Genomic DNA, 288,358 nt, shown 5'->3' on the forward strand with positions numbered 1-288,358 from the left:
TTTTGAATTGAATTTTTAACGTTGAGGCAATGTTTCATGATGAAAAAAGTGCGGGGGCAGTCGTCCCCTTGCCCCCCCCCCCCGTATCGCCGCCACTGTGTAAAGAGGATTGTGCAAAATCGAGAAGGTCGTTTATAAATAATTTGATTCCGAGGAACATGGATGTCTACATTATAAGCAAATAAAAATAAAAATCGAAGGACTCGGACGTCATTCAATGGTCAAGTGAAAACAATAAGCAATTCGTGATTGCTCCAAAAAAAGTTAAGACTGAAACGTACCATGGGCGCCCACATGTAAAATTTAAAGGGGGATGGGCTCAGATATTTTCTCCATGGTTTAGCAAGATCCCTATAGAAAACTATTTCACTACAGATTAGAGATATTAAAATTTGACATTTTTAATAACTTATTCATTAATGGCTGGAAAAGAAATGTTTTACATTTTTGCAAAGAAAAAAGTATTAAAAGCAAAGAAGGTTCTAATTTATAAAAAAAGGGGGGGGGGGGCTTGAGTCCCACTTGCCCCCCCCCTTCATACACACACATATGGGCGCCCGTGAAACGTACTATGATTCGCAAAATAATGAGTAAATTTCTACAAGTACTCTTGTATCTACTCTCCACCAAAGGCGCAGTGCGAATATTATTAGTGTGATTATAGTCTATGTCTCTTAGTGCAGTGCAGTTCTATTATTGACTGTCATCCGCCGCTAAGTGGCCAGCCCCAGTGGCGCACCCACGAAGTGGCTAAGGAGCTTGAGCCCCTCCCAGAAGTCAGATTAAAGAAAAGGCCTAAAATTGCGTTTTGTGGCCTCTAATTTTTGAAACTTGGTTCAAAGAGTGCGTTCTAAATAACATCTGATTTTTTACAAAATGTTTGAATAAAAAAAAATCTACATAAAACTAGTGGATCAGTTGAAATGTCACTGATTTTGTCGCAAACTTCATGTATAAGAGTTACTGAAAATTAAATTCTAGCCCCTCCCAGGAAGAAATCATAAGTGCGCTGACCAGCCCTTCCATCAAATACAAACTTTTTGTCTTTCCCACATTTTAAACATTCATTAATCAAAACCAACCTTTTTTAACAAAAAAAATATGATTATTCCAATTTTTGGATATCCGAATGTGGTCTGATCCTGACTGATTCGGATAATTGGAGTTCTACTGTATACGAATATGAAGAAATGTTGTGACGATCTCCCTCCCCTCTCCCCCTCTCCCAAAAACGTGTTGAAAAATAAATTGTATTTTTGAACAAAATGTCAGTACAAAGTCTCACTAATCGTAAAATGGCGGTCAGTAGCGCAGTTTAATCTTACAGCAACCTGTTTTTTTTTTTTTCGAAAAGAAACCCACTTAGCTTGCAGCTTGACGTTACGGGATACATGTAATACTTCGCAGTTATTTTTAGGTATCGCATTCTTTTCAGTAATTTTAGAAGGCCAAGGAAACAGTAAAACATATTTAAGAAAAATAGAAATGAACAACGATGCAATTTTTTTTTTCAATGGGGTTATTTCCTTCAGTCAAAAGTACTACTTTTAATCACAGAAATTGTTAGAATAAGCAAAAAAAGAATAACATGGAGCCAGAAAATACTTTCATTTTCCCAACAGTTATTTTTTAATTAATTTTTTAAAATGTTCGATTTTTGAAACAAGGCGTGGTCTTGATGAGGTCACAAATGATGCACTTTGCCGCATCTTTCTACCGCGATTCCACGTTATGATAATCAAGAAGCGAATTAAAATTGTGCTCTATGCTTGCTATCAACCATATCGTTGCCAATACACCTGAGTAAAGATGCGAATTAATATTTTGCTCTGTGAAGGGAAACACAGATTGGCGTTTCATCATTTGTGAAGTCATCGGACAGAAGCATAACATTGAAAGCGCGCCGAATTTAAGTAATTTTTTAAAAATATTAAACTTAAACAAATTATTTAAAAAATGGTCAGATCCTATATTTTTGATTATGCTCTTTCAGAAAAGAAAAGTACTTTTAAAGTTTTGGAAACGACCCCATTGGGAAAACATTTTTGGAAAATAGGTTACAAATTTATTTTTTACTCAAGATTTAAAAATTTTTATTAGTCAAGTTTTAAAATAGTTTATGTTATTTAAAGATACGAAGAGTGAGCTGAACTAAATACGATTTACGCAAAGGTCACGCAAAGTTCAAAGATTAACAGAACTTCTTTGTATAGGTTAATAATTAAATCTTCATCGGATGGAGGAAACGTAAGTTCATGTAACTTTATTCATGCACTTATCATGTAAGTTCCAAACACATTCTATCAGACGCAAAAAAAAAAAAAAGAACTCTTTATTTTGATACTAAATTTTAAAAATTTTAAATATGTTTTCACTGCAAAAATCGCGAAAAACCTTTTAAAGGTTTTTAATTAATATCTTCGTTAATTAATATTATTTGAAGACGCAACCTAGTTAAGAACACTCTTGACCAACTCTCCTTTCGAACATTTTTTTTTTCAAAATCGGTCCATCCGTTTAGGGGCTCGAGTACCACAGACAGACACACAGACACGTCAAACTTATAACCCCCTTCCTTTGTGTGTCGGGGGTTAATAAAAAATAAAAGAAATTTAGCACAATATTAGAGAAACCAGGGAAAACGTGGAATTTTTCAAGAAATTCCATTTAATTTTAGAGGCAGCAAATTGCGTGATTTAATCACGCAAAAATTTGAAATCGGTGCCAAAAGATGCAATACTTTAATGTCAAAAAAAAATAATAATAATAATTTAAAGTGTGTACCAGTGCTCGGATATGCAAAACCAGTTTGGAATTGAACTAGAAACTCACTTTAATTTTAAGACCTTTACTATTATTTTTATTTATTAAATATATTATTTTCTTACATTATTTATTATCATTATTCAATGAGGGAGGGGCAGTACTGGTAAATATCGCCTAGGGCGGCAGAACTACTGGGGCCGGCCCTGTATTTTATAAGCATAAATACCCGAGAAAAAGAGAAAAATTAACGACTCACCGTAACTTCCGAAAAGGAACGTTGGTAGGCGGCTCACTACTCAGCAACTCTCTCCTTTCACCGGGCGGTAGCGAAAAGTAAGTAGCTTTCACAGTGTATGTGGGTCTTTAGGTCGAAGACCGCTGCGCTGTTGGCTCGCAACGAAATGATTTTATGTCTTCCATCCAAACTTCTCCAATCGGTTCCTTTCAGGTTGATCGGACTTTGACCCGCTGATGCGTGAAGCGGGAAGAGTGACTGAAAAAACTTGTAAGGGAAATGAAAAAGAAAAAAAAAAAGCTATTTTGGCCGCAAACACCTCGTCAATGTTAAGGTCACTTTGAAGGAATAGGGTTAAAAATATTCTTTTGCGCTGTAGGCAAATTGTCTTCGTCTTTTGCCTACAGATTCTTTTAGATTGTTAAAAAGTGGCATAAAAAGGCTATGTATAAGCTGGAAGTCTTAAGTACCGATAGTAACTCTATTTGAGATTTATTAGAATTATTGATGCTGTTCACTTTTCTGAACATATTTTTTCTACTTCAATAAAATAACTAAAAAAAATGTGAGTCACGGGACGCTCGGCAGAAGTGATACCGTTCATAGAATTAAATTAATATCATTATTTAATTTTATGAACAATTGGCTTATGGTAGCGGTAATAAGCAACGAAATTTTTGCATTGTATGTTATCTAAAAATCTTGCAAAGACTGCATCAAGTACAGTTCAATGACTTGTAGTGGCTTCATCTGGCTTATTAATCATTTGTAATTGTAATTTGGATTGTAGAAACGGTACTAAATTTTTAGCTCGATCACACAGAAGCAAAATTAACATTAAAATATCCGATTAAAATTAAAGGAATTGTATAATAATCTTCATTAATTAAAGCAGAACCTTCTTGTGTATAATTTAAAAGCTGTTTATGAGCAAACTGAATAATACTTGAAATACTTTTGTTCGGAGATATACTATATATGTTGGCAATAATAATTTGTTGCTTTGCTTCATTGAGACATTCCACTATACACATTTCACTAATATCGTTTTGTGTAGCCGTATTAAAGCTTGTAGCATTATTAACATGTAATCCTATATTTGGAGTGACAATATTTATGCAATCAAAATCATTCTGATAAACGGCTACGCCTCCTGCTCTTATATTTTGACGCTTTAATTGCACAATACGTGTAAAAGATGGAATAATTTTAGTACCATCATTTTCAAGCCATGTTTCACATAATAAAAGAATATTACAGCGTTGAGAGACCGAATCAATAAGATCGATTTGTTTATCTGAAAAAACACTCAAACTAATGAAACATTTTAGATTTTACTCTGTGATGAACAAATTAAATGTTTATTTATTATTTTTGTTTTCTCGGCCGTCCACAACCCTGGCGTTGCGGAGTCTGAGGGGATGAAGTTCGTTTAAAATATGTACACCTTATCACAGTTCCAAACTCCAAATGAAGCGAGATATTTTTAGTATAACTTATCGAAAAAAATTTTTGTTTTGAAAATAAATTTAAAGATTAAATGCTGTTTTGAATAAACATTGTTTACAATGTTATTGCCATTATATTATACTATTTAACTCATCTTTCGTTAGGAGATTGCGTTATGTTGCGACCATCATCCATCTTCTGTTAGTTTAATTCCTTTTTCTGCTATATCACTTAACGCTTAAAGCTGACACAAAGAGTAAAGAAACAAAATTTCCCCGACCATGCGCGCAGAGGCGTAGCTAGACCCGACTTTCGGGGGGGGGGGGTTACTTCTTTATGTGTGTGTGTGTGTGTGTGTGTGTAAACTTTTTTTTTTTTTTTCAATGTTTTGGAAAATTTAACTTTTTTTTCCTTTTTCCTCCATTTAATTTAAAATGAAACTTTCTAGCAACGGGTCTAGTCAAAACCAGTCTATCCAAATCAGGGGGAAAATCAAATATCTGATGAGCGTGTCCCGTTCATTTTAGTGTGACTGCTTAATTTAGATGCTAACACACATCTACAAAACCTGGCCTCCCTGAAAGCCAATAGATGCATCCATTTCCGCCTGTAAACTGGATGTTTGACTTTCAATCTCATTGGTGGTCAGACTATTTTTACTAACTTGGTTCACACTAAAAGCATGAAATAAAAAAAAAAAGACCTGCAAAAAATGAAATGGCTTTCATATCGTTATATTTATATGTTGCTTTTTATATGTATTTACATTTATGCTAATTCTAAAGCAGTTAATAATAAAATTTGAATTAAAAAAAAGGGAAGAAATATAGGCCGTAGAAAGTTATTTGCACAAAACTGCATACCATCTGTTCTCCTCTCAAGTTTTTATTTTTAATTTTATTCGCTGCTTTAGAATTTACATAAATATCTATTTGAGAGAGCAACAGTAATTTTCGAGTGTTACAAACAGAAGTCTTGTTTATTTTCTACTTTTTAATGCGAACCAAGCTAGATTCATTTCGTTTTTAAACATTTTATTCCTGTAATGCTATGCAGTTTTTCTTTTAAATTAAAGTAAAATTTCCTTCAGATGGGTTCGATGGGATTAATGCTTCTTCAGCAGACTGTACTCTTGGCTTCCTTAAGAGGTTTTCCATCTCCAGCTCAGTCACTTTCCTATGCCGGGCTGATGAGTGCTAATAAGCACGAAACTGCAGTCCTCGGCTGGAAATGACTGAGCTGGCGGGGTATTTCATGTATTTCTACTTTAGCCCTGGCTAATGGGCGGTAATTTACTGAAAAATCTTATGCCTCGAATTCCGGCTATGCTATCATTTTCGGATTCGAAGCCCAATGATCTTTAAAGCAGCAAGCAAAAGCATTTTTTTCAATTCGAAACAGAAAGGGCTGAGGGTGCAAAAACGGAGAAATGCGTTCCACAAATAGGTTTTCTAGGAAGATTAACAAAAGGACAGACGTTTCGAGCAATTTCTTGGAACAAGAGTAAAGGGGTTAAAATCACAGTTTGAGTATTAGTTGCATTATGGATGAGTATTTCAAGGTAATGTTTAAAGGTCATTCAAATTAAAAGCCATTTTGCTCTGTTATCTGGTTAAGTACTGTTCTTTGGTTGCTCTCTTTCTTAAAATTATGATTCCTTATAGAAAACCGAGATGATAGGAATGAAAGGAAAGTTTAAGATTTTTTCAATTAAAGAAAAAAGGAAAATCCTAGAATATTGGCCAGGTTAGATTTGCAGCAATTGCTAACCTCAAGAGGATAAATAATTAATAAAAGAAAAAAAAATCAGGCACCAAAAAAGCAATAAAAGACTTTTTCTTGAAAAAGATATGTTTAAAGTTTCTTTTACTGTCAAAATGATTCCTTAAACTCGCAATGAAACACTAAATAATGTAATAATAGAATAGAGACCTAACAAAACTAATAAAGAGGAATTTTGATCAAAAGCCCATATTTTCTTTAATATCGATTCCAAATTTTCACCATCATATTCCAAATTTCTATAAAGTTTCTTAAAGCCCCCGTATCTTAAAACCCTTTACATACAGATTCAACTGTATGTAATATTCCCACTGCGCCGCTCATAAAATTAAACATGTTTAACAATTTGCAGAATCTATGACAAAAAAGGCTACATATGTGTGGATTTAAAAAATCAATCTCATTTCTAAATCGAAGTGTGAAATTTCACTCAATTATCAAAAAAATGTCGCAGCGGAGTGAGGCGTCTTTACGCTTGAGGGTCACTCATGGAGCAGATTTTCAATGTCACTGGGGGAGGGGGGAGCGAAGTGAATTTTTCAAAATAGTTATTCAGAAAAAAAAAATGTTTTGATTTTTTTTCTTTTTCTTTTCTTTTTCTTCTCTTTTTATTTTCTCTTCTTTTTTTCTCTTCTCTTTTCTTTCTCTTCTCTTTTCTTTCTCTTCTCTTTTCTTTCTTTCTCCCCCTTTCTTGAGACAAACATTTCGGATGGGGGTTTTTGTCCCCAAACCCCCCCCCCTTAGCTACGCCCCTGCATGCGCGCTTCTGTCGTATGCGCGAACGAAAGGAATGCCAGACGAGAGTTGTGCCGTTACGCGCGTTATATCACAAATCGGTTTACCCTTCCATAAGAAGTTATCACTTCAACAAGAATTTCGTCAAGAAAAGAGCTTGCGCTCCCACTAGCGCAGCCAGAAATGTCTTCTGGCAAGTGTACCCACCTGGGGGGGGGGTCATGGCGCAGACTGCGCCATTGAAATTTTTGAGGAGGGGGGGGGGGTTATGAGGGTTGTTTTTTTTATTTTTTGGAGGGAGCTCTTTCGATATTTAAGGAGGGTGCGCTCTTGCGCTAAAGGGGAGGTGGGCACCTCGGCTTCTGGAGGGGGTTTTTTGATCAAAAATACTTCTGGAGTGGTTTTTTTTTCTTTTTTATTGATGAAAAATAGCTTCTGGAGAAGCTTTTTATTGATGAAAAATACCTTCTGGAGAAACTTTTTATCGATGAAAAATACCTTCTGAAGAAGCTTTTTATTGATGAAAAATACGTTTTGGAGAAGCTTTTTATCGATGAAAAATACCTTCTGGAGAAGCTTTTTATTGATGAAAAATACCTTCTGGACGGTTTTTTTTTTTTTTTTTTTAAATCAAAACTACATTCTGAGGGGCAATTTTTGATCAAAAATGCCCTTTCATATGCATTTATGTTTAAAACAATGGCTCTTTGGGAGTTTTCACCCCTTCGCTGCGCCACGGTGATCTCTCATTTGCCAAAATCAATTTTCTTAGTCCAGCACAGTGTGGCCAACCTACGGCCCGCGGGCCTAATCCGGCCCATGAAGCTCATCGTGTGACCCGTTGTTTTGCTTCAAAGTTACAAATCGAAAATCCGACTAATGACAATGTCATATATTTGGAGCCAAATATTCAGAAATTGGTTTCTGAAAAATAGTTTAAATTAATAAAAGCATCAAGCAATGATAACAACAATTATTGGTTTTTATTTTCTTCCCCTTTCGCATATTTTCCACAAGTTACTTAGAAAAAATTTTAATGTTTAAAATTTTTATGTGTGTTCTGGCTCGCAAGAATTATTTTAATATGAAGGACGGCCCAACTGTTACGACGGCCCTCGGGTGGAAAAATGTTGGACACCAATTGTCTAATATACGAACACATGATAATTCTTTCTCTCTGAATCAGCTTACTTCCATCGCATCTAAATATTTCAAGGGGAAAAAAAAACAGTTCAAAGGTTTTAATAAAAACGTGTTTGTGATGTTAAAAAAAAAAATATTTAAAAAAAAAAAGAAAGAAAGAAAGGAAAAATTAATTCGTTTTTCACAAATTCAAATCTTATTTTTTATAATCTAGATTGACATTGGAAACCTTTCAAAGAACTAAAAAAAAACGGGAATATAATAAAAGAAAATGAAAAAATGACTTTTCCTGTTTAGTATTTGAACGAATCTAGCAAAATGCGCTTCCAAATGATTAAAATAAAATAAAATATTTAAGTAAAGATAACAAACCTCAACAAACCCATTAGAAAAAAGCGTTTGAACAAAGGACAAAAAGAAACATAGCTTTTATTTACTTGAAATAAGCACAGACGTTTTTCTAACAGTATACGCAGACAAAATGCCTGTAAATAACATTTGAAAAAGAAAAAGGGATCCACGATAGAATAAAAAAAGATATTGCACCGCCAGTCAACTCTCGATAACTCGAATATTCCCTCATTTCAAACTTTTTTTTCGGTACCAGAAGTGTTTTAATACAAAGGTGTCTCTGTATCTCGAGTGTACATATATCGTTTGAGTCGAAGTTTTACGTAAGTTCCAGCAGAGACAGAGAGAGAGAAAAAATCCTTTCTAATATATTTCTTGGCTTATTAGTTTTTATGGGGGTACAATTTATTTACAACTAATTGCTCTTTAACCCGGTAGCAGAAACGGCACTTACGCAGCGATGTGCGTCGCAGAAATCTAGGGAAAAATCTACAGATTGTTTCACAGTTGGGGAGAAAAACTTGGAAAGAAAAAAAGTCTTACCCTTCAGCTTTTGAACATTTGTTCCGTATTTTCTAGGATATAATCCACAAGTAGAGTGAACTTGAATTTGCTGATTTGGGTACATTTTGCAACCGTCCCCAGGGGCGCCTCGAACTTAAATTTTTGGGAGGGCGCAAATGGGATGGTTTTCTTTAGTCAAAAGTACTGTCATTGAAATGGATAGAATGAGCAAAAAAAAAAATTACATGGACCCAGAAAATACTTTCATTTTCTCAACAGTTTTTTTTTTAAATAAATTTTTTTAAATGTCCGATTTTTCAAACAAGGCGTGGTCTTTATGACATCACAAATGATGCAATTTGGCGCATCTTTCTACTACGTTAAACGTTATGATAATCAAGCAGCGAATTAAAATTGCGCTCTACGCTTGCTATCAACCATATCGTTGCCAATACACGTGATAAAGATGTGAATTAAATATTTTTTTCTGTGAATGGCAACATTGAATGGCATTTCATCATTTGTGATGTCACACGACAGAAGTGTAAACAATAAAAGCGCACTGATTTAAGTAATTTTTAAAAAATATTAAAATTGAATAAATTATTTAAAAAATGGTCAGATACTATGTTTTTAAGCATGCTCTTTCAGAAAAAAATACTTTTAAAATTTTGAAAACGACCCCATTTTAAATTTTCCAAATGGAACTCCCAATTTTGCCAAAAGATGATAATTTTTCAGAATCGTTAGACAAAATTTGACGAATTTTTTTTGGAAGGTCACAGTGACCTCCCATCGGGGAGCCCCTTCCATTTGTTAAAAATTTTGAAACAAAAGGTTTGTTGCTCCATTTTACCAAATTTTCAAATTCTTGAGAATAAAAATCATTTTTTCAAGTACTTTCATTCTTTCTTTTTTTTCATTTAAAGAGAATCAAGCACCTTTTTTAGGAGTGGGAGCTTTCCAATAAAGCGGGAGCCCTAAGCTATAGGTAATTTAACTTATAGGTAAATCCAGCACTGAAATACACCACAAATGATACAGTTACATAAGCATCTACTAACCAGAAATATTCTTAATGTGTATTTAATCTTTATGTAGATTCAATCATTATGTAGATTAAATCTTTTAGCAGAGTATTTTTAGAAAAACTGATAACTCGAGGCATATTTTACACGAAATTGGTTGTAGTAAGTATAAAATTTCCACCTACAGTTTAAAAAAAATTATAATATTTTAACAGCTCTTATTTTTAGTATTAGTAGTGTCCAAAACACATACTCGGCGCATCTAATAAATATATACTTCAAAAATTTTTCAAAAATTTTTTTTCTAATGAAAACAAAAGCGAAGTAAAACAGGAATTTCAAAAAACTATCGAAATTTAAATCTAATTTTAAGAGAGGACGTGATCAATTGACATTGAACGCTGATTATTACTTTTTATTTTTAAGTTATAGAAAGATACTAAAGTTAATGACAGAAGAACCAGGATGCAATAACTTAGATTTGTGAGCATGACGTGAGCTCAAAATAAGCAAATTTCCCAAAGACTTCCCTCTTTTACAAATAAACTAATTCGCTTTAGATTGCAGTGAACAATTTCTAAGAATAATAGTAAATTAAGAATAATAGTAACCTTGCAAGGGTGCTGTTCACATATCAAGATCTTACCTAAGAAAAGTAATAATCGCAGTAATAATAAGTTTTGAAACAATATCTGTTTGTTAAAAAGTTATTCTGCATTTTTTCTACAATGGATAAAAAGGGCATTTTAGACTAGACACACTTTTATAATATCTTTTCGGTTTTTTTAAATAATTTTCTATGATTTTTCGGAAAGATTTATTTCTCAATGGATAATGATTGCAATGATTATTGCGATTGCGATCTTTACATTTAAATTATAATGTAAACAAATAATAAGAACTTTTTTATTTATAAGTTCTATAATAACTCGAGGAGCATTTTTTTTTTTGGAATTTTTTTAAAAAGAAAAATTACAGAAATAAAAAGATGGGGGGGGGGGGGGGGAGGTATTTTTCCGGTTCGCATTTTAAAATTTTTTTATCGGTTTGCGGGTCAAAAACGGTTGAGAAATGCTATGTATGTGTGTTTTAAAGGGAGAGGGGGGGGGGTGTAACTTGTATAAGACTTTGTTTTAATACATTCCTAGTGTTTTTCTAAAGACTACGACAGCACTCAATCATACCCCCCTCCCCCCACACACATGGATTCGCTATTCGCTCATGCTCACAAAAGCGTAAAGACTAGCAGAGTTACAGAAAGCCTATCAAGTGCTTTTTCTTAAATTTCTATTTTCCGTCATATGACAATAAGTACACAAAACGTAATGTATTCGAAATTCCACGACTAATTAACCTGCTTATGATGATAGCTTTCTGGGTTTGCATGATGACGTGCAAATGAGGGTTACTTTTTTTTTTATTATGCTTATTTTGCGGAACCTGCGCATTATTAGGTGTAGCAGTATTTTCCTATGGCGATGGCGTGACGAACAGCTTTCATTTTTTCGGCTACGGTAAAAAGATAATGATTTAGGTCACGGAAATATCGACGATTCTCTTATTAAAATTTAAGGAATGCAACTTTTTTTTTTTTGACGATCCTTAGCGAAGAGTCTTTATTAATCAATAAATTTGTTTATTTGATCAACGGGGGTTGATGGAAAAGTAAGCAGTGACATGATAGATATATGCAAATCGTTATACGCTTACTAATACGTATACAACAGGCCCGGCTCTTGGTATAAATTACCCGAACATTCTTCTTCTTCATCAGCACAACAGCCTGGTGCAGGCCAAGGCTTTCTCCGTCTGCTTCCTCCAGGCGGTACGACACGTTGCCAGGTTTCTCCACCTGAACATTAGCGTCATGAAATATTGTTTAAAATTCCGGTTACAAAACTTCAATTTTGAAAATTTTCCGGGAGAAATTCCCCGAGCGCATCCTTATCCTTCCTTTAAATTCAAAAATGACTTAAATTTGTGTTATAAAGACTCCAGTTTGAGGGGAAAAAATCAGGAAGAGAATCCCCGTAAATAGCGTAAAACTGCGTTTTTAATTAAACTCCAATTTAGGAAAAAACAAATCCGGAGATCTTTTTTTTCTAAAGTACTCAAAGGAAATTCAAGACTGAGTTCTTACGATATCATCAGTTCAAAAAAAAAAAAAAAATTACTGGGAGAACCTGAACTTTCGAACACTTTTGTTCCTCAGTTAATAAAAGATAAAGTTTCAAAAGATTTTTAAAAAATATTTTAAACTTTGCAAAATTTCTGGGAGAGAGAGCTCCAAACTCCTTGCTCTAAGTTTGCTAAAGATGGCTTTAATTTGCGTTTTTAAGTCATCAGTTTAAGATCTTTTTCCGGGAAGAGCTTTCCTTACCCTTACATTACTAACTAGTGGTACCCGCACGACTTCGCCCGTAACAGAAAAATTAAAAGGTCTTTTGGTTCGCCTGTATTTACAAATAATGTATTGTGAATTTTCTCGTCAATTGGCTTGTACTCATGTTACGGTTACACGTTATGATAATTTCGTATCTCGCCAATTGGCTTGTGCCCATGTTACGGTTACACGTTATGGTAATTTCGTAATTTATGATAGTTTTTTTCTTAAAATTGAAATAGAAAAAGAACCACATCGAATTTTCGAAAAATCGCTTCGAGGTGCACACCCCCATGCTACATACTAACTTCGTGCCAAATTTCATGAAAATCGGCCGAACGGTTTAGGCGCTATGCGCGTCACAGACATCCTACAGATATCCTACAGACATCCAGACATCCTCCGGACAGAGATACATTCAGCTTTATTATTAGTAAAGAAGACAGTCCGAACTTTTTCGTTTGTATTATTTTTATTATTAATTCAGACTTTATTAAAAAATAATAATAAAAAGATTACGAGGTCAACCCTGGAAACTCCAAACGCTGACAAAAGTATAAAACGGCGTTATTAGAACTACATTTCCAAAATATTTACGCGATAGAACATTAGAAGCCTCCCCCCCTTCCGCTAGTCACTCGGGATAGATTAATATAGTCTTCAAATTCCTTCAAAAAACTTTTAAGCTCTTCCCCTAGTGGGGCTTAAAAGTGGGGCACTTATAAGCCCCACTCGCCGTCTCTTTCTGGAGGGATATGATTTCTCTGCTAATTAAAACCAAAATTTCTTTTAAAGTAAAACACGTGTTAAATTTTGTTATGTTTTCAAAATATATTTTTTTTCCCTCTTAAAAATTCCTACAATCACAAGGTTTTAATGTTTTTTAACGTAAGATAAACTTCTATTGAACTTTTAAAGTTGATTGGAATGTTCGAAATCGGTTCCATGATATTTTTTCTTGGTAACTATTTTCGTTCCCCCCCCCCTTTTTTTTCAGTATTTGAAATGGAAGGAATCTTTTTCTACTTTTGGTTTTTTATTCGCGTTTCACTTTTTAAAAAATTCAATGTGTTCTTTTTTCAAGTACGTGTTTGATCATAAGTTTCGGTATTATTTGGGACAATAAACCTTCAAAATACTAGCAAAATTTTCGGTTTTTCAACTTTTTGTTCTTCGTGACTGTGATTTGAACCCTTTGAAACTCTGTTGAATTTTTCGTGCTCACTTTAAGCCCACATAAGTTCCGATTTGTCATAGGAGGGGGGCTCAAGCCCCTAGAGTTCCTCCTGTTTTTACATAAATATTCTATTTTAAGGACATAAAAATTTTTCCACGACAGAAATTTTTGCACCAATCAACAGGTATGTTCTTTCCAACATAAGAACTTATTTATCTTTTTTTTTTTTTCAAATTTCTTTACAACTCGCTCTTTTATTCAAGCTCCAATCAAAGCAGTAGTTCCAATATTCACAAATTGGTACAATTATAAATCCCACCATTCTTATTGAATCCTCCTGTATTAGTGTAGCAAGTAATCTATGGCTGTAGTTCCCTAGTTACTCAATAGATGGAACCAGGGAAAAAAAAATGTTCTTAATAAATAGCTTAATTGGTGCCACCTATTGTGTTACTAGAGAACTAGAATGGTCGATCGCATGTAACACAAAACTAGTTATAAGTGTTGCAGGAAGACAGCTTTCCTATAACATGCTGGGCGCAGACAATAAAGAGTGTTGATGCTCTTGCACTAATTATGCACAAACAAAAAAAAAAAAAGTGTACTTTTCATCATTTTCCAATCTTTAAAAAAACTGCAACATTTCCAAATGGGTGGAAATCATTTTTCTTCTTTTTTTAGAATATATAAAATATCATAAAAATCGCTTTTAGAAAGCAATATGCAAAAGCAAATTTGAATCATTAATGTAGTTCAGTTAAAAAAAAAAAAAAAAAAAAAAAACTTGCAGTCCATCAAAAAAACTTTTTTTTACCCATTAGGTTTTGATTTACTTAAACAAGAAATATTTTTTAAAAATTTTATGATGCTGAAATTATAAGGATTCTTTTTTATGTACTTTCTCAGTAGAGACCATTGCTCCTCTTTAAAATTCTTGGAAAGTTCACGTGCCTCATGGCTGCTTTTAATTAAAAGAATAAAATTCCATAAAAAGGATATTGGTGGACTCAGCGATGTACAGTGAATCACCGTTGATACGTTTTTGAAGGGATTGTGAAGTGACTGAAAAGTGAGTTGCCCATTATGTTGACTCATTAGCGGATAGAATGCAAAGTTGGATTTCTAGAGTTTGAAATATGCTTTTTGAAATGAAAAGGTAATATGTTTAATCAACCAATTTTTCTTGAAAAATTGACAAAATGTGTTAAGCTGCACACATCCAGTTGGGTTGAGTGGAACTTAAAAGAACGACAACAAATTGTTAGCATTTGACTTTTCAGGTTTTGAAAATATGTAAGATAGGCTTTCTGTTTTATGAGTACAGTGATACATTTACACATACACACATTTTTCTTCCCTCTTTTTAAAAATTAATTCATATGGTGAAACTCTTAATTTTATTATTGCAAGATAAGAAGCAAATAAAATGATTTTCGTGCTTGTCATCCTATTTTTTTTAATTTGTTGTAATTTTAGCTTCATTACGCTACTGTAAAAAAATTGTTAGTTTTATTTATAAAATATAGTATTTTTTTGTTCACAACTGTATTGGATAATTAATAACTGATCTAAAGCATCATAAGTTCATGAAAGTTGTGTACGTTTTTTTTTTTTTTTACAAATGTCTAGTGAAATTTGAAACTATTATTTTGTGTTCACATTATTATAATCTTATAAAGAAAATTAGAAATTGTGTTTTTGTAAAAGAATTATGTAGAAAACTAAAATCCATAAATAAATTGCCGATCTAATGAAAAGTATATGTATTTTCTCAGTGGGATCAAGTATCCCCCATGAAGGGATCATGCATTCCTAGATGTGGGGATACATGATCTCTTTATGACATTTTTGAAAACAATTTTTTTACCAAAAAACTGTCTGTTTCATTTCAACTAAAAAAATACTGTCAGATAGAGGAAAAAATTACCTTTCTACACATACTTAAAAAAAAAAAAAACCCTGATAATTTGTAGCAGAAAAAAAAAAAAAAAAAATTGAAAACTAAAGTGGGGATCAAGTATCCCCAGTCTCCCCTAAACGAAATTTTTGTAACACATACTATTTTGAAGTTATACCAAGTTTAATTTTCATAAATGGTTAAGAACTTAAATTTTCAAATCAAATCTAAACATGTCCATTTATTTATATTTTGAATCTTAATGCAAATATAGTAATTATATACACTTTTGCATTAAATAAGAATAGAAATAGAACAGGTTTTATCATCGAGTAGAAAAATAAACCACACGTTATAAAAGAAAATGATGAAAAATTAACGTTTTCCTCTTTTGAAGAGGGAAATCCTCTTTAATTAAAAATCAACAATAATCTCTATTTGCATTCCATTTTCGTTTAATATATTCCTATATTTGATACCTTGATGAAAGCATTCACCTTGCTCATCACTCACCACTGCAAGGTAAGGAGGGAAACATCTAAGTGAGAATGCGAGAAATGTATCTTTAATGATAGTCTCCAACCCATTGTTTCATATTTTTGCAACAAGTTTTTCACTAAAAACTTGGCCTTTTTAGCTTTATGACTGACAAAAAATCCATGAATTATCACCTTTAGAGACAACCAAACCACTAAAAACTCGTCTGGTAAGTGCTAATTCCATATTGGCTACCAGTTTGTTTGACACTCTTGGCTTCCTTAAGAGGTTTTTTCACTTCCAGCTCAGTCACTTTCTAAGCCGGGCGGATGAGTGCTAATAAGCACGAAACTGCAGTCTTCAACTGGCATGACTGAGCTGGCGGTGTATTTCATGTACAAACCACTAGTTCTTTTTGGTCGAGATTTTTATCAAGTCATTGTTCTTCATAAGCTTTCTTATTTGTGGGCCGACAAAAATGCCTTTTCTTATTTAGCATCACTCAATTTGGGAAAAATACTTTTCAAATACAAAAATCCCCTGCCATTTTTATTCACAGCTTTGACAAAATTTTTGTCAAACCAAGTTTTATATGTAGGGGAGAAAGAATCACTTTCTTGCAGAGTGGGGATTAAAATGAAAAAATAAGTGTTGTCACTTCAGAAACTTACAGCAATTTTAATTGAAATAAAATATTCTATTAAAAAATAACTGTTGCAGATGATACTTTTCACAGTACAAACTAATAGGCTGTTTTACACTTCTAATAATTGAAATAAATATGAAATTAAGTTTTTTTTATCACATTAGAAATGAAGGTGCAAGAAAATATTATAGAGGCTATAGCAAAAGAAACGTGACGTGTTAGAAACCCTTATCAATGGGAAATTTTAGTTACAAATAATGAAGTAATTTAAAAAACGTGATCATATTCATGTTAGAAAAATCGTGTCGCACAGTGTTAGCTATGAACGCTTGTGATTCAAATAAAATGCTTTAAAAATAAACACAACGTCTTTATTCGTATGTTAAAGCCGGAGGTAATATTTGAGGAAATAAAATGAATTCTGACATTATGATAAAGATTAGAAAGTCCAGTCAGGTCAATGGTGGATCCAGAAATTGTTCAAGGAGGGGGCGGTTGATTGTTTAACGTACATACTCTAACTATATATCTTACTTACATACTTGGGGGGGGGGGGGGGGTATCTAAGTAAACTAAAACATAGAGATTTATCCGAGGAGGTCCTTAAACTTATTCCTTTCCGTTTCTGTTGAAAGAGGTATTCTAAAATTATGCTTCAAAACTTTGATTTCATAGTAGTTCTGGGAAATATTTTTGATTCCTTCCCCTCTTCACATGATTAAAGGTCGTTCCGATTGTACTCCTTTTGTACTTCAGTTTCGAAAAATTCTCGAAGGAAAGACACTGCACACATTCCTTCCCTTAAAATTTACCTGAGATGTTTATAATCAGGTGTTTAAGACTTAAATTTTGTAAAATTCCCGGAGGAAGGCCTCCAACCTCAGCAAAGATCATTTGAAATTGGGTTTTTAAAAATTCAATTCTGACACGTTTCTGGGAGGGAGATTCAAACTCCATTCCTTTAACGTCATCAAAGATGGCCTACATTAGTGTTTTAAAGCTTCAATTTAGAAAAATTGCTGAAGCAGTGTCCCTCTCAAGGAAGAGGCGAGTTTCCTCATTGCCCCTCCCTTGTTTCTGTCCTTAAGTAAGGTAAATTGGCACATTATCTAATAACAATAAGGCTTTAAACATTATGCTAGACAATCAGCAACTTTCATTTTGGCAGTGCTGTGTTAGTACAAATACTTTGGCGTTCTTAATAATAGCCTCTTCATGGTGCAGACTGGATAACGCCAGTTCTGTCACAGCCTTAAAAAAAACTTCAGTGGCAATATTGTTTTCGGCTATTTGGATTACAACCAAAATATTAAAGCAGTGAATCAAAGTATCAAAAATAAGATCAAGTTTTCAATGCTCAAACTCAGTATTGAAAACTTAAATACTGAAAGTAAACAGCATCACATATATATTTTTTTTGAACAATTTCAGTTTACAGCAGTTTTTTTTTGGAGATATAAGAGTTAAAATGTTATACCTTGAATCAGTTATATTGGATTAAATGACCCAAACAAGCTAATGGGGTGTACTGAGCCACAATACATGCAGGTGTTACAAGAAAAAGCAGTTTGCTTCAATAATTTACTTGGGAGTAACTCTTTTTTTTTTTTTTTTTTAAAACCTTTCTTAAAAAAAAAGTATTGATGAAAATATGACGTGAATTTAATATTTTAAGTTAAATGTTCACTTGAAATTCAAAAATGTACTTTTTAAATGCAAAAGCTCCCCCCCCCCTCTTTTTTCTAACATTGAAAAAAACATTTTAAGATAGTCATGAACATTGTAAGAATCGACATTTATTGCACACCATATGGCTGGAAAAACTTAATTATTCATTAATTTCAAAATATTTTTTAAATGCCCAGAATTCATCTAAAAAAAGAAAGGTGCTAAACCAGATTAACTTAAAGAAAAAAGCAATACAGTAAAACATCAACAACTGTTTAAGTACGAAACAATATTTTTTGAATTTATTGAACAGGCGAAAATTTTTACAAGATGGGAAAATTCTTCTACAAAGGTTTCGTCTTTGATATCATAGTCCTGAAAAAGTAAAAGTTATATTTTAGCGAAAAGATTGGAGATACATTTTCAGAATTAAAAAAACAGGCAATAGCATTTAACTTTAGGAAAAATGTACACAAAACCATACTAAGGCTATGCTACTAATAACAAGGAATGTCACAAAAACTGTAAAACAAAACATCCTCTTCTGCCGACTAACACTCAATATTATCTAATGCAGCATTTTCGAAATTTCTTTTTAGGGAACCTTAAAATTGTCCAAGTCCATAGGAACATGAATGTCGATTATCTAACAATTCTTTAAAATATTTTTTAGATTTGACACTTATATTAAATGATAATGAAAACAAAAAATTTACGTGAAGCAGTTTGATGGTAATGTTATAATGATAAAGTTCAGAAAAATATTGAGTAAAATGTGGATGAGCGAATAAAAATTATATAAAGCTATTTGAAAAAAAAAAGGATGAGTTGTGAAAAAGGTCAACTTAAGGTCTGGTTAATAAATTGCCAAACATCGGCTGGGCAGCGGACCAGCAGTAGTTTTGAAGGCAGCGGGTCATGACCCCCTTATGGCGTCGACAGTATTATCCATCCACATTGTGCTCAAATGCTTTATGAATAAAATGTAAACGATTGCAGTAATCATCTTAGTTCATTGTTTTTAAAAGTATATTATTAAAAGTAAATATATGACATAAATAAGGCAGTATAATTATAAAGTAGTTGAAATACTACTTCCTTTTGTGGGTTGTGAAGTTAATTAATAAAAGGTGCCTTATTCCTGACCAATTTTATCCTTTTTTTTGACCCTTAAGAAGTTTCAGAAGCTTTTCATACCCAATGACCTATACTCCCCCCTTCAGCATGAACCTCCCCCCCCTAAAATGGTAGTCTCTATCCATCCCGGCTTAAAGCCACATTGCATTGCATACCATGACAATTAACAAAATGTCTTACAATCAAATACTAGAGAGTTAGGGTAATAGAAATATAATCGAGCTCCTGAATTATACATAAACTTGATCTGCTTTAATTTATGCACCAACCATATTTTTTTCCATTTCAAAATGAGGTTACAAAACAAAGAAACTTACTGTGTTAAAGTCTTATTTCCTCCACTAAGAACAATATAAGGTGACTGTGTTTCTTTTTGTTTTGCTTGGAGCAACTTCACTGTATTTAGAGGTGTATCTGTGGAACTCATCTGCTTTAGTCTCTGCAAAAAGATGTTTGAAAATTTAAGCATATTCTATATAAGATAAACAATGAGATAGAAAGCGTAACATGAGAAATGGAGCAATACCATTGCGCTAAAAATAAATTGATAAGAACTAATAGCGTTTATACAGTACAAATTGCAAAACATTGCATACATGTGACATGTTGCACCATGTAATATTTAGCCATTTTTGTGCTTTATTTACAGCTGTTTTTATATTTTTAAAGTTTTACAATAGTTTCTTTTGAAACAGAAAGAAAATATGCAAGTTTTACAGATTCAATTTATTTTTTCCTTTAATAAATAGATCTGATTAATACAGAGTGATTCAAAAGTCAGTGGACAGTTGAAAACCTTATAAATTTACAGTTAAACGAAGAAACATGGGGTATTTTTGCTGATAATGAAAAGAGTGGGGTTAAAAAGACGTGAGAGCAATTTTATTGATTCTTGAAAAAACAAAAAGTTTATAAAAAACATGAAATACATGAATTATTAATGATACCTCTTGGCGTGAAATATTTAAAATAAAGAAATACCTTTGCACAAAAGAGTAAAAGTATGAAAGAAGCATTAAACAAGGAAATTTGCAGAAAGTTGTAGTCTGATGTTTCATGGCTATGAAAAACACTTTTTTTAAAGCAAAACAATGTGTGCTCACAGATGCCACGACATTCAACATAAGCTAAAAAAAAGTTCCCTGTAACTCCAGAACACATGTCCATCACTTTTGCAAAGTCCTGCTTTTTAAATGATGTGGTTTCTATTTGCAGGCGTGTATTTGTTTTATTAAATATTGGCGATAACAAATTTATAACCTACAAGTATTTTTCTCATAGCCACATCAAGGTGCCAACTACAGATAATAATGTACCAAAAAAAATTTAAAAAAATCTTTTAAATACATTTTGTATTTTATTTTAATAAGATAATTTTATTAACAATAAATAAATAAATAAATAAATTTTAAAGAATGCTGAAACTAAATGCTTAAAACAGCTTTTTTTCTCTCTATATTTATACAGGAAAACAGGAAGATAAAATTTTGCTTGACATTAAACTGAAACTGAAATTTTCTGACAATTTCTTTTAAATGCAGTTTTCAATTAATTATCAAAAGGAAAACTTAAAAAATAAATTATTTGAACATTTATGCTTTAAAAAAACAACTAGATTTTAAACAAAATTTAGTGATTAAATGAAATAAAAAAAACACAAGTTGAATTTGTTAAGTCTTTCAAGGCGTAACACTTCACAATAAAAACTACTAAAACTGCCCTTATATCTATATTAAATAAATACACATAATTTTAAAATAAGAGAAAATTTTCTATCTTACTGTATCCTGGTCCAATTTCTTCATTCTCTTATCTACTTTATTCTTGCCAGGACCTTTGCCATGAAATTTATGAGAAAGATAACGAAATGCTTCTTTTGCTGTCAAGAGTCTACCGCTGTCATCGATATATTCTAATTTCACATCTGGTTTATAATTGTTCTTATCTTTAAATTCTTGCACAGGACCAGTATACCTGTCCCTCTTACCAAACTTATCATCCTCACTGAAATTTCAAGGTCACAAATTAAGAGAATTAAATCCTTTGAAACATAAAATAATATATAATAAACATTTTAATTATCAAACCAAAAACATACTTTTATTCATGCAAAAATTGTTTTCACTGATGGGAAGTCAAAAAATTTTCAATCATCAAAATATCATTCCTAATTAAAACACTACCACTAAACTAAATTTAATTTTTCCATTTTGTCAATGGCATCAATATTTTGATAATCTTTTTAGCATGCTTTATTAACAGAAATAACATTTAATTTTTGAGATTAAACCTGTTTATGTTAAAATTGTTTTTAAATAGTTTTAAAATATTGTTGTTAAGCTATGAATTGTAAGTTTCCTTACAAGATGAGACAGTGAAGGCTAAAAAATCATTTTAAAGACTTCATAGGGTAATGAAGAAATACTGTTCCAACTATCAAATCATTCAGGTTTTTAGGAGAAAGGAAATTTTTTTTGTTGTCTCAACTACATATTTAAAACTATCGAGAGGACGGCATGATTTGTTTTTCCAGAAAAAAAATATTGATATACAATTCCAATAAATATTGAGGGAGATTTGACCGAGTCCGATGTTGGAGGATTAGTTTTCACAACTTTCATTTTCCAGACATATGCAATTGAAATATAGCATATAATGGCACATTCAATGCCATAAATCTCAGTAGTTAACTATTCAAGGCTTATGAGACTTTCTGGTAGTCATTTTTTCACTCTTAAATAGCATATTAGTTTTCAATTCCTATATTAAGCTCAATGTCAGTGAATGAAGCAGTCCTGATTTGTTTCTAACATTAAAAGGTGCATAAAAATGTTTCAGATTCCGTCTGATACATCAAGATTTAAGCCACTGAAATGTACCATTAAATGCTATATTTTAAAAAGTGGAAAGTTGCAAAAAATTAGAACACCATCATATTCCACATCCTCGATTCATATAAGATCCGTGTTTCAAATATTTTTCTTGAAATACAAGTTTATGACTGTCTCCTTGTTAGAATATATTTTACTTAAATTCAACAGTTGAATACAGTCAAACTCACATATAATGAGCCCTGATTTAATAAGAACCCATATTTAGCAAGGGAATAAGAAATGTTTGGTTGGTTTAATGATAAGTCTATGGGAGCATAACTTGCTTTTAACAAGCAAACCCTGCTTAAAATGAGCAACATTTTTGTGATCCAAAAAATTTCTATTGACTTCTAGCTTTGCCTATTCTTTCTTGGAAAAATTCCTTTAAAATTAGGAAGACAACCAAAAGTCAGTGATGACTGATGGAAAATACCAGTCATAAACCCAGTGAGCAAGTGATTAGCTCACCCCCTTTTTTTTCAATTTGGGGTGGGGTAAAGAATTATTTGAAAATTTAATACTTGTTGATACCATTTTTATCACTTTTTAGTTCAAATTCAAACTAATGCAGATGAAAAAAAATAATGAAGCTGAAAAATGAGTAGAATTTGAAGCAGAACCACCCTCAACATACGCAATGACTTTTGATGTGCAAGAAACCTTTTTTTGAAACCAGGGCTGCAAATGACGATGTTTTTGGGGCTGTGAGTATTTCTCGAAAACAATAGCATAAGATATAGACAATGAGACAGTTCAAAGCAAATTAACAAATTTCTTTGAACTGCAAAAAAAAAAAAAAAAAAAGCAAGTACGTATGAATGAGTATTTTTGATTTTTTGCATGAACTCTTTTTTTACAAGCCCCTTGGTTATAATGAGCAAACATCAAGGTCCCTTCGCTCTCGTTATAAGTGAGTTCTACTGTATTCTGTTTATCTACCAAAAAGTGCTGCTGTGCTCCTTCAGCTAGACTAGTTTTCCAGGTTGTGTATGAACTCTTTTTTTACAAGCTCCCTGGTTATAACGAGCAAACATCAAGGTCCCTTTGTTCTCGTTTTAAGTGAGTTTGACTGTTTTCTGTTTATCTATCAGAAAGTGCTGTTGTGCTCCTTTAGCTAGACTAGTTTTCCAGGTAGTCTATGAAATGTGGATAACTGCAGCTACCTAGATGTTTTTAAGCTTTAAGTATTGTGTTGCTTGAATAAGGAGAAAAAAAAGGGGAAGGGGATTAAAATCAATTTAACAAACATTATGGCTTGAAACAAACACATGCAATTGAATGAAGGTCACAAAATTTATTCAATATCATTTCCACAAACAAGTGAAATGATACTCTAGCTCAGGGGTTTCTAACTTTTAAGTATTCAAGGACTGCAACTAAAACCAAAGGTTTGGTGGCAGGCTGCAATATATATAAAGAGGAGGGGAGACTGGAGCATTGTAATAAATAAGGCAAAATGCAAAAAAGAAAAAAAAAAAACCTTTGCCAAAATGATATGAAACGCTCTATGGAAAAATGGAGATGGTCATCATTAAACTACCAAAACTGATGTCTACACCAAGCTCTGTCATGAAGTCTCACCTGCTTCATGTATGATACATCTCAATTTTGGAAGTGCATTTTATAATTAGTAAAAAATGATATGGTTCGTTTCGTAAATTAACAGCATTTGAAACGGATGTGGAATTTCCTAAAAACTATTATTCCAGCATACTAACATGAATTTGATGATTTTTCCGGACAGGCTTAGTGGACCACATGCAAAATGCAGGCCTCTAGCTCTTAATCAGATCTATCCTATTAAAGTGATGTAGCTCCTGGAGCTAACATTAACATTTGAATAAAGTACTTAAAAAGAGAAAGAGCAATAACTTACTAGAATTTCTCTTCTATGGTGTAGGACTGTGCTTGCAATTGGCTGGTCTTCGGGGCATTACCTCCTTTTTTTGAGTCTTTATCTAAATAACCTAAGGTCAAAAATATAAAAAGAACACTTTAGATTTGTTGAAACAGACTTTAAGAGTAAAAAAAAAATAGCGAAATAAATTTTTACATCCTTAAACAAAAACAAAATTAGATGGAAAATTGGCCTGATTTTTAATTTCATATTTGTGAATTAAGCTAAATGCATACAGTAAATCTTCTCTAGAGCGACCACCCCCCGTTCCACGAAAAAGTGGTGGATAAGAGAGGTGGCTGCTCAAAGAAGTGTCAACTTAAAATCCCTAAAAGAATTTCCCCAAAAATAGTACTTTTCTCCACTACACTCTACCTCTTAGCTTTAGCCTCTTAGCCTTAGGTTTCACTGTTTGGGTGGTGCCCCCTCCCCCCCCCCCCAAAAAAAGTACTGTAAATTTATAAATTTTATAAAATAAAGAAATATAAAAGTTAATTGTCTTTGCTTTTTATTGAGTACTGCATCATAAAAGTACAACTACCTAAGCATTTTTTGAACTTTTTGTAAAATATAAACGAATTTAAGATTAGTGACAATAGTCTCTCTAGAAAAGTTTCTCATCTGACTTCTCTACACACCTAGATGCTTGAAAACTTCCCAATCTTTACAAATTTTAATATTCAGAATTTTATTAATTTCAGTTTTCTATAACCAAAAACGTCAGCTTAATTCCTTTCCGAATTTCCTTTCTTGTAAAACTCAATCTATCCTCTGCTCCAACGTTTAAGTTACTTGTTTATTAGACATGTTTCAAGTATTTGCACTAGCTTAGACAAGAATTTTAGCTGAAGTGCAATGTCATTCTTCCTGTACCCCCCTTAAATTCACAACAAATGTGCTCAACTATGGTTAGAGAGACCCAAGGGATTACGAGCAATGTGTCTTTCCACTTGTCACCCCCTTACTTACACCTGTTGCCAATCAGTAAGCAATGCGTTAAGGTCGACTGACCAGTTTGGAATGTATATTTCTTTTTTGTAGTAAAATTATGCAAGAAAGTTTTTGGACAAAGGGCCAGCGGGTGGTCTTTCATAGAGGGTTGACTAGGGTTGGCTGGTCCCTTCTAGAAGACTTTTAACATTGATTAGATGGAGGAAAAACCAGTGCTTTGAAAAATTGGTCGTTAATGGAGGCGGTCGCTTATATAGAAGTTTTGCTGTGTGTGTATATATATATATATATATATATATATATATAAGATACAATATTCACAATGAAAATTAATAGCTTCCATTTCCATGCATTTATAGATTCAGTTATAAAGGCTGATGCATTGATGTTTAAAAATATTTTTCATTTACTTTGAAACCAAAATTTTAGATATAATAAATAAATAGAACAAATGAATAGACAAGCAAACCTTTCTTTGTGGCAAGTTTCAAAGCTCCAGCAATACCTAAAGTAATATCAGGTTCTTCTTCAAGAATGGGTTCATTTTCTCTCATCTAAAACAAAAGAAATGAAAGTTACCTAAAATATTCTAAAAATTTTTGGAATCTTTTAAGATATAGCTGTGTAACATATTAAAACAAAGTTTTTTTCATGTCTGTGTGAGTTTTTGTGGTAAAAACAATAAACTGTGCAACATCATAAAATTACAAGCCAGGTTCATGCTCATAATATTCTGCACTCATCAAAAAAATTCCTATTTTTAACTAGCAAACATGAGAATTGGTTAAGTGCTTTTTATTTTCCTTCCTAATTTTTAAAAATTTAAAATGCCCTAAAAATAATTTTCAAATTTTATGGAATTGTTAAATTAAATAAATCAAAATGCTCAGTTAGAAAATAATAAATCTATTTTTGCAACGTTAAATTATCAACACTTATATTTTTTATCACAACAAAAGATTCCTTGATGTCTCTTCAAAACCAAGAAAATTAAATTATCATATAGTCAATAAAACTGCACAAAAAAAAGTGACTGCGAGTATTTCAAAATATTGCCCAGGTATCAGTTGCTGATTTGTTGTCTTCGTTGATTTAGCTTAGGAAATGCAATGTTTGCTGTTTATTCCTTGTAGGCATGATTTTAAAAATATTAATTAACACTAGAAAGATGAAGGGGTCTGCATAGCCTTTCCCAGATTGTTGTTCAATAAAATGAACAATAACTAACTGAGCATAATGGAACTTTTTGATTTTTTTACAATATGACACAAATTGAGTTCTCATTTCATTTTTAGTCATTAATCTCAAAGCAGTGTAAACATTGAACCTTGTACTTAGAAAGATGGAAGGTGCCACAGTAACCTCTGAGGTATTAGTATAAAACCAGAAAAAAAAAAAATCCTTTCTCAAGCTCAATGTAGCATGAAAAACAGCTATTCACTCCATTTCCACTTTTACCTCCCTCTTTTGCAGCCATATGGAAATCCTAATGTGAAATACCACCGACTGCCGTCAGTCAAAGAGTAGGTTCTGCTCTTCAAAAGAGAAATGAACTCGTTATCTTTCAGCATATAGAGATAACATTATTAGTGAACATTATTATTAATTCAGCTTTTACATAGTCATAAGAAAAGATGCGAGCGTCATATGAACTCTTTTAGGAAGAAAATTGAAAGCAATTCTCTCAAAAAAATACAAAGAGGCCATACAGGCCCCTTTAGTCTTTCTAGGTATACAGCAAGCTCCAGTCTTTCTGCTGTTAAATTTGAAGTCAACATTTGTATTGCAATTAAAAAAAAATAAATAAAATCCTTTAAAAGCAAACAGCTTCATACATAATGTGTTAATATTGAAAACTGTGAACAAGACTCTGCGCAGTAGAGATAACGGGTAAAATAAATAGCATGCGTTTCCTCAAATTCCCTTATTTGCCTAATAAAGTCTTCATCACTTAACTATTCAGCAGTCTTATTACTTCTTGACTGTTGCTTTTGACCATAGAAAAATTTCTCTATTCTACAGGGTGGTCCCGAATTCATGGTACAAACTTTAATGGTAGGTACAGGACATTGTAACAAGGATTTATTGTATAGGAATGTATAGTCGCAAGTGACGCGGTAAGGCGTAAACAGGGGAAATAAAAGGAAAGAGAAATGGAGTGATCGGTTGGTATCACTGCCGGTAGAGGGCAGTAGATCTCTAGCCATCGTTGAACATGATGCATCGCAGTAGGGAAAAGCGCCATTCACAATTGTGCTGCCGTAGACGATGGGTGACTTTACGTATGCAGAAAAAGTAGACATGCATTACATGTACGGCCGTGCAAATGGTAACGCCAGAGCTGCGTTACGAATGTATCGCGCGGAGTATCCTAATCGACGAATGCCGGATCATAGGATTTTTCAACGGTTACATCGTCAACTTTGTGAAACAGGTGCGTTCGACGTCAACAGACATGACGCTGGTCGATTAAGAGCTGTAAGCACTCCAAGGCTGGAAGAAAGCATCTTGAACATTGTGGCTGATAGACTCGAGTCAAGCACAAGAACTGTTGCGCGTGACGTAGGTGTGAGTCATCAGACTGTATGCAGAGTGTTAAAGGAAAATCGCTTACACCCCTTCCATTTTCAGAAAGTACAAGCATTGAATCCGGCAGATTATCCTCTTCGCGTGAACTTCTGCCAGTGGGTGTTGCAGCAATGTGCTTTGCAGCCGGATTTCATAGGTCATGTGCTATTTACAGATGAAGCGACATTTTCACGCGAGGGTGTCTTTAATGCGCACAATTCCCATGTGTGGGCAACCGATAATCCACATGCAACGCGTCCACATGCGTTTCAACAACGTTTCAGTATTAATGTGTGGGCTGGTATTGTGAACGACTTTTTGATTGGCCCATACTTACTACCCACGCGACTCAGTGGCGGAAGCTATCTTATTTTTCTGGAAGAAGTGTTACCACAACTGCTGCATGATGTTCCGATCGCCATTTGTAACCGCATGTGGTTTCAGCACGATGGGGCACCAGCACACTCAGCATTGATGTACGGAATTACCTGAATGCCACGTTTGGTGCTAGATGGATTGGGTGTGGTGGACCAGTCCCTTGGCCACGCCGATCTCCCGATTTCTCGAGCCTTGATTACTTTTTATGGGGACATCTAAAGAGTCTTGTTTATGAGACTCCAGTTGACTCAGATGAGGATCTCGTCGCTCGCATATCTGTAGCTGCTGCAGGTGTGCGTGAAATACCAGGCATCTTTGAAAGTGTACGCCAATCGCTGCACCGACGCTGTCAAGCATGTATCGCTAATGGTGGACGCAATTTTGAACACTTACTGTAAACATGACACTTTGTCAACAACGATTTTAATAAAATCTTTGTTTTTCCTTTCGGCCGTTATTTCCCCTGTTTACGCCTAACCTCGTCACTTGCAACTATACATTCCTATACAATAAATCCTTGTTACAATGTCCTGTACCTACCATTAAAGTTTGTACCATGAATTCGGGACCACCCTGTATATGTTAGTTTTTTAAGGTTATTGAATCCTAATAATTTCTCAAAATTAAAGAAGGTATGCTTGGAAGAATTAGTATTCAAGAGTAACTTACTAAAATTTCCGCCGGTTTTTCATCAATGTCGACTTCATTCCAAGCTCCTCGATTCTGAGCTTCTAACTCTTGCTTTTGCCTTTCGTCTAAGAGTTCTTGCTCAAGATCCTAAGAAAGAAGTCTTTAAATAAAATCCAGGGTTTGAAAATATCTGATATTTTCAATCAGCACAAACTAAAGTCTTCAAAATAGTAAATGCATCCTTAAATCACTCTTTATTTTCTTGTATTGTTAGAACAATATGTATACTTAAAATTATGGTTTCTTTCATTACTTATATCTAACATTTTATTTTAAATTTTTATCAATTTTAATGGAGTTAATTTAACATTAGCTGTTTTACCCTTTTTCTTCTGTTAACTACTTTTACACAGTTATACATATGATTTAGAAATAAAAAATATGCATTAGTCGGTGCAGTCATAAGACATTTTCTTTTTTTCTGACCAACATTTAATATTTAATAAGGCACCTTTAATATGAATTAAAATTGTTATATTACTATGTTATATCAATGATGTATATATACATCATAAAAATATAGTACATAATTTTTTGGTTATTTTTAATAATAAATAAACAATATTACCATGACTAATAATTTTTAAGTTTGAAAATACCACAGTTGAAAAAATAAATATTGAAAAAACCAAAATAAAGTGATATTTTAAAAATAAATATTGGATATATATTGTGATATATATATCATGGTATAGATCCGCAAACTCTGATGAAATCCCACACACAAAATAAGAGAATTCAATTTCAAAAATAAGAAATACGTACAGCCATGTCATCAGCCTCTTCATCTCTGTTTCCAGACATCCCATAAGTAGGAATTTCACCCAGAGTCCGACAGAATTCAGCAACTGAATTCAACTCTATGTTTCCTGCCTTACTGTCCATGGATTTCACACTACTTCCACTTCTAATAGTTTCAATTACCTAAGAATCACCAAAAGAGACTTACTAACACCTTAACATTGTAATAAGATCACTTGCAATGACAACAACTTTAACCCCATGACACACAATGAGGTCTGGGAGACATTTTTTTGCAGCACACTAGTCTATCTTTATTTATGCAGAAAATTAAATTTATTTTAATGTAATTTTTTAGAGATTCAAAAGCTGAACTCTCAAGAATACACACACACATTAACTTTTAAAATGAAAGAGTCTAGTATCAAAGGTTTCAATTCATAATTTATATACATATTTTTATTTTTAACATTATTTTACTGTATTACACATACTTTTTTTTTTTTAATCTTGAATGAAAGAAATCATCAGTACATCCAGAAAATTAATTTTATTTTAGAGTAATTTTTTACAAAGATTCAAAAGCTGAACACTCCAGAATACACACACACACGGGTTCATACTCTATTTGGATGAAAAAATTCCATGACTTTTTCATGATTTCAATGAAAACTTTCATGTCCTTGTTACACGAAGAGAATAGCACTATTTAATCTCAAACTTGGCAATATTTGGAAATGAGCATTAGCAAAACATCTATATGAATGCCACAGCCTCATTGAAGCACTTACTCATAATTTAAAAAATATAAGTGCACACTTAAAAAACTAAACTATTCTTATTTGTCTTCATCATATAAATTTAAGTAAATCAAAAATGCAGTGAAGCGAATATGATGCTAAAATGTCTGATATTTTTTTTTAAACAGACAGAATGATATCGAATGGGACAAGGTTGATTGAGTCATCACTAAATTTCAATAAATTTCCTTCAAAAGTTACCTTTTGGTATCAACAGTGCCTTTAATCTTCCACGTAACTTGACAGTATTTTGGTTCTTTGAAGTAAAGCCACATAGTTTAGTTCTTTATGTTTCTAAACCAGATCTTTTTTGAAAAAACCATTCAGTAATGAATCAATCTTCTGATTCAAAAGTATATTTGTTTCGTTTTCAAATTTGCATAATTTCAAATCCATATAAATTAATAGGTTCAGAAATTCAGGAACACGTTTAATTCCCGACATTGAACATAGCAGTGGGTCGCATGGATTAGTTTTGCGTGCCGTATATTGAGCACTACTGGTTTAGAGCATTAGACTTCCTCTTCTTCTGTATTCTATCGCCTGACGTAAGATCTTTATTTTCTAAAACATTTAACAAATTAAGTTAAACTCTAATAAATATAATAATAAAGTCCTTACGAGTGATGGAATCGAACTTGCATACAATTGAACTGCTTTTTTTTTGAGTGGGCGTGGCAAAACTAAGAACATGAAATTTTGCTACTACAGAATATGAAACATAAGAAGTGTTGAAATTAACAGAAAATTCAAAATAAGCCATGTCCAGGCAGGAAAATCACATCACAAAAAATGGCAAGGGGCTGCGACAGAAGTAGATGCAATGAGATTTCAAAATTCAGATTTGATTTTTAGATCGTTCAATTTTCCACTTTTAATAGCTTTTTTGTGCTATACTGTTAAATCACTCAAAATTTCTAATTTTCCTTTAGCTACTGTTCCTTTCTCTTTGTCCAGGAAATTTTTCCATGACTTGAAATAAATTTCCATGACTTTCAATGAAAATTTCAATTTTCCATGACTTTTCCAGGTCTGAAATTTTGTTATTTTTTTCCCATGACTTTCCAGGATTTCCATGACCCGTACGAACCCTGACACACACACACACACAGTAACATTTTAAATGAAATTGAGTCTATTTTTCACTTTAAAATTTTAATTATGTTTCAGTAATCCCTAAAACAATTGGTTGAGGATCTTAAATGCTTACGCAGAACACAAGTATTTTTGAATGTGAAATAACAGTCAAACATTTAAAGTAATTTTTTACACTAAAAGATCTTGGAAAAAAAAAAGTTAAAATGTAGTTTTCAGAGAAGTTTTGCTAGTGAATGGTTTTAATTAAATTAATGATGAATGAATATTTTTTGAAAACTGCAGTGTTACAATGTTTTTTTGTTTTGCTTCCATTGAAGGTATTACTAAAGTTTCTAAGTTTTGCATTGTGGGGGGGAAAAAAAACATAAAAATTAGTTAAGAAAAATTTGTTTAAAAAACCTAAATTTTAAATTATTTCATTAGAATGCTAACATTTCTCCATCTAAAAATCCAAATATAAAATAATATACATACTTTTTCAGGAGCGGTAGTCATTACATTTCTTTGTTTAAGTTTTTTTGCTTTACTCAAAGCATTACTCAGTTCTTTTATATCCTGATCTTCATCAATAACCACAGTTGAAAGATCTAAGGTCTCATCAGTAACTAAAAGGAAATATATATATATTTTTACAAAGGTATTTTTACTATTTATAAATTTTATATCTCAAGTAATAATGCAATGGAAGAAAAGTCTATTCAGACTCTCATTTGAGTAACGCCCAGAAATTTTCATAACTTTTGAGATTGTGTCCAACCACTTCTTTTACATAAAACACCTTACTAAATTTTTTCTCATTAAATTTTTTGAATGCACTTAATGACGCATAAAAGCTTTTATACATTAAATACTTTTTCTGGGTGAAGAAATTAATCGGTACTGTATGCTCTTTGTTTAAATATTAAATTTATTTGGAAGTTGAAGAATCATGATGATCTAGTAGTGTTTTAAAAGTGAATTGTAATAAATAAAGAATTAACTTATAAACACACGGATTTTGTTTTCCTTTTTGCCTTCACACACATATAAAATTTAGTTTTGTTTCATTCCAGTTCAAATTTTTCAAGTTTTTCATACATAACTTTGCATAAACACATAAAATAACCCTTACGAGTTGCATGTACAGCTTTGTCAGGCATTTCATTCCAAATACGATTTCATTTCCACAGGGTGAAATCGCTTACTCGTCTTGTGTTAACAGCATATGCCACCAAGTGAAATAATTTCAAATCTTGACTTGATGGAGATGATTCCACAGTGCTAATTAAATTATAGTTAGGGCAAACCTAACCTGGCAGCATCATAATGCTGCAATTAGATTTTGCCTAGTCTTCATAATGCTGTCAGTTTAGGTTTGCCCCAACTATAGCAAATTGTCTTCACACCATGACTGCAAATTCACAATTTCACACGGATTTAAAAGTGTGGAGGCCCCGGGGCAACGAAGGAGTGGAGGCCCGTAATCAGGGTTCGAAAAGATCATATTTTTGAAAATATCCGATACTTTGATATACACCTGAATATTTTGATATATATGTATATATCCAATATTTTCGACCCGTGAAAGTTAGAATATTTTGTAAAAATTTTATTGTGGGGGCCCCTTTCTTGTGGAGGCTCTGGGGCAGTAGCCCCACATGCCCTGCCCTAAATCCGGCCCAGCAAAATTCATGTGATTTGTGAGTAAATGGAATTGGTGGTGTTCCTAGCACAGGTTTCACCAGGGAAAAGCAATTTATAATGCTCCCTCCCCCCCAAACATTTTATGTAAGCATATGCATAAATGAGTAAAAGTAATTATACTAAGTGAAAGCCATCTCTCAAATGCGACAGTGAGAATCAAAATAACGTCAAGTGGACATTTTCAAGGTTTGAGTAAAACATGTTTAAAGATTAGGTTCTAGGTAGGCTTTCATTCAATATTTTTTCTACATCATGCTGTATAGCAGCATCCACTAGAGCTACGAGTACTATCCCTTGCCCTAAAACGGAGGAGAGGTTCTAATACTATTTGTACCGATTATCTCCAAATTTTTAATTTTGGCACTTACAACCCTTTGCTTCTCAATGCCTCAAATTTCATTAAAAAAAATTATTACCAAAAAAAAAAATCAATTTGAAAAAGAAATTACTTAAACTTAATGTGTATTTTAAACCTTGTTAGATTATTATACTCAAGACAAAAAAGCTGATTGAGTTGCAATTTATTAGTCAAATATCTATAGAGGAAAAATTTCTTCTGAAGATTGATGAAAAGATACTATTTTTTACAACATGACTTTTTTAGCATCCAGAATAAATATTCTGCCCAAAAATAAAATGTTAAGAAATAATAAATAAATTTTTTTAAAAACTTCTGTGTGACTTAAAATTTATTTTGAGGATAGCAATTGCATAAAAAAAGAAAAGTTTCATTTTCTTTCTCCCCTTTTCAATTTTATTTTAATTGTTTAAAGCAGCTTATTTCGTAAGTCAATCGAAATTACACAAGTATTCCATTAAATAAATGGTTTAGTGATGCAAATTTATATATGTGACATGTGTGGTTCAACTTTGAAATATTTTTCTTTTTGTATCAAAATAAACTGGGATACAAAGACGTTAATGCCATAAAAATTATTGAAGAATACTTTACAGTATACATTAGTACGTTATTTTATAGAACTTTCTTTTAAAGATTAACATTTTACAATATTTTAGGACAAAAATACCGTTTTTTTAAAAAAAATCTATAACCACGTTAATAGTTTAAAACCATTCAAAAAATTCTCTCATAGCAAGTTTAGGAAAATATGGATATTTCTTTCAAATGTAAGCACAACAAAATAATAAATTAAAGAAAAAAGAAACTATTTATTACCATTATCATCAATTAATGGAATTTTATCTGGATCTGCTTTGACACTAAAGACGTTATCTTCTTCTGAATAAGGCCTTTTCTTCCTCCTAAAAATTATGTTTTAAAACAGGAAACAAGTCATAAGAATAGTAAGATTGATCTATGAATAAAAACGATTGATCTTCCATTTTTAATATTTGATATAATTTATTGCAAGTACACTAAAAATTTCAGCTAATCAATCAAAAACATTTGAAAAATTTGAAGCCATCATAAGAACATGTTACCTGGACCCCATATCTCGTTCTTCATCCAAATTTTCGGGCAAAAGATCGTCTGCCTTCAATTTTCGAATTTTCCTCTTTTTCTTTGGTTTTTTGAACTGCACCTGGAGAGTCAGGAAGCACCTATTGTATCACCAAAGCAAAACGTAACACAGACTAATACAAGGCAACTAAATCTAACTTAAAAATTAATACAGTCGAACCTCCATATATCGAACTTCCACATATCGAAATTTTCTATATATCGAAATCCTAACAAATTTCTATGTTCATTACATAGAAAAATTGTTTCTATATATCGAAAAAATCTCTATATATCAAATTTTTTTTTCTAGACATTTGTAGATTTTTTTTCCATTTTAGACTGCTTGTCTCATTAAAAATGAAGTGGGGAGAAAATTATGTTCACCAAACGTTGCTATGAAACTAATAAGGAATCTGGGGTTGAAGGGTGTGTAGATAGGTCATTATTTCGTTCTGGAGTTCTTAAATTCCCCCAAGTTTATTTCAAATCTTAGTAGTAACCTGTAACACTGTAAAATCGGTTTCAAGTTATCCCTTTTGTCAGTTGATTATCATTCCTAGTCTTTTTGGATTCAGTAAAAATCATTCAAGTTAAGTAGACTGATTTTTTACTTTTCTCTGGATTACATTGTGAAAACAAAAATCCTCTAATGTTGCGGATAAAGTTGAATTATCGAAAAATTAAGATGTATGAAGGCCCATAAATGTCGTCATTTCTGTTAAATTTTAATTATTAACTTTCATTTAATCTGATGCTCGTATAAATTAGAAATTGGGTTTCATACATGAAAATTAGCTTTAATTTTAATGTTTTAGGAGATTTTTATGATAAAATAAGATCGTTTCTATACATCGAAATTTCTATATATCGAATTTTTTTCCGGCAATTTGCTACTTCGATACATGGAGGTCCGACTGTAATTATATTATGAAAAGAAGAATTTGAGCAAGAACATTTAATACAGTTGTAGTTATGCCACACCACAATGTACTGTGGAATTGGTTATACAGTAGAACCTCATTAATCCAGAATAATAGAGGATCTAGGTCGTTCCAATTAATGAAAAGTAAAGATTAAACAAAATAACCCATAAATTGAGAAAAGGTACATAAACAAGCTATTGTACACAATAAAAATTGTATTTTGAATTAAAAGAGTGGAATATAATACTGCTTAAGGGAAAAGTACAAAAATACGTTATCAAAATGGAAAAAAAGGCCCTACAAATTTAATACTTGCACAAACTCGCCTTCTATTAAAAGTATGTACATCTAAATGGCTATTCGGATTAAGAGAAGTCTGGATTAATAGGGTCTGGATTAATGAGAGTTTACAGTATTACAGATCCCATCATGTTCCTTAACATTTTATACATATACTGTATTACCCTGCAGCAGCTGACATGCTGGAAATAAGCAGTGACGTGCAGTCCTCCCAAGCAAATTAAGCAGTGAATTCAACAAGATTAATCCAAGCAGAAACATCTATGAAGGGTTGCTGCCTCGACAACCCACACCACCCTAGCTTCTATTCAATAAGAGGAGACTCGAGAATAGGTTTTACCGCACCAATCAAAGCGACTTGGTTTGCTTGGGCCGATTGCGTGTTGGTGGAAATAAGAGACCAATAACCTGGAAAACTTGAATTTTCTGGTATATCGATGATTCACTTTGCAAAAAAAAAAAAAAAAAAAAAAAAAAAAAAAAAAAAAAAACACCTTTCTCAGTTCTAGTTACAAAGCAAACCACAAAGGGGGAAAAATAGAGAATCCAAATGGTTAGTAAACAGCAAAAGCGAGTTAACTAAATCCGGCATTCATTTATTTGCATCATATTTCACAATCGCACAATAGGTAAAACTTGCCTAGGAAAAAGTTACGAATGAATTAATTGTGAAATACTTTGTGCAGCCTGATCTCTCAAGTGAAAGAAATAGCACTGTGAGGACTGAAAGTGGCAAAAAAGAAGGAAAGGTTTTAAAAATTAACAGAAAAAGCTGGAATTTTGGCAAAAGCTGGAAATTTAAATTCCTACATTTTGCAAGCAATATCATCTAAAACTATATTTTTCTCATGTTTTCGACCTTTTCCTTAAAATGTGGTAATGTCTCAAAATCGAGGGTACCAATAGAAATTTGGAGTTATTAAAAATAGAGCAAATTAATATTGAACAAGAAAATACTTACCATATCTTCAGCAGTAAGATATTCATTTGCCAACTTCATTTGTGGCATTTCGAGAGTCATCTAAACAAAACAGTGAAACTGAATATTAAAATCATACACATAGATAAATGACATAAAGAAAGAAAGAGAGAGAGAAAAAAGCTATTCCAGGGTTGCCAACCTTGGAGGAACAATTTGAGGAGCATGTGTGGTGATTTTGAGGAGCAATTTGAAAATTTGCGGAGCAGTTCCATATTTTGTACAATAATCAATAAAAATAACTAAAACTGCTTATCTAAAAATGTTTTAGAGCTTTATTAATCATTTTAAGCACTATTATAAAAAAAATTATTTATAAAACAGCTTCAAACACTTTTTTAATCTTTGAGTATAAGAATCTTTAATTTCCCATAGTTTCATTTTTGACATGATAATAGTTAAATATAAGCTTGAAAACGTTCAGCTGGGAAATGCGGAGCAAAATAACTTCTTTGCTGAGTCACGGAATTTCGCCACTTTTGCGAAGCAACTCCACAAAAAGCGCAGTAGCTGGCAACCCTGCTGCTCAAATCTATTAAAATATACTTAACTGAAAGGGACAATTACTAATTAACAACTACTGACCTCATTCTGTTGCTTTAATTTCATTCGTATTAGTTCAAGTTCTTGCTCTTTGCTAACATAACTGGTAGCCGCTGGAGTTCCTGTAAAAAAAGTTACATATGCAATATAGCAGTAATGTCAGCCAGTGTAGCAGTTATAATGCTCAAAAAATTATACATAAAGTAAGTCATTAACATTTAACACATATAAACAGTGCTTCACTGTACAGCTGGAGACTATTATGTCACACAATATCATAATATTGTATTTACAGAAGTCGATATAAGTCTGAAAATTATATAGCAATTTAAACATATTAATACTTTAAATAGACACTGTACAGCATAGGACAACAATGGAAAAATTAAATTTTGGACTGAACACAACGTAGGCTTGCCCAGGATTAAGCACCCTATTATAATAATAAAATGGACAAACAACTTACCTATTTTGAAAAATTTCTTTTTTTCTCCTTCAATTTCTTCATCATATTTAGACAATAAGTTCTTTTTCTTGAGCTTAAAAACAAAAATAACCAATAAAAAAGAATTAAAAAAAAAAAAAGAAGAGACGTAAGGGTTAATCTAGCTAACTAATAGATCTGTTTAATCATTTTCTAACAAAATTTTATTTTGGGAGACAAAAAAACTCTAAATAAAAACAATTTGAGAATAAAAAAGTGTGTGAGTGAGTTAAAAAGTGTAAATTTATTACGTTGACCCTCTTAAAGTTGACTAATTAGTTAAACTATTTACAAGGAGGGATTGAAATTACATGACTAATAACGAGAAAAGAAAAGCAAGGGGGTTAAAACAGAAAAAAAAATGAAGATTTGAAAAATTAAGTTTAGTTCTCAAACAAAAATAGAATTAAAACATTCAAACTATTTTTAGGGTTTTTGTTATTAACTTATTAAACCATTATATTACAACCACAAACAGGGCATTATTTAGAAATAAAATTTCATTGGAGTGCGATAGAAAATTGCATTTTCATTATATTATGAGAAACAAAACAGGCCATTTATCTTATAAAAAGAACACCAACTTACAATTCCAAACTCATCATATTCAGGTTCTTCATATGGTCGATAATCAGGTTTTCTTTTTTTGTTCTCAACATTCTTAGCATACCTTTCATTATCCAAAATATTTACATTTTCTAACATGTCTTCTTCTTCATCCAAGACACCTGCAAAAAATTCACTCTGTATTAGGAAACATAAATATTCTAAATCGGAATGAATGACAAAAACCTGAGAAAATTTTGAATTTACAGGGCTTGGGGACCACATATTAATGAATGCTTACAAAAGTTTTCTGTTGAAAGAGGCTTAGAGTGTTTTTGCTTTTTGGAAAGTCTTTCTTTTCATCATTGTTGCAACCGGTACGACATGTTAGTTACGATTGAAGCAGGATTAAAATGACACTAAATCAGCGGTTCCCAACTTGAGGGTGATTTTACTCCTCAAGGTGGTGATAAGTTCTTGAGGGGAGCTGGGGGGGGGGGGGGGGAAGAACATTTAAAAAGGAAAACAATCATTAAAAAGCCAGCGAGAATTAAAATTGAAAGTATACGAATCCTAGTTGTTCAGAGCTCCGACAATTAATCGCAAGTAGAAAATGAAACAAATTTGAGTTCATCAGCTTCCTCCTCACACCTCAGTTGAACCTTGAGGAAGTATTTTATCACTCATTGCCAAGTTTATAAATTTTTGAATCCAAATTTTTTCTTTTTAATTTTAAAAAATTGGGAAATTTAGTTCTTCCAGTTTCAAACTTTTGGAAGAAAATAATTTCATAAAAAAATGCACTTCTGTTTATGACAATTACGTTAAATGATTTTAGTTAAGTATTTCCCTTCAAATACCTAACAGTTTGTTTTGTAAATTAAATGAAAAAAAAGAGAATTTTATTTATTTAGTTAAAAAGTGATTGAAAAGTAGGAAAAAATTGTTTTATTCTATACAATTTACTTCAAATTAAAATTATATATTTATATTTTTAATAACAATGATTCTTACTAGTACCAGCTTATGCTTTTTCTGAGTAGAAAGGGGGAGGAGGGTGATGGTCTGCCTCTAGAGGAGAGTGATCGACTTAAAAAAAGGGTTAGAAAACACTGCACTTAATTCAAACTAGTCATTATTCAAGAGGTTAAAGACATTTGAAAACACCTATCCAAACAGAAGCTTTCAACGTCTCTACAAATGTATTGCACTCACTAAAAATCAGAAATACATTTCCGAAAATCAAGCTTTCAGGGTTCATACGCTTATGGTTAAAAGAGTTCCCCGACTTTTCCAGGTTAGAAAATTCCAGGTTACTTGCTTCATTCAAAATTAAGTTTAAATAACAATATTTTCAAAATACAGTCGGACCTCCATATATCGAAGTAGCAAATTGCCGGGAAAAAATTCGATACATAGAAATTTCGATATATAGAAACGATCTTATTTTATCTTAAAAATCTCCTAAAACATTAAAATAAAAGCTAATTTTCGTGCATAAACCCAATTTCTAATTTTTACGAGCATTGGATTAAACGAAAGTTAATAATTGAAGAATTAACAGAAATTACATTTTTGTGCCTTCATACATCTTCATTCTTCGGCAGTTCAATTTGATCCGCAACATAGGGGGTTTTCGTTTTGACAATGTAATCGAGAGAAAAGTAAAAAATCAATCTACCTAACTTGAACGATTTTTACTGAAGCTGAAAAGACTAGGATTGATAATCAACAGACAAAAAGGATAACTTGAAACTGATTTTACAGTGTTACTGGTTACAACTAAGATTTGAAATAAACTTGAGGGAATTTAAGAACTCCAGAACGGAACAACGACCTATACACACCCCTCAAACCCAGATTTCTTATGAGTTTCTTAGCAACTTTTAGTAAACATAGTTTTCTCCCCTAACCTGCATTTTTCATGAGACAAACAGTCTAAAAAAAAAAAAAAATATCTACGAATGTCTCGAAATTTTTTTCGATATATAGAGATTTTTTCGATATATAGAAACAACTTTTCTATCCAATGAACATTGAAATTTGCTGGGATTTCGATACATAGAAAATTTTGATATGTGGAAGTTTGATATATGGAGGCTCGACTGTAATTAATATTGTTTGAAGTAGCAATGCGTAAGAACCGAAAATTTTCCCCTTAGATTAAAAAAAAAATCCTCAGATTTTTTCTTTAAACATTTAAGTTTTTTTTAACATTTGGTTCAAAATTGTTTTCGTTCATTTACTACTTGTCAAAGCAAAGCACTTTCAACTTATTTTAGCATTTCATCGATACCATGTGTCATGCTTAATATTAGAGTTTCGCTGTAATCGTGCAGCAATCTTTCAGCATTCACTTTTGGTTTACAATACTTCTTTTTATTTTCTTATTAGTTATACAACACAAAACATATTGAGCAAAATACAAAACTATCAGTAAAAATATGATTAACTTGTTGCATCAATCGGCGTACCATAACAAAAATCAACTTCCATCAATCATAGGCCGATGCCAATAATTAGGCTCGCCAGATTTCTGAGATGTTCAACTGAGACACCCGAATGCCCCCCCTCCCCAGCATCACGAGTATTCAAAGGGTACGCACCCCTGAATGGCCTTCAGAGTATTTTACAGGGAAGTTCATTCTCAATGCTATGAGTAAATGGTTACTAATTATGATCCTAACACAAGAACGACACAATAAACATAATAACGACAATACGAAACGACACAAGCAGATAAATTTAAAAATTTTACTTCTTGTATGTTGATATCTACAAGTTATTTTAGTAAGAAGAAACTTTGAATGAGGAATAAAAAATTGAACAATATTTACACGTACTTTTCACTGGCAGGGACTAGTATTTTTTGGTTTTAATCTTGTTGTAAAAATCCTTACAAGCTAATCAATATTAGTTTTTCAAGTCAATGCCACAAGTGGCAAAGTAATTATCCTAGATAATCCTTCCCAATTAATTATTTTTAGATTTTTTGGTCATTTGTAATCAAATTTATCTATTCCGGGACATGGAAGTAAACCGGCCGGGATGCCGGAATTTTGTTTGAAAACCGGGACTGTCCCGGTCAAACCAGGACGTCTGGCAAGCCTATCAATAATCATCTTTTTTTTCTTTCACATATTAAAGGATGCTTACATTTAAATTAAAAATTTTCTTCTCTAGAAAATAATGAATTTGAAAAATACATAATTTATTGCATATTTCATGTTATTTTCAATAGTTCACTCAGATAAACATCCAATTCTGTTTTTGGAAATTTACATCTACTTCCATCTTGCAAATGACCAAATATGGTGACTAAGTGAACAATTTAAGGCAGATTTTTGAATTTGTAGCATAAAAATAGCTATGAATAGTTAATAATCTTTAAAAAGCTACAATTATGACCAAATACTTAAAATACACCGTACTGTAATTCCATCCGAGGACTGCAGTTTCGTGCTTTTCAGCATTCATCAGCCCGGAATAGGAATTACCTGAGCTGGAGGTGAAAAACCTATTAAGGGAGCCAAGAGAAAATATATTTTGTAGCGTCATTTTGCCTCAAAACTTAAAACTTTTTTCAGGAAACATAGATAAAAATGAAGATTAGATCTCATGGTACAAAATTCCCATAGAAAAAATTGGAAAAATAATTGTTGGAGGCAAAAGTGGAAAATTCCCTGACAACTCCAGGTTTTTCCGGAGCCAATGAAACATGTAGCTTTTGTGTAATGTATTTTTAATCACTTTATTGAACAAAATATTATACAATTGGAACATTTAACTTTACATTTGAATGTTTTTTTTTGTCTTTGAGTGTCAAACATTCTAAATTTTAAGAATCATAAAAGGAGATTTTTTTTTCCCCAACCTTCCTTCATTTTACACTTAAAAAGTTAGTTTTTCAAAGAACTGATCACTATTATGGTCCTCAGAGTATTCATATTTTACTTCCCCAGACTGAATTTCATGCTCCTCAGAAAAAAATCATGCTGTATTTTCTCGTCTTATAAAAAACTTTGACTAGATCTCTGTCTATTCCTATTTATGTTCTTGACATAGCCAATAGCATAAGACAGAACATGGGGTTGACTTTAAACATTGGTAAATTTAGCTTCATAGTCATAATAACATAAAAAGCAAATCTTGTGCTCATTTTTTATTGCTCCTTCTCGCAGAGTGCCACCCCTTTCCCCTCCCCAAGAACAATGGTGCGCCCTCCCTCCCAATACTAATAAAGACTCACAAGGGTAAGAGTCACTTACAGAAGAGATGGAAAATGTTCCTTAAAACACTTCCCCTTAAATATTTCAATGGCGTGGTCTGTGCCATGACATGACCCCTGGGACTAGATTTATACTTTAAAAATTACCTTTATCTCTTAAAGTTAGAATAATTTGGTGTCCTTCTTGAAAAGAGCCTACATCGTGGTTGATCTTCAACCCCTTCAAATTGTCTGAAGTGTAATTCTGAAAAGGTAAAAAGACACATTTAAACAAAATTGTAGGAACTAAAACTTCATCTTTATTTTAAAGCACAAGCATAACAAACCTTTTTCTTGTCAAATTCCTCTTCCATAAGCGCACCAATTCCAAACTCTGCATCCATTTCTTCTAATAGTTTTGCCTACATTGAATTTATAATAAATAAATAAATTTAAAAAGTAAATTCAATATTACTTGGTTACTGTCTGCCCACTATTGCTATGGAATTGGCAAATAGCCAGTTAAGGGGAGTCTATCTTAATGAGGGGGAAAATGAAAAAAAAAGATGCACATGTTTCGCTCATTTTAATGGGCCTCTGATTAATTTAGATGTTAACACACATTTGCAAAAGCTGGCATCTTTGCAAACTAATAAATATGTCTTCATTTCCGCCTCTAAATCAGATGTTTGCCTTACCATCTCATCGGTGGTCAGACAGTACGAACATGAATTTGAAATTTTTTTACAGCAGTACAGTTATAGTATTAATTAAATAATATATGGTAATGTATACAGAGAGGCCCCGAACTCACACTATCAAACCTAGCCTAGAAGAGCAATTTTGAGACTTTGACAAAGTTTCCGAACCCCACGTCTTCTCCTATCGGTATCACCATCAAAGATGGCCTAGAATTGCCTAAGAACTCGTAACTTGCTTGGGCAGCAGGGGCGCACTCCTAGATGCTCGACTTGCGAAAGAAGCATCTAGGTGTGCACCCCTGCCCAAACTCTCGAAAAACAGCCCTCTGCCCCATCCTTAAACATGCGTCTGAAATTTCATTTTTAGGACTTAGAGTGAATTCCGAAGGTCCCCGAACCTTCCTTACCTCTATAATATCACCAAAGACTGTCTAAAATTTCGCATTTATGGCTTACATTCTGATAATATTTCTGAGAAGAGTCTTCGAATAAACTCTGATAATATGATTGAACATCTTGTATGATTCCTCTAGCATGTTTTTCTGTCGTTTACACGATATCTTATTTATTCTTTTATCAAAGTTCATGTTTTACTCCTCATTTTAAACCTCATCGTGTCTGCTATTGATGAAAAATGAATCTAGTCTTGCCTCTTTTTTTTTGTGAAAAAAAAAAAAAATGTTTTTCCTATTTTTATTGCACATTACTTCACAGTTGAGAGCGAAGACAAATTGGCTTGATTGGATATAACAAAGTTTTTTTATTTTTTGTTTCAATGGGGCTGTATAAGAGACCCACCTCAAGAGGCATCTGGGTCATAACCAGACCTAGTGCGCTCCCCTACAAATCATGTTTTTCGTGAGTCACTATTAAGGTGACACAGTTTTTTTTTTTTTTTTTTTTTTTTTTACGCCCAGTTTCCACTAGATGGAGGCACCTGGGTTCTCATTTGATCCGAAATTGCACTAGGAATATAATTTTGCCTAGGAAATTTTAAGCTAATCGAATACCCTAGGAATCTTTTACATGCCGCATAATCATATGACATAAGGCTGATGATTTGCTGCATCTCGGAAAAATCCACTGACTGGCCACCTCAGGTAGGCCAGAACCTGGGTCCACAGGAGTAGAAGGCCAGCACCTAACAATCACGCCACCAGCCGGTGATATAAACAAACAAAGCATGCGATATAACAAAGTAGAAGCCTAAATTTTAATTAATTTTGCTGTTTTACTACATTGGTTTAGTATATAGCATCTCGTGGTTGAATTGAAATCAGAAAATTCTTCCTAAGAGTGCAAATGCTTCATGTGGGTCAGCCAGTCATCTAAAATTGCGCTTCTGGAATTTCAATATTGGAAAATTGGTGAAGACAGGCCCCAAACCTCTTCTTACACTATCATTACCAAAGATGGTCTAAAACCGCTCGTTTTAACAACTAACTTCAAAAATTTTATGGGAGAGCTTCCCTCCTAGTGCCAATGTCATTTAATATAGCCTTAAATTTCACTTAAGGGCTTGAATTGCAAATAATTACAGGGGTTAGAGCTTCTGAAAACTCCCCCTAGCATTATTGAAAGACGAATAACATTTTGTTTCTAGATTTCCAATTTCGAAAAAATGTTCGTCTTCATGACAATATTAAACATGGCCCACAATTACATATTCAAGATTGTTTATTTTCGAAAAATTTCTGGGAGTGGATCCCCGGATCTATTCTTCCCTAAACATCTTTTAAGATTGTCTAAAACTGTTTTTGGACTACAATCAATTTTGAAAAATTTTCGGGGGAGAACCCCCAAGACCCCTGCCCCTTAATGTAATTGGAGAAAAAATAGAAAACTGTGCTTTTCAAGTTTCAATCTAGAAAATGGCCCACCCAGACCGCTTTTCCACCCTAACAGTAGCAAAGATTGTCTAAATGCATTTTTAAGGGCAAACAAATTAGAAAAAATGCTCTTCTTGATTTTTGTGCTAATTCTTTATAGTTCTGGGGACAAAGTTAAGTGTCCAGCAAATTGGGGGGAGGGGGCCAAGTGCCCCTCCCCCCCCCGACGCTACGCCACTGTTCTCATCACTTTAACCCTTTACCACCATGAGGGGGATTAAAACTATCATAAATCTAATTGAGATTTTGATAATTAACTAAAATATGCTTTTTCAATTTGAACAAAGAAATATCCCCTCCTTCCAGAATAAAATTGAATTCAAATAAAATTTGTATTTTAATTAAAATAAAAAGAAAATCCAGCCCCCAGAAAAAAAAATTAAATTAAAATATATAGACTTACTACAAAACAGATATCCCTTCCGCAAGAAAAAATGAATCTAAATCAAGAGTGCAAAATAATTAGAACTAAATCTCCCTTCCCTTAAAAAAAAAAAAAAAAAAAAAAGAGCGAATTTAGTTCAAATAATACTCCCTTTCCCCCCTAGGAGAAAAGGTTCTCAATAATATATGCACCCCAATCCAAATGACGATCAATCAATAAAATTACCGCATAATTTGATCCAGAATTAGACCTGTCACACAGCAAATAAGCCATTTTTTAATCAAAATTGAACATAATTTTAAAAAAGTCAGCACGTGCACGCGTAAGCATTTCTCAGATCAACACAAACAAATTCAAACATGTTTGCGTTTGCAGATTGCAGCGGAAGCGCGAAAAAGGAAAGCAAAGCAAAAAAAGTCTTCCCCATTAATACAGGGTTGCTGCACAGAATGCTTCCACACAATGCGTTGTTTTCTTCTGCCAATCTTTGATGTAGCACACTACCATGATCGTCAGTATTCACTCATTTTGGCGCTCGCCAAAGATTTTTCTTTTAAATAGAAACGTCAGATGGGGAATTTTCCAATTTGCTGATTTAAATCTCGAAGATGTTTTGATTGGTTTATTATATTCACGCTATCTCTATACATCATTTGATGAGTATTGATGATTTTTACACGAGAATCGGGTTTAAATTCAGCAATGCATGAACTCATGTGTTACAAGTGTTTTTTCTTGAGAAAAACACACTTTTTACAGTTGCTATTTCTTTTTCTTCGGGGGGGGGGGGACAGATCCGCCATTTAAGAGGGTCAGGAAGGGCATTTGCCTCCCTTCCTTCGCCTTTGAAAAATTAATGTATATGTCTACAAAGTTGGCGGTAACTTTTGTTGCTTTTCGAGTTTACATGCATTGACTATATGCCTTTTGATTATCTGGAAAAATTTTAAATGACCGGCCCGAGGGGAGATATTTTATTTTGCTTGAAGTTTAATGTGTAATTTAATTATTATTGTTATTATTATTATTATTTTTTTTGATGGAGGGAGGCACTTTTTTAATTGAATTGTCTTCATTCTTTTCTTCAGGAAAAAGGATTTTTACCCTAAATGGCTGCAATGTGCAAATGCATATTTTATTTGAATCCTTTTTTCTTCAAGTAAAGGGGGTTTGTCTACTCCATTTCAACTATAATGCATATTTAGATTAATATTTCTTTTTTGGGGGGGGGGGGAGGAAGAAAGATTTTCAATTTGTTCCAATCATAATTGCATATTTTGATGAAATTCACATTCCTTCAGAGCAGATGTTCCAATTTAAAATGTAATTCCACAAAATTCGCCTTCTTTTTTTTTTGGGGGGGGGGGGGGGGGATTGTGTTATCTTTAAATTGTAATCTTCTTTACTTACAAAAAAAATTACCTTTAAATTAAAAAATCTCATAAAATTTCATGACACAGAGAAAAGACTATTCAATCATGGGGGAGTTTTTGTTCTGAGAAAATGATAATATTTTTCGAAAAATAAATGATTGAAAAAAATTGTTCACATTAGCCCTGCTTCTCCTTAAATATACACACACGTATTTATGAATGCATATAACAAAACAAAACCCTTTAAAAACAAACCCTGTAAGTACATAGAAAGAATTAAGATTTTAATAATTAAGAATAAGGAAGAAAGGTTGTACTGAATATAAAGTAGCCAGAACTAATGAAATTGAAAATTTCTAAGGCTATAGTGAAAAATCAATTAATTTAAATCATTAGGACTGGTGTTCAGCATCAGAACAATGATTGTATTACATTTTACTCTGCATTAAGTAGGGGAATATGGAACGAAGTATAGATAAGATGCCTGAGCTTTTTCAAAATGAACAAATTGGATATTTGTTTTGAAAATTACAGTATTGTTACAAATTCTGTAAATAGTAATTATTTTTATGATTAATTTGTTGTAATCTGGCTAGATTTGGTGTTTATTCCATTATCTTTCATCTACAATTATCTTAGTAACATAACCTATAAATAGTTTCTTATAATGAATAAACATCCCCCTTACACTAGAATGAAGTATACGGTCTTCCCATTTCTGATTGATAAGATTTGTGAATGAATAAAAAGAAAATATGAGCAAATGGTAGAAAATAGTAGAATTTTTTTGAAACTTCTCTAGATTTATAAACAGCCGGGCGTCTTGTGAATGGGGGGAGAGAGTCATTTTGCTTTCTAACTGTGGATTCTCGTTTTCAGCCGTTGCGTTGGAAAGTGCATTAGCCTTTGCGGTGTGTTTTTGTGTATTTTGATGTAAATACGTGTTACCATTGAGTTTACGGTGTTAATTGATATTTGCCTAATTGCTATGGTTAATTTAGCAGTTGTTAACGATATTTCTTGTACATAGTTGTAAATAAATCTCCCATGTTTTCTCAAAAACTGTGCCATCATTTAAAGAAAGTTTAACCGAACTCGTAACAATTTGGTGCCCAACGTGGGGTTTCTTCAGGACTTTCTTGGAATAACTGTGACCTTGGCCTTTTTTTCATAAAGACTGGACCTGAGTTTATGGTGATAACTCGCACAATAGAGGAACTGATGAAGAAATTATTGGAAGCAATTAACTCTGTGAAAAGTGAAATGAAGACTGATTTAACTGATAGCCTTAATGCTGTGAAAAGTGACTTGACCGAAAGCTTTACGGCAAATCAAGAGCAATTGAAAAATGAATTGATTTCTCATCAAGAGCAGTTTACTGCATACCAGGAAGAAATTAAAAGCAACCTTGCTTCAGTCAAGAACGTAATGGAAAACAAATTGAATGTAATAGAAAATAGGGTTGACGCAATCAAAGAAAAATTGAATACCTTTGAAGGCCGATTCAACGCTGTAGAAAATAAATTGGAAGAAGATAGAAAATTTCATCTACTTAAAGAGGAGATATTTAAAGATCTGGAAAGGAAATTGGTGATGCCTGGAAGAGAAGTGCTGCAGACAATGCATTCGGCTACACGACTTTCAATTAAGCTCCCCAAATTTGACAACAAGTCTTCATGGCAAGTGTACAAGACCCGATTCCTAATAGTTTCCGAAGCAAATGGGTGGGATTGTGTAACCAAGGTCTGCCATCCTGCAGCATCCCTGAGAGGTAACTCAGCGGACATTCTACAGACTCTTCCGGACAGCCAGCGACTGGATTTCACCGCCCTCACATCTGATTTTGGAGCTGCGCTTTGGTGAGAAGTGCCAGAAAGATTTCAGCCAACTCCAGTTGAAGTCCCGTTTCCAGAAAACCAGGGAAACCCTGCAAGAGCTAGCGGTGGACATCGAGAGACTGTCTCATCTTGCGTTTTGCGACTGTCCTGAAGATGTTCCAGACAACCTGCCACTCCACTACATCAACAGAGTTTGAGATCCAGAAGGCTCTATGGATGGTGGATGTCAAAGACCGGAAATCCGCTGTTGTGTATGCGATGAAGTTGGAGGCTGCCAGCAAGCAAACCACAAGGATCGCCATACAGTCCGCGGCATGGAAGATGGTTAGTCGGATTCAAGGTTGTCCCATCTTGCTGAACTTAAAGAGACAACTTGGAGACTTGGCGAGACATCTGAATAGCATAACAGCCCAAAAGAAACAAGAGCATAAGTGCTGGAAATGCGGTAGTGAAAGGCACCTGAGAAGGAGTTGTCCGGCTCGCCAAGCTATGCAAGGGAAAGAAATCACCATCACCAGAACTCTGCAGATTTCCTCTACTAGTAGTGGCAGTAATGGACTTTTCCTTTACGCGTATGTAAATGGGAATCCCTAAAAACTAATTGTCGACACAGGAGTCAATGTGACTATCATTGGGACAGACTAGGCTCGTGAATTGGGATTGAAACCGTTGAGGGCATTGCCAAGCGTAAGTCTCCAGATAGGGACAGGAGATAAAATCAAGATTGAAGGTAAAGTGGACATTGAAATAGTGTTTGGGAAAGTCACTTACCATCACACAGCATTCGTAGCTGATATTAAAGACCCCTTCATTCTCGGATTGCACTTCCTACAAAAATTTGACTTTACCATCGACTTCCATAATAATGAGCTGCACTCAATGAGAGAAGACTTAGCCATTTTTCATGCAGAAAATGATGCAAATTTGCTCATCAAATAATAGCAAAATAGACTTCACCATACCCTCTAGAACAGAATCATTAATACCTGACTGCATTGAAGAAAGATAGTTTTCGATTTGGCCTCATCGAATACCCTAACCTAAGTAATAACCCAAAAGGAATGCTGGTAGCATCTATGCTTGTGGACCTTTTTAAGGATGTAATTCCAGTGAGAGATGCCAAAGTGAGTGAAAGGCCAAGGAATGACTGAAAAGGTGAAGTGTTGGCAACTTGTACTCCAGTAAACTGCATCATTAGAAGAATCAATTCCCCCCGAAACTATGTCTTCTGAGTCCTTGACATCAAAGTTAATTGGGAGTGCGCCATTATCAAAAGATCAAAGAACTGCTGCGGAACAATTGGTGGACGATTTCAAGCATCTGTTTTCATCTACATCGGACAATGTTGGATGTACAAGTTTAACGCAGCATAGGGTCTACACTGGAAAACATCCCCCTAGTAAACAGCATCCAAGATGACTACCGTTCGCCAAGAAGGAAGAGGTTGAGACCCTCTCGTCCAGTCCTTGGGCCTCTCCCATCATCTTGGTCAGAAAGAAAGATGGCTCCACCAGATTTGTATCGATTATCGACGGTTGAATGAAATCACGAAAAAAGACATTTACCCCCATCCACGAATAGAAAACAACTTGGATACTCTTTCCGGACACAAGTGGTTTTTGAGCCTGGACTTGAAGAGCAGCTACTGGCAGGTACAGATACACCCTGATGACAGAGAGAAGACGTCGTTTACAACTGGACAAGGCTTATGGCAGTTTAAAATGATGCTCTTTGGCCTCTGCAATGCACCAGCCACGTTCGAGAGCCTCACAGAGACAGTGCTAAGACGACTCTCCAACGATCCTGTCTGGTCTACTTAGATGATATCATCATAGGGAAGCAGTTTCGAAGAATATTTCGCAAATCTTAGAGAGGTGCTGCAAAAACTCATGGAAGTCAACTTGAAGTTAAGCCTGTCCAAATGTAACTTATTCTGCTGTGAGGTGAGCTACTTTGGCTGCATCATCTCTGCAGAGGGTGTACGAACAGATCCAGAAAAGGTATCTGCAGTCAAGAGTTGGAGTCTCCCCAAAAACGTCCATCAGCTGCAAAGTTTCTTTTGGCTCTGTACGTACTACAGGAAGTTTGTGAAGGGTTTTTCCTACATTGCACAACCTTTGCATAAGCTGATGGAGAGCAAGCAAAAGTTTAAATGGTCCAAAGAATGCAAAGATGCATTTCTACAACTGAAGGAGACTCTTACATCAACGCCTATTCTCTCATACCCTCAGCCCGAAAAATCTTTCATCCTTGACACTGATGCGAGTCACGAGGGGATCGGAGTTTTTCATCTAAAGAATTAGACGACAACGAACATGTCATCGCTTATCGGAGTAAATACTTAAAAAGTCAGAGCGGAATTACTGCGTCACCTGAAAGGAGTCCATCATTACCTCTACAGCTGAAAGTTTCTGCTTTGGACAGATCATGCATCGTTGACTTAGCTTTAGAATTTCAAAAATTCGGAAGGCCAGATAGCCAGGTGGATCAGCAGCTCCAGGAATATGACATGGAGATCAAGCGCCGAAAAAGGTTGTCTAATGGTAATGCAGATGCTTTATTAAGGAGACCCTGTCCTGAGAACTGCCAGTATTGTTCCCGAATCCAGAAACAGTACAGAGCCCTACTGCCTATCAGGTGACAGTGACTTCAACATCATCAGAACCTGATCCATGGAGTGACGACCAAGTTCAAAAAGATCAACTTGAAGACCCAATTTTGGAGTTCATAGAAAGTGACAGTCGGCGACCTAGCTGACAGGACGTTTCCATCTTTAGTCCTGCAACAAAAAGACACTGGGCTTTATGGAACTCACTCCATTTATGGAACAGCGAACTATACCGAAAATGGGAATCTGACGATGGCAAAACATCTAGGTGGCAGATACTAACTCCCCGATCAAGGATTTCAGGTGTTCAGAAGGAAATATATAGTGCGGCTGGAGGAGATTTGGTGTCTTGAAAACTCTCAAATAAAGTTCGAGAGCGCTTCTTCTGGAGCAAGGTGAAGGATGACCCTGAGAAATGGTGCCATTCTTGTGACACCTGTGCTGCTCGTAAGAGAACAAAGAAAAGAAGCCGAGGGAAGCTACATCTGTACACAGTTGGAGCTCCTTTCGAACAAATCGGGATTGACATCCTGGGTCCTCTACCATGAACTGCTGATGGGAACAAAAACATCCTTGTTTCCTTGACTATTTCACCACATGGCCCGAAGCATATCCATTCCAGATCAAGAAGCTACTACCATAGCAGAGACCCTAGTCCAGCATTGGATCTTGAGATATAAAACACCTTTGCAGATTCATTCCGATCAGGGGAGGAATTTCATCTCTGCTGTGTTTAAGGGCCTATGTCAAATTCTAAAAATTGAGAAAACCAGGAAAACACCACTACACCCACAATCAGAAGGCATGGTAGAGAGATTTAACTGCACAATCTTGAATAATCTCTCCCTTATGGTCCCTAGAAATCAACAGGATTGGGACAAGAAGCTACTTTTGTTCCTGCTGGCTTACTGCAGTGCTGTCCACGAAACTACGGGGTATGCCCCATCTCAAATGCTTATCGGACGAGACTGTGGCTACCTTGTGATCTCATCTTTGGTAGCCCTCCAAACGTGCCTTTATCGCCTGAGGAGTAAATACAGGATCTCCAGGCCCGGTTGGAAGACGTTCATAATTTCTCAAGGGAGCGAATCAAAATCAGGGAGGAGAAGATGAAGACTTGATACGACACAAGGTCCACTGGAGATGAATTCCATGAAGGTGACAAGGTTTGGTTATGGAATTCCATCAGTCGGAAAGGTCTTTCACCCAAATTGCAGTTGCATTGGGATGAACCATACAAAGACTGAGTGACGTCGTAGTGAGGATCCATAAATCACCTAACGCAAAACCTAGGGTTGTACATTATGATTGATTACACCCATACTATGGCCACTGTTCATAAGTAATCACGTAAACAACCATGGTTGATAACATAAAAGTTGTAGATAATTTTTGTTATTAATGTTTAGTTAATATTTCCTGTTATTATTGTGTTTTCTCTGTCTGATTGGTTATTATTTAATGTGTGTATCTGTAAACTTGTGATATAAGTTTGGCATCCTTTCTGGGGATTGTACTGCCCGGGATGTGCAGTCCTTAGGAAGGGGGCAATATCAAATTCTGTAAATAGTAATTATTTTTAAGATTAATTTGTTGCAATCTGGCTAAATTTGGCATTTATTCCTTTATCTTTCATCTAAAATTATCTTAGTAATGTAACTGTAAATAGTTTCTTTTAATGAATAAACATTCCCCTTACATTTGAATGAAGTATACGGTCCCTCCCTTTCCGATTCATAAGATTCGTGATTGAATAAAATGAAAACATGAAAAATATTGGTAGAACGTAGTAGAATTTTGTCGAAACTTCTCTAGATTTATAAATAGCCAGGCGTCTTGTGAATGGGGGAGAGAGAAAGTTTGCTTTCTAACTGTGGAGTCTCGTTTTCAGCCGTTGCATTGGAAAGTGTATTAGCCTTTGTGCTAAGTTTTTGTGTATTTTGATGAAAATACATGTGTTACCATTGAGGTTACGGTGTTAATTGATATTTGGCTAATCGCTATGGCTCATTTAGCAGTTGTTAACGATATTTCTTGTACATAGTTGCAAGGGTCTGGCAAGAGGATATTAGGGTCCATTAACAGACCCTTCACAAAAATTCGATCAAACAAAACGGACCTTTTACAAAATCCAGATCAACCAACATGGACCCTTGAGAAAATTCTGATAAACAAGAACGGATCTTTTACAAATTGATTATTGAAAGAGCAAATTTGTAAAACAAAATAGAAAATTTTTGGAGTCTTTTTTAAAGTCAAATTAGAGGGATCAGCTTATACAAAATCTGCTAATTTTGCAAAGAAAAAAATTGCACTCTTGTGATGCTCCTGCAATTGAAAAATAACTGCTACTGACAAATAAATGTTGTTTGTTTCTTGGAATGAAATTAACGGCTGAAAATAAGTTTGATTTTAAATAATTTTGCTTGTTTGTTTTATCACAGCTAATTAGCAGTGTTGTTGTTGTAAACTTTTCTGAAAAGGTGTTAGCAAGCACTTTTCTCTGTGCTCAGGATTTAATAAACAATAATAATAATAACAATATGTATCAGCGATATGAACTTAGAACTGCAAAGGGATAGTAAGGGTGGGGAAAAAATATGATCGCTTCAGATAGGGTTATCAACTTCAAAATTATCACCACTTAGCGTCTGGCATTAAACCTTAATAATGACTAGATTAGAAAATATTCTCATCATTTTACCAGCTGGTCAATATTTGTGTTTTTATGGTGCAGGTGCTGCAATGTGATGTTTAACTGTTATTTTGGGAGAAAATTACATATGGGTTTGATTTTTCGATGCTAAAAAGGATGATTAACTTTAAATAAACTCTTTTACTTAATGTTTTTTTTCTTTAGATGTTTACATTTTGAAAAATGCAATCTTTTAACATCCGATATGAGTATCACACTTTTTTTTCAAGCTAACTTAGCTTTATTAGGATGCAAATAAATGAAACGTCTCTTTATTTTTGTTAAAACGCTCATTTCATTTTTAAACCAAAATTCCATTTTCTTTTATGAGTCAAAAACTAAAATGCCGAATCGATGGTTTATTTATTTTTTTGCTTCAACTGTGTCCACAGATATTAATGTTATAAGCATAGGACTCTAAAATGCAATTTAAAAATAATTTTATCCAAAATATTTCTTTTAAAAGCCGTTTTTATACTTATGCCTTCACTTTGAGAATTGCGATCTCTTAGTATCAGCTATGGGAATCCGATTTTTCGAATTTTTGATGTTTAGTATACTTTGTTAAGAGTTAAACAAACAAAATCTCTTTTTTATTTTTGTTAAAATGACGGATTTTATAAGTTTTAAACAAAATTCTGCGCTTTTTAAGAGTGTCTTGGGTCAAAAAGTTAAATACTGAACCCTTGTCTGAATTTTATTATTACTTTTTTGGTTACAGTTATTTTAAATACTGTAACATAATGTAGAATGGTAGATAAATATTGATACTTGAGAGAGCAATTACGCCGCCCCCCCCCCCGCCAAATACTAGAAAAACACCCCAGAATGATATTCTCAACATAAAAGAGGAAAATACTCAACTTTAAGTTTAAATGATGCAGTTTGTTTGTGCCATCTCTAAATTCTAAAATTTTGTTTTAACATTTTTTTCTTGCAAAATTATTTGATTTTTCCCAAAATAAATTCATTTTTCACAAAATTATTTGATTTTTTGCAAAAAAAGGGATTCTGTGAAAAATCCTGGACAGACCCCTGAGTTGTAAATAAATCTCTTGTGTTTTCTTAAGAACTGTAGCATCATTTAAAGAAAGTTTGAAGTTGCACCGAACACGTAACAGTATATAAAGAACAAACAATGCATTTTATTATAAAACTTGCATTTAAACATTAATTTTTTTAGCAGGAATATTGCGCCCTCAAAAAAAAAAAAAAAAAAAAAAAGGAAAGAAATCTCCCCCTCCCCTTTTACTTCCATGGGGCAAAGTGAAAAATGTATATTTTCTATTCGATTGTGAAAAATATCTTTGAACAAAATAATGAGCAAATAAAAGGTTAAATTAATAAATGAAAAGATAATGAAACATATTTATCAAATAAATTAATTCATGAGAGAAAATAAATGAGTGAATAAAATAATGAATGAATTAGAAAATGAGTGACAAAATGAATTTATAAAATTTATAAGTTAATTATTCAATGAAGGAATGTAAATAAATTAGTTAAAAAATGAACATGTGCAATTTAGTAAATGATTGTATAAGTAATTGAAATAAATTGTTTCACTTCGCCCCACATACACTTGACTAATGGTAAAAAATATTAAAAATACATATCAGCTAAATATTAAATAAATAAATTCATAAATACAGGGCCAAATTTTTGAAAGTTCCAATTAATATTTAAAAAGTTAATAACAAGAAATTTATCAATTGACATTATCAAAATAATTTTCACTTCTCCAAAATATTCAGGGTTCAAACTCTATTTAGATGAAAAAATTCCATGACTTTTTCATGACTTCATAAAAATTTTCATGATCTTGTTACATGGATGGAATTGTACTGTTTAATATCAAATTTGCCAATTTTCAGCAATAAGCATTAGCGCTTACTTGAGATTGAAAAAAATCAGTGTACACCAAAAAAAAACTAAGCCATTCTTATTTGTTTTGATATAAGTTTAAGTAAAGTTAACCTACAGCAGAATTTAATGATGCTAAAATGTCTAATATTTTTTTCATAAATAGGCAAAACGATAATAAAATGGGACAAAAGTTGAATGAGTCATTACTATGTTTCAATAAATTTGCTTCAAAAGTTGCTTTTAGTGTCAACAGTGCATTTAATCATCCACATAACTTGACAGTATTTTAGATCTGTAAAATAAAGCCACATAAATTCAGTAAATTCATGTTCCTAAACTAGATTTTTATTAAAAAAAAAATTCAATAGGGAAAAAATCTTTTAATTCAAATGAACTTGTTTACTTATTTCCATTTTTAAAAGCATATAAATTAAAAGGTTCAGAAATTCCAGAATATAGTGTTTGATTCCTGACGTTGAACGTAGCAGTGGGTCGTATGGATTAGTTTTGCAGGCCGCACATTGGGCACTTCTGCTTTGGCGTACAGTCGAGTCCCGACTTATGCGAGGGATGCATTCCAAGACCCATCGTGTAAGTTGAAATTTCGCATTGTGGAAAAAGGTATGCGTAAAAACTTTTATAAACATATCCAATTATTTAACACACTTGTAAACATCATTTCAAACTGTTTTAAACCATTCCTTAACTATACATTACCTTTTTGTACATCGAGAATGGAATTTTTATTTGTATTTTTTTTAAAAAGCTGCTTTATTCAAAATAAAATACTGTTACGATGCAAAATCAACAATCAAAGGGAAAGAGGGACATAAAATAAACTAGTATGGCATGTACAGTATACTAATAAAATAATGCACTATATTGTACTGTACAGTAGATCCAGTAATGATATTTGTAATTTAAAAAATTAAGATAATGATGATTTATGCTACGTGATCAAACCGTCATTCGAATATATATTTTAAATACAGTTTCATAGCTAGTTCTTTTATAATGTTTCCATCTATGGCAACACCCCTCTTCCAGGTGTCTTTAATTTACAATACAAGAGCAGCTTCCATTTTCATTATTTTTTGCGTTTTGCTTAGACACTACTCGTCGAACTTTTACGAATTTCCCTTTCTTGACTTTTAATTGTGGGTATGGAAGAGTCACTCACGCCCAATTGTTGTGTTACCTTACTTTAGATAAAACAGCAGTCTTAGGTGTCATTACATTTCATTATCATACTACTTTGCATCAACTTTCACATTTAGAATGAAGAAAATAAATTGAAAATGAGGAGTATATATATATATATATATATATATATATATATATATATATATATATATATATATATATATATATATATAGAGAGAGAGAGAGAGAGAGAGAGAGAGAGAGAGAAAGAGTTATTTGCATGCACTAACAAAGCGATGTTCAAACTAGTACACTCTGGAAACTTCAGCTGTCAGCAATATTAAAAGGAATGAAGGTTCATTTGCGAAAAAAATATTTTTAGTAGTCAATAACAAAGTTGATACTTATGCAGCACGATTCCCTTCCAAAAGTTTTCCTATTGCTGGCCATTAATTTGCGTTAGGTAAAAAATTCTTTCCTGGGGAAAAAAACGCATTATAGCCATTTTGCGTAGGTCGAATCACGTTGTAGCGGGAGTCGATTATATTAGAATTTTTGTATTTTTTCAATTTTTGTATTCTATCGCCTGACTGAAGATCTTCATTTTCTAAAACATTCAACAAATTATGATGAACTCTGATGAGTTTAGTAACAAAATTTTTATGAGTGATGGAAACAAACTTGGATGCCATTGAATTGCGTTTTTTAGTGGGTAAAATCAAGAACGTACAAGTTTGCTACTACAGATTACAAAATGTAAGAAGTGTTGAAAATGATGGCAAATTCAAAATGAGTGATGTTCAAGCAGTAAAATCATACCTCAAAAAAAAAAAAAAGAAAAAAGACAAGCGGCTGATACAGAAGTGAATGCAATGAGATTATGAAATAGATGTTACGTTCAATTTTCCAGTTTTAATAGCTGTTATTGTGCAATACTGTTAAATCACTCAAGATTTCTAATGTTCTTTTAGCTACTGTTACTTTCTCTTTACCCAAGACATTTCTCCATGACTTTGAATGAAAATTTCAATTTTTCATGACTTTTCCAGGTCTGAAATTGTTTTTTTTCCCAATGACTTTCCAGGATTTCCATGACCCGTACGAAACTTGAATATAACAATTTGAATATCAATTTTTAAAAATTGCTTGTATTATCATATGCTTTGTTTTTGAGAGATAACTTTTTCTCACCTGGAATAGACTACATATGCTACTACATACAGTCAAGCCCGCTTATTAGAATATCGGTTAATATGATATCTGGCTTACTGTAATACATTTTCAACATACCAAACCAGTGTAATCTGTTATTTTGATCCCGGTTAATGCAATATCCGGCTTATTAGAATATTTTTTCGTTTCAAAATGGCTATTCCATTAAGCAGGTTCCACTGTAGTTAAAATATTAATAGATAAGTGGTCCTAAAAGTGTAGTAAATATTTAACCATTTCATTTTGCCCCACATTCCCCTACTTCCATGTTAGTAAGTAATTAATTCTAATTGGGTATATTATTCTGAAGTAAATATGAGTTTCAATTTTTAAAAATACCCTTTTTTCAGCCATCTCTTTCTCTTGCAATATTTTATGGTGCTTGACTACCCAAGCAGCAGCCGATTCATCCTCCGAATCCGAGTCTGCAACTCCTTTTGTTTTTCTGGAAAAAGAAGAAAAAAAAGTTATAAAACAGATACATTTAGTTTATGCATTTTAATAAATAATTTTTATATGTTTTCAATGGATGCAGTCAGGAAACGTTTTTTTCACAACTACTCTCCAGTGCGACAATTTCAGCATTTAAGAGGGAACCACACAAATATCGCAATAATGAAATTTTTTCAATAAGTAATAATTGAAAGAGCATAATAAAACAGGTTTTTTCATTCATAAATTATTTGCTCTTGATCTCTCCTTATCGAAACATAAGGCCTTAAAACCAGGTGACATTACAGTAGTGGTAAAAAAAATTGCATCACCCGACTGTATTCAACACACAGTCAATCATCCCGTATCCCAGATGATTTGGGGATTCATTTCTGATAAAAGAGTTGGTGGGCTTACTTTGTGCAAGGAACAGTAAACGCTCAGGTGTATACTGGCATTTTGGAGGATAAATTGTTTCCTAATACCCGGGACCACTTTACTTCAGTTCCAAACGTCATTTTCCAGGATAATTCTGCTTTGTACCATAGGGCAAAACTGGTTAAGTAGCAATTTAAAAACCATTATTCTACCATCAGACTTAAATTGACATGGGATTAAGCTTTTTTTTTCCTCTAAACTTACATGCAGGTTCAGAAATGGAAAAATGAGCATGGGGTCACCAGTTTGCCTTGGCCCGGAAACAGCCCCGATCTACGTAAACAATTATTGGGTTCCTGCTGTTAAATGTTTATTTTGTAAGTTTTGCAGAATTGCACATACATTCATTGTTAATGGATCGACCAAACCTTGTCACATAATCCCATTGTTGTGAAAATGAAAGGGTGATGCAATTATTATTACCAGCACTGTATAAGGAAAATTTAGAAAGAAATGGGACGCAGATTTTCCAACCATACAAAGTGGAAAAGCAGGAGAAACAAAATGAGAAACGAAAAATATTATATGACAACAATAAAATATTTAAAAAATGTATAAAAAAAACCCTGCATATGAAAAATCGAAAGAATGATCGAAAATAGCATGAGAAAAGGTAAATTTTCAATTAGATCCCATTATTTCGAAAAATCAGGGAGAATAGCGAGCATCTCCTTGGTCTGCAATGCAGTGAGTTGGAAAAGTGAGCAGTGAACAGAGCTATACCTAAAAAAAGTCAAACGGTGCAAGTCCAAAAGCCGCTCCTCCAAAAGCTAGTTGCAAATAAAACAATCCCATGGCGGAAAACTGAGAGAATGTCGATGCAAATTCCTGGTTATGGAACCGTCCAGTAATTAAAGCATATTTTTCAAACACTCAATTTTTCCTTTTTAAGTAAAAACTGAAAGAAAGACTTCGAATTTCTTTCCGTCCCGACTTCCGTCTCGGAAATTTTGTCCAAGACGAAAATCCGTTTTCAGACAGAAGGTCTTGCACCCATGTTGAGCAACATTTTAATGCAAAATGAGTCCATAAGCATCATAAAACTTTGACTAAAAAGTTGTAGGTATGAGATGAAGAGACAATTTTGTATTGAAAATACTAAACAATTTTGGGACCGAACAGAAACTTCGAGACTAAGGAATATTCGAGTTATAAGGCTTCGAGTCATCGTGAGTCCACTGTAATTTGTTAGTCTCAATATAAAAAGAAAAAGGGAATGAAAAGACAAACATGCTAATGGAAATCTTACTTCAGTTTTTCCTCAATCTTTCTTTTTTCCTTTATTACTTTAAGCTTCTCTCGAAGGGCTTCAGACCTTTTCACCTCACTTATATTTTCTGTTTTGACAAAAACTTCTGCGGGTTTCTTCATCACGTCCTTTTCTGAGTTTTCATCTTCAAGTCCTATAATGCAAATAAAAAATAAACTCAAAATATAAACAAAGTCTTGTTTAGCTGCCAACAGTAAAAGCCGTAAATTGGGGAGACTTGTCCAAAATATTTGGGACTTTGTATGAATAAATTTAATGACAAAAAATTTGAGTGTAAAAGGCATTTCCAAAATATAAGTAAGGATTTCTTAAATTAAGCCTGTATGGGACCTGAAATTTGGCTGAATCCTAAATCTGGAAATTAAGGTTACTATTACAGTGAAAGTTTTGTGAGCAACCACCTCAAATTAATGACCATTTTTTTAATTCTAAAGCACCAATTTTCTACTCTATCTCTACTCAATTTTTGAAAATCCTCTATGAAAGACCACTGAAACCTCCCACAGTGATCCAAATAGCCAATAGTCATGAGCATTTTAGAGCACTTTTCGGAGTAGAAAAAAATTATTTTGAAGCACATCAGAGTGCTTTTGGAGCAGCTGCGTAAACATCAATTGAGGCAGTGAGAAGCAAAGGGATCTAAGTGGACATTTTCAAGTTTTGAGTAAATCCTACCAGGGCTACTGGTACTGTCTCTTGTCCCAAGACAGAGAAGAGGTTCACCTACCATTTGTACTGGTTATCTCCATATTTTAAATTTTGCCACTTACATCCCTTTGTTTCTCACTGCCTTAATTAGTGATCAATAAAAATTAATAATTGGATAAACTTTAAAAATTTGTAATTAAATACTTGTAATATTATGCATTAAAAATTTCATTAGAAATTTTGAAAGCATTTCTTTTATATTTTAGTGCTCTTAATTATGTCGAAGAATTCATTTAGCACAAAAAGTCTTTGAAATGCTCCCCAAATTCATGATTTGAAAGCATTTAATGAAAGAAACCAGGTTCACAATAAAGAAAAAAGCAAGGTTGAATCTGACTCTGACCAAAACTTTAAGCGTGATTTTGAAAATTGAAGTGAGAGTAGTTTTCTTTTTCTTCTTTTTATTGCTTGAACATTTTAGATAAATATTTATTTGAACCAAGTATTTGCATATCAAGTAGCACATCACATATTTAGTGATGAGAACTATTTTTTGGGACTATTTTCCTGATTCAATTTGGAATTTTTTGGGAATATCAGCCATATTTTAATGGAGATGCTTTTAAATTCTAATGGAGACAAGACTTTTAATGTTGCTTTATGCACACTATTTTTGATTAATCATTACAGAAGATATTCAACCATTTGGGTTCAATTAAAAGTACCAAATGTTTGCTTTTCAATGAAGATTTTTAGGAGCTGCTAAGCAATTTAAAAACAACTTGCCTGGCATGTAATTAAAAATTTTAAAGACTGTTTTTTTTTCTTAAATTTGAGTTTGCAAAAGAAAACCGGTGTGATAAGCAGTCAACAAGCTTTTCAATCAAAAACATAATGAATACAGTAGACGCTCAATTTACGTAAGTTTATTTTACCTTGATTTGATTGCACAGCACATGGTTTAAGATTTGACACCTTTATTTTTTTTTACCCCAATGAGTTTTAATTTTACGCACAAATGCGATATTACAAACGGATACAAATTTTCCCTCTTTCAAAACCCAAACTCCTGAGATTGCAGATGTTCAATAACCTGCATTTTGGTGGGCCAATAAGTGAGCTTGGGTCACTTGCGATTGGTTCCACAGCTCTTTCTGGAAGTAAAGTTATTAAGCTCCCACAATTCAGAGCTTACTGGAAGCAAAGCTTTTAGAAGTGACACAGGAGAACAAAAACCAATGAGGATATTAACACTGATGACAAGGGCCCATATATGGGGGCAAGGGGGAGATTAAGCCCCCCCCCCCCCTTGGAAATTAGAACTTCTTTGCTTTTAGTACTTTTTTCTTTGCAAAAATGTAGAACATTTCTTTTCCAGCCATTGATAAATAATTTATAAAAAATGTCTAAAAAACTTTAATAACTTTAATCTGTAATGAAATTGGTATCTATGGGGAAAATATCCTGCTAAACCATGGGGAAAATATCTGAGCCCCCCCCCCCTAAAATTTTGCATATGGGCGCCCATGACTGATGATACACAATCAAAAGCTTTCACACTCGAAATTTTGAGCTAGTCCTGCACAATTGCAAGCAACCTTTTTGATTTGTTAGTGAAGGAAGTTCCCATCATGGTAATGACACGAGTGATCATGGATTGGTTAATGCCCCAGAAAGAACTACAGATAAAAATAAAAATTAATGACTGGGCTAAAAGACTAATCATAACCAGCATTTTTTAAAATAAAATAATAATAAGTTTATATATACAATAAGTTTCCTTTATGAACGTTGTGCATATGTATCAGAATGAGTACACATTAAACTTACAAATAGAATACTTCAATCTATCACTGGGATGAAGTATTTTTAATTTATGGAACTTACCTAACCCCTATTTTAACACTACTATGAAGTCTTAATTTACACGGCTTGGTTTAGGCAGCATTTCTGTGGAATGTAACTTCTGTGTAAAACAAGTGTCTACTGTATTTCTACTGTGATCTCGTTAGTTTTGAGCATGCATAAAAATTTGTATACAATATGCATAAAACAATGAATATAAAGAACTTACCAGGAATGCTACTGGACACAGCCAAAGGTTTAAGACCTAGCTTGGCACGAAGTTTACTAAAAAAAAAATTTCAACATAAGTTCATGCCGAACATAAAAGATTTTTTTATAAATAACATATTATATGTTTGTTATGCTCATATAAAATTGAAAGATTAAAACAAAATAGTAGGTAGAGATAACACATAAAAAATTACCAATTCAACAAAATAATGAAGAAATATTTACAATTAAAATTATTACTTTAAAACATGAAAACTGCAAAATTAAATGAAGAATACATCTTAAAATAAAAATGTATAATGATTCAAGAATGCAAGGCCATGATATTGCCTTTTTTTTTTGAAGTGTTTTAATACTGCTTCAAAAGCCTAAAAGCCATCATCACTGGACACTATGGCAGCCATGTTGGATATAATTTGAGGTTTATGGCCTACAGCTAAGCTGAAAATTAGGCAACTCATTTCCAACTAAAAATTTGAGGTAGTGGTCTGCCCGGAGAAAATAAAACATGAATAATTCTTTACACTGAAAAACATTTATTTGACACATATTGAAAATTGGTTACAACACAATGATTTGTTCCCCGGGAAAAATTAGAAAAAAGATCTTACAATGGGTCCATGCATGGATTAAAAGTCCTGTTGGTGTTCCAAGGTGACGTCTCACCGGTCGTTGGACAGCGTGGCAATTTCCACGAATTGCAGGCAGGTCGATTCACACCGCGTGAGCCACAGTTCACCACATCAAGGAAAGGTATGCCAGGGATGGACGCGATCTTCTTCCGCAGGAGAACAAAAGACCCACATCAGGGAAACTTAGAACTCTTTGCTTTTGTAGACGTCATCACAACACACGGGTTCCAAACTCAAAACATCATCAGTGCTTTTCCAGGAAAAACCAGACCTCACCAAGAGGCCAATAGCAAAAATTTAGGATGACATTTGATAAACACGTTCACGGGACACAGACTACACAAGACGAGACGAGACGAGACGAGTAGAAGTAAAAAACGAAGCGAAGCCCAAGCGATCGAGCTCCTGCCGGTCTGCGTATTTATAGCCAGATTCGGCCTTTCCAGAAACAATGTGACGTTACCTAATTTGCATATTGCCAAAACAACACAACCCGAAGAAAACACAGCTTGCCGGTTGCACAATTCTTATTTAATTTGGCATTCAGCACTTAACACCTCAACATGATTTCATCACGTCATTGACACGTGCTCTTTCGGAAGTTTACCGACATCTGCCGAATGACAACAACCAATCATAGCATGCCGCATGTTTTCCAAACACTTCCGATTCAAACTCGGACATTTGAGTGTTGGCGGCAGGTGGATGGGATTCTTCGCGCAAAGTTTTCTCTCGGAATGGCAAAAGGTAAGTCACAAAATGATTTTTCTTTTAAACAATATTGGTGAAATCCTTCAAGAACCAAAAATAAAGGCATTTAGCCCAACAAGCCAGAACTAACTTTTTTGAAGGAGTTATTAAGTCAAAAAAGTCCTACCATGTATGTAAACTATTACATTAGGAATGGTAATAATGTTGAAACCAAGGCCTCTGTGAAAAGTTTTCACTCCCAAAACCCACCCCTCTAGCTGTGGTACTGTCAATGTAAATTCCTGGTAGCAGAAATAGCACCACACAGTGACATACATTGCAGATTCTAGAGAAAGTCTGCATACCATTTCTTTAGTTGGAGAGAAAAGAATCGCAAACTTTTTAAGGCAAATTTTTTTTGAATTTCAGTGAACTTCTTACCATATCTTTTGGGTTATAGTCTGCAGGTAGCATATGTAACTTGTACTTTTTAAGTTTAGCATTTCATTTTAAGGCATTGCCAGCAGCTAGTTTAAAGTTTACAATTTATGACCTTGATTTATCACGTCAAACTTTTTGACTTTATCAATCTGCTGAAAAGAATTATGCTCCTAGGGTCCTGGGTATATATTTTAATTCTGCTCTTCTGATCAGAAAGTAATACATATTTAAAATGCAATTGGGGAAATCAAAGATACCTTAATAAGAACAACTAATTAATTAAGTTTTCTGGGAAAAGAAGGACTAAACAGCAAATGTCACCAAGGATGGATTGAAGGGTTTGGCGGACTGTCGCATTTCCCTTAGAGACCAACAGATCTACTTAAAATATTTTTCATGTGTGCCTTTTTGGAACCCCCTCTTGCACCCTATATCATGGAGGCCCCTGTAATTGGGACACAGTAAAGGGCAATTCCATTGTGACGGGTGTGACCAGTGGCTGCTCGTGGGAGGGGCCGGAGGGAGCCTGGGCCCCCTCACGATTTTCAAACAATAATTTATATTTTTATTTATTTTCCTTTTTTTTGTGTGTATGTATTAAAAAAAAATGGATTGTAGTGTTTTCCTGAGCATAATCCACGGATTATCTGTTAAAAAAGTGTAAAATTAATGAGGTACGGATTATACTATGCCGCACGGATTATCTGTTCTTTTTTCTTCCTCAACACTAACGCAATGAACCTCAATATTTACCGCAGGATTCGCAGAGACCATTACCCTGCCTGTATGCTGTTTATTTTAATAGCTTGAATGTTCAGGCTGTGAAAAATAAATAACAAACAGCAACTGAAGAAGCCTTCATTTGCACAAGGTTAGACCGTTAGCTCCTTTCTTGACTCTTTGTTTTCAAGTAATTAGCCTACTATAATGATAATTTAGAGTTTAAAATGAATTTAATTTTGTCTATTTTCCACAAGTATTTTAAGAAAGTTTAAATATTAAAAATTTTTTTTTCAAAAACTAGGGGTGGGGGCATGGGGGTGCGAGTACATCCAGGATCTGACCCCCTCACTTTTTCAAGGCACGAGCCCCCATTGGGTGTGAAATTCAGACACTATTTTTACTGGTTAAACCAATATTTTGAGCACTAAATCAGTTATCAAATACTAACAAAGTATTTTAATCATATTTAACTATGCATTTGCTTGAATAATTGAGTTGAAGCAAAACTGTAGGACTTTTCAATTTTTTAAGAGAAACTTTTAAAATCTTGTGACGGGTGTGACGCTTGCAAGACTTGAATTTTCACCTGCACTCATATTTCTAGAAATTCCTGTGAATATTTTTGTTTCATGACTATAGCATGTCTTTTCCATTAAAAGACATTCAAATAAACTTAATACATGATATTTATAATGAATTAAATTTTTTTACTAAACAGGATTTTTTTTTGTGCTGTGACAGGTGTGACAAAATTTGTGACGGGTGTAACACTGTGCGAATCCATTTCTCGGATAAGCAATTTCTAAAAGAATAGTGATCAGTACAGATGACAAACTGGACAATAGTGAATATAAATCATATTTCATTAAAAAAAAATTAGTACAGGGTGTATGTATATCAAGTTTAGCACTTTTTTAATGGGCACAAACAAAATTATGTCAAGTGTAGCTTTTTTTTAGTAATTACAAACAATTTTTTTTTTTCAAATATCACCTTTTACGGGGAAAAATCAACAGGGTCATCCATTAGCTTGCATATTTTTACTTATTTTTTCTTTTTAAAGTTAATATGTAAAACAGTAACATATTACTAATAATGCAGTGCTTTGTACTACATTGCCTTTGGTGGTTAGTGAAAGGAAAAATAAAATCTACATCAGGTGTTAATATAATCTGACTGGGAGTAAGATATAGCATTTGAGTTTTAGTGATAGCTATATTCTACAATGTAAACTTTGGAGTCTGTTCAGATTAAACATTCAGCTGCTTTTCCAAAAGTTGTCACTTCTCTGAACTTCATTTCTTCATTAATTCTAAGTTGCAGACAATATTCACTCAGACAGTGTTTGCTTCAATATACACATCAATTCTTGTCATCTTCATTGCACAATTAAATAGATGAAAAGCAGTTTGATTTGACTTAGCTCAATTTGACAAAGTTGACTGCATTTAGCCCCCCACGAATATAACTACTGTTGCATTCTATACAAAAAGCTAAAAAAAATTCTAATCTCATGTCATTTGAAAATCTGCTGTCCTGGAAAAAGCATTATTTGATTGTTATATACATCAGAACATTTTTTCACTTTTCATCAGGGTTCCCCAATATATATCATGATAATATATACCGATATACATCCAATATTTATTTTGAAAATATCATGATATTTTGATATTTATTTTTTCAATTACGGTATTTTTAATGCAAAAATGAAATTAATCATAGCATCATTGTTCATTTTTTATTAAAAGTAACCAAAAAGTTATGTACTATATTTTTATGATGTATTAATACATCATTAATGTAACAAAGTAATATAATATTAATTTTTTACTTTTTTTCATAAAATTATTAGTAATATAATAGTTTTAATTCAAATTAAAAGTGCCTCATTAAATATTAAACATTGGTCAGAAAAAATAGAAAATGTCTTATGACTGTGCACCAACTAATGCATATTTTGTATTTCTGAATCATATAACTGTAAAAGCAGCTGACAGAAGAAAAATGAGTAAAACAGCTAATGCTAAATTATCCCCATTAAAATTGATAAAAATGTGAAATGAAAAATTAGATATAAATAATATACGAAATCTTAATTTTAAGTCTACATATTATAATAACAATATAAGAAAATAAAAAGTGATTTGAGGATGTATTTATTATTTTGAAGACTTTGAGCTGGTTGAAAGTACCGGATATACATCAAAATATCCGATATATATAAAAATATCGGATATTTCCGAACCTGCTTTTCATGGTTAAGACAATTCTGTTTTTAGATCAGTTATGCTAGCATTTTAAAATGTCCCTTGGAGCATATTTGTCAGTATGTCATGCAGTAACTTAATTCCATAAGGGAGGAAATTGTATTATCTTTTAACCATGCGCAACTTGTAAATGTGATAATTGGTTAATGAGATTTTATATTGCATCCTGAGAACCTGTGCCATAATTTCGGACAAAGTTTACTTGGTGTATAATTCCAGTGTCCCCGATATTATTTTCTTTTCTCATGAAAAAAAGTTGACTGAGGCATTTTCAAAAAACAGAGTAGTTATGGAAATGCACAACTGATTTTTTACTTCCTTTAAAGCTATTTTACTCCTTTGAAATGCTTGAAGAAGACCAAACAATTATTCAAATACAACCTAATTCAAATCCGTCATGTTATAATTTTCAGATTGTTTTTTTTTTTTAACTACAATGCTAATTTGTTAAGAAATAGAATGGTTTAATCTTCTATTTCATTTAGTAAGTTTTTAAAAGCAATTTTAAATGCTGTCACTTGTCATTCCTGTCGCAATGATTTTGTCAAACCCATCACAAACGTTTGTCACACCTGTCACACCAAATTTCCCCAGAGAATAAATATTTGATCAAATTTAAACATTGTACTCCTATTCAGCCCTGCAAACATTAGTGGAAAGTATCATGTTTTTCCATGGATGAATGCATTTGCTATGGTAACTTAAGCATATTTTTTGTGACGGGTTTGACAGCGAGACCTTATAACTTTATTTATACTAAAAATCCTGTTAAATATTTTGTCATGAAAAATTAAGTGTCCCAAAGGATAGAAAAAATGTCCCAAATAGTAATATATACACACACATACAAAATTCTCCTGCTTGAAATAGTAATTCTGGGCGATCGAAAATACGTTTTTCCTAAATACTAATTTGTTATATTACGTTAAATTTAGGTTCAAAAAAATAGTAAAAAGGTTACTTTTATAAAAATTTTCTTTATAATTTTGTAAACCTCATGTTATTAGCTTTAACTTCATGCATTACTTGTCGCAATAAAACAATTCAACTTTCAGTCCTTATGTCCACTTTTTCCTGGAATTGCCCTAAATCAACCACTAGGTTTTTAACTAGGGCTCGACCGATGGCATTTTTTGGCCGATGGGCCGATGCCGATTGTTGGCCGATTGTTCAAAGATGGCCGATGGCCGATTGTTTTCCTCCAAATGGCCGATTGCCGATGGCCGATGCTGTTGGCCGATGGCAAAAAAAAAAAATCTAACAGAAATAAATTGATAAGATTGTCAGGGACTTAAAGGATCATTGATTCATTTCACTTTACTTCCTTTCTACGAATAAGGAATTGTAATCCCCCCCCCCAAAAAAAATCAGATTTCGACCTATTTTTATTTTACGATCATCCAATTTAAACTTCACAAGTTTTTTCGGCGAATATGTACATGCATGTGTATCTAAGAACATATAGATGACCGAAATATCAATTTTGAAAGCCTCCTTAGTTAATTATCGCAAATTATCTTGTGATGTTTTCATGCGCGTAAACTTACGTCACTCAAAAACGTTATGAAATAGTAAGTTGAAAACTCATACGTAGGTAGTATGATCTAAAAGTTCGAGGACAAGTTGTATAAAAATTTACCGTGAATCTATCTACAAAATAGTCACCTTGAACGACTATGCACTTCTGCCACTGTTCGTATAGCTTTTAGAAGGACTCCTGAAAGACATTTATTGCAACCTCCTGTAAGGCCTCTTTCGCTGCTGCTTTGACTTCATCGTGGGGAAGAAAGCGACTTTCATGTTGAGGATGCACGGTTCAATTGGTCAATACTCTGATATGACAAACCAATAACATCACGTTTCGTCGGACTTAGCTCCGTGTGACTTTTACCTGTTCCCAGCAAAAAAAAAAAAAAAAAAAAAACATTTGCATGGACGCCGTTTTCTTCCGTCAGGAGAAGATAAAGCTGCATCACAGAAGGTAGCAAAAAATGGCTTCCAGGAGTTTTTCCAAAAGTTATATGAACACTGGCAGAAGTACATAGTCCCTCAAGATGACCTTTTGTAGGTGGATGAGCTTCGGCAATGTGAACTATTCTGGGTAAGGTTTTATACAGCTTGTCCCTCGAACTTTTGGATCGTACTACGTACAATCTGTATAGGGTGTAGTTATGCTTCTCCTTTTTTGACTGCTGTATGATGGAAGACAAAGAACAACAGCCAAAAAAAAAAAAAAAAAAAAAAAAAATGGGGGAAAACAAAGAGACTGTTTAATAACCAATTGATTTTTTTTTTTAAATTGAACATATAACTACGATTTCAGTAATATTGTAATAATGTTTGGATTCAGGTAAACTAAACATAGTTAAAAAGCATTAAATTATGTTGTTTAATCATTCAAAAAAAAAAAAAAAACTATGAAACCGTCAACAAATTACGCTATTAAAATGGAAAGATTGCACGCAGACATTTTTTAGTCATAAAGCTAAATAAAAAAGGTAACAGATAAATTACAACATTAAATCATAATAGGAATATTTTTATACTTTTTTAAAATTTATGAATAGAAAAGTTGGCATTTTTCATGAAATGTATAACAGTGACATAAATTTTGCGGAAAAAAGAAATAGCCATGAAATGAGCGAGGTTTTTAAAACGCAGCTACAATAAACAAACTCAATATTTACACCAAGTTAATAACTGAATACATATATATACTACTTGATTTGATGTTTGCACACGTAATATTGAACAATTTGATTGATTAATCTTTTATGAAGCTCTACAAACACGTTCAAATTAAATTTTTCAATTTAACAAAAATTTTCTGAAATTTAAAAAATTGCATTGTAGAAAATCCTTGAAATTTTTCTATAACATATTATTAAACATATGATGAAAACGAAAATAACTTATTCATTGATTTTATAAAAATACATAAAAATAGTTACAACAGAAAAAAAAAATCGATCGCTATTAATGATGCAAAAAAGGTGACGCATTACAAAATATAGGTGAAACAAGTATAAAAAATACGCAAAATGACATTTCTTGACCAAAATAAATAATTGCTAAATATTTAAGAAATGCTTGAAACGACGAGGGCGGATTAGGGGGTCACCCTCTGATTTTGGAGTAATTCACAATGTTAAACTTAATTTTTTTTAGTACAGAAACGCTACCACCAACGCCTCGGAAGAGTTTCTGAATCTACTTCAGCACTTCTGAAGAAAAAATTCAAAATCCCTTTGTTTTCCGAATTATGTCACCATTCAAAACGTCTTTAATCAATTTCTAATTAATGCTCTAAATTCTTCCTAAGCAATAGATAAAAACTTGAAAAAAAAATCTCTAATTTTATGAATGGTGTTAGTTTTGAACAACTCAGAAGTACAACTTTAGTTGAATTTCAGAAGTTGAGGGAGTGAGAGGTGGAGCACGCAAGTGTTCTCGGAAATACAAAAAATAGTCGTAAAAAATAGAGTTCAAAATAATAATATACATTGAGCAGAAAAACCCTTTTAAAACTTGCACCCGAGTTTGTTTTGACGTGCAGTGGCAGATTTTAAAATGTAGCAAATGTTGCAATTGCGCTAGAGGCCCCATAACCATAGGGACACCGTAGGAGTTACAAAAATGCTTTTGATACATGTTTTACAACTTCTGTGATAGAGAAATACGGCCCCAAAATGTATTTTGACGGGCCCCAAACTTGTAGCTCCGCCCGCAGAAGCGATACAGAAAAGACTGCATTACTGTGTATATTCTGTATACATTCATATTACAAACATCGAAAAATTAAAAATTACCGTCGCGTCGGTTCAACGGGAATCGAACAAAATGAAACAAAACCGGTTTCGCCATCTCATATTTGCTTCCATGCTCTCCAATTCTGCAATATATTACCAAATGATCGTCAGTCTCAGACGCTATATTAGTTTTGCATTGAAATAAGTAATTAATAGCCACAAAAAATCAGTTAACAGGCTTTTTAGAACATCCGATCGAAAACAAAAAGGGAAAGTCACAACTGAAACGTGCGCACTTCCCACAGGCGAAAATTTAGCCTTCTACAGCTTACCATTTTTTAGTTATGACTTATTAGAGATACATACGTACATCCAGCCGCAAGAAACAACGCAATAATTAACGTGTTTGGTACTTGAATGCAGTATTAAAAACTCTTTCAGGGATGACTAAAATATAAATTCGTACTGAAATTTAAGTAAACAATTTTGTTTGAAAACAATAACTCCCTTTATTTTGTATTAAAAAGTAAAACAAAGGTCTTTTTTTTTTAAAAAAAACATCGGCCAGTTCCATCGGCTTTTCGATGTTTTTAAGGCCGATGGGCCGATGTTTCCTGCAAGTTAGCATCGGCCGCCGATGCCGATGCCGATGGCTAAATTGTTGAACCATCGGCGCCGATGCATCGGCCAGGCCGATGCATCGGTCGAGTCCTATTTTTAACATGCAAAATTTAAAATACTTACTTAGTTTCACTGATGCTGAGGCTCAACTGAGGTTCAGAGAACTCTGAAATATTTAAAGAAGGTCATTAATTACAGTCCAATAAGTAAAGTAACACATCATTAAAACATTAAATGAGGTAGTGAGAAGCAAAAGGATGTAAGTAGATACTCTACAGGGTTGGCCGGATTGGACCCAATGGGTTCTTTTCAAAAACCCATTATTTAGCCCACTTTTGGATTTTTTTAAAATAATTTTCTGGGAAGTTTTTAAAAAAATTATTTTAGATACTTTCACAATTTAAACTTTTTTTTTATTTGTTCTTCACCACAGACAATGGACGTAAAAAATGCATTTTGAACTTTAATAGTATATTTCTTAACTCTAAACGGCATTAAAAAAATACTTAGAAGATTTTAAATAAATATATTTAACTTTTTTCTGTAACTGGTCAATAAACAATTAAAAATATCTTGACTAAGTCCTATCACGTCTGATTTTCTCAATATTTGTAGATTGTACAGAGCAAAACTCTAGCTAAAAGCCTTTTATGTAAATTATTTTCTGCAAACCAACACGTCAGAACTCTCGAATAAATAAGGTATATTTTTTAGAATTTAACAGGTTTTACAAACGGTCGGACAGAAAACAGCATAGGATGTACAGTATTTTCATTATCTTACGAAAAAGATTAATATTTCTTACTCTGTACACAGAAATAGAAAAACAGGCAACATAAAAATCAAAGAAATGTCTTGATTAAGCTGGAATTCAGTAAAAAGGGATTTAAACTACTTGAGGTTCTACAGTAGTTTTGCATAACAAAATGAATTACAATAAAGTAAAATGCAAAAAAAAAAAAAATGTAGTAATTAAAAACGAACAATAGATTTTATCACTCGAGAAGTAGTATTGCCTTAACTGTTGGTAATCATGGAAACTAAAAAATTTGAAACTTCACCATTTTTCAGTTTCGTCTTCTTTTATACTTTTCTTCAGAAAACGCTGAATTTTTCAGCTATTTTTTACCCAAAGACAATTTTTATGTTTTGTCCATATACTTATGCTACAATATGCTACAAGTACCCCACATTTTCCCTAAAAAAGACAAAAAACCCTCATTTCTTTTAAAAAACCCAGCTTTAGTTTTTTTTTGGCTTTTATTTAAAAATACCCAAAAAATCCTGGGTCCATGGGCTTTTTTCAAAAAAACTCGGGTTTTTGCCAATCCTGGAACTCTACTTAAAAGTTTTGAGTAAAAAGAAAGACAGTTTCAAACCTTTAGGTAAGCTTCTGTTGACATGTTTTTTAAAGTCATGCTGTACAGCAGCAACCACCAAGGTTAGTTACCATCTTTTGCCACAGCACAGGTGTGAGAGTTTTTTCTAACTAACCTTTGAACTAGATATCTTAACATTTTTTACTTAGCAGTTACATCCTTTTCCTTTTAGGTGCTTCAAATATAAATCAGCGTTATGCCAGGGAAGTACTAGGTGCCTAAAACAACCTGAAGTAACATATTTTAACGTCTCAAACCATTTTTCTTTTTGAATGAAGTATAATCAAAAAGCATAATGCAAAATATTTTATAATTCTGATGAGGTGAGAAAGATAATAAAATATTTTTTATGATGAACTGATATATAAAAAAGTTAATTAAAAATAAAATAATTATTGGAATACTTGGCTCTCCTCTGATATGCCCCCCTCTTGGCGAGATTTTAATTTTTCGCTCGATACGAAAATCGCCAATAAGGCGATAACTTGGCAACCCTGGTTTTGCAACTTGAACGCTGGAAAGTAGTTTCTCGAAGTCTGTCTTTTTTCACGTGTCTCTGTGGTAGGAGGTAGGTGCTCGTATGTTCCGCTCTTAGGGAGATTTTAAGTTGAATACTCTAAAATAAAGTTTCAATTCAAACTTTATTTTAGAGTATTCTTTTTCTTGTTGTTTTTTAATGTTAATTTAGTTGAATTTTCTATTTTAATTATGAGTTCGGTTTGTGATGTTGTCCAAATGTATCAATTGAAATTTTTGAATGAAAAATTGTGAATACAAAAATGAGGATATGTTTGTAAAGTTTTTGGAAATAATTCGCGAAATTAATTGGGTGGAGTACAAAATACAAGTAAAATAAGGTTGTTTTTTTTGGAATTTTTTTTGTCAAAACAAACATAATTTAAATATTTTTGTAAAGTAATGATAATAAAAAATGGGATAATTTCCCTAAGAGCGGAACATATGTGCACTGCCTCACGTGAGGAAGTAAAAGAAAAGTAAAAAAGGTAAGTGTTTTTAGTGTGTTTCTGGTAGTTTGTATTTTGGTCTGGTTGGCATTTTTGTAGCACAAAAATGGTGTTAATTTCACATAAAATCTGTGACTTTATTGTATACTGAACGGAGGAGATCTGACTTATATCCGACTGTGATATATATTAAAAGTCGGAGGGATAACGGACCGAGCGGCAGCGAGGTCCTGGCGAGCCCGAGGTCTCATAGTACTTTCGTAATGAGACCGAGGCAGGGCCGGCGAGCCGAGGTCTCATTACGAAAGTACTATGAGACCGAGGGCTCGTATCCCGGAGAAACAACGGAAAAAAATTAATGCATTAATTTCATTAAATAATTAATGACATAATTTGAATTTTTCCTGTTGGCGCTAAAAAAGCATCGCTAAGAACGATGTATGACATATGACGTCATACATAGTTTTCTTGGCGACGCTTTTTTGGCGCCAACAGGAAAAAGTCGCCAAGAGGGGGGTATATCAGATTTGTTCCGAATACTTTAACCCTTTCTGGTGCAAGTGTTTTAATTTTTTTGAAATAAAGTCAAAAAACACTATTAGTGGGTTCAATTGATCATGTAGGAATACATTTAAGTCTAAAAATATTTTTCAAGATAACACTACACAACAAAAAAGAACTTTTTGTCTGCATCCTGGTTTTAAATAGACAATTCTTACTAATTTTTGGTTGAGAAAAACTATTATGGTAGTGGATTTTTTTTTTTGTTAGTTCTTGTTTTTTCAAGATACACAAAAGGCCACTGGAGAAAGATGCCAAAACACCCAAACATTGATATGAAAGTATGTCTAAAAAGGGAAAGAAACCATGTGCAATAAATGTTACCTATTAAATAGGTCTTGTTCTATTAAACAATGTTTATTTTTCCAAAAGCAGTGGTTGCTTTTGGCCCAATTTGCTGTAACCGCTTCATTTTCGATTGCTTTTTGCACGTCAAAGAAGGACCATCTCTTGTTATAGTTGACCAGTATTTAGTGAGCATTTATTCAACACAATGATCCTAACATCTACATTCCATTATAAAGATTATCTTGGTAAAACCCTTCCTCATGCTCATTGCCTCGCAGTTTTTAAGCAAAATATCCCGGAGAAAGTGAACAAAATAGAATTTTATCAATGGTCACAGACAGAACTTCTGTAAGGATTTTTTGACCCTGTTTTTAGTTCTCGTCTTCTCTGCTGCTTAAAAATACTTGTAATAACCCTTAAAGGTTTCCTAGGTGTTTTTTTCTTTTCTTTCAGATTTTTTTTTTCAAAAACAGTGATCATTATTATGCGTATTTGAAGGACAGTTAAAAATTCTCTCCTTAAACTTCGTTTCAAAGCTTAGAAATTTCCTCCCAAGGTACTGATAAAACATCGTTGTTCACAGCTTTTATGAAGTTCTTGGTTATTCAAAGCAAAATGAGCATGGCTGGATCTACTACAGGCTTATTTAGCGCATTTCTCTTCTCCCGAGTTGAAATTTCTTGAAGTCCATTTTGATATTTTGTAGTGAGATTTTCCATCTCAACCAAGAGTCGAAGTTTTTATTCATTCTTTCATCATCATTTAATGGTTTATTTGTTATTTGGGAGCTTATTTCAATTGTTTTTTTAATTATTTACAAGATTTGTTCTCATTTTGATGGAAATTCTAATGTTTATTAGTTTGAGTCTACTAAAAAAGAAAAATAGTATATGATGTCACCAAGCAAGTAGTTTCTATGTAACTTTGATCAAACATAGCAGTGAACAAAATGAAAAATGATTTCCAAGATTTGAACTGAGCAAAGTGCAAGGGTGGATACAAGGGGGAATCTGCACTGGTATTTTTTCAATACTAAAGTTTGAAAAACAGTTTTAGACAATCTTTAACAATGTTAAAGTCACAAAAAGAAATAGGACTACAAAAAAGGAAAAATAGTGTATGATATCACCAAGCATCATTTCCCCAATAAAGTAAAACCTCCCTTGAAAAGCTTCTGGTCTGCCCTTGGCCAAGTGTGGAAACCTATATGGTAAAGCACCTTTGTTTTCATTCATAAAGCAAACACAGGGATTGAACACAAGCATTTCATGCAATGTACCAGACAATATAGCACATAGAAATGAAAGTTAATATGAAAAAAGGCTAAAATTTTACGTCGTTTGGTTCATTAATTTCTTACCTCATACATTTTGAAAACACTTTTTTACTCACAATATTTGAAAAATTTCCTTAAGCGAGCAAGTATGGGAGCATTTCTAAGTGCAATTTCAGCCTCCTAGTACAGTGGTACCCCCATTTCTGAAACTCTGCGCATGCCTATGATCACACCCAGTGTCATCTGGGCTCAAATGGGGTTGTCATCTGATTGAAGCTGAGAGCGGCAACAAACTGGTAGGCAAAGTTAATTTATCTTGCCAGGGAGTGTCCGTAGCATGGTGCTGTTCGACTCTGAATTGAAGGCAAAGCTTGGGTTATACAGCAGTAAGTTACTGTCCCTAAACCACGGTTATAAACCAGAACGACATGCAACACAAAAGACATCCCAGTTATTCACTATTAAAGTCTGAAAAGTTCTAATAAGAATGAAACTGCAGTCTCTGGATGTGATAACCGGGCTGTCTGGTATAATATTGCATGGTGGTTCTGCCTTAGCCACTGGTTTTGGGGATGGAAATTTATTACTGTACAAGTATTTCATGCCTATAAATTAAAACCGATTTCAGATTAAGAAAAAAAAAAAAATACAACACTACCTTCATGTATAGGAGTACTTTCTTCAACTACTTCCGGAGGTTCTTCCTTGATCCGTACGTCCGTTATAAATGGAATTTCAGCTTTATGCGTAGTGCTGTCGCTTGGTGGGGAATAGTCCGTCTTTACGGCAACTGGCTGACTATGTTCTTCCATCAATTGCTCCGTAGCAAAACGTTCCAATGAGTCCTCCCTAGTGCTCAACATTTGTCTCTTTCTGAGTTCCTCAATTGCATCTTCACGACGTCGCTTTCTGGCATTCCGCTTAGCAATTATGGCAGCAAAATCAGTGGGGTTTTCAGAAAGTTTTGAGTCAAGCAATTTATCTACGTCAAAATCATCGTCAGGGGAGGGTGCTCTCACAGGTTCACGTCTTTCATGCTGTTCAAGTCTTCTTGAACTATCTTCATCACTCGAATGACGATTACGTCTTTTTTCAACAATTTTCGCATCAAATTCTGCAGGAACATCCTCGGGGATCTTACGTCTTTCTTTTCGATGACTCGATTTCTCGGCTCGTTTGTGGCTCTTTTCCGAACTTCTTTCCCTTGAACGAGAGCGGTCTTTCTTGTGTTTTTTTCTGTCACGCTTTTCCTTGTGCTTTTTTGATGATCCCATAATGAATAAAAGGTTCAAGAGAAGTTAAGATAGTACAACAATATTTGATTCAACTCTCTTCTTAACAGCAACCAACAACAAAACAAAGTAGTAGGTCGTTGAAGAGAGCGAAACTTCCTTACTAAATGAGGTGTTTTAGGTTGCCAGAATTGGCGCCGTATCAGTTGAAGGTTATTGGCTATGGAGTGTAGAGAAGAGGAAACGGCACAGGGCACTTGTGTGAGATTTCAGGAATAAACTCTCATGAAATTATCAATTAGAGCACTAAGATAAATGAACTGTAAAAGCCACTAAACCGTCAATGCTGCTGTAACAGGAATTCTTTTCACTGGCGCACGTTGAGCTTCTTGCACTTGGCGAGTTTGAAAGGAAAGTACCCGTATGTATTGGTTTAGCGCTGCCGCGATGATTCGTGATATTTACCTAGCTAAAATTATTCGCTGGAAAATCGGCAAACCGTAACCGATAAACCGAATCAGAAACTGTAAACAAGCGAATTTATGAGCGTGTTTAGTTCCAATTCTTTTCAGTGAGTACATGTTACTTGTGCATGTTTTTCTTTTTATTGTTCAGTGTTTTACTCAAAATTATGTTTGTTTTTCCCACTTTAAAAATATACACTACTATTCTGTTTTTATTCTCCAGTTCTTTTGTGTGTAAGATGTTTTTGACCAAAAAAGTGTAGGACTTAAAAGTATTTGGACCTGCTAACTGTTTCTGTCTCTGTCATTTAAAAATAGAACCATCAACATATTTCATTTCCAGGTCAGGTTACTAGAAAAGAGGGGGGCAGTGCTATAAGAAAATTTTACAAAATGCTGGCATTATTTTGCTACTTTGCTCTTCCACAGAACATGTTTTATCCTCCCTTTCGATTTTTCAACTGTTTCAGTTTTTGCAAAGGCAAGACGCTGTGTTCAAAGTCCTTCATTGATCATAGTGACAGTGATGTTCCCATCAAATTTTCTAAGGGTATACTCCCAGTAATCCATTATACACAATATTTGTATGCAATCGTAATCTGTTCAAAAGGTGTGATTTATTAAGTGTTAAGAAATATAAAGAAAAAAAGGTTACTTATGGGAAAATGTGGTTTACCTAAATGTATTATTTTTGCTTTGGTTAACATTTAAAAATGCAATGATAGAATCTGAATTAGAAATGAAAGGCTTTTCTGAAGCTTGAGGGTATAAGCTATAATTCGAAAAAATGTTTGAGAGTATACGGCATATATGGATATACCCTATGGGAACATCACTGCATAGTGAAACTGGTAGTTTTTTGAATAGAAGATAGAGAAAAAGCTGGTACTTAGACTAAATACCATGTCTAACTTTTAGACCTTTCACCTATTTTCCTGGAAGTCCATATCATTTGCACTCAATATGTTTCATGATAACAAGTAGCATCATGCACTGTAATAAACTCTTAATTTTCTCCGGTTACAGGGTTATTTCAACAGTCTTGTATGTCTACAATACTAGGTTTTGCGATTTGGCTTAGAACCAAATGGTCTATGAAATCAATTCCTCTCTCTTTAAATCACGTACTGTTACTAAAAGTATATTTTAACATTAATGTTACCAGATCAATCATATAGAAGTTTTCTGGTCAAGGAGTGAGGTTTTATTATTTTCCGATAAGAGTTGTTAGATAAAATAAGATTTATATTACTCAATATGAATTTTATTGGAAAATAGAAAAAAAACCATGCCTAAGCATGAATTTTTTTTTAATCTTGCAAGCAGGGCCTGATTTGTTAGTGTGGAGGCCCCTAATCAGTGTTCGAAAAGATCATTATATTTTCGAAAATATCCGATACTTTGATACATATCCGAATATTTTGATATATATATATATATATTCAATATTTTCGATCAGCACTTTAATATTAAATACATCCTGAAGTTACTGCTATTTATTTTTTATATTATTATTATTATAATTTATAGGGGAGAAAAAACGTAAAATTTGCTGACCCGTTTAAGTTAGGATATTTTGTAAAAAATTTATTGTGTTTGTGGTGTCCCTTTGTTGTGGAGGTCCCGGGGCAGTAGCCCCGTCTGTCCTCCCCTAAATACAGCCCTGCTTGCAAGGGAGGCAATCGACACCCCCTCCTCCTAAACAACAGGCTTGAGTATATCTTTATGATTTCATTAAGTACACCTAATCTATTCAACCTCTCTTTTTTTATACCAGGACTTTTGCTTTCTTTTATACTAAGATGCTTTTGAAGTAGAATGCAATGAGGTAGGGGGAGAAGGAGGATGGGATATCTCAAGCAGTTCGTACACAATTTCGCAATTTGTTTTTTATATCATCAATTTTTAAACACTTTGAGTGGAAAACCAACTTTCCTTACCCCTGTTTTTACAAATAGAATCATTTAGCAGAGGCGTAGCTAGACCCGACTTTCGGGGGGGGGGGTTACTTCTTTTATTTTATTTATATATGTGTACATCCATTGTTACTCTTGTGACCATCAGAGCAAATTTTCATAAAAACTTCCTATTTCCGCAGTTCAAAATTTTTCTAAGATAAAATTGATAATTATTTATGAAACATACATTAATTTTTCTTTATAAAAAAATATAAAATTCATAGAAGAAAGTATTTTTCTTACCTACATTGCAAATAACATTTTTGTTACTCTTGTGACCAATAAAAACATTGCGTTTGCAAAATTGTGTTTAAAATTAGATTTCTGTGAATTATACAAGAATACTGGAAAAAAACTGTTCATATTCCTAAAATATGGTTATTTAACTTTAGAAAAATGTAAAAATTGAAAATATTTAACAGCATTTCCATTAATTATAGCTGTTTTTGAAAAAGGCTAACCGTTACTCTTGTGACGTTACTCTTGTGACATTTTGTTCATAATGAAATTTCCCCTAAACGTGCACATCAATTATACTCAATAAAGACAATTAAATAGGTTTAAAGACATTTATTATTAATGAAGACTTTACAACAAATTCTCTCTTGATAAAATATAATAATGAATATGAAATGGAAAATTAAAATTATGCAAATTTATAAAATCCACGAGAATTTATCAAATTTGGAGCATCAGTATTGGCTACAATTTGGTGTCTCTTGTACCAAATACACTTGTCTTCTTCTTCAAATTTATACATTCCTTTCACTTTTGTGTGTATTAAGCAGTGTATTTTGAAATCATCATCAATTGCGTCAGTAATTATGCCATGAAATTGTTTCTCGTCATAGGTTACAATGACCCACTGTCCAGGTTGGAATTTCTCAACATCGGTTGAATTCGAGGTGTCATTATGAATTTCAGTATTATCAGAGTTATCTCTGTAATTCTGCTCATTAAATGAAAACTCTTTAAAAGAATCGTGTTGCGGATATGGCCTGTAGCAAATGCCATTGTTCTTGGCCTCAACATGATGAATTTTTTGAGTACCTTTAATGCTGCTTAAATTTTGCCACAATGTTGACACAATCTCGCTGCAATTTTCAATATCTTCATTGGAAACATGAAGAATATTTATTTTCGTTTTTCCTTTAACAGTTTTCACAAAATCAAAAGCATTTCTTACAGTTACCCTTTTAGCTCTAACTTCATTCCAAACAAATCGTTTTGTTACAGCCCCGATTCCGTCAACGGCTCCTTTCCCATGTGCTGTTGCAAAGAATGTCCAATTACACTTTTCGAGGTTGAAATGTGATTTTAATGATATCATGTTGGCAAAGTTATATTTCTGCTTAAATTGACCAGCACAACCATCAGAAAATATCGAAACATTTTTTACTGATGGATTTTCTTGCAAATGCACTGCTAATATCTTGCGTAGAAATGCATTTACACTAAACCGATCATGTGTAATATTATCAGAAATGACAGCATATGATGTAACTTTGTCTTTATCGTGCCAAATGACAGCAGTAAAAACAGTTACTTGTGGATTTGACCAATGTGCTGATTGTATCTCATCTTGATATAGGTAAGTGTAATTTTCAGCGAAATCAACTTGCATAACAATGTTTTCAGAATCTGTGTTATGCTTTGAAAAATTGAAGTAGTCTTGTGTACAAGTTTGAACAAATGTGTGCAGCAGGAATTGTTTTAGCTGTTTCTTAAGATCAACTAATGCATTAGAGATGGTATCTTCCACAAGAACTCTGTCGAAGCGTTTTCCCCAGGCAGTTTCAACTGTTTTCCATTGGTAATAGCTTAATATGATATCTGGATTGTCAATATTTACATCAAACAGTGCCTCAATTGTATCATCACAAATTGCACATTGTGAATTCATGCATTCATACGAAGAACTATCACAGCATATAGTGTTTATTAAATCCTTTGCAGATATGTCAAATGCAGACAGCACATTACCTACAACTTTAAGGAGTGTTTCAAAGTTTTCGTGGTATCTGCATATGCAGACATTCTGTGGGATATCTTTATATGGCAGGATGTAACTTGGTTTTAATGCGGCAAACGATGATTTTCTAATTTTGACGCCTGGAAAAGTTTCTTTAAATAAAGAGTAGGCTTCAGAAATTGTAAACAGTAAATGTCTTCTACAATTAATAAGGGCAGTAGTATCCTTTTTCTTGCGCCTGACATATGCGACTTTAGCTGTTGGATCTGGCCGACTAATGTCATCACGAAGATAAAAGTCAGTAACAATCTTCTTAGTTTCATCATTAATGCCCTTCTTATCTTTATGAGAGTTCTTACTCTTCTGTGTAATTCCAGCATTTTCAGCTAATTGTTCAATTACTATTAACTTTTTTGTAGGTGATGTGGGCAGTTTGCTTTCGATTCGTTTCATCATTCTTCCCATAGCCTGTGGAGTTAGAGATTTTTTGCCTTCTTTATTATTCTTAAGCTTTGCCATTTCTCTACTTTTTCTTTTTCTTAATTTTGCTTTTTCTCTCGCTAAGGCTTTTGCTGATTCAGACGACATCATTTTGACTTTGTCATAATATGATTTGTTTTGTATTTTTCGCCTATCCAAGTAATCTGTCTCCTTCTTGTGAGTTTCTCTCCACAATTTTTGGCGCTTAGCAGCACTTTTTCTTTTTAAAGTAGTTTCATCCATTAACAAAAAATAATGGAATTGATTAATTGAAGAAAATAAAATTGCAAACTTTTTGAACAATTCATTTATAACTCAATAATAGTTTGAAAAACAACCATGTGCTTCACACTAACATTAGAATAAGAAAAGTTTAGTTGTTTATTATGTATAATCTGTTTTTATTAGTGTTTCTAACTGTAAAACAAATTTAAAAAAAATATTGATAGATATTTCCTTTGTTAAAAATATTTCAATTTCATAAATAAATTGGTTAATTGCACATAATTGAAGTTTAAAATTACAAATGTTAGTTGTAGTGAGCTTTAAGCTAGTTGAAGAAGTTTTCTAATAAGAAAAGAAACAACTAAACTCTAAAAAAGTTGGTTTGTGTTTATGTTTTAGCAGTTTCATGCTTAATTGTAGTAAAGGCATCATGTGTTACTCTTGTGACACATGCATTTTGTTACTCTTGTGACAACAGTCTAGAGCCAATTATCCTCATAATATAAACAAAAAAATTATTGTAAAATATATCATATGTTATTAAGGCATAGAATAAAAAATTTAAAACAAAAATTATACATAGTTTTTTTTTTAGAATAACTTTTATATGTTTTGCGTTACTCTTGTGACCATAAAATAATATTTTTTCAGGTATAGATAAAACTGTAAATAAAAGTACATTTAAATTTTTAACTGTGTGGATTGAAATAATAAATAGCAAATTATTAATTTCAATATTTAATAATTTTTTTCTATGACAAAAAGTAGGAAATAACACGATTCAAAAAGTGCTATATTTTAATCTGAAATGAAATCAAACGGAAAGCTCTTGTTTCCCTGCTCACTATTGCTTTAGATTTGATCCTATGAAATTGAAATATAGAAATTTATATGTATGGACTCTTGATGATTAAAAAGATGTATCACACTTATATTTAAGCTAAAAAATATTTTTTATCAAAAAGGTTCGTTTTTGGTGGACGTACCCATATATATATATATATATATATATGTGCGTGTGTGTGTGTGTGTGAACTTTTACATACTTTGGAATGGGGTGCCCCAAGTTCGATACTTGTGTCAAACAAAAAAAAATCAAAGAATTTTTTTTTAATTTATTTTTTGTAATGTTTTGGAAAACTTAACTTTTTTTTCCTTTTTCTCCATTTAATTTAAAGTGAAACTTTCTAGCAACAGGTCTAGTCAAAACCAGTCTATCCAAATCAGGGGGAAAATCAAATATCTGATGAGCATGTTCCGTTCATTTCAGTGTGACTGCTTAATTTAGAGGCTAACACACATCTACAAAAGCTGGCATCCCTGAAAGCTAATAGATGGATCCATTTCCGCCTGTGAACTGGATGTTTGACTTTCAATCTCATCGGTGGTCAGACTATTTTTACTAACTTCGTTCGCACTAAAAGCATGAAATAAAATAAAAAAAGACTTCTTGATTATAACCTGCAAAAAATGAAATGACTTTTCATATCGTTATATTTATATGTTGCTTTTTATATGTATTTACATTTATGCTAGTTCTAAAGCAGTTAATAAAATTTGAATTAAAAAAGAATGAAGAAATATAGGCGGTAGAAAGTTATTTGCACAAAACTGCATACCATCTGTTCTCCTTTCAAGTTTTTATTTTTAATTTTATTACCTGCTTTAGAATTTATATAAATATTTATTTGAGAGAGCAACAACAATTTTCGAGTGTTATAAACAGAAGTCTTGTTTATTTTCTACTTTTTAATGCGAACCAAGCTAACAGAAATAGTACAGAACAGTCTAGATTCATTTCGTTTTTAAACATTTTATTCCTGTAATGCTATGCAGTTTTTCTTTTAAATTAAAATAAAATTTCCTTCAGAAGGGTTCGATGGAATTAATGCTGCTTCAGCAGACTGTACTTCGTTTTCTTCAGAGGACGTTAACTTTCTCTTTTTATAGCAACCATTTTCTTCATTTACATTTTTGGGGGGGGGGGGGGGTTGAAAAGCTTGTTATCGGTTTTGCTCTCTTCATTATACAACAACGTTCACTTAGAATATACTATTCTAAATAGTTCAGACTAAACGTTTTTGAAAGAATACGCAGTAAATACTGGCTGACATTTTCGACAAATCGATGTGATTGCGGTGGATTTTCTGGTTAGCAAAGGCCGTTTTGACTATCACAGCACAACGCCAACAAAAACCTTATGTCTCGAATTCCGGCTATGCTATCATTTTCGGATTCGAAGCCCAATGATCTTCAAAGCAGCAAGCAAAAGCATTTCCTTCAACTCGAAACAGAAAGGGCTAAGGGGGCAAAAAAAGGAGAAATGCGTTCCACGAATAGGTTTTTTAGGAAAATTAAGGAAAGGACAGTTGTTTCGAGCACTTTCTTGGAAGAAGAGTAAAGGGGTGAAATTCACAGGTTGAATATTAGTTGCCTTATGGATGAGTATTTCTAGTTCATGGTTAAAGGTCATTCAAGTTAAAAGCCATTTTGCTCTGTTATCTGGTTTAGTACTGTTCTGTGATCGCTATCTTTCTTAAAATTATGATTCCTTAAAGAAAACCAAGATAATAGGAGGGAAGTTTAAGATTTTTTCAAGTAAAGAAAAAAGGAAAATCCTAGAATATTGGCCAGGTTAGATTTGCAGCAATTGCTAACCTCAAGAGGATAAATAATTAATCAAAAAAACAAGAAAAAGAAAAAATCAGGCACCAAAAAGCAATAAAAGACGTTTTCTTCAAAAAGATATGCTCAAAGTTTCTTTAAACTGGCAATAAAGCACATAATAATGTAATAATAGAACAAAGACCTAACAAAAGTAATACAGAGGAATTTTGATCAAGAGCCCATGTGGTCTATAGTATCGATTTAAAATTTTCACCATCATATTCCAAATTTCTATAAAGTTTAAGTCCCCGTATCTTAAAACCTCTTTATCTCGATTTTTTTCCTTCCCATGTGTGTGTGTGTTGTGTTGCACACGCACACAACACACACACACATGCCTAAGCACATACACGTCTGCTCACACACACGCCTACCTATACACAAACATGCCTACACACACACACTCGTGAATCTTGATTACAAAAAACATAATTTGAGTTCAAGACTTAAAAAATGAAAAAAATATTTTACTTTATTTGTGTCCTCGAATGTGGCGCCTTCATTTTTTTTTTTCGTTTTTTACACCCTCTAATCACCTGTGAACCTTAGAGGGTTTTTTTTCTTTTTGTGCCCATTGGTAGTCAAGGTTGGCGCCCTCTTCAGGGATCCAGTCTGCCCCTGACTGATTGTCGATCTTTGTGATTTAAAATCCTCTCCAACGAGGTTGAACGCATTCTTTCTCCTCTTACTATGTTAGCTCCAGTGATAAATGGTCCGCATGCATATTAGTATCCAGTATTTCGTGCTCGTGGCTCAATTAGAAAAATTTCCCGAGACAATTTAGAACTAAAGCTGGAAAAAAAATGTTTTTGGTTTTGATTCAGTGAGACAAAATTCGCTATCCCTAGCAAAGCACTGTCTTAAAAAAAAGTTTTGATTTAAGTTTAGTGTTACAGAATTTGTCGCCCCTAGCAAAGTGCCGTCCGGGCCGAGTGCCCCTTTGCCCCCCCCCCCCCCACGCTATGCCACTGTCAGCCGGAGCCAAATATTCGGCCTATTTCGTCCATGCACTGAAAATTCGGCTTCGGCCAGATGCTTAGTTTATCATTCAGCCTTGGCCAAGTACTGTGCAAAAAATATATTTCATTTCCACACATTGGAAGTTTTATATTTTAATTATTCTCATTATGTTTAATGAGCATTTTAAGTGAAATCTTGTTATACTATATAGTGCATTGCCATTTTTCACAAACGAATGTCAAATAAAAGTGTTTGTGCTACAAATCTTGATCATGTAAAAAGCACATAAAATAAATCTATATATATACAAAAGTTTTGGATATTGTTGAACTTTTTTTGGCACATTAGGAAGGTTGGTACTTATATATTTTATCTTATGAATCTAATACTTTAAGAATTTAAGTTGATGAAATGCAAGCATAAATCATACAAAGCAAAGCTCAGTTTTTTCTCTCTCAAATAGAAAGTACAAAAATATTTACTGATATTATGATTTAATACGTATATTTTCAAAAATATTCTCTGCCTAACAGTGGCGGCTTGTGCCTTAAAAAAGTGAGTGGGCCAGATCATGGGTGCACTCTCCCCCTTTCCCCCTTGATTTTTGATTTTTTTGAAGTACATTTTTTATATTTAAACTTTCTTAAAATAATTATTTGTGTTAAATAAATAAAATTAAATTCATTTTAAACACAGGACAAACTACAATATACTAAAAACTGGTAAGTAAATCACGAAAGATATTACACAGTCCATCACATTAATGTGACCACCACGTACTTTCCACGTCAGAGTTAAATAACCAATCACAGAAAGCAGGTGGCAGCACAGTGCAATTGAGCGTATATAAAGGTTGTGTGAGGGCTTCAGAAAACATTTCAATCGTTGGCGTAATGCAGAAACAAAGCAATTTATCAGACGTCAAAAAGGGCATGATCATTGGCTTTCAGGCTGAGGGTGGAAGCATTTCCGAAACGGCCGAGTTTGTGAACTGTTCGCGTGCCGCCATGGTAAAAGTGTACCATGCATGGCAAAATGGGACTGTCCAAAATCAGCGACGTGGCAAATGTGGTGCACCACGGGTCATAGATGACAGAGGCGAACGATGGTTGCGGAGATGCGTTCGGGCAGATAGACGGGCTACCGTTAAGCAACTGACCACCAAAATGAACCAAGGGGCTACCAAAAGTGTCTCCCAAACTACTATTCAGCGAACATTGCTGCGTCTGGGCCTCCGAAGCAGACGCCTGATTCGTGCACCTATGCTGACTGCTGTTCATCGACGACGAAGGCTAGAATTTGCACGCCAGTACAGCAGCTGGACGTCCACTGAGTGGCGACAGGTAGCGTTTTCAGATGAATCACTTTTTATGCTCCATCGGACAGATGGACGTTGGCGTATAAGGCCTGAAACCTCTGAAAGGAACCACCCTGCAACCATTGCCAGAACGGTCCAAGCTGGAGGCGAGAGCATTATGGTCTGGGGAATGTTTTCCTGGCATTCTCTGGGTTCACTGATCATTGTGGAAGGCATGATGGATCAATACAAGTACGCATCTGTCCTTGCGGACCATGTCCACCCCTACATGCACATTGTTTTTCCCCAGGATGATGGCATCTTCCAACAGGACAATGCGAGGTGCCATACAACTGCCAGTGTACGTGCATGGTTCGAAGAGCACCAGGATGAGTTTACTGTCCTCCCCTGGCCAGCAAACCCACCTCACTTAAACCCAATCGAGCATCTATGGGACCATCTCGATCGAGTTGTTCGCGCCATGGATTCTCAACTGTGCATCTAGCGCAGCTGGCCACGGCATTAGAGTCGGCATGGCTCAACATCCCTGAGAACACCTTCAGGGACCTAAGTGACTCTCTTCCTGCACGTCTCGCAGCAGTCCGCTCTGCGAAAGGTGGTTATTCTGGCTTTTGACAGATGGTCACATTAATGTGACTGGGCTGTGTAATATCATGTTTATTTCCATGATTGTCGGCAGGGTGGTAAACTTTCACTCCCTGACTTTCAAAAATAAAATTTAATTAATCAGATAGGGAAAAGCTACAAAAAACAATTATTAATATTATACTAAAATACAATACATACAAAAAATAATTATTAATCTCACGTTTATGCCCAGTGCGCTTTCCTATAGTACGCATCTCTTGCAGCACTGGTAAAAGGCTGAAAGGGAGACACTTTCATCCCCTGGATTTTCAAAATAAATAAATTTTAAAAAGCAATATTAATCTAATGATTTTAATAGTAATATTGTTTTTAATCTTTTAATAACTAATAATTTTGAATGAGTACAATTAATTTTAATTTCATTTTAAGCAACGCGAATTTACAAAAGTGCAAAAATATTGTGATTAGAGAATGATCACAAAATTAATCTAAAGATTTAACACAAAACAGATCTAAAAATTATAAATTAATTAACTTTAACAACAATGAAAGTACATATCAGTTTTCGCTTTAAAATAAATAAAATAAAATAGATAAACGAAATAAAAAAAAAACATAAAAAATAAATAAATTAAAAAAAAGTATTAAAAAAAAACTCTTAGCGATTTACATGCAGGTGAACTCATCTGCATATGAATCCGCCAGCGTTCATGGGCCAGGTTCAGAATTTTTATGCAGACAAAGAAAAAAAAATCCAACTCTTTTTTTTATTTTCTTCAAATTATTGATATTTTGTCACATTTCCTTCAAGACTACACGAGCAGTAATTTAAAACAGGTAATAATTTCTGTGTCACAATGGGAAGACATTTTTTGAATTAAAACTATAATCTTGTAACAATATATCATCGCCTCAGAACAAAAGTAAAATATCTCATTGTTATTTGTGGGATTAGAATTCTTACGGTTGCTCTGAGGCGTTTGTTATGCACACACGTGACGTACATATAACACAACACACAACAGTGGCACAACTAGAAAATAATTTTTAATAGGAGGGGGGCAGGGCACAATAGGAAAAAAAATCTCATAAATTTGATTGATTTGCTCATCAAATCTCTTAGTTTTGAAACTTTTAGTTTTCAAAACGCAATATTAGTCGATCTTTGGCGATGTTAGAGGAAAGAACAGTACATGGGACTCCGCGGATATTTATAGAAATTGAAGCCTTAAAACGCGGCTATAGGCCACAATTATTGACCTTTGGGTAAGGAAAGGAGATCTGGCACTCTCCCCGATTGCCTTTCCCCCCTCTTTTTTTGAAAAATAAATAGAAATCAATCCCCCCCCCCATTTTTCGAAACTGCGGTTCCAAAAACGGTATTGTAGACAAACTTTGAATATTTTACGGAAAGGAGTTCTGGAGCTCTCCGCTGGAATTATCTTCAAAATTGAAGTCCTAAACTCGGTTTGAAGAAAAAAAAATCTTTGTACAATCCGCGGCGGCGTATAATCCACTGATAATACGATACAAAAAAAAAAAATAAATAAATGAAGTTTTGATTTAATATACAATTTTAGCAACTGAATTAAAAACATGAAGAAATAGTAACTTTTAAGGTAGATTCAAAACTAATGTAAAAAATAATCTTAAAAATAACAATTCCTTCTCTAAATTTTCATTAGAGTACTCCAATTGCTTGAAGACAAAAAAAAGTCAAGAAAGGAGCAAACGGTCTGATCTTGTGCAAATGAAGGCTTTTTCCTTTACTGTATGTTGTTTATTTTACATAGCATGAATCGCGTAAGAAGGACATAAAATACACCGCCAGCTCAGTCATTCTATCCGAGGACTGCAGTTTTGTGCTTTTTAGCACTCATTTAAGCTATGTAAAATAAACAACATACAGGGTGAGGTTCAGTGCGTTGGTGTTGATGGAAAAAAACTCACAGATAATCCGCTGCAGCGTATAATAAAAACATCATTAGTTTTAGTTTTTTAACAGATATTCCGCAGATTATATATAAGAAAATACGGTACAATCTTTTTTTTTTAATTTCAAGCACGAAGAAAAAGGAAAATAAATAAAAAGTTATAAATTTTGTCTGAAAAAAGTGAGAGGACCCGGGCCCCCTCTCACGAGCCGCCACTGCTGCCTAATGTTTACAGTGAGGAAGATCATTAAGTACTTTCTGACCGATTGGGATGTTAGGAAATTTCATTCTCACAATTTTCTCTTTCAAGTAACAGGTCTAGGGAAGATAACAGTAAATTTCTCATTTCACTTTGAGCTGAGTTCTCTACTGAGACTTCACTTTATGGTTGGTTTGCAATATCATTAATATATTCCCACAAAAAGTTTTGTGTTTGAAAGAGTGGAACAATTAGCCTAGGAATATTTTGTTCCAGATCTTTTGCTGGTTTTATGTTGATATTGTTTTAGCAGGATAGTGGAACCTTGGAACAGCTTACCGGAAGAGGTGGTTATGAAAAAAGGAGTAGCTAGTCTTGAGAGAGCATTTGATCTTCACTGGGAATTGTAAATTGACTAGGACCATCCTAGCTGGGCCCAGAGCCTGTTGCTGGTCGTCACTTTTGTATTCTATTTGTATATTTTTACCCATATTACTAATTCTTTTCCCTCATTGCTGTGTCCTTGCTTGGATTTTGTTGAAGAAGAACAATTTGAATCTGGTATGAAAGTCAGTTGCAATGCTACTTAGTGTTCATGGTCTTGAATTGATGAAAATATATTTAAAAAAAAATCCTGTTCAGTAAAAAAATTTAAATTCATCATAAATATCACGCAGTAGCGTAACTTCAAATTTTCGGCCCACCCGCAAAATCTGGCTTTGGGCCCAGGGGCGTGCACAGGGGGGGGGGGGGGAGAGAAGGGACACCTGTTGGGCCAGACCCGAGCCTGAAGGGGACCCAATATTTTTAAAACTAGGGGTGAAATATAGGGATAAACAATACGGAAAGGGGCCCGGAAAAGTCATTTCTGACGGGTCTCAAAATTTCTGTGCATGCCCTGTTTATGGCCCCTACTAAAAATCTTATTGATCTATATTTGTAGTACAATTTTTCAAGTTTCTCGGGCTCGCAATTTATTTTCAAACACACATAAACACACACACTGATATAGAGACAGAGAAAGAGAGGGGGGAGGGGGCATACTGAGTTTTTAGTTTACAAAGGGATCATTAACGGCAGAAATCTGGAGAGTTCGCCACAATGAGGAGGAAAAAAATAAGCACTTTGAATTTAATTGTAAATATAATACTTGTACAAAAATATGGGATCGGGGGAAGTTTCTAAAATTTTAGTTTAGCAAACGGAATTTTAGACTATATTTGGAATAGGTTCAGAGGTCTTCGTCTTAAATTTTTCGAATTTGAAGTTTTAAAAGCGTGATTGTAAGTCTTTTTTATAACATAATGCAAAGGGGTCAGTGACTCTCTTCCTGCAATTATTATCGAAGTTCGAAAAACGCAACTTTAGAAGATCTTTGATGATGTTAAAACAACTACGCTCGGGGGTTATCCTCAGAAATTTTTCAAAATTGAACTTCTAAGAATGCAATAGCCCCCCTTGAAGAAATTAGTTGAAAATATGAAATTTAGAACTCTGCCTAAAGGAATTTTTTGAATTTTCCAAAATAGCAATTTTAAAGGTTCTTCAGTGATGTTAGGAGGATGGAAGGTTTGGGTCTCTTACCCGTAAATTTTACGAATGTTTTTATACACGTGATTGTGTACCACCTTTGGGGAAAGAGTTAGACACTCTTCCGAAAATCTTATCCTATTAAAGTTCCTAAAACGTAATTTTGGATAAATCTTTGTTAATTTAATGAAACAGTGTTGGGGGCGGGGGGCACTGCCCAAGGAATTTTTATCAATGGAACTTCTAAAAATGCAGTTGTAGTCCACTTTTGAAGACGTTTGAAGAGATGATTAAATTTGGGGGACTTTGGCCAAGAAACTTTTTTATATAGAACCCTTGAAAATGCAAATGTAGGCCACCTTTGATGACGTTAGAGAAAAAAATTAAATTGGGGACTCTGCCCCGGAATTTTTGAAATTGAAGTTCCAAAAACGCAATATTAAAAATAGGGAAAGTTTTGGGACCTTTGTAATTTTTCGAATCTGAAGTATTTTAAATGCGATTGTTTGCTATTTTAAGTTACATTTTTGGCTCTTCGATTTCGGGGTTAAGTTCCAAACCCTCTCATCCCTTGTCCTAACAGCATTGAAAGTGGTACACAAATGCGTTTTTAGGATGTTATATAAATGGAAGGGGGTGAAAGAGAAAGACTTCAGGATTTTTTTTTTTTTTTTTTGATATTAAAGCTCCCAAAACGCAATTTTAGATGATCTTCGATAATTTTAAAGAAGCAGGGGTTCGGAGGCTCTCCCGCGGAAAATTTTCAAAATTGAACTCCTGAAAACCTGAAATTGAATTGCCTTTGATGACCTGACAAGAAAGATAAGGTTCCGGGGCTTTCCCGGGATTTATTTAAAATCAAAGTTTTAAAGCCCATAATTTTATGCGATTTTCGATGATATTGGAATGATGGAGGGTTCGAGTCCCTCCCTCGAAATTTTTCCTAAATAAAAGCCCTGGAGAAGCAAACGTGGACCATATTCGAAAATGATAAGAAGAGAAGGACTAAGAAGTTTTCAGGACTCTCCCCGGAATTTTTTTACTATTGCTCCAAAAATTCAATTTTAGACGATCTTGAATGATATTACAGACTTAGGGGATCCCAAAACCAATAAGTTTGCAAACAATAAGCTTTTCAAACCAAGTTTAATTCATGGAAAAAAATTTATAAAATTAAATAAAGCTCAAAAATTTTCGGGCCTTTTCTAACTCCCCCTCCTTTCCACCCAATCCAGATCTTACGCAAAAAACTTCTTTTGACTTTTTTTTTCTAGGATCCCTTACGGTTTCGGTTTTTCCTTCTTTTTCAGGGATTTCGCCTTCTCTCAACTTTTTGCTCTGTGCCGTGCTAAGGTTTGGTTTTCGCACGTAGAAGGTTAGCCGTGGGCCCCCTTTTTTCCACTAAAAGGCCAATTTCTATGCAGGTCGAGGTCTAGGACCCCTGCTATTTGGGAGTCCTAAATTGGTTTAAATTGTTTTAACAAATGGCGAAAATTGTAATGTTTGGCTACAAGATGGCCCCGAAAAAATGTCTAACCTGGGGCCCCCGATATCTCAATCAGGGGTCCACGACGATAGGTTCTGGGATTCTAGGAGGGGGGGGGCTTTCCTCACCCTACCTTTCCACTTTCCGAACAAAGAAAGAAAAAGAAAAAAGTACACCCGTGTATTTTTTAATTTTGAGTGAGAATACTATCAAAAGCATTAAAATTGTCATTTAATCTTGTGTAATCAAGAGAAAAAAAACAAAGAAAAAAGAGGGGGGGGGGGGGAGAGTACCAGTACCTACTTAATGACATTTACTGTAACATAATCACTGACCTACTTACACTTTTGGGAGAGAGCGCCCTCTACGATGTTTTCTTTTTTATTACTTTTAGGTAGTAATAGTTTGGCTCTTTCCCTTTACCTCTTTGCATTAGAAATTGTTTATATTCATAAAACAGACAGGCAACAATAATGCAATTTTTTAAATACTTTCTTTGCAGGTCCTTGTATTTTGCCATAAATTAAACTTCATTTTAAACGTTATTATGGATTTTCTGAAGAAGACAACTGAAAGATCCTTCCTAGAAGTTGGCTGTGACATAGCACCTTCCCTGATGAATGATTTTTCATCTCTGGCAAACTGCTCTGTCTCTGAACTTCTCAACCCAATCCCAGCAACTACGAAAAAAATCACCCCTAAGCCAGGTTTTTGCGTCAAAGCAAAGACTGAAGATGGTGCAAAAATATTTATAAATGTTTGCCATCATCCTGACATGCCATTTCCTCCAGAATTAAGAAAAGAACGTCCGTTTTTTGATGGCGACAAGTTGCAAAAATCCATGGATTCTTTTCCGCTTAGTCTTGGCGAACCTCATACAGAGGCAGATAAAAGTGGCGAACTTTGTCAGTGTTATGACGTGGTTGTGAATACTGATTGCTTAAAAAGGACTGAGGATTTGTTTTATCAGGACATCATCATGTCAATAAGTGTGGCTGGTCTTGAGAGAAAATATGGCATCTCCATTGTTATAGAAACTTGTAAAGTGCTGAATAAAAAGTATCATGGTACCATGCCGCCTCATTTCATAAAAGTGAAAGCAGTTGAGGAGAGCCAGTGTAGTTCAGTTCCACCAGAGGCTGATGAAAGCAGCCAACTGACTTTGCCATTTTCCATGAGCTCTATTCGGGAATCTCCTCAAGATCTGGACATGAAAGTCGCAAGTACGAAAAAAATCCGTAATCCTCCTCATGTGGAGAGTACTTCAGCAACTTACAAACTGTTCCAAGTGCCATCTTCAGGCAGCCCTGCACTTTTGATCTTCCAGGCTTTAATGCCTGCTGCTCAGACGAGCGATAACATTACGGTGCTTTTATCTGAAAGCAGCCTTGTTGTTAGAGAAGAATTGTCCAAACAGGTCATTGATATAGCTCTACCTTTAAAGGTGAACAAATCGAAAAGTTTGGCGAACTTTATGGAAGGGAAATTCGTAGTTGCCATGCCAATTGCTGAGTAATCATACTGCCGGGCAGGGTAAAATGAAAATTAAGTACTGTGAACAAAGATGAATATGTCTTGAACATATGAAAAGATTTGGTAGTCAATAAAATATTATGAAGCGAATCATTCATGATCTTTCAGCCTTTAATGCCTGCTACTCGGTTCCTGTTTTCCTTGTTCCAAGAATGAATTGCAGAATGTTTTCTATATTTGGTCCAGCCTTCTAGGTAACATGAAACAATGTTGCCCGCCAGTCCCCCCTACCACTATTGTGACTTACTAATGTAATGTTTAGTTGGAGCAAACCTAACCTGGCAGCATTGTGCAGGCTACCCAGATCTTAACTACAGCATTACGACGCTCCTGGGTCAGGTTTGCACCAACAATAGTTGTAATTACAAAAATAAATTATACTTTACTGTGATTAAAGATGGGAATGGTCGTAAAAAATCCCAGACATTTTTGTGGGAAAACCCCAATTTTTCCTGAAGTCTTTTGAAAATTTTTGAAATTTCTTTCAAACTTTTACAGCATAGGTTAAGTCCGGCAATCTCGCCTTACCTAAGCAGAAACTTTATTTAAAAAAAGTACAATGACGAAAAGTAAAAAATAATACCCCCGATCTCTTTTAACATAGATCTAGATAATGTGTAAAATTTATTATGACTAAAAAATACGAATTAAATATTTTATTGCAAAAAAACAAAACAAAATTGATACTTTGGGGCGTATTATCTTGACAGTCAGACAACTCGCCCCACTACATCAGATGAAATGCCCCACTTGAGGTAACATTACCAAACTTCGTATAACAAGCAAAAAGTTTTAACAGTTAACTAAATGAATGCAAATCAATAAGAATCTTAATGCGAGCAACGTAATAATTGCTAATTTACGCAAAAACAAAATTCTTAATGCGTATTTTATTCATGCGTTATGTTTATAACATATAATAAATTTAGAAATCAGAAAGAAAAAAAAAACTACTGTGATTTTTTACACATTTCGACACTTTCAAAATATTTTACTCAGTTCTAGATTTTAAAAATTTACTATGCATTTGTCTTAAACGCGTGCTAAACAAAATCAAATTTCATGAACTTGCAAAAAGTTACATAATACAATTGTTGATAATGTAAGAAAAATGACAACTTCTTAAAAACAAATTTAAATGATGGGGTTGTTTCCTTCAGTCAAAAGTATTACTTTTAGTCACTGAAATTGATAGAATAAGTAAAAAAAATAACATGAACCCAGAAAATACTTTATTTTCCCCAACAGTTATTTTTCAAGTAATTTTTTAAAATGTCCGATTTTGGAAACAAGGCGTGGTCTTTATGACGTCCCGCATGATCTACTTTGTCGCGTTACTCTATTGCCGCGCTAAATGTTAACACTTTGCTGTCAACCGCGTTGCCAGGTTATGATAATTTGTTCTGTGTTCTAATGGCATTATTGAATAGCATTTCATCACCTGTGAACATCACATTAACTCGGAATTAAGAGGTCTCTTAATTTTTATCACATGGCAAAGACAGAATGCATTTCACGAATGATTAAGCGGCTTCATTCTGCTTTAATACACAAATAATACCAATTTAAATCTCTTGTAAATTAGCTATCAGTAATATTTATTAACCAGATATCAAACGATTATATAACATTCGTTCGAACCCAAGCATCGGTAGTTATCAGTTTTTTGGTATGCGTCTCTTATATTTTTATGCTCCTTGCTAAAGAGCTATGACTATCATAAATAAACAAATGATGCAACGCTTAATCTGATCTTGTGACGTGTATTAACTCGCAATTCTTAAATTTACGTTACTTATAACGATGATAAATGATTTGAAAATACTGTTTCCGACTTACGTAAATTCAAATTACACGCTGCTCTCTCGGTCCCGTCTATACTATAAACTTCGAAGCATTACTATTCATATATCTGAAAAGTAAGAATAATGTTGCGATCCACTGGTTCCCCTCAAACCAGCTTACGGTTTTAGGTGCAAAAATTTTTCGAAATAGAAGGGTGTCATTTTATTCATTGAGTGTTTGAACACAATGTGTACAGATAATATTGTCGACGGTTTAGGGGGGGGGGGAGAGGATCATGTCCCCATGACCCTCCCCTTGTATCCGATCCTGACAGGGGTTGCGATTCACAGGTTGGGGAACACCGATGATTTGAAGCAACATTTTTAGCAGTTAAATAGGCACTGCCCCCTACTTGGGCCTAATTCTCGATCGTAACTTAACTTGGAGACCACACATTGAAAATATTAGGTCAAAATTCCTCATTTCCAAAGCCTCCCTATTCCCCCTTATTAATCGGCGTAGCGTATTATCTACGGATAATAAGCTACTCCTCTACAAAATGTGCCTTAGGCCCATTATTACATACGGAGCTCCCATCTGGGCTACCTCCGCAGTTACTAACTTCACACGGGTTGAAAATCTTCAGCGCACTATGGTTCGTGATGCTATTAATCCTGAATGGTATATTCGTACGGATAAACTTATTCAGGAAATTGGCATTCCTACTCTCCATGATTTTTCCAAATCACTGGCCAGGAGATTCTTTGCAAGAATTCCCCTTGTCCAAAATACCCTGCTCGACAGCCTTCCGGTCTATGACCCGGCTGATCCAGCAAATCGACGCAGGCCCCGGGCCTTGCTCTGCAACTAACTGCACGGAACTCCTTGCGGTTTACCGTTAAGGTTTTCCGGTTGGCATTAGGGACTTTTTCCTGGCTAAGACCCCCCTTTCATTCTTTTATCATATTTAATCAAGTTATCATATAAAGCCCTCTGGGCTATTTAATTCTTCTTATTTTTATTTTTATCATTATAAAATATGCTTGGCTTGCCATGCGGGAAAAAAAAAAAGAAAAAAAAAAAAAAAAAAAAAAACTTTGTTTTTCGTAATTTACCTCTTTTTAATCTATATATGTAACCTTCTCAAGATGTTTTTAAATTTTTCAAATTTAAAACGCACCCAGTATCATCACAACGAAAACCGCTCGTCATTGGTTTATATAACAGCCCATGCTAATCCCACCCAATCATCGACATGGGAGGTACGAGGCCACGCCTCAGGTACTCCCGAGGAACGTTAACTAGATATTCGTCTCAGTTAAATAAGCCGAATGTTGTGTTTCATAAAACAGAAAAAAAATGTAAATCTCAGAAAAGAATTCTTCAGTTCAGAAAAAATTTCGTCTTAGTTTCTAGTTTTTCAAACATTTTGTAAGCTTTTTTTTTTCAATGTCAAGGGTGCCCACAGAAGGGGGGTTATGGCGCGAGTTGCGCCATCAAAATGGGGGGGGGGGGTTAAATTTTTTTTAATTTATCAATATAAATTTATTTATTGATTTATTTTTGATTTAAGTTATTTATTTTATTTTATTCTCTTTATATTTCATTTCATTTATTTATTTAGTTTGTATGTGTGTATGTTTATCATTAGCGTAGCACAGAACTTTTCTAATAAAATAATAATGATAGTAATGATTAAAAATAAATAAATATGCAAATAAATGAAAACGTTTTAAAAAAATTAATAAATTAACATATTTTTAAAAAATAAAAAAATAAAAAAGAGAGCTAGAAAGTAAAAAAAGGGAAGAAAGAGGGTTGTGAAAAATAGGGGGGGGGGAATTTGCGCTATTGAACTTGGGGGGGATGGGCACCCCTGTTCAATGCTGTGACTAAATGTCCTCAAATATTTCTATTTTTTTTTACATTTAAAAATAAAAACTTTCTAATGCAGACACGATCGCGATCTTATAGTTCACTGGCAAAAGAAAATAAATAAAAGTAATCCTCGGATTTATATCAATACACGTAAATAATATTCAATGTGGGGCACATTACCCTGTCGATTCATCAACGGGGCAAATAGTCTGTAATCAGGTGGGGCAAATTACCTTTTTGTTAAGGTTAATCGCCCCACCACCTCTTGTTTAAGTAGCAAGCGAATTTTGCTGCAATCAATGATAAAGGCCTTCTTTATGATGTTCTCTTACTGTATAAACAGATAATCTAACAGAATATTGGAACGCTAATTACTTTAACAAAAGTTTTTTAAAAGTACCAACTTAGATCAAGCATTAAAAAGTGTCGCTTTTGCCTTTCAATTTGCTATAACGCTGTAATTACCCCTAAAAATTCACTAAAAATGGCTGTAGTGTATGCATAAAACTTTTTTATACACAAATACCCTAAAAAACTTCGACACGGGCGCAACGTTTTTCAAACGTTAACAAAGTACGTTTTTCAAAAGTACTTGTTATGTTAACAATCAGTGGCAATTTGCTAAAAATCTGTCTCAATTTTAAAATATTGTTTATACTTTAACATTACACTATTATTATCAGTATTTTTTTAAGTTGTATATATTGGATAATGTAAACTTCAGAATGCTTTCCTAAAGTTTCCCTTGACACATTCAGACAATCATTTCTTGAGCTAAAACCAAATGGCTGGAAAAAAAAAAAAAAAAAAAAAAAAAAAAACCCCGAAGTGTTGCCAGATTTTATGTACAAGTATAACTTTAACATAATTCTCAGGTTTCAAATCTTTATTTAATGATTTTGGTATACTTTTGGCTATGCGATCACGTATCCCCAGGTATCAAGTATCCCCAGTCTCCCCTACAATGTACTAATAAACTGAAAATCGCAATTTTTGGACTTACGCTAGTCTGACTCTGAGGTACAGGGTTATGTATTCAGTCACTCTTCAATGCTTTTTTTTTAGTTAAATAATTTTTTATGTTCAGTATCCCGCATGAAAACAATAGCTTTAATAATGCAAAATGTAAGGTAATTTAATTTCACTGTACACCAAAGTATTATTTTCTACTTTTCTCATTAACATTATTGCTAAATGGCTAAATGTGAGTCTTTGAAAGTATCCTTATATAATTATGTAGTGTACATCACATTGAGAAGAGATAAAATGGAGGGAGTGAAGACTTTCATGCGTGAAGCAAAGACTCCAACTCACGTGACAGTTTTTAAAACAAAGCAGTGGAAGAAATCAGGTTTCTTTCCCTAGTTTTACGCAAAATGCGTCAGCCACTCGTCGTTGTTGAGTTATGTGATTTGGGGTACTTGCCTCAGCTTTTGCTAAGCCGATGATTGGACTTGTTTTACCTTTTACTAATTCCTGCTCTAAAGTGCACCACCAGTTTCCATTCACTTTTTTTTCATCATCATCATCGTCAAGGATTAGGCATATAGCCTGTTCCGGCTTCTTGGTCGCCCCACCGTTTCCTGGGCCTACCACGGTCTCGTTTGCCCCTTGGTCTGTAATAAAAGGCAGCTCTTGGAAGTCTCCCTCGTGTCATACGTCGAACATGGTTTTTCCAATCGTTACTATATTATGTAATTTTTTCATTGAGGCTGAATATCAAAATTATTGGTTTTGTCCGAATGACCCATATAAAGGGTGTTTTTTTATTTTTAGAGGTATAGAGCTTTAAATCGGGAACACTGTTTGATCTGTGGGCCATTTTGATAGTTTTCGCTTGTTTTGTGTTTAGTTTGGCTTGCCATTTCATCATGAATAGACAACAGGACGGTGCAACACGCCACACAGCGCGTCTCACAATTAATTTGTTGAAAGAAACTTTCGGTGAGCGAATAATTTCGCTTAATGGACTCGTGAATAGGGAAGTATCAACCTATCAAATATTCCAATTTTAACTGTTGCACAATGTTGACAGGCTTACAAAACACAAAAATTCACCATGGCCGGATTTTTAAAACCAACGATTGATTTTTTATGAATTTTTTAAAGAGCGATGCGCAAAAAAGAGGTGTGGCCTAAAACGTCAGCAGCTGACGTCATTTCCCTGTTCCGATCAGAGCTCCATTTCCATGCCGTGTTGCGCCTACCAGGAGGTGAATAGCAATGTCTTTTTCAGCCTTTTTAAAGCCTTTAACCAGCATTTTTTCCATCATGGAGCTAGGATTCACGAAAGGTCAATCCAATAACCTTCCTCAAGTAAAGTCATTCATGGTGTTTGACTTTTTTCGAAAGGACGAGAGATTTAATGTCCTAGAAGTACGGGGAGTGAAACAACAAAGTTTCACCATTGTTATTCTTTAAAATTGTACGTACATATCCGTCTATGTTTGCAGTTCATATTATTCGCATTAGTTTCCCTTATCAAGATTGATCATTTCCATTTGTGTGTCGATGGTTTTTTTATCTGAATATATAAATTACAATGTAAGAGCGCTATTCCAGTTCTTACTTGGCGGCTTTTAATGAGGCGCGCATTTTGTAACAACCCTACTGCAAGTGATTCCAGTAGTACTAAGTTTTAGTTGGCAATAAAAGTTGATCTGCTTTTTTTTTGTGGAAAATTGTTTTAAATCCATTAATACATGTTAATTATCCTTGAGTTTTTGTGCAACTTAGCAAAAAAAGAAAAAAATATTTTTTTGCTCTTTTGATAAAAATAATAAATTTGAAAATGGTGTTCATTTCATAAAATAAGTACCTTTTTGCAGGTGAGAAAGGTCTTGTATATATAGAAACGCTTCTGGTGATAAACTGAAAATGTATTTTTAAATTATCAATTTGTAATAGTTAAAATTTGAAGATAGTTTGAATGTTAAAAAGAAAGTATTAATAGTTTTTGCATTGTTTTTAAAATGGAAATAGTAATGCATCTATTACTTTCTATCTAAGTTTATTGTGCAGGGTTTAAATTCCTTTGTTTACTTGCATTTTTTTAAAAATATCTCATATGCTTATTAAACATTTATTTATGAACAGTTGTGAACATATATTTCAAACTGTATTTCTCACTTGACATAGTTTTTAATTAAAATGAAGTGCAAATTTTCATTTTCAAATTTTAATTAATAAATACACTTGAAAACACTTTCGAAGATCCTGCTGGGACGGAACAACAACAAATCGCTTGTGAGGAGTTTTTTTAGATGTAGATACGCATCCAGGAACGAAGCAATACTTGTAATTGATTCTACTAGCCATGACAAAGAAAATCAAATTAAAAACAATCGCAGAATGCATTAAACCCTACAGACAGCAAAGGATTTTCACTAGCCTTTTATGCGCGCTGCTGTTAGAAGGCTCTTGTTTTCCCGCGCCTTCCCCCAAAGATCGCCAAGCACTTCTTTGTCCTAGCCAACCCCGCCGCCTCGCAGCGCGGCAGTGACGTCAGTCAAAGGACTTACAAGCAAATGACGTCACTTGCGCGTGAACTTTAAAAAATTATTTAAAAAAAAAGTATTAGTCGTATCGTAAAAATTTTTTCGCAGATGATGTTCATGTATGTTACTCTATCATATAAAAATAAAATTAGAAAATCGAATACTTCCCTATTGGCCTGCGAGATCATGCGATTTAATTACGCTGGACTATTTTTTGTGGGGGCTGTGTGAAGTCTCAGGTCTACACCGATAAGCCACAGACGATTGACGCCTTGGACAAGAACATTCGCCACATATATCACTCACATACGGCCCCCATTGCTGCAAAAAGTGATAGAAAATTGTACTTCTCGATTAGACGTTCTCCAAGCCAGGCAAGGTGGCCATATACCAGAAATCACATTTAAATAAAAATGGCAAAGAATCATCTTTCGAATAAAGCCAAATTCATGGCGATTTATATCATTTAACGATGTTTTATTTGAACCTAAAGTTCTATATCTCTAAAAAAACACCCTTTACTACTATCACCTTAGAATTGTCATAATAACTTGGAATCGAGGATTCTGGAAAGTTCCGTCACCCTTGTTCACTAGAACATTGTGCGCTTTGTAATTCAGTTTTCTCTCTTTTTTTCATCTGTACACACACACACACACACACACACACACACACACACATACATACATACATACATATATATATATATATATATATATATATATATATATATATATATATATATATATATATTGAAAATCGCTAACTGATTGATTACATTTATGAAAAGTCTTGTATCGAAATATTAATTCATAAATCTTTATTTATACTTTTGTTTTTTGTTCATGGTACAGCTCAACTTTAAATGCAAATCATAAAACATGATCTTAAACAATGTACAAATTAACTTTTACAACAATACGTAACAACATTAAATTGAATGAAGGAAATTTCATCTTATGTTATGATAATTCTATTACAGAACATTTTCATTTCCATGCCTATGAACGAAATCACGATGCAAAAGTTGTAATTTTGTAGAAAACCTAGAGTTTGAGCATAAAAAAATGGGAATCTCTGTACTGTTGCATTTCCTTAGACGGATTTTAACTAGAATGTTTCATCTTGAACGACTCAGCTCTTTCTTCACAAATGGGTCGCTTCCTAAAGTTAAAGAAAAAAAAAAAGAATTAATAAGTAAACAAACTAATTATAAAGAAACATATTAGTTACTGTCTGACCACGGATTATATGGAAAAACAAATATCCGTTTTACAGCCGAAAATGGACGAATCTATTATTTTTTTAGCGATGCCAGCTTTTGCAGAAGCAGAGTCTCATTCAAATAAGCAGAATACCGGAATCAAATTTTTACTTTTCCCCCTCATTCAGATAGATTCGCCTTATCTGGACGTTTGAAAATTCCATACAATCCGTGGTCGGACAGTAACTGGAATTCGTTTCTGCCAAATGAATTAACTTTGATTGTTACCGAGAATTGTAGCCTAGTAATTGGTCTGCGTTTCTTAAAATTTTAACTTTTTGCAGACATTTCAGTTCATTTTTTCCGGTTTTTAAATTCATTCCTATGCATAATCCAATGCAAAAAGGACACCAATGACCGGGGTGTGAAATTGCATGATTTACTCACCGATATGGCGAGTGCATTTTTCTGGTAACAGCTTTAATATGAGGCGAGTTTTTTTAAGTCAGGTCCGTTTTGTTTTAGACTCCAGTTGCGGCATACCGCAACGAACACGTGCGTCGTGTAACGGCATGCATCGGGAACAAGTATGCTCATTTTCAGCTGTGTAGCTAACCTGTACGGTTCTGTTCTATACTTTCATAATGTATACGACTATTAACTCGCTCGCAGCATGTGAGGTTCGCTCAATGATACGCTTTTTCCAGCAAGGAACCTGTCTGCTGCAGAAATTCATCGACAGATTTGAGAAGTGTACGGTCATATTCCCTTATGAAAATGGTCTATAGAATTCGATAAAAAAAACTCTTTAGAAATACCTATATAGAGTCTTATAGAATTATGGCCCAATTTTCTGTAGGCCGTTTTCTATAGAATTCTCTAGTGAAAAATTTTAAAAGTTTCTATAAAATTAGTTCTATAGAATTCTATATACTTCTTATAGAATTCTATAGAATTATTTTTATAAAATCCTACAGAAATGTCCTATAGAAAATTGGGCCATAATGCTATAAAACTCTATACAGGTATTTCTTATAGAGCCTCTATAGATCTTGTTATAGAACTTATATAGATATTTTTATAGAGCCTCTATAGATCTTTCTATACAGCCTCTAGATCCTATTAAGAGTCTCATAAAACACAATGACAATGCTTTACACAATTAATATACGTTTGACAAAACCAAATTATGCCTAAAATAATTAGATGCAGCAATTTATTACAACGATTACACATTATTATTAGATAAACACACTTCATAACACTGGACAGTAGTAACATTTAGGAGTGCTAATTAAATATTAAAACCCCTATCAGTATAAAAAACAATGTTAACACTTCCAAACTTTCGGTTATTGTTACTTACATATAAATTTATAATGCAAAAATCAATAGTAAATTAATGTCATTACTCAGTCATGAGCTTTATTTATTTAGTAAAATCAAATGCTATTTCCGATACATAATGAAGTTCATTCTGGATTTAAAATTCAAGTTTTGTTTTATAACTACTATTTATAAATTTTTTCATTCCCAATCGGTTTAATATAACAACGAAAATATAAATATAACAAAACAACACAAAAATAATACATACTTTCTTACGAATTCGGCAAGGTTCAGCCATTTTCAGCGCAACGCTTAGACGATCGCACGTGCAAAATGGACGATTATCGCCGTTCGGGGCAGAAAAGGGAAAACAGACTGGCGCATGCGCAAAGAGATTGAGAGAAATATTAGTGGCAAACTCTCGCGACAAAGTACGGAGTTGCATCTTGGAATTTTGATTATTTTATTTACTAAATAATGACATGAAGATATACGATTTCTCACACACTATACTATATTACTATAAAATAACTTAAACATTGTAAATAATAAATAATTTTTATCTTTTATGAGTATATTTTTTTATAATTTAATTAAGTTCGATTTTTTTAATCGAACTATGACAAAATGCATAAGTATTATTATTAAAGACCATACTACAATCTGCTATTGTAATAAAAAATATTACCTTAACAAATAATTAATTGTTAAAATAATTATTCTTAAAATTAAATAGATTAATTAGGAATTAAACCATTTCATTTTAGGGATTAAATTTCCAAATTAATTAGGGCTTTTTAGTTTTTACAAACTAGAAGTATTATCTAAACACTAATGAAAACTATAATTGTAAACAAAATGAGCGAATTAACTTTTTACAAAATTCTACAGTAAGGGAAGTTTTTGATCAAATTCTATAGAATTTTATAGAATTTATTATCTATAGATACCTTATGCTCAAGTTCTATTGCAGTTTCTATAGCACTTTATAGAAGAAATTCTCTACAGAAACTTCATTCTCAAGTTCTATATGGATATCTATAGAATTATATAGAAATAATTTCTACAGGAACTTTCTTATAGACTTCTGTATAATTTTCTATAGAATTCTATTAAGCTCTATCAACCATTTTCGTAAGGGTTGTTATGAGTGAAAGCAAGGTGCTTAAATGGGTAAGAGAATTCAAAGATGGTCGTGACAACGTCCATGATGAGGGGCGCTACGGTCGCCCTTCTTTGATTACAAGCGATTCGATGGCTTCAGTGGAAGCGGTATCTTCCCAAATCTGTCGATGAATTTCTGCAGTAGACAGGTCCCTTGCCGACAAAAAGCGTATCACGGAGCGAACCTCACATGTGGCGGGCGAGTTTCTAAGCATTATGAAAGCACAGAACAGAACCGTACAGGTTAGCTACGCAGCTGAAAATGAGCACAGTTGTTCCCGAAGCATGCCGGTACGCGACGCACGTGTTCGTTGCGGTATGCGTGCGAACTACTGGTGTCTAAAACAAAACGAACCTTACTTAAATAACACGCCTCGTATAATCCCCGGGTTGGCGACTTTCTTTTTTTTTCTTTGCAAATTTTTTCGGTGATAACATGCTCATTGTGCTTTGTAAATTGTTTTGCTTTTTCAGCTTACATGGGTTACCGTAAAATTGAAACGCATTTGCACGACTTGGCGTCACTAAATGTCGCCAATCCGGAAATTATGCTAAAGCTGTTCTTTCTGACGTGACAAGTGTATTTTTCCCCACCGCAAAAAGCAAGGGGGTTATAAGTTTGACCCGTGTGTCTGTCTGTTGTGGCATCGTAGCTCCTAAATGAGTGAACCGATTTTGATAATTTTTTGTCCGAAAGTGGGTGATCACCCATTGCCTTGTTTCATCCACCATTTCATTTCACTTGTAAGGTGTTATTGTTTTCCCACAAAATTCTATCTGGAGACTTGTGCCAATCTCAAATTCGTATAAAAACACTTAAAATAATAATACCTGTTAAAAGAGAAGAACTTTTGATCTTTTCCAAATTCTTCACGGTCTTGAATACTTTGAGGTAGATTTTCATTTAGAGATTCTGGTAGAAGGGTAGCTAAAACTCCAGCAATTAGGCAAAGGAATCCAATTATAACGAAGGGGATAGCTTTTCCATAGATGCTCTGTTAAAAATGAAAGAATTTGTTGTATTTTATGGGCCGAAAAATAATGTTTCTTTTTTATAGAAAGAACCTAAAAAGTTTTTTTTTTCTTTTTAAACGACTCAATTACTCTCAAAATGAAACCATTTTGGCATCTAGTGTGCCAATTAGCAGTACTTTTTTTTGAGCAATCACGATTGCTTATTGTTCTCACTTGACTGTTTTGAATTTCTATCATTTTATTTTGCCACAGCACCCTCTGCCAGCACCACCGTCGCGTCGACCGGCCTCACGATGCTGCTCCTCTTGCGAAAACCGTCTCCAGGTTGCGTCCATATCCTACACACACATGCATACACACACACGCCTACACACACATACACACACTCATGCCTGCACACAGACACAAACACATATGCCTACATACACACACACACACGAACGCCTACACACACATGCGCGTACACACACAGCACTGCATACACAACACGCACACATACATACACACATACACACGCACCCACACACATGCGCCTACACAAAATTCACACACATGTGCCTACACAAACACACACGCGCATTCATACACACACACGCTCGTGATTGCGAAAAACATAATTTGAATTCAAGGTGCCAAAAATTCAAATTAAAATATTTTTTTTTTGTGATTTAGCGATCGGAATAAAGGGAAATCAAGTGATACAATGTCGGACGAGTGTGGTGTGGTGGGGGAGGCAGTCTACCATAATTCAGTTGTTTTTTTTCCCCAGTGCTCGGCTTGCGTATATTGTTTCGTTTTGTAATCATGCCTTTTCCATTAACAATCGCTTGAACAAACTCTTCCGACGTTGTACCATCTGATTTTCTTTTATTTCTATTGCTACAGCGCTTTTTTTTTGCGTGTCAAAATCTTGAATGTTTGGATTTTATCCAAAAGACCTCTCCGGATATTTTGCTCGAAAATCAATCGATTTTTATAGATCAGGGATTAAAAATGTTCACACTAGATGACGAAAGGGTATTACTGACAACGAGAGCTATTGAAACGATGAGCAATGATTAAAAATAAAAATTTGCTTAAAACTTATTTATTTGAGGAAATTAAACGACAATGCTTTCTGGTTTCCCTAGTAATTAGAAACATAATATGATGCAAAAAAATTGTCGAAGAAACTGAATATTATTTTTCAGGTAAATGCCTCAGATGTGTGATTTGAGGTTGAGCTAAATTTTGCTTCCGCGAAATTTACGAAGAGAGGTTTCACAGTAAAAATTTGGAAGAGTTGCATCAAGGGAGATTCCATACTCTGAGCCGACACACTGCTATAAGTACTGACCAGCTGGGACACCGAGTCGGGTCTTTAATTTTTTTGTTTTTGAAAAATCACAAATTGCTTATTGCTTTTACTTGACCGTTTTAGGTGTCAGTCCGTCTGTTCTTTGATTTTATTTTTGCCCTCACCACTTTCTGTAGCACCGCCGTCAATCGGCTCCCCGATGCTGCCCTCTAGCGAACTGCTGACCAGAGGCGTCCATATCCTACACCGCTCACACACGCCGCCCATACAAACACGTCTGCACACACAAGCACACCTACACATTGACACACACGCACACCTACATACCCAGACGCACGTCTACACACACACACATACACACACGCCTGTGTTTCCGAAACGCATAGTTTGAATTCAAGATGTCAAAAAGTAAAATTTTCTTTCTTTAAGAAAAAAAAAAGAATCAAATATACTAAAAATCTGAAGTGGCGCAATGTTAACTGAAATGGCTCCAAGTTTCACTGTTTAATTTAATTTAATACGCCATCCCTTTGTACATATTCAACAGTGTTAAATTTAACAAATTTTTGTGTGACGTATGTGAAAATTTACAAACATTCCACATGGGTAGCATTTATTTTGATGTATACAGAAGAAAATAGTTTTGCGCGAAAAAAAAATGTATATACAGTAAAACCTGTCAAGTTGACCACTCTTGTAAGTTGATTACCTGTCTATGTCGACCACCAATTTGAACTAAATTTGGCTAAGAATGATGTAACAAACCTTTTGTAAGTTGACCACCTGTCTATGTTGACCACTAAAGTACTGCACCACAAGTGGTCAACTTACACAGGTTTCACTGTATATTAACATATAGAAATAAAAAGATTTACATGAGAAAATAATCAATAAAAAATAAAACGAAAATAAGAAAAGAAAAAAAATCTGAATTTCTGTCTCTTTTGACTGCTTGTAAAATGCTTAATGCCAAAATAAAAAATGATAATAATAATATTAATAATAATTAAAAAAAGTGCAGTTAAGAGTGTTGAAATTTAAAAACGTATTCAAAAAAAAAAAAAAAAAGTTCGTGGTCAATTAAAAAAGAATCTACTTACGAAATAGACGATGTACGGGACGATCAAGGAAACGACGGCTGCAACACTACTGCTCATACCCATGCCCAGGGAACGAACAACTGTAGGGTAGAGCTCAGAGCTCTGCTGGTAAGTGGCCATGTAAGCCGCTGCTCCTAGATATTTTCCAATGATAGAGGAGATGAGATCCACGTGTGGAAATCCTAAGGAATATAACCCCTCTGTATTCAGAATAGTAAAGAAGCTAAAGTTAAAGTGCTTTGGATTTACAGTATTCAATAGGTTAAGTAATGTTGTGTAAGTCTGTTCATCATTTTGAACTTTGAATGTTTTGAAGGTAGCTGTAGTCCCGGGAGGTTGCTGTGTCCTCCCGAAAAATTCCTTATTTGGCAAAATTTGTCCAACGATTTAGCAAATAAAATTGCAATTTTTAGACGCCCGAATGTCCAGTGTGATGTGCGTACCCGTAATCTATCATTCGGCAAAATTTGGAGCTCCATTAGGTAAATTGAGAATTTCTGCTTTCCCAAAAATTTAAGTTCGGTACGCTCCTGATTCTGCTTAAGATTTTCTGTATTCATCCTTTGGTTGTACTTTGTCTTTTAATTACTCTACTTCATTAAAACTGTAGGTATACTTGTCTCTTAAGTGACCATTTTCTTTCATAAACCTTTAGAGACTGATTTAATATTTGACTACCACGAGTTCTTTTGAAGGATGAGAAAAAGTCAAACTACCTTTATTATTTTTGGTCATAAATTATTAATGGGGGATTTTTGAATTTTAAAACTAAACTGCTAGTATAAAAAATGTACACCAAACGTTAGGGTAAGGTGGAGCAATTGTGATTTGGGGCAAATATGACCAGGGTTTATTATTCCGGTGATATTATTATTTACTGTATGAAATTACCTCAGTCTTATACCTTAAAATGTCTTATATAACACTCAAAAGTATTTGAAATGCATTTACATTATACTTTTTGATGGATGGAGTTTTCCTATTACATTGCTTTTGAACATGGATTTCAAGTTTGTTGATAATCTACAAAGGTTTTCACAAAATTTTTAATTTTTGTTCTAAAAATATAATTTTTGTACTGTGCTATTTTAAATGAAGTTTTACATTATAAATTTATAATAATATGAATTTTATAACACTTATAACAGCTATTTTAAGTGAAATCACTTATGCCCCTTTAAAAAGAGGGGTGGGGGCAATAGTGATGACAAGTGTGGGGCAAAAGTGATTCCAATATGGCTACCAGTTGGTGTTCTTTTGAAGCATGTTTTTAAACATCACTTAGATCTTTGGTTTGTAAGTTTCAAATGTATTGCTGTTAATATAAAGTATTATCTTTTATTTATGAAATTCATAAGACTCTAAATATAGTGTATAAGAAGTACTAAAACAGTTAATAAAATAGTAAATATATAGTAAAAAGTAAAATAGGGTTAGTTATGTATGGTGTTTATTTTAATGTGTGTTCATCTGATGGATTTTGTTTGTCTTTAGTTTATTTTAAATGAGTTTCTATCTTTCGCAGATAAAACTTTATTTTGCATTTAGCCATGTTTTTGTTTTGAGTTTAGCCATGATTTTAAATATTATCTCAATGCTGCCTATCTTGTAAGTTTAAAAGTTTAAAATTTATTACTGTTGTTATTCTAAGGTATCTTTAATTTATTAAGTTATTAAAATTTACACATAGAGAAAAAAAGATTAAAGTGTATCAAGTAAATTCTGATAGTGACGAAGTAGACGGAGATTTGGAAGAAGAACTTAACAGAGAGTTGAACAAGGACAGTGATGGTGATATATCTGTGAGTGACTTTATTATTGATGAACTAGAAGAATATGAAGAAATAGGGAAACTTGAAATTTACCCTGAGATAAAGAGTCAAAATGAAAATAGTTCTCTCGATAAAGATGATGGCAAAATTCATGGAACTCAACTAAATTTACTAGGTGATTTAAAAGAATGGACTTTAGATGGACTCAAACAACAATTGAATAAAGTTCAGTGTCAAGTCGAGTTAGAGAAATATTATGCTGTATATTTTGAAAAATGTTTTTATGTTGGGAGAGTTTTGACAGAGAATAAAACTGGAACTGGATATATGTTTAAGTTTCTTCACAAGGATGAAAACCAAACTTTCCAATGGCCAAGAAGAGATTATATCTCAGAAATTAAAAAGTCATTTATATTTGTTGGTCCACTAAATATTATAGGAATTGGACCATTCACGTTGGACTCAAAAACTTATGCAATGATTTCTTTAATGTACAAAAAACTTAACAAATTCAAAAATGACATTTTTGCACTGTTTCCTTTATAAATTGTAGGTTATAACCTCTTTTTTCATGTGTCATTTTTAATTTTGAAAAATGTTCTAATTTGTGAGTCATAGTAAAATTTAATTTCTCAAGAACCTATTGTCATATTAAAACTAAGAATGTAGCTACTTGCAGTTCAGAATGTAAATTTTTCATCACAATTACGCTGTATGATAAAGCACTAAAATAAGTACCTATAATTGGCAATCATCACAAATGCCCCTCAAAAAATCATTAATGCCCCAGTCCCGGGGCAAATGTGACTTTTTAGATCCTTTTTAAGAAAGTAACACATTTTTAACCATAATTCAAAAGTGCATCCACAAATAGCATATTATGTACATAAATGTATAGTAAATCACCTGACAGTTATTATTTTAATACTTTGCTGTAAATAGTTTTCCAGTTAAAAATAATCAAAGATAAACAATGGATATTTCAGTCACAACTGCCCCACCTTACCCTAAGTACAATTGATTTTAGCGCATGACATCTAAATATTCTCACATATTTCATTATATTTTTCTTTTGTTCATTTCGAGACTCACGCTAAATGACCGTTTTCTTTCATGATGTTTAAAAAGACAGATATGTGATAATTGAGAGTTCTGTTGGAGAACAGCGTAGAAAAATTCTTTTTATTAGTTGTTATCTGTGTTAAATCTGATATCTTTACTATTTCTTCTTAAAATTACATCATCGCATTCTAACAGTGCGTTTCCCCGACACGGATGAAAATTTGAAGTTTATTTAATCAACAGCGTATCATTTTTTTAAAATAAATTACTCCATCTAACCGCTTTGTTTCTGCAAGCATTTCTCAATTATTTAGTTATTTTCAGGGCTTAACTCAAGCAGACTTTACAATGTAATAAAGAGTTTTTGTGCAAAATTACGTTTTTTCAGGAAGGAAAGAAACACATATTGATGAACTTATACAGCAAAACTTCATCTAAATACAAAATTTTCAGATTACAAATTCCCATTTTTTAAGATTGATAAGAAATAAAAATACACCCCGTTACGTGCTGTAATTGATCTTTATGTTAAGTGTACTGGTGGATATCGGTCATAAAGTTTTTATCTTTATTACCGCATCCTGATGACCATTTCTTTTTTTACGGATATGCCTTGTATTACCTGTTCTAGGAAATCACCAATCATAATATGACGAGTGCTAATTTGTTGGCAATTTCCAATCCATTTCATTTCTGGAAACAAGAAAGTCAACGAGTAGGGTCCTGTAGCAATTTGTGATTGCGAAAAACATAATTTGAATTCAAGGCGTCACAACTCAAATGATTTTTTTTTTTTCATATCATCTATTTTTATTTTCAACTTTTAATTGACTTTTGTAATTAGTTTTCCTCTTGAGTAGCTTTTCACTAAATTATAATTGTACCTGGGAGATCATGAGCACTGCGTCCTTTTTTTTTTTTCAAAATCGGGTTTTGTTTCCACTCGACTTTTTATTCATTGCTGAGAGGTATAAAACATTAAGATCTTGAAAAACAAATTTTCAATTTATGAGCCCATTCGGCAATTCAAAATCATCACAAAAACGAAAATCTTCTCTTGACTGACATCGTTTTTGTAACTTAGTGCTCTTTACCTCACAGGTAAACATGTAAATCTCAAGGTCTTTCTCAAAAAAAAAAAAAAAAAAATCAAGTGACACCACATCGCAAACAATACAAGTAAATACAGTCGACCCTCAATAATTCGAAGTCCCTAGGGATCGGCAAAAATCTTCGAGTTATTGGGAGTTTGAGTTTTGGGAAGTTCCCCCAGCCTCCACAAAAGTTTGGGACCCAATGAAAATTTCGAGATAAAGGAATATTTGAGTTATAAGGTTCCGAGCTATCGAGAGTTGACCGTAATGGAATATAGTCGACGTAAAGAAAAATGATTAAGTAGAAAATACATTCTATTTGAGCGTTCCTTATGGCATACTTACTGAATATAGGCAAAAAACAGATGAGGCCTGTCAGAAGGAAACCAACTGCTGTACACCATCTTCTTCCTATACGATCCATTAAGTACCAACTCGTCATGTAACCTGGAATTTCAGCCAAGATCAGCAGAAAAAAGTTGAGGAATTCATTGCCAGATAGATTTATCACATTTAGCTGCAGGCCGTCATATGCAAACACATCTGCAATCCTAGAAGACGAAAAGATTTCTTTTAGCAATGTGCACCTGGTAAAACGCTTGTTAAAGTTAACTTGATGCAAATAAATAAAAGCAACTCTTAAGGTTGAAATTATTGCTGCTGCTTGAAAATATTTCATGACTTCATCAGTTGCGTCACTACGGGAGCGGAGGAGGGGAGGGGCGGTCCGCCCCGGGGTATTACCCGTCTGGGGGGTGACACCCAAAGTGGAATTGCAAGTTTCTGAAAAATATGAAGCTAAAATGCATATTTAAGACTACAAATTTGAAAATTTTTCAGGGGGAAATAACCTTGATCCCCCTCCCGCTTCCACTCCATATCATGGAGTAAATACTATACTCAGGAGAAGATTCATATTGTCAGTACTTAGACTGAAAATTGTATGAATTCCATGCTTACATAGAATATTATGACCTTTTTCTTTCTTTTGCGTTTGGGGGGGGGGGGGGGTGACACCAAAAATTGCCGCCGCGGGTGTTAACCATGCTAGGGACGCCACGGACTTTATTAAACCACGTAAAGTGTAGAGTATTTACCTCAAAAACAAGAACAATTATTTTTTTAAACATATAACAAGTATTGATTTCAAGTGTGAAAAACAGCTACTTAAGGCAGGGGATTCATGCGTCTCAATAATAGTAATATGATATGCTTGTGACAGCAAACCCTAGAGTTGGACGTGTTGAAATTTACTAAAGCCCCCACTTAAACCATTGGTTTCGTGTCCCATACACAAAGATTCAGAACTTATATATTTTATGAATCCTAGGAAAAAACAAAGAGTTATGTCTCTGACATATTTTTCTTATTTTTTTAAAAATTTTTGGTATTTATATTGTAGTTTATTAAGCGATGTTAATCCTCATATATGTAATAGTGAATTCACTGATCGAGTAACGCAACAATGAAACTCGCGCCACGGTATGATAATTTGATAATATTTTTTGGTAATGTTTGACATGCCTTTTTTTTTGACAAGGCTAAACTGAATCCAGTAAACTAAACTGTTTTACCGGTCAGACTGTCATTTTAGGAAATAAAGAAATGAAAAAGTGGTCAACAATGAACGCGATCTACTGGGTTTTAACGTTAATCCACTGGAGGTAGAGTTGAAATTTCAGGTATCTAAATATCACCAAACAGGCTATTGCTTTGTTCAAATGTAGAAACAATTTTCACCCGTCATACCTTGACGGGCGATTTTCTAGTACAGTAAAACCTGTAAAGTTGACCACCCTTATAAGTTGACCACCTGCCTATGTTGACCACTTTTGTCGGGAACGGAATTAGTCCTATCTTGTATAATGAAGGAAAATCTCTGTAACTTGACCACCTCTCTATCTTGACCACTAATGTACACCAAATTTGGTTTGGAGAATTGTAAAAAACCCTTTGTAAGTTGACCACTTGTTTTTTTTCTTTTCATTAAACAAATTATTTTATTAATATATTATTATTATTGTTATTATTATTTAGCTTTCCAAGAATAATTTTAATGCATTGATGCCAGACCAGCATTTTACCAACTAGATAAAATCAGCATCATAAAGCTTATGCTGCTCTTTATTCCGCAAACTTGTTTTTTATTTGTTGTTCTATTTGAGATAGCCTTTTGAAGTCCCTGTTCCAGGAAAACAGGTATCAGTAGAAAATTACAAAGTTTTTTCTTCCAGTTGCAATATTTTGTGGCAACACTGGAATTGTGCTAAAGAGTAAAGTTACTTATTTCTGGTGCAATGAAATAAGAAATAGGACAGTTTCAACGGCTTTCATGATCTAGGAGAGTCTAGCTTGTTGCTTTTTGTGCTATAAGTTTTACATAAAATGGCTTCAAAAAGAAAGTTATCGAACTTGAGACTGATAGAAAGTATGAAATATTAAAATTAATTGAAAAGGAAGAAAGCCAGGGAAAATTAGCTGACACATATGGTATTTCTGAAATTATAGTGTCTAGTATAGTAAAAAACGAGGGGGGAAGTTTTAATTATTGTTTCAAAGTAATGTTAAACAATAAAAGTGAGTTGAACAGAGAGAGTAAGTGTCAATTAGTCAAAAAATGAATACATGGTGCAAAAAATGACAAAAAAAATCATTACTACCCTTTATAAGTTGACCACCTGTCTAAGTTGACCACCAAAGTACGGCACTGCAAGTGGTCAACTTACAGAGGTTTCACTGTAATAATTATAACAGCGATGTTTGATACCCGTTATGTTTAATATCTATTAATTTTCCGTAACTAGATAATACTTTTTTCCGTCAATTTAATGCTAATTTATGCAAATCTGTATTGAAATATGAATGGTACTGTTAAAAATAGAGAAGCTACACATCAAATTGACACTGCACGAAGCTAAGTTTTAGATCTTAGAACAATTGTACACTTACCAGCAAATAGAAACAATGATAAACGTCTTGCGCAGTTGAGGATACTTCAGGAGGTCAAGAGTCGAATGTTTTGACCCAGAGAATTCTTTATCTCGTACCATTTTCTCTCCTAGTTTCTGAAGAAAAAAAAAGGTACGTTACCGTAAAAGCTAATAAGGAAAAGGTACAGACTTGTTTTTTCAGAAAAAAAAAAAAAAAAAAATCGAAGGCGCGGAATCCGATGGGGCGGACACATTGACTTGGGACACATTGAGTGCGGGGAAATACGGTGTTATCTGCTTCGGATTGTAAGTCACGTGGTGTATCAATGAGTGCTGCAATCGTTTTTTTTTTCGGTACCATTGGCTGTACATCAATATATGTAATAAAGTAGACAAAACTAATGCATAAAAACTTTACAATGATACAACAAAACATAAACGACACTAGAGAGTTGTAGCTTTACAAAAGATAAAGTGTTAAGGTGCAGAAAAATAACCCCTAAATTTAAACGATATTAACTATTGAAAATAGAAAAAATATGTGTGTTAGTCAACGCCTTGAAACGTGAAGCCTTCATTAGCCAAGAGACTGAAAATCGAGTTAAGTCTGATGCGAGTATGATGTTGTGAAAAGGCGATTAATATGTTTTTATTGAGTGAAAGACTGTGATTACGTCTGAGATGCGAATGCGATGTTAGTGGATAAGGAACCCAATAGGAAAGATAACTTTTAGCTTGTCTTACTAAGGTTTTCTCCGAAAACGTAGCCCACACGTTAGTTTGGTTACTTGTGATCCGCTTGCAAGTTAAATCTGCCCACGATTAAACTCTGTAAAAGTCGTTTCACTACCAGCGTAGTGTCAACGCAGGGAAAACAACCAGACTGTCTGTCTGACAAAAGCTGTTACGCTTTTTTTTTTTTTTTTTTGAGAAAACAAATCTTGACTTTTTCAATCATGTTCAATGAATCCAAAGAGAAAAAAAAAAGCTAGAAAAAGACCTTACCTTTAACTTTGAAAGGAGAATTTTGCGATCTTGAGGTTTACCATTTTTCTCACCAATTTCTGCTAGAATATCAACAGCTTCGTCATATCTGTGTTTTGATACAAGCCATCGAGGAGATTCCGGTATGAATCTTGAGAAATAAAACGATGTTATTTATTACTTAAATGTGCAACGAATAGTGTAAGTTAAAACAATAGTTACTTTTTTTTTCTTTTTAAACAATTTGACAGGAATAACACCCCACTCCCCGCCAAAGATGTGATTTTTGGATTTGAAGAATTATTTAGAAGTCAGTTAACAATTCAGCTAACATTTGAAAAAATCAATAGCATTTCTGATCAATATTAAAATGTCAAAATTACTTATGATGAAGATAACTTATGTATATAATTAGGACGACTTCGCATAAATAAATTTAGCAAGAAAAGTTTCAATGTAAAAGGGGGATTTCTTAAACTAAGACTGTATGGGACCCGAAATTCAGTGTTCGGAAATCCGGCAGGACCCGAAGTTTTGAAATTGATATTACTAGTTTTACCTTTTTAAAGACAGAGAAAGAAAAAAAAACTTAATCTTTTAGGTTTGAAAAACAAAACATTTTAAAAAACGCATAAGTTTAATTTTGCTTATAAGGGATAATCTAAACATTCCTCGCACCAGACAAAAATTTAAGATGTTCAGAGAAAACCGGGGAAGAAGGAAAATAAAATAACATGTATCAAAAATCATTAGACATTACATAATTTCATATTCGCGTATAAAAAGGCTTCGTTTTTGCGATTGCGATCGTTTCGTCATAGGATTTCCTCGAAATTTTTATGTCTGAAAAAATTGCAGTCTGGGGGGGGGGGGGACTTCGTTGTTTTGATGGATGGTCAGGAGATATTTACTTCGTCTGGGAATTCGTGAGAAGGTAGTGACATTTGGGAGCCTCCCAAACTAATTGAAAAAGTTGACAGCTATGCAATACTCACCTATAAAATGTATTGAAAGATTTAAATAATCATTCATGATGAAAACACATGAAATTTTAAAGCAGGCTTTAAGAATAGCTTTAAAAACCTGTCCAGTATTTCAAACTTCATCTAAAGAAAAAAAAATCAATTTGCGTTGCGATTCCCCTCACATAAGGTGCAATGCATGGGCGCTCATATGCAAAATTTCAAGAGGGGGGAGGGGGGGGGGGGCTCAGATATTTTCCCCGTGGTTTAGCTGGATAGTTTCCCCATGAAAATCAATTTCAGTACAGATTTGTTATTAAAATTTGACATTTTCAATAATTTATTCATTAATGACTGGAGAAAAAATGTTTTTACATTCTTCCAAAGAAAAAAAGTACTAAAAGCAAGGAAGTTCTCATTTCTAAAGGGGATGGGGGAGCTTGAGCCCACACTCTCCCCCCCCCCCTTATGGGCACCCATAGGACGATGTACTAAATAGCAAAAAATTAACTGTCGGTTGTCATTTTTCCGACTGGGAACAAAAAATGATGTGGTGAGCATTGTATATCATATCTAAAAGAAAAGTGTTAAATTGGCGATTTTAATCAATCTTAATGAAGTTGGAGGATTATAGCAGACTTGTGACTTCGGTTAAAAGTCTTTTAACGATCGAATTTAACTTATGGTCACTACAAGCTTCTGGGATGTTTTAAAACCCCTCTACGTACATTGTTCCGTAGATTATTGAAGTTTCCATTAGCCCTTTTTTTTTCAGTTTTTTCGACACATAAGTTTTTCTAAATGTTACGTCATTTTAATGCTAGAAGAGAAAAAAAAGAAAAATTAATTTGAATTTTGACATCTTGAATTCAAATTATGTTTTTTGCAATCACGAGTGTGTATGTAGGCGTTTGTGTTTGTGTGCAGGGGGTATGTGTAATGTGTATGTGTGTGTAGGCATGTGTGTTTGTGTCTGTGTGCTGGCATAAGTGCGTGGGTAGATGTGTGTATGAATATGTGTGCGTGGGAGCTGGGTATGTGTATGTGTGTGTAGACATATGTGTTTGTGTCTGTGCGCAGGTATGAATGTAAGGGTAGCTGTGTGTGTATGTTTTTTTTGTGTGTGTATGTGTAGGTGCCTGTATGTATGCGTGTGTGCATGTGTATGTGTGTGTATGTGTGTGTATGTCCGGTGTGTGGAATCCGGTGGCGTGCATATCCTACACACACGCGCGCGCTCATACACACTCACACATACAAGCATGCCTTTACACACACTCACGCCTACGTGCATACACGCAGGTCTACGCACACACACAAGCCTAGCCTACACATGCACGCACGCACGTCTACACATACACACACAACTGCACAGATGTAACAAACAGCTCAGGGGGAGGGACAGACTTGGGGAAACAGAAACCGTTTCTAGAAATAAGAACTCCAATGAGTAAGGTCCTGCCGAAACTCGTGGTTGCGAAAAACATAATTTGAATTCAAAATTTCAGAATTTAAATTAGTATTTTTTTTTCGTAATCAGTGGAAAAATGCTTACTTCCAGTATGCAAAAAAGATGAAAGTGACAGCGGAGGAAAAGAGCCCGTTAGCGATCCATCCATGCGTCAAGTAGGCTATCAGTGGCACAAAGAAAGCTCCGACAGACCAAATAATGCATGACATACCATTCATCCGAGTTCTTTTAGCAGGAGCTACCAGCTCTAGAACTGGGGAATTGAAAGGATGATTTCAATTCAGTTTCTTTCAATTAGATGTAAAATTTTTAAACAATTTATTCATAAACAGGGGTCGATTGAAAAAACAAATTAAGTTCATTTGCACTACCTTCACAATAGTTCAAGAGCCCATGAGTGCCAGACCTACGTCATAGTATAAAGGCCCAATATTTTTCTGCTTAAGGACATCACAGCAGGCAAGAACTGTTTGCTATAAATTAAGCTGAGTAGCGCTCGCTTTGGCAGGAAACAAGTAGCAAAGCTGCGTTAAATTGCTACAAAAAGCTAAACATCATACATTCATTCCATGTCACGTAACCTGGTGGTCCCCATCTAAACATCTCCGATTTGGAGGACGTTCTACAAAGGTGCAGACATGCCTTTGAAACGAGCCTATGCACATTTTCAGCTTCCAAGGAACAAACCCTGAGGATCGGAGATACCTCAAAAAGAAGAAAAAGTGGGCTCCAAAATGGAATCCAATTGGGAAACCGTGCCAAACATTGAAATTCGTTTCACAAAGCTGATCCGCCATTTTGTAGCCTCTCTGTTTTTCGATCCTAGATCCTCAGGATTTGTGTCTTGGAAGCTGAAAATTTGTACAGATAAGTTTCAAAGCCATGTCTGCACCTCTATTAAAGTTCGTCGGAGATGGTCAGGTGGAGGCGACGAGGTCACTTGACGTGGACTGACTCGGTTTTTTGACGCCACTTTGCTACCTGTTTCCTGCCAAAGCCAGCGCGACTCAGCTTAACTAATAGCGAACCTTTCTTACCTGTTGTGATGCCCTTAAGCAGAAAAATTTTGGGCCTTTATACCATGACGTAGGTCTGACACTCATGGGCTCTTACTCTACAAGATATGGTATTGCAAAAGTATTTTTTTTTTCTCTTTTTAAATTCTGCATTTTAAAGACAGAAATTTCGTTTTTAAGAACGATCATTTCATAATTTCAAACTCAATACACTCTTCAAAAGAAAAAAAAATATTTGGTGGAAAAAAAAAACTTTTTTTTTTTAAATAAATTCTATTCGATGTGAGATGAATTTTCTTCACACACTCGTGCAAAAAAAAGGAGAAAGAAAGTTTTTTTTTTTTTTTTTTTACCTTGCAAAGATGATGTAAAATCACAAAAAGGAATATTATTTTACCTTCACAAAATTCGAACACAATATAGGCCTGGATCGACCGCTAAAGAAAACACAATGTCCAACAGTTTTTGCATACCTTGATATATTTTGTAAACCCAGTTATTGTGAGGTTTTCCAATAATTCTTAGCGAACAATTTTTTTTCCTCAAAAGATAGCAGCTAGTTGAGAAAATGATATCAATTTTGTTCTCTTTCTTAACTCATTAGGGGTTACGCCTTAGTGATTCCCAATTATTAACATTAGTTTGCGAGAAAAAAAAAATAATGTTCAAGCACAATTATCTAGATTTGTAAAAACATAAACATGGAGAAAACAAAATGTAAAAATGAGTTACAAATATATATATATATATATATATATATATATATATATATATATATATATATATATATATATATATATATATATATATATATATATATATATATATATATATATATATATAATACTCACTCACAATTATCTAGATTTGTAAAAACATAAACATGAAGAAAACAAAATGTAAAAATGAGTTACAAAAAAAAAAAAAAACAATTATGAATTTTAAACGTTTGATATGCTAAAGATTAATAATGTGCTAAAACAATACGTTTTTGACTACAAAGATTACTATACAGATTTACCTTCATTTTAGAGCTTGTATATTGGAATGTTCTCCAAATTTGGCGATCATGGCAAAACCTTTCATGATCAAGAATTTCGTAACTACGGAATACACTTACCAATAATGAAAGGAAGTTGAAACAAGGATGGCTTAAGAAAACCATGAATTGTCTTAAGGATGATGAACGCAGTGAAATCTTTAACAAGGACAGAGGCCACTGAGGACACAGCCGCGACGAAGGCGACGACAAAAAACACAAGCCTCCTTCCAATTCTGAAACAATTAATATCAATTATGATCATTTGTTAGTAAATCAGTTATGCAAGATTAGTTTTTGAAGCATTATATTAAATTTTTTTACGTGTTAAAAAGTGCTGTTTTTGCTTTTAAGATAACTAGAGGCAACGCCCTCTGTTCGTTTTGCTCTAAATTGGTTTGACAAGAAAAATTCTGCTGTACTGTTAGTTCTCGAACTCCGCGACTAGCAGCTGCGAGCGGTTCAAATTGAAAAAGGGGTGATGGTTTAAGGAAGCGCACTTCCCGATGCATTCAGTTTTTGCTTACTCGTTACTTCCTTCTTTCTATCACTCCTATTTTGATAAAATCAGAAGAGACCTGACGCATGCGCAAATTCGAGTAAGGTTTCGCGTTAAAATATCAAACAGTAAATCTATTTAGTTTATGCCACGCTTTTGACACTTTTCGACACAACTTGGTTTGAAGCTAACTGGTAAGTTGTTAACATAAATGTGATTCAAAATCTAACTACATAAAATTAATTTTTAGAATGAGCCCAAAATTACTCACAGGTTTTTAGTTTTCAGTAATTCTTTTACATATATATGTTAAAGTTTTTGTTGCGACGGGTTTTTTTCCTTGTTTTTTTTATTATTGGTGGAAAAACGATGGATGTCAAGGCGCTGTCCAAAAGGTCAGAGTGATGAGTTGTTAGACATACAATTTTTAGTTACTTCGAACCCATTAAAGTTAAAAGATTTTTTTTGGTTACATTAGTTATAATAGAAAAATTGTAAAACACAATTTAAAATTAATAATAATTTAAAGGTGTTAACTAATGTTAGTCAATTCTGAAACATTTCAAGCAAGTATTTCTGTGTCCTTTCAAGTGATTTCTCACTTCTATTTTCTGTTCAGTGAGAACTGATAACAAAAACTAACGAAGCAGCGTTACGCACAGAGAAACTGTTGTGTTCTTAGCTCAGTGACGAGTTGAAGCAAAGCCATTTAGTTGAAAGTTTTTGGAGGCATAAAATATTGTATTAAATCAATTTTTGGCGACATTTTTGTCAAATCATTTAAAAAATACATGTTTGAAAAACGAACGCTCTGATACAAGAAAGAATGAGCATTCCGTTTAGAAAACTGAAATGTAATTGAATTTAAAAAAAGAAAATAAAGTTGGGAAAGTAACTCATGGTCAATATGAAAGAATCGACCATTCAGTTGGGAATCCATAAAACTGGTAACTGTTGATCGATAAACCAGCAAAACCTTTGTATCCACTTTCGCTGTCACTACTTGTTGCACAAGACTGCGAGTACATCATGAACGTTTGTCTTTTAAATGGATATGAAAATAACTAGCCGTCAAGGCGACTAAATTAGCCGCCTTTGGCGGCTCGTGCTAGTGGTGCACACCAGCTTCGGAGGTGTACTTCGGGGAGTTCGCCACTTTCTTGCCGCTGCCGGTTTGTGCAGCACCTCATTCCCTAGAAGTACCGCAGCGGCATTTTTGTGGCTTCGCCCCGTACTTCCTTCCTGAGACAGCTTTAGCCAGTAAAAGAATTTAAATTGACGTTTTTGAGACGTAAATGGCATTCCTGCGTTATACTTGCAATGAAAAACGAGATGATGTGTGCATCACATGACTTCCTTTTACTCCAATTTAAATGTCATTTTCCTATTCTTGGCAATTTTAATGTGATTCAATTAGTTTACTCTCTAAATATCACCACAAGTGACCAAATTGAAACCAGATTTAAAAAACAATCGCCAAATAGTTGCCAAGTTGGCGAGAAAACTTGGCGACGAAAAGACTAGCGATATATCGCCAAGTGTTCGTCAAATTACAACACCACTTGAGTATACATCGAAATTAATAATGATTTCCCCCCAAAAAGGGCAAAATCCCCTTTAGAAACACCCGAATGCATCCAAAAGGGAAGGTGCACAACTAGACCCCAAGAGGAATCTACGTACCAAATTTCAAGTTTCTAGGACATACCGTTCTTAAGTTATGCGACATACACTGAAGTGACAAAAGTCATGGGATACGTCTTAATATCGTGTAGGTCCTCCTTTCGCCCGGCGAAGTGCAGCAACTCGACGTGGCATGGACTCAACAAGTTGTTGGAAGTCTTCTGCAGGAATATTGAGCCATGCTGTCTCTATAGACGTCCATAATTGAGAAAGTGTTGATGGTGCAGGATTTTGGGCACGAACAGACCTCTCGATGATGTCCCATAAATGCTCGATGGGATTCATGTCGGGCGATCTAGGTAGCCAGATCATTCGCTGGAATTGTCCAGAATGTTCTTCAAACCAATCGCGAACAGTTGTGGATCGGTGACATGGTGCATTGTCATCCATAAAAATCCATCGTTGTTGGGGTACATGAAGTCCATGAATGGCTGCAAGTGATCTCCAAGTAGCTGAACATAAGCATTTCCAGTCACTGTTTGGTTCAGTCGCACCAGAGGACCAAGTCCATGCCATGTAAAAACAGCCCACACCATTATGCTGCCACCACCAGCTTGAACAGTGCCTTGTTGACAATTTGGGTCCATGGCTTCGTGGGGTCTGCGCCACACTCGAACCCTACCATCAACTCTTAGCAACTGAAATCGTGACTCATCGGACCAGGCCACGGTTTTCCATTCATCTAGGGACCAACCGATATGCTCACGTGACCACGAGAGTCGCTGAAAGCGATGTCGTGCTGTCAGTAAAGGCACTCGAGTCGGTCTTCTGCTGGCATAGCCCAAGGAAGACAAATTTCGCCGCACAGTCCTACCGGACACGTCCCTCGTACGTCCCACATTGATTTCTGCGGTTATTTGACGCAGTGTTGCTTGTCTGTTAGCATTCACAACTCTACGCAGACGTCGCCGGTCTCGGTTGTTAAGTGCACGCGGTCGACCATTGCGCTGTCCATGGTGGGATGTTATGCCTGAAATTCGATACTCTCGGCGCACTCTTGACACAGTGGACCTGGGAATGTTGAATTCCCTAACGATATCCGAAATGGTATGACACATGCGTCTAGCTCCAACTAACATTCCGCGTTCAAACTCTGTTAATTCCCGTCGTGCGGTCATAATCACGTCAAAATCTCTTCACATGAACAACTTGAACACAAATGAAAGCTCTGTGAAAGCACTGCGCATTTATACCTGTTCTACGCGATGCTACTGCCATCTGTATATTTGCATATTGCTATCCCATGAATTTTGTCACTTCAGTGTACATACGCACATACGCACATCCGCAAAATGGATATTTCGGGTGTTTATACCTTCTTAGGCACCGCGTAGTGGTCGGGTTGCCAAAAAAAAAAAAAAAAAGAACCTCAACATTAATTGGGAGGTGAGCAAAATGGAAAATAAGGCCGAATTTTGACGGAATTTTTTTTCGCGAATACAATACTTCCTTTTTTGTAAAAGAAAGTAAAAATCATTCCATTTACAACGCGCTTTATTTTAACAAGTCATTCGATTTTTTTCCTCACGCATCGGAAAATGCTCTTCACTACGTCACTCGAACATACGTTTTTTCTGCATTTCCAGCATTCGTTTTTTCTGCGTGACCTTCTTGTCAGCGAAGCACTTCCGCTTTGATGGGGAAAAGCGAAATTGTCTAAAAGAGAAACTATCTGATAGTGCGTGAAATACACCGCCAGCTCAGTCATTTGAAGCCGAGGAATGCAGTTTCGTGCTTATTAGCACTCATCAGCCAGGCATAGGAAAGTGACTGAGCTGGAGATGGAAAACCTGTTAAGGAAGCCAAGAGTGCGAAACAAACTGGTAGCTAATATAGAATTGCAGACCAGACGAGTCACCGAAGCAGTGGTTCGGTTCAACTCGAAGATTGAACGCGAGGAAAGGTATATTCAATATATCTGATAGTGATACCGAAAGAGCGACACGAAGGAGACTATAGTTAGGTTTTTAATTAATATGCCCGCTAATTAAAGTCGCACAATTATGACACCTAGCCAGGAAAATTACGAATCTATCGATACCTGGTTTGATGCTCAGCTTTCCGTCGTTCACCAGGAGTAGCGATGACATTGATAGATAGATAGATGGATAGATAGTCACAAATACAACAACGTTTACATATTAAGATTATTGCTAAAATGTTCAAAGGGAATACTTACTTATCTGACAAAGCGCCATACACTGGAGTAGCAATGATGGTGCCCAGACCCCACCACAGCAGTACAAAACTGACATAGTGGTAGTCATCACAAACAAGATCCCACTACAAATTAAAGTTTTAGGCATCAAAAATTGTGTTTTTCAACAAAAGCTATCAATAGTTTCTTATAAAATCCGACAAACCATTTCTTTTAAAATATTCGCTATAAATCAAAGATACGTTTTTTATGTAGAATAATTGGATAATGAGTGAGAAATATTTATGTTTTAGTTTTAACTATTGTTCCAAAGTCATGTTTTAAAGTTTCTTTTCCCCAGCTTTATTCGTATTCTTTTACTTTCCTATCAGGTGTAAGTTACTCAAAATATCCCCCCTCCCCCCAAAAAAATCTCAATGAATTCCAAGAGAAAACTAATATTATGCTCAATAAACTCTCTCTCTAATACAACACACAACGTCACTGTTTGATAGAACTGTTACCTCAAGCAATAGTATATTGGTAAACCATAAACATATTAATCAGCTTAAAGAGATTTAGGCCTCATACACACGAGGTGGTTAGTGGAATCAGCTATTCAAAAAAGTTACCGTTACCAATCAACTAGTTGACTGGCTTTTTTCGTTGTCATCATACGAGACAACTTTGTTGAATCAACCTTCTTCATATAGAACAGAACTTATTTGAGCAGCTGCTACACAACGCTGTCAAAACTAAACCGAACTGACTCTCAACTAGTTTACTCGTGTGTAGAGCCAACGTTTGGCAATGTCCCGATCAGAGTCCCTATATACATTCTATCTAGGGACTCTAGTCCCGATGAGTGTGCAACTCATAGGTAAAAATTGGACTCAAGTAAAATTTTCTGAAGAAAGTGAAATTTCGGAAATTATGAGGAAACTCGAACCTTCCCTCCCTCTCCTGTAAAAACTCTTCAATTATGCATGCAGAAATCATAGAAATCATGAAGAAAAAACCATTTTAAAAGATTTTTTTCTTGAATTTTTTTGTTTTCAAACGTGTTGTTAGCCCAACATTTTCGGAAACAGCAACCAAAAGTTTCCGGAAATTTCGGATCGCAAACACCATTGAATCAAATAAAAAGTTAATTACACTCATCGGGATAAGAATGGTAATGGCGCATGTTCCTAGAGTGCCGGAAACACCAGGCACAATTGACTTTCGTGTGAAGGATGACAGGCGATTCCCTCACTTATCTACCTGGTTAAAGGCTGTTCACTTATCGGCCGTCCGTTCCATCCGTCCCGTTTTTTGATCTGACGGACCGCCGACGGAAACAGAATAGCATTCACATACGGTCGCCGTACATCAATCACGTGACGGAATCCACCCACTAGAAAGAAGAGCGCGCTGCTTGGCGGAAACCAATGAAATGCTATCCTACTTTTGACGGCCGTCAGATATCAAGATTCTTCTGATCGAAATCGGTCCCATTCAAGATGGCTTGCTTTCATGGCAACCAGCAAACAAAAACCTGTTTCGGATGGAAAAAATCGGTGCGCACTTGACGGACGGCCGATTAGTGAACAGTTTTTTAAGGGCAGTTTATGCATCGGCCGTACGTCCCGTCCATCCCATTTTTGACGTGACAAACTGCTGGCGAAAACAGGGAAGCATTCACATATGATCGCTGTACATCAATCACGTGGCTGAATTCACCCACCAAAGAGAAGAGCGCGCTGCTTGGCGGAAACCAATGAAATGCTGTCCTATTTTTGACGTCCGTCAGATGTCAAGGGTCTTCTGATCGAAACCGATCCCCTCCAAGATGGCTTGCTGTAATGGCAACCAGCAAAGAAAACCTGTTTCGGATGGGAAAAAATCGATGCGGACGTGACGGACAGCGGATAAGTGAACAGCCCTTTACACTTCAAAATAACCGCCCGTTCGAACCAGGGCCACGCCAAGCCTGATCGGCGCCGTCGTGCAAATGTCTTTTGAGCGCCTTTATGCTCTGGCGTTCGGGGAAAATATAGTTAACACCTGGAAAGAGGTTTTTAAACAAATATATAATGGAAAAAATACGTTTTACATTTATTTAAAAAAATAATGTGTAAATATTTAATTTTGGAATATGGTGTACGTTTTTACTTCATATCTGAAAATTATTTAGAGTTCAGCAGCTCCTCTGATATGCCAATAATGCATTTTTGAAAAGGAAAATGTTTGAAATATCAAAGCTCACGCCACTGTATCTATATAATCTCTAAGTAATAAATAATTAATAAAACAGTTATGCCAAATAGAAAATAATTTTGGGGGAGGGGGCACATTAAAAAAAATTGTCTTTTAAAATTTTTGAAATTTGCAGTTTTAAAAACGCAATTTAAGACGGTCTTTGGTGGTGTTATGGCCATATTTATTGACGTTTGAATAAAAAATGGAACTCTAGGATTCTGCCCGATTTTTTTTTTTTTTTTTGTAAAAGAGGGAAGGAAGGAGATTTTGGAGCTCCCTCCTGGAAAATTTTTTCAAAATTAAAGCCCTAAAAACTTACGCAATATTCTATGATACAGTCGGACCCCAATTTAACGAATTGATCGGGACCGAAACTTTTATGCGTTAAATCGGGGTTATTTGTAAAATCGGGGTGTGAAAAGAAATTAAAAAAACTGCACCTACCTTATCTAAAACCCCTAATAAGCAACTGCACAAAAATATCCATAGTTAGAAAGTGTGCACTTTTTATTCAGCATTTCACGACTAACTCGTTAGCGACTCACGAGTTAATTTGAAATTTTAAACTACTGAGTAATTGATGTTCGACAATTTCCTTGATAGTTGACTCGAAATAGTTCTTTTTCGACTTTATGGAGAGAAGAAAATACTGTGCAATTTGCAGCCTTTTGCATGAGGTTTTTACAGTTTCCAGGTTATGTAAAGCATTTGAAAAGTAACAGCTTTTATGGGCCATAGTTTTATAGTTTAGTCCATACTTTTAGTTTCATTATCGCGCAATGCATTAGAATCGCTCTTCATTGGTTGCACCCTCGCCCATTAAAAATGGCTGATTCCAAGAAAAGTCTTTTTTTGCCTCGGACAAGATGGATGTATCATTTGGAAAATAATCCAATATTTCTCATATAACTCAAATTAAAAAAAAAAAAAGACTTAAAATAATATGTAAATACGGGGTTTAATATTCGGTAAATAGGGGTTTTTGCTTTCATTTTAGACGGGGAAAAATAAAAATTCGCTAAATCGCGAAATTCTTTAAATAGAGGGTCGTTAAATCGAGGTCCGACTGTATTAGAAGAAGAAGTTCAGAAGCTATTTTACTTAAATGTTACGTAAGTTCAGAGGCTATTTTACTTAAATGTTACGTAAGTCATGTTTTAAAAACCTAAATTTTAATGATATTAAAGGAAGGCGGTTCGGAGACTCTTGCTCGAATGTTTTCTGAAATTGAAGTCTCAAAAACGCGATTTTAAGACCATATTTGGTAATATTAGGGTCGGCAATCTTTCGAAATTGAAGTTCCAAAAATGCAATTTTAGGTGATTTTCGAACGCAGTTTCAAGCGATGTTGTTTGGTATTCGAGGACTTTCCCGGGAAATTTTACGAAATTGAAGATCTGGAAATGAAATTTGAAATGCTCCGCAATGTTTCTGGCGACGGGAGAGGGAGAGAATCGGAGGAGTAGCATTTTGAAGACAATCTCACTTTCAGATGAACTAGAAAAATGAAATATAACAAGGAAAAAGAAAAGAAATAAGACCGAGGGCGGAGTAGCTGAACAATTAGCTGTAACTATTGAAAATTTTTAATTCAAAGATTTATCTTTAAAAGAAACTTAAGTTTTTCTCCAACATCATTATATTTTTCTTACCAAAATCACTTTGTTTTCCCAATGACGCGCTTTTTTTCTCTCTCTTCAATAATAAGAAATATTTTTGAAAAACATTCAACTCAGCATTCTGGAGGTGCATAAATTATAATACAACATATTGACTGCAAGAACCAAAATGAGGAATAGCAAATTTCTTGTGCTTCGAAGGCACAACCTTGTGAAATTCTAGACATACCGAAATAGCATTCACGGCTCCACATATGAAGAAAAATGCTCATGTATGCATAAATTAGCATCATGTGCTTTCAATAGTAAAGGATTACGCTTTTGAATAGCATGTTTGGACACAACAAGGGAATATTTTTCCTCTTAGAAAGGCAGCGAGGGGATCGCTTGTTTTAATGAGCAGTATAATTTCACCATCACTATTAGATATAATGAAAAGTTCAATTATATTTTTTTTTGGTTGGAGATTTTTTTCACTCATTTGGAGCATTTTTGATTGTTAGAGCTCGGCGCCTTTTTGACTCTGGCGTCGTCGTGCCCCGCACGACCTTGCACATAGTGACGGCGCGGCCCTGGTTCGAACTTTGATTCAACTGAGTAACAATTTTTTCTCACTTTAAGACCAGTTGTGGAAACCAGAAGTTTCTTTGTTTACTCCAAAACTTAATAAAACAACACAACGTTCTAATGCGTGTAAACAATACGGAATGCTAATTAAAAATTGCACAGTCTGAACCTTTTTCCTTCACTAATTTCTTGTGAGTTACTGTAACCACCAGGTAACGTTAGAAATATCTGATAGAGTAGCCGACGTCTGAGGTATGTTGCACCTGAAGTTCTTTTAATCTGTAATTACTGATAATATTTTATAATAGATGGTTTTGAAATAAGCAACTAAGTTTCAAATAAAATTGATTTCATTATAAAACTCATTGAAATAAATGCACTTAAAACTTTAAAAAAAAGTTTGAATTTTAAAATCCTGAATTCAATTTATGTTTTTCGCAATCACGAATTGTGATAAGACCCTACTTGTTGGGTTTCTTATTTCTATTAATAACTTTTATCGCAACCATAATTTGAATTCAAGACGTCGAAATGAATTCCAGGGACTGGATGCTGGATGTTGTGCGCTAAATACTGTTTTCGCGTACAAAAGATTGCCTGAAGTCGAGAATGTCGTTTATAAATAATTTGATTCTGAGGCACATGGACGCCTGCATTACAAGCATAGAGAAATAAATCAAAGGACGCGGACGTCATTCAATGGTCAAGTGAAAAAAATAAGCAGTTCGTGATTGCTCAATAAAAATAAACTAGAAATTGAATAAATAAATGAGAACCTGGTAAATGAAATCGTAACATTTAGTTTCTTTTTTGTTAAAATATAATGCAGTCGCTCAGCGTCATTTTGATCTACAATTGCTCTATTTTTAAGTGGCACCTCATATTTCACTAGTGTTAATGCATATACAGGCATAAAACTGAAAAAATAAAAAATGGTCCTAAAATGTTCTTTAGCTATCCAAAATAAAACTGTTAACAAAAATGCAAAATTAGATGGTAGAATTTTATGAAATGAATACACGTAAAAGACATAATCACAAACTAATTTCATTTTGGTATTAAAAATCAAACGGTTACCTGTGTCGCTATAGTTGAATCATACTCCGAAGTATCATACAGCCAGCCGTTATCACACGGCTTTGTAGATGCATTTTCCGGGACTACCAAAGGTCCATCAGACATTAAGAGATCTGTGTAGTTCAAGTCGCGCATACGACAGGAAGATTCCGTCGCAGGACTGATCAAAGATCTTTGCAATTCGATGCTTAAGTTTGAAGCTGCCACTTCGGGTACATTACACCAGTGCTCAGGAAGCGTAACCATGAAAATCATGTTCATGGTCAGCCAAGGTAGGATGAAAGAAGCAGGTAACAGGAAAATAATCATTAAGTTTCTCTGATATGGTCCAAAATCTCCAAGCTCCAGTAGAATGTCTTCGAATTCTAGATTTTCCATGTTGTCTTTGCTAAAAATGGCGAACGAGTAACATAAATACTAATTAGATGTAATTCTAAGCGCGATAAAAATTAAAACATTTAACTCAGATTTTTTTATCATAATAATTGAATGATTCTGGTTGAAGTTAAAACTTTCATACTTGCTGATTTCCCTTGACTGTACAAGGAACCAATTTCACATATTTCCTTTTGAAATTTCGTTGATTTTTCCACAAATCACTTCTTTGTCCAAAAACAATGTACTTTTCAACTTTTTTTTGTTAAAATCAGAGAAATATCTCGTTGAATTGCAGTTAGTAATTTCATTACTTGAAACTGATCGTAATATATTATTTTGTCATATTCAAGTAACTTCATTGAAATTTACTACTTTGAAGTTGTTGAAACGCGTCGTCAATTTTCTCCGCTTGAAGGTTCCAGTTCTATGATGTCATTGGACAAGAGACGTTTCACTATTGATGTTAACATAGTATATTATAGCATGTTCACAGTGCTAAAACTAATGAAACACATCGGCAGTTTTCTGCGCTTGAAGATTTTGATCTAGATTGAAGAAGACTATCTTGAAGAAGACTAGATCTTGAAGAAGACTATGACGTCACTGGACGGGAAACATTTCACTTATTCATATTAGCGTAGTCATATGCTCTAGTGTCCATCCCTATATCGTTTTACTTATCGCTATGCCCTACAAAGAAAGAAAGAAAAAATTATCGATTTCGTATTTAAGTCGTATGGCTGAAATAACATCAAATATCACAGTTATATTATTCAGCCAGAGCAACAGAGCTCCGATGTAAAGTTTGCCTCATCTGTTGAAAGTAAGGCAATAGAAGATAATAAGGCCGCGCTTGCTCCAGTAAGCGAAAGTTCAGTGAAGGTTGATCGCAAAGTCTCCGATTAAGATAAAACTGTTTATACTTTCGCCAAGCTTGTTGTAAGATTGGAGATACTTGAACCATATTTCTCAGAAAAGGATATGGCAGCGTCATGTGGTGTAAAAGGTTAAGAGAAATAAAAATGAAAAAAAAGACCTATTCTTTATGGATTAGGAAATGCGTAAACAGTAATTTTATAATTTTTGCTCACCATTTTAGAACAGTTATGTTGTGACACACTGGTATAACACTACATCTTTTCATTGTTAGTAACTTTTTTGGCGGTTTAGAGTGTCTGTAAGAAGATTTTTTAATTTTAGTTACGTATTTTTTTTTTTTTTGCCCCCGAATATACTGGTCCGTCATCATCGACCTGGATGTCCAGGTCCAAAAATTATGATGGAACCTTGTATTGTCATTCAAGATGAGTGTTAAAAAAAAAATAGCTCCGTAGGACATCTGGAAGTTGGTTTAATCAAAGTTGTAAGATTTGAAAAAAATTCAAAGTTATTTTTATTCTAAATAAACTTGGTTTGATAAATCAAAAACCATATTTAAAAAAAGAAAATGAATTTAAAGAAAAAAATTGTCGTGCTGCTTATTGTTACAAAATAGTAATTTTAGTTAGATATTTTGTATTTTTTTACCCGTGAAAATACCGGTCCGTCATCTTCGACCTGGATGTTCAGGTGCAAAAATCATGATGGAACCTTGTATTGTATTTTTTTTAAACACTCGTCTTGGATGACAATACAAGGTTCCATCATGATTTTTGGACCTGGACATCCAGGTCGATGATGACGAACCGGTATATTCGTGGGTAAAAAAAAAAAAAAATACAAAATATGTAACTAAAACTCTTTGTCGTTTATTTCAATTGAGCTCGCGCAACGTTTATAATCAAATCGGTGCTTTATTGATCGAAATTGTGCAACGATCAAGCAGCCGAGTTTGCTTGAGCAACGTTAAGCTTGCAAATATTAAATTAATTAGTGAATAAATTAGCAAAGAAAAAAAAAATGTGGCAAAGGCTTTTCATGTACCACAGATGAATCATTTTATCACGATAGGGACACAAATGTATTTTCAAGTTTTTACCCGGCTCATTTGTAGTTCCTCGAATTTCAACGAACACTTAAGCATCCCAGAGAACCCCGTTTCTTGGGATTTGCTTGGTTTTACAGGTTTGAAATGGGTTTCTGAGACGTTTACTTGCATTTAAAACACATATTTTGAAATAAACAATTTTGAGTATTTGCAAGGAAAATATAGAAAGAAGAGAAATATAGAAAGGAAAATATAGAAGAATTATCTAAAGAAGTTCTTCTGCCCCTTATATAGAACTTTGGTAAGACCTCCTTTGGAGTATGCTGTTCAGTTTTAGGCTCCTTATCTTAACAAAAATATTAATGTATTGGAAAGGGTTCAAAGGCGGGCTACAAGGCTAATTAATGGACTTTCTCATTTAGACTATGATTCCAGGCTTAGAAGGCTAAAAATGTACAGTCTTGAGCAAAGAAGAGACAGAGGGGACATGATTCAGTTGTTTAAATTTATTAAAATGAAAGATGTTACGGGGCTGAAGTTTAGCACTGAAAACAGGACAAGGGGTCATTGTTTAAGCTGTTTAAATCTCAGGCTAACATAGATATTAGGAAAAATTATTATTATTGCAGGGTAGTGGAACCTTGGAACAGCTTACCGGAAGAGGTGGTAATGAGCAAGGGAGTAGATAGTTTTAAGAGGGTCATTGATCTTCACTGGGGATTGTATATTGACTAGGACCAGTCTAGCTGGGCCCAGAGTCTGTTGCTGGTCGTCACTTTTGTATTTGTATTTGTATATAAGCAGGCACACATTTTTAAAACACTGCTTCATAATCGCGAGTGCAATACTTCCTTTTTTTTGTAAAAGGAAGTAAAAAAGGCGGCAATTGAAAGAAGTATTGAAGGTTTATGAAAAAAAAAAGAAACGAAAAAAAAAAAGCTCCTCAAAAGTGGTGGGAGAAATAATAAAAAGTCATGAATTTTCGCAAAAATATTCAATCAACTCATCCAAAATTTGGATAAAATTGTCTTTATCAATTTATTTCTGATGAGACAAATCTAAATATCTTTCCTTATTTTAAAAGTAAAGTTAATAACATAAAAAATCTAGGTTTTAGAAAGAAAACTATTACATAAAATGTCAAAACGGATTAATTTTCCCTACAATTATTTTGAATATATTTATAGTATACGTTATTACACGAGTATAAAATTATACTGCACTAATATTTGTAACACTATTTAGCCCCAGAAACTATAAACACTCAAGAAACGGATTTAAAAAGCAAAACCCAGAGTTTTCAAAGATAATCAAATAAAACGACAAAACTTACTGAGTGTAGGATGCTTCTCTCACAGTAACTCACTACAAAGCAGGAGAAATTCCTTGGCTAGTTCGTAATTTTCCACATAATCATTTTTCGTCTATCGAATGCAAAAGTCAAATTGTCACTTACACAAAAGATGGGACAAAGAGCTGTTTAGCAAGGTCTCCCAAAATCTCACGATACGCAACAGGTCTCACAACATTATCTCGACAAAAAAAAGAAGAACCATTCTAATGTTACTCTATTGTTAGTAACTCTGTAACGTGTCACAAAATACTTCCTTTTCAACAGTCATAAAATTGAATGAATTGGCCTCAGCTGAGCAATCATTAGTTATTTTTTTCAAGGCAATGAAAATCATTTGACGAGTCTATATGTTAAAAAAAAAAAAACATCTCACGGACAGGAAGCTCGCTTTTTCTGCATCGAAATAGGGAAACCAACTATTAGAAAGCCTCCTCCCCTGCTCTTTAATTAAATTAGCTACTATAGCTACATGCGTCTGCACTTGAATAGCTTAAATTCTTGCTTTTGTAACTACCAACTAGTTATTTTAGTGTTATGTAGTTGCCCCCCCCCAAAAAAAAATCAATTTGGTGATAAAATGGTACAATTAAAAACTGTACAATTAAAGTAAAAACAAGATATCATTTGACAACTATGAATCAATGGGGTCGTTTCCAAAATTTTAAAAGTATTTCTTTCGGAAAGAGCATCTGAAGGCAGTGTGAAATTTTCGGAAACCATGAGGATTATGATGAGCTGTATGATATTACGCGGATCCCCCCCCCCAAAAAAAACTCTTCAAATATGTATATAAAATCCTTGGGGGGGGGGACAATTTTTTCATTCAAATCAATTTTTCAGTTTTAGAATATGTTGTTTGCACAAAATTTTTGTAAACGGCAAACCAAAATTTTCGGATCACAAACACCCCTGACATATCCCCACATTTAAAAAAAAAATCCAAATTAAATAACGTTTACGGCTCCTGCACATAGCCAAAATAGCATTAATTTCTTTACTGAATTCATTTTTTTAAGGTTTGAAAAAAAAAAAAAAAAACCCGAATGAAAAGTTAAAAAAAAAGAATGAATTAAAAGTTTCAAGTTGAAAAATACACAAAATGAAATAAGTAAAATCAATGTTGATAAAAGCTTTTGTTCTCATGAAATGTTTAAATCGCACTGATGTCAAAAATGAGATTTTTTAAAAGTCAAAACTAAGTTTTTTATTTTAAATAAATAATTACTTTGTAAATGTAATTTTGAAAATTTGTTCGCTTTTACACAATGTTTGATGTACGTTCTTAATGATTTTATTAATTGATAATATTAATTCATAATTTTTGATAATTTTATTATTTATTATAAATTGCTTTGGATTTTTTCTAATTAAACTTTAAGATAATTGTTACATTTGAAAAAGTAGTAAAAACAAAAAATAATACGTTATTTTCATTTTTCAAAGCAGCAGTATGTAATTACCAGAATTAAGTATAAAAACTCTACACCAAAATATATGTTCCCATACATTATTTTTCGCATGTATTCATTGTCAACACAAGTTATTTTTTACTCGTTTTCCCAGCATTTCTAAAGGAATGAAAGAATTTATTAGTCAATTCTTTCAGGTGGCAAACAGGGAAAAGATTACTCTCTTGGTCACGACCTACCAATTTTGAACTTTAAGAAAATAACAAGTGATTTAATCAAGGGCTGATCTGAAGGAATCTAGTATTAACCAGAAATACTTGTGAGATAAGTAAACACAAAGCTGCAATTTAAACAAATCTTCTCAGATTTGAGCAAAGATAAACTCTGGAAACATCCCCCACGCAAGATGGACACAGGAGTGACTCGAATAAAAAATTTATTGGAAGGAGAAAATTCTCAATTTGTTGAATGAAATTTAAATTTTACCGAATGATAAAATACGAGCTTGCATATGGGTCATTCCGGTGAACATGGTACATTTCAGTTTTCAAAACTTTTTTTTTTCAAAGTCATCTAATCAAACAAAAATTATTGTCAAATAATGGCAAAAGGGTTTAATTTATCTGAACTATAAAGATTAATTAGCTCAACTTGGTATTAATATCCAATTTTCTCAGTTCTTTCATCAGAAATGAAAGATTTTGTCCACTCTGTTACACATTTAAAAACAAAAACATATTCAAAATTTTCAATTTTTTTTGTTTAATATAAACAAATGGAACATATCTTTCATACAAATGCTTAAAATGTCATTGTAAATGGCACATTTAAGTTTTGTTGCTAATTATCTTACTCAAAAGTACAAAATTTTAAAAAAATCATTTGCAAAAGTTAGATTATTATATAAAACAAACTTGAAAAAAGACTGAAGTTGGATTATTCAAGTTAGTAATTGTGTAGTTCTATGTAAATTAACATTTAAATTAAGTATTTAAAAAAAAATTACAATCAAATCAGTTAAAATACTCCTGTAACAGAGTGGACATACCTGTAACAGAGTGGGCACTATTATTGAAGATAGAAGTAATCTCTATGATCGATAGCAAAGAAAATAGATAGACAATGTTTCATTTTTTTTTAAAAATTTTGTATTTAATTCAATTTTTCTATAAATTTGTTAAGCTAAGCTTTTTGAAAAATATCAATAGCATATGAGACTTGTTTACTATTTGCATAAATATTGTCCACTCTATTACACAAAAAGTGTAACAGAGTGGACATGTAACAGAATGGACAAATAAATAGTTACAATTTTTTTTCTAAACCTAAACATAAAGTAACAGTTGAAATAGTAATATAAAAGCAAAGAGTAACTCTAAAATTGCTACTTTATATGTAATTTAGATTTCTTTTTAAAATTTTAATTAGTAAAATTTATGTAACATAGTGGACATTTTGTTACTCAAATTTACTATCAGAGACAAAGATTGAATCTTACCTTGCTTGTTGACTGTTGAATCCAACAGGGTTAGCTAAACATGGAGTTTTTACAATCTGGTCATCTCAAAAGTATTGCTAGTTTTTTTTGTAAAAATATTTTTTAATTCTTTAATGACTGTAACAGAATGGACATTTCAAAATTTGTAAACTGTAGGAACAATTGTAAATTCCCTGCATTTTCATTAAAAGAATATTTTTTTCTAAAAAAAAAATTATTGTTTAAATTGTTACAATAAAGGTGTTGCAATATAATTGGAAATTATTTTTGTTATTGCATCTAAGCAATTATTTAAATCACTTTTTAACTATCACTGTTTTGAAGCTGGGACATCAAGATTTTTCCTTTTTGACTAAGATATTTTTTTTTTAAATTCCTCTATCAAAATATTAAAAACAAAAGATACCTCATGATACAAAATTGCATGAAGAATAAAAAAAAAAAAAAAATGATTAATTCATATTAACTATCAAATTTTCTGTAAAAAATCCTCAAGTGCCGGACATAAAATATACCATTTTCGTTGGAATGACCCATATGCACACATATCATGCATATACAAAGCATTTAATGAGAAGAAACATTAGACAGCATTAAAAAACAATTTAAAAGAAATAAAACAAGAAAAAATCTCAATGTTGCAATATTATTTTCAAATCTGCTGAATCGTCAGCAAAATTTTGCCGAATAAGGAAATGTTTGGGAGGTCACAGTGACCACCTATCGGAGGATTCATGTATGGGCAATCAAGGAAGTCTTGCGCTTATACATCACATTAGATAACACTGGGCTGCGATGAAAAAAAAAAAAAAAGATGAGTAATAGCTGAACTTGATGTATTTTTGAATGCTGATTTCGGGAAAAATGATGAAAAAATTCCATAATTTCCCTCTTTTTGTGAAAAACTCTTTTTTTTTTGGTGGATTTTTATATGGTCATTTAAAATGACTCCGCGCTTTTTTAGTAACTTTTTAAACAATATTTTTTTTCATTTGAAAACACAAAGTTCATACTCCATTCGGATTAAAAAAATCCATTACTTTTCCATGACTTTTTCATGACTTCATAAAAATATTCATGACCTTGTTACAGAAAGAGAATAGTACTAATTAATGTCAAACTTGCCAATTACTTGTATGTATCGTCTGGCAAAAGTCCTTATTTTCTAAATCCTTCAACAAATTAAGATAAACTCTGATAAATTTAATGCTCTTTTTTTTTACGAGTGCTTGAAATAAACTCGGATGCAATTGAATTCCACTTTTTGAGTGGGTATGGGATGGCAAAATCAAAAACATGCCGGTCTACTACTACATAACATAAGAAACAAGTGCTGAAAATAATGGAGAATTCGAAATTATATATAGTGATGTCATAGCAGTAAAATCTCATTACATAAAAAGGCGGCCAGCTTTTATAGAAGCGGATGCAATAGGATTCCTGAACTCAGATTTGTTTTTGGAATCGTTAAATTTTAGATTATTAATAGCTTTTAATAGCAATACTGTTAAATCTTTCAAGATATCTAATGCTTTTTTTTAGCTACTGTTACTTTATTACTGTTCAAGACATTTTTCCATGATTTTAAATAATTTCCATGACTTTTGATGAAAATATTAATTTTCCATGACTTTTGATGAAAATATTAATTTTCCCTGACTTTTCCAGGTCTGAAATTTGTTAATCTTTTTTGTATGTTTTTCCAGGATTTCCATGACTCGTACGAACCCTGAAAACAGCTTTAATATTATTATTAGGGCCATTCAACCGTCACGTGCAGGGCAATCCGACTCGATAATTTCACCAACATTTTGTTATAGATCTTAATATTTTAGTTAAAAAGGAGTAAGCATATTTTTTAATCTTTTCATTTGATAAAGAGAAACTCCTGACACAGTATTATTTTTATTGAATTACTTTGTTGCTTAAAATTAAATTTATTTGCATGCGTCACATGCGGAACATCCAAATAGTCAACCTCTTGTTGTTTGCTATATGCATTACTTATGTTTTTGCCCTATAAATACAGCAATGCCAAAACAAATTGTAGGTTTTGAAAGCTAATGTCCCAACGTTAAGGAAATATATCTCATTTGTTGAGAAATAAAAATTTAAATCGTTGAAAAAAAATATGAAAATTACCATTACACTGAATATCTTCCGCGTGACGATTCCTTCATTTCCTAAAAAAGAAATAATTTTAAGTGGTAATGACGACTTATTTCGCTCAAGAAGTCACACATACTTTTATGATTTCTAAAGCAACAAAATTTTGTTCCTTACCCTTTTAAATTATTATTTTTAATGAAAGGTATGAAGCGTCACGTGCGGGACAGAATGACCGTTTTTCGTGGAATGGACTATAACAAATTTTTCGATACAAATGTATCAATTAAGGGGTCTAAGGACCCTTAATCTTCAAAATGTTCGATTTTCTGGAAAAGAATGCATGTTATGGCTAATTTAACTCTGAACAATTTGATACCTTATTTATTACCATACGCAAAAAACTTTTCAAGCTATCGAAAAAATGCGTATACTTTCCCCATAGAGATTTATGTTAACAGCAGCTGTTTAAGCCTCTTTTTCTCAAGTGCTCAAATCAAGAAATAATTATTGTGCAAATCATTTGAAATTAATTACTGACGCGGTTTAAAGCTATCGAACCACCATAAACAAAGTATGAATTAAGATGTAAAATAAATTATTTTTTGAGGAAAGTAATGTCACTTTGAGACGAAGAACTAAAATGTCTGAATGTTTGAAAACTCCCATTGGGGTATTAGGATTTTTGGTGGAGTGTTCACTTTACTTACGAAGTTTTCTCGTTCAACCTGGAGTTTTTGGGACCTAATATTCAAACGTTTACAGGGATTTTTAGGAACTATCGTTCATTATTCTGACGGGAAAGTATACATTATGTTTTTTTCTTTTATCTAAGAGTGACTGTTGAACACTTTTCACTTGACATAATTTCATTTTTCGAAGTAGACCGTGCAAAGCTTAGCGACGTATCTAGTTGAACAATATATGAAACGATTATTTCATAAAGGGCGTAAGTCCAATGGATTTCCGTAGGACTTACGCCCTTTCTGAAATAATCAATTCATATATGTTTTTATAACTCTATACTTGATGGAAAACATTTTTCAAAGCATGTGTGACAACCCGGTTCGTCACACCCGCCTCCAAACGCGGTTAGACCTCCACGTGAAACGCACCTCCAGTCACCAGCCTCGCACTTTCGCTCCTACGGTTGCACGCCGCTACTAACTTCAACCACTCAGTTAACTGAATCACATCATGCTGTTTTTTCCCATGTGCCGCTGGTCGAAGACCCACCGTCGTCATTAAAGGGGACTGGGCGACGTTAAATATGCTCGTGGTCTCAATGTCCTCCAAGTGAAACGATACCTCTGGGGGTGCTAGTACCAGGTAGCTATTAGCTCTTGGACTAGTTCTAAATTCTCATTAACTGTTCGATCCGGTGATGGTGCTGCCATCTATCGGTATATAAAATAATGGAGGCAATGCACTAGTATGCAGACCTCGACATAAAAATACAGTTGAAGTCAGTTGTGACTCTTGAATAGAATAGAAATAGAAATTTTCCCATGTGGCGGCAGTTTGGATGAGATCGAATGAAAATGTAGTTGGAAGAAAAAGCTGTTCGTGTGGCGACTCCCGGACACCGATTGGTGTTCGGGGGTTTCGCTGGATGTGTGTTTTTTTGAGCTGAGGCTGATGCCTACTTGAACACCAGATTTTTGTTTGTGAGACGATCGTCAAACAGCATCCAACTTAATCCGATAAGACATCCTGTCTAATACATTGAAGATGACGACATCTAAGTAAATAATATAAAATGAAATCGTGTGCGGGGCGATTTCAAAATTTCCTATAAAAAAATCGAGTGCTTCGCCATCTCCGAACTTTTGCAAATTGGTATTTGAAAAGGCAAACATGCCATCATTCTTCACGTATTACATCGGACAGGTCGTATAATCCAATTTTTTGACTCTACATCTGTTTTCAATTTCACTGATCAACAAATTGTAATATGTAATTTTTTTCACTCCACGTGATCATCGTTTTATAAAATATATGAGTTTATTTGGATAGTAATTGTCTTAAACAATGTTTTACTTTTGTGTATCATACATGTGCTGATCAGCATCTTTTAATATCATATTTTCAAAATGGCCATTTCTTAATCTTTAACATTTTAAAACTATACGATCATTTTTGCAATGTACTCTTATATACTCTCAATGAATAAACTAGCTGTAATGTTTTTTAAATTATTCTCTGGCATTATTTGTGGTATGTGGATAAATTCTTTATCATCAGAATTCCATATAATTGGTACAATGCTATTCCATATATTCGACAAATCCTATATCATTGGTGCCGTTTGGTTTCGTGCCGGGTTATTGGCTGTTTGAAACATTTTTTTTCAAAAATTTGTTAGTAACAAAATGTTAATTTCAAAATACAAGTTTTTTTTTTTTAATCATCCTGCAAATATTTTTCCATATTGTGGTTAAAATGAACTTTTTCGTATATGTACATTTATGCAAACTGTAAGGGGTAGCAGTAAAAAACAAAAAAAAATTGTGTATTGAAGAGATATTGCATGGTATCACATAATGTATCTCATGGTAAATTTTGATCATATTGAATTGGTGAATGATGGTTATTTCAGATATGTTTTACAATCTTTCCTTCAGTATCATGAAATGATAGTAAAATTTTATTGAATTTATGTGATGCAAATTTTGGGGGATTTGTTTTTATATGTATGATTTCTTGTTAAATTGAATTTTTGTTTTCACCTGTATTTACATCATGGCAAACAAAAAAGGGTGTCATAGTAGTGTAACAAACATGTCGCTAGCATATAATATAGAAAAGTTTTCTGGAGAAGAAGGGGAAAATTTAGAATTTTTCTTAGAAAATATTGAACAAGTTGCACAGCTTGAAAATTGGTCTTCGGACAGAAAATTCCTCATTCTTAAGCTAAATTTAACAGGAAAAGCACTTCAATTCATAAGTAATGCCTCTAAAAATATGAAGTTAGATAATTTTAAAAATCTCTCAAAGGCGCTTAGGAACAAATTTTCAAAAACATCAAATTTTTCTGAAATTATGACAAAATTTTCCAACCTTCATCAAAAGACAATCAGTCTGTTTCTGAACTGGTTGATGAAATATCAACAATTACTGCCCAGTATGTTGACTTCAATGATAATTCTTCATCAGAGGCCATAATTTTGTCTGAGAAATTAAAGTCGCAAAAATTAATTGATGCTCTCCGACCAGATATTAAACTTGATATTATTAAGTCGGGCCTCACGAAATTTGATGAGGTAGCTAAGGCTGCAAAAAATATTGAAACTGCACTTAACAATACAGATTTAGTTTGCAACAATGTTTCAAAAAATTATGAAATTGAAATGATTCTAAAAAACCAAATTGAAAATAACAAGGCAATTCAGGAGCTAACAAAAAAATTAGAAGACACTCAGAGCAAGAATGTAAATAATGTCCAGGGATCATTCTCTAGGGGTCGTCAATTTTTCAGACAGAGATGTAGACAGAGGTCAAATGTGGACAGAATTTCCTGTGGGATCTGCCATAAAAGACATAGTACTGCTGATTGTTGGTATAACCCAAACAGGAGAAATCAAAATTCTTTCAAAGCAAAGAACAGGAACAATAGGGGGAAGAGATTTTATAACTCAAATTTTGCTAGGGAAAATTTTCATGGGAGCAATTCTAATTCTTTAAACTAGTTAGGGGTTCTTGTGATTCACTTTCAAACAATTCTTCCACAAGGACCCATGCTGATGATTTTGCGAACCAAAATTTTTCAAAACAAAATAAATTCAATGACCATCACAAGGTTGACAACATTATGACACAAGATCACCCACAGACTCAAAATGAGGTGATAGAGAAACATGTAATGTCATGTGAGGGGTCGAACTCTGATTCATTGCCCATTATTAATCTAAATTTTGGAAATTTTTTTGTGCCTGCTCTTATTGATACGGGTGCCAACTTATCGCTGGTTGAACCTAGTACACTAACTTTAATAAAAAATCATGCCAAAGTTAGTTACATTTCTAGATCCGTCAAAATTCACACCATTGACAATATTTCTGTACTATATTTATCTGATATTTATCTGCAGTTTCTTCTAAATTCAAGATCAACAATAAATGGTTCAGTAATGTTTTTTTATCACTCAGAATAATTGGAAATATAAATACAAAATTATTCTCGGATATGACTTCATACAATCCAACCAAGTTCTTTTAGACATCCCAAATAAGCAATTAATTATGGGTAATGACAAATTTGACTTTTTCGAAGAATCTCCAAATAATAGTAAAGCTTGCAATAACATTTTAAAAACTCCTTCGGAGGAAGTTGTTGCAAAAACTTTTGAAAAGATAACTTTGGAACCAAATTCTTCCAAAATTGTAGCACTTTCTGTTCCAAAATCTTTGTCGCTAAAAACTCATCTCATCTTAAACCCTCTTAAGAACAAATTGAATTACACAATTTCTGAATCTCTTCATACTGTCAATGATGGGAAAATAATCACAATAATTGAAAATAATTCTAATAAGACCATTGTTGTGAATAAGAATACAAAAATTGGAAATCTTGAAAATGTCGTCTATGACAATATTTTTGCTTCTAGCGAGCATGATAATTACCATGTAAACAGCCTAACCATGAAAGAGGTAATTGAATTAAGAAAAAAAGAACTCAATGAATCTGACTTCAAAATCGAACACCTTAAGGAACCTGATAGGAGTAATATTCTTAAATTGCTTATGGAAAACAGTAGGGTGTTTTCAAAGTCTTACCAAACTCTTGGCTCGACTAATGCTGTCAGACCTGAATTTAATTTGTTGCATAATTTTCCAAGTCAATCAAAGCCATATCCGATTCCTTGCATTGCAAAGGGTTTTGCCAAGCAGGAAATAAAAAATTTACTCGACTCTGAAATTATCGTCCCAAGTTCTTCAAATTATTGTTTTCCGGTCATTTTCGTAAGAAAAAAATCATTTGAGGTCGATCCTAAAAAACAAAAATTCAGAATGGTAATAGATTATCGTCTCTTAAATTGCGTCACTCAGTCGTTCAAAATTTGTTTACCTTTGATTACAGACATTTTACACGACATAGCTGGAAAGGAATATTATTGTGTACTTGACTTAAAGTCGGCATTCTTCCAAATTCAACTTAGGGATGAAGATGTACACAAGCTTGCATTTTGTTGTGAATTAGGAAATTTTGCTCCTAAACGATTACCTTTTGGCAGTGTCAATTCAACGTCGTATTTTCATAGTTTGATTCTAAAATGCCTAGGAGATATTAAGGGTCCCAATGTACAGTTTTTTCTCAACGATATTATTGTTGCAGGGAATTCAATTCAGGAATTTTGTTCATGGCTTCAAAAAGTTTTTGACAGACTTATTCAGTTTAATTTAACACTCGATCCTGCGAAATTACAGCTTTGTAAACAGGAAATAACCTATCTGGGATTTAATGTACATAAGAATGGCTTTTCACCATCTTCTGATAATGTAACTAAATTGTTGGAATTACCTATTCCTAAAAATGTAAAACAGGTCCAAGCTTTTCTTGGAATGATCAATTATTTTCGTCACATGATTTATGACCTTGCTAAGATTGTCCATCCAATTGTAAAATTAACAAAAAAAAATTCTACATTTATATGGGATGATGAGTGTCAAGAAGCTTTTAATACCATTCAGCATGCTCTGCTTAAAAAACCTACTTTGAAAAATATTGTCGAATCAGAAACACTTTATCTTGTAACTGATGCTAGTAAAATAGCTCTTTGCGGAATTCTTATGCAGTTGCACAACAATAAATTTTTTCCAGTCGAATATTCAAGACAACTTTTACCCTCAGAATCTAGATATCCTTCAATTAGAAGAGAATTGCTAGGTATTTATGATTCTGTTAAACATTTTCAACAACATCTTCTTGGGGGGAAATCTTTTGTAATATTAACTGATGCAAAACCTTTAACATATCATTTGAAATTGGATAAGCAACCTGAGATTGTTGCAAGGTGGTTTATGTATTTGCAGCAATTTAACTACAGACTTGAACACATAACAGGCATAAAAAATCCTTCTGATTATCTTTCAAGAGTAATTAGTTCTAATTTGGTTGTAAACAACATTAATATCTTTGAGGCAAATCCTAATTTAACTTTGGAAAACATAGCCAAAAAACAAAGGGAGTCTAAAGATACTAAATGTATTATTGACAAACTAGATGCTAATGATGAATTTATTTGTAGGAAATTTTTTATTAATAAGGATAACAATGTACTTATGATCAGAATAAACCCAAAACACAAGCCACACAGAACTTTAGTCAGAATTTTCATGCCAAACTCTTTAATCTTAGAATGCCTTAAGTCTGCACATGCTTCACATTTTGGTATTACTAAAACATATGATTTTCTTAAGAAGACTTACTCCTGGTATGGGATGCTAAATGACACAAAAAACTTTTGTAACAACTGTAGTGCTTGCATGGAAAATAAACCTAAAGCAAAATTGACAACAACAAAATTTATTCAAAAGAGAGATCTCGCCTGTGGTGAAATAATTGCAATTGATGTTGTGGGAAAACTACCTAGGTCACACGATCAAAAATTTTATATTTTAACAATCATTGATCATTTTTCCAGGTATTTGGAAGCTGTACCCTTAAACAACATTAAATCTTCCACCATAATTTCCACCTTGAATCAGTATTTCTCAAGTTTTGGAATTCCAAAGACTCTGCTGTCTGACAATGCTCCTAACTTCAAGTCTTTGGAATTAGAACATTTTTTGAAATCACTCAACATTGAGCATAGAAATTCATCTATATACTATCCACAGAGTAACGGGGTTATTGAAAGGACTCACAGAATAATGAAAGAAAGCCTGTCAGCTATGTCCAACTCTGTTTGTGAGTGGTCTGATAGGTTACTTTTTTTTAAGCTTCATTATAATAGTTCCAAACATTCTGTTACTAAATTTACACCTGCTGAAATATTCTTTGGTAGGAATCTGAACTTACCTTCTACACTGACTACTCAATCTAATGAGGGAGAAAGCCCATCTAAATATCTAAAATTGCTCAAAGAACATATTCTAGAGACTAGGGAAATGGTAAAATTTAATGAAAATGAGTATTTTTCTAAACATCTGAAATACATTAAGGGTCGTGCCATTCCTAACTTTGAAGTGGGAGATAAAGTATTTGTAGAAATACCTTCTCACACAAACACCTTTTGTGCAAAATATGATGGTCCTCATACAATCACTAGAAAACTGAGAAATGACAATTATCTCATTGAATTTCATGATGATAGCAGGGACTTGATTAAAAAATACCACGTTAGTAAACTGTTTTTACAAGTACCTCTAAATGCAAAATTGACAAATGCTCAAAATGAAAGTACTGGTGAAATAAATATTGAAAATGAGGTAAACAATCATGTCACAAATGACATTTAGCAAATCCATGAATGATAAAAACTTCTACAAAAAATTTTTTTGCACGGAGAAATTTGTACTAATCTGTTTTGTCAATGCATAGGTGGTCGGTGCAATTTTTTTTTGTTTTTGTTTTCTATTTGGTATATTTTTGGGAAATGTATTTTCTAGTATTTTGAGAGCTCACAAAATAGACAGTCGTTTTTTGTCTGGCTGGTCCGAATCTTCGATTGTTTGTGAAGATATAGTTGGTCAAAAATATCCAAAAATTTTTTTTTTTTTATTTCAACTTAAGTTCACATATCCTTGGTCAGTATCTTGCTTTCATAGATCAACAGAGACTAATTTTTTTAGTGAACCGCATTAATCCACCCAATATGAACATTGACATAAACGTGAAAATGTATATTTGTTTTTTCTCTTATGTATGTGATTATGAATATTTGCAATATGATATATGATTGAGAAGTAATATCCAAAAATTCATGTGACAAATGTACTCAAAAATGATGAGCAATGAAAAGCAGTAAATGAGCAAACTGCAAAACTTCTTCGGTTGATACTGTATTTAATGAATTTTTGGATGATTGAAAAAAAAAAAAAAATTTTTTTTTCTTTCACACATTTGAATGCCAGAGTTCTCTTATGTTTTTCAACTATGCTGGATTTTATTCAAAAAATTTTTATGTATCATGACAAGGAGAAAATTTTATTGGTATTTTTGATGAAAGTCAATATGACTTAAGGTATTATAAGCGTTATTTATGTTTTGTGTTTGTGTATTATTGCTGGTTTATATGTGTCTATGTATTCGGATTCTTGATGTTTTGTACATATCAACGGTCTGTCAACTTTTCATTCTCTGGTTTCAACAGTCTGCAATTGGACTTTTTCCGTGATTTTTTCTCTTGTGGGGGAGGAATGTGACAACCCGGTTCGTCACACCCGCCTCCAAACGCGGTTAGACTTCCACGTGAAACGCACCTCCAGTCACCAGTCTCGCACTTTCGCTCCTACGGTTGCACGCCGCTAATAACTTCAACCACTCAGTTAACTGAATCACATCATGCTGTTTTTTCCCATGTGGCGGCAGTTTGGATGAGATCGAATGAAAATGTAGTTGGAAGAAAAAGCTGTTCGTGTGGCGACTCCCGGACACCGATTGGTGTTCGGGGGTTTCGCTCATAGACTAATAATAAGAGTAGACCGAGCTTTCTCATTCTTGCTGATGAAGAAAATTGGTTCATAGACTAGTGGAAGAGCTTGGCGAAGACTTTGGCAGCATGGTTGCTAGATGGCAGCATTATCTATAGTTTGGCACTCGACATGTATTTTAAGACAATGTGTTTTCATTAAAAAAAACTTCCAAGTGCAGAGATTGCACTGTTTTTCTTTTAGTTATGCATTATTTTGACATTAGTAATAGTTTTTGATCAGTTTTCGGTAACTTTTATTTCATTTGGAGCTGTCAGCGTTGGCGTGAACGAAATGGCGTAAACGTTTTGCGTTAAAGCAAAAATGTACTAATCGGTATCTTAAATTGAAACTGTAGGTAAAAATCTTACCGTTTGCTGATTCTTCTTGATCGCTTGTATCTTTTATTGCTTAGAGAGTTATTGAAATTGACTAAAGAAAATGCACAATACTATCTAAACGAAAAACTCACTATATTAACAAAATATTTACAACTTAGAATAACAAATTTACAAATCGGACTCCATAAAAGATCATTCTTCCGTGTTCCATCAATTCTATTTATTTTATTTCGCGCTGGCGTTGATCGTCTGCTACGATTAACGCCCGCTGTTGCTAGGATATCCACCAGTCACATGGTTTGGTTTATGAGCAGCAAAAGGGTTGCCATAGCTCGGTCTACTCTTATTATTAGTCTATGGTTTAGCTGGATGTGTGTTTTTTTGAGCTGAGGCTGATGCCTACTTGAACACCAGATTTTTGTTTGTGAGACGATCGTCAAACAGCATCCAACTTAATCCGATAAGACTTCCTGTCTAATACATTGAAGATGACGACATCTAAGTAAATAATACAAAATAAAATCGTGTGCGGGGCGATTTCAAAATTTCCTATAAAAAAAATTGAGTGCTTCGCCATCTCCGAACTTTTGCAAATTGGTATTTGAAAAGGCAAACATGCCATCATTCTTCACGTATTACATCGGACAGGTCGTATAATCCAATTTTTTGACTCTACATCTGTTTTCAATTTCACTGATCAACAAATTGTAATATGTAATTTTTTTCACTCCACGTGATCATCGTTTTATAAAATATATGAGTTTATTTGGATAGTAATTGTCTTAAACAATGTTTTACTTTTGTGTATCATACATGTGCTGATCAGCATCTTTTAATATCATATTTTCAAAATGGCCATTTCTCAATCTTTAACATTTTAAAACTATACGATCATTTTTGCAATGTACTCTTATATACTCTCAATGAATAAACTAGCTGTAATGCTTTTTAAATTATTCTCTGGCATTATTTGTGGTATGTGGATAAATTCTTTATCATCAGAATTCCATATAATTGGTACAATTCTTTTGCATATCTTTGGCAAAATTCTATATCAGCATGGTAGAATTTTGTTTTTAAAACGTTAAAGCTGTTAGCTCGTAATAGATCGTAAAACTACTAGATTTTAAGCTGGTGCATGTCTACTCTGCTAATCTACAAATTTACGACCCAAAATTTTGGACTGAATAGTACAGTCAATCAAGTGTTTTAACGTATTTTACCACGTTTTGTGCATACCACAATCTTTTCTTCCAATTAAGTTTTACTGATGAACTAATGTAAAGAATTGATAAATAAGTTCAACATTGTTTTGGGAATTAATAGATAGCTTAACAACAGCAACAAAAGAAGTATGTTTATGTATGCATGTCTATATGTATATTTACAATGCATTTTCTGGGTCCCCGCCTCCCAAACGCCATAAAGGCCTGCCCCCCATAAATAATAACCACCCGCCAAAAAAAAAAAAAAAAAAAAAATTTGAATTTTTGGCATCTTGAATTCCAATTATGTTTTTCGCAATCACGAGCGTGTGTGTGTATGAATGCGCGTGTGTGTTTGTGTAGGCGCATGTGTGTGGGTGCATGTGTGTGCGTGTTGTGTATGCAGTGCTGTGTGTGTACGTGCGTGTGTGTAGGCGTTCGTGTGTGTGTGTGTGTGTGCGCGTATGTAGGCATATGTGTTTGTGTCTGTGTACAGGCATGAGTTTGTGTATGTGTATGTGTGTAGGAGTGTGTGTTTGTGTCTGTGCGCCGGCATGAGTGTGTGTTTGTGTCTGTGCGCCGGCATGAGTGTGTGTTTGTGTCTGTGCGCCGGCATGAGTGTGTGTATGCGTGTGTGTGTAGGATATGGACGCAACCTGGAGACGGTTTTCGCTGTATTAGCAGCACCGAGAGGAGCCGATCGACGGTGGTGCTGCAGAGGGTGCTGGCGGGAAAATAAAATGATAAGAATTCAAAACAGTCATGTGAGAACAATAAGCAATCGTGATTGCTCAAAAAAAAAAAAAAAAAAAAAATGGCGACGACTGCGCCATGACCCCAGGCCAGTCATTTCTATTTTTTCCAGGAAGAGGGGGGGGGGAGAGGGTGTGTACTCAATGCAAATTTTGTCTGAAAACATTGAAAACTACACACATTTTTAGTGAAAACATTAATTTTGCAAAGCCAGGGGGCATCTACTAAATGACGGACTTGCATGTCTCTCCCCCTCTACCGTTTCAAAAGTTACTTGTATTTGTATCATTGTCATCTTTTATTTCAATCACACTGCATTCATTTAACTGATAAAATTGACAACTAGTAAATATATAATTAATATTTATTTCCCATCGATTCTTACAAAATAAGCTGTTTACATGTAACAGAATAATTCAAATATCATCCACCATTCCTTGCTTAAAACTCAACATTGAACGAAGCAGCGGCACCGTACTGAGGGGGCGACTTGAATCGATATCCATCAACTCCGGCAAATGTCTGGCCATAATAACCACCAATTGCTAGGTTTTTGTCCTTATCCTTGCTCTCCCATACTTTGGTAGCCGCTCCAGCGGTAAAATTAAGTTGGTAATTCTTCATGTTTCCACTACCAGCTGCTTTTACGTTGAATCGGGGCTGAAAAAAATAATTAATCTTGTTAGTCGCCATTCATTAAATACGTAAAAATGATTTCGGCAGTTTTTGACCCCGCTCCCCCCATGTAAAGGTAAGCAATATTTTTCAAAACCCTCCCCCCTACCTTACGTAAGATTCCATTTCGTTTTTCAAAATAATAAAATAACGAATCTTACATTACTGGAATCGTTATTAAATTTACTATTTTTAATTAAAAAAAACATTTTTGTGTAAAGAAATGTCTACGAATAGCAATCTAGACTGAATATTTTTTTTAAATTTTTTTTGTATATGCTGCGAGACTAATTAAAGATAAGACATGCCATACACAGTGCGATTCTTTTATTATATTTTACACTATTCATTCTTTGAAAAACAAGTCAGAAACAACTCATCCTGATTCGTTTTTTACCTTATACGTTCCACAAGCAAATGAAATATATTCCCTGCCAAATAAGGGTATGTAGAGATTTTTCCAATCCCCCTCTCCCTCGAGACCCTTTCAAAATTAATGAATGGCCCTTAGAACAATTGTCACTCATCATCCAGTATATCAATTTAATTGAATCTTTGGGCACGAAAACCAGTGATCTCTACTTTTTTTACTAAATTAAGATTGTTTAACTTTTCAGTTCAACTGATGTGTGTGCACCTTCTAGTCTGAATATGAGTTATAGAAAATATTAAGCATTGATATCTCCATTTAGTTCGAAAATATGCCATATCCAGGAGATGACTTATTCTTTGACTAAATTTGAACCCGCACCGTACATTACATACGTTCCTCAACAATATACCATACTAATGGAATCATGAAACACATCACAGAGGTTCATTAAAAGAGGTGACAGCAAATATGATTCTTGATTTCAAAATATGGTGGCCGGAGTACTGCAAAAAACTGCATCATCAAAATGCTCATCATATGAATTAAGAAGAAAAGAAAAAACGCAGTTTCAGGTGTCTAATTACTACAATTTCTCTACATAGTATAAAATGAAGTCCCAAAAACCGTCTGTGTGTTTGAACTCGCAAGACTCGAGAACTACCCGGCCAATTTCGCTGAAATTTTCAGTTTGTTCCTATAAGTCCTGAAAAGGTTTGCAGACCAGTTCGAAAAAAATTCAATGAGTAGTTCTTTTTTTATTCCAATTTAGGCCCAATTTTCAGATAAATTCCCGAATATGGGGGTGAAAAATTACTTTCATATATTAATATTATATATCGTTGGAAAGAGAAGAATTTCCCACGTTCTACGCAATTTGTTTCAATGCTCTAACTTAATTACGGCGGGAGTTATTAGCTTTTTTAGCTCAAACTTGTTTAGGCTAAGCTGAAATTTAGGCACTACCTTTTTCATTAAATATATTAATAAAAAGTGAAGGAATTGTCTCACAGTTTTCTTTTTGACACCATTGGATGGAGCGACATTTTTACTCCAGATCTATCTCGACCTTTGGTCGAAAAACTAAGCTTCTATCTCCAAAGGGAAAAAAGTTACCAGCCTTTTTAAATCAAGATCGAGAAAATCTCACCTCCATTCAATTTATTAACCCTTTTATTTTCGCGTTTCCACGGTTACGTTTTTTCAATCCATGATTTATTTCATCTTTCACAGGAAATTTCTTAAACGTATTTTGTGTTTCGATGGTTACATTTTATAAATCCATCTTTCTCATTATAAATTCTTAAAAGTATTTTAATATCTGTCCTCATTGTTTGGAAAGGAAATTTTGCATGACGTTTTTTTTTTCTTTTATTTAAGCTGGATTATAGAATATACGTCACTTGACACAATTTTCATTTTCAAGGTAGGCCGGGCAACGCAGCTAGTTACTTATAAAAGTCTGATAACTGATGAAGTATATAAATCTCAAGTATAAATATCTCAATTCATTGTTGATTTCTCATCAAGTATATTATTTTGTTGAATCATTGTGCACAAAAGCCAGTATCTCCACTATTTTTACAAAGTTGAGAATATTTTACTTTCCAGTTCAACTAATGCTGAGCCACATCTTTGCCTAAAAATAAATCATCTCTTCCCACAAGCTATGGAAAATATTAAGAATTGAAGTTTCCATTTATTTCGAAAACATGCCATATCCATGAGATGACTTGTTCTCTGACTAAACTTGGACCTGTACCGTAACGGAAAAAGCATCAGTCTCCCAAACCGGGATTGCGGGTTCGTATCCCGCTGAGGGAAAATAGCATGGCAAGTTTTTTTTGGTCATGGAATAAGCGTACGAGATATCGTTTACAGGGTTCAGTCATTAATCAGGCAGAAAATGTTATGGATCGTGGTATCTTAATAAATCAGGACTTCAAGTTTAGTCAACAGTGCAGCATTGCTAGTAACAAAGCCAATAAAATGTTTGGGTTTATCAATATAGATCTATTTCAAACAAATCTAAGAAGGTTTTTCTGCCTTTATATAGGAGTTTAGTAAGACCCCATTTGGAGTATGCTGTGCAGTTTTGGTCGCCTTATCTGAGGAAAGATATTTCTGTATTGGAAAGGGTTCAAATAAGGGTAACTAGACTAGTAAGGGACTTTCAGACTTAGATTATGATACCAGACTTAATAGGCTTAATATGTATAGCCTGGAGCAAAGGAAGATCAGAGGGGACATGATTCAGTTGTTTAAATTTATCAAAATGGAAGCTGTTAATGAGTTACACTTTTTCACGGAAAGCAGGAAGAGGGGTCATTGTTTTAAGCTATTCAAATTTCAAGCTAACCTGCAAATAAGGAAAAACTACTACTTTAGTAGGGTTTTGGCCACTTAGAACAGCTTACCGGAAGACGTAGTAATGAGCAAGGGGTGCTTTAAGAGGGCCATTGATCTTCTTTGAGGAATTATAAAATTGACTAGGACCAGCCTAGCTGGGCCAAGGGCCTGTTGCTGGTCGTCACATTTGTATTTGTATGCTCCTCCATAATATACCACACTAATGGAATCATCAAACACATCACAGAGGTTCACTCTGAAAGAGTATACAAGTGAACGTAATTTTCAAGTGAACACGTACACGTTCACATATTACACGATCATGTCCCTACATGGTACACAGTAACAAACAACAAGTTTAAACCTTTGGACCAAAGAGTTTCTTAATAAACAATACAATGTTTTGCTTAAAAATTTTTCTTCCAGAATCATTTTTAAGCTAGGCAACAAACCTTTTTTGTTGCCAATACGAAAAGCGTCCAATCTGTGCAAACAATATTTACCACTCTTCTTTCTATTATTCTTACATTTATACAATCCTACATGTTCAAGTTTTTCAAAAGTCATCTCTAGCAGTTGAAACCAATTAGCGCAGATTAAGTTCTATGGCAATCTCGAAATTGTCATTCGGTTAAAACACAAATGTGCTTAACTGCCTATTTGAAACTAAAATTTAAAAAAAAAAAATGAATTTTTCTCACTATGCATGTGTGAAAGATTAGAGTTTTTAACTTTCAAAACTTCCTAGACAAACAGTTTCGCATCTTATAAAATAAAATTCAGTTGAATATCATAAAAACGTAAAACGATATCGGCGTCTCAATGAGCCGCATTTCAATTGTTTTCGAATAAATGGCGAATCGTAAGGGATGGATAAAAATAATTTGTTTTTATCGCGAACTACACTGAATGACTGTTGGTAAGACTTGCAAATTCACAATTTGGGAGATATTTTTGCTCCCCAAATTTGTGAAATTTTGTTTCAAAAATTAAGTTAAGGGGGTCTGGGACACATTTTGAAATTTTTTTTTATTATATACTTAGGAGTTATGAAATTTTTTTCACTGATTCACCATTTATTTAACAAGTAAAATCATAACATAAATATGAAAAAAAAAATTTATTTAAATTTAATTAGCTAAAAAAATAGGGTTGTTTTAAATTGCTCAAATAACACAAAATATTCTTGATCAATTTTCATTTTTTTAAATAAATTATGCACAAATATCTAAGTTTTAAATTTTATTCGGCGATTTTAGAAATATTGATTCAATAAAAAATAAAAAATATTTGAATAAAAATTTCGAAAAATTCGAAGATACTTAAAAAAAATCATAATTTTTGCAGCAAACGTTTTTTTTCAAATTTGCTGAATGAAAATTAAAGTAAACTGTTTGAAAAAGATATGCTCCAAGTTTCATTACTTTATCTTTATCGTTTCCTGACTTATAAGAATTTGAATGCAAGAAATCGGGAAAAAAGTGCATCATGGAGAAAAACGCGTTTAAAGTTTTAAGTTAAGTACACATTAGTTAGGTGCATGCAACAAAAATAATTATATTTTTCGTTCTATTTAAAATAGAAACAAGATTCGAACGTCCTTTTAAGCAGAAAAAAACGGAGTAATTTTTCACATGATTAAAAAAAAAAAAAAAAAAAAAAAAATTGCAAAATTTGCCGATTTTTGTGTCCCGGACTCCCTTAAAAAAAAACTGATCTCAAGTTTTAAAAAACGACTCCCAGGTGCAGACCTGCGGGCAGGTTGTAGGTACTATGGGGCCTTCCATGTATTGGGCAAGAATATACATACAAAGAAACAAACAAACATGGCCTTCTCTCTCTAAATAAATTACCAATCCTAGTACATTAGTTTTCATACATATAAGGACAGTTATAATCAAAAATCCCATCTAGAAGGAATTTCTGGCTGCCTTACTGCACTCATTCTTGCATGTTTGCACCAGAATTTGGAATTTCACACTTATAATTGAATAATATACATTGTTGACTCTATAAATGTATGCTGATTGCTGAGCAAAAATAGTTCAGTCGTTTTTTTTTCTCTCTTTTATTTTGCATTTCGTATTTTGCGATTTTTGACAAAACAATTAGAGTTTTTTCTCAAAACGTTACTGTCCCAGGAAAAATCAGAAAACTTTTCTGAAGTGTTTATGTATATGCAGTGCTGTATTTTGGGGGTAGGAACACGGAGAACACAGTTCTCAGAAATTATTACGTTTTTAATTGGGTTGTTTACTACTTCAAAACTTCGTTTACTACTTTTTATCCACTGAAATTGATTGAATAAGCGTTAAAGAAAAAAAAAAAAAGAAAACATGGTGCCAGAAAAAAAACCCTTTATTTTTAAAACAGTTATTTTTTATTTAATTTTTCCAAATGTCTGATTTTGGAAATAAGGCATGGTCTTTATGATGCCACAAGTGATGTACTTTGGCGCGTTACTCCACTGGCGCACCGAATGTTAACACTTTGCTGTCAACCGCGTTGCCAGGTTATGATAATTTGCTCTGTGTGCTAGTGCCATTATTGAATAGCATTTCATCACCTGTGATGTCATGTATAGAAGCGTAAAAATGAATTTCAATTTGCGCACCAATTAAAATAGTTGTTAAAAAATATTAAACTTTGTCAAATTATTTGAAAAAATGGTTAAATCCGGTGTTTTTAAGCATGCTCTTTCAAAAAAAAAAAAAAAAAATTGAATTTTTTCATCTTGATTTCAAATTATGTTTTTCGCAATCACGAGTGTATGTGTGTATGTAGGCGTGTGTGTTTGCGTGTGGGGGGTATGTGTGTTTGTGTGTAGGGGGTATGTGTATGTGTGTCTAAGCATGTGTGTTTGTGTCTGTGTGCAGGCGTGAGTGTGTGGGTAGTTGTGTGTATGAGTGTTTGTGCGCGTGTGGGCGGGGTATGTGTATGTGTGTGTAGGCATATGTGTTTGTGTCTGTGTGCAGGTATGAATGTGTGGGTAGTTGTGTGTATGTGTAGGTGTCTGTATGTGTTTGTGTGTGTGTGTGCGTGTGTGTGTGTAGTTGTGTATGTATGCGCGTGTGTGTAGGATATGGATGCAACCTGGAGACAGCTTTCGCTATAGGAGCAGCATCGTGAGGAGCCGGTCGACGGTGATGGTGCAGAGGGTGGCGGGGGGAAAATAAAATCATAAGACATCAAAACAGTCAAATGAAAGCAATAAGTAATCGTGATTGCTCAAAAAAATACTATTAAAATTTCGGAAACAACCCAATATTAAAATTAATGCAAATTTGATTCAAACCGCTTTTTATTTTGACAAGTTTCCCCAAACATTTTTTTTCAGCTACTGCAATAGCTTTTTTCAGCTACTACAATATACATGATTATACATAGTATGTGTCTCTGTGCATGCATGAAAAAGGATTTGCATTTTTTTTTAAAATAATGACAATAATAACAACAATAAACTGAAGGAATCGAAAAAATATATCACCTCTCCAACTTTGTATTCTTTTGACGTTTCTTGGGATTGAGCTAAAATAAAAATAAATGAATGAAATGGAAGTTTTTCGAAACATATTTGAATATATTTTTTAAAGTTAGGAGGAGTATAGAACTTTGAGGGAGGATTGAACACTCAAAACACCGGAGAAGCAGACTTCACTCGCTTAATTAATATAAAATATATTCGGAACTTTATTAACGATTCTCTAAAAAGTCAGTAATTTCACTCCATTGATGTATCAAAGTATAGTTTTAACCCTAGAGAAGTCGGGTTTCCTTTTGTTACGCTATTGCTCGCGCTTCGGTTTTTTCTGTAGCGATCCGTGAGACGAAAGCAGAAGAAAGGAAGTGCCGGGGAGAAAATGACACCTGACTAGGATGACGCGCTATTGGTCTAAATGACCAACATACATCTCCAAAAACTATGCAACATTGAAATATCGAAGAAAATTCTCAGAACTAAGTGTGTGGGCTGGGGAGAGTCTGACCTTCAGCTACACAGATGGGCCCCATTATTAGAATAAGGGGTGGTGGGATAGAGCGAACTGTCTGACAACGGACCGAAGTGTGACTTCTGTAGGGTTAATCATTCATAAAACTATAAGCGGACAAAAAACAATTTTACGAATAATGTGGATGTTTAACTGCACTTTTTGTTCCAGAACATTTTATCTTATAAGATAAAAGTTTTGGTAAAGATTTGGTAACGTCACTATCATCCCATAGATAGTTATGAAATTACTTTACTATGCAAGATTTAAACAGGATTTTTTTAAACGATGATGACGATGAGGATAATAATGATAATAATATTGGTGTTCGATATCCTTTCGATTTTTGTTTGTAAAATGGTTTCCAAATGGTTTGAATTTGGAAATAGTAACAATCCGTGAAATGGTTCACAACTACCCCACTAGGAACCGTGACAATATTTTACCTATTAGTGCAAAAGCACCTTTTTTTAAAAATAGTTTTTGACAGTTTTATAGCTATTTTTATTATTATTATTTTTATATATAGGGGAATGGAGCATGAAATTAGCACCTAACATTCTACTAAGGGGCTAGAGAGGTGCCAAGTTCAAAAGCGTGAACATTTAAAATAGGTTTCCGGCATGGGGGACTTATTTTTTTTCTCCTTATCAGTACCGGATAACCGTCCGGATATCCTGCGTTAAAACTATTGGATATCTGGTCTGAAGGATGATACCATACCAAATTTATTTATTAATTTAAACCCCACCAGTCACTACTGCGTCAACTCTGGTAAGAGTTTAACTGTATGTGGAGACTGGGGGAGGGACTGAGTGATTTGGTGAGTCGTACCGGATACCGGACGATTTAAAATCTGTCGGGTACTGAGAAGTATATCAGGTGCCAGCTTAATTTAAATGCAAGCATCTGAGAGTCATCCTGGGTGAAGGCCTATGGGGAGTCCTAAAATCAGCAATTTACGTCTTCTAGATGAAATGATGATAATAATGATGAAATATTTATTATTATCTCGAAATTTCTTTTATCTGGGAAACGGTTTCAACGATTAGAATGAATATTTATGTTTCGTTGACGTTTCGCTTTTCAAGTTTATCAATAAAAGTACTTCGAACCTAAAAAAAATAGATTACAGAAAGAAAAACAAATAAAACCGATTGAGGCTCGGTTACCCAGGTATGATGATAATGCTGATGAAATATTTATACGTATTTCAATACCTCTCGTATCTTGGGGATGTAGATACGTATGAACATTTACATTTCGTTAACGTTTTGATTTTTTGTTTTCAAAAGTTCTTCGAACCTTAAAAAAAAAAAAAAAAAAAATCCATTTCGAAAATGGTTATTAATTTTTCCCAGCTTCGGCACTGTATATTAGAGCAATTAGGGTGTCCCCCCCCCCCCAAAAAAAACCGCATTTGAACAAAGAAAAAAAAAAAAAAAAAAGAAAAGAAGCCTCGTGAAGCTTGGTTGCCCAGGTACTAAAAGAAATATGAAACAGCCATCTCACAATCAGTCACTAAAACACTTAATTTTACACTCTATGCAAAGTTTCAAAAGATTGGTTACATATATTACATAGAGGTGGGCAATGTCGTTCGTTTTAATAAACCGTTCATCAGAGGATTATTCATTCTTTTGATCCGTTCATTCAACTCGTTCATTTGAACGACTTCATTCATTTAAAAAGCATGCGAGTGATCTTTCTGCACGACATACTCACGTATATTAGAAATGTTTCATCAGATCAGTAATATTCTTTGAAGGAAAAATAACTAAAATGATCTAAAAGTAAGAAAATATGCCTATCAAAAATGAATCAAAAAACTTTATTCAATTTTAGGTGTATAACGAAATTATACTTCATTTTGTAAAATATTTCTTAGTTGCCAAATGGTAAAATATGTTTTCCATTTCGAAAATGGTTATTAATTTTTCCCAGCTTCGGCACTGTATATTAGGGCAATTAGGGTGTCCCAAAAAAGACAATAGTAGACTTTTCGAGACTTTTTTTTTCAGATGTTTATTTTCGAACATTTCACATTTTCAAGTCAACATTATTCATTTGAAAATGTTGACTTGAAAATGAGTTTGCTAGTAATTTTTAAACTTGGTATTTTTTAAAATTGTATATGATTTTTTTATGGAAAAAATCAATTATTTGAAGAAAATTATAAGTTTTAGGCCTCCTACTTGACACCTAAATGTTTTAAAATTTGGATAACTATTTTGGTGGTACATGTAGGGGTATAAGGGCAACGGGGGGGGCCATAGGGGCTTGTTCACATGTGCCCCTATAGGGGGGGGGGGGCATGTGAACAAGCTTGCGGCACAAGTGAATACGAATGAAAAATGCAGGACGAGCATCATATTTCAACGAAAAACTCGTTACGATGAAGCAGATACGTATATACCAATTACATTAAAAAGCTTGTAACCTTTACTGTGTCAGTTTGAATTGTACAGTTTGAATTGTACAGTAACTGTCATTAAGAAAATATTTTTTTCCGAATTATATAACTCTGCTCAATGTCAAATTTTAAAGTTTCATAGCATGTTCTAATTAATGAATCGACAAGAAAAGATCTTATTAGAATAAACAACACAAAGAGTATTTTTTTATGTAAAGTTTATTCTCTTTATACAGTGCGTTAAAGCTTCATACTGAATGTGATGATGAATTTTAAAGGTATTCTAAACATAAGTTTTTAGTTAAGGAAAATATTTTGCCTTTATTTTCCTTGCAAATATTTTATATACCACTAAATTTTTAGCCTATTATTTAGTATTTAAAAATTTGAAAAGTAAAAAGAATAAAATAAATTAATTATAATTATGTAGTAATAATTAACAATAAATGTACAAACTGCTTGCAGTAAAACAATTATTACAGACCATTACATCACTTTTAACATTAATAATGAAAGTACACTGATATTTACATTGCGGAGAGAATATGGGAACTGTTCACATTTGCCCCTACGTGTTGTGTTTATAAGTGCCCCGTTATCTACCTTAAAACTAATTTTCAAAAATAAAGAATTTTTAATTTAATTACAAAATTTTAACATTGGCATAAATTTACGTAAATGTTTAGATAATGGTTTGCAATAATTAAACTTAGCTTATTAATTAGTTTAAAATATGTTTTTATACGAAGAAGACTGATAAAAATACATCAGCATCTGCTGAAACAAAGAAGCTGTCACCACAGGAACATAAACTATCTCCTTGTTCTGAAAGTTTGGTTAAGAAGTAGGGCTGGTATTGCCATTACTTGAGAATTTTTAAAGATTTTTTGCTTGATGTTATCCTAGAAAAACATACCATGTTCACATGTGCCCCCTTTTCCCCTACACTGAAATAAATATACGAAAAGGTATTCAAACAAATAAAATATTCCTAGTTTTTTAACACTACGCAATTATTTATAAAGAAAAAAAGACACATAATTACCCATTTCGCGTAAAGAAAGGCAGAAAGCTACGACAACAAAGAAAACCTTCACTTACACACACACAGCAACGATACTTTCATTCTACTTCCATTTGTCTATCAGCTGGACCGATAAATAGTATCATTTCGGCGATAAAGTCGGGTGAGGCGTCATTTTTTTTTCTTGTTTTTTTTTGCTTAGATTACGATTATGCCAACTTGGAAATCGATATCAGTAGTTTTTCAATCGTATTTGTCAAAAATAGCATCAAATCCGTCAATATTTAAATATTCAGTTTTTTTTCAATTGGAGTGTCTTTTACCAGAAAAAAAAATCAAAATCAATGTTAGTCAGCTATTTATCGATATAAATGTCCTTGTTATTTTTCACGCATATTTTTCTATAATAACTCTACAGAAGACAAAAATAGTTAAACTGTCTCAATATTAAAGGAAAAATCCCTTGCGTGATTTTTGTTTTTGAAAAGTATTAATCTGCAGCTATTTTGTATCTACTATTTTGCTTTCGAAATTTACAAGATTTTTTTAGTTGACAAGGGTGCTCTGCCCCCTGCTCCCTGACGCTCACCAACCCCATTCGTAATCTTGTTTGATTCGCAGATTCAAATCCTCAATTAAAAGGAATCAGATTAAAAACGCGTTACAAGTTCCGTTTGGAGCAAAAAGCACCCCTTTCTCGGGTTTTAAACTAAGTTGCACTTACTTGCGGAGCTATAGGTGCTAAGAGACTCCTGAACATTGCAAAACGGCAGTTTTGTACGTTTGAAAAGTCGCTTTCAAATTCATGGTCTTTAGTAATAAATACATTTTGCTTTGTAACTACGGACTTGAATTCAATTGAAACTAGAATTTTCCGTTAAAATAGAAACATTTATATATATACTGTTCTAATTAATTTAGAAAGTTGGAACAAACTTGATGAAGAAAGTTTTCATCTCTTCAATAGGAAATTTATGTGAAATTTTAGTATACAAGATTTATTAGAAAAAAAAAATATCGAAATTTAGAATAAAAAACCTCAGAGGCAAACTCCCAGAGCTCAAAGTAATTTTGTGCCAATTTTCAAGGCTGTAGGTGCTATGGGGTCTCCTGGATGCAGACCCGCCACTGACTTCCTTTCACAATTTCTTTGACGTGACTTTTTCTTAATATATAGAGATAAACCTTTACTAATAATAAAGCTGAAAGTTTGGATCTCTGGATACATTACAAATTGATTAATAATACCGAAACCTGTTTGAATAAATAGTAGTTCTTCCTTTTGCTTTGATTGAATTTAATATTTCTGCTCATTTTGAACAAAAGATGGCAGCATCAAACATTTCTTGTGTTACGTCAGTGGTGGTGGTGGCCAACCTTTTTGAGAAGAGAGCAACTTTTCGGAGAGAAAAAGTTCTGCGTGTTTCAGGGACGTAACTAGAGGGGGGCAGACGGAAATGCTCAAATGTCATTTTTCTACATTTAAACGTCATAAAGCTGCCCACATGATGTCTTCCTCTCATTTACAATGGCGAGAGCTTGTCTACCCAAACGTTACACTGTTCCCTTGCCCTAGTTTAGTTTGCAATTTTCCCATTCTTGGAGAAAAATCTCGCACTATAACAATGGAGATTCAATTTGAAGATGAGAGGCTGCCTATTTTTCTTTAGAAAATACTTAGGTTTTTTTTGGGATAAATTGAGCTAAAATGAGAAACTTTAGACTTAGTTTCGATATATTTTTGCCACCCACACAATATTTTACATATATTCATCTACTTCAAATTCAATTAATGTGTTAGAAATAATCTATTTGTTCACCTCTGAAACTTCTGTTTTGCTTTGGTACTTTTGATGAATATTTATATTTACAGTAGAATCTCGTTTATTTGACTCCCGTTTATACAGATCTCTGGCTTATCCGAATCAAATTTGTAGAGTTAAAAAATATATTCACTTGAATGATAATTCTAAATTGTGATAGTAAGTTTGTTACAACGCATCGTTTTTTGCTGTTAATAAAAGATAAGTCTGCTTATTTGCAAATTAATTATTGTTTATTATCCGTATTTTCGTTTATTCGAATTGTCTTTGGTCCAAGTTAGTCCGGATAAATAAGGTTATACTGTAAATAGAAATAACCTGAAAAGAAGCGCATTGAAAACATGTAATGTTAATATGTTCAAGATTTGTGTTTTTTAAAATAAAAGTTAATAGAAAGAGTTTTGATATCGCGCACATTAGGTTCGTGTTTTTCTATTAAATGTTTTTCAAATGTATACTTATATACCATAAGTGAGGAACGTGCGTCCTTTATAAAAATTAACTCTTGTAATAATTAATATTTAATTTAAAATGCGTTGCATATAAAATTATCAAGATAATATTTAAATAAGATAATCTGTCCATTTCGATTGTAAGTTGTCGTAAGTAAGTTCATTGTAAGCTGTCGGCTTAAAGTCAATGTACTAAGTATAGTAATATTCAATTAATTTCAAGTTAGAAACAAAAACAAAAAGCCCACTAAATTTGTCATCGGAGTTAAAATTATTTCACGTATTGCGATATGTTGCTTTTTTGTAGTTGAATACTGTTATTTTTCTTATGAATTTCTTCATAGTAGTATAATGAAAATACTTAAATAATCGAAAACATTTTTGTTTTATTGTTTTCATCTGAAGTGGTAATTTTAAATTCGTATCTCAATATATTAAAAAAAAAAAATAACTCCGAAGAAATTGTGAAAGGATGCCTGTGGCGGACCTGCATCCAGGAGACCCCATAGCACCTACAATCTTGAAATTTTGTGCAAAATTACTTCGAGCCCCGAGGATTTACAAATCCTCGGGGTTTCTTATTTTAAATTTTGAATTAGTTTTTTTTTTTTGTGATTAATTTTTTTAGGCTAAAAATTTCACGTAAATTGCCTATTAAACGCATGAAACATTTCTCACGTCCTTTAACATTTCATGTTGTTCCAGAAGATTTTTTTCTTGCATCAAATAAAGTATGTAACAATTTTATCAATAAATTAGAACGGCAAATATAAGGGTTTCCATTTTAGCGAAAAGTCCTACGCTCAGTCCGGTGGTCCTTTAGCACCAATAGCTTTGCAAGCTAATACAAGTTAGTTTCGAAGGCTTGAAAAGGGTGCTCTTTAAAGTGATTTTGTTTAATGCCTCGGTTATGGATATTTCTATCAAATTCGTTTTATATTTTCGGGTAGGAGTGGGATTATGTTCTAAAAATGAACTCTTCACTTAAATTCTATTTTCTATGAGAGGGAGAGGGAAATATTCATTTTCTTCGAAACAGAACTTGTAACGTGTTTCTCAATCTGATTCTTTCTGACAGACGATTTAAATCTTCACGAATCAAATGAGGTTTCGAACCAATCTTCGGAGGTTGGTAAGCGTCAACGAGCAGGGGGCAGAGTCCCCTGGTAGAAAAAAAAATAATGCAACAAGTTGTTAATTACTCTTAACTGGAATTACAAAGTTATGATTCCTTGAAAACCTTCGTATGTAAAATAATAAATAAAATTTAAGGATTTTTACGCCCTATCGATATTTTAAAAAATGCAATACAGTGATAAAACTGTAAAGTCGCATTTATAGGATTATCAGCAAATGCGGCATCCTTTATCACTGCCCAATTAAAATTAATATTTTTAAATAATTATTTTTAAACATTTATTTTTTATGAGGAGGGGGGGGGGGCGCTGAAACGAGGTTTAGCCCCTGTTCGAAAATGATCTAGTTACGTCCCTGGCGTGTTTCGTTCAATTTTTTCAACATGTTAAAAAATGTGGAAAAAAAAAGGAAATTTGAATTTTTTGCATCTTGAATTCAAATTATGTTTTTCGCAATCACGAGCGTGTGATGTGAGGCGTGTGTCTTTACGCACGCGTTTGTGTATGTACGCGCGTGTGTGTGTAAGCGTTCATGCGTGTAGGCATGCAGGAGTGTGTGTGTGTGTATGTACGCGTGTGTGTAAGAGACTTTGCTCGCTAGAGAAGCAGCATCGGGGATGCAGCGTTCGACGGTCGTGCTGCAGAGGAATTCGGGGTGAAAAATCAAAAGACATCATTCAACAGTCAAATGAAAGCAGTAAGCAATTCGTAATTGCTCAAAAAAAAAAAAAAAAAAAAAAATTCTGACATTTTGAATTCAAATTATGTATTTCGCAATCACGAGTTGCAACAGGGCCCTACTCATTGTAGTTATTGTTTCTAGAAACGGCTCCTGTCCCCCCAAGCTTGCCCCTCCTCCAGGGTGATTTTGTGTGTGTGTGCGTAGGCGCGCGTGCGTTCATGTGTAGTTTTGTGTGTGTGCGGAGAACTGTGTATACGCAAGTAGACGTGTATGTATATGTGAGTGTGTATGTGTGTGAGCATGTGTGTGTATAGGACATGGACGCCTCCGACCAGGAAAAGCGGTTTCTGACGCGTCTGCAGAGGCCGGTGGGCGGTGGTGCTGCAGAGGCCCCTGGTTCAAGCTGAAAAAGGAGCCACAACGCCAAGAACGGTCAAGTGAGAACAATAAGCAATCGTGATTGCTCAAAAAAAAAAAAAAAAAAAAAAAAAAAAATCGTTTGCATTTTGATACATTGAATCCAAATTATGTTTTTCGCAAAGGACCCTCCTCGCTGAGTTTCTTGTTTCTACAAATGGACTGGAAAGGAAAGAGAGGAGAAATGTGCACCCGTCATACTAGATTATGACAGGTGATTTTCTAAATTAAGTATTGCGAGGCAGGGGCGTGCACAGGGGCGTGGGGGGTAGAGGGAAGAGAAGGGACACCAGTTGGTCCGGGCCCGAGCCTGAAGGCGGGGGGGGGGGGGGCAATATTTTTAAAACTTGGCGTGAAATATAGAAGTAAGCAATATGGAGGGGGCGAGGGAAAGTCAATTTTAACGGGCCCGGAAATTTTGTGCACTCCCCTGATAGAAGGCACATCCATCAAAAAAGAAATGGTAGTAAAGATCTGGTTTATGGCAAATTCGCACCCGTATACACATCATAAAGAGGAAATTTACAGGATATATCTTTATATGATATTTTTATTTTTTTACCAACTTTAAATGATAGGGATTATTAATCTGGAAATTTTGTATTTAGATGAAGATCTGCCGTTAAGTTCTTCTATGTTGATGTTTTTCCTCGTAATTTTACACCCTACTTCCCTTAAAAAAAAAAAAAAAAAAAAAAAAAAAAAAAAAAAAAAAAACTTGCTTGAGTTAAGCTTTGAATGAAATACAAACGATTTGCAACCATGGTGACAAAACCTTGTTTTCTTAACAAATATTAAAACAACGGGGGCTGAACTTATTCTCTTTGTCATGCTAATCTGAAAAGTCAGAGCAACATCAACCTCGATCAAATAAGAGCTAAATAAGCACTTCGTGATTGCTTAAAAAAAAGAGTGTGATTTTTGCTTTAGAAGTACGATTTTTCTAACTGCGTCTGAGTAGCGGAGAAGTTTAGTACAGAAAAATCTCGTTGATTGTAGAACTCTGACAAAGTATGAGCAAAGGAGTTAGACAGTGCCGTATTCATAAATACGACATATATGGCTTTAGCACAGGGCGACAGGATTGTGGAGGCGCAGGATATTTTTTTTACCATATCAAAGTGAAAACGGTTTAAAATAATAGAGCAAATCCGCGGTTTTTTTTTCAAACATCTTAGACTCTTTCAATAACCGAATTAAAAAAAAAAAATACTAAGCACTTTTTATAATGCACTCAAAAGGATAAAATAACTTTTCTCGGTCAGAAAGGAGAGTTTCAGCATTCCTGTAGTTTTCAATTTTTCCAAGAAAATGACACCACAAACGAAGAAAAGTGCGGCTCAAGTCATGTAGAGAATTTCTTATTATCTAGCTTTCAATCATAAATTTGAGTGTTGAAACATGCATATTTTTTTAAATGGGAAAGTTTGGTTTGAAATGACTTGAGCCGCACTTTTCTTCGTGTGTGGTGTCATTTTCTTGGAAAAATTGAAAACTACAGGAATAATGAAACTCTCCTTTCTGACCGAGAAAAGTTATTTTATCCTTTTGAGTGCATTATGAAAAGTGCTTAGTATATTTTTTTAAATTCTGTTATTTTATTCTTTTTAGTGTAAATGTATTTCATAAGTAGAATAGTATCACCATCACGAAACGTCACTCTAAGTTTTTACATAAATGCTCCACACTAAAAGAAAACGAATTCTACATAACTAAATATTAATTTCTTAACCATTACATATTTTCGTTTTCATAATGCTCCAATTCTGCAATAAACAAGTTATTTATGCGAATTCGTCACTTAATCTGACTTTATCTTTCATGTTTCAGAATTTATTGTTGACCTTGGTCTCTGTATTCTGTAAAATCTAAATCATAATAGAATATTATAATTAATCATTGAATGTACATGGACATTGTACATCATCTTAATTAATTCCTTATTGTATTCCTCCTTCTTTTTATTGACACATATTTTTAGTTTGGATTGTTGTTAATTAAGAAGAAATGTTTTCCAGAAAATTAGCCTTCATTTTTTAAAAGAATTTGATTATTTTAGTTTGTTTCTTCTAATAGATGGCAGCATAAAACGTGTGTGTTTCTTTATTGAAGTTTTACTATAGTTTTACGAATCAAAAATCAGGGGAAGCACGTGTTTCATCTGAAGTAAAGTAGGCCCTCATTTTACGCGGTGGTCGAGGGTTACGCTCAGGGCCGTATCCAGAATTTTTTTTCGAGAGGGGCCCGGATTCGGACATTGCCCTAACACACACCCTCACACACATATTGGAAAGGGTTCAAAGGTGGGCTACAAGGCTAATAAATGGACTTTATCGTTTAGACTACGATAACAGGCTTATAATGCTAAAAATGTAGTCTTGAGCAAAGAAGAGACCGAGGGGACATGATTCAGTTGCTTAAATTTATTAAAATGAAAGATGTTATGGGGCTGAAGTTTAGCACTGAAAACAGGACAAGGGGTCATTGTTTTAAGCTATTTAAATCTCAGGCTAACATGAATATTAGGAAAAATTATTATTTTAGCAGGGTAGTGGAAGCTTGGAACAGCTTACCGGAAGAGGTGGTAATGAGCAAGGGAGTAGCTAGGTTTAAGAGGGCCATTGATCTCCATTGGGGATTGTAAATTGACTATGACCAGCCTTGCTGGGCCCAGAGCCTGTTGCTAGTCGTCACTTTTGTATTTGTATTTGTATATATATATATATATATATATATATATATATATATATATATATATATATACATATGGACACACATACACGCGTAAAAATATTTAACACAGAAGATGCTTTTTGTCTAAATTTCTAATTATTCCACTGTTGGACTGTTGTTATTTTTATTTTAATTTCTTTTTTTTTATTCACCTTGTAGTGGTAAGGATGACAGGAGAGTGTTCCTTTAAGTCGGATGCAGAACACCCATAATTTCAGAGGGCCCGGGGGTTTGTCCCCCCAAATAGATATAAAAATCTGTATTTGAGATCTTATATGGGGTAATTGAGACTACAAAAATATGGAGAAAAATAATCAAACAAAGTATTTTAAAAGTTATGCATTCTTTTGTAAATCAAGATCAATCAAAATAAAAATTGCTTGCTCGACAAATCGTTGACGTTAATCGGCAGAGAGAATAAACGAGAGAGGATAAAAGAGAAGCACATCGTCATTTGCTCATATCGGCTTTTAGTGTAGTTTGTTTTTGATCACTTCCCCCCCCCCCGTTTTCATCAAATGTCTAGTCTTACAATATAAAAATTGTACAAAATGGTTTAAAAGAAACGGTGTAGAAATTCAGAAAATAAGAACGAAAGAGTAATATTCTGGCAATTTGGACAATTCATACTTTATTATCTTGATAAGAGACAAAATTGAAGAACTTTTCAAGGAATTTCAAAAACTTAAATAATTTTGAAAAACTCTAGAACACTTGAAATTATTAAAAGCACTTTATCTGCACTTTTCAAGAAATTATTGCACAGTCTTAGAAATTGATTATAACTTTGTAAGACACACCCGTTTTAAGTTGAAAATAAATGTAACGAAATATTTTTCAAAACAAACAATTTCTTTTTCTGTCACAAATAGTGCAGAAAATGAAATAGAGTAGAGTAAGTGTTCATTTTTTTCTCATACTTTAGATATTAATAGTATGCAGTAGAAGAAAGATAAAAACAAGCAATAACAAAAGAACTTCCAAATACTGAATTCGGTATTAAATAAATGGCAAGACATGGAACATATCAGTCACTAATATTTATCTTTGAAACAGGCCCGGACTGACTCCTTTTGGGGTGGTCGGCTAGGTACTGGAAAGGAGCCCCCTGATGTGGGGGTTCTGGGGGCCCTTCCCCCGAAAATGTAAGAAAATTATTGTTTCAAAGACTGCTTTTTGCTTTTTCTTTTTGGATACGTTAAGTAATAAAACTAAAGTTAAATTTATGAATTTTCCCATTTATTTACTGATTCAAGCCAAAGGAGATGGGGTACTAAAGCAATCTACACGAATTCATTGGGTCTTGAACAAGTCATTAAGTTTGATTACTCCAATTTTTATTACACCTGCATTTCTCTTGTGTTCCAGTTTTTTTCACACGGCCATTTATACCCATATTCCACAGTTCTTGCCTTATCTCATCTTATTGATTCTACAAAAACTTGGAGAAACGCACTTAGCGGCCTGATTGTTGGTTAAAATTTTATTTGTTGGAATCTCGAAAAGAGAACTTTTTTCAACTATTGAAGTTTTAAAAAGATGTCTATAAGGCATCCTTAAATTGCTTTTTGTAACTTTAATTGTTTTGACGAAAAGAGAACTTTTTTCTTACATATTTTCAACTTTAAGATTTCTCCGGGGCCCTTCAGAACCTCGGGGCCAATAGCAACTGCCTACTTTGCCTATTTAGTAATCCGGCCCTGATATAACTGGAGGGCCAACAGTCATAACAGATTGATGCTGCTCCCTACCAATTATCCTCACAAGGTTTTGTGCATCAGTCGAGCTTCGGTCTAGCATGCAGAAAGAATTATCGGTTTTCTACCAAGTCGAGAAAATTTTGAGTTGAACGTTTTGAAACTTATTGAATAAATAATACTTAGTAAAGAAAGAACAAATATATAAAAATTAGCAGAATTTTATCCTTTTTTGAGAATTGTATTTGCACGAACTGAAATGTTATTAACTTTTTTTGCACGTTAAAAATAAATTCAAGCTTAGCAACGGAGCAAGTTTACGCGTCGACGTCTGAGCACCTTTACGCACGTTCTTAAACTGTGGCTTGCTTCTAAACGTGCCTTGATGCTTCTTTCGCTCCAAACTGTCTCAAAACTTTTTAGCATCATCAGGCTATTTAGTTTTGTAAATAACTATTTTAATTTTTAATTGAGTTACAAATTCGTATCTTATAGCTTACAATCATGTAGTGCTGTCTTCATGCCCGTTCAGTTTTTACTTTATACACTATTCAGTCTGTAATATAAAAAAAATATATGTACGGAAAGTATGAAACATCCGCAAAGTCTTGAAATTTCTCTTCAGGGGTGCCCACCTGGGGGGGGGGGCATGGCACAGAATGCGCTACTAAAAGTTTTGGGGGTGGGGGTGTTTTGAGAGGTATTTTTCACTGTTCTGGGAGTGGGTCTTGCTTTGGGGGGGGGGGGGGTATTTGTGATATTTAGGGAGGTGCGCCCTTGCTCTTAGGGGGGTTGGGCACCCCTGAATCTCTTAACGATAGTCTCATCAGTTCTATAAGGGTGAAAACAAAAATTTAACTTGATCAAAAGATCGTAAGAACATTATTCTTTCGTAATTTTTGTCCTTAGTCAATATTTTCTTGCAGCTTAGCCTTATGTAGCTTTTACCGCACTTATTAATGGGTATATTGTACTGAGGCAGTGATAAGCAAAGGGATGTAAGTGGACATTTTCAAGTTTTGAGTAAAACGCGTTTAAAGATAAAGTCCCTGGTAGACTTTCATTGAATTTTTTTTCAAAATCATGCTGTATAGCAGCACCTACAAGAGCTACTAGTACTATCTCTTACCTCAAGACAGAGGAGAAGATCACCTACTCTTTATACTGGTTATGTCCAAATGTTTAATTTTGTCACTTGCATCCCTTTACTTCTCAGTTCTCAGTACCTCATTTGAGAAATTTTGAGTTCGAAGTTTTCACTCCTCCTTCCGTTTCTATCGTAAAAACATTATTCTTTCGTAATTTTTGTCCTCAATATTTTCTAGCAGCTTAACCTTATGTAGCTCTTGCCGCACTTAAAAATGGGCACATTGTACTGAGGCAGTGATAAGCAAAGGGATGTAAGAGAACATTTTCAAGTTTTGATTAAAACGCGTTTAAAGATAACCCCCCTAGTAGACTTTCGTTGAATTTATTTTTCAAAATCATGCTGTATAGCAGCACCTACCAGTGCTACTAATACTATCTCTTGTCCCAAGACAGAGGAGAGGATCACCAACCCTTTGTACTGGTTATCTCTAAATTTTTAATTTTGTCACTTGCATCCCTTTGCTTCTCACTTCTCACGACCTTATTTGAGAAATTTTGAGCTAAGTTTTCCCTCCTTCTTTTTAAATTATAAGAACATTAATCTTTGATAATTTTGAACCTTAGTCAGCCTTTTCTAGCAGCGTAGCTTGCCGCACCTAACAGAATCTATTAAATCAATAAACTAAAAAGTTACGCCTAACAATATCTTTAGAAATTTAATTACTGAGCTCATACACTTTCCCTGAAAAAGTTTTAAAAACACATTTAAAAGAATCTTTTTTTTTGTGATTGATTTTGAACGATTCACTGCACAAAACTGTTAGATAGTTAACAGAATAAAAAAAGTACACACATTGAATACGAGGAGGAAAAAAGCAACTCTTCTTTTTCCTTAAAGATAATTTTCATCGTTCTTTTAAACGATTAAGATAGAGTAACAAGAAATAGTATCGACACAATTGTTAAACAACTTGATACACCATCCAACATTTCTGCTTTCCTTGTTTCCAGTGATTTCTGCTTAGTTGATTAAGGCAGAAAAAAAGCGTTTTTTACCAAGTTTCTAACATTCTTTCTCTTCTTAACGCTTAATGAAGCGAGAATTAAACACAATTGGATATCTTTCAACTTATTTTTAAACCGTTTCATAGAACCGTGGTGAAAATGTTGTTTCCTGCTTTTTTTTTTTTTATTCTTTCTGTAGATTTCTTTCAACTCGATTGTTTGCAGTCTCGTTTTTTCTCCGTTGATCTTTATTTCATTCAAATCAAGTTTTTGATTTTTTGTTGCTACTTTAAGAAATGCTTTAAAAAATCGCAACTTGTCACTTTAAGTTATTTTTGGTTATTTGATTTCTTCACATAATTAGTTTTGTTAATCAACATTTGCAGTGTCCCAGGAAACCTGTGACACTGCAGATATGATTTCCTGCCAAAAGAGAAACTAAAACCACGCTGCAAATATCCAACAGAAGTACAATTTCTCAGTGCACATTTCCCATTTCGTTCGTATCTACTCCGATTCAAGTACAAAGTTAGTTCACACCCTCCCCCCCTTTTTCGTGCCAATGGACGAAAAAATGTGTGCAAAATATTAGCTCAATCAGGAAAAGCTTAAGGTGTGCCTCAACAAGCATGAAATTATCGAATTTTCATCGAAAAAAATATTTTTTCAGCTCTTTTAAAGTAAAGAAAAAAATAAAAACAAAAAAAATTAGTTTGAATTTTGGCATCTTGAATTCAAATTATGTTTTTCGCAATCACGAGTGTGTGTATGTAGGCGTGTGTTTGTGTGTGGGGGTATGTGTGTTTGTGTGTATGGGGTATGTGTATGTGTGTGTAGGCATGTGTGTTTGCATCTGTGTGCTGGCATAAGTGTGTGGGTAGTGTATATGAATGTGTGTGTGGGGGGAGGGTATGTGTATGTGTGTAGGCATATGTGTTTGTGTCTGTGTGCATGAATGAGTGGGTAGTTGTGTGTTTGTGTATGTGCTTGTGTGTGTGTGCGTGCGTGTGTGTGTAGTTGTGTATGTATGCGCGTGTGTGTAGGACATGTATGCAACCTGGAGACGGCTTTCGCTATAGGAGCAGTATCGTGAGGAGCCGGTCGACGGTGATGGTGCGGAGGGTGGCGGTGGGAAAAAAAAATGATAGGACATCAAAACAATCAAGTGAGAACAATAAGCAATCGTGATTGCTCAAAAAAAAAAAAAAAAAAAAAAAAAAAAAAAAAAAAATTTGCATTTTTAACGGTCTTATATCTTGTTACAGATGTTATTGTACTCAAAATGTTTTTTCTGTTACCCTCTACGTCTTTCCCGCTTTTTACTCCGTTGTTTTTTGGGGCATCAAAGCTTTTTGACAAAGACGCCATTTGCGACTCATAGCGCATTTTTGCTGCAATTATTTCAACAACAATCTTATGAAAGTTTCTCTGTAAGTTTTTAGTCGAGTTATTTTTGTAGGTACTCATAAACTTATGAGTTATTTTAACACTAATTAGAAATATGATTTCCTTCGAGAATTATCATCTATATTACTGTTTTTCGTAACATGACATTTGTTATTTGTTTAGTGAATATGAAAAATCACTAAACAAAATCACTAACGAAGTGTAAATATATGGGTTAATATGTCACATCCGTGGAAAAGTTGTTAATTTGTTTTTTTTTTATACACATTGGCTTCTTAAATTTGAATATACCACAATCAAAAGCCAAAGTTCGAAATTCCGGGAACAAGTGCAAAAATATGCTCATAAATGTCACACACGTGCAAAAAGGTGATACTTTATAATGTTTCCTTACATTGTTATGTATCACAGTTAATAGTCAAAGTTTGAAATTCCGGTAATAAAGTGCAAAAATATGCGTAAAAATGTCACACCCATAGACCTATGCAAATGGATTAAGCAACCTAATTTATGCCCATTTTACTATGCAACCTGACACAACCAATTTTCGCGTTCCGGTAGTAAACACATCGTCATTATGAAATTTTATAAATACCATTACGTAAACGTTTGAAGGGAGCAAAATAACCAGAAATAATAGTTGCCAGACTACAACAATTGGAAAGGCTTTCTATTTTCACTTAGCTTAAAATCTAATGGATTGCTCATTCGATCTTAGCTAACTAAAATAAAGGTTCTCAATACTGCTGATAAGCTCTTCAGCATGAGCTCAATTTCGTAGAAAATACTCCAACAAAAGAAGGAAGCTGTTATGGATTAAAGTCTACTGTGTCATTCGCTCGGATTATTTGCTAATGGAAATTGATAAAGGGTTTCTGAGAAATGGTAACATAAGCTTGCAGGTTAGCAAGAGAGATAATTGAAGTAAAATATTTTGGAGGTGTATTAATACGGGCAGTCTGTACAGCAATTTTTCAGGATGTTTTATAGGGGAAAAGTTTGAGGTAGAAAATCCTGCATCTCTTCAAGTGTCCATTATTATCTATACTAATGTTATAAAGAGAGAGGGCGGATTTTTGTATGTTTATATGTTCGAGGTGATCTCCAGAACCACTGCACCTGTTTGAAAAATTTCTTCACTATATAAAAGGTGCTTTCTTACTAAGTAACATAAGCTATAATTCGAAAAAAATCCGATAAATAGTTCTTTTTTTATTCCAATTTAGGCCCAAATTTCACGTAAATTGCTTATTATTGGCTACTAAAGGAGTGAAAAATTACTTGCACATATTGATATTATGTATCGTTGAAAAGGGTAGACTTTTCCGCGTTCTAACAATTTGTTTCAATGTTCTAAATTAATTACGGCGGGAGTAGTTTGCGTTTTTATCTCGAACTTTTTTAGGCTTAGCTGAAATTTAGGCACTACTTTCTTCATTAAATCAATCAATAAAAGTGAAGGAATTGTCCGACAGTTTTCTTTTTGACACCATTGGATGGAGCGACAATTTAACTCCAGATCTATCTCGACCTTTGGTCGAAAAACTAAACTTCTACCTCCAAAGGGAAAAAAGTTACGAAAAAACGATTTTTTACTCCAGATCTCTCTCGACCTATGGTTGAAAGATTTAGCTTCTATCTTCAAAAGAAAAAAAGTTACAAGCGTTTTTAAATCAATTTCGAAGCATGTCATTTTGATTCAAGTTGTCAACCATTTTATTTTTTGCGTTTCCACGGTTACGCTTTTTAAATCCATTGTTTCTTTCCTTATTTTGCATTTAATTTCTCAAACTTATTTTATTTCATAGTTCCATGTTTACGCTTTTAAAATCCACCTTTCGTATTTTAATTTCTTTAAAGTATTTTAATATCTGTCGTCGTTGTTTGGAAGGGTAATTTTGCATGGTGTTTTTTTTTTTTATTTAAGCCTGATTGTTGAATATATGCCACTTGACACAATTTTTTCTTCTCAAGGTAGACCGGGCAAAGCCAGGCAACGCAGCTCTTAATATATAAAGATTTGAAAGCTACTGTAAATGTGTTTTTATACCTTTTCGTTTGTTTGGCGAAACATTTATTATTGCCAAAGAAAAAACATCCGCTTCAGCGGTAGCGTGGTCGCTTGGTGCGTTAGGCGTTGAGCTAGGATTATTGTTTTAAGGGACGTAATAAGTCCGTAATAACCGTTAATGTAATTCATTGTTTTGGAGATTTGTTTTGAAAGAAAAGAAACTTTTGATTTGTTGTTATCCGAGTGAAATGTACGACGTTTTCTTTTTTTTTTTTCTGACGACGATTTTTGAATGTTCCACGTGATGTTTTTTGTTCGCTAGACGGATCGATTAGATCGATTATGATAGCGTAGTTGCTGGGAATAGAGTCGCGGAATTATTTTTACATATGAAAGATATTATTTGATTTTTTTTGTTTATTTGACAAAATATTTTAAATTGCAGTAAAAACCTCTTCACTCGCTAACTAGAGTTTTAAAGCAACTGTAAATCTAATTTAATGATTTGACAAAAAGTTTTAAATTCCAAAGAAAGTTAAATTTTTTTTTTGAAAAGCTGTGTACGCATTTTATTTAAAGAAAAATGATCATTTCACATTAGAGGAGAAGGGGGTGTCAATTTTTTTCATTCAACGGGCTTCCATTAAATTTTTAGCACGGACATCGCTGTGCGGGTACTGCTAGTGTAAAGAAATGGGAAATGATTTCACCATAATGAATTTTATAAACTTGTTGTCAATCAGAGTATTTTCAAATTATAATTTCTCTATATCTAATTTCTCAACTAATGTTTTTGTAGTAGTATTGCCACCTTTGTTATAAAACTGACAAAGTCCATCACTAAAAAAAATCCGAAACGATACTAAGTATTTCCGTGCAACATTTCGGGATTTTAATGGTGTTTATACACTTCTTAGAAAAACTAAGTATAAATGTCAAAAAGTTTATTGAATTGCTACAAGTCGCACGAATGCAGACTTCTCACTGTCGTGAAAAAATATTTTTATCTCCTAGTTTAAAGATGAACTGAGCGTATCTATATAGTCTATCGGCTTCAGTCCAAGTACGGCCCTCCAGACTGATTAAGCTCCCATAGGGAGCAAATAAGTCTATGGACTGCGTAGCTTTGCAAAAATTGCAGGCGAGTAAAGTTCTCGATACTTGCTTGCAAATCTGTCTTATCTTTGGCCATGTTTGCATTGCTGCTATTGGAACTTTCTTGATAAATCAGGAAGGTGCAAAGCTATTAAATCATGGGTACCTGTGTTAACTCTAAAGTTCTAGAGATACGACTGGCTTTAAACGGGAAGATTTCGGAAACTTTCAGGAGGCTTCCAGGATAATTTCAGGGGGGTCACTGAATTTCAGCGGAAAACGTTCCTGATTTTTGCAAAATATATTACTGGCCGAAATTGGGCACATTAGCAGCCCATCATTTTCTAGGAACGTTTCTGAATCGTTTTTACAGTGATGAACTAATCGGAAAGCATCACACGGTTTCTATAATTTAATACATGTATGTTTCTTCCGATGGGGTAGCGTAAGATACCTTAGCCATTTGCAGACTTAGTGTGATCCTCCGATTCATGTGTCACCATTCAGGCGCGGATGACAATGGTACAGATACTTTTAATGCCCAGTTTCCACCACATGGAGGCATCTGCTCTCTCTTCGAAGATAAATTGCACTAGGAATTTAAATATACAGAGGGCAATTTAAACCAAACAACTATCAAAGAGTTATTTAACACGCCGCATAATAATAATACGACATAGGCGCTGGCGATTTTCTGCATCTCGAAAATCTAACACGGATCAGAACACAGGTTTCAGGAGTAGATGGCCGAGTCTTTACCACCAACCCACCCAGCCGATCTATATTTTAATACAGTGCATAGTAGATTATGATGTTGAATGAGAGATTTTGACAACTTCATATCAGCTCTTAAGAGATATTTTCATCTATTGACTTCAGAATTTTTTGACCTGCGTAGTGCGTGAACTGTTGCTAACTTCTTTTATGAAATAAAATATAGACAATTGATATAAAAACTTACGTCAGCAGTATATGGCATTGCGTCTTCCTTTTGCAGTTTCTTTTGAAATCAAAAATACTAAACATTGGAAGTGGTACAAAATTAGACTTCAAATTACCCTAAATGACTGCATTGGTCTTCCGAGTGAAGTTTACGGAGATAGAAACTCTAGGCTCGTAAAACAACTGTAGTGATACAAGATCTAATGAAAAGTATTAGGAATTAAAATTACAAAATTAATAAATAAGGGAAAGGGGGGCAAATGCGAATGGCCGGGTATTATGGAATATTAAGGTTTTGACTCTATTTGGAGCCAATGTCACGTGGTAGCAATATGAACATCCACCTCCCTCCCCCAGAAAAATTACTCCCATGATGCAGTGCAGTGAGAGTTGACCGCTTGTTATTAAACTATTCGTTAGACAACTAATTGTGTTTTTTCATTTACAAGAGATTTTGCAAGTAAGTTTTCAAAGATTCAATCGGTAAGAATACATGTAATTTGAAATCGATATTAAGCATAATGTAAGCTTAAGAAAAAAAAAATAATTTGAATTTTGTCATCTTGAATTCAAATGATGTTTTTCGCAATAACGAGTGTGTGTATGTAGGCGTGTGTGCTTGTGTGTGAAGGGTATGTGTGTTTGTGTGTATGGGGTATGTGTATGTGTGTAGGCATGTGTGTTTGTGTCTGTGTGCAGGCATGAGTGTGTGGGTAATTGTGCATGTATGTGTATGAGTGTGTAGGTGTATGTATGCGTGTGTATATGTTTGTGTGTGTGTGTACGTGCGTGTAAGTGTAGGATATTGACGCAACCTGGAGACGGTTTTCGCTAGAGGAGCAGCATCGTGAGGCGGCCGATCGACGGTGATGCTGCAGAGGGTGCTGGCGGGCAAATAAAATGATAGGACCTCAAAACAGTCAAATATAAGCAATAAGCAATCGTGATTGCTCAAAAAAAAAAAAACAATGGTGATATTTACAGAAATGCAAATGACCTTCTACACCACCCTCCTCTCATCCGTATTCACATCAGCACTGAAAAGCAAACATATCTGTAATATTTATCACGAACCTAATAACATGGCTTTAGACGGAAACAGTCGACTATAAGGCTCTGATATGTCTATTTCTTTACATGCGCCATAAAGCTTCCCAAGTCACTTCTCTCACTTCCTTTATCTTTTCGTTTATCATTTAACTTAATGGCCGTTAATCATATCCAGTAATGGCATCATCCATTGACGAGATCAACTGAGCGCTGTGTTATAAAAAATGAGCACACATCTCCAAAATGATGATACTTATAGGAGGATTATGTGCAGTGGGGTTTCCAGTACATCAACTGTTTTCGTTTTCATTGTCGTCATACTAAATTGCCAGCCCGATAAAAGCTAATCTGTTTTTATGTTTGACATTAGAAGAAATAATCATTTCGTTGTACGGAAAATAAAGCAAGTTAATTTTTCAGGTAATAGATTACATAGTCACCAAATGGAACAGTGATAAGGGGGTATAAGTAAGGGAGTGTTGTACCTTGGGGCACTTTTCATATTTTAAATTTTAATGCCAAATATTTAAATCAAATTTAAATTCTAAAAGTCACGTTAAAATACTGTTTACGTTTTCACTGTCGTCATACTAAATTGCCAGCCTCAATAAAAGCTAATCTGTTTTATGTTTGACATTAGAAGAAATAATCATTTCGTTGTACGGAAAACGAAGCAAGTTAATTTTTCAGGTAATAGATTACATAGTCACCAAATGGAACAGTGACAAGGGGGTATAAGTAAGGGAGAGTGTTGTACCTTGGGGCACTTCTCATATTTTAATCTTTAATGTCAATTATTTAAATCAAATTTAAAATCTAAAAGTCACATTAAAATACTGTTTACGTTTTCACTGTCGTCATACTAAATTGCCAGCCCGATAAAAGTTAATATGTTTTCATGTTTGACATTAGAAGAAATAATCATTTCGTTGTACGGGAAATGAAGCAAGTTAATTTTTCAGGTAATAGATCACATAGTCACCAAATGGAACAGTGACAAGGAGGAATAAGTAAGGGAGAGTGTTGTACCTTGGGGCACTTCTCATATTTTAATTTTTAATGTCAAATATTTAAATCAAATTTAAAATCTAAAAGTCACATTAAAATACTGTTTACGTTTTCACTGTATTCATACTAAATTGCCAACCCGATAAAAGCTAATCTGTTTTTATGTTTGACATTAGAAGAAATAATCATTTCGTTGTACGGAATACGAGCAAGTTAATTTTTCAGGTAATAGATTACATAGTCACCAAATGGAACAGTGATAAGGGGGTATAAGTAAGGGAGAGTGTTGTATCTTGGGGCACTTCTCATATTTTAATTTTTAATGTCTAATATTTAAATCAAATTTAAAATCTAAAAGTCACATTAAAATACTGTTTACGTTTTCACTGTCGTCATACTAAATTGCCAACCCGATAAAAGCTAATCTGTTTTTATGTTTGACATTAGAAGAAATAATCATTTCGTTGTACGGAATACGAAGCAAGTTAATTTTTCAGGTAATAGATTACATAGTCACCAAATGGAACAGTGACAAGGGGGTATAAGTAAGGGAGAGTGTTGTACCTTGGGGCACTTCTCATATTTTAATTTTTAATGTCTAATATTTTAATCAAATTTAAAATCTAAAAGTCATATTAAAATACTGTTTACGTTTCACTGTCATCATACTAAATTGCCAACCCGATAAAAGCTAATCTGTTTTTATGTTTGACATTAGAAGAAATAATCATTTCGTTGTACGGAAAACGAAGCAAGTTAATTTTTCAGGTAATAGATTATCTAGTTACCAAATGGAACAGTGACAAGGGGGTATAAGTAAGGGAGAGTGTTGTACCTTGTGACACTTTTCATATTTTAATTTTTAATGCCAAATATTTAAATCAAATTTAAATTCTAAAAGTCAAGTTAAAATACTGTTTACGTTTTCACTGTCGTCATACTAAATTGCCAGCCTCAATAAAAGCTAATCTGTTTTTATGTTTGACATTAGAAGAAATAATCATTTCGTTTTACGGAAAACGAAGCAAGTTAATTTTTCAGGTAATAGATTACATAGTCACCAAATGGAACAGTGACAAGGGGGTATAAGTAAGGGAGAGTGTTGTACCTTGAGGCACTTCTCATATTTTAATCTTTAATGTCAATTATTTAAATCAAATTTAAAATCTAAAAGTCACATTAAAATACTGTTTACGTTTTCACTGTCGTCATACTAAATTGCCAGCCCGATAAAAGCTAATATGTTTTCATGTTTGACATTAGAAGAAATAATCATTTCGTTGTACGGGAAATGAAGTAAGTTAATTTTTCAGGTAATAGATCACATAGTCACCAAATGGAACAGTGACAAGGGGGAATAAGTAAGGGAGAGTGTTGTACCTTGGGGCACTTCTCATATTTTAATTTTTAATGTCAAATATTTAAATCAAATTTAAAATCTAAAAGTCACATTAAAATACTGTTTACGTTTTCACTGTCGTCATACTAAATTGCCAACCCGATAAAAGCTAATCTGTTTTTATGTTTGACATTAGAAGAAATAATCATTTCGTTGTACGGAATACGAAGCAAGTTAATTTTTCAGGTAATAGATTACATAGTCACCAAATGGAACAGTGACAAGGGGGTATAAGTAAGGGAGAGTGTTGTACCTTGGGGCACTTCTCATATTTTAATTTTTAATGTCTAATATTTAAATCAAATTTAAAATCTAAAAGTCACATTAAAATATTGTTTACGTTTTCACTATCGTCATACTAAATTGCCAGCCCGATAAAAGCTAATCTGTTTTTATGTTTGACATTAGAAGGAATAATCATGTTGTACGGAAAATGAAGCAAGTTAATTTTTCAAGTAATAGATTACGTACAGGGTCTGTATAAAAAGTACTGAGACTGTGCTGCGTTCTAAGAATTTATTGCAGATATTAATACTCACACCTAAAATTCTTCAAAATAACACCCTTGGCCTAGTACACACTTATCCCAGCCAGTCTTCTAAGCTTTGAAGGCTGCTTTATAGCCTGCTTCCAGAATGTCTTTGAAAAGTCTTGTACTCTTGTACGGCATCCAAGGTTCAATAGTGATGCCTTTTTAGTGATGTTTTCATCTTCAAGAATAGAAAGAAGTCAGCTGGGGCTAAATAGTGGCTGTTGGAAAGCTGGGGAAGCGTAGAGATACCAGTATTGACCAGGAAGTCTTGGAGGATGAAGCAAGTGTGTTCAGCATTTCTCAAATTGATAATGCTATGAACTGTCCTTTTATCAAGGCCAACTTCATCTGCAAGCATTCTCACACTTAACAGGCGGTCCAAATTTAGCACAACAGCACACGATCCACATTTGCGACCGTTCTGCTGGTTGACGGACACCCTGTTCGAAATTAATCCTCGACGCTCTCCCGGCCATCTTTGAAACACTTGTACCACCGAAACACATGCGCTATTGACAGACAATTATCTCCGAACACTTGCTTACACATCTCTGAAGCCTCTGAGACCGATGTGGCAAATTTCACACAAAACTTAATTGCGTAACGCTGCTCACATGTTCTTTGCATTTTGGAGCTGGAACCGGCGTTAGCAACAGAGGAACATTATAACGACGATGCTGCCCGAACAAAGACTCCCAGACGACTGCGGACAGGAGTGAATTCCACCACTAAGCCCCACCACTGATCTAACCGACTTGTGCGCCCTTGGGAGGTACAGTCGCCTCAGAAAAAAATGAGTCTCATTACTTATTATACAGACCCTGTAGTTATCAAATGGAATCGTGTCAAGGGGGTATTAGTAAAAGCTGCAATGATTATGTATATTTCTTCTAAAGTACGATATGTAGTATATAGGCAAATTGCAAAAACTCTCGAAAAAAAAACATTTTGCATTATTTATACAAACTGATGACACAAAAGAAATAGTGTAAGAAAAAGTAGGCTTGTTTCAAAGGTTTGAATGAACTTCCTGTTTGATTACGCATTAGTTTACTGTAAAATACAAGGGTGTATGAATTGAATCCAAATATTTTTTAGTAGGAAAAAAGCTTATGACATTTAAATTCAGATAAAATCAGGGAAAGCTAATGTCACAAAAGATATTGTGTATAAGAAATAAGGCTTATTTAATGTTATGAATGAACTTCTTGTTTGTTTATTCAATGATTAAATGGTAAAATCCAAGAGTTTCTTAATAGAAAAAACCTCATGACAGATTTTAATTCAAATAAAACTACGGAAAAATAATGTCACAAAAGATATTGCGTATGAGAAAGTAGGCTTCTTAAATGTTCTGAATGAACCTTTTGTTTATTTATTCAGTGGTTAAAAGATAAAAACGAAGAGTTTCTTAATAGGAAAAAAATCTTGTGACAGATTCAAATCGAAATAAAATTAGAGAAAACTAATGTCATAAAAGATATTGTGTGTGAGAAAGTATGCTTCTCAGTTGTTCTGAATGAACTTTTTGTTTGTTTATTCAATGATTAAGCGATAAAACTCAAGAGTTTCTTAATAGTAGTTATGACAAATTTCAATTCAAATAAAATTACGGAAAACATTATATCACAAAAGAAATTCTGCGTGAGAAAGTAGGTTTGTTAAATGTTCTGTATGAACTTCTTGTTTATTTATGCAGTGATTAAACGGAAAAACCCAAGTGTTAATGAATTAAATCCAAAGTTTGTTTCATAAGAAAAAAATTACATGTTCCATTTGATTTCAAATTAAACAACAAAAAAACTGAGAACATTAAAACAATGCTAAATGAGGTTAGGCTTGTTAAAAGCTCTGAATGCAATTTCAGTTTATTTATGCAGCGATTAAACGACAAAATCCAAATGTTAATGAATTAAATCTAAAGTTTGTTTCGTAAGAAAAATGCACATAATCCATTTGATTTCAAGTAAAACAACTAAAAACTAAGACCACTAAAAAAATACTAAGTAAGTGGGCTTGTCAAAAGTTCTGAATTCACTTTTAGTTTATTTATGCAGTGAGTATACGACAAAATCCAATAGTTTATGAATTTAATCCAAAGTGTGTTTCGTAGAAACGCATATATAACCAATTTCAAATAAAACAAGATACAACTAATATCACAAAAGGAATTTTATATGAAAAAGTAGTCTTTCGTAAATGCTCTGAATGAACTTACTGTTTGTGATTAAACGATAAAACCCTACAGTTTATGAATTAAATCCAAAGTGCGGAGAAAAAAAAAACATATAACACATTTCATTCCTCCCCAGCATTAGCAATTAGTAAGAATTTAACGATACTGAAATTCTTCCCAAGATAAGTGTTGTGACGCTTAATTAAAAGGAAGCGAGACAAAAGAGAAAAATTTAATTCGTATTTGGAATGTTGAAACGGTATCTGGCGCGCTTGTTAAAATGATTTACAAGCGACTTTTGTGGATTTTCGCGAATATATTTATTGCTTTAATTAACGATTTCCACGGAAGCCAATTTAGATGGGCGTATTCATTTCAGAGCTAGTAATCATCAAATGATAAATTTGCTCACGATTTCGTAAACGAAAAAACAACTAAAATGTATACGTTAAAATTAGACTATGAATGCGTTAATCGAGGCGTAAGGTTTAGTAGTCAAGCTATACTGTTTGCAATAATTATACTACTGAAGACGTTTTCGAGTTTGTGTACATTATTTTGGTCTCTTAAGGAAATTTCAGTTTCAGAAAATTAACAAATACTTCTACAACTAGAAAATCGCCCGTGAAGATATGATGGTTGAAAATTGCTTCTACATTTGAATGAAGCAGTTTCCTGTTTGATGATACATATTTTGATTGTTGAAATTTAACCCTAACTCATAAAGCCGTTCCCCGTATGTTGAAAATTACCAAAGTGTATTATAAAATTACCATGGCGTGCGCGAGTTTTATTGTTGATGACGTCAGGAGCGTTACTCGATCATTGGCTTTCATATTTATGAGGATTTCCTGTATACTACTTTGTTTTCTCAATTTTGCTGCGTATGACGCCTCGAAGGGCAAGTGATATCACTCGAGTAGGTATCCTATCTTTACACGGGTCATCATTCGGGCATGAATATCCATTGGAACTATTCAAGAATTTTTGTGCCCAATTTCCCAGCAGGTGGAGGCACTTTAGCTCTCACGTTGAGAAACTGCAATAGGAATTTAATTTTGCCAAGAATGCCTAAGCCGAATAGACACTCAACCTCAAGGCTCTTCTACGTGCGGCATAACGATCTGCGACAAATACTTACAAAATAAAGTTGACAGTAAAATTAGAAAAAAAAAAGTATGAATGGGGTGGTTTCCTTCAGTCAAAAGTACTACTTTTAGTCATTGAAATTGATAGAACGAGCAAAAAAATAACATGGACTCAGAAAATACTTTCATTTTCCCAACAGTTATTTTTTAATCAATTTTTTAAAATGTCCGAGTCTTCAAACAAGGCGTGGTCTTTATGACGTCACAAATGATGAACTATGGCGCGTCTTTCTACCGCATTTCCACGTTATGATAATCGAGAAGCGATTTAAAATTGCGCTCTACGCTTGCTACCAACCACATCGTTGCCAATGCATGTGAGTAAAGATGCGAATTAAATATTTTGGACCGTGAATGGCAACACTGAATGGCATTTCATCATTTGTGATGTTATCCGCAGAAACGTTAAACTATGAAAGAGCTCCGATTTAATTTTTTTTTAATATTATATTTAAAGAAATTATTTAAAAAATGGTCAGTTTCTATGTTTTTAAGCATGCTCTTTCAGAAAAAAATACTTTTAAAATTTTGGAAACGATTCCATTGCAGTAATATCAACTGGTAACATCATTAACATAAATGTCGTAAGAAATACGGAGAAGGTTGCAATGAGGCAAAAATCTTATTTCCGATTTATTAAGATTGCAGGTATTTTAAATACAGATGTGCATGCGAGAAGGGGGGGAGAGGGAGGGCAAAAGGCATTATTAAAACATTTTACGAGTAAGTGTAGAGCAGCAGATTTAATATTTGTACATTTATGTTGTTAAATAATGTGTAAGATGAAATATGAGCTACTAGTGGTACCCGCACGGCTTTGCCCGTAGTTGAAAATTAAAAGGTCATTCGTTTCGCCTATATATTTACAAATAATGGGTGACGAATTTCTCGCCAATTGGCTATGTTCATTCGCTCTCCCATTCCTTCCACGTCATGATAATTTCGTAATTTACTTGTCCATCTTATGATAATTTTGCTCCGGAAAGTGTTCTTAAAATTGAAATAGAAAAATAACCAAATCGAATTTTCGAAAAATCGCTTCGAGGTGCACACTCCCATGCTACAATTTAACTTTGTGCCAAATTACATGAAAATCGGCCGAACGGTCTAGGCGCTATGCGCGTGACAGACATCCTACAGACATCCAGACAGAGAGACTTCGAGCTTTATTATTAGTAGTAAAGATTAATAAATTCTTTAATGAACGAAATTTTATAACGCTAAAATAAACTTAAGTGAATTTGTTCTTTCAGAATAAAAGACGAAAAATATGTCCATAGCTTTCAGATAAATCTATTTTCTCGTTTTTTACTCGTATTTTATTTTCCAGTACAAGCCTTAGGTGAGCCAATTTTGTCTATTAGTTGTCACAAAGTTTTAGTTCAGTAATGCATTTCATATACTCCTTTATATTTCTGGGTTAAATAATGATGTCAAAACAAGGCTACAGAAGAAAATTACTAATTATTGGAAAAAAATATCAAGTTCCCGTCCACAATTTGTGAAGTCTTGTTTTAGTATCTTCCAAATAAAGAAAAGAAGTAGAAAGAGAAGAAAAAAGTTAAGAATTTCATGATTTAAAAATGCAGTGTTGCAGTACTACACTTATGAATTGCTTTTTCCTTTTTTTGCAATATGCTTTTGAAGGAAGTACTTTTCTTTGCCTTTTAATTTGATAGAAATGTGAAAAAAATAATAAAATACATTAAAACTAAATAGATGAAACTACAGTGAAAGCCCGTTATAACGAGCTTCACGGGACCAGTTATTGTGTTTGCTGCAGCGGGAATTTCGACAGAATGGAGTTCAAACAATGGAAAAGTAACTACATTGAGACTAAAAATTTCTTTTGTTGCAACGGAATTTCGTTGTATTGGTATTCGTTGTAACAGGATTTCACGTTATTTGTATCATAATAGATTTTCACTTGCATTAAAACCATTTGTTGCTTGTTTCTTTTGGGCAAGATTAAAATATTTTAAAATTTAAAACTAGGATGTACAGTAGTTCCTTTTTGAGCTGTTTTTTTTTTTTTTTAGAAACGAATCCATGGTTTAGTACATCTGCGTCGTTAAAAATAGCAAGGAGATTTATGAGCTGAATTTAGCACTAGGAAATTTTATTGTTTTTCAGAGCAAAGTTGAGGATTGAACTTCTATATCTTTCCGAAATTCTAGATGAGATCCACCATTCCATAGTATTGTGTGTACTTAGTCATGTTCTTTCTTTTCTTTTTTTTCAATCGCGTTTTTCTCGAAACGACTTTTTTTCAACTGGTGTACATTCTAGCACAGAACGTTAGAGGCCAATCGTTCTAAAAGTTTTTGTGAATATTCTTTATTCAATTACACTCTATGTGAACTTAGTTCCGGGAGAATATTATTATCAAAAATATTTTTTAATGCGAAAAAGGTGAACAAAAATGGCAAAAAAACATGAATTTTGTGATCAAACAGCTCAAAAGCATGAAATGTTTTATTTTTTACTTCCTTTTACAAAAAAGGAAGTATTGTATTCGCGAAAGAATTTTCACTCAAAATTCGGCCTTAATTTCCATTTTGCTCACTCACGAATTAATGTTAAGATTTTTTTTCCAACCCGACCGCACGCGGATAAGTGCTTAAGAATGTATAAACATCCGAAATATCCATTTTGACATTCCCCGAGTGAATTACAAAGAACTTTTCTCGTGACATCCGTACTTACGTATGTATTTATGTGCGTATGTGCGGATGTATGTCGCGTAACTCAAGAAAGGTAAGTCCTAGAAAGTTGAAATTTGGTACGTAGACTCATAGTGGGGTCTAGTTGTGCACCTCTCCTTTTGGTTGCATTCGGGTGTTTCTAAGGGGATCTTTTGCCCCTTTTTTGGGGGAAATCATTGTTAATTTCTATGTAAACTCAAGTGGTGTTACAATTTGGCGGACACTTGGCGATATATCGCCAGTCTTTTGGTCGTCAAGTTTTGTCGCAAACTTGGTGACAATTTTGGCGATTTTTTTAAATAAAAATTTGGTTTCAATTTTGCCACTGGTGGTGATATTTAGAAAGTAAAGTATTGAATCACATTAAAATAGTCAATAATGGGAAAATGACATTAAAATTTGAGTAAAAGGAAGTCATGTGATGCACTTATCAACTCGTTTTAACCAGAATTAGGGTCATATTTTGAGGAAATATGTTGTTAACGCTAAAAAAATATGTCATGATAACAGAAAAAAATTGTGACTTCAGGAATGCATACCAGCAACAAGCTCTGATGGCGACCATCCATGGGCATCAGCTTCTAACTCCTCTATTTCCGGCTGAAATGACTTGAAAAATTACAAAGTGTACATCAAAATATGAATAAAATAGCCTTCAAATTTGAACAAATTCTGGTTATTCCTTCCCCGTTGAAAAAATTCACGAAAAACACTAAAATTTCTGCATAATAAACTGGTTCCCCCCCCCCCTTAAAGACATATTTACATACTAGCGGCACCCGCACGGCTTTGCCCGTAGTAGAAAATTAAAAGGTCATTAGGTTCGCCTGTATATTTACAAATAATGGATGATGAATTTCTCGCCTGTTTATTACGTTCATTTGCTCGCCCATGTTATGATAACTTGCTCGTACACGTTATGATAATTTACTCGTTCACGCTATGATAATTTGCTCGATAAAATGTTCTTAAAATTGGAGTAGAAAAAGTACAAAATCGAATTTTCGAAAAATCGCTTCGAGGTGCTCACCCCGATGCTACGAACTAATTTTGTGCCATTTCATGAAAGTCGGCAGAACGGTCTAGGCGCTATGTGCGTAACAGACATACAGAAGTCCAGAGACACAGACATCCAGGGCCACAGACGTTCAGCTTTATTATTAGTAAAGATTGTATAAAATCACGGAACTAAGCCATCTGGCTGAACTGCGAATTTTAAATGTCACTGTAGAAGATTCAAAATCGTACACATAAAGCGGTTAAACCACTAATTTTCTGTTAAAGACTCTCAATGAACACTTTCATTGAATGAACACAAAGCATATTCCTCTAGAGACACTTCGGAGTTACTTTATTCTGCTCTTGCTAATTTTTCCGATACGGCTGCCGCTGCTTTGACTCATTTGAATCAAAATCACGGAATTCTGCGTTGCTCGAAGAATAATAAAACGGTTACGTGGTCGTTAATGATGGAAAAGTTATTTGTTGTCTGTCTCACAAAATGAAAGTTTGCTTTCCGTTGACTGAAAGTCGGTTAATAAAGCAGAGAAAATTGAAATTCGTATTCGGTGTTTGGAGAGCGATATCAGCTTTGCGTAATAAGTAGATTTTTAAGTATGGGATTGTGAATTGTAGCTAATTTGCAGCATCTAGAACTGTTACATTTCTAACGTGTGGAAATATTTCCGTTAATTATTCTCAGATGCTTCTCAATCAATCAAAGGACTTTTTGAACTGCAAAAGATCGTTCGCAATTTATGGAAACGATTGTGTAATTTATGCCTTTGCATTTTGAGATAAATCTTTGGCAACTTTACAATAATCGTCTGGTAATACTTTCTTTGATTGTATTGCAAAATAAAAGATTTATTTGGAAAATGGCTCTTCAAATTGTTAGATGGGTCGAAGGTTATGTAAGTGTGATTTCTGAGGAGAAATATTATCATCAACAAATTATGAATCGGTGTAAAAATCTCGGTTATTATATTTCAAAAAAAAAAAAAAAAAGAAAAAAGGATTTATATTATTAAATTTAAAAGAAAAAAAACGTCTAGATGAAAGTAAAAATTAAAACATATGAAAACATGACCACGAAACCTCATACTAAGACTGTCCAACTATAATGAAAGTGAAAATTTAAAAGTAAATCCTATGAAACAGTCTCTATGAAGTGTGAATGACCTTCAGAATTTCTCAGTTGTTGATTACGTTCTATATACTGGTGCTAATGATCCAGTTGTGCCATACAAGTTCAAAATCATCAATTAATTGGTGTCATTTAGCGTAGCTTTCAATCATGAGATTTAACATTGATCTAAATACTTTTTAATATATTTGATTGCAAAAGAGGACGAACACCGCACTTTGCTGGCACGTTTATAATATCAGTTTTCTACTTTTTGTTTTACAAAATAGGTTGGTGACACTGTTGAAAGCTACCTCAGAATGCTTATTCGAAGTTGTTGAAATCTTCCTCCTACATCGTGATACTAATCTATGCAGTACAGGGCTATGCCCATGCATACCACAAACAGCGATCCATTTCGATGAAAACACTAATGCATCACTTTATTTCACAAGTCTTTGAAGTAATTTTCATCTGAGAAGAAGGGACAACCATCACTTCCTGAAAACTGGGTGGTAGAATAAAAAGAGAGCTGCGTAAGCATACAGGGTGTTTCAAAATGAATAGCGGGGTTTTAACATGTTATAATATTTATTACACCGAACTTACAGCAACAAGTGATATATCAAATGAAAGAGAAACTCAAACAGTTTTACATAATAGCCTACAAGTGTTCAATGTGAGCACCATTCGTCACTCGGCACACGTCAAGACGATATGCGAGTTCTTCATGATTTTGATGAGTGTCTCATTAGTAATTGCTGCAACAGCTGTTTCAATCCTGTTCCTTAATTCGGGAAGGTCGGCTGGCAGTGGAGGCACATACACACAGTCCTTAATAAACCTCCAAAGATAGAAATCACGCGGCGTTAGGTCGGGTGACCGTGGAGGCCATGGGAAACAAGCCCTGTCATTAGGCCCCTTACGGCCAATCCAGCGGTCTCGTACAGTTAGGTTAAGCCAGTCGCGTACCTCATTATGCCAGTGAGGCGGCGCACCATCTTGCTGAAAGATGAAGTTTTCTGGTTCATCTTGTGTCAGTTGAGGGAAGAGCCATAGCTGTAAAAGCTGTAAATTATCTAGATAAGAAGTACAGAAACATTCCACGCGCATGTGCACTGATGCCAGCAAACAAAACTGTTTGAGTTTCTCTTTGATTTGATTTATCACTTGTGGCTGTAAGTTTGGTGTAATAAATATTATAACATGTTAAAACCCCGCTATTCATTTTGAAACACCCTGTAAAACCGTAAATCGTAGAATAAAGTAGCGACACGTCCGCCATCTTGAGGCTGAACGCCGCTTTCTTTTTACGTCTGCAATGATAAAGTAACGTGTTTTGCTTCCTGATGGGTATGTTCTTGATTGTGGTTTAACATGGAGTTAAGAAGAAATCACAATTAAGAAGTAATACACGATACTTCTCCATAGCAGATATAAAGGGTGCCCCAAAATTAACGCAAGATTTGAATTTGCCGCCATTTTTGCAATAAATTGTGGGCAATCTTGGAAAAAGAACAATTTGGCAGCTGAGAGTCTAGGGTTATTACAAATGGAGCGTTTTCGATTCTATAATGCGTTTTCATTATCGAACAATTATTTGAAAAATAATGAAAGTTTGGGCGGGTCAAGCAGTTTACTGTTATTGGCGCTCGATATCGCAATTAGGTAATGCGCAGGTGGTTGTGGGGTTGCTGACATAGACGTTTGACTTCAAATAACCCCATAGGGAGAAGTCTAATGATGTAAAATCACACGATCTAGGGTACAATTCATATCACCGAAACGAGAGAGTACACGAACAGGAAATTCCTTATGCAGTGATTGAATTGTTTCGCTGGCTGTATAATAGCATAACACTCCATTTTTACTAACCCTAAACTCCCAGCTGTCAAATTGTTTTTTTTCCGTGGCTGCCAACAATTCACAGCAAAAATTGTGGCAAATTTAAATCTTGCGTTAATTTTTGGACACCCTTTAGAAAGAAAGCGGCGTTTAGCCCCTAAACTTTTTATCGAGGGCTTACGCCAAAGTGCTTGCGAAAATGCGGAAAACTACCATCAATAAGGGCAAACATCAAGCTACTTGTGAGCAAATTCAGACGCCCCCATATCGTCAAAAGTTGATGGTGTTTCAGGACGTTTTCCATCCACCACGCTAATGGATCGTCCACACCTGTTCACAAGTGTCCTGATAGCTCTTACAGGTAGTTATCAAAATAATGGAAACACTCTGTGACAAGTGTGTTGGGAATCGCTACTGTGCCATAAACGTTCTGTTGCTAAAGGTGCCTTCTGATTGTAATAACTCACACTGGTGAATCCAGGTGGTAATTGAGTTCTCTGGTCATTTTTGCTGATATTGTTCGCTTTTTAGACATTACAATCCTCTTCAATATCGTCGGTTTCTTTTACTAAGCTTCTCTTTCCGTCCACTATTTTGCTTTGCCGAGCTTGTCTTACCGCGCTGCGTGTATGCTGTCATGACTTTAGATACTGTACTGCCTCCAGAAACACTAAAAAGTTGAGATGTTTCAGTTACACTTGCTTCAGCTAGACGCGCTCCAACAATTTGGCCTTTTATAAAATTTGAGAGGTCTGATATTTCATGCGCTTGAAAAAAATCCAAGACGTCCAGAACTTCAGTTAATCCACAATATACTACCAGAACATGTACATTGCTATTTATATATAAAAAAAACAGATATCTAGTTTTATTCTTTATTACGTACGAAGTACTTTCAAAAATGTCACTTTTATTCACAGGTGTTTCCATTATTTTGATAACTACCTGTAGATGTAGTCTTATTTTGCCTGATACAACTGAAGCTCCTCTTCATAAGTTTTACCAACCAGTTTCCTAGAAACGATGACTATTCTTTTTCTAAGGAGAGCACTTTTTTAAGCACATGTAGAAGAAATCAATGTCAGGCGTCCCTCGTATAACAGGGTACTTGTACAACACGGTTTCGATATTACGCGGTACGAAACTTGAATTTAATACTTCATGGTTTTGATATAATACGAATGTTTTCTTTAAAAAAGGTGGAATTTCAATTTTGTTTAATACATTTGTTTTAAATCCTGTAAATAGTAATTATTGTAGTAACGTAACCTGTAAATAGTTTCCCGTAATGAATACACAACCCCTCAACATATGGCTAAAGTATACAACCCCCTATTCTTTTTTTTTCTTATTTCATTCACTGATTTTATCAATGAAAGTGTAGTTGTAGAACGTTGTAGCCTTTTCTGGAATATTTGAGAGATTTCTTTTCGGTGTATATAAGCCGTTAACGATGGATAAACAGTTTAGTTTCGATTGAGATTTCGAACTGAGAGCATTTTTGCTCTGTTTATTGCGAGGCATTTCGCTGTGTTGTTTTCGTATTTGGAAGTAAATACGTGTGTAAACGTTGAGTTTACGGTGTTGTGTGATAATTGCTTAATTGCTGATGAATAATTTAGCAGTTGTTGACGATCTTTCCTGTACATAGTGTAAATAAATTTCCTGTGCTTTTATCAAGAACTGTGTCTTCATTTCAAGAAAGTGGAAGTCGCACCGAATCTGTTACACATTATATTAATGTTTGAAAACTCTAATCAGTTTTTACGAAACTTAGTTTCGATATAACACGGTCTCTTGATTTACATTATTTTTAAGTCTCGAATAACACGGTTTCGATATAACACGAAATACGATTTTGATACAGCACGATGCCCATTGATATGATTTTTACTATGTACATAACTAATTAGCGTAAAAAGTAAGGTAAAAAGTTATTTTTAAAAAAGTTTCGTATAACACGGTATCGATACTACACGGAACGAATTAACCGTGTTATACTACAGACGCCTGTATACAATCTACATTTTTTTTTTGCTCGTGGTTTTATTTTTTTTCTTTCATACTTCAATTTCATTTACTGTTCGTTAAATACCTGAATTTATTGTTTTGCATTCATGCAAATTATGAAGTTTAGTAAAATTCATATTGAAAAAAGTTATCAACCGAGTTTTTACAAGGAACGCTGTTCAACTCGGAATGAAAATCAAAACAAAAACTTTTATTATTTGCAAAGAACTAGCTTAAACATTCTTAAAACATTATATATCGTCACCAGCAGGGTCAATCGATATAAATAACATGCTTGTGTTCCGGAAAACTTTTCTTTACATTGTCGTCAGCTGTCAGAATAATTGTCACGACGAGGAAATATGCCGTGCCATTAATTTAATTGGATTAAACGCTCGTGAAAAAAACCTTTCGAAGGAAGCATTTTCCAGGCACGAACGTGACCGGGTTGAAATCGCCATGGAAATCGGCTCTCCCAGTAGCCAGGTAAATCCCCGAAAAGCATTTGAAGTGGCAGGACGGGGATGAATTTCGTGAGCCCAGTGATTACGGCGACATCCGCTGCTTTGTGCTGATGACCTTTCTGGCGCAATTCAAAATTTAGGAAGTACAAAACATTACCAGCTTAATGCCCGCATGTGACATTGAATCCATCAAATGGAGTAATAACACTCGTTTCAGCGAGCTGTGATACCGTTTGCATAGAACTATTTTTTCGGCTTGCTAGAACATCCCTATCTGCTGTTGACTGCGTTGTTGTCGGCGTTATTGTGGTATAGAATAAAATTTTTCAAATAATTTACTCTATATGCATAAGCAGAAATGTTTTTCATACTGTAAAAAAACAATTCAGAAATGTTCCTGAAAAATAATAGGGAACTAATGTGCCCTGCTGCCTGTAATTTATCTGTAATAAAAAAAGAAAGGAAAAAAAAAACAGAAACGTTTTCCGCTAAAAGTGAGTAACGTCCCTGAAATTATGCTTGAATATTTCTAAATAATACAGTAACCTTCTCAGCCAGTTAGGTTTTTGCGACTTTCAGAGGAAAAAACCTCAGATATTTTAAGTAATAGCTTGGTGCCTTCTTAATTTACAATACATTGACAATACAAGTTATAAACTCGCACTTGACATCGAATATATTTAATGGAGTGACCCGCAAAAATAGTTGATGTAGTAATAGGTTGGTGCCTTCTTGATTTACCAAGAAAGCGTTATTGCAACCGTGGCAAAAGCTATTTCAGAACTGTTATTACGTATCAAGCATCTCGACAAACAATTTTAAATCAGTCAGTTCATAAAAATACAAAACATTACAAGTTATAAACTCGCAATTGACATCGAACACATTTTATGCTGTTACCCGTAAAAATATGGTTGATGTAGTAATAGCTTTGTGCCTTCTTGATTTACCAAGAAAGCGTTATTGCAAACGTGGCAAAAGCTAATTCAAAACTGTTAGTACGTACCAAGCATCTCGATAAACAGTTTTAAATTAGTCCAATTCATAAAAATACAAAACATTACAAGTTATAAGGTCGCATTTGACATCAAATATATTTAATGGAGTTATCCGTAAAAATATATTTAACGTAGTAATAGCTTGGTGTGCTCTTGATTTACCAAGAAAGCGTTATTGCAACCGTGGCAAAAGCTAATTCAGAACTGTAATTTCGTACAAAGCATCTCGATAAACAGTTTTAAATCAGTCGATTAATATAAATACAAAACATTACAAGTTATAAACTCGCACTTGACATTCAATATATTTAATGGAGTTACCCGTAATAATATAGTTAATGTAGTAATAGCTTGGTGCCTTCTTGATTTACCAAGAAAGCGTTATTGCAACCTTGGCAAAAGCTAATTCAGAACTGTTACTACGTACCAAGCATCTCGATAAGCAGTTTTAAATCAGTCAATTCATAAAAATACAAAACATTACAAGTTATAAACTCGCCCTTGGCATCGAATATATTTAATGGAGTGACCCGTAAAAACATATTTGATGTAGTAATAGCTTGGTACCTTCTTGATTTACCAAGAAAACGTTATTGCAACCGTGGCAAAAGCTATTTCAGATCTGTTATTATGTACTAAGCATCTCGATAAACAGTTTTAAATCAGTCGATTCATAAAAATAGAAAGCATTACAAGTTATAAACTCGCACTTGACATCGAATATATTCAATGGAGTTACCCGTAAAAATATAGTTGATGTAGCACCAAAAAGCTAGGCTGCGTGGTTAGACATATTCCACCTAACCTATAGATTCGGCGGAAGTGGCGGTGGGTGTGTCCCACCGCCACTAGCATATGATTTACGGATTTAACCGGTTTCGGGGGAGAGAAACACAAAAAATTTGGCAATTTGGTATTAATTTATGTTTTTATGATCTACCTTTGGTACTATCGGTGATGACCTCAAGAAGAAGTCTTTGAATTTTTTCTCTAAAGACGACAAAGCATTTGACGCATGACCGATCATCGTTTTTCACTAAAAAATCATTTACTAATTTTTCAGTCATTCGAATTAACACACAAAAAAGTGTCATAAACTTAAATAACCTTATCGTATTAGCAAACAAGAAGATATTATAAAGCGATTAATTCTACTGAGTTCAGAGAAATGAACATGGCTCAGCATTTTGAAGAGGAAGAATAATTAAAATTCTCTCCCTTCCAACCTTACCGCCGTCTCTGTCACTAATGCTACTAACATTCATTCATTAGCAAACATGAAGATTGTTCACGGAGATCTGGACAAAACTGCGTGCGTAAAACCACTGCATTGATTCTTAATGGTCCCGCATGTTTTCACAGAACGTGGGTCAGTTCATCAGCATTGACGAGACCTGTAATTTAAAGGGTGTGGCTTCTTGGGGACAAATGAACCTAGGGACACAACTAGCGTATCATTAGGGATATAAGAAATGCAAAAAATTATTTCTTTTTGCGGTTTTTTTCGGAGATGTTGGTTTTAATGATTTCGGTTCATGACGCCTTTATGTGTGGGATAACGTGTATTATTAATGAAGTATTAAAAAAATTCCGTATTTTTTGATGTTTTAATACGTGGTAAATAAAAAATGTTTTGATCTTTTTTGAGGACAGAAATTAGACAGATAGTAATTTGCATTCTTTTTAAAAAAGCGATATATTCCAAAGCAATAGCATTCATCATCATAACTCATTTTGTTAAATTCGAAATCTCCTAAAAGAAAAAACTGCACGGCAGAAAGCCTTTTCGAGAAGGGAGCCTTATTTCATTACACTCAATATTTAGACTCATTTTGTTTAGTTCGTATCTTCATAAAAGAAATAAACTGCACGATAGAAAGCCTTTTCGGGGCAGGAGCCTTATTTCATTACACTCTTTATTAAAACTCTACTCATTATTAAAATTCTTTTTGTGTAAGTTTGCATTTTCATAAAAGAAATAAACTGCACGGAAGAAAGCCTTTTCGGGGCAAGAGCCTTATTTCATTACACTCATTATTAAAATTCATTTTGTTAAGCTCGTATTTTCATAAAAGAAATACACTGCACGGCAAAAAGTCTTTTCGAGGCAGGAGCCTTATTTCATTACACTCATTATTATAACTTACTTTGTTACGTTTGTAGTTTCATAAAAGAAATAAACTGCACGAAATAAAGCCTTTTCGAGGCAAGAGCCTTATTTCATTACATTCATTATTAAAGTTCTTTTTGTTAAGTTTGCATTTTCATAAAAGAAACAAAATGCACGGTAGAAAGCCTTTTCGGGGCAAGAACCTTATTTCATTACACTCATTATTAAAACTCATTTTGTTGCGTTCGTAATTTCGTAAAAGAAAAAAACTGCACGGCAGAAAGCCTTTTCGTGGCAGGAGCCTTATTTCATTACACTCATTATTAGAACTCAATTTGCTAAGATCATAATTTCGTAAAAAAAATAAACTGTACAGCAGAAAGCATTTTCGATGCAGGATCAAGCGGTCACACAAAAAGCAATTTCGTGTTTTTCAATAGCTGCTTAATGTTCCTCTCCCTCTTGTGTTTTACATATCTTAAAACACTTCATGCTGTCTATATTTGTCTTGTTGCGCACTATTTCAGAGCGCACTCTGCTGGAAGTGACGATTAATTATCTCCTACACTGTAAAAATACTCCGAAACGTTACTGGGTATTTCCATGTAACGTTTCGGGATTTTAATGGTTTTTATCCACTTCCTGGAAAAATCAAGTATCATTGTCAAAAAGTTTCCTGAATTGCTACAAGTTGTACGAATGCACACTTCTCACTGGTGTAAAAAATATTTTTAACTCCCAGTTCAAAGATTAACTTTGCGTATTTATAAACTGAATCGGGTTCAGGTTTTTTACGGCCCGTCCGTGCTGATTTTAGCTCCAACGTAAGTATAGGCTACGCTGCTTTTCAAGACTTGCAGGCGGGTAAAATTCTCGTCACTTACTTGCAATTCTGACTTAGCTTTCGCCATGTTTGCAATAATGCTCTTGGAACTTCTTCATAAATCGGGAAGTTACCGAGCTATTATATTATACATTCTTAAGTTTACTCTAATTTTCCAGACACACGACTGGCTTTTAACGGGAAGATTTCTGAATTTCTCGGGAGGCTTCCAGGATAACTTTAGGAAGGTTACTGAATTTTAGCGGAGAAAATTTGCTGGATTTTGCAAGATATGTTACTGGCAGAAATTGGGCACTCCAGCTGCCCATTATTTTCCAGAAACGTTTCTGAATCGTTTTTACAGTGTAGAAACGACGAGGTTGAGACGATGGCAGAGGGCTCACACTGTCAAATATCAGTAGAATGATACACTGTTAAAAATTCAGGAAACTTTTACGATAAATATTACTGTAAAATGGAGTGTTTACAGTACAGAAAAAAATACACCATATTGTACCAAAAAAAAAAATAAATAAATAAACGATTGCAGCGCCCTTTGATACGCCACGTGACTTACAGTGCGAAGCAGATAACACCGTATTTCACCTCTCTCGATGTGTCCTAACTCGCATGGTGGACAGCAAAGCCGCCTGCCAATCCGAAGGTACCAAGGTTGAACCTGGTGCTCGCATTTTGCGTTTTTTAACTCTCGTTTACTATGCCGTAAAATTTTACAGCAAAATTGGATTTTACGGTAAAAGTTACTGGCAACATGAATGCCAGTAACTTTTACCGCAAAATTTTAGGATTTTTTCTCACAGTGTAGACGAATGGCGTTTACAATAAATTGGTTTCAAGAAAAATGTGTGCTTATAAGTTCAACCGTTTAATTAAATTCAGTGAAAAGCAAAATTATTGATTTGGTAGTTAGTATTTGTAAAATGGTGAGTAACTACGTCTATGTAACACAATAGAGGGTGGAGAATTACTGTTAAAAATGGAAAAGCTGCTTGAAAAGGGTGGATAGAGCTATTATGATAAGGAACTCAATGGGAAATAAGTCAAAAGGAATGGAAAAAGGTCTAACAGAGGGGAATTGAGGCTGGAACAGGCTGACAGTCGTTAGCTATGCTGTTCCCCTGATGTAACGCAAGGAAAAAGAAAATTCGCTCTTTTTTGTGTGAAAAGCATAAAAATTTGTTATTCTTGATTTTAGTAAATACTTTATCTGTATTTCCTCACCATCAACATGTATGATTTGTCCTAGAAATGTAAATATAGACTAGTTAAAGGTTTTCTGCTTCCTTTTTTTTTTTTGAAATTTTGAGCATTTTGCCCTTACGCGGTTTTTTAGTTATCTAGTTCAGTTGAGGAAACAAGTGCAATATAGGATCTAAAGTTAATGACGATGAACGCGTTTGCAGTACTTTGTTTAATATTAATATTTTTAGGTTAAATAATTTTCTTAATTTTCTATGCTAAGCGTGATATTAAGCTAAAAATTTGTTTGATCTCTTCCCCTCCCCACCCCCGATTCTAAATTTAAAAAAACGTTAGCTAAACTTAGCTGATCCATTTCACTTTAATCACAAGAAAACGAATTAAAAAAAAAAAAAAAAAAAAAGAGTGATACATTATCTGACAGCTACCAACAGATATAATCAGTTTAGTTTATAAGGAAATACTTTTAGTTTGCCATATTACTTAGTAAAATACAAAATAAGTTAAAAGTTTTTTAATTGTGTGTTTTGAAAGACAATATCTGATGCTTATGAAATGTTTTCCTTTTGTTGTCATTTTCAAGAGAGGTTTTTTAAAATCAATTTATTTATTTTTTTCAAACTAAGAAATATTAATGCAAATTTTGGTTAAAAAATCCATTTTACTCGTAGTTGTGTTTACATTGATTTAATTACAAACTAACTTGTTTTTCCGAACCCTACCCTATTTGCTTTTAAAGGGGTTCGAGAAACAAAGTCTTCAAATTTTGCAATATTTTTTTTTTATCATTTAAAAAACTTTTCCGTCTTTTTTCTGCTTAAAAAGACGTTTGAATTTTGTTTCTATATTATTTAGAACAACAGATATAATTATTCTTGTCGCGTGCATTTAACTAATATTATACTTACTTTAAAACTTTAAACACGTTTTTCTCCATGATGCATTTTCCCCCGAATTTTTGCAGTTAAACTCTTATAAGTCAAGAACTGATAAAGAAATGAAATTTGGAGCATATCTCTTTCAAACAGTTTACTTTAATTTTTATTTGGCAAATTTGAAAAAAAAAAAAGTTTAAAAAAAAATATGATTTAAAAAAAAAGATATTTTTGAATTTTGCAAAATTTTTCTTCAAATATTTTCTATTTTTTATTAAATTAATGATTTTTAAATCGCCGAATAAAAATTAAAGCTTAGATATTTGTGCTTAAGTTTTTGAAAATAGTTTGAAAATTGACCAAGAATAGTTTTTGAGTTTTAGCGATTTAAAGCAACCCGATTAAAAAAAACTTAAGTTTAAATTAAAAAAAAATAAATAAAGATATTTTTGTCATGATTTTGCTTATTAAATAGATGGTGAATCAGTGGAAAAAATTTTAAAACTTTAAACTGTCTGATAAATTTTTTTCCAAAATGTGTCCCGGACCCCCTTAACCGTACTTTACTTGCTATTTATTCTGCTTTTAACGTTACTGATTAAAAAAGCGACTGCTTTTATTATGAATACATTTTTTTCATTCTTGCAAAAAAAAAAAAAAAAAAAAAAAAAAAGCTTAAAAATTGACAGTTGCTGTTAAAATCTAAAGAGGAAAGGGGAAGGGGGGGGGACTTATTTTTTTAAACGATGTTTTCAGAAAAGTACCGAAAAGGTCACTAAAACTGGATCAGAAAGACTAACTCTACTCACTGTTATGCGTAATTTTAGCACTATGATTTAGAAATTCAAAAATTATATAATCAAAAAACTAGCAGAAACTATTAAGCATCGACTACACTGCATTATGCTCCAGGGTCCCCCATACCTACTACAAAAAAGAGAGAGAAAAAAACTGGTATTTCTATCTTTCAAAAAAATAAAAATTAAAAATCTTATCACATACAGGAAAAAAATTGTAAAGATTTTTCTCATAAGAATTAACTCACTCATCAATGTAATTAAAAATTCTCACACAACAGTCCATAGCTCTTTCGTGACGCCTCTTATAAAGTAAGAAAATTACTTAAATCTGAACTTCTAATTGAAAACTTTGCCTTAAGAGAATAGAAAAGTTCAACTAATCCTCCGTCTCTCTTTCACACCTAAAATATTCCTCTTTTCTTCCTCAACAATTCGTTTTGCGGATTCTCCTCATTTCATCACACAGACGGAATCACTTAAGCATCTGTCTCTAGAAATCTTTCTCCTTTGCTTCAATTCCCACATTAATGAAGATTTTAATTAATACGTGGTGAATTTCTACTTGACGAAATATAAAGAATAGATTGTTAAGAGTTGAACACCTGTTTTATGTAACCCTTCCCCTATAGCTACTCTAATTCATCAGAAAGTCGAAGCGCTGAAATGAAACAAAGCTAACTTTTGTTAATTACGTAGCCTTATTTAAATAAAAACAAGTATTTTTTTAAATGTTGTCATTATAAAGATCCTAAATTGTGACGTTCAGTTTAGAAGTGATAGTTGTATTTCAATTCGTTATTTTCAGAAATAAAAAATATTAGCTTTGCTTTTAAATTTTTTAACAATCAAATGCACTTAAGGATTGTAAAATTTGAAGCTAAACAAAGTAAACAAATACGTAACAACTAGTGGTACTCGCACGTCTTCGCCCGTAATAGAAAAATTGAAAGGTCTTTTGGTTCGCCTGTATATTTACAAATAGTGTATGGTGAATTTTCTCGCCAATTGACTTGTACCCATGTTACGGTTCCACCTAATGATAATTTCGTATCTCGCCAATTGGCTTGTGCCCATGTTACGGTTCCACGTTATGATAATTTCGTATCTCGCCAATTGGCTTGTGTCCATGTTACGGTTCCACGTTATTATAATTTCGTATCTCGCCAATTGACTTGTGTCCATGATACGGTTCCACGTTATGATAATTTCGTATCTCGCCAATTGGCTTGTACCCATGTTACGGTTCCACGTTATGATAATTTCGTATCTCGCCAATTGGCTTGTGCCCATGTTACGGTTCCACGATATGATAATTTCGTATCTCACCAATTGGCTTGTGCCCTTGTTACGGTTCCACGTTATGATAATTTCGTATCTCGCCAATTGGCTTGTGTCCATGTTACGGTTCCACGTTATGATAATTTCGTATCTCGCCAATTGGCTTGTGCCCACGTTACGGTTCCACATTTTGATAGTTTCGTATCTAGCCAATTGGCTTGTGCCCACGTTACGGTTCCACGTTACGATAATTTCGTAATTTACTCGTCCGTCTTATGATATTTTTGTTCTTAAAATTGGAATAGAAAAAGAACCACATCGAATTTTTGAAAAATCGTTTCGAGGTGCACACCCCCATGCTACAAACTAACTTTGTGCCAAATTTCATGAGAATCAACAGAACGGTCTAGGCGCTATGCGCGTCACAGGGATACTGACAGATAGAGATCCGGACAGAGAGAGATCCTGACAGACACAAATCCCGACAGAGAGACTTTATTATTAGTAAAGATAAAGATTCACAGCTGGCCGCCTTGTCTAGTGGTCAGAGGAATCTGACTGTGATGGGGAATCTCGGGCTCGAATCCCGTCTTTCTTTCACACCTAAAATAATCCTGTTTTCTTCCCCAACAATTCATTTTGCGGATTCTCTTCGTTTCATCACACAGACAGAATCACTAAAGCATTTTTCTCTCGAAATCATTCTCATTTGCTTCAATTCCCCACATTAATGAATATTTTAATTAATGCGTGGTGAATTTCTACTTGACGAAATATAAAGAATATATTGTTAAGAGTTGAACACCTGATTTACGTAATCCCTCCCCTGTAGCTACTCTAATACGTCACTAAGTCGAAGCGGGGTCATTTCTTAAGCAAAAATGACACAAAAATGGTGGCCACATGGTAACAGATTTTTATGAAATTTGGTACACAGGTTCCTTTTATGCGTATATGAAAACATGTAAAATATTTTGGCTTAATAGTTTTCATTTTAGTAGTTACATGCGATTGAAAATTGGACAAATTGAACAGCATTTTCATAAATGCTAAATGTAATTTACTAACTATTTATTGTAAACATAAAAGTTATATATTATTGTAACTATAGAGTAGGGCAATTCATCAACTTCCAGCAACTTTTGCAAATTTATTATAGTTAACTTTTAACTGTGTTTTAAAAACTGAAAATATTTCAGTTTTCTCATAATTAAGCATTATATTTTTTAATCTCAAGCTTTAAGGAATGTATTAGATTTGCTGAAATCGATACCCAATAACGTGCTTAGTGTCATAAAAGAAATTCTTTACTTTTAAAATTGCAATTTGACTCCTTTTGTCTTCAAAATTAGTTTTGAACTTAGTTACATTTTGTAAAATGGCGATTTTCCCCTTCACATAGGCACAAAAATTTATGTGAGGGAAACTTTCGACAACTTTCAAATTTTGAAGGAATATATAATAGTATTTCTGCTATTTGCTTAAAGAAATACGAAATTGGTTTTTGATTTCCAAACTTAAAAAAAAAAATAGAACAGTAGCATTTTCTTTTTGTTTTATGTGAAATTACGAAAACTCAAAGAACTAGATAAATGACTAAGTGATGCAAAAGCAAGTACATCTAACATTCATTTCAATTTTTTTAAAACATATCCTGGCATAATGTGAAATTTATAAAAAAATAGTGGATACAATTTATGTCTTAAGGAATAATAATAATAACTTTAACAAATGCACCAAAATATTTTTTTTTTTACTCTCTAAAAGTTCTTTCAAACTGGCTAAACATTTGTGACTCATTGTTTTGTAGGAAAATGCAGTTGAAAACATTAATAGTACTTTCATTAATATATTTCAAGAAGTTCCAGACAAGCAGCATCTTTATTAGGTCATGTGTACTACAGTAACGGTCCATACGGATTCACTAACTTAATAAGAAAATCTCTTATCTGAAAATACTGGACGCATAAAATCAATGAGTAGAAAAACATTACCTAGCCACAAATAGGTGCTATATGTGTAACAAAAGAATTAAATTATTGACATTGGATTTGGGCCTGATTTCTAAACTCCATGTCTTCAAACATATGCTCCTTTCACTGATGACTGAGATAAATGTAAGACAAGGAATTAAGGTGTTCAGTTGTTCATTGAGATGAAACGATGATAATTTTATATCTCCAAAATATCTGTGGGAACTTCATTAAATTATTATTGAACCTAATTTCAAGATTGATAATTTTTATTGATGACACAAAAAAATACCTAACATTTGTGCTTGTAGCAGACAGAAGGAGAAAATATCTTGCAGTTATAACTGGATTTTTGCATGCCGTATGCAAATTTATTCTGACTAATAATAGTTTGATAGTTTCATGAATGCTATAATATGCAATTTTTCCATTAATATTAGAAAGAAAAGCCATCTGCGTTTTATTGAAAATTAGATTCATTGTTGTTTAGCTGGCAATTTTCATTCTCGAAAGAAATGCTATAAATAAAATAGAGACGAGTTTCGCTACCAAAGGAATCCTTTTGTTTTAAAGAACGTCGCAGCAGAACGGTTGAAATAAATGGGTGTATTTCGTCAAATATACTTATTCATGGATAAAACAAATTTCCTCAAACTCAAAGCCCAATCTCAAATGCTGTTATGAATTAGAGGAGTTGGTCCTCTGTCTTAATCTTTAAACTCGGTATGTTCTTTTAGTCATGCGTACAAGATAGGTTTTTTTAGAAACTTTAGAGGTTTTTTTTCCTAAAGCACAAGTGGAGAAAAAATTTCAACTTTCGATCGCACAATTATATTTAATTATGCATTCTGAAATATTATATACTTCACAATAATTAAGGAAACATTTCAGCAACTACTTCATATACATACTATTGAGAAAATGAAAGACGAAAGAAATGGTTAAGTCTTGCTAAACTTACAATAAATAGCAGCAACTAATGAAATTTTACCTTCGTTCAAGTTAACCTAGTACCAAAGATACGGTGATAAGGGCATTCTCTCATGTTCAAATAAACATCTGAAATAGAAGGAAACCTGAAGCTTTGGGATTTTTTTGATATTTTTTTTAAGTACGATTTCATCATCATGGAATTAAAAAAAAAAAAAAAAACTAAATTGGAGCAGACAGTTAGTTATAGATAGTTTTTCAATCTGAATAATATTTGTTGTCATTTAATCATTAAAAGAGCTAGAAGAGTGATTTGACATCTGAAGTAAATTGGCAAGTTTTCAGTCTTTGTTAATATCCCAGAACGAAAAAGAGCTTCCAATAAAAATTGATTTTTCTATTTCCTAATAGATATTTGTTTATAGAATGTGAAAATATTTATTTTTTAAGTTTATGTTTAAAACGTACGGAGTTATTGAGTCGCAAACTGGCTGCCATGAACCCTGAAAATTTAGGCTCAGCGTAAGCATCAACTTCTAATTTCAATAATAAAGCGACAAACAGTTTTTAAACTTTTGTCACTAAGTGTCACACTTCACTTTACCTCCTCACTCCTCTTGTCACTAAGTGTCACACTTCATTTTACCTCCTTATTCCTCTTATCACATGTCACACAATTTTTTATTAACCTTTTTTTAATAAAAATGCGGGATGTCACGTTTCTTGTTACATCCTCCCACCCACTTGTCACAAACTGTCACAATTTCACGAACCCTCCTCACCTACCAAAATCTTGAATCATTTGTGCACAACCCCAAAGCTCAGTGATTTAATGTTTAAAAGTATTTCCCAGTCTGAATATCAACTCTGACTTTAAAATTAATCTCAAGAATTAAGACTTCAGTAACAACCGACGTTTAAGAAGAAAATTGTTTTTGATTCAAATAAGACAGCACACTTGACAAAAGTTGTTATTCTTTCTATTTAGTGCATCAACTTGAGAACGTGCTGGAGTAGCTACAGGGGAAGGGTTTCTAGAAACAGGTGGCCATATTTTAACCATGTATTCTTTGCATTTCTTCAAGTAGAAACTCACAGCGTATTAATTAAAATGTTGATTAATGTAAGCATTGAAGCAAAGGGAACATTTTTCCGGAGAAACATGCTCAGATGATTCCACCTGTTTGATACAATGAGATGGAAAAGCAGAAAGTATTGTTATGGAAGAAAATATGAATAATTTAGTCGTAGAAAATAGAGACGGACTCGTTAAAACCTTTTAACCCTGAAGGTAAAGTTGCAGTTAGAACTTTTGATCTTAATAATTGTCTCCTACCTTAAAAGATACATTGTAGTAGCACGTCAGAGAATTATTTTTGCTGCGCTATGTTTAGAATCACTTTATTCTCTTTCTTAAACGTTTATCGGGGAAATGTGGTTGTTTCCCTCAGTCAAAAGTAGTACTTTTTGTCACTGAAATTTATAGGATAAGCAAAAAAAAAAAAAAAAAAAAGAACTCAGAAAGTACTTTCATTTTCCCAACAGTTGTTTTTAATTAATTTTTTTAATTATCCGATTCTTCAAAGAAGGCGTGGTCTTTATGACGTCACAAATGAGGCACTATGGCGCATCTTTCTACCGCATTTCCACGTTATGATAATCAAGAAGCGAATTACAATTGTGCTCAACGCTTGCTATCAACCTTATCGTTGCCAATACACGTGAGTAAAAATGCGAATTAAATATTTTGGACCATGAATGGCAACACTGTATGGCATTCATCACTTGTGATGTCATCCGCAGAAGCGTTAAACGATGAAAGAGCACCGATTTAAGTAATTTCTTAAAAATATTAAAGTTAAAGAAATTATTTAAAAAATGATCAGATTCTATGTTTTTAAGCATGCTCTTTCAGAAAAAAATACTTTTAAAATTTTGGAAACAACCGCATTATCATAACGCTGAGCATGCCTAATCGGAATTTTCTTATTATTGAAATAACTGTTGCCATTTTCGTCCCTCGAACTTTAATTTTACATTTTAGGGAAACTTTTTATGTAATGACTTGTACTTTTTTTTCTTCTGAAGGTTGTCCTTGATACCTGAACAGCTAAATGTCATCATTTATCGGATGTTTTTTCAATATAAGTTTGCTTCTTGTTAAATAACTTTATTTTATTAAAAAATGAACTTTTAAATTTAAAAACACAACAATATTGAATTTGGCAATATTTTACAAGCAGATAAGCGATTTGTTTTGACCATAGACTAATAATAAGAGTAGACCGAGTTATGGCAACCCTTTTGCTGCTCATAAACCAAATCATGTGACTGGTGGATATCCTAGCAACAGCGGGCGTTGAGCGTAGCAGACGATCAACGCTCGCGAGAAATAAAATAAATAGAATTGATGGAACACGGAAGAATGATCTTTTATGGAGTCCGATTTGTAAATTTGTTATTCTAAGATGTAAATATTTTGTTAATATAGTGAGTTTTTCGTTTAGATAGTACTGTGCACTTTCTTTAGTCAATTTCAATAACTCTTTTAGCAATTAAAGATGCAAGCGCCGAAAAAGAATCGACAAACGGTAAGATTTTTACCTACAATTTCAATTTAAGATACCGATTAGTACATTTTTGCGTTAACGCAAAACGTTTACGCCATTCCGTTCACGCCAACGCTGACTTAGCACTTCCAAATGAAATAAAAGTTACTGAAAACTGTGATCAAAAACTAATTACTAATGTCAAAATAATGCAAAACTAAAAGAAAAACAGTTCAATCTCTGCACCTGGGGGGGGGGGGACTTATTATAAAAACACATTACGTATTAAAATTTTATGTCGAGTTCCAAACTAGAGATAATGTTGCCATCTAGCAACCATGCTGCCAAAGTTTTCGCCAAGCCTTCCACCAGTCACATGATGTATCCATGAACCAATTTTTTCATCAGCAAGTCTGAGAAAGCTCGGTCTACTCTTATTATTAGTCTATGGTTTTGACCATAGACTAATAATAAGAGTAGACAGAGCTATGGCAACCCTTTTGCTGCTCATAAACCAAACCATGTGACTGGTGGATATCCTAGCAACAGCGGGCGTTGATCGTAGCAGACGATCAACGCCCGCGAGAAATAAAATAAATAGAATTTATGAAACACGGAAGAATGATCTTTCATGGAGTCCGATTTGTAAATTTGTTATTCTAAGTTGTAAATATTTTGTTAATATAGTGAGTTTTTCGTTTAGATAGTATTGTGCATTTTCTTTATTCAATTTCAATAACTCTCTAAGCAATTAAAGATGCAAGCGCCAAAAAAGAATCGGCAAACGGTAAGATTTTTACCTACCATTTCAATTTAAGATACCGATTAGTACATTTTTGCGTTAACGCAAAACGTTTACGCCATTACGTTTACTCCAACGCTGATGTAGTAGTTCCGAATGAAATTAAAGTTACTGAAAACTGCGATCAAAAACTAATTACTAATGTCAAAATAATGTATAACTAAAAGAAAAACAGTTCAATCATCTCAGCACCTGGGGAAAAAATTATAATAAAAATACATTACGTCTTAAAATACGTGCCGAGTGCCAAACTATAGATAATCCTGCCAGCTGGCAACCTTGCCGCCAAAGTTTTCGCCGAACCTTCCACCAGTCACATGATGTATCCATGAACCGATTTTTTCATCAGCAAGTCTGGGAAAGCTCGGTCTACTCTTATTATTAGTCTATGGTTTTGACAAACGTAGCGAAGCATTTTGAAAACGCGCCAAGTTGGTTTTACCTTATGATACCGGGGGGCGGGAGGGGGGGGGGGTAAGCCACCTTTCACCCCGTTTAACTTACGTTCAATTTTTAAAATTAAAAAGTTAATTTGTAAAATTTCAAGTTTTAATTTATTTGGTACAAATATACTCGGGTCATTCCATATTAAATCAACAAATGGGCCGTGCCGCACCATTTTTGATTTTGATGAAATTTGGTTGGTAATATGTACCAACATCATGTACTCCAAAGCAGTTTGTTTTATTTCTTGAAAAAAAAAATTTCTCTGAGATATAGCCCTTTGTTTGCTCAACGGATGCGTAAAATTTGCCTTTTTTGACCTTTCTTCTGGGAGCTGTAGTGGATTTATTTATATTAGTCGAAAGATCAAATACAGCTTATTGTAAAACTAAAAGAATGAACTTTTGTTTGTACATAATAAAAAACTATTTAACTTAAACCTAACTAGAAAAATTTCAAGGTCAAAACGCGGTCAAAAAGCTGCTTTTTTGGTTATTTTGGGCATGAAAATAACAACAAAGGACTTTCAGTAACAGGCTATTTTTTTTTTCTGTTGCAGTTAGATATACATAGTAGACGCAGAAGAAAAATTAAGCTACCACTAATAGTCTTTCCTTATGAAAAAATTGCTTAAACTTGAGAAAAAATGAAAAATGTACTTTTTCACCCTCCAAAAAAGCCCGGTAGGTAAGGGGATAAAAATCTAAAAATGCTATGGTAAGAAACCGTCACATTGACCTTTAAAACAAAACAAAAGCTGTCTTGTTATTCCAAGGCGTAGAGGAGATATAAGCTTTTCAAAACTGAAATGAATTTCTTTGTGAAATTTGTTTATTTTTAAAAAAACAAAATTGCCCTCAGCTAGCAGACGACATTTTCCAATAAACTGCTACAGTAGAAATCGATAGAATTAGACACAAAACATAATTTAAATATATCAAATAACCACTTGATAAAATTTTATATAGCTAAGTTTTTACATTGTCCTTTAAAACAAAACAGAAACTATCCTTTTATTTCTTGGTGAAAAGCAGATATAAGCTTTTGAAATAATACAAAACGACCCTCTGCATGCTATTTGATACAATGTTTAAAAAAATTAAAAAACATACTAGTTACCAAATGAAACACATTTAAGGTAAATTCAACTGAAATATAGTGAAATAAAATTCTGTACAACAAATAACGTTCGGGTTTATGTAAGTATTCTTACACAATATAATTTTACACAAAAATTGCTTTTATTTTTTACTTCGTGTTTACAGTTTTGTGTCTAGTGTTTTACTGGAATTTTTTTGTTGACAGTAACAGCCTTGAATTCTTCTGACAGAGATGTCAAACGGACATGAAGAATCCCGAGGCTGACAAGAACAAAACTGTGCAAAGTTCTAGTTTGTGGGACAGGAATTGCAAGTTCGGACCTTGCCTACAATTGATGTCTAGTGTCTTCAATATTTTGCTTTTGACAAAATAAAAATTCAATATTTTTGATATTTTTTGAGCAGTACTCAAACATATCAAGTGGATTTTTAATTTGGTTTTCTAATACTCTTTGAAGACTAGCTTTTCTCACAATCCTTTTAACAGCCCCACCAATACCGTCACATGGTCCCTTTCCATGGCATGTGGTGAAAAAATGCCACTCAGCATTAATTCCAAAATCCTGCTGGTGACACAAGTTTATGAAATTTTTATTGTTCTTATACCGGGCAGCTGACCCATCAGAAAAATAAATTACTCTTCAGATCAGGAAAGAATGCCTTTAAATTTTCAATTACTAATTTCTGGAAAGCGTGAAAAGCTACACTATGTTCTAATGAGTCTCTAATTACGCAAAAGCAACGGTTTTTCAACTCATCATTTTCTTTAAAGTATAACATAAAGGGATGAACTGTTGCTTGGTTGCTTTACCAATGATATGCTTGTACTTCATCTTGTCTAATGAACGAAAAATTTTCAGAAAAGTTCCCCATTAATATGCACTCTTTCTCTTGCAGATCTTTCTTCTTTAAGTTCAGGAATCCTGTTTGTATTTTTGCTATGAAATGATGAACTTTAAGTTTCTCTAACATTTCAAGTAACTTCTCCAAATATTCTGCAAAAGGAAGAAGATTGGTTGACAGCTCGCAGCGGTCGGTGGTAGATACCCCATTGTGAAAATTTTATCTCTGTTTCATCCTTTTCAAAATCTTTCCATCCTTCTTCAAGTATTTCATGCAACTTATCAGTTCCTTGACATTTACTACACTTTGCAAGAATACAAGACTCTTTATCAGTGTTGCAGACCATACAAGTGAGGAGATACTTGTAGTACATGTCTGATTTCAAGGCCGAGAGCATTAGTTTTACATTCTGGTGAATGATGCTTACACATACAGAATGAGTTCCAGATGCTCCGGCTAGAATACAAAATTTAGGTCTCAGATCTGCAAATTTTGCAAACCCTATCTTTATAAGGAGATATTTATCTTTGAAAGCTCTATAAAGCTCTTTAAGGTTGCATAAAATTAACCCTTTTTGGACATTAACTTTTTCTTCTTCAGGTTTTCTGACTGATATGCAGTCTCTTTGTCCGGCCATAATTCTACTGTTCTCCTCATTTTCGTAAAATTGATGCACAGTTTTGATTGAGCCTTCATCAAGTTTATTCCTGGCTTTATTCTTTCCAATTTGTGCTTCTTTTTGTACTAAATATTTCGATTGTCGAGCAAGGTACTGACTGACGTTAAATTCCCTCTGGATTTTATCAATACTCCAACTACTCCGAACTAAACTTAAATGTTTACTTTTTCTTGTGTAGAAAATGCAACTTTCATTTTTTCTTTTAGCTTGTGAATTAGTTGTTCATACTCATTAGCTAAATTACAATGCAAGTTTTATGAGAAATTCTCATTGTCAGCAGAAATGTTCAAGTCAAACGCTTTACATAAGTTTTTCAGCTGCAGATTTAGCTATTTTACTAACTTTCTTCTTTAAAATTGAATCCCTTTCTTCAACTGAACGCTTCTGTGCATTTACTGGAGAAATGTTAAGGGCTATGCAAGCTTCGTTTATTTCTTTGACGAGAGTAGGTTTCGCTTTAAAAGTGTCGTTTTAAAACTTTAATTCGTTATTTGCATTGTCACATTGGTAATTATCGTTGACTACAATCCAAAATTTAGACAAAATTGTTTACACTTTACAATAAAACCATTTGTGCTATAAATACCAAATAGAACATAATTTTAAGTGGTTATCAGATTTAATTTAAATCGGTTTTGTGTCTAATTATGTCGAGTTCTACTGTATCAGATCAATGAAAAAATATCGTCTGCTAGTTGAAAGTAATTTTGTTTTTTGAAGAAATAAACAAATTTCACAAAGCAGATTCATTTAATACTCATAATGCTTCAACGTGCAAAAAAAAAAAAAAAAAAAAAAAAAAAAAAAAAAAAAAAGACCAGAAAAACTTTCGGTTTTGAAATGCTTACAGTGGCTCCCAAAAGTCTTCGTACACCTACGACTTTCAACGAAATAGGCCCCAATCCATTGGTTAGAATTAATATTTCGGAATAGGTATTTAATAATAAGATCTATGATCAATTTTTAACAAAACTGCATGAAAAGTTTTTAAAAAATATTAAAACTTAATTTTTAAAAAATAAAAAACCGAAAAGTGCCGGAAATTTTATCTCACAAAAGTCTTCGTACACTTTATAAAATGGCTATATATTATTGAATAATCTAACTTTTGATTAAGTTATTAATTAGTAGAATATCATACAGTATTCATAACCCCTTTTAAACGTCTGGGAATAGATTTCATTCTTTTTCTTTCTTTTTTTAGCGTAATTTCTGAGAAAGTGTTCTACCACACTTCGAGTATTACTATTTCTAGCTCTATTTTCGTTTTAAAGCCATATTTTCGTAATCTAGCCTCCAGATATATCTAAATACGTTACATTAAGTTACAATCTGGAGATTGAGGGGTATTTTCTAAACTTTAGGACAATTTTCGAGGCACTAGACGCAAACGTTGAAAACCGCGTGCTTCTTGTCGTTATCTTGATAAAAAACAAAGTTGTTTCCAATAACCAAATTTTTGGCTAAGAGTTCAAAATTGGTTTTTAAAATATTTAAAGGAACTGCATGATTCATTATTTCATCAAAAAATTACAAACTACCAAGTCCTGATGCTGATATGCACCCTCACACTAAAACACCTTCACCGTCCTGATTAACTGATCCAACTAAGTTCTTTAGATTAAGTTCCTAATTTTTTCTTCTACTTACAGTTATAAAACAATTAAACCAAAAAAGGGTGAATTAATTTTTATCTGTAAGTAAGACATGATTCTAAACTGTTTTTAGCTTATTTATCATTGATTTTGGGACGAAAAGCGTAAGCTTTCTGTTTTTCGCACGACCTCGAAAATTTCTGTAGGAAGAGGTCCCATTTAATCCAGCTAATCAAAGAACTTGGCGAACAATTTTAGGTGAAAATTAAATGTAAAATGTTTCATTTAACTCTGCAGAAACTTTTACAGTACTCAAATGTATATTTTACATAATTTTTTTAACTTTAAATCTACGATCACGTTTTGTCAACTTTGCCGGTTGACCTTTTCTTACCTTGTTTTCGGTCCGATTCCTTTCTTTAAAGCATTTTATCAAGCACTTTACTATACAAACAAATAAATTAACTAATTTAGAGACATTTCAAACCAATTTACCACTACTGTGGGGAAAAAAATTCAAATTTTGAATGGCGTTTGCGGTTCTTTAGAATATCAGCCATTTTACAGTAATAAGCAATACATTAAGGAATAAATAAACAAAAAATTAATGCCAAATGACTTATAAGGGTCAACACAATGCAAAAATATTAATAAAACGGCATATGATAATTTTAATCATGAATTTATTCGAAAATACTTGAGTGTACGATGACTTTTGTGGCGTGTTATTTCTCTGTCTCTTCGTTTTCTGACCTATTACAAAAAGAAGATGTGTCAATATTTTGTGAAAACCTCTGAGTTATATTTAGAATGACATAGGAATGATGTGAAAAAATATTGGACTTTATATTCGAATTCAGTTTTGAGTTATTTTGGTTTTACTAAAAAATTTAAAAGTGTACGAACACTTTTGGGAGCCACTGTATATTTCCTCTACGCCTTGGAATAACATGACAGTTTTTGTTTTGTTTTAAAGGGCAATGTGATGGCTTCTTAATAGAGCAGTTTTAGATTTTTATCCCCTTACCTACCGGACTTTTTTGGAGGATGAAAAAGTATATTTTTCATTTTTTCTCAAGTTTAAGCAATTTTTTCATGATGAAGTACTATCAGTATTAGCTTAACTTTTCTTCTGCTTCTAGTGTGTATACCTAAGTACTACAGAAAAAAAAATAGCCTGTTACTGAAAGTACTTCATTGTTATTTTCACGCCCAAAATAACCAAAACAGCAGTTTTTTAACCGCGTTTTGACCTTGAAATTTTTCTATTTTAGCTTTACAATAAGCCGTATTTTAGTTTTCTACTAATATAAATAAATTTACTACAGTTCCCAGAAGAAAGGTCAAAAACGGCAAATTTTACGCATCCGCGGAGCAAAGAAAGGGCTATATCTCAGGGGGAAATTTTTTTCAAGGAATAAAACAAACTGTTTTGGAGTACATGATGTTGGTACATATTACCAACCAAATTTCATCAAAATCAAAAATGGTGCAGCACGGAGGTTTCTGAAAATTTGTTGATATGGAATGACTCACTCCTTATTTTCTTAAACAACTGAGAATATACAAATATCAATAAAATATTTAAGAAAGAAGTTCAAAAATTTTTTCACGTAACTTTTTTTTGCTATTTCAAGTGTTTATTTTCCCTTTTCCTCCAGTCTCCTCATACACTTTCTTAAGGAATCATTCTTTTCTTTAATGAGGAACTTTTCGCTCTGATGTGATTCAAATTTTGGCGACAAAGTTAAATACAGCGATAAAATGTGCGGTGATTTTAATTTTAGCGTTGATTTTTTTTTCAAATAAGATTTTTGATGCACCACTACAGAAAACATTGTTCCTCTTCGTTGAATTTAGTCAAATATTAAGTCGCGAAGGAAGTAAGAAGACTCAGTGGACTACTAAATAGATCACTAAATCAAGACAATAATGAGTTTTATGTTATTTTTTCCAGAAAATTCCTTATTTACGTATTTCTCTAAATTATTTTATTTTATGAAAACAATTATTGATGCGTAAAATGTTTACTGGCAACTAACTTTACAGTTATTCTTTTTAATTTTTGCTTGATTTGCAAATCTTTGGATTGGATGTAATTTTGTATCAAATTTCAAGTTTGTAGGTGCAATGGGATCTCTCGGACGAGGAACAGTCTCAGCCAGTATCAATTTCGCTACAATATTATTTTTAGCATATAAAGGTACCTACTACAGTTGGGGTATACCTAACCTGCCAGGGTTGTGAATGATACTTAGATCCTGATCACAGCGTTACGATGCTGAGAGGTTTGGTTTTCCAGAACTATAGTAGGTATCTCGAAAATAAGTGTGAAAATTTAACTCGACAATATTTTTGAGCCATATTTCCAATTTTCAATGCTTGAAAAACGACTTTCGAAACGCTAAATATATCTCTGCAATCACCTGTAGAAGAATTTGAATGTCAAGTTTTGATAAATGCATGACTTATAAGTAGGGGAAGCTGCTGTACCCACGGACAAAAATTACTTTTCAATTTTTGCTGGTCTCTGGAAACGGATAATCGATCGGAAAAATTTTCTGGCAGTATCTACAGCTTATCATCTAATTTGGCAATTTTTGTCAGGTGAAAATCTCAAAGCTTTCAACCTCAAAATTTTTTTTTCTTAAAAACCATCTTTTTTGTCCGTGGGTACAACACCCCGTTCACCCCGCGGAGGTGCCTTTGTACCCATGGACATATATATATAAAAAAACAATATATAACTAGCTCTGAGGAACTCAGTTATACTCAATACATTTTCATAAGTCATTTTATGTTGGAATACTTCAAACATCCATTGAAAATAACATTAAATAGAATATGCAACAGAAATTAAACTTTGAAAATTAATCGAAGTTTTTCTTCCATTTTTTTAATTTTCCTTAATCATTAACATCACTGAACTCTTTAAAAATTTATTAGTCTTAAGAGAGTTAATGATGTTATGGATAATTAATATGTTTAAAAATAATAATAATAATAAAAAAAACTAGATTTATGATAGTATGACTCTATGTAACTACATAATAACTTCAGTTTATATGCAAATTAAAACCTTTAACCAAAATTAACCCATCACAAAAAACTCAGTTTAGATTAAATCAACAAAAATCTAGAAAAGTCGACTTCTAATGAAAACAGGTGGGATTGACGGTCTGAAGATCCTGTAACAAGTGGGGGTTACTTCAACACTATAGCTTCAAGCCCTACTTCAAATTCATCATCATTGTTAAAAGCAAATTTCAAATGTTGATGACAAGGCACCATTTTGATGTACTTCACATTGTAAGAAGACTCAAGTGTGACCCAAGGAGACTAAAAATTGCTGTCCGTGGGTACACATGGTTGTGTGTCCTTTGGCCCAAAGGTATGTAATTTTGATTTTGCAAGGCAATCACATCGACAGGACCACAGTTTTGCAACATTAAAAATCAGAAACTAAACCTTCAAAATATGGGGAATCATGATACCTACAACAAAAATGAATAATACAATACACGACGGACGAAAAAAAAAATTGCTCGTGTTATTTTTTACTTAGATCCTACTAAAACCGAAAAAAAATGTGATAGAATCTTAAATGTTCGTCTGATGGGGTTGGGGTATTGGAGAGGGCTGTGACACACACGTTGAACCCCAATTAGGATCCCTCTCGACGATACCCGGAATTTCCCGACCAACGTTCGTAGGTTTAACCGTCCGTGGGTACAGCAGCTTCCCCTATCATGTAATTACATGGTTCTGTTCTGTCACCTCTTTTAGCACTTTGTTTATGATTTATGCTAACGACCGTTAATCATTTCCTTTGACGGCAGCATTGATTGAAGCGAACGACTAAATGGCTCTATTACGAAAAATGAACACGTTTCATCAGAATGATGGCGTTTATTGGAGGGTTACGTAGGGTTATTTGCATCACCTCAACTGTTTCCACCTTTTGTGTCTGAGTCCCAAATTGCAGTGACAAAAACTAATTTTGGTACAAACATCTACTAAAAGGAAAGAAACACAGCAGAGAGTCGTAATAGGTGGGAAAAAATGCTAACGTTTTTTATACAGTAGATGTAATTGATTCATATTCAGAACATGATTTGCAAAGAAACTCATTCAGGTAGTGGCTACTACTCATTGAGATGAGATGAAATCGAGAGAGGGAATACTTGCATTCGTTAAGCAAAGACACCTAATCACGTGATAGATTTTAAAGCAAAGCATTGGCAGAAATCAGCTTTCTTTCGATAGTTTCACACAAAACGTGTCAACCATTCGTCGTTGTTGAGTCCCGTGACTTGGGGGTCTTTACTTCAGCTTTTCTTAAGCCAATGATTGAACTTGCTTCCTTTATTTTCTAACTCCCGCTCTAAGCTACCACCCCTAGCTTTGAAATTAATATTTAGTGAACTAAAGGTGAAAAAATAAAATAATAAAATGTAATAAATATTATAAAATAAAAAAATATAGCTAATATCAAAATTATGAAAAAGTTGATAAAAATAAATAACAAGAAAGAAATGATGAATAAATAAATATTAAAAAAACTACCTAAAGTGTTTCGCTGAGGGCAAGCATATCTGATGATGTTCAAAAGGAGGTACCAGGGTTGTGAAAGGTTGAGAAATCCTACTGCAGAATAAGTCGGGGTACCACGTTCTAAGCAAGCGGAAACATTAACAAAATTAAATTAAGTTAACGAAAAATTAAAGATAATACCTCCGCCTCTCTTAATGTAGGTGTCCATGCTGTGTAAAATCTATCATGACTCAAAACTACGAATTAAGTTTTTTTATTGCAAAAATCCAAAATTACAACTTAGGAAATATTACCTTGACAGTTAGACCATTCGCCCTACTCCATCGAGTTTAATGCCTCACTTTCAACTTCACCAAACTTGTTATAATACGCGAAAAGTATTTAAAACTAGCTAAATCAATGCAAATCAATACAAATCATAATATAAGCAACGAAATGAAAAATCAAAATCAGTTTTATTCTATCAAAATTAAAATGATGGGAAAATAAAAGCGTAAAAAGTTTCAAACTGCGTAAAAAAGTCACTCATACCTTTCACTTCGTTATAAAGCTGTAATTATTTCTAAAAAATATCTAAAAAAGGCTGCATAGTATGAGTAAACTTTCTTTATACACAAATGCTCCTTAAAAAGTTGGCAGAGGTGCATTCTGTTGCTGAAATCGTGAAGTACACACTGTTAAAAATTTTCCTGAAAATGTACAGTAATTGTTACTGACATCCATGTTGCCAGTGACTATTACCGTAAAAATCAAATGTTACTGTAAAATTTTGCGGTTTCCTCGGTAGGCAACAGCAACCAATTGGAGCTGGGATCGCTTATTTTTCCGGTATAAATTACCGTAAAAATCAGCGATGCGTTAAGTCCGCCATTTTACAGTAACAATTACCAGAAAACCTTCCTGAATTTTTAACAGTGCAGTTACTAGGGCGTCTTACTTATACAACGACTAATTCTATCAAACATAATATAATATCAACAGCAATAAACTTGATTACGCATTGTTGTAATTCATCATGTAAACAATTACTAAATATCTAAAATACTACACTTTAAACCCAAAGCCTTCGGGTATTTACCTCAATTTAAGACTTTTTTCGAAAGATAAAATAAGATTTTGAACATGTATTCCCATGCGGTTTTGTAATTCAAAGTTACAATTTCAACTTCTGATTACAAATTTCTTTTTAAGTTCATTTTTGCGAAAGTTTTAAATGGCTGTCTGCTCCAGGAAATAGAGAGATAAATGAATTCAAGTAACTCTTGGGATTTCATGTTGAATGCTCCTCATTTCGTCAGAGAATTACAATTTTGATTTTGTATCTCAAGCTGTTGAACTTTTGCAATTAATTTCCCGAGCAGCAAAATGCGTTGTATAACCATGCGTAAATGACGTTCATGGGAAATAAAGGAACTCAATTTATGTTGCTGTCACGTATTTTATTGCGTATTGTTCATTATGAAATACGTACTTCATTTTTCTGATTATTATTACTATATTTGTATCTTTAAAATAGTTTTCAAATTAGTTCCAACACTATAGAACTGTTTAGGAATCTTTTTATATTTTTCTTTTGATTTCCCATTTAAAGATTGTATGGTTTTTCTTTTTAGTTATGTGAGAGGAATGCTTCAGAAAAAATGTATTTGTAATAATACTTATGATGATAAATGCAGGATTAAGCGTAATACGTATTGGTACTTTGTATTTTGAAGACTTCTGCTCAAATCTAATATTTTATAGCATACATGTGGGAAGCATCTTCGTTGACCTTTCATATTGCTTTAATTTGCATAGCAATCTTCTTTACTAATAATAAAGCTGAAAGTCTGTCTGTCTGGATGCTCGGAGGATTTCTGGATGTCTGGATCTCTGCGACGCGCATAGCGACTAGACCGTTCGGCCGATTTTCATGAAATTTGGCATAAAGTTAGTTTGTTGCGTGGGGGTGTGCACCTCGAAGCGATTTTTGAAAATTCGATGTGGTTCTTTTTTTATTGAAATTTTAAGAACAAAACTATCATAATATGGACGAGTAAATTACGAAATTATCATAACGTGGAACCGTAACATGGACACAAGCCAATTGGCGAGAAAATTCACCATACATTATTTGTAAATATTTATTTTTTTCTATTACGGGCAAAGCCGTGCGGTTACCACTAGTTTTAAATATTTGCGAAAAAAAAATAATAATAAAAAAATAAAGGAAAGAAAATAATAAAAAAACAAGATGATAAAAATCATGGAAAGCGCTTTTCATGACTTTAAAAACGTTCTGAATTTGACTGGTATTCAGAGGGAGTCGTACAGTGTTTTTAATGTAGTTACAAGAGATTAGAAGGAGTCGAGACCCCTCTATGGTGCTACATTTTCCCGTTTCCAATGCACGTTTTTCTCAAAATCCATCTCAGATGAAGATTTGAAACTTTTGTACAAGTTAACTGCATCTTTTTCTTTATACTGAAACAAGCTTTGTGCAAAAGCATAATTTAATTTATTTTGTTTGTTTGACAAAAATGTCTCTTCAATGTACCTTTTAAAATCTTTTTTAATTGATTAAAAAATTCCAATAAAGACAAAATCTCATTCAGTATTACTGTAAATGTGCTCTCTACTTGCATAAAAAGTTTGAATTCATCTCTACATACACTGTAAAAAAATTTCAAAACGTTACTGGGTATTTCTGTGTTACGTTTCGGGATTTTAATGGTTTTTATCCACTTCCTGGTAAAATCAAGCATCATTGTCAAAAAGGTTCCTGAATTGTTACAAGTCGCGCGAATGCAGACTTTTCACTGTTGTGAAAAATATTTTTAGCTCCCAGTTTAAAGATTAACGGAGCGTATGTATAAAGTGTATCGGCTACTGTTTAGCTATCGCCCGTCAATGCTAATTAAGCTCCCAAAGGCAGCGATTAAGTTTGGACTACTTTGCTTTGAAAGAATTGCAGGCGAGCAAAATTCTCGTTACTTACCGCAATTCTGGCTTAGTTCTGGCCATGTTTGCAATAATGCTCTTTTTTGGAACGTACTTGATAAATCAAGCGATTATATTATATCTTCCTAAGTTTACTCGAATTTTCCAGAGACACGACTGGCTTTTAATGGGAATATCTCTGAATTTTTCAGTAGGCTTCCAGGATAATATCGTGAAGGTTACTGAATTTCAGCGAAAAAGGTTCCTGGAGTTTGCAAAATATGTTACTGGTAGAAACTGGGCACATCAGCTGCCCATTATTTCCTAGGAACGTTCCTGAATCGTTTTTACAGTGTAGTATGAAATGAAGTCTCCAAAACGCGTCTGCGTGTTTGAACTCGCAAAACTCGAGAACTTCCCGGCCGAATTTGCTGAAATTTTCAGTTTGTTCCTTTAAGTCCTGAGAGGGTTTGAAGATTAGTTCGAAAACGGTTCGATGAATAGTTCCTTTTTTATTACAATTTAGGTCCAATTTTCACATAAATTCCCGAATATTGGGGTGAAAAATTACTCGCAAATAGTTATATTATATATCGTTGGAAAGGGAATAATTTTCCGCGTTTTACGCAATTTGTTCCAATGCTCTAACTTAATTAGATTGTTACGTTTTTAGCTCGATTTTTTTAAGGCTTAGCTGAAACTTAGGCACTACTTTCTTCATTAAATACACCAATAAAAAGTGAAGGAATTGTCCCAAAGTTTTTTTTTGAAAGCATTGGAAAGAATTGCTTTTTTTACTCCAGATCTAACGCGACCCAAGGTCGAAATATTAACCCTCTATCTACATTAGAAAAAAAAGTTACAAGCGAATTAAATGAAGTTCAAAAATCTGTTCTCTATCCAAGTTTTCAACCATTTTATTTTGCGTTTCCACGGTAACGCTTCTTGAATTCATTGTTTGTTTCCATCTTTCTCATTTTCGATGGAGTGATTTCCTTCACTCCAAAGTATTACTTTTAGTCATTGAAATGGATAGAATGAGCAAAAAAAAAAAAAAAAAAAAAAAAAAAAAAACATGGACCCAGAAAATACTTTTATTTTCCCAACAGTTTTTTTAAAATTACTTTTTTAAACGTTCGATTTTTTAAACAAGGCGTGGTCTTTATGACGTCACAAATGATGCACTTTGCTCCATCTTTCTACTACGTTTCCACGTAATGATAATCAAGCAGCGAATTAAAATTGCACTCTACGCTTGTTACCAATCATATCGTTGCCAATACACGTGAGTAAAGATGCGAATTAAATATTTTGAACCGTAAATGGCAACATTGAATGACATTTTATCATTTGTGATGTGATCGGCAGAAGCGTTAAACGATGAAAGAGCACTGAATTAAGTATTTTTTTTAAAAATATTAAAGAAATTATTTAAAAAGTGGTCAGATTCTATGTTTTTAAGCATGCTCTTTCCGAAAAAAATACTTTTAAAGTTTTAGAAACGACCCCATTCTAAAACTTATTTTATTTTGTGCTTCCATGGTTACGCCTTTTAAATCCATCTTTCTCATTTTATTTTAATTTCTTAAAAGTATTTTAGTATCTGTCGTCGTTGTTTGACGAGAAAATTTTGCATGATGTTTTTTTTCCTTTCATATAATCCTGGTTATTGAAGATACTTCACTTGACGCAATGGTTTTTTTCAAGGTAGATCGGGCAAAGCCGAGCGACGCAGCTAGTTAACTATAATACAGTCTAGAAATTCGTTCGCCAGAAAGAATGATTTAGAGTATGTAATTTACAGGGGAAAAGTGAAAGTACATATTGTCAGATAGTCCAACTCTACCGTCATATTGCTTAAGGAGGCATCATTTCATTTGCCAGCAAATGTCTCATTTGTAAAGCAGTTTTTGCCACAGATTTCTCAGCATGTTACCGTCAATTACATTAATTACGGTACAGATTCCTGATTTCAATTCAGGAATGGATACATGAAGTGTCTGAGAGCAAACTCACTTGGTATCCAGACAAAATGTCGCTACCAATATGTTGCGTCGAAAATGTTGCGGTACAAAATGTCGTCAAGCAAAATTGTTGTCGTGAAGAAATGTAACCTCTTCAGAATGTTGCTAATCAGATCTGTTACCAATTAGAAATGTTGCCAATACAAGGTGTCTATAAATGATGGACCCGATTTTAAAAAATCGTATTTTCAAAAGTTCTCGACGGAATAAAATAATTAATGCGTAAAATTAAGGAGAAATGTACGAAGTTTTTTTTTACCTTATAAATGTTCGATATGGGACCCTCTTGTCACACGGCATACGTCCATTCAATAATCTAGTTCATTTCACACATTTTCTAACATGTCTCTGTTAATGGTTTGTAATGCTGCAGAAATGCGTTGTTTCAATTCTGGGAGCGTTTTCGGCATTGTCTGTACAAAAACACGGTCTTTCACGTAACCCCATAGAAAGAAATCGCAAGGGGTTAAGTCTGGAGATCTTGGAGGCCAAGTGAATAACGTTAAATCATCGTCACCCGCACGGCCTATCCATCTGTGCGGAAGCACATTGTTTAAGTAACTACGAACCGACAAAGACCAATGACGAGGTGCTCCATCTTGTTGGAAGATAAGATCGGGACTGTCCTCAAGCAGTTGCGGAAATAACCAAGTTTCCAGCATGTTGAGTTGTCAACTTTTACAGTAAAAACTTGGTACTTTTCCCCTTAATTTTACGCATTAATTATTTTATTCCGTCGAGAACTTTTGAAAATATGATTTTTTAAAATCGGGTCCATCATTTATAGACACCCTGTATTTCTTCTTGTCTGACTTTAAACTAGTTTTCATTTAGTATTTCGGATGCTCTTAATTTCCACAACTGACAACCTGAATATTTTCAGAAGAAACCCCCCAAATGATTTTAGCACTATCAGTTACAGGGTACGCTTGAAGATAAAATGGGTCAACTTTGTGAGGCCATGCAACTGAGAGATGCATAATGCTTACACAGCACGTAAGCTACCTCAAAAACGCATTAAAATATCCAAAAATACGCATACCAAAATGTGTCAATTCATTGTGACAGAAAGTTTTTTTTTTTTTTTTGCCTACAGCGTGATGTTTTTGTTCATTTTTTTTGAAAAGGGTTTTTCTATTCAGAAGAAAAGCTATAATTTAGACATATGTTTTAAGCTACAAGGATCTTTTTTAAATGTGAAATGTGAGTTTCAAAACAGCCGAATAAAGCAAGACAAAATGGCAATGCAAAACTTTTTATATAAATCCAACGACATTTATTCTGTTTAACAAGAAATGATAGGAAATGTAAATACGAAAGGTTGCTTTTTTAACGCTTTCACTTACCATTTTTATGGATCTGTCACTTCGCTGAAACCCTAAACTTGGTAAGTGTGTAATATGCAAATCTGTTCATGTTGGCAGAGTCAATTGGCGGAGACGTTTTTCCAATTAGTGATTTCTTTTATGGTTAAATTACTTTGAGAGTAGTTTTGGAACATTCAAATAGTTTCAGCATACTGGCGTCGAGATAAATTTAAACCTTTTTACCAAAAAACCCAGTTATGAGTTTTAGCTACAAAAAATCGTGAAATTCAGATTCTGACGATAGTTTTCGATTTTTTTGTGCAAAGAAAAAATAAAAAAAAGTTATCATTAAAAACTAAAAAACACACCGTTGACATAACAGAGTCGAAGGTTAGGATTGACTGTTTTAGCACATTTGGAACGCTATACTTTACACCCGAAAGAAAGGATCAACCCGTTTTTATGTTTGATAAAAATGATTTTCGGTGTTATTTTTTATTTTAAATTTTTATATACATTTTTTTTCCTTTTGTAATGATAAAAAAAGAGTAATAATAATCTCACAAAAACTTTCGAATAGCCATTGTGAGTAAAAGGGCCTACTCTATAAAAGACTACCTTAATTTAGCTATTCCTTTTTTTACTGTTTACATTAAAAACGAGCTGATGTGTGCATCGCATGACTTCCTTTTACTCCAATTTAATGTCATTTCCCCATTATTGGCAATTTTAATGTAATTCAATTGTTTACTCTCTAAATATCACCAACTGTGGCCAAATTGAAACCAAATAAAAAAAATATCGCCAAATTTGTCGCTAAGTTGGCGTCAAAACTTGGCGACCAAAAAACTGGCGATATACCGCCAAGTGTCCGACAAATTATTACACAGCTTGAGTTCACATCGAAATTAACAATGATGTCTCCCCAAAAAAGGGGCAAAAGACCCCCTTAAGAGCATCCGAATGCAACCAAAAGAGAAGGTGCACAACTAAATCTCACTAGGAGTCTACGTACCAAATTTCAACTTTCTAGGAAATATCGTTTTTAGTTATGCGAGATACATACAAACATACGCACATACGCACATACATACGTACATACGGAACGTAACGAGAAAATTCGTTGTAGTTAACTTGGGGTCGTCAAAATGGATATTTCGGGAGTCTGTACGTTCAGGCATATATCCACGTGTGATCAGGTCGAAAAAAAACTCAACATTCATTCGGGGGTGAGAAAAATGGGAATTAAGGTCGATTTTTGAGTGAAATTTTTTTTCGCGAATACAATACTTCCTTTTTGTAAAAGGAAGTAAAAATTATGGGAAGAAGTTTTGTTTCTTTACATGTCATTCAGTTTTACACCTGTTGCTTCTAACTTTGTGTGCTTAAATACTGCGAAAAACTTCTTCAACATAAAATGATTTTTGTAAATTTTTGCTATTTGCTGAAATTTACTATATAATAAGAGTAACGATTTCAGAGAATTAATTCTAGATCAAATTATACTAATGAAATTTCTTCTTTAAAACGTAGTCACATTTTTTTTTCAAGAACCTGGTTCATCTGTTGAAAAGAAATGTTTGACTTCCTTTACAGCCCAAGAAAATATAGAGAAAGATTTCGTTGATGTTGGAAAATCAGTGTTGGTATATGTAAACGTAAGCTGTATTAGCGATGTGCGAACTTTTTGTTGTCATTTCACTTGATACTTTACGTAAGGAAATGTACAAGAAATGAGCTTATGTGTGCATCACATGACTTCCTTTTACGTCAATTTAATGATAATAACACTTCGGAGTAAGCAAGGAAACACTAGATAATTTTCAGCCCTATTTTCTTGCGAACCGAAGCAAAAAAAATGTTTTACACAGATTTATTTCTCCATTACTGGCAGTTTTAATGTGATTTAGTGGTTAACTCTTTAAATATCACCAACATTTTTCGCCAAGTTTTCTACAAAGCTTGGCGATATATCGCCAAGTGTTTGACAAATTATAACACCACTTGAGTTGACATTGAAATTAACAATGATTTCCCCCCAAAAAGGTGTAAAAGACCCCCTTAGGAACATCCGAATGCAACCAAAAAGATAGATGCACAACTAGACCCCACTAGGAGTCTACGTATCAAATTTCACCTTTCTAGGACGTACCGTTTTTGAGTTATGCGAGATACATACACACATACGCACATACATACGTACATACGGACGTCACAAGAAAACTCGTTGTAATTAACTCGGGGATCGTCAAAATGGATATTTCGGGTGTCTGTACGTTCTTAGGCATGTACCCACGCGTGGTCGGTCGGGTTGAAAAAAAATCTCAACATTCATTCTGGGGTGAGCAAAATGGAAATTAAGACCGATTTTTGAGTGAATTTTTTTTTTCGCGAATACAATACTTCCTTTTTTGTAAAAGGAAGTAAAAATTATCTTCTAATAAAATGAACCTCATTTTTGGCGCTTTATTTAGTTACTGAAGGTACAGAACATTTTGATTAACTAAATAAGGCACATAAAGATAATATTTTTAATTGAGTAAATAAGAGATAAAGGTTACACAAAGAGAGGATGTATACTTTCTCGCTAGTTAAATTATGTGAATATCAATAAAAGTAAATTGTATGAGTTGTCGCATATCTGTAATAGCATAACTCATTTATTAAATAAATATTGTCTAAGTTGAATAAATATTAACATTAATCTTCAACTAATAAAATTTCAGCAATTGCAACTTACAGTCTGTCGTGCAAATTTAATATTCTCTGTTATAAAACACGAGGTTTCATACGATGTTAATTCTAAAATTCATGTCTCTTAATTTTTAGAAATAAAAGAAACAATTTTATTCATTCACTAGGGGTACTCGCACGGCTTTGCCCGTAGTTGAAAATTAAAAGGTCATTCGGTTCGCCTGTGTATTTACAAATAATAGATGACGAATTTCTCGCCAATTGGCTGTGTTCATTCGCTCTCCCATTCCACGTCACGATAATTTCGTAATTTTCTTGTCCATCTTATGATAATTTTGCTCCGGAAAGCGTTCTTAAAATTGAAATAAAAAAAGAACAAAATCGAATTTTTGAAAAATTGCTTCGAGGTGCACACCCCCATGCTACAAACTAACTTTGTGCCTAATTTCATGAAAATCTGCAGAACTTTCTAGGCGCTATGCACGTCACAGACATCCTACAGACATCTTACAGACATCCAGACATCCAGACAGAGAGACTTTGAGCTTTATTATTAGTAAAGATTTTTAACGTCAGTTTGTAGCTTAAATTTTAATTTTCACGTAGTTTCCATTTTTTTTTCTTTCCCTTTTTTTTTTTGATGCATTGAAGTTTCATGTAACGCCATTCCATGGGGCACCAGCTCATTCACTTGTCCGTTAGAAACCTTTTACTTCAAATTTCAACTGGTCTTTGCTAAGCAGAATCAAAGCCAGTTCTTTTTTTTCTTTTTTGATCTTTAGAAGTAATCACTTGGTACAAAGTCTCAACTGCAAAGTGTTGGCGAAATGCTGTTCAACTACAAATATCTCGCTGGAAATTGACAGCCTCTACTTTCTACTATCGTGATGAATTTTGAACGAACATTTCTAATAACTTGAAAATTTTTCGACACCCATACGCGGCTCGTAATCTATTTTTGTCGACTAACGACGAATCTTAATAGAATGAATAACTTTGAACTTTGAGTTTTGCGAGCCATCAACAGCAACGTCAGGAAAAACCTGAAAGCCCCAGTAACGTTTTATATACTGTTTAAGTCTTAGCGGTATATATGTTTTCCTGCTACACAATAGCTTCGTTGAACATCTTTCTTTTGTATGTAGGTTTTAACTTATTAAAACATTTTTTGCTACATTCTTATTCCTCATCTTGTCAGTAAATGAAATTCTTTAGAGGTATATAACGGCACATTGTTAATATACAGTGATGGACAAAATTATAGACTCAATATTTTTTTCTTTTGTTTCAATTATAACATGACTCAGTTTAAATTATTTTCATTGAAGTGAATATGAATAGTTGAAGAAATAGTTCTAAAAGTAGTACATCTTATCAATTAAATTAAAAAATTCATGAAATTAGAAAATTTGCAAATTTAATATTTTATCATTACGTGAAACCTGAACAAAAGTATAAACTCAAAGGTAAAAAATCCAGGATTACGAGAAAGTTTCGTTCGAAAATGTTAATTTAACGCCATAGAATGAATAAATGTTGCCATCAGTGATTGCTAAAAGTTTTGTTTTTGGAAAATAATGAGAAACATATAAATGCACCTTTGGACAAAATTATAAATTCATTTCTTTTTCCATTTTTTCAATCATAATTTAACTCGGTTATTTTTTTTTCCAGTAAAGATAAATAACTGACTAAATAGACCTAAATTCAGTATAACTCATAAACTTCATAAAATAAATGATTTAATTAAAAAAATTCTCAACTTTAATATCTTAACTCGCAATCCAATAAACTATAGGGGGGGGGGGGGGAGGGGTTCAGCCACTGTCTAATGGCGGATGAAAAAGGTAAAACAAACATATGCCGTAACTTATAACTTGCTTTGAAGCTTAATGAATGACAGTAATATTTCATCGTGCTTGTGGGAAATTTTCTTTTCGATTCCTCTGAAATTACATTCACCATAAACTCTCTGAAGCCTGTAATTTTCTCCAAAGAAAACACGTGGAACGGAATGTTTTACCTTTTTTTAGTACTGTTAATCACCGCAAGGTAGCGTTTTCGAGCTCTAAATGTAGCGAAAAACACATGAAACCTGGACAAAAGTATCGACTCAAAAGTAAGAAACTCATAAGTTTGGTAGAATTTTATTTTTGGAGTTTTGAAATGCCTCAAGGTTTAAAACTTACAGAGCAACAAATAGGAAAAATTGTGGCCTACAGAGATGCTGGTAAAACCCAGCGCCAAATTGCCTATGTAGTTAAATGCTTCCAAGGGGCAGTAAAAAATGTACTGAAGGATCCCCCAAGTTATGGAAAAAGAAAAAGGACGGGGAGTTATTCAAAGCTGAGAGAGATTGAAGATATATTTTACGCACAGCATCAAACACTGGAGCTTCTTCCATTCTGAAGACTTTAAAACTCAAGGTGAGCTCTAGGACAGTTAGAAGAGTTCTACAACAAACTCAGAATATGAAGTGGAGAAAAATGAAAACACAGCCAAAGCTGGAGGTTCGGCATATTACTGAAAGATTTCAATTTGCATATGTCTTGAAAAAAAATGTGGAATTCAGTTGTTTGCTCCGATGAAAAAATTCAACTTGGATGATCCAGATGGCTTAAGATACTATTGGCATGACATTAGAAAAAAGAACAACACACATTTAGCCGAAGCTTTGGTGGAGGTTCTGTAATGGTTTGGGCTGGTTTCTCTCAGCATGGTAAAGCAGGATTGGCGTTTCTCACTGGAAGACAGAACGCTGAAGATTACCAATTAATACTGGAAGATCATCTCTTACCTTTTGCTCATCTGATTCCTGTAGGTAACTGGTTATTTTAGTAAGATAACGCGAGTGTACACACAGCGAAATGTACAAAAGAATGGTTCAAGCACTGGGGTATCAGTTATCAAATGACCAGCTCGTAGTCCGGATCTTATTCCGATTCAAAATCTTTGGGGGACCATGGTTCGCAAAGTTTATCATGATGGGCACCAGTATCAAACCACAGAGGAATTCAAAAGGGCAATACTTCCAGCATGGAGCCATATGCCACTGCAGCTGTTGGAAACTTTTGTGAAATCCATGCCTAGCCTCATATTCAAGGTAATTCAAAAAAATGGTGGTCCAAATCGTTTTTAAAAGTTAGTAGTTTACACTGATGGCTAGATTTAATGCAGTGTTAATTTTTAAAACATTTCAAATATTGATTTTTTTTTTTCAATTTGTCCATGTTAATAGCAAAATTACATTTTCCTAAATCTCTGCTTTGTATTGCTAAAGTAATTGCAAATGTAACTTAATTAAACTCAAATTTTTTTTTTATTTTGTCAGCTTATAATTGTGTTTACGCAGTATCGTAAGTTTGTAATTTTGTAATTCAGCATTGGTTCATTTTTGGATATTAAATTATTAAGTATTTGAATAAAATTCTACCAAACTTCAGAGATTCTTACTTTTGAGTTGATACTTTTGTCCAGGCTTTATGTGTTATGATGATATTAAAGTTGAGAATTGTTTTAATTAAATTATTTATTTTATAAATTTTATGAGTTATACTGAGTTTAGGACTATTAAGTCAGTTATTTATCTTAACTGAAACAAAAAAAAAAAAAAAAAAAAAAAACTGAGTTAAATTATGATTGAAAAAATGAAAAAAAAAATGAGTTTATAATTATGTCCAGCGGTGCATTTATATGTTTCTCATTAATTTCCAAAACCAAAACTTTTAGCAATCTCTGATGGCAACATTTATTCATTCTATGGCGTTAAATTAACATTTTCGAACGAAACTTTCTCGTAATCCTGGATTTTTTACCTTTGAGTTTATACTTTTGTCCAGCTTTCACGTAATGATAAAATATTAAATTTGCAAATTTTCTAATTTCAGGAATTATTTAATTTAATTGATAAGATGTACTAATTTTAGAACTATTTCTTCAAATATTCATCTTAAATTCAATAAAAATAATTTAAAATGAGTCATGTTATAATTGAAACAAAAGAAAAAAAAATTGAGTCTATAATTTTGTCCACCACTGTATAAGGGTTGGTTATACGTATGCAATTGATCTTAACAACGTGTAAACTTTCAATCTTTGGAATAGAAAACAATATTGCCATCTCCCTTATGATTCAATTACTACATTTTATGAAACAAGTAAATGACGATTAATTTACTTTAAAAGGTTATTCCAAGGTTTGAATTGAATTTTTTTAAAACTCCATCTCACATGATAAATGGACCTACAATTCCAAGTCGTCCTTACGGTTTACCAAATACATAAGACCTTCGTTGAAAATCAACACTGTTTTTAATAAACCTGTTTTTAATAAATCTTCTCTTACAAATACAGGTTAGAGGCGAGATGGCGAAGAAACGATAACTAAAACAATGTATAGCAATATGACGAAGGAAGAAGGAAGTAACTTCATGAAATATTTCAGAGTTTTTGTCTCGTGAATATTACGACATACGGTGACAAAAGGATGGTCAAAAAAAATATCATATATGAAAAAGCAAATGATTGAGTAGCACTTCTGACGTCATCAACAATTAAAACTCGCGCCACGGCATGATAATTTGATAATATGTTTTGGTAATGTGTTTGACATGCAGGGAGAGGCTTTATTGTAAGAAGACTGAACTGGATCCGGTAACTGAACTGTTTTACTGGTAGGACTGTGTCATTTCAGGGGAATGAAGACACGAAAAAGTGGTCAACGATGAACTCCATCTACTGGAGTTTAGGGTTAATCCACTGGAGTTAGGGTTAAAATTTCAACTATCAAAATATTACCAAACAGGCAATGACTTCGTTTAAATGTAGAAGCAATTTTCGCCCGTCATATCTTGAAGGGCAATTTTCTAGTTTCTTGAAGATTGCAATAGCTTCAGCATTTAGAGTTCTATTTTGACAGTGCCTTAACATAGGGAAATGTGTTTGACATGCAGGGAGAGGCTTTATTGTAAGAAGACTGAACTGGATCCGGTAACTGAACTGTTTTACTGGTAGGACTGTGTCATTTCAGGGGAATGAAGACACGAAAAAAAGGTCAACAATGAAGGCTATCTACTGGAGTTTAGGGTTAATCCACTGGAGTTAGGGTTAAAATGTCAACTATCAAAATATCACCAAACAGGCAATGGCTTCGTTCAAATGTAGAAGCAATTTTCACCCGTCACATCTTGAAGGGCAATTTTCTAGTTTCTTGAAGATTGCTGAAGCTTCAGAATTTAGATTTTCATTTTGACAGTGCCACACTTTTATTGAAAAACATAGGTACTGGAAACCGTCGAATGCCACCAGGAACTGCCATTTTAGAACACATATCAAAACATTACAGCCTAGGACTAGAAAGAGAAATATACTCAAATATAAGTACATCTCTCAGACGTACCGAAAATCTATTTGTGTGGGTTCTCTCACTTCCTTTCTCATTTCACTCATCATTTAGCTTAACGGCGGTTAATAATTTTCTTTAACGGCACCGTCGATTTACGAGATCAGCTAAACGGCTCCGTTATAAAAAAAATGGGCACGCATCATCAAAATGATAGTACTTACAGAAGGATTACGTGCGGTTCGTTTCTAGCGCATCAATTGTTTGTGTTTTTTCTATCATCATAGTAAATTTTGGTGATACAAGCTAATCTGTTTTTATGTTGGACATTGGAAGAAAGAAACGGAACGTTTGTATTGGAAATAACTCAAGTTGGTCCTTTTGTCAGTAATATAGTATTGGTAGACGTTTATATTATTTTGGGAGCATTAAGCATAGTAATGTTTTTTAAGCAAAGAAACGACAAACTTAGTGAAATATATTGCATTAATGATAAAATAAATGCGAACTAATGCTGCTTTAATTGCAGTTCTAAAGGATAATTGAATTACAAGATTGCAATAACATTTAAATGTGTAACGTAAATATGTGAACTGAATTTTTGACAGCTAATGTTTATTCTTTCAACATAGAATAGCTAATACGAATCAATTAGAGAAATTTGAAATTCTTTTCAAAGTTGATAGCATGCTCACACACACTAGAATTAAAAATTAAAAAAAAAAAGCTCCGACTGAGTCGCAAGTGTAGAATTAAGAGGGAAAATTTATAATTCTTATCAATTTTCCCTCTTAAGGCCTTCCCCCTCAAAGGCCTTATACTATTAAAATCAATTACAGGTATTTTATTTGTTAACAAAGAGAAACTGGCAAGATAAAAAATTTAAATCATTGCGGTTAATTTCTTTATCGGCCAACAATGAATTTGATTATCAATCACATGAATAATGGCTTATCCGTATTTAAAATCTGCTTAAAAGGTCGTTATTATTCGAATTTTGTATAACATGGAAGTACCAAACGCATTCTATCAGACTCAGGAAAAAAAATCTTTATTTTGGTACTAAATTTTCAAACTTTTAAATATGTTTTCACTGCGAAAATCTCGAAAAACAGTTTAAAGGTTTTTAATAAATTGCTTCGTTAATTAATGTCATCCCAAGACGCAACTTAGCTAAGAATACTCTCGATTAACTCTTCTTTCGAAATTTTTTTTTTCAAAATCGGTCCATCCGTTTAGGCACTTGAGTGACACAGAGAGATACATAGATACGCACACACGTCAAACTTATAACCCCCTTCCTTTGCGAGTCGGGGGATAAAAATAGAGCAGTACAACATAGGACAAAAATTCTATTTTGTTCCTTTTCCCATCATAGTAAATTTTTGTGAAGCAAGCTAATTTGTCTTTACATTGAACGTTGAAAGAAAATAAACAGAGCTTTTACTTCGGAAATAAATCAAGTTAGTCCTTTTGGTTATTATATATGTTTTGCAATTTATTATAGTATTAAGCATAAAAATGGCTGTGATAAAGTGCAGTAGTGCAATTTTTTTCATTTTTAATTTTTTTTTTCATTTTTGTCATTTATTGCATAAGCTTGCGTATTTAGTTTCTGCTGGGAAAAAAATGCGATAAAAACGTTATTTCGTACATTACCCTATTGTTAGTATTGAATCAAAAATTCTTCAAATATCTCGAAAACTCATTTCTACAGGTCCTGTTGTTTACCTGCCCACGGCAGGATCACATTTTCAAGCAACAAAAAAAGCAAGTTCAGTGATAAATATTGCATTAATAATATACTAGCTGCGTTGCCCGGCTTTGCCTGGTCTATTTTGAAAACAAAAATTGGGTCAAGTGACGTATATTCAACAATCAGGCATAAATAAAAGAAAAAAAAATCATCATGCAAAATTTCAACTCCAAACAATGACGACAGATATTAAAATTCTTTTAAGAAATTAAAATAAAATGAGAAAGATGGATTTAAAAAGCGTAACTATGGAAACACAAAATAAATTAAGTTTCAGAATTGAAAATGAGAAAGACAGAAACAATGGATTCAAAAAGCGTTACCGTGGAAAAGCAAAATAAAATGGTTAAAAGCTTGAATAGAGAACAGATTTTTGAACTTCATTTAATTCGCTTTTAACTTTTTTTCTAATGGAGATAGAGAATTAAACTTCCGACCATAGGTCGAGTTAGATCTGGAGTAAAAAAGGTAGCTCTTTTCAATGGTGTCAAAACGAAAACTGTAGGACAATTCATTCACTTTTTATTGATAAATTTAATGAAGAAAGTAGTGCCTAAATTTCAGCTAAGCCTAAACAAATTCGAGCTAAAAACGTAAATAACTCCCGCCGCAATTAAGTTAGAGCGTTGGAACAAATTGCGTAGAACGCGAAAAATTCTTCCCTTTCCAACGATCTATAATATTACTAATTGCGAGTAATTTTTAACCCCCATATTCGGGAATTTATGTGAAAATTGGGCCTAAATTGGAATAAAAAAAGAACTATTCATCGAATTTTTTTCGAACTGGTCTGCAAACCTTCTCAGGACTTAAAGGAACAAATTGTGAACATTTCAGCGAAATCAGCCGGGTAGTTCTCGAGTTTTGCGAGTTCCAACATACAGACGCTTTTTGGACACTTCATTTTATACTATGTAGAGATAAATGCGTACCCATGCTCTTTTAGTTGCGCGTTATTGGGATTATAACACTATTTAAAGGTTTAAATCAGACTCCGACTGTACAACGTCGGCAAATACTATACCTGTCAACTAAATTTCATGTTTCTGTGCCTTATTTTTTTCGGGAAACAAACCTCACACAGAATTCTTCATGTATTGCATGTAACGAAGAAGATAAAGTCAATGCTTTTAACAATGGTATATATTTCACAGTAATTTATTTTGTTTGTACCAAGTGCAAATACAAAATTAATTCTGAATAATAGTAGTGCAAACTACATTCGAGCCCGCTTAATGGAATAGGCAATTTGCCAGGAAAAATAATTCTAATAAGCGGGATATTCCATTATCCGGGATAAAAATAACATACATCAACGGTGTAGTACATCGGAATTTTATTACATTAAGCGGGATATTCTGTTATCCGATATTCCATTAAGCGGGCTCGACTGTAGTTGAAAAATATTGCATCGGAAATACTATATAAATGCTTATTAATGCCATTATACATAACTAGAAAATCGTCCGTCAAGTTATGACGGGTCAAAATTGCTTCCACATTCGAACGAAGCAATTGCGTGTTTGGTGATATTTTGATAGTTGAAATTTTAACCTTAACTCCAGTAGATTAACCCTAAACTCCAATTGATAGCGTTACTTGTTGATCACTTTTTCGTTTCTTCATTCCCTTGAAATGACACAGGCTTGCCAGCAAAACAGTTAAGTTACCGAATCCAGATAGCCTTGTAAAAATAAAGCCTTTCCCAGCATGTCAAACATTACCAAAAAATATTATCAAATTTTCATACCGCGGCGCGAGTTTCATTGTTGGTGAGGACAGGACTCAATCATTGAATTCGCTATTATATTTATGAGTATGTTGCTTCTGTCATTGAAGCATACTTTGGTTATACAAGCTAATCTTTTGCAATGTTGAACATCGAAAGAAGCAAACAAAGCGTTTATATTGGATAGAAATCAAGTCAATCGTTTCGGCAAAAATATAAATTTTCTAATCGTTTATACTTTAAAGGCCAAGAGCAACTATAGTTTCAATTAATAAAGAAACTATACGTGTTGAAAAATGTTACATCACAAAGAATATAAATGAGCATAATTGCAGCATTTATAGTGTTACTAACAACAAAATAACATTTGAATTTGTAATATCACCATGTTCATTGTATTTTAGACTTCAATTGTTTTATCACTAAACATTATCTAATAGAAAAATAGCTGCTGTGAATATTACATTCATTAGTTCATATTATCCAATTGCATTTTCGTTAATGCATTTATGATAACTTTTTTATGTTAGAAACTCTGAACATATTCAAGTAACAGTTAGTTTTCGTATGCATTAAATTTAAGTTCTAAACATTTATTCCCCGCTGACATGTCATGTATTTGTGTAATTCAGAGATAACATTTCAAATTCATCAATGATGTTGTTTTAAATATATGCTTGTATTAAAACAGATGTGCAGAAATGAATTTGCTTTTCACCATATAATTACAAATGGAAGTTGCTTTAAAAATTAGTAAATGTTTCTAATTTATCACAGAATAAAATATTATTTACCATCGAGTAAACAAGCTAGAACGCAAAGCAAATAGCTTCGTTTAGAATGTACTTGTAGCTTCAATTTTTACATTCAAAAATTTACTATTATATGTATGAGTTTCAATTTAACAATTTGCAGATGACCTTTGGAAACATAGTTTTAAAATGCCATCCACATTTGCTTCCAACGAGAGTTTCTCTTTTTGTCATTTTCGACAAAACGCTTCTCAAAGTAAAGATTGGATGAAATTTGTCTTTTTTTTTATAGTTTGTAATTTTCTACTTCAATGTATTTTTTTTTTGTTTTAAATACTTAAAGTATATCACTCTACACACACACACACACACAAAATGGCCTTTACGATCCGAACACAAATACACACAAAAAGTGATAAAAAAAAGTCTTATCATTCATTTTGTTGTTTTTTTACGTAGCAAGTAAAAGATGAAATACAAGAATATTGCTTGGAATCTGAATGTTAAATAGAGAGCTATAAAGAGCATAAAAAATTTGTTGTTTTCCTCCTGACGTATTAGCATTTACTAAAACCATATCGAAACTTAAATTCCTTCTCTCAGTCCAAAATTAAGTGTTGTTACGCTTAATTAAAAGACAGCGGAACAAAAGAGAAAAATTTAATTTGAGTTTGGAATGTTGAAACGATATCTGGCTTTCTTCTTAAATCGATTAACAAGCAACTTGTGCGGATTACTGCGAACATATTTATTGTTGAAATTAACGGTTTCCGTGGAAGCCAATTTAAATCAGAATAATCATTTTACGCTGTTAATCATACGATATGCTTTTTTTTCATGAGATAGGGTCATGATGTTAAGTAAAACAGTTGTTATATTTTGCTTCCGTTGTTGGCTTTACTTTAACCATTTTAACAGACTCTCATTTCAATTTTAGTATGTTATTTTGAATAATTGTAATCGAAGTCCTAATTTACTTTTTATATGGGTCATTCCATGCGAAATGAGCAAATCAGCTGTGGCTGACATGTCATAGATTTCAATGAAAATTTTTATTTAGGTAAACCATGCATATCTATGAGGAAATGCAAAGTATGAAAGTTTAAAAACTGTTTGTTGCTTTGTTATTAAAGTTAAAAATTGATGCTTACGCTAAGCCTAAATTTTCAGATTTCATTGCCTCCAGTTTGTGACTCAATAACTCCATAAGTTATAAACGTGCACTTAAAAAATAAATATTTCCGCATTCTATAAACAAATCTCTATTGAGAAAGAGCAAAGTAAAATTTACACGGATCTTTTTTTTTGAATCGGAGATGTTAACAAAGATTGAAATTTTGCCAATTTACTTCAGATTTTAAATCACTCTTCTAGCTCTTTTAATGAAAATATAACAGTAAAAATGATTCAGATTGAAAAACTATCTATAAGTAACTATCTGCTCTAATTTAGTAACTGTTTATGAATTTCTTGATGACGAAATTATACTTAAAAAAATAGAAAATTTCCAAAAATTTCATTTTTTCCTCTATTTCAGATGTTTTTTTGAAGATGAGGGAATGCTCTAAATTTACTCAATTTTTTTTTACATAATATATTGAAGTGTCTTTTAGATGCTACTTAATTTTAATCATTGGTATCAGCGTATTTTTGTTACTAGAGTAACTTGAACTAAGGTAAAATTTCATTAGTTACTTCCTTTTATTTTGTAAGTTTAGCAAAACTAACCATTTCTTTCGTGTTTCATTTTCTCAAAAGCATGTTTATGAAATACAGTCTGAAATGTACTTTTTTTTAAATTGAAATAAATGTTGGTTTAACTTGCTTTTGTATCATTTAGTCGTTTATCTAATTCTTTGAATTTTCGTAATTTCACATAAGGGGTCCTTACAGGTTCCATACAGTATAAACTACTTGTTCATTCAGTAAGTTACCGCCCTATAGCCAGGGCTAAGGCAGAAATACATGAAATACACCGCCAGCTCAGTCAATTCCACTCGTTCATTTTCAAATATTTCTAAGTTATCAAATCAAAATAATTATTTTGAAAATTACAATATGTTTTTTCAGTATAATGTATTATATAGGGCACAATATACGCAGTTTAAGAAGGTGCCATGACGTTTTCACACTTTTTATTTGTTTTAGTGTGTGAATTGACTAGCAAAATTGCTTAATTTCAAAGACCTGTATCTTTTTTACAAACCAAATAGAAAAAACAATATGTATAACATGTATAGTACTTGAACGGAATATTCAATTGGCCAGGAAATTTTATTTTTAATTCCATCTCCTTTTGGTTTATAAGGGTCTAAAAAGCTCATTTTCGTCATTTTTCCGATTTTTGAGGGGCTGTAATCTATAAAGGGTGCACAAACACACAGCAACAGTTACATATTCTTTTTAGCATGGTTCCAGTGATTAGTTTTTATCGTATTTCATTTTGTGTTTCCGTCCCCTACGTGAGTTATCCTCCTTTGAAATGAGAAAATTTTTTCATTTGGTCTTGAACGTTAACCTGTTGCCATTATTTTAATTATTAACTTACAGCTACGTAACTCAGCATGTACGACTATCAACTTATGCACTTTAACATCAAAGCGTTAAATTAACTGTCATAAATGTAATTCAAATAGATTTCGGCCGAAATGCAAAGGTTTAAAAGTCCCATTTTTGACTACGAAAATCACTTTTGATGACCTCTAAAAAATCAAAGGTCTAGTTGAGAGAAAAAATAAAAGTGGTTTTAAACATCTTTCATATGCAACTTTTAGGAATATGAATTTCAAAAAAAATAAAAAATAAAAATGGTCGAGCGCACTCATCTGTCGAACCTGTATGAATTGACCCATAAAACAAAAAAAAAGGCTATTTTTCTGAATTTTATTTTACGTTTGGAAATCAAAAACCAATTTCGAGTTTCTTCAAGCAAATAGTAGAAACACAGCTCTATATTCTTGTAAAATTTGAAAGTTGTCTGAATTTTCCCTCATTTGAATTTTTGTGGGTATGTGAAGGGGGAAAATCATCATTTTGCAAAATGTCACTAAGTTTAAAACTGATTTTGAAGACAAAGGAGTTAAAATACAACTTCAAAAGTATGGTATTTCTTTTATGATACTTAGCATATTATTGGATATTAATTTCATCAAAGCTAATGCATTCTTTAAAGATTGAGATTAAAAAATATAATGCTTAATTATTAGGGCTCGACCGATGGCATTTTTTGGCCGATGGGCCGATGCCGATTGTTGGCCGATTGTTCAAGGATGGCCGATGGCCGATGGCCGATTGTTTTCCTCCAAATGGCCGATTGCCGATGGCCGATGGCCGATGCCGTTGGCCGATGGCAAAAGAAAAAAAAATCAAACAGAAATAAATTGATAAGAGTGTCAGGGATTTAAAGGATCATTGATTCATTTCACTTTACTTCCTTTCTACAAATAAAGAATTGTAATCACGAAAAAAAAAATCAGATTTCGACCTAAATTTCTATTTTACGATTACCCAATCTATACTTCACAAGTTTTTTCGCCACATCTGTACATGCATATGTACCTAAGAACATATAGATGACTGAAATATCCATTTTGAAAGCTTCCTCAGCTAATTATCGCAAAGTCTCTTGTGATGTCGTCATGCGCGTAAAATTGCGTCACTCAAAAACGTTATGAAATAGTAAATTGAAAACTCATACGTAAGTAGTATGTTCTAAAAGTTCTAGGACAAGTTTTATAAATCCTTACCCTGAATAGTTCACATTACCGAAGCACATCTATCTACAAAATAGTCAGCTTGAACGACTATGCACTTCTGCCAACGTTCATGTAGCTTTTTTAAGTACTTCTGGAAGACATTTTTCGCAACCTCCTGTAAGGCCTCTTGCGCTGTTGCTTTAACTTCATCGTGGGAAAGAAAACGATTTTCATGTTGAGGATGCACGGTTTGATTGGTCAATACTCTGATATGACAAACCAATGAAAATAACGTTTCGTCGGAGTTAGCTCCATGTGACTTTTACCTGTTCCCAGCAAAAAACATTTGCATGGACGCCGCTTTCATCCGCCAGGAGAAGATAAAGCTGCATCATAGAAGGTAGCAAAAAATGGCTTCTAGGCGTGTTCCCAAAAGTTATATGAACACTGGCAGAAGTACATAGTCTTTCAAGGTGACCTTTTGAAGGTGGATGTGCTTCGGTAATGTAAACTATTCTGGGTATGGTTTTATACAGCTTGTCTCCGAACTTTTGGATCGTACTACGTACAATCTGCATAGAGTGTAGTTATGCTTCTCCTTTTTTTGACTGCTGTATGATGAAAGAGAAAGAACAACAGCCAAAAAAGAAAAAGAAAGAAAGGAAAAAAAGGGAAGAAAAACAAAGAGACTGTTTAATAACCAATTGATTTGTTTTTTTTTTTCTTTTTTTAATTGAACATTCAACTAAGATTTCAGTAATATTGTAATAATGTATGGATTTAGGTACATTAAACATAGTTAAAAAACGTTAAATTATGTTGTTTAATCATTAAAAAAAATAAGAATAAAACTATGAAACCGTGAACAAATTACGCAGTTAAAGTGGAAAAATTGCACGTAGACATTTTTTAGTCATCAAATTAACCAAAAAAAAAAATGTTACAGATAAATTACAATATTAAATCAAAATAGGAATATTTTTATACTTATTTAAAATTTATGAATAGAAAAGTTTGCATTTTTCATGAAAGCTATAACAGTGACATAAATTTTGCTGAAAAAAGAAATAGTCATGAAAAGAGCGAGGTTCTTTAAACGCCGCTACAATAAACAATATCAATAATTACACCAAGTTAATAACTGAATACATAAACTACTTGATCTGATGTTTGCACACGTAATATTGAACAATTTGATTGTTTAATCTTTTATGAAGCTTTTCAAACAAGTTCAAATTAAATTTTTCAATTTAACAATTTTCTGAAATTTAAAAAATTGCAGAATAGAAAATCCTTGAAACTGTTCTATAAAAAACGAAAATATCTTATTCATTGATTTTATATAAATACATAAAAATAGCTACTTACAACAGAAAAAAAAAATCGATCGCTATTATTGATGCAAAAAAACATGGCGCATTAAGAAATATAGGTGAAACAAGTATGAGAAATACGGCAAAATGACATTTCTTGACTAAAATAAATAATCGCTAATTATTTAAGAAATGCTTGAAACGACGAGGGAGGGTTAGGGGGAGTCACCCTCTGATTTTGGAGTAACTCACACTTCGGCCTCATTTTTACTTCCTTTTACAAAAAAAGGAAGTATTTGCGAAAGAAATTTCACTCAAAAATCAGCCTTAATTTCCCTTTTGCTCACCCGAAATGAATGTTGACTGTTTTTTTTTTTTTTTTTTTGAACCCGACCACCCGCGGATAAGTGCCTAAGAACGTATAGACCCCGAAATATCCATTTTGACAATCCCCGAGTTAATTACAACGAATTTTCTCGTGACGTCCGTATGTATGTATATCGTATCAAGAACGGTATGTCCTAGAAAGTTGAAATGTGGTACGTAGACTCCTGGTGAGGTCTAGTTGTGCACCTCCTCTTTTGGTTGCAATCGGGTGTTTTTAGAGGGGTCTTTTGCCTCTTTTTTAGGGGAGGGGAATCATTGTTAATTTCGATGCAAACTCAAGTGGTGTTATAATTTGGCGGACACTTGACGATAATTTGCCAGTCTTTTGGTCGCCAAGTTTTGTTACCAACTTAGCGACAAATTTGGCGATTTAAAAAATATATTTATTATTTTTTTTAATCTGGTTTCAATTTGGCCACTGTTAGTGATATTTAAAGAGTTTTAACTATTGAATCACATTAAAATTGCCAATAATGGGGAAATAACATTAAGTTGGGGTAAAAAGAATTCATGTGATGCACACTTTAGCTCGTTTTAGTACAGAACCGCTACCACCAACGCCTCGGAAGAGTTTCTGAATCTACTTCAGCACTTCCGAAGAAAAAATTCAAGTCCCTTTGATTTCCGAATTATGTCACTATTCAAAACGTCTTTAATCAATTTCTTACATTAATGCTCTAAAGTCTTCCTAAACAATAGATAAAGTTTGAAAAAAAATTCTCTAGTTTTATGAATGGTGTTACTTTTAAACAACTCAAAAGTACAACTAGAGTTTAATTTCAGAAATTGGGGGAGTGGGAGGAAGGGCACGCAAGTGTTCTCGGAAATTAAAAAAATAGTCATAAAAAATAGAGTTCAAAATAATCATAAACATTGAGCAGAAAAACCCTTTCAAAACTTGCACCCGAGTTTGTTTTGACGTATAGTGCCGGATTTAAAATATAGCGAATGTTGCAATTGCGCGAGAGGCCTCATAACCACAGGGACACCGTAGGAGTTACAAAAAATCTTCTGATAAATGTTTTACAACTTCTATGATAGAAAAATAGGGCCCCAAAATGTATTTCGACGGGCCTCAAACTTGTAACTCCGCCGAAGCGATACAGAAAAGATTACATTACTATGATTCATATTACAAATATCGAAAAATTAAAATTTATCTTCGGTTCAACTGGAATCTAATTGACACAAAAATCGGTTTCGCCATCTCATATTTGTTTCCATAGTCTCTAAATCGGCAATATATCACCAAACGATCGTCAGTCTGAGACGCTATATTAGTTTTGCATTGAAATAAGTAATTAATAGCCACAAAAAATGAGTAAACAGGTTTTTCAGAACACGCGATCGAAAACAAAAAGGGAAGTGCACAACTGGAACGTACGCACACCCCACATGCGAAAATTTATCCTTCTACAGCTTACCATTTTTGAGTTATAACTTATGAGAGATACATACGTACATCCAGCTGCAAGAAACAAAGCAATAATTAACTTGTTTGGTACCTAAGAATGCAGTATTAAAAACTCTTTCAGGGGTGACTGATAGGAGTGTCATACTGAAATTTAAGTAAACAATTTTGTATGAAAACAGTAACTCCCTTTACTTTGTATTAAAAAGTAAAACAGCAAAGGTCATTTTTTTTTTTCAAAAACATCGGCCAATTCCATCGGCTTTTCGATGTTTTTTAAGGCCGATGGGCCGATGTTTCCTGCAAGTTAGCATCGGCCGCCGATGCAGATGCCGATGGCTAAATTGTTGAACCATCGGCACCGATGCATCGGCCAGGCCGATGCATCGGTCGAGTCCTATTAATTATGAGAAAATTGAAATATTTTCAGTTTTTGAAACTTGGTTAAAAGTTAACTATAATAACATTGAAAATTTTACTGATATCAGATTAATTAACCTACTCCATAGATTGCAACAACATATAACTTTTATGTTTTCATTAAATAGTTAATAAGATACAAGCCTTCAAAAGTGCAACATTTAGCATTTATGAGAATGCTGTTCAATTTGACCAATTTTCCATCGCATGTAACTATTCAAATAAAAAATTTTAGGCAAAAATATTTTAGATATTTTTATGTAGGCACACTGTCAAAAATGAAACGCTCAATTTTGACGATTCGGCAATCCTCGAGCACTATTTCGTTATTTTCGACGATCCTTTCGTCACCGAATCACGTGATATTTGACGAAACCAGAAATCTCAAATTTTTCACGAAATTATTTCGTCCCGATTTCGTCACATTGCAGCGCATTCTGGGAGTTTTCGTTTCAATCTTGTACTTGCTCGTTAAATTATCTTACCTCAATTTATTCTAAAGGATTCATATAAAAGGTTAGTATTTATTGAAATTTGTATGTGCAATGTGCCTTCTTTTGTGTATTGTTACATTTTTGCTTAGTGTTGTGTTTATAGTTGTATTTAAATCACATTAAAATTGAAAACGAACGGTTCGATTAGGTTTAGAATTCTGTGTGTGTTAACTTTGAGTCACCTCCACGTTAGGCTTAGCTAGCGTTGCTTTTTTTATTTGTAAAAGAAAATGTTGGTTCGTTGACATTTGTTTCCAAAAGCGTACTTCCTTAATTTCGTTACAAAAAAGCTTAACTAACACAGATGATAAATACAACGCTTTTATAAAAGGCATAGAACTTTGAAGTTTTTAATTTCAACATGGAATATATTACATGGTTATGTGTTTTCATTCTCCTCAATGAATTTTACAAAAATAATTCTGTTAAACGAAGTGTATTTTTTAGTTTAATAATTCAAATTTGTTTCATTCTGCATTTTTATTTTCTTAAACAAATACTATATACCAATCCCCCAATATGCTTACCAGCTTACCCCACGTTGTTTATATAATCTCTTTCCCTGCGACAGATGTTTCTAGCAATAGGTGCTTATGTTCATTATTTGTGCAGCCTTTTTTTTTACTTGCATAAAACATGAAGTAAAGTAAATATCAATTTGATGAAATCATTTTAAGATAGAGAAAATATTAATTTCCATAAAGAACTCTATCTTTGTGCTTGATATTTCAGCAGAATATTTTCAATATTTTTTCAATTTTTCCGCAAATTAAAATAAATTATTGAAGTGAAGTTTTAATGTTTAACCTCGATTTAAAAAGAAAAAAAGAAAAGATCCTATAGCATGTTTGAAAATTGTAATAACAATAATAAGCATTTTTTGTTGTTTATTTTCCCACTTCATGCACTAAATTTATAAGTTTTTCTATATCATTTTGTGTTACATGATTTGTCATAATTATGAATTTTTCCATTATACATAGTTTCTACAGCTACAATAAATGCAGCATTAATTTTATTGCCATATTTGCCGCCTCAAGATATTGTCAACAAAAAGTGAGAAATCCCGGTCTACATTAAATCAGACTAAGAAGCATTTTATAGATGAACTTCCAATAAATCCAAATCTTTTAGTTGGAGTTGTGATTTTGCTGGATATAAAGTAAAATGTCTGAAAATTTAACCGAACTTCAATTGAAAAATTGAAAGGATAATGAAAATATATGAAAAATTAAAAGGATAATGAAAATATATGATAAGCTTTATATATGTAACAAGTTTAGCTCACCACATTAGTCCCTCTTTTCATTATATACCTTTGAAAAAAAATCCATTGATATCAGTCAATTAGTTCTCAAGACACAAACAAACAAGAAAGTGCACTTTGTTATTGGGTTTCCCCTATCTTTGGCAGCTCTTCTTCTTTGGCGTTTTTTTATTTACTGGGTGAAAATTGCATATTTTAAAAATCAAATATGCTTAGCTAAAAAGTGATACTCCCTTCGTCTCCGTCCCAAACTAGTAAGTAGAGCTACGTTTGAATATTTTTGTACTAGTGATTGATTCTGATGATTTTATGATTTTGTTCGAATATTTTTTAAAGATTTCAAGGTACCATACTAACAATTAACAACTTTACTTGGCAAGCATTCCCTCTTAAAATCATTACCAGCTGAGTTAAAAAAATCCGAAGTACACACGCCCTTAAGCTACGCCCCATTTTGTAAGTACTCTATCCCCTGTATAGCAGAAAAATCAGTTTTTTTTTTCTACTAAATCCCTATCCATCAGCTAGAAGATAGCTTTATGTAATTACTAGTTATCTTATGAAATGGAGCGTGGCTTCGAGTGTTGGAGCCCTGGGTTTTTGACTCTAATTTGATAGTGGTTTAAGAAGGTAAAGCTCGGTAAGTAAATGTTGTTTATTGATAACATAGCACAATAAAATCTCTGAAAAATGTGCAAATAAAATCATAATCACCAGTTTCAGTACTACTCAATTCATAAGTACTTTATTGGAACTAATTTAGGTAGGGGGGGAGAGTACTTCAGAAAACATTCGTGAAGAAAACGGAACACGAAAATCGGAAAAAAACGGTGTATTTTGGCTATCGGTTAAAATAAAAAATAAATTAAAAAGAAATCACAGATCAACAATTTTCGCACTTTTGATTTTTTTATAACTCAAAAAATTGAAAATTCACGACTTGATGTGCAAAAGAATTAACTCGTTTAATGGCTAAATAATGCTGATTCTCGATAAATTGAAGAAACTCTAATTCTAGAATATTATTCAGAAATTAATTTCAGAAACTAACTGAGAGTCTAGCTGCCTAAATAAAAATTTTGTTCATCCGCTGTAAAAATAACTCATTCTTGCAATCTGCTTGAAAAAAAGCTGTCAGCATTGAAATGATCATATATTTTGAAAAATATGAAAATTAAATCAGATGCTTTTCAAAGTCACAAGCGAATCGTAGCATTTTAACTTAAGAAAAAAAAACCTCAGATTTTGAAAGATATCGTGAAAACATGTTTTATTTCAGAAATAAACTGCTGAATTTAATCGTAAAACTTTCCTCGAAATAGAAAAAAGATCCATGTGCATGAGGGCATACACCCATGAACTTAAACCTTTACTTATTATGTATATATTCTCTTTTTAAAACTTTTTTAGGATGGATCCAACATCACGGAGATAATCGGAACAAGGACAGACGAAGACATTTTCATAATTATAACAATATTCTAAATGTTCGTATATTATACATTGATTTCATGTTACACATGTTTGGAAATAAAAATAAAAACTTGGGGGTAAAAAGCAAAGATATATTTTTATAATTATTTAACAAACATTACACTAAATTAATTTTACCAAAAGATTTATTTCACATCTGCATTTTTTTAAGATTTATATTTTCAAATAACTTTTGCAATTTTGGCAGAGAATTGTTTTCAAAGTATGAAGTATGAAATGCATGAAATAATAAAGTTCCTGTATTAAACATAAATTTGGCCAAATAAACATTCTACATACAAGCAAAATTAATAAAACAAATAATTAATTGGAAAAAGAAAAAGGTAAGCTTTTTCTTAAGATTATCTAATTTTATTTTCTGTATCTAATTTTAGAACAAATATGTACTAACTTAAAGTTGTCCATTTTATTGTACTTTTTCTTTGAAATTTGTGGTATAAGTTGGATAAAATCCTTTTTTTTTCCTGGAATTTTTTCATGCGATGCAATGAAGAAGAAACTTCTCAGCAATTTTCTTTCGAGCATGTATCGATCTAACTGTGCATAAAAGTAGCACATGATTTATTTTTCCAGAACCCAATGTCTGCTGAGGAAGTAGCACTTTTATATTCCCAGTAGGTGCAAAGCGATGTAGGAATTTCTACATCGTGATGCATCGCCATCCTTGCATCGCGGTGTAGCGATGTAGTTCAAACAGTTTGAAATATTCTTTCCCCTTTAGGGGCACCCCCTCCCCAATTAGGGAAGTTTTTCCTTACAAAAATCCAGGCTTTTGTCAGATCTTTTTCTAATTTGGCACATAGGTTCTTTAATCACATGGGGTAGTACCCCATATGAATACTACCCCATGGGAAACTATCCTATGTGGATTTCCAGCATCAAAGGCTATCTGGGCCGAATCTGGAAAAGATCCAACGAAAACTGGATATTTATAAGGAAAACTCCTATGAAATTTGCCACACATAGCGGGATGAAAACTACACTTGAGAATTCCGAAACATCAAAAGACAAATGTACCAAATTTGGAACAGATCAGACAACCCCCCCCCCCCCACATACACACACGTGGTTGCCCACTCCATAGCGGGACGAAAACGGGAATTCCCGAGCGTCAAAGGACATCTGTGACAATTTTGGAAAAGACATGATAAAACTGGTTTTTTGTAAGAAAACCCCTCATTTGGTGGTTGTCCCCCATAGCGGGGCGAAAACTACCCTATGAGAATTCCTGAGCATCAATGAACGAACCTCTATGCCAAATTTTGGAAAGATTCGACAAAAAACTGATTTTTTTTTTCAAGGAAAACCCCCATCGGGGTTGCCCCCCCCCCCCACCCATATATTGACGAAAGCTAACCTCCGTGAATTCCTGAGCATCAAAGAACCTCTATGGCAAATTTAGAAAAGATCGGACAAAAACTTTTTTTATATAAGGAGAACCCCCAATACGAGGTTGCGGTTGCTCCCCCTCCCCATCATGGAGGGTTGAAAACTACCATGTGTGAATTCCCGAGCATCAGAGGACCTCTGTTCCAAATTTGGAAAAGATATGATAAAAACTGTTTTTTTATAAGAACCCCTCCCGTATGGGGGTTGCCCCCCATAGCGGAAAGAAAACCACCCTATGAGAATTCCTGAGCATCAAATAACGAAACTCAGCCAAATTCGGAAAGATCCAACAAAAACTGAATTTTTTGTAGGAAAACTACTATAGGGGTTGCCCCCCCCCCCCCATAGAAGGCCGAAAACACCCTGCGTGAATCCCCGAGCATCAAAGAGCCTATGTGTCAAATTTTGGAAAGATCCGACAAAAATTGGATTTTTTCAAGGACCCCCCCCCTCCCCTTATAAAGTGATGAAAACTACCCTGCGTGATTCTTGAGCATCTAAGAACCTGTGTGGCAAATTTAAAAAAGATCGGAAAAAAACTTTTTTTAGTACGGAGAACCCCCAATGCGGGGTCGTCTGCCCCCCCCCCACATAGAGGGACATAAACGACCTTGTGTGAATTCCCGAGCCTCAAATGACGAACCTCTGTGCCATATTTGGAAAATATCCGACAAAAATTAGATTTTTTGAAGGAAAACCCCATTATGGGGGGGGGGGTAATTAGATACCATGGGGAGTTCAATCTGCAATGATTTGTTTTACCTTTTTTAAGAAGTTGTCTGTTTGCATTTTTACATAAATAAAAATTTGCTTGACATATTTTATGTGCCTCTTTTTTTAACAATTACTTGTCTTTTTTATGGGGGGGGGGGCTGCAGGCCCGTTGTTTCAATTTTTCCCAAATATGACAAAGAGTCCGTACTCAATAAAAATTTTACAGAAAACGAACTAAAACAACGGCCAATCATGTGTAAAATCATGAATGTTCAAAAATCAAGACGGGAGGGGGGTCAATTCACCCCCTGACCCCGTAAATGACGGGCCTGTGAAAGTGACTATACGCAATAAAGTGGGAAACTACGGTGGTAAGATTCTGAAGTTAGGATTTGATCACACGCACACAAATCTTATAAAATACAGTCGAACCTCGTTATAACGAACTTAAAGGGACCATTAAAATCGATTATTATAAAACGTGGTTCGCTTTATCCAAAAAACAATAAACAATAAGACAAGGATTGCAAAAAAGTTCATTTCAGCAGTTATTTGTTTTAAGCGTGTTCGAATTAACGAGGTTCGACTGTATTCTCAAAAAAAAAAAAAAAAAAAAAACTAATGTGCTCAAAGGAAAAAAAAAAGAAAATAAATTTTCTTAAAAATTTACGAAATTAACGTCCTCATATATGACGAAATTAATTTGACGAAACTAATGCTCTCAAAACTACGAAAATGATTGTTAATTTGACGAAACTAGAATGAAGAAATATTTCGTTACATTTGACGAAATTCGCATCCTCAAACCACTAACAAAAGCAGTTTCTTCAATTTGACGAAATGTTCGCTCGGAGCATATCCCTGGAAGTGGTTTCGTCAAAAATGAAGAAAATTTCGTCAAATTTGAAAGTCCATTTCTGAGAGTGCATAAAAGGAACCTGTATACCAAATTTCATAAAAATCTGTTACCATGCGGCCACCACTTTTTTGCGAATTTTGCTCATTTCGCATGGAATGACCCATATGTTATTTCTCCGTGCAGATAAAGGCCGTGGAAGTAATGAAAATATTGCTTTAGAAACATTAGAAAGCGTTTTATATTAAAACTGCAAACAGTTTCAATTATTAGTAAGAAACATGTTGGTTTAGCACTAAGATAAAGCCCAGGTTTGCTATCTATATGATAATTACAAAACTTAGTATATTTCTTTACTTGCTAAGCGTTCACAAATAAGAGAATATGTGTATATAGGGTACAATTTTCAAAGGTAATTGAACAGAAGTTACAAAAATATTTGCGATTTTCCATTAACGAACCACTTTGATAATTAGTCCTTTCATGGAAATATCTAACTGTCCAATGATAGCCACTGCGTCATTTTAAATATCCTTGCTGGTATTCCTGCCCTGACGAATCACGATGAAACATAAAGTATGGGGAATTGTACCTGCAAAGGCGCTCTTTTAACTCTATGTTCACGTTTAATAAATCAGTGATATTCAAAGCGTGTTATAACTAAATGAAAATCTCAATAATTAGTAAAACAATGGTAGAAATCTTTTCTGTACGATTAACAAAATGATGAAGTAATTCTAGCTACTTGACGATTCTGAAGTAGACTGTTTTCAGACAAAGGAAGGCAATAAAACTGATTCCACGTCAGCACAACTCCGGTCCATTGACAGCAACCTTCTCCTACATATAGATTCCTGGCGTTTCATGCATTTTTGATTGTTTCGTTTACGTGATTTATACATATTGCAATTTTCAGAACTCATGTTTTGTTTTATTAACTTATAGAAGAAGTTTAAATAGAAAATGTTTTAAATAGTCAATATCAGAATGTAAAAATTGCACTTTAGAGCTAATCAGCACCAATCGTTAGTGTGCAGAAGTTAGAAACTTTCGTTTGGTTCTATGTATCGCTTTTCGAGATTTAACGAAAAGTCAAAGTTTCAAACACTAAATAGCAGAAATTTTCGAAAAAAGAAAGAAAAAAAAGTTACAAATGTGTTCGGCATACAGAAAAATGTAAAACTCCATTAAAATTCGAAAATTTAAAATGTTCTCGAAACCACACAACTTTTTCTATATTTCAGATAAAAAAGAAAGTTAAAACAATCAGTTGCTTAAACAAAGCTGCTTAATACATAGGTTATAAATTGAAGTGAAGTGTTTTTTTTTTTTTTTTTTGAGCAATCACGATTGCTTATTGTTCTCATTTGACCGTTTTTGGTGTCCGTGCCTTTTTCAACTTGGACCAGAAGCCTATGCAGCAAGACCGCTCACCGTCCTCTGCTGGCGGCGCGGCGCGGCTGCTCCGGTTTTGAGCTACTAGCTTCTCCTGGTCGGAGGCGTCCATGTCCTACACGCACGCACGTTCACATACATACACACACACGACTTCACACACATACCCTCACACACGCCTACGCGCCTACACACAGGTCTACGCACACACACAACTATGCGCACGTAACCGCCCAGGAGGAGAGGCAGACTTGGGTGGGGGGCAGGAGCCGTTTCTAGAAACAATAACTCCAATGAGTAGGGTCCTGTCTCAGTTCGTGATTGCGTGAAAACATAATATGAATTCAAAATTTCAGAATTCAAATTAATTTTCTTTTTTTTTTTGCTTATTTTTGCTTTTATTTTACTTTATTTTAGTTTTAATGCCAATTTTTTCTTTTCGAAAACATACTATCTACTAATAAAAGCACACTCTTTCAAAAATAATACTTTTCTTAAAAGAAAAACAGATAAATCAATGTATGAAATCAACTTATGCCACTTTTACGATTCAATAATAATTGAAATCCAAAAGTAAATAAATCTTCAAATAAACGTCTTTTTGTTCAAGAATCGAAAAGATTTGAAATTGTATGTGAATGCTTAAGAAGCATTATTATTCCATTTAAGAGCATTAAAGAATGCAAATATTCAAATACCGCAAAACTGTTTTTTATTTCTCTAGCGAGGCATTTTGTCGTTACCTTGTTCTACACTTGTTAATTTTCCGATGCAGTTGTCGCTGGTTTTACATTTGTGTGTGAACTTATTGTAATCAAAGTCACGGAGTTCTTGCCTCCCTTAGTTCTGAATGTTAACACGGTTACGTGGTTCTTAATGACGCAAAAGTTCTTTGTTGCCAAACTTCAAAATAGAAGTTTGGTATCTCTTAATTAAAAGTCTTCTGCAAAGCGGTGAAAATTGAAATCCGTGTTTAGAATTTTGAAATCGATATCGGTTTTGTTTGATACTTAATTTTTAAAATTTGATTGGGGTTGGAGTATTGTTGCTTAGATGCTTAAGCTGCTTCAATTCCAACTGGTGACTAGAATTAGTGAAATATGTTGCTATCCGGTACTGCTTCCCTTTGATGAATTTTTCGATTTTGACAGTTTGGGTGTTAAACAAATTGTATCGATTTGTAAGCATAAATGTCTGGTGTTGAAAGACATTTTAAAACAAAGATCTAAAAACTTCCTTTTTTTCTACTTTTTCGAAATGAAAGTATTGTGTACCACTTTTTATGAAAATGTAATACCTTTAGTAGTGTGATAAAAACACTTAAATAATTCCTGCTAAGATACAAAAAGTAAACTTTAATTTTGTACTCAATTCAGTTATGATAATTAAGAATTATTAGGAAAGTAATTAATGGCTGAATGCAAAAGTTAAAAAGAAGCAATACGATAATTTTTCCTACACACACACACACACAAAAAAAAAAAAAAAAAAAAAATCCGAACTGTTCCTGGAAATTTAAGCCTGGGCCAAACTTCTTCAAATAATCTATCTGCCAAAAACAGGAAAGTTTCAAGTTTGAACTTTCTGAAATTTATCAGGAATCTTTCTGAAGAATTCGGAAACCTTCCAAATTAAAGTCCGTCATATATCTTGAATAAGTAAGGAACTTCCAATAAAGAATTATAATCGTCGCCTCAGAGCAACAGTAAGATATCTTAGCGTTATTTCTGGGGTTAGATGTCTCACTGTTGGTCTGAGCCCACGATATGTGCATAGTACACTCTATAACAAAAAAAAAAAAAAAAAAAAAAAAAAAAAAAAAAAAAAAAAATGACGCACCAAGATCGGACAACTCCTTGGTGCGTCGATTTTTGTTTTAGAGTGTAATAACTGTGTATGTTCATGATTTACCAGGAAAGGTTCTAAATAAATTACAGATCTAGCTAAGACGGAATGGGGTCGTTTCCAAAATTTTAAAAGTATTTTTTTCTGCAAGAACATGCTCAAAAATATACGATCTGATTTTTTCTAAAATAATTTTTTTAAGTTTAGTATTTTTAAAAAATTACTTAAATCGGTGCGCTTTTATTGTTTACGTTTCTGTCGTGTGACATAACAAATGATGAAATGCCATTTAGTGTTGCCATTCACGGAGAAAAATATTTAATTCGCATCTTTACTCACATGTATTGGCATTAAAAAAAATTAATCCAAAAATATCTGTTGGGAAAATGAATCTATTTTCTGGATCCATGGTTTTTTTTTTTTTTACTTATTCTATCAATTTCAGTGACTAAAAGTAGTACTTTTGACTAAAGGAAACAACCCCATTGCAAGCAATTCCTTCGAAACTACAATATTCAGACGCTGCATTTTGCCCATGATTGGGACTCAGTCGATTCCAAGGTGCTTTATCTAAGCTGAAGGAAAAACACCCAATAAAGTAGATGAATATATTTTTACTCTGGTAACTAAAAATGTTTCTCACCATAGTGTGAAATCGGTACTCATGGAACTTATTGTGATTCAGGAAACTTCTTCGAAAAAAAAAAAAAACTTTGTTTTTCAGAGGAAATTGGCGTAAACTATTGAAATTTCAGATCATTATCCTGATATAATCAGTGACGCTGCTGATTTTTTTACAGTGTAGTAGGCGAGACCGGGGTTAGTTGTTACAATTCTTTTCAATATTCTTTTTACGTTTAACTATTTCAATTATTTAAACGCGTGAAACTTTAAAATGCATCTAGACTGTTTAACATTCATAATATATTTTTTGGAAAATGATTAGAAGTCACTACTCCAAAATGTTTCAAAAAGATGTAGATTGTAACAACTTACATCACCACGGGGCATGTTGTTACAGTATATGGGGTTAGTTGTTACATAAAATATATTTTAGTAATTAAATGAATTTTACACATTTTCTGGTTTATTCTGCTAAATTTTAAAAATTCTCAACCACGTTAAAAATCAAAAACTGTTTGGCTTTACAAATTTACTTCATAAATGATTTATTCTAATAAACTATCATCATCATTATCATTGTCCGAATTAAAATTTTTACAATTATATAATTTATCAAACTTAGCACATCGGTCATGTGCCCATTTGTCACCATTGAATCCGTTTAGTTGGTTTTTTGGATTCTGAGTACGGTTTAGAGCACTCTACGCAGAACCAGTCTTCATCATCTTCATCCGAAGGATGCACTGTTTGGACGCACCTTTTTGCATCTTTTTTTGCCTTTGTATCTGTCGATTTCTTTTCTGTTAGACACAATTTCCTTTTCACAAATTTTTGTTACCCAGCTTTGGCTTGCAAAACCTTTTTTAGTGGTGTATCTGTTGAAGTGGCGCTGACCTATAGTTTCCACTTACGAACCGTCTTCACTTCAGCACTGCCTGCAGCGTTGGAGAAAGACCTATATACATTCGAATAATACATTATTTGTTATTATTATCATTGTTATTTATTCAACCATACATATTAAAAATAAGTTAAATCATAGAATGAAAGATATCAGAATTAATATTATTATTATTATTACTATCGTCATCCATATAGAGTATTTTACATGCAATAAAACAGATCAGAAATACTACTCACCACCACTAGCATTTTACATCTTACTGCAGAATCTCTCTAGTGTCATAAAATTCATCGCCTGCCTTTCGTAACGAACCACCTGCAATTACTTCTTTAGTCACATCCAGGTATGTTTCTTTAGGTGTTTTGCCCCTGTCTGACTTGTTTTATAGTCCCCCACCATATCACATTTAAAAAGAAAACATAATAATCAATAAAAACTTACATGGGGCAAGTTGTTACTTGTAACAACTAACCCGAACGAAATTGTAACAACTTGCCCCATACGACGCCACTTGAGTTCTCGGTTCATATTACTGGTATAATATCTTCGTACAAAACTTTTAAATATGTTAGCAGTTACCTAAAAATGTAGGCTTTCACGTGGTATAGGAATAAATTCGTTATCTGTAACGGCTTCGTCACAAATAGAAAAATAACGGCGGAAAGAAAAATTACTTCCAGACTCAAAAAACCGTTTTCCTTGAGCACTATCCGTGCTACTGACTGCAAGCCCTCCAGTGATTGTCAGGGAATGCAGATGGGTGAATACTATCATCTACTGCAAGGAAAGTCAGTTTCTCCTGGTAGTTAATTTTAAATTCGAATGTAACAACTAACGCCGGGTAACAACTAACCCCGGTCTCCCCTACGTAACAACATAAATGTCTTCAAATTAAAATATCGCACTGGTAGTGGAATATTGCTTTGCAAATGCTTTAATATACACTTTGCAAAATTTTGTCTCAAAACACCGATTAATGCATAAAATTTCTGTCGTAAATCATGCTACTAATTTTCCCGATTTCATCTCGAAACACTTGCTAATAATGTACAGTTATACCGAAGACAATGCTAATATTTTTCTAGTATTTTGTCTCGGCAAATTTCTTAATACTGTCACTGAGTTGTTTTCAGCAAAAATAAAACAATCGCAAAGCTTTAAGCAAACGTTAATCTATTTATTAAGAAAAATTCATTAACCATTCAGCTTCGTGGACTGTTGTAAGTTATTTATTTCATAAAAGAGCCGTCTTTTTTCGCAACTGATAAATAGCTTTCCTTCGGCTCTTGCTAAATGCTATGGATATTTTCTGATGGGAATTCGCTATCCGCGAACAGTTTCTGCCTTTATTAATGTCCGGAAAGAGAGGAAAAATGGAGCCATTAATGATATATAATCTTTATCGTGTCTTAGAAGAATTCATCGTTTATCTTTCTGTCAGCAGGCGATTTTCTATCTGGAATTCCTCGAGCAATGTGCTCTAATAAAGTAAGTCTGTTAATATTCATAAAATATGAAAACTTGGAACATTTAACTGCACATTATGGCTTTCTGTTAAAGTTCAGATGTAAACTGCTCGTTTTAAATGTTAGTTAATAATTAGAAAGACCTTTGTAAAAATAAGTCCGCGAAATAGGTATTTTTTATAAAACAGTCAATTTACAGGATAACTTACTGTAAAAACAATTCAGAAAAGTTCCTAAAAAATAATGGGCAGCTGTTGTGCCCAATTTCTGCAAGTAACAAATCTTGAAAAAAACAGAAATGGTTTCTGCTGAAATTACAATCCAAATCAGTGAACATCCTGAAATTATCCTAAAATCTTTCGGAAAAATTCAGTAATTTCTCCGGCTAAGCCACTCGTGTCTCTGGAACCTTCAGAGAAAGCTTCTTGGCACCTTCCTCCTTTGCCAAGAAATGGTTATTGCAAACATGGTCAAAGTTAAGACATAATTGCAAGCAAGTACCATGAGTCTAACTCGCCTGCAATTCTTGCAAGGCTACGGAATCCAGAGACTTATTCGCTGTCATTGGGAGCTTAGAAATGTGGGCGGGCAATTCAGGAAAATTTTTTGACAAAGATTTAACAGGAAGTGGATAAAAACTGAAATCCCGAAGCGTTCCACGGAAATAATCAGTAACGTTTCTAAATTTTTTTTACAGTGCTTAACAAAAAATGATATGTGTTTAAATTGGGAATGGGTGTCAATGAGAATCGTCTGTTAAATACTATTTTGTCGAAAGAAAGAGTTGCAGCAATTGATTTCATGGAAAAATATAAAATAGGTGTATAGAGTTTTTGTGATACATAAGTGCTGAATAAGTAAAAACTGCATCATTAAAAAACAAACTTTTGGAAAAGAATAGTTTATGAATTTACACTAGGAGAAACGAGACAGCATTTTTCAAAAATTGATGAATTTGCGATGTATAGGTGCAGTTACTTTATGTTCTGCAGATTTTAAAGAAGAACGCTGTTCTGTTGGGAAAATTTTCGAAGAAGGTTCAGTAAAATTTGTTAGGAGACGGCATGTGGATTGCATGTTAATTAAAATAAATCATAACCAGTGTTCATGGGAAAACAGCAAAACCCCATTGACTTAAAGGTCAGCATCCTCATATTTGTAATAACGAATTCACTGATCGAGTAACGCTGACGCCACCAACAATGAAACTCGTGCTATGGCATGATAATTTGATAATATTTTTTGGCAATGTTTGACGTGCAACGAAATGTTTCATTTTGACAAGGCTGAACTGGATCCGGTAACTTAACAGTTTTACTGGTAAGGCTCTTTTTAGGAGAGAATGAAGGAACGAAAAAGTGGTCAACAATGAACACTATCTACTGGAGTTTAGGGTTAATCCACTGGAATTAAAGTTAAAATATCACAAACCAGGCAATTGCTTCGTTCAAATGTAGAACCTATTTTAACCCGTCATACCTTGACAGGAGATTTTCCAGTTTAACCCCTTAACGATCGGATAATTTTCAAGAAAACGGTCATAAAAGTGTCTATTTTTTTTAAAGAAAATGATGTAAAAATAAATGTATAAACAACATGTGCATTCATTTTTTTCATTTTCAATATTTTTCAGATTGAAATTTTTAAAAAAACTTAAAATTTCATGAAAAGTCCACAAGCAAACCCAAGCAAGCAGCGAAAATTTACGAAATACGTCTCTTATACATTAAAAAATAATTTTATTAATATTTTGTGTAATATAAGTAAAAAATAAGTAAATTTTTCTTGTGTGGTAAATTTCACAGCTTGAGATACAGAGGCCAACGTCACAATTGGTAAAAGTTAGAACCAAATTTCCTTTCTTCATCTCATCAATTACAATTAAAATCTGCAATTACATTTAAAATGGACTGGTGCTGCCTTCTAGTACATAAAGAGAGAAATAAAATGTATTCCGGGCAAAATAAATGAATTGGTTTTAATAGTTTCGTCGAGTTAATATTGCACGGCGCTATCAAGAGAGCAAGAAATGGAGGTCGAATCCCCAGCACGGCATAGACACGGGAGCGAGCGGGAAGGGGTTAAGAGATTTACGAATCGACTGGCAGTCGATTAAAAAACCGCAGATAATCACCAGCGTAATATGTATAGTTTGTATAAGCCTAACGTGGCAGTATTGTGATGGCTACTCAAATCTGAATCATAGCATTAAATTATGGTTACGCTGCCAGGTCAGGGTTTGCCTTAACTATAGAAAGGTTATAACATTGGATGAGGGGTTAAGGAGTTAAACAATGTTATGTAGCTATGAAAACAAATAGTAAATGAAAAGTTATTTAGCAAGGTTATAGAATTGGATGAGAGGTTTGGGAGTTGAACAATGTTATGTAGCTTTGAAAAAAAATAGTAAATTTAAAGTTATGTAAATGCAACAGTAATATAATAATTTAAGTATAGTTACGCTAAGGTGACTAAAAATGGATGAAAAACCTTCAGTTTGTAGACACTTCTCATTTGTAAAAAAATATTTTTGCCTCCCTGAGGTTTGCCTCGGAGGGGGTTAAATGTTATTAAAAAAATTGCACTGTTATATATTTTTTTTCGTCTCACAGATTTTCGGTACGGAAATGTTTTTCTGTATTGAAATATAAATGAAACGTATTTCTGGATTTAATTTAAAATAAAGATGTTTTCTTTCATGACTGCCTTCAAATTAACTATATTAACGCGGAAGTTATAATATTTATGGCAAAAATTTATTTCTACTATTTGTAAAAAAAGTTTTACTGTTCTACTGTCTTGAACTGAAAAAAAAAATTAATTTGAATTTTGACATCTTGAATTCAAATTATGTTTTTCGCAATCAAGAGTGTTTGTATGTAGGCGTGTGAGTTTATGTGTGGGGGTATGTGTGTTTGTGTGTAGGGGTACGTGTATGTGTGATGTAGGCATGTGTGTTTGTCTGTGTGCTGGCATAAGTGTGTGGGTAGTTGTGTATATGAATGTGTGTGGGGGGGGGGATGTGTATGGAGTGTGTAGGCATATGTGTTTGTGTCAGTGTGCAGGCATGAATGTGTGGGTAGTTGTGTGTATGTGTGTGTGCGTGCGTGTGTGTGTGTGTAGCTGCATATGTATGCGTGTGTGTGTAGGACATGGATGCAACCTGGAGACGGCGTTCGCTATAGGAGCAGCATCGTGAGGAGCCGGTCGACGGTGACAGGGTGCGGAGGGTGGCGGTGTGAAAATAAAAAGATAGGACATCAAAACAGTCAAATGAGAACAATAAGCAATCGTGATTGCACAAAAAAAAAAAAAAAAAAAAAAAGTAAAATCTGTGACCTACTTCTCCCAATTAATTCTAATTTGAATTCTGAAACTTTGAATTCAAATTATGTTTTTCGCAATCACGAGTTGCGACAAGACCCTACTGATTAGAGTTATTGTTTCTAGAAACGGCTCCCCCCCCAAGCATGTCCCTCCTCCTGGGTGGTTACGTGTGTATAGTTGTGTGTGTAGGCTTACGTGTGTGCACGTAGGCGTGTGTATGTGTGTAAAGGCATGCGCACGTAGGGGAGTGTATATGCGCATGCGTGTGTAGGACATGGACGCCACCGCCCAGCAAAAGTGGATTCCGGTGGACAGTGCTCAGGACCAGCCGCGCCGCCGCCGGTGGACGGTGGTGCTGCAGCCCTGGTCCAAGCTGAAAAAGGAACCGTAACGTCAAGGACAATCAAATAAAAGCAATAAGCAATCGTGATTGCTCAAAAAAAAAAAAAAAAAAAAAAAAAAAAAAAAAAAAAAAAAAAAAAAAAAAAAAAAAAACGAAGAACTGACAAATCAAACGCCAAAGCTGAACTGATTTTCGACACGCTCTTTTATTTTCGTATAGAAATTTTCTTGCTTTAATTACTCTCCGTTAAAAATTCGTAACACAATCATTTCCAAACTTTCCGTAAACAAAACGCTTCGAATGTTGATTGCTGTCAAATCGTACTTCGATCTTTGTTTGTTGTTATGACAGCGAGTTCGATTTTTTAAAGGAAATTCTCCGAAATGCTTACAGCCAGCATGCTTAATGACATTTTGTCTGCTTCTGGAATATATGGTTTTTGAAAGAAATATTCATGAAACAAATGTGCACAAGTCACGAAATTATTTTAGAGTATCAGAATTATGATTTTATTCGACATGACATACTCACGTAATGCATTTGATTTCAACTGCAATACATTTGCAAATTTCAGTACAAAATCAGAGGCATGTTGTAGCATGAACACCCTTAGATGTATAAGAGAAAAAAATGTTCCAATTTTACTTTGGATAGTTCTGACAGAGTGGTGCAGTTGTTAGACGCCAGTCTCTTACTCCCAAAAGCGATCGTTCGATCCAGGCTCCAAGCGGTAGATTTTCTAGATGTATAAAATCGATACCACCGTCCATGTCGTACAATTATGCGGTTTGTGAAAGAACCCTCGAGTACTCGTTTGGCTTAGAGTGCTCTTGGCAAAATTAAATTCTCAATGCAGTTTCGCATCGAATGGAGCCTTGGGGTTGCCATCTACAAATGAAATCGATTTGGTAATGGCACTGATGGCTGTGCTGCTTGAAAGAAAGAGGGTTATATCGGGGGATCGCACTAGGTTTGCAAAAGGTAGGGCTTCCAAAGCTGCCCCATTGGAAAAAATATTGTGTTGGATAATAACAGCATTAAAAATTATAGATATGTATGTAAACATTTAGCACAATCAAGTCCAGTCAATTCATAACACACACTAAACTGTATTTCAGGAATAATTCCGTTATAATTAAAAAACAAATGAATAATAATAATAAGGAAGCATTTAACAATCAATGTACAAAATTTTAAAATTTTGTTCATCTGTTTCGTTTTTTCAGAAGGAGAAATTTCCTTTTTCTATTTTTCAAAAACTAAACTTAAGAAAAAGGATAGATCATAAATTGCAGCTAGAAACTATATAATGTATGCTGTGGCTGCTCATGGGAGGGGCCGGAGGGTGCCTGGCCCCCTCACTATTTTCAGACAATAATTTATATTTTTATTTATTTTCCCTTTTTTGTGTGTATACGTGATTGAAATTAAAAAAAGATGGATTGTAGACTTTTTCTGCGCATAATCCGCGGATTATCTGTTAAAAAGTGTAAAATTAATGAGGATTATACGCTGCCCCGGATTACCTGTTCTTTTTTCTCCCTCAACACCAACGCAATGAACCTCAATATTTACAGCAGGATTCGCAGAGAACATTACTCTGCCTGTATGCTGTTTATTTTACAGAGCTTGAATGTTCAGGCTATGAAAAATAAGCAATAAACAGTAGCTGAAGTAGCCTTCATTTGCACAAGGTTAAACAGTTTGCTCCTTTCTTGACTCTTTGTTTTCAAGTAATTAGCGTACTATAATGATAATTTAGAGTTTAAAATGAATTTGATTTTATCTATTTTCCACAAATACTTTAACACAAATGCTTATTTTAAAAAAGTTTAAATATTTAAAAAAATATTTAAAAAAGTCCTTTTTCTTTTCAGAAACTGGGGGAGGGAGGGTGTTGCGAGTGCACCCATGATCCGGCCCCCTCACTTTTTCAAGGCACGAGCCGCCATTGAATGTATGGATTGGACTAACGTGGGTAGGAATTGTATGAACATGAGTTTCCAAAAAAAAAAAAAATGTATGACTCAAAACTCATTCCATAAGGTATAACCTCGAATACGACAGGAAATAATCTAATATATGCGGAAATTGTAATTGATAAACAAATTATTGGATTTCTAAATGTTTAAGCCCAAATTCATTAACTTTGAAGTTAAAGGAAGTTTCAAAAGGACGAAATGGTTACACTTTGAATTTGAAAGAATATGTACCACATTCTACGTAATTCGTTAGCCTCGATGCATATATCGCAATACGGCAAAGAAAGTGACACAACTAAAAATTTGGGGAAAACGTACTAATTATTGATTTAAAATCGAAATTGAGTACTCTCTCTCTCTCTCTCTCTCATTCGTTCCACAAAACTCGCACGAAGTTAGCTTACATATGTTTGCTGATATTAAAACTCTTTGCAACATTTTTTTATTTGCACTTTTATTTACGTTGTCCCATTTTACGCATATCTTACCAGGACACCATACAATTATGTATTACTAAAAAAAACGAGCTGATGTGTGCCTCAGATGACTTCCTTTTATTTCAATTTAATGTCATTTTCCCATTATTGGTAATTTTAATGTGATTCAATAGTTAACTCTCTAAATATCACCAACAGTGGCCAAATTGAAAACAGATTTAAAAAAAAAAAAAAAAAAAAAAAAAAAAAAAAAAAAAAAAGCCAAATTTTTCGTCAAGTTGGCGACAAAACTTGGCGACAAAAAACTGGCGATATATCGCCAAGTGCCCGCCAAATCGTAGCATCACTTGAGTTTACATCGAAATTAAAAATGATTTCGCCCAAAAAAGGGGCAAAAGACCCCCTTAGAAACACCCGAATGCAACCAAAAGTGGAGGTGCACATGCTAGACCCCACTAGGAGTCTACGTACCAAATTTCAACTTTCTAGGACATACCGTTCTTGAGTTATGCGACATACATATGCACATACGCGCATACGCACATCCGCACATACTCACATACGCACAAACGCACATACATACATACGTGCATACAGACGTCACGAGAAAGCTCGTTGTAACTAACTCGGTAATCGTCAAAATGGATATTTCGCGTATCCATACGTTCTTAGGCACTTATCCACGAGTGGTCAAGTCGAAAAGATAAAAAAACTCAACATTCATTCGGGGGGTGAGCAAAATGGAAATTAATATCGATTTTTGAGTGAAAATGTTTTTCGCGAATACAATACTTCCTTTTTTGTAAAAGGAAGTAAAAAATAAAGTAACAATTGAAGGAGCATAGTTAAACATATTTCTGAACGCATAAATTTTTTGTCCTCTTTATCAAAATAGAAAATCTTAAAGTCTGCCAAAATTTCAGTAAATATCGCCAAATTTAGAGAGTTATGATGAGCAATGAAACACATCTTTCACATGCTTTGCAGATAGCTATACTGCCACATGCAAGCGTTGAAATCGGGTATCTTCAATTTGGTGCTTTTCTTTAAATTTCAGCAGACTTCAAGACCAAATATCTCGATAACGGGGAACGAGGGCAAATAATTTTTGCATCAAATTTTGTGCTTTTTGTTACTGCGTTGTTCGTGTGGTTCCATGACTAGCATAATTTGGAACTGTTTAAAATGGTATGACACAACATAAACGGAGTCACAGTTTTAAAAAATGGCTGCAGCTGATTGCTGAGTTTTTAACTATCTTTCATCGTCTTTATTTGCACTTTTATTTAAGCTGTGTCATCTTACTCATGCTGTAATACAAGAATTTGACTCTTTTAATAAATGTACCGCAATGTGTGACAAAATAATAAATGAAAATAAAAATAATCTGAGTCATAGTTTTAAAAAGGACTCAAAAACCAAAAAATGCTTTTTTCACTTAGTTTCTAAACTTTAGTGCAATTATTTTCATTTAACTAGTCAAACCCCTCCCCCCCCCAAAATACAAATATTCATAAATCACATCAAATGCAACAGTCTTGTTCTTTTCTCAGCAGCTCTTTGCTTTAGGAATCAGCGATTGACAAATTTTGTTTCCAGCTTGAAGGCAAATCCTCATCAATATGTACGTCACGCTTAAATTACACCTTGTTATTTTAAAACATATTTTATTGTGCTCTAAGAATAGTCCGGAGACGAAATTAATAGCATTGTTCCTCTGGACTTGGCTACGGATCCAAACAGATTTCATGGAACTTGAGCTTGTTCATCAACAACGTCCAGGTCTGTAATTTGAAGGGTGTGGTGTTTCGTGAAGGAAAGAATCTTTGGACTACGTTGCCGCGTGTGTCATTACGGGCATAAAGAAATGTGAAATTCGATATCCTAAATTCCATTTCCTTAACTGCCTTTCGAGGATTGCTTTAACTATTTTATTTCCTTAATGTATTTAGTATTACTTTTATTATTATGTGTTCTAAACTGTGCCTAATGTGTAAAAAAGACTATTTTACAGTAATAAATATTACGATGTCTTATCATGATTTTTTTTCTAAAACAAGTAATATTAGTTTAGTAATGGAAAGAACGAGGAAAGTCATCGTTATTATGGTACAGTTACTATCTGACCACGGATTGTATGGAAAGACAAACATCCGTTTTACAGTCGGAAATGGGCGAATCTATTATTTTTTTTAACGATGCCAGCTTTTGCAGAAGCAGAGTCTCATTCAAATAAGCGGAATACCGGCATCAAATTTTTACTTTTCCCCCGCATTCAGATAGATTTGTCTCATCTGGACGTTTGAAAATTCTATACAATCCGTGGTTGGACAGTACTAATCATGGCAATTTATTATAGCTAAAAAAACAAAGAAAGTGCTGCGAACTATTTTTGGTGTTATCAATGACAGTGGAAACTAGCGACGGATATACAACTTTGAACTTTATAAACTTTTTAGGACATTGATATTTTGATATTTAACGAAACTAAACAGAATGAGATGGGCTGGTCCTCTTTAGAGAAGGGAAAATGATACAGCTGCATTGAATATCCTCAATGCGATCCCTTTTGGACAGCGACCAAGGGGCAGAGCCCGATCATTCTGATATTGGACACGGGGCACAGTTCTACTCCAGGCCCTCCCCCAGAGCCAGACTAAGAGTTTTGAAGACGCTAGACATGAAATTCATTTTGTGCCCCCCTCCCATTCCCGCTTATTCTATAGAATGAAGCTGTAAAATATTTCGATACTTGCGTATTAACCCAACCATGCTCAATTTGGTGGTACCTCATATCACAATAGAGTATTATACATTAAAAAATTAGAAGAGATATTGTATACGATATTTATATAACATGTGGTTAAACTTTGCCTGTTGCATTAAATCGTAAATTTCAAAGTTATCTATGATATAACTTTTAGTAGTAATCTATGATATAAGTTATCTATGATATAATTTTTAATAGTAAATACAGACTAAACTTGGAGTGGATTTAGGATTTGCAAAGAGATAAAATTTTTAGGGGGAACTTTATCAACAAATAAGATAGTTTTGCTTGTCTTAGCATTTGCACAAATATCAATGATATCATTGTACTCTGGATTCTAAGTGAAATCATTTTTTATTTTTAATTATCATGATAAATTAAGGAGATTTTGGGCTCCCCCTGAAATCTAAGAGAAGGGGCCTGTGCCCCTCATGCCCCTGCGGTAATTAGGCTCTGCCAACGGGTAGACAAAAAAAGAGATGGGTCGACTGTGTGGATACTGATTTTGACCATCATTAAAAGCAAAAGTTGTAGGTCAACGGCATAGAGGAGGACAGCCTGGCGGGATATCCTAAAGAAAGCCAAAGCCCACAACGGTTTGTCGAGCCTTTTATGATAATGATGAAAAGAAAAAAAAAATATCAGAAAATGAGTTTAAAGGTTCCAAGTAATGCTGCCGCAAACAAGTGAAATAATTTAAAATACATGAATACAGTAGGGTCTGGTGGGGTAAAGTGGTCATAAAATCGTAGGTTTTCAACTTATATGAATAATAGGTACAATAAATTCTTTAAACATTTAAACTTTTTTTGTTTTTATTTTACATTGCATGATTAAAGAACACAGTACGTTGAATTTTAGGAAAATAAATATTGATTTAGGTAGTTTTATAACACTTTTTTTTCCCTTTCTATTTATGACCACTTTACCCCATGGGGTGGGGGAAAGTGGTCATAGCGTGGGGTAAAGTGGTCATAGTTAAAAATAGATGCATAACCATTATAAACAACCCTAATATTTGTATATTTCGGTTATTTTTATAGTTACAATTATGTGCACAAGCATATGTGTGTATACACGAGTATATACGTGTCGTGTAAACATTAGTAAACACGTTCATATATGAGTAGATACATGTATGCATCAGATACATGCATGCTCGTGCCTACTCAAGTATATACGTGTATACAGGAGTATATAAGCATGTATACGTGATTACTTACTGGAGTGTATACGTGTCTACACGAGTATATACGTGTCACGTGTACGTGCGGGTATATACGCGTGTAAACGAATATCATATGCGTGTATGCACTTCTATTTCGAGTACATACGTGCATACCTGAGTATATACGTGTACAGTAGACGTATACACGCGTATATAAGTGTACATACACACACATCCGGGTATACACGAGTTAATTCGTGGATACATCCAGTGTGTGTTTGGTACGTGTCTACTCATATATATGTATATATATTGTGAAGCACGATTATTTACGTATGTACGTACAAACACGATTATATATCTGTATAGACGTATATACGTACATTTACGTGTATACACCAGTACATGAATGTATACACGATTATATAAGCTTATATACATAAGTGCCTGCAGAATGAGCAAAAGCTCTTAAACAAAAATCTAAGGAGTGTGAAAAGGGAGGATAAGGAAGCAAAGAATTATAAGGAACTTGCGTTCGCTGACGCGCTACATGCACACAAAGGCAGAAAATGATGGATGCAAACAAATCGAAATTGTGTTACACAAAGATGATTTTATCCAACATTTTAGTTTTCAAGAAACATTTAGAGCAGTTGTTAAAAGTTACGGCCTGTAGTAGCTCTAGTACAAGCATCGCAACAAAGGCGCAACGACAGATGAAACTTTTTCAAAAGTGTCGTTATTGCAACAGGGAGTGCTTTGTGATTGCGACGCACATGTACGAGTATTACAGCTGCAGGCCGCAAATTTCATCAATCGCTTTAAAACTTTCTTGAGACCTAAAATGTTGTGTTAAATTTTCTTTGTGTAATATATAAATTTGTGACATGTTTTGCATCCATTAGTTTCTGGCTTTGCGTGCATGTAGCGCGTCAGCATTGTGTTTGTGATCATATGTTCCTTATGTGATTCTTCCTTCTTATCCTCCCCTCTAACAAATTTTAATAATTTGCTCAAAAGTTTAAACTTACCCTGTTTAATTGTATATCATATACTTGTATGTAAGTGTCTACTCGAGTACGTATGCGTATATTCGTGTCTACCCGAGTATATAAGTGTTTATACATATACGAGTATAAGCGAGTATATACGTGTATAGTCGAATGCATATCTGTATAGATTAAAAATACTTGTAGATAATCATATACGTATTTATTGGTGCATTTATGTGGATAAGTCTATACGTCCGTACACGAGTGTATGCATATATTCGTAAATTTAACCCCGTTTACTGTAAAAACAATATATATTAAGTGAAATTACAATTTAATTTATATCTGCCTTATACTTAACGATTAAATGGCATTAGAAGAACAATATTTGTTAAGCCTAATATTATGACCAATTTACCCCATCTTACTAAAATTGTTCTAAAAAATTATCTAAAAGAGATTCAGCTAACTGCTACTGAGTAAGAGTTCTTGAGACATGTAAGAAGCTTCCTATGCAGTCAATCTGTTCATAATTCTTACAAACAAAATTTCCCAAGGAAGTTAAAAGAGGTGTTTAGATTTTAAAACTTTTCATATTCACAGAAAATATTTTTTTTTTACCAAATTAAATTTTGCCAGTTGTAAAATTTTGTATTCAAAATGTGGCTTCTGACTGCCTTACTCTATAATAAAAATTTTAAATACATTCGAGCATTCATTTCCAAGCTATAGCCATTTATTTCACGAATGACCACTTTACCCCATTGACCACTTTCCCCCACCAGACCCTAAACCTTCGTTTTACGCGGTTTCGATTCTACGTGGTTTAAGATTTGACACCTTTATTTTATTTAACGCGGGTGAGTTTCAATTTTACGCGGATGCGGAAATGCAAACAGATAAAATTTTCCGCTCTTTCAAAATCCAAACTCCGAACGATTTCAGATTACACCAGGGTTGCCACTCAATTTTGGAAAAAAAAATTCCCTGTGTTTTCCCTGTATGAAAATGACACATTACAAACGAGCGAAAATTGATGTTCGAAAAAGAAAATTAAAGTCTTGATATTTTCACCACAGGAAATAAAATCGAAACAATAAATATTTTAATAAATAAATAAGAGGAAATAAATAAGAATTTGTAATAACTGAAATAATTGCATGGTGATTCAATATATTTTACATTTTATGCAAGGTAAAAAAACAAAAAAGCTTCCTCTTAACCATTCATTACTTGGACATAAAAGTATAAAAGTTAAGCAGAACAATAAATATTGACGACTAATTTCATACACTTTAAATGAAATTATCATGAAATTCAAGATACATGTTAAATAAAACAATAAAAAGATTGTTTTTATGATCAACATTTTAATCCTTATATATTATTTCTATAGCCTGTTTTTGGTTTCTACGCGAGATTTTCCTCAATTCTTGATCGATTTCTTTGATTTACAACTTATTTTGAAGCTTATCGTGCAGGCTACTGACGAAAAATAGATCCACGGTCTAAAAATTGTTTTTTTTTTTCGGGCAAGAAACTTGTTTTAAAGAACCAGAATTAATGTTTCGGTTAAATTTATAACTTTAACTTGCACTATTACCGACAGAGCTGAATAGCTTGATCGGCAGAGCGTTCGACTGGTAACTAGGAGAATGCATGTTCGGACCCACGTCCGGATATTCTGCATCAAAAAATTAGAAAAATCTCGCGCATTACATGAACAATGAATAACAAAAATGAGGGAATACATGAGGTAGAAACGCTCCTAGCTGTTATGAAAACGTGATGCAACACGGAGCTAAATTGATATTCAATTGTAAGGTTTTCTTTTTCTTTTTAAGCTTTGGCTCCGGGAAGAAAATTAAAGCATAATGTAAGCAAAAATTTAAGTATCAGGTTTAAGATTTCAGACTACATTGGAATTGTTTTTTGTTCAGTAAAATATAATAAATCGTATGTTGAAATATAGATTCTTCTAATGAGTTTTTGACTCTTGTACAAATAAAAAAAATACTACCTCAATTTAAAGGGTAATATATATTTTTTTCTTCTTTTTGCAAAAAAAACAAATTGAGTATCACATTTTTACTACATTTGAAAAGTTACGCTTAAAAAAGAACTTAGTTCAAATTATTTTGTATTTTAACCGTGCTGTTAAATGATGAACACGTGCTGCCATCTAAGTCATAACGGTTCAAACAGCCTGCGATAACAAACTGTAAAAGAGTTTTTAAAAATAAAAACACTTCTCGGCAAGAAAAAAAAAATTAAAACTACCTGTGGGGTTTTTTTTTCGGTATAGCGTTCGGCTATAAACTGTCTGAACTTCGTTCCAGTTAGGGCTCTCTGACATAATAGCAAATTTACAGTAATATTACGCATTACATGTACTGATAACATACAACAGATAACACACGTAATAAAATAAATGCAGTGGGAATGCTATTTGGTGTTTCGACTCCTTTATGCAGGCTGCAGTTATCATTCAGATAAGTTGACTGCTAATCGAAGGGTGTTCTTCCCTTTTTTTTTAAGCTTTGACTCCGTCCAGACCACTGAGCATAATGTAAGCATTGAAAAAAGTATTAGATATACCTCAAGGGAATCCTTTCTGCGCATTTTCATTGTATGCTGAAATGTAGATTTTTCTAATAGCAGTGTTCGAACTTTTGTACAAATGAAAAAATACTACGCCAAATTGAAACTACGAGTTTCAACCAGTAAATCTTTAATTATTTATTCGAATACGATATAAAACATTAAAATTATTATCAACTTCGTTAGTAAGAAATCATTTTCTACTCCTCTGCTTTCGGCTGAAAAAAAAAAAAAAACATTTTGTCTACGTTCAAAAAATTACACTTAAAAAACGGACTCAGTCAACTGGTTTTGGTTTTGAATTTTAATTGTTCGACTAAAAGAAAAACAAGTGCGGGCTTTTAACGGGAAACCGACTGACTTCACGATGGCTCCGGCTTTTAAGCCGTACAGGTTAAAGAAGCCTGCTATGGGAAATTGTTGAATATTCAAAAATAAAAACACTTATTTTTTCAACCGAATTTATTACTTCTCTAGAATGTTTGTTTCAATCGCTACGTGAGATCTTCCTCATTCTTTAATCAAATTCCATGTTTTACGAATAATTTTAAATCGTATCATGCTGGCTAATGACAAAACATAGACGCATGATCTTATTATATTTTTTTCGGCGAAAAACGTTTTTACTGTGTTTTATTACGCATTCCTTCAATGAATGGCATTCCAAAAGGAAGGCACAGTTGCTAGGTTTGTTGGAGCGTCGTACTGTTAATCAGAATGGCGCCAGTTCGAATCCGTGCCACTAAATATCTCTTTAATGTTTCTATTTTTTCCGTCAGATGCTGACATGGGCAGGACTGTATTTGCCACAACCTGTTTTTTCACATGCAAAATTACTAACTTTTCACGTGTCACTTAGCCACACTTTTAATGATATTTATATTTGCAGTGAAAATACGTACAACGAAAAGGGGAGCGATGATCAAATTATCACAACGTTGTATTTAACGAGGTTTTGTTACTGATGTCTTCAAATTACATGTCTTCTTTTGTGCGCTTACTTTTTTTCGTTTACTTTCCGGTTTTTCTTCATAATATTCTTTCTTTGAAATTTTTAAAGAGCGAAATGCCTTATGAAACGATTCGAAGTACAGTACGGAGTTCCGCACGGGTCGACTAGTATTTACTTAAAAAAAGAAGCAAACTTACTATTTTTTATTTTACTTTATTTCTGAGCTTCATTAATATTATCAATACTATTATTACTATTTATTTAATTATGTTTTGGTAGTTTGTATATTTGGACTTTGATTTTTGCACCTTTAAATTAAAAAAGAAATTCCTTGTATTTTCCAGGTTTTTGAGAAAATTTTCAAATTTCCCTGGGTTTTTTTGTTGATTTTTGAATTTGTTGTGTTTTTCTTGTTTCATCAGGTTTCCTTGTGGCGTGGCAATTTTGTTACACGTAATAAATTGCATTTTGGCGTGCAATTTATTATGGCGTGTATTTTATATTTATTTATATTATGTATTTATTATTTGGCGTGCAATTTATCGTGCTTGGGCCACTGGAGACATTTTATTCGATTGGTTCTAGAGCTCTTTCTAGAAGTAAAGGATCAACTCACCAGAACTAAAGGAGTCCAGGAGTAAACTCGCACATTTCAGAACTCACTGGAAGAAGAACTTTTCGGAAATGACAAAGGAGGTCAAAAGCAACGAGGATACTGACAATAATGACACAGAACCGAAAATGTTAACATTGAAAATTTTGAGCCATTCTTTGACAATAGGAATGTTCTTTCTGATCTGTTAGTGAAAGAAGATTCTATTATGAAAATGATCATGAATGCGTTAATGCTCTGCAAAGAACTACAGAGAAAAATTCTTCACTGCGAAAAGACTATCATAGCCAGCTCTTTTTCAAAAACACTAAATTAATTTGTGTTTTTTTATGCATGTTGAGCATAGAAATCAATATTAATGCACATTAACCCTTTTACGCAATTAGTCATCACTAGAATGATGTATTTTTTTTAATCTGCGGAACCTAACCCCTATTTAAACACTAATATTAAGTCTTAATTTTTGCGGTTTCGATTTACGCGGCATTTCCGAGGAACGAACTCGTTTTCCGCGAGGGTCTACTGTACGAGTAAATAAACGAAAGTAGAATATTAAGGGAAAGTTTTGGCAATTTTTATAGAACGAAAGCATTATACCAAATGGAATGGGGTTGTTTTCTTCAGTCAAAAGTACTAATTTTGTCACTGAAATCGACAAATTGACAGAATAAGCAAAAAAAAAAAAAAAAAAAAACCATGGACCCAGAAAATATTTTTATTTTCCCAACAGTTATTTTTTTAATTAATTTTTTAAATGTACGATTTTTCAAACAAGGCGTGGTCTTGATGACTTCACAAATGATGCACTTTGGCGCCTTTTCTACAGCGTTTCCACGTTATGATAATCAAGAAGCGAATTAAATATTGCGCTGTACGCTTGCTGTCAACCATATCGTTGCCAATACACGTGAGTAAAGATGCGAATTAAATATTTTGCTCTGAATGGCAACACTGAATGGCATTTCATCATTTGTGATGTCATCGGCAGAAGCGTAAACAATTAAAGCGCATCGATAAAAGTAATTATTTTTTAAATATTAAACTTAAACAAATTATTTAAAAAATGATCACATCCTATGTTTTTAAGCATGCTCTTTCAAAAAAAAAAAATACTTTTAAGACTTTGGAAATGACCCCATTATACCAAATTCACGTCCCTTCTACGGCTGTGTAAAATTTCAAAGATTTCTATAGCTTTGTATATGAATATTTTAAAGATATATTTTTGGGATCGGTCTTTTAAAGCCGCTGATACTTTTCGGTATCACGAAAGTTTATAGATTGCTGTCCCATTTAAATTCAGAAACTTAGATGTGAGAGACCAACGCCTTCCCACTATGCCAAGCTGTAGGAACTGAAAGATTGATTTTCATTTATATAATTATGCAGAATTGTCGGAAAACAGAATATTTTGAGCATTATGACTGAGCTTAAGTACCTTTTTAGAGTTCCTGTTTTCACTGTCAGTTTAAATGGCACCTGCAGTTTTGTGAATCGCAGGTGCGTGTTTTTTTATTAAGAACTTGCAAATTCTTGCTCCAAACTGTCCTATTACAAATTCAGATTTTAAGGAAGTTTTCCAATTCTGGTTAAATTGTAGGAAGGAATACGCAATAACTATTTCGAGGAATATGCTTTTCAACAGCTCATGTTCTATACAATAGTTTGAAGAAAACAAACTTTTGTAGAGTAATAAAAATTAATGTGAAGCATTTTTCAAAACAATTGTTGCAATTAAGATGCTACAAATGTTATTTCATGCAGTCCAATCAAGTGAACGAGAAATACAAGACCTAAAGGATTAAAAAAAATGAGGGGTGCCCGGAACCGGAAACGTTACGTCATAAGAACAACAAGGACATCTCTACTTAAAAAAAACTTCGCTGACAAAAAGTTTTTAAAACGAAAGATTTCCAAACATTAGGGAAAGGGGGATATCTCGACAAATCCTTAAACACCAAAGCACAATTTTCCAGATGTAGTAAAATTCCTAAAAATCCAAGTAATAAGTAGAAGAACAACTATGAATCATTTTTTTAGAAGAAAATTCGAAATTATGATTGGTGGATGAAAGAGGAGCGTTTGAAATCCTGTTTTGTGACACAATTTTCATGCTTTTTTATATCTTTATTTTAATAGCTTCGAAACAGCTGTTTGCTGAGTTTTTGGCTCATTTTAATGCTTTTAGTTGTGCTTTTAAACAAGTTGACTTATTTTACTCACACTATTTTAAGATTTGGTGCAATCATATCCCATGGGCATTAGGATGGTTCAAAAAACATGTAAAAAAAGTTTCTTCTATGCACCAGGATATCCTTCAATATTTTTAGACTTGTGGATAGAAAAAAAATGGAAGATTTTAAGCTTCCTGCTTCAACTGAAAGAGGGCGCTCAAGTCCCTCTCCCAAACTTCATATCTATGGGGCGGGGGTTAAAAAAATACATTGAACTGCAAAAACAATGCTACATATTATGATATACACTAGTAATATGCATATACATTGCAATAAAATAATTATTTGCAAGAAAAAAATATCCCATGGGCATTAGGGTAGTTCAAAAAAACATGTAAAAAAAGTTTCTTCTATATACTGGGACACCACTCAATATTTTTAGACTTGTGGATAGAAAAAAAACTAGAAGATTTTTAGTTTCCTACGGGGGGGGGGAGGGGGTTATAAAATACATTGAACTGAAAAAAACAATGCTACATAATAAAATATACACTAGTAATATGCATACACATTGCAATAAAATAACTATTTACAAAAAAAAAAAAAAGCAACTGGGGAAATTAAAGGTTTTTAAACTTGCAGCATTTTCTATACTACGGCTAGTGGGAAATTAAGGGTTCATTGAGTACCCTCTTAAATTCGAGTAAAATGTTAAAATTTTACACATAATACTATTAGTAAGTCTAAAAGAATAGGGGGTGTGCTGGACTTCAGCTAAAAAGGGTTTTTTTTGAACCACCCTAATGGGCATATTTCAGGGCACCATTTTTAAGCAAAAATTTTTACTTTTACCATATTGTCGCCTCAGAGCAACAGTAAGACATCTAAACCCAGGAATAACACTAAGACATCCTACTGTTGCTCTGAGGCGACGATATCGTTTACGAAATATTATCTTCTCAAGAAATCTGCGCCTAAAAATAATCTACTTTTAGGGAAGAAAGTTTTTCAATTTATTCGTTTTTCTCTCATCTCCAATAAGCTTGATTGAAAAGAAATTATTCTGAAAAGTAACAATAATGTCTTATTTCCGGTGCGAGAGAAATACTTTCGAAAATGAGTTCTATGAAGTTCAACTACGTAGGTCTCTTGAGACAGGTCTTGGAACTTTCTAAATTGTTCTGATTGTCCTCAATGGAACTTTAGCACTTTGTGTAAAAGAATGCAAGATATATTGTTTATCAGTCACGTCGAAAGTTGTAGAAAACTGATTTGGAAGAGGACATTGATTTCGAAAATTGCTTTCATGATAAACGTTTTTTTTTTTTTTTTACTGTTATCTGCAACAGGCATTCGAAAAACATGTTTCGATGAAGTGTATGCTGGTAATTTTGATGAAAAAGGGGACTATTATTTACCATCGTTGGGAATGCAACAACTGTTTTGCGACTAACGATGCATTAATATGTTATTTAGTTTGTGAAAATCGATTTCAAATGTCAAATTGAAAAATGATAAAAAATGTTTAAGGATCTTCAGTAAGTATATTAGTAAAGAACTTGGACATTCTAACCAAGTGTGACTTTACCCTAGTCCAATAATTTTAAGTCCAGGAGAGCAAAGATTCTTGTGTAAAAAAATCGCTAATTTTTATGAGCTTTAAATTTATAATTGCGCATGCCGAGAACATAACATTTTACTAACATTTTTATGAATTCTAACGACAAGATGAAAGGATATTTGCGAAAGAAACACATAAAAGGGAGAAAAAATCCTATAGCGTGGGAACAACTTTCAAACAATCGTTATGGAGAAAAAGCGTTACCACCGTATCGATTAAACACTACTCGTTAGGCTGCAATCGATTTAGAGAATGTCATCGGCTGGCAAAAACCTTTAGCTTTGTAGGTGAAAAGAACCCAACGCTACCCCATGTTATATTCCTTTCCTGTTTAGCAGCAAAAAGGAAAAATAATAATTAAAACAGCCTGAAAACCACAGAACGAAACAGTGCAAACTGATTTTTGGCGAAACTAAGGAAACATTTATTTGGGTATTTTGTTGCCATGGTAACGCATGGCAGCAAATGGTTGTAAGAAAACATAATTAGCTAAAAAAAATAGATCGATTTTTTTGTGCTTGAAGGGAAAATATGGTTTTATATTTGATTAAACATGTTTGAATTGCTTATCAGTTTACTACTAGTTTTGCGCATAATATAGTTAAAAAGACTGAAAATCTCTTTATCAAAAGCTATGTTTCAGATTTAAAAGAAAATAATTTATAGTCATAAATAAGATAAATAATAAAGTTAAATTAGTCGAAACTCAAAGGAAAAAAGTTTAATTACTCTTCATTAATGTTTAGTTCGCCATTTTGTCCTGGATCTGGTCCTAAACTCGTGGAAAAAGATTTTTTCCTCATTTATATGCGCCTTTTTTGCTATTCAAAAAAGTTGACGCCAAATGAAAGTACAGTAGATAAAAACTTTAGGAAACATTTTTACTCGCTTCCTTACATTTCTTAAAATGCGTTTAGGGTGAGTTGAGCATTACGTATGATGGGCTGTTGGTGCTACTTGCTGTATCTACTGTTTGACCACGGATTGTATGGAATTAGCAGACATGCAGTTAAGGAGACTCCATCTGAATGAGGGGAAAAATAAAAATTTTATGCGCGTATTCCGCTCATTTGAATGAGACTCTGCTTAATTTAGAGGCAAACAAACATCTGCAAAATCTAACATCCCTGAAAACTAATAGATGCTTTCATTTCCGCGTGTAAACCGGATGTTTGCCTTTCCATACAATCCATGGTTCGACAGTGAGTCTCAGCTACTAAGACTAATTTTCAGTTCTTATTCTGTTTATACGTTTTCAGTGGCGTAATGTCGGTGCTGAACCAGAGAACGCTAAAACGTGACGCAAGAAAATAAGTACTTAAAAGAAAATGATAATACAAACACAGATTTTTCAAAAAACTAGGGTGCCGCACTCCCTGCTGGCTTCGCTCACCAATCCCCATTTGTTATCTACGGCGGGTTAGTGTATACCGCCTTCAGTGGTATACCTCGGGATCCCCCCCCCCCCTCGTTGGCAGTGACTGAGCGATAATTCGTCAGATAGATTTACAAAAGTGATAATTTCTTGTCAAGTTTAACGACACAATCGGCTATATATCACGAAAATAGGCGCCAACCTGGATAAATGTTTGTGATTTTAATGAATTTTTCAATTTTTTTTTTAATTTTCAGCTCGGTAAGGTTTAAAGGGGTGTTACATCGCTAAATGGTCTCCTCTGGATAGGGGAAGGGAAAAGAGACGGTCAGGGGGAGATAGTGTAATCGATTTATACAATATACACACACAGACACGCACAGCTTTTAATAATGTAGATGAAAGATGAAAATATTATTTCCAAGAAAGAACTACGCACAGCTCAAAACGTTAAATGTGTTTAAGATGTTTCTTTTTTTTTTTGGAAGGGGGAAGGAGGGGAGTTGAATGAAATTGCTTTATGTTTGTTACCATACTAGGGTTGGCTACAAAACGGAATGCCAAGGGGAGGGACTGACGTAAGAGCCACCATTTGGTCACGCTTCTGTTTGCATCTCTCTAATGTGAAATAGGATAATACACCCATGACAGCTGATGTCAGTGAGTTTACATCATTGGAAAATATTAATAGGCAAGTAAAAAGCAATTTAAAATGTACCACTAATGAGTGTAATAGTTATAAAATTAGTAATGATTATAATGAGTAATTTTGGACATTTTAATAGTTGTTCACAAATTAGTCCAAAGGAAAGCAAAACTAACCATTTCAATTTTTAATCCTCTGCTGCATAAATTTTTATTTTCTACTGTAAAATATTTTTATCAACAGAATGTTCAAGACTAATGCATTTAATGTGTAAAAGCGAACTTCGTTCACACATATGTTTTATGTTTTCAAAATTGTGACTCTGACTAAAGCATTAACTTTTGTCAGTTCCAACAACCTTATTGTAAAGCAGCCATATTGCGCTACTCAAGCCATACTGATCGAAAAATGAATAACAATCTTGTCAGGAAAGATAATGATCAGTAACCTAAATGTAAAGCAGTCATGTTACGTCACTCAAGTCACACTGGTCAACAAAGGAATAACACTGCTGTCGGAAAGATAATTATCAACAACCTAAATGTAAAACAGCCATGTTGCACCAGTCAAAACATAATAGTCAACAAAGGAGTAACACTACTGTCGGGAAAGAAAATTATCAACAACCTAAATATAAAGCAGCCATGTTGCACCAGTCAAATCAGACTGGTCAACAGAGGAATAACACTGCTGTCGGGAAAGATAATTATCAACAACATAAATATAAAGCAGCCATGTTGCACCAGTCAAGTCCCACTAGTCAACAAAGGAGTAACACTCCTGTCGGGAAGGATAATTATCAACAACCTAATGTAAAGCAGCTATGTTGCACCAGTCAAATCACAATAGTCAACAAAGGAGTAACACTCCTGTCGGGAAAGATAATTATCAACAACCTAATGTAAAGCAGCTATGTTGCACCAGTCAAGTCCCACTAGTCAACAAAGGAGTAACACTCCTGTCGGGAAGGATAATTATCAACAACCTAATGTAAAGCAGCTATGTTGCACCAGTCAAGTCCCACTAGTCAACAAAGGAGTAACACTCCTGTCGGGAAGGATAATTATCAACAACCTAATGTAAAGCAGCTATGTTGCACCAGTCAAATCACAATAGTCAACAAATTAGTGACACTCCAGTTGGGGAAAGATAAATATCAACAACCTAAATATAAAGCAGCCCTATTGCACTACTCAAGTCACGGTGGTCAACAAAGGAATAACATATCGAAAGTATAACCTATCGAAAAGTATACTGACGACATTTGATGTGACCTCAGGGTCACAGTGGGCAGCATAGGGTTAAATATAATATAACCATCACAGTTTCAACAAGTAGCTTAAATGTCAGAAAAAAAAATGTGAAAGGAAATTGAAAAAGAAATTAACAAACCTTGTGGAGCTTAATATACTTCGTAAAAGCTTTTAGAGGGGTCCTAAAAGAAGCAAATTGAATATCATAAATCACAAAGCAATTGAATAATGTATATCTCTCAATAAATGAAACATTTCTTTCCTGTTCGAGTCCATTGTTCATTAATTATGCTGTTTTTCCGCTTTAAATCAGAAATCAAATCCGTGTTGAAACAGCTAATCGATGGAGAAGGACAAATGAGATAAATGTCATAACATGCCGAGGAGAGAGTCATCCAATTAGAGGTGAAAGTGCAGCTGTGTCGCTATCGTGATCAAAGAACTCGTCCACGAAGAGTTAATAGGATTAAAAATGTGACTTCACTGGTGGAAAGTGTTTTTTTTAATGAGGATATGTTATTGAAATATGTTTTATCAACGAGATGACAGTGTGGAAAGTTAGTTTAAAGTTTTTCAGAAGTGAGTGATTTAGTAATTATTTATGATTTTTGTGTAACTTCGTATTGTAGGATTTGAAATATACCAGGGCTGCAGAGTCGGAAGAAAAATGACCGACTCCGACTCCGGAATTTTAAAACTTTCGACTCCGACTCCGACTTTTTAAGCACTTTTATTATACTTGGCCTGATTGTCACGGAAACATCTGAGGCGTGATTTTGCTTATATCTCGGCAACTAAACCACTTAGAGACTTCGAGATTTTACTAAATGGCTTTCTTAATCATGAGGTGCAACTTAACGCTGAAAAATTGAAATTCCAAAATAAAATAATTATTTCGGTTCGCATGGAAAACAGCAAATTTCATGTAATTTCTCCATTAAAAAGTTTAAATACATAACCCATTGTTACAAATCTTGTTCCCTTACAACATTAATATTAATGGTAATACTGAAAATTTTGAATCAAGGCTTCTCTGGAGTAAGCGTGAAATTTATTCAGTGCTTTACATCAAGTTTTAGTTGCTTTCTTAGGGTTTTTATCCTCATATATATGCCAATAATCGATAATGAGGCTAAGTAAAAAGAGACCTGTTAGGATCTTTACCACACGTAACATGCATGTTATGAACTATTTTTACTTCCTTTTACAAAAAAGGAAGTATTGTATTTGCGAAAAAATTTTCACTCAAAAATCGGCCTTAATTTCCATTTTGCTGGCCGCCGAATGAGTATTGATTCTTTTTTTCAACCCGACCACACGTAGATACATGCCTAAGAACGTATAGACACTTGAAGAATCCATTTTGACGATCCCAGAGTTAATTACAACGAGTTTTCTCGTGACGTCTGTATGTACGTATGTACGTGCGTATGCGCGTATGTGTGTATGTGTGTATGTATCTCGCATAACTCAAGAACGGTATGTTCTAGGAAGTTGAAATTTGGTACACAGACTCCAAGTGGGGTCTAGTTGTGTTCTCTTTTGATTGCATTCGGATGTTCCAAAGGGGCTCTCTTACCCCTTTTTGGAGTAAAATCATTGTTAATTTCAATGTAAACTCAAGCGATGCTATAATCTGACCAACACTTGGCAATATATCGCCAAGCTTTTGATCGCCAATTTTTGTCGCCAACTTGGCGACGAAAATGGCGGTTTTTTTTTAATAATTTGGTTTCAAATTGGCTATATTAAAAGAGTTAACCATTGAATTACATTAAAACTGCCAATATTGGGAAATATATAAAACGTTTTCTTTGCTTCGATTCAAAACAGACTCGGAATGAAAATATTTAAAGTGTTTTTTTTTGCTCACTCCGAGGCACTATTATCTTTAAACTGGAGTAAAAAGATGTCATGTGATGCAGACATCAGCTCGTTTTGCTCATATCTCAGCAACCAGACAACTTAGAGGCTTCGAAATGTCACTAAATGATTTGTTGATTCTTAAAGTACAACTTAACGCTAAAAAATTAAATCCGTTCTCAATATCGCTAAAATTTATATTTAGAGTCCAAAAAAAAAAAAAAATTGTTTCAAAACAAAAAAACTTTTAAACCTCAAGTCATTTCAAACCAAATTTTCCCCAAAAATATGCATGTTTCAACGCTCAAATTTATGATTGAAAGCTAGATACACTAAAAGAATAAAATAACAGAATTAAAAAAAAAAAATACTAAGCACTTTTCATAATGCACTCAAAAGGATAAAATAACTTTTCTCGGTCAGAAAGGAGAGTTTCAGTATTTCTGTAGTTTTCAACTAGTTCAAGAAAATGACACCACAAACGAAGAAAAGTGCGGTTCAAGTCATTTCAAACCAAACTTTCTCGTTTAAAAAATATGCATGTTTCAACACTCAGATTTATGATTGAAAGCTAGATAATAGGAAATTCTCTACATGACTTGAGCCGCACTTTTCTTCTTTTGTGGTATCATTTTCTTGGAATAATTGAAAACTACAAGAGTACTTAAATTGTTCTTTCTGATTCAGAAAAGTTCTTTTGTTCTTTTGAGTGCGTTATGAAAAGTGCTTGGTATTTTTTTTAATTGTAATTTACTTATTTATTTGAAAGTTTCGCGTTGTATTTTATTGTAAACAAAAAGATGCATACACCGTTAGAAATTCAATTTTAAAATCAAATTTTTCAAAAGTTGTGATTTTGAAAGTGAAAAAAGTCAAATCTATTTAAAAATTTAATTTTTTCAAACATTGAAAATAATTAATTTTTTCCCGTTTAATGTTTAGCAAGTAGATGTTGATCAAATCGAGTGCATTCAACTTTTGAAAGCTGTAACTTGAGAGAAAAAAAACTTTCTTGAGAGGGAGCGCTCCGTCCCGGGAGAAACTCATCTGGTGGGTGCCACCCGAAGTTAGCGTCAGAGATGATGTCACTCTTACTAGTCATTCCTCAGTAAATGTCTCATTTTCTGAGTAAGGGCTCACTATTAGTTTCTTTTTAAAACTAACATTAAAAAAAATAACAAAATAGAAAGCAGTTTTGTAGTTGGGGGAAAAATGGTAGAACTCACTCTGGGGTTATAGGGCAATCCCCAAGAGAAAAGGCAGTTTGAAACCTTTTGTATTACGTCTGCATAATTGTTTCATTAAGCGAGCTAATTTGTGCATCACATGACTTCCTTTCACTCCAATTTAAAGATAATAGTGCCTCGGAGTGAGCAAAGAAACACTTTAAACATTTTCACCCCAAGTCTGTTGCGAACCGAAGCAAAGAAAACGTTTTATACAGATAAATTTTAGTAATATTTTCAGTTTTAATGTGATTCAATGGTTAACTCTCTAAATATGGCCAAATTAAAACCAGATTTAAAAAAAAAAAGAAAAAACCGCCAAATTTGTCGTCAAGTTGGCGACAAAACTTGGCAACCAAAAGCTTGGCGATATATTGCCAAGTGTTTGCCAAATTATAACACTGCTTGAGTTTACATTGAAATTAACAATGATTTTACCCTAAAAAGGTGTAAAAGACCCCCTTTGGAACGTCCGAATGCAACCAAAAGAGAAGGTGCACAACTAGACCCGACTTGGCGTCTATGTAACAAATTTCAACTTTCTAGGACATATCGTTCTTGAGTTATGCGAGATACATACACACATAAACACATACACACATAAACACATACACACATACGCACATACATACGTACATACGGATGTCACGAGAAAACTCGTTGTAATTAACTCGGGGATCGTCAAAATGGGTTCTCCAGGTGTCTACACGTTCTGAGGCATGTATCCACGTGTGGTCGGGTTGAAAAAAAAATCAATATTCATTTTGGGGAGAGCAAAATAGAAATTAAGACCGATTTTTGAGTGAAATTTTTTTTCGCGAAAACAATACTTCCTTTTTTGTAAAAGGAAGTAAAAACCAAATATTTCGAAGGATGGTGTCCCTCTGCACACCCTTCCAACTACAGCACTGATTAGAAGGAAATAAAAGTATATGTTTAAAAAACTGCGAAAACAGATACGGAAGGCATTTAACTGGAACTGAGATAAACTAAAACTGATGTCTTAAAGTGTCCTAGTCATGACAGGCAACTTAACCAGAAAACAATAATTTAAAAAATAGAATGGCTTTTTTACTTCAACTTTTCAGAGGTGGACAGTACCATTGTTTAATTAAAAAACCAGAAAATGTAGAAACAATGTGCAGGAAATATATTATCTTGAAAAAAAAAAAAACGAATTTAATTAATTACTCTAATTTTTGTTTTCCTATATTTATACCTTGAACATTTTTTAATGGTTCCTTCTAAAGTGCGATACAAGATGCAACACATTTACTAAAATTACTAAACTCTAGATTTAGATACCGAGAATCATTACCTTAATTGAGATCAGCAAAAAATCTATAATTATATCAAGCAATTTATCGGAAGAAATTCTATACCTTTGAATTGCTCTGATTTATGATCATGACTGGAAAAGGATAAGTTTGTCCTGCCTTAAACGTTTCATCAACAGGGGACGCGTCTGTCATTTGAAGGGTGTGGTGATTCTACAACGAATGAATTTTCTCGAACATAGCTGCCGCATCATTAAAAGCCTAAACGAATATAAAATGTGATATCTTTTATTTGATCTCTTTACTTTCCTTTTGATTTTGTAATGAAGTAACTGGAAATAGATGGCACCAGTTCTTTTACCGTTGCTGATTTTAGAGATAAAAGCTGTGTTTTATTTTACTAGTAATTTTTACAATAAAAACAGAAATTAAACAGCTTGAAATAGAACTTACAGAGAAATCACGCTGTAGCGAAATCAAACAGACAATTGTTCATATATAGCTTGCAAATCTAATAAATAGATATCACTATATCACTGATAATATTTAGTCTTCTTTACTAATAATAAAGCTGAAGGTCTCTCTTTCTGGATGTCCGGAGGATGTCTGGATCTCTGTGACGCGCATAGCGCCTAGACTGTTCTGCCGATTTTCCTGAAATTTGGCACAAAGTTAGTTTGTAGCATGGGGGTGTGCACCTCGAAGCGATTTTTCCGAAAATTTGATGTGGTTCCTTTTCTATTCCAATTTTAAGAACAAAATTATCATAAGATGGACGAGTAAATTACGAAATTATCATAACGTGGAACCATACATGGGCACAAGCCAATTGGCAAAATTTGAAATTATCATAACGTGGAACTGTAACACGGGTACAAGCCAATTGGCCAGAAAATTCGCCACACGTTATTTATACGAAATTATTATAACGTGGAACCGTAACATGGGCACAAGCTAATTGTCGAGATACCAAATTATCATATCGTGGAACCGTAACATGGGTACAAGCCAACTGGCAAGAAAATTCACCATACAATATTTGTAAATGTACAGGCGAACCAAAAGACCTCTTAATTTTTCTATTACGGGCAAAGCCGTGCGGGTACCACTAGTTACTAAATATACCCACACTGCCAAAGAAAAAAACCTGTCTGTTTAATAAAAAATTTCTTAGAAAGTGACTTTTACAAAGGTTTCTATAGTTGGGGCATATATAATCCGGTAATCCGACAACATTGTGAAGGATATGCAGATCCTATCACAGTATTACGACGTTTACGGGTTAGGTTTGACCCAACTATAATAACATTGTAGGCCCTTCTTAATTAATATGCTATAATGTTACTAGAAATCTTAATGGAAGCCCAATTTTCTGGATATTTTTTAACAAACGGGCAGTTATTTTTTTTACAGTATAGGCAAATACCCTACAGTAAAATCAGAACCGAGATTTACAATAGAAGATCAGAAGTAAAACACAAAATCAATAGAAAAAATTAAAAATTAATTTGAGAACTTCAAATTATGTTTTTCGCAATCACTAGTGTGTGTGTATGTTGGCGGGTGCGTTTGTGTCTGTGTGCAGGCATGAGTGTGTGGGTAGTTGTGTGTATGAGTGTTTGTGGTAGGGGGGATGTGTATCTGTGTAGGCATATGTGTTTGTGTCTGTGTGCAGGCAAGAGTGTGTGGGTAGGTGTGTGTGCATGTGTAGGTGTCTGTATGTATGCGTATGTGTGTATGTGTGCATATGTGTTTGTTTGTAGGTGCGTGTATGTATGCGTGTAAGTATAGGATATTGACGCAACCTGGAGATGCCTTTCGCTAGAGGACCAGCATCGTGAGGAGCCGGTCGTCGGTGATGCTGCAGAGGGTGGCGCTGGTGGGAAAATAAAATCATAGCACATCAAAGCAGTCAAATGAAAGCAATAAGCAATCGTGATTGCTCAATACACCTTACACTACTGATTACTAAATATCCCTGACAGTATTTTAGAGTATTAAGTTTTCTCTTAACATATCTAGGAATTCTGTTAATCTTTAACAGTTAAGTTGTCAAGTTACTGATCACTCTGATCAGTAAATGAAATTTTAACGGTCGATATAGTCACACTGGAGCTGCATCCCGGCTACAGCAGGTTCCCCTTTCAGAGATGGCGTCCTGTATACCAGACACGAACTTTAAACAGATGTTAATCATTTATTAATGGATTAAATTACTCGAATTTTTTCATAGTTAACTCTTTACATTTTATTTATTATTATCTGTGCAATAAATTTTCATTTCGGCAATGACAGCATTAAGAAAAATGGATAGGAAGATTGGGACTGGCTCATTTCCCCAACCACGGATTCTCGTCAAAAAAGCGAGTTTTTTTTCCTGCATTTTCGAGAAACATATGATTCAGTGAGAAGCAAAGGGATGTAAGTGGACATTCTCAAGTTTTGAGAAAAACGCGTTTAAAGATAAGGTCCTAGGCAGGCTTTCATTGAAAGGTTTTTCTACATCATGCTGTATAACAGCACCTACCAGGACTACTAGTATCATCTCTTGCCCTAAGACAGAGGAGAGGTTTACCTACCACTTGAACTGGTTATCTCCAAATTTATAATTTCGCCACTTACATCCCTTTGCTTCTTCGTGCCTTATATAATCTTTTATTAATCATTTCAAATGTTTGTATTATGTCTTATTATTGTTTAGAACATTTTACAAGGAAGTTTGATGTTTCATCTTTTTTTTAATCTGAAATAATTATTTCAAAAAATATATGTCCGGATTATTGGATGTGTCATGACTCTTATTTTTTCTCCTACAAACCTGAAGTTTTGTCTATAAGATAATCTTTAGTACATTGTCTACAAAAATAAAACATTTTGGTTAAGTCTTTCGTAATTCCGAAGAACAGGGAAATGAATGAACATAAGATCAATTTAAAGTTTAAGCTTGGATATACAACAAGAGATGCATCCATCTTATTCTTCAGATCTCTATTCTCCAGGCTGTTTTCTATTCCCACAACTCAAACTCGTTTTGAAAGCAAAGATATTTGACGATATTCCTGACATCCAACGAAATGAGACGAGATTTATAAACGCCATTCCAAACGAAGATGTCTTGCAAAGTTACCAGGACATGCATAGAAGACCTTAGCAGTGTATAGTTAAGGAAGATGACTATTTCAAAGGACAAAAAGGTTACTTTCGTTACTATTTTAGCAACGTTATTGTTACAGAGCTATTCTCCGAGCTTTATTGTCTGATGTTGTAGTACAATTGTTATAAGAACAGCGTTAAATTGAACTTACATTGCTAATCTGTATGTATAAAGTAGCTTGTCCTGACTGACAATCAACGCACAGCCAAACCTACTGAGGCTAGAAAGCTGAAATTTGGAACATAGGTTCATTTTATGACGTAAGCGCGTGCTAAGAAAGGATTTTTCGAAATTTCAATTTTACGGGGGTGAAACGGATGGGGAATGTTCTGCTCTCATATGCAAAATTCGAAATTTTACGAGGGTTACGAATATTTCAGCCTCATCCACGTAGGACGGTAATTAACGGAAATATCAATTAAAAAGTCAATTGTATATTCACTTGAACATACGTCTATGCCAAAAAATGATCCGATTTTTTCGGTTTTTGTACCGGTGGAAAGCCCGTAAAAAATAATCATTTCGAAAATATCCGCAAGGGCTAAAGCCACGGACATCGAAAAATGACTACGAAAAAAGTTATAAGCGTTTGAAGTAAAAATTAATTTATTTCGAAAAGAAATTTCTTCCTCCATTTTTTGCGCGAGATTTATTTTAGCTTGAAGAAAAGCTGAACAGTATTATTTGTTGCCATTTCTTGCTTGAGTATCAAGAAGTAAAATTAATTTCTTGCAATTGACTTTTAACGCATTTGGGCTTTGTCTGTAGCAGGGCATTTAAAATACCTTTATTCCCTTTGATTAGGTTTTCGCAAGCCGATGTTTTCATGTACGATTTTAATGACTGCGTAGTCGTTTAAAAAATTAGACTCTTACCGGTTTTGTTAACGTTATTTTTGAGGGTGTTTGATATGTTTTGTTTTCTTGGCGATATTGAGGAATATTTCTCTTAATAGAAAGGTTTTTTTTAGTGCTCTTAGACCCATTCAGATCAATATTTTCGAAAGTATTCCAGACGAGCATTTTAAAGCGCCGTCGATCATGTCGACTCTCTTTAAAAACTATTACCTTTTTATATCGAAGACACTTTTTTTCGTTACAGGTACTTTACGGCACATTGTTAATCTTGGCGTATGCTTTTGTTTAGCTTATTGTTAGCATGTTTGATTAAACCGAAGGTCCCTACATATACGGGGCCGTATATATAGCGACTCTAATTAAAACTTCATAGAAACTGCTTTTTGGCGAAACCGTGCATTATTTTGTCACTACGTTTTTTTCTTTCTTTTTTGAACAAAAAGCAAGATTTGAAACAAAACTAATAAAATGAAAAGTAATTTTCCAAATAATTAAACCAAGCCGTTATTTAAAGTAAAAAAGTGAGTTATGAGATAACAGTAGTTGGAGGATTGTTTAAGTTTTAAAGCAACTGAAGATTTGTAATTCAATATTTTTGGCGAATAATGACGATTTATGAATGTTCCACTTTTTTTTTCTTTTTTCTTTAAGCATATGGATTCAATCGGAGTTTGCTTCGCTTGCTAAGAGCTGGGTTACGGTATCGTGGTCGCTTGGCGTGTTTGGCTACAAACAATAGAGTTGCGGAATTATTTTACATTTGAAAGATACTATTTGATTTCTTTTTACTTTCTTCTATATCTAATATATAGAAGAAAGTATTGGATTCGTGCAAATTTTCGAATTTCGAATTTTGACGGATTCGAACGTTTTGAGGTGTGCTGAGTCCATTTCCACTATTTTTGGAAAATGTCTGTCTGTCTGTGTGTGTGTATGTATGTATGTGTGTGTGTATGTATGTATGTGTGTGTGTGTGTCACG

The 288,358-nt window shown here is 33.7% G+C and overlaps 3 protein-coding genes across 3 annotated transcripts; 1 reads left to right on the top strand and 2 right to left on the bottom strand.

Annotated features, from left to right (window-relative positions):
- Window positions 1-18,516: 18,516 nt before the first annotated feature.
- LOC129223963 (U4/U6.U5 tri-snRNP-associated protein 1-like) lies at window positions 18,517-78,025 on the bottom strand. The gene is made up of 21 exons (XM_054858347.1): window positions 77,332-78,025; window positions 72,328-72,370; window positions 63,077-63,132; window positions 60,334-60,487; window positions 58,554-58,659; window positions 42,852-42,926; window positions 42,673-42,769; window positions 38,340-38,479; window positions 37,734-37,806; window positions 37,310-37,389; window positions 36,707-36,766; window positions 34,501-34,601; window positions 34,235-34,320; window positions 31,849-31,979; window positions 29,501-29,659; window positions 28,715-28,822; window positions 25,569-25,653; window positions 24,128-24,218; window positions 21,160-21,382; window positions 19,696-19,817; window positions 18,517-18,616 (listed from the first exon to the last, which is right to left on the bottom strand). Exons 1-21 carry the CDS (start codon window positions 77,945-77,947, stop codon window positions 18,586-18,588), a joined length of 2,637 nt encoding a protein of 878 aa, XP_054714322.1. The 5' UTR covers window positions 77,948-78,025; the 3' UTR covers window positions 18,517-18,585.
- Window positions 78,026-78,387: 362 nt separating this feature from the next.
- Window positions 78,388-95,599, top strand: LOC129224527 (PIH1 domain-containing protein 1-like). Its single transcript, XM_054858994.1, has 2 exons — window positions 78,388-78,476; window positions 94,189-95,599. The coding sequence occupies exon 2, from the start codon at window positions 94,234-94,236 to the stop codon at window positions 95,200-95,202; it is 969 nt and encodes a 322-aa protein (XP_054714969.1). The 5' UTR covers window positions 78,388-78,476; window positions 94,189-94,233; the 3' UTR covers window positions 95,203-95,599.
- Window positions 95,600-103,190: 7,591 nt separating this feature from the next.
- On the bottom strand, window positions 103,191-132,185 carry LOC129224599 (organic cation transporter 1-like). The gene is made up of 10 exons (XM_054859084.1): window positions 131,602-132,185; window positions 126,140-126,243; window positions 121,860-122,014; window positions 119,808-119,976; window positions 117,312-117,441; window positions 116,326-116,441; window positions 113,722-113,927; window positions 109,449-109,630; window positions 106,908-107,071; window positions 103,191-103,543 (listed from the first exon to the last, which is right to left on the bottom strand). The coding sequence occupies exons 1-10, from the start codon at window positions 131,977-131,979 to the stop codon at window positions 103,486-103,488; spliced, it is 1,662 nt and encodes a 553-aa protein (XP_054715059.1). The 5' UTR covers window positions 131,980-132,185; the 3' UTR covers window positions 103,191-103,485.
- Between the last annotated feature and the right edge of the window lie 156,173 nt (window positions 132,186-288,358).

Source organism: Uloborus diversus, chromosome 6 (genome assembly GCF_026930045.1).
Source record: "Uloborus diversus isolate 005 chromosome 6, Udiv.v.3.1, whole genome shotgun sequence".
In the NCBI taxonomy this organism is placed as follows: Eukaryota; Metazoa; Arthropoda; class Arachnida; order Araneae; family Uloboridae; genus Uloborus; species Uloborus diversus.

Excerpts from the sequence above, each read along its gene's own strand:
- LOC129223963 (XM_054858347.1), bottom strand. The coding sequence starts at position 77,947 with ATGGGATCATCAAAAAAGCACAAGGAAAAGCGTGACAGAAAAAAACAC. Across the intron at positions 38,480-42,672 it reads TCTAACTTTAAGAGATAAAG|GTGTCTTGGATGAAGAAGAA; the intron begins GTAATTTTTAAA and ends AATTTTTTGCAG. Across the intron at positions 19,818-21,159 it reads AGAAATTGGACCAGGATACA|AGACTAAAGCAGATGAGTTC; the intron begins GTAAGATAGAAA and ends ATCTTTTTGCAG.
- LOC129224527 (XM_054858994.1), top strand. The coding sequence starts at position 94,234 with ATGGATTTTCTGAAGAAGACAACTGAAAGATCCTTCCTAGAAGTTGGC.
- LOC129224599 (XM_054859084.1), bottom strand. The coding sequence starts at position 131,979 with ATGGAAAATCTAGAATTCGAAGACATTCTACTGGAGCTTGGAGATTTT. Across the intron at positions 116,442-117,311 it reads TTCTCCTTTCAAAGTTAAAG|AAACTAGGAGAGAAAATGGT; the intron begins GTAAGGTCTTTT and ends TTTTTTCTTCAG. Across the intron at positions 113,928-116,325 it reads ATCATTGTTTCTATTTGCTG|GATTGCAGATGTGTTTGCAT; the intron begins GTAAGTGTACAA and ends TTCGTCTTCTAG.